This window comes from Lutra lutra, chromosome 15 (genome assembly GCF_902655055.1).
Source record: "Lutra lutra chromosome 15, mLutLut1.2, whole genome shotgun sequence".
NCBI classification, from domain to species: domain Eukaryota; kingdom Metazoa; phylum Chordata; class Mammalia; order Carnivora; family Mustelidae; genus Lutra; species Lutra lutra.
The window spans coordinates 67,949,307-68,196,716 of NC_062292.1; the positions used below are offsets into that span (position 1 = coordinate 67,949,307).

The 247,410-nt window shown below is 59.6% G+C and overlaps 12 protein-coding genes across 31 annotated transcripts; 4 read left to right on the forward strand and 8 right to left on the reverse strand.

Annotated features, from left to right (window-relative positions):
* Positions 1-62,300: 62,300 nt before the first annotated feature.
* On the reverse strand, positions 62,301-71,854 carry RHBG (Rh family B glycoprotein). Its single transcript, XM_047704618.1, has 10 exons — positions 71,549-71,854; positions 66,879-67,065; positions 66,281-66,431; positions 66,026-66,173; positions 64,949-65,115; positions 64,529-64,666; positions 64,275-64,408; positions 63,827-63,948; positions 62,852-62,925; positions 62,301-62,668 (listed from the first exon to the last, which is right to left on the reverse strand). Exons 1-10 carry the CDS (start codon positions 71,733-71,735, stop codon positions 62,600-62,602), a joined length of 1,377 nt encoding a protein of 458 aa, XP_047560574.1. The 5' UTR covers positions 71,736-71,854; the 3' UTR covers positions 62,301-62,599.
* A 7,646-nt stretch (positions 71,855-79,500) lies between these two features.
* Positions 79,501-86,849, reverse strand: TSACC (TSSK6 activating cochaperone). 3 transcript variants are annotated; one of them, XM_047704620.1, is made up of 4 exons: positions 86,641-86,792; positions 85,945-86,001; positions 81,814-81,936; positions 79,501-80,906 (listed from the first exon to the last, which is right to left on the reverse strand). In XM_047704620.1, exons 2-4 carry the CDS (start codon positions 85,976-85,978, stop codon positions 80,653-80,655), a joined length of 411 nt encoding a protein of 136 aa, XP_047560576.1. In that variant the 5' UTR covers positions 85,979-86,001; positions 86,641-86,792; the 3' UTR covers positions 79,501-80,652. The 3 variants fall into 3 exon arrangements, with proteins under 3 accessions (XP_047560576.1, XP_047560577.1, XP_047560575.1); XM_047704621.1 differs by having other exon boundaries at positions 79,509-80,882; positions 86,641-86,791; XM_047704619.1 differs by lacking the exons at positions 79,501-80,906; positions 81,814-81,936 and adding exons at positions 82,993-83,404; positions 83,693-83,742 and having other exon boundaries at positions 86,641-86,849.
* A 77-nt stretch (positions 86,850-86,926) lies between these two features.
* Positions 86,927-104,650, forward strand: CCT3 (chaperonin containing TCP1 subunit 3). The gene is made up of 14 exons (XM_047704617.1): positions 86,927-87,092; positions 88,878-88,939; positions 89,553-89,603; positions 89,699-89,761; positions 90,754-90,850; positions 96,474-96,591; positions 98,462-98,648; positions 99,249-99,398; positions 100,146-100,278; positions 100,471-100,552; positions 101,555-101,735; positions 103,336-103,581; positions 103,841-103,972; positions 104,312-104,650. Exons 1-14 carry the CDS (start codon positions 87,062-87,064, stop codon positions 104,414-104,416), a joined length of 1,638 nt encoding a protein of 545 aa, XP_047560573.1. The 5' UTR covers positions 86,927-87,061; the 3' UTR covers positions 104,417-104,650.
* Positions 104,651-108,165: 3,515 nt separating this feature from the next.
* On the forward strand, positions 108,166-110,787 carry GLMP (glycosylated lysosomal membrane protein). 2 transcript variants are annotated; one of them, XM_047704669.1, is made up of 6 exons: positions 108,168-108,332; positions 108,634-108,891; positions 109,065-109,265; positions 109,366-109,584; positions 109,943-110,199; positions 110,309-110,787. In XM_047704669.1, the coding sequence occupies exons 1-6, from the start codon at positions 108,213-108,215 to the stop codon at positions 110,472-110,474; spliced, it is 1,221 nt and encodes a 406-aa protein (XP_047560625.1). In that variant the 5' UTR covers positions 108,168-108,212; the 3' UTR covers positions 110,475-110,787. The 2 variants fall into 2 exon arrangements, with proteins under 2 accessions (XP_047560626.1, XP_047560625.1); XM_047704670.1 differs by lacking the exon at positions 109,943-110,199 and having other exon boundaries at positions 108,166-108,332.
* A 15-nt stretch (positions 110,788-110,802) lies between these two features.
* On the reverse strand, positions 110,803-117,631 carry TMEM79 (transmembrane protein 79). Of its 10 annotated transcripts, none has more exons than XM_047704679.1 (5): positions 117,024-117,631; positions 116,183-116,295; positions 114,586-115,387; positions 114,219-114,432; positions 110,803-111,933 (listed from the first exon to the last, which is right to left on the reverse strand). In XM_047704679.1, the coding sequence occupies exons 3-5, from the start codon at positions 115,343-115,345 to the stop codon at positions 111,720-111,722; spliced, it is 1,188 nt and encodes a 395-aa protein (XP_047560635.1). In that variant the 5' UTR covers positions 115,346-115,387; positions 116,183-116,295; positions 117,024-117,631; the 3' UTR covers positions 110,803-111,719. The 10 variants fall into 10 exon arrangements, with proteins under 10 accessions (XP_047560635.1, XP_047560630.1, XP_047560629.1 ...); XM_047704674.1 differs by having other exon boundaries at positions 116,183-116,299; positions 116,904-117,631; XM_047704673.1 differs by having other exon boundaries at positions 116,701-117,631.
* Positions 117,632-117,733: 102 nt separating this feature from the next.
* On the forward strand, positions 117,734-142,050 carry SMG5 (SMG5 nonsense mediated mRNA decay factor). 3 transcript variants are annotated; one of them, XM_047704666.1, is made up of 23 exons: positions 117,741-117,872; positions 120,128-120,436; positions 121,144-121,242; positions 121,745-121,868; positions 122,226-122,382; positions 124,161-124,250; positions 125,191-125,280; positions 125,907-125,985; positions 127,926-128,051; positions 128,137-128,205; positions 128,373-128,581; positions 129,204-129,341; positions 129,750-130,334; positions 132,001-132,176; positions 133,230-133,305; positions 133,895-134,070; positions 134,902-135,060; positions 138,109-138,168; positions 138,657-138,813; positions 139,185-139,275; positions 140,014-140,088; positions 140,425-140,563; positions 140,673-142,050. In XM_047704666.1, exons 4-23 carry the CDS (start codon positions 121,770-121,772, stop codon positions 140,754-140,756), a joined length of 2,835 nt encoding a protein of 944 aa, XP_047560622.1. In that variant the 5' UTR covers positions 117,741-117,872; positions 120,128-120,436; positions 121,144-121,242; positions 121,745-121,769; the 3' UTR covers positions 140,757-142,050. The 3 variants fall into 3 exon arrangements, with proteins under 3 accessions (XP_047560621.1, XP_047560622.1, XP_047560623.1); XM_047704665.1 differs by lacking the exon at positions 120,128-120,436 and having other exon boundaries at positions 117,734-117,872; XM_047704667.1 differs by lacking the exons at positions 117,741-117,872; positions 120,128-120,436; positions 121,144-121,242; positions 121,745-121,868 and having other exon boundaries at positions 122,250-122,382; positions 125,096-125,280.
* Positions 142,051-142,339: 289 nt separating this feature from the next.
* Positions 142,340-147,225, forward strand: PAQR6 (progestin and adipoQ receptor family member 6). Of its 5 annotated transcripts, none has more exons than XM_047704683.1 (8): positions 142,340-142,992; positions 144,112-144,189; positions 144,595-144,722; positions 144,820-145,025; positions 145,238-145,364; positions 145,616-145,712; positions 145,801-145,951; positions 146,229-147,225. In XM_047704683.1, exons 2-8 carry the CDS (start codon positions 144,139-144,141, stop codon positions 146,501-146,503), a joined length of 1,035 nt encoding a protein of 344 aa, XP_047560639.1. In that variant the 5' UTR covers positions 142,340-142,992; positions 144,112-144,138; the 3' UTR covers positions 146,504-147,225. The 5 variants fall into 5 exon arrangements, with proteins under 5 accessions (XP_047560639.1, XP_047560638.1, XP_047560641.1 ...); XM_047704682.1 differs by lacking the exon at positions 142,340-142,992 and adding an exon at positions 143,430-143,583 and having other exon boundaries at positions 146,229-147,224; XM_047704685.1 differs by lacking the exon at positions 142,340-142,992 and adding an exon at positions 143,536-143,598.
* Positions 147,182-148,026, reverse strand: BGLAP (bone gamma-carboxyglutamate protein). The gene is made up of 4 exons (XM_047704690.1): positions 147,885-148,026; positions 147,717-147,755; positions 147,565-147,634; positions 147,182-147,452 (listed from the first exon to the last, which is right to left on the reverse strand). The coding sequence occupies exons 1-4, from the start codon at positions 147,946-147,948 to the stop codon at positions 147,323-147,325; spliced, it is 303 nt and encodes a 100-aa protein (XP_047560646.1). The 5' UTR covers positions 147,949-148,026; the 3' UTR covers positions 147,182-147,322.
* Positions 148,027-149,217: 1,191 nt separating this feature from the next.
* PMF1 (polyamine modulated factor 1) lies at positions 149,218-164,208 on the reverse strand. Its single transcript, XM_047704689.1, is given in 6 exon segments — positions 149,218-149,691; positions 150,833-151,028; positions 151,989-152,089; positions 152,631-152,736; positions 163,904-163,996; positions 163,998-164,208. Coding segments are annotated over 6 exon segments (615 nt in total). The 5' UTR covers positions 164,063-164,208; the 3' UTR covers positions 149,218-149,637.
* Positions 164,209-164,239: 31 nt separating this feature from the next.
* On the reverse strand, positions 164,240-178,906 carry SLC25A44 (solute carrier family 25 member 44). Of its 2 annotated transcripts, none has more exons than XM_047704687.1 (4): positions 178,753-178,906; positions 173,878-174,515; positions 168,542-168,669; positions 164,240-166,526 (listed from the first exon to the last, which is right to left on the reverse strand). In XM_047704687.1, the coding sequence occupies exons 2-4, from the start codon at positions 174,500-174,502 to the stop codon at positions 166,335-166,337; spliced, it is 945 nt and encodes a 314-aa protein (XP_047560643.1). In that variant the 5' UTR covers positions 174,503-174,515; positions 178,753-178,906; the 3' UTR covers positions 164,240-166,334. The 2 variants fall into 2 exon arrangements, with proteins under 2 accessions (XP_047560643.1, XP_047560644.1); XM_047704688.1 differs by lacking the exon at positions 164,240-166,526 and adding an exon at positions 167,943-168,048.
* A 5,708-nt stretch (positions 178,907-184,614) lies between these two features.
* On the reverse strand, positions 184,615-198,211 carry SEMA4A (semaphorin 4A). Its single transcript, XM_047705312.1, is given in 17 exon segments — positions 184,615-185,447; positions 185,449-185,492; positions 185,495-185,872; positions 185,875-185,919; positions 186,285-186,385; positions 186,650-186,807; positions 186,891-187,009; positions 188,647-188,827; positions 191,932-192,082; positions 193,036-193,208; positions 193,362-193,486; positions 193,741-193,857; positions 194,542-194,647; positions 194,885-194,983; positions 195,242-195,304; positions 196,223-196,383; positions 197,951-198,211. Coding segments are annotated over 17 exon segments (2,349 nt in total). The 5' UTR covers positions 198,159-198,211; the 3' UTR covers positions 184,615-185,327.
* A 13,890-nt stretch (positions 198,212-212,101) lies between these two features.
* On the reverse strand, positions 212,102-228,299 carry LMNA (lamin A/C). Its single transcript, XM_047705344.1, has 12 exons — positions 227,609-228,299; positions 217,629-217,785; positions 216,445-216,570; positions 216,006-216,176; positions 215,784-215,909; positions 214,923-215,143; positions 214,609-214,834; positions 214,210-214,317; positions 213,990-214,109; positions 213,522-213,611; positions 212,547-212,816; positions 212,102-212,273 (listed from the first exon to the last, which is right to left on the reverse strand). The coding sequence occupies exons 1-12, from the start codon at positions 227,962-227,964 to the stop codon at positions 212,247-212,249; spliced, it is 1,998 nt and encodes a 665-aa protein (XP_047561300.1). The 5' UTR covers positions 227,965-228,299; the 3' UTR covers positions 212,102-212,246.
* Between the last annotated feature and the right edge of the window lie 19,111 nt (positions 228,300-247,410).

Genomic DNA, 247,410 nt, shown 5'->3' on the forward strand with positions numbered 1-247,410 from the left:
GGGGGCTGCTCCCAGGTCTCAGGTGAGTGGTTCGGGCAGAAGCAGAGGCCATCGCGCACGGACCAGGGTTGTCCCAGGGGAAGCCGCATGGTGGGGCATGAGAGGCAGAGGAGCAGTGACCAAGGCCAGGTCAGGAGCAGGGTGACGGCGGGCAGGGCTCCCTCTTCCTTTAAAACGCTTTAACGGGGCCAGGGAACCTCTCCCTGCTCTCTCAGGGTGCCCCTGAGGGCCCCCCCAACCTGGTGCCTCACTGCCTGGGGTGTGGCTCGGCCGGCAGGCTGTGCACGGGTGGAGCTGATGCCGCCCCCGCATCTACAAGGGCAGGGAGTACCCGGGTCACGGGGCTGGTGCTCACGGCATCATGGGGGTCGTGGGGTCGGCCAGTCCTGGCGCCGCTGCTGATCCCACCTCACTGCTCCCTCTGCTGTGGCAGAGGGGGTGGTGCAGAAGGGCTTCCCATGTCCTCCACATGCGGCCCTGCTCCGGCTGCCTGCGCTGGCCCCTTTGAGACGGCCTCGGGGTCCCCCAGCGTGACCCTCGTGGGGTCCTCCCTCACGCCAATGCACGGGGGCACGTGTCCGAGGAAGCCCGTCTCTGCGGAAGGCAGGAGATTTCTGCTGCTGAGTCCCTCTCGTCATTTTGGGGGACGCCTGGGGCCATGTCATGGCGCCGTAGCAGCCCTGGGGAGAAGCCCAGGGGACAGCAGAGGCCTCCCATCCACAGCCTCCCACACAGGCCCAAGCCTCCCCAGACACTGCGGGGGCACCCCTCTCAGGTAGAACAGGCACGCCCGCCCACCTGGGCCGTGTCGCGAGGCCACCTGACGCCACACCTCATTCCTCGCATCTCCGTTCCTCCTCCGCAGGCATCGCTGCCCGGTGCCCTGGGTAGGCGTCACTTCCGTCCCAAACGGACTCATTCCTCGGTCTCCGTGTTGGCACGCCGGGTCACGGGCTGGCTGACGGGCTGTGATGGCAAGTCAGGCGTGTCCCGGGCTCAGACTGGTGCTGTCCCTGCTGTGGAGTGGCCGGAGCCATCAGAGGGCCCGGGTCACCGCGCTGCCTCCAGGAGCTGCGCTGTGGACTTGGTTGCAGCAGACGAGCCACAGAAACTCAGCTTCGTGTCTGCAACACAGCCTTTCCTGCCCTGACCGATGCAGTGCCCTCTTGCAGGGGGACAACCGCGAAGCCCCGTCTGCGGCAGTGCCGCCTATGGGGGCGCCGCCGTCTCTGCACGTGACCTAGTCCCGCACCGGGCTGCCCACTGGTTCTCCCACTTGGCGGTCGTGCGGCCAGCCGTGGGCAGTCGGTCTCCCCGCCGTGAGCCTCCCCCTCCCCGGGCTGCCCTCCCCACCAGGGTGCAGCTCTGCTCGTCTCCCATCGCAGCATCCAAACTCCCCGGCTGGGCTCCGGGGCCTCCAGAGAAGCAACGCCAGCCACCTCGGGGTCAGGCTTCGCCGGCATGTCCCACGCGCATCCCTTGGACCTAGACCAGCCCGCAGCCTGTCCCGCGTCCTGACAGATTCTCCGTATCCGGCTTCTGCTCTCTTTCCGTCTGAAAGGCAACCAGCACGTACGAGGCACCCACTCCGTGGGAGCCCCTGGCTAGGCCCTGGAGACAGGCCCGGGCAGCTCCCAGCTTAGACACGCGAGTGGGCGGCATGCAGCAAAGGTCCCGTCAAAGGACAGGAGTGGGCCAAGGGATCAGCCCGGAGGCCCACCCAGACCCCGGCGAGGGGACACCAGGGGAGGCTTCCGTGCGGAGCTGGGTTCGAGCACATGAGGGCTTCCCGGGCAACACGGGCAGGAAGAGCACGGGCGGTGGGAGGGAGAGCGGTGTGCTCGGGAGATCCAACACTGTGGCGAGGGTCAAGGGAACGGCGGGGAAAGCAGAAGAGGCAGGCCTCGCCGTGAAGAGCCTTTACTGCCCACGGTCGGGGCTTTATTCCAGAGATGTCTGGTCATCCAAGGACTGTTCGTGTGAGAGGGACTTGGTGAGATCTGCACTTCAGCTCTTGCGGGAGCGCCCCTCCTTCCCACAGCGATGTGGAGGACCACTGGGAGGAATGCAGAATCTGGGCCCAGTCAGGATTCTTTTACAAGTGAATTTAGCAATATTATTAAGTTCTGAAGATTTCGTTTTTAAGTACTCGCTGCAGCCAACCTGGGGCTCGAACCACAACCCACGGACTCCGAGATCACGAGCTGCAGTGACGGAGCTGGCCGGGCACCCCTCAGTAAAGATTAAAGAGGTAGAATCACGGGACCTGGGAAAGGCCTGGTGAAGGCAGAGGAGGAAGGAAAGGGAGGCGGCTCCGTGGGTCCCAAACTCATGCTTGGAGTCCTGAGTGGGCGTGGGGCTGCAGCCCCGGGTCTGTCCGGAGAAGTGAGGTTTTGTTTCAGGCCGAGTTAGAGGCACACCCAGAAGCCGATCACGGCAGTGGGAGATGTCTGGGCCCCGCGGTGTACATCGCCAGGGGCGTAAGGAGGTTTTTCTGAAGAGGGAAGTCATTCCTGGTGCTGGTCACCCGTGAAGTCGACCTCAGGACATGGGAACTCCAAGGACCATGACGAAGGCTGGGGGCCGGGCAGGAAGAGAGCCACGTCTACCGGCCTGAGCTGCACACGGGCAGTAGAGCTGTGCAGACGGAACCACAGTGGACTTACCTGTGATCTCCTGCCTTGCCACAGCCTCGCTCGACTCACTGGCCTCGTGCTCGTGTTTTGTTTTGTTTTTTAAGTTGTTTTACCCAACATGGGGACTCCCACTTCCCACCCTGAGGTTAACAGCTGCACATGCTTCCAACTGAGTCGGCCAGGGTCCCCCGACAAGGGCACACTCGTGGTGCCTTCTTGGGGGCTCCAGGGGCGGGGAGGGGGACACGGGTACTCTGCTCCCCAGGAACGGCTGTGGGGCTTGTCACAGTGGTCAGTGGGAGTGGGAACCTATGGAAGGTCTGGTTCCAAAGGCCCAACTGGTCCTTCCTAGGACACCCCGCGCTGGGTTTCTTTTGATAAGGAAAATGACCTTCTCAGGAACCTGAAGGATACTCCAGAGGAACGGAAACCGTTCTGATCCGTAGCGAGTGCTTGCTAACTGTTCGTCCTTACTCTCGTGACCGCTGCTCGTCAAAGCCACGAGACTGGAAACTTACTCAGGGAAGAGGAGGTCTGGGGGCCCCCAATGCTCTACACTCGTTGCTACCTTTGAAACCCGCCCTGCCATTCAAGAGTCCCACTCCTACAACTCTCCCTCCATAAAGCTGCTCCTGACTTCCCTGCCTTTTCCCCTGGTGTCGGGAATATGACCTCTAGAGTACCTCCTTGTCCTGTCCAAAGTGGAGGTACTACTTTGTTTCTTTCCACGACTGGACTGAAAGCGCCTTTTAAAAATGCACTGGGTGGTGTGGTGCCTGGGGCGCTCAGTCGGTGAAGCCTTTGCCTTCAGCTCAGATCGTGACCCCAGGGTCCTGGGATTCAGTCCCACATCAGCCTCCATGCTCAGCGGGAGACTGCTACCCCCCTCTCTCTCTGCCTGCCTCTCTGCCTACTTGTGATCTCTGTCAAAGAAATAAAATCTTAAAAAATATATATAAATAAGGGGCGCCTGGGTGGCTCAGTGGTTAAATCCTCTGCCTTCGGATCAGGTTGTGATTCCGAGCCCCGCATCAGACTCTGCTCAGCAGGGAGCCTGCTTCCTCCTCTGTCTCTCTCTCTGCCTGCCTCTCTGCCTACTTGTGATCTGTCTGGCAAATAAATTTTAAAAAATCTTAAAAAAGAAAAAATTCTAAAAAAAATATATATATATATACATATGTGTATATATATATATATATATATATATATATATATATATATATAAACATACAAGTGAGCCGTCTTACCCAGGTCTGCATGTGGCTCAGGGCCGAGCACACAGTAGGGTTCGGTCGCGGTAAATGAGGTGGTGTTTTGGACACCGCGCAGGGCTCCAAGCCCAGAGGATCTTTCTTTCCCAGACTGGTGACCTCGAGTTGCTTCTCTGCTCTGCAGCCCCCTGAGCCGACCGCGTCCTGGGCTGGCCGCGGGCCCTCCGAACGGGCACCCCGGGCTCCTACCCCACGGACGCGGCTCTCAGGAGGCCGGAGGCGGGGGTGGGGGACTGTCGCAGCCACGGCGGCCAGGCCAGCGGCCGGAGCTCTCGTTCCTCCGACTCCTGCCTGGAGCCAAGGGCCGGGCGACTCTCCCCGCCTCGTGACCGCGCAAACGCGTCGGGAACAGCGAGCGGCGCTGAAGCGGACACGCCGGCCCCGCGCCGGCCACACAGCGGCTCTGCCGGGCGGGGCGCGCCGCCTGCTCTGACCGAACGATCGAGCCCATCCGCACGGCCGCGCCTCGGGCCCAGGGGCTGGAAGGTGGGGCCGGACCGGCGGGGCGCGGGCGGACAGAGCTACGGGCCGAGCTGCGGTCACCCGCCGTCGCCGCGCCGTCGCCCCCACGTGCCCCGCAGAGACCCGGGCAGGCGCCTCCCGAATGCGGAGCGGGTTGCGGGACCGCGCACGGCAGGCGCTCAACACACGGCCGACGGGCCGCCCCGTGGTGGCCTTTACCTCGGCCCGCCTCGCGCCCGCTCCCCTCCCCGCCACCACGCGGCCACCAAAGCAACCGTTAGCGGCCAAGCGCGGGCGGGCGCGCGCATCCTTGGCTCGTCCCCACTAGCGCGGGCGCCGACAAAGGCCCGAAGCTCCACCCAGCGCCCCACCGTGGGGCGGGAACTGAACCTTGGAGCTCGCTCGGTTGGCCACTCCGATGACGGACGGGGCCACAGCCAATCGGAGCCCGGACAAGACGCACGCGTATACAAGCTTGAGCCCCAGATGGGGAAAAGACGAAGCGGGCGCGCCGCGGTGGTCTGGGTCTCGCGGGGGCCTGGAGCGGCGGGTGCGCATGCGTGATCCCGGCACCGCCCCCTCCCTGCGCGGCAGGCACCGAGGGGGCGCCCAGGGCGCTGGGTCCGCTTGCCCCGCCGCGGAGCCCCCGCGGAGCCCCCTTGCGCCCGGCGGCTGGGCGGCGGTGCCCGGAGGCGGACGCCGCGGGGAGGAGCACGGCCGGCTCCGCGCGCAGACGGTGCGGCCACGGGCCAGTCCGCCGGCCGGCGGGGCCCGTCTCGGGACGGCAGGGCGCCCCGGGCGAACCCGCGGAGAAAACCGTTGTAGAAAGCGAGCAGCAGGGCGCCGGTTGTACGGAGCGGAAGGCCGGAGACAGAGGAAGGGTAGACGGAGTTGGCCGGGTTCTCTCGGCGGGAGAGGGGCGGGGGCGGACGGACGGGGCGCGGCCGGCCGCGCGCTCCTGACCCTCTGAATGTGACTTCAGTGAGTTGGCGGGAGCCTGGGTGGCCCAGTCGGTCCGCCCTGTGACTCCTGGTACCGGCCCAGGTCACGATGTCAGGGCGCTGAGGTGGAGCCGCGACCCGGCTGGTGGGCAGCGCCGACGCCGCTGGGGAGTCTCCCTCTCTCTTAAAGAAAGAAAGAAAATCTAAAAATGGGTGGGGGGGGCGCCTGGGTAGCTCAGTTGTTGAGCGTCTGCCTACAGCTCGGGGTCCTGGGATCGAGCCCCGCATCGGGCTCCCTGCTCGGGGAGCCTGCTTCTCCCTCTGTCACTCCCCCTGCTTGTGTTCCCTCTGTCGCTGTGTCTCTGTCAAATAAGTAAATAAACTTTTTTAAAAATAGAGTAGCATCATGGCTCCTCCAAAAAAATACGTAGTTGGAGAAAAAGAAAGCGTTAGCTGTGCTGGGTTTCCAGAACACTTCCATGTGCGGTGTCTGTTCATTGTCGCAATAGCCCTTCAAGGTACTCACGAGCAAGAGGAAAGAAAAGGACCCAAAAGTACCCGAGGCCGGCAGGACACAGGCAGGAAGGGAAAGGTGAGCGTGCGGAAGGCCGGCACGGCCCCTGAGGGGTTGAATCTCCAGTGAGGCAAGCGCGGTCAGCAAGCACCTGCGGAGAGGGTGAGGGACTGGACTTTGTCATCGCGTGGGCGTCCCAATCTGAAGAGAGCGACCCTGAAGGCAGGCGGGGACCCGCATCGTGGCAGGCTGGCCATTGCCAGGGTCAGGACTATTGAAGAAGCTACTCTCCTCTCTGGGTAAAGCCAGCCTCCAAGCTCCCTCCAAGGACGCTGAGTTTGTCGACGATGGAAGACCAGACCGCACAAAGAAAGGCGGGTCCCCCACTCCGCATTGGAAGCAGTCACCAGAGAAAGGCCTGCGTGACAGACACGCTGCGGGAAAGCTGTTGCCGGAATAGGTGTGAGGTGTGTTGTCGCAAGTGGCCACCGGCCACTGGGCCCTCCTAGCCGGAAGAACAGTGGGTTGATGGGCAGCGTGCAGAAACGCCTGTGGACAGTGCTCTGGACAAGTGGAAGCCGGAGGGAAAGAGCACTGGAGTGTGAGTTAGGAGACCCCGTTTCTAGGCCTGTCGCCTTGGACAAGTCACTTCAGCTGTCTGAGTGTTTCTCCTCATATGTTAAAGGACGTGCACACAACCAGAACTCAAGAGAAGCACGCGCTGCAGCCCCTTCTGAAGATCTAGTTAAATCGGCTCATACAGGTGAAGACACGGGATTTCCATCACTGGGACGTGGCTTCCTCCGCTGCCCCCATAATGCGTTCCCGGTGCTGGGACTCCCATGGTTGAGCTGGCATGCACGTGCAGAAAGTGCAGCTGGCCCAAGCCCCCGTGCCCCGCGGTGCCCGAGTCGGGCCCAGGAGAGGTCTTTTGGGCTCTAGAGTTCTGTGATCCAACTGTGTTCTGTGGACTGAGAAGATGGAACCGTCTGGTCTGCAAATTCCTTTGCAACCCCGCCGTGGAGGGATTTAATAATGCCGACTCGCAGGCCAGGTCACAGAAGCAGTGGTCCGTCGGGTTCTTGGGGAACCTGCAGGGAGCGCTGAGGACAAGCAACAGCCGGTCACCCCATCTGGGAAGGAGGAGCCGCGCTGAGTGACAGAGAAGGACAAGTGTGAGAAGCAGGAGAGGAGAACAGCTTGGGTGTCCCATTCCGATGCCCAGGAGAGCCCAGCAGGCACCTCGCCCCTCTGGGTGGCACTGCCATAGGTGTGACAGGCAGTGACAACCACAGAGCCCAGGCCCGGCCGGAGCAGCCCGCTGTCTCTTCTGGTTTCTGAGATGAAGCTGGAAATCCAGATTTTTATTTGAAACCTCATGATTTTTAAGTGTTGAATACCAATTTAAATTATTTTAAAACCGGTAAAAAACCAAAACGCCGCTCCATTCTCCTACTCTCCCTTCCAAGGACTTTCTGGAAAGTTCTTTCTTTTCCCTTCTCCAGCAGATTTCTGCATCTGTTGCATTCTGCTGCTTCTCTTCCTATCCTAAGTTGGCTCTGCTCCTCGGCTCAGTGCCATTTGAAGTCCACTTCCAACGTCCCACCGAACCCCTTCTGACCCGGGCAAAGGTCCCTGTGGCTAAATTCATGGAAGGGCTCCAACTGGGCTCAACTCCGCACACTCGGAGACTGAATCTTGTCCTTTTTTGGATTTTATTACAGAACCAAGAAGTGTTCCATTGGTGTTTATTGAACGGAATGGGAACGTGTCTTCAAGAAAGGTGGGCCGTCAGCCCTGTAATCATCAGATTTACAAAGCGATCAAAGTCTGTGTTGGCCAAATGAAGGCCATGGGATTGTAAGAGAAGGAGTTCGCTGGCAGCTTTGGAAGGCAGTTTGAGCAGAGAGCGCTGGGAGACACGTTGCTGTAGTTCCGGAGGAAGAGGGTTGTGCTGTTGTCACACACACAGACGATCACGTTCTGTACAGATCACGCGCTGGGGGAGTTTGGCAGGGAGGGAAGAGGTATAGAGCACGGGGTACTGGGGACATGAGTGCCACTTAGAGTCCTTGAGATGAGAAAGCCCCGGTGTGTTTGTAGGCAAGGCGGCCACACCAGCAGCTCCCGACGTGCTGGCGGTTCAGTGATGAGCTGAGACAAGGTCTCATCTGCAGGCCTGGGGCCCCGGGAGGTGGGGAGTGGGGGGAGGAGACAGGGGCCGCGGGGCAGGACGGGGACTATGCGACAGGACTGGGGCTGTGGGCCATCTCTCAGCCCTCACCCTCCGCTGGCTGTGCTCCTTCGGCTCACTCTGTGGCTTGCTGGGGACTCTGTCTTCAGCTGCCCTTCCTCCTTGACCCCTATCAGGGAGGTGTCTGTGCCTGGGGTTTAAGCCACCTCGATGCTAGTGACTGATTCTATGTCTGGGACCGAAATGTCTCTCCAGAGCCTCGCATCTGTGTGTCCAGCTTCACCAGTGGCTCGGTACCTTTATGAATGAAACCGGTCATTCCTCCTTAATTCTTCATCCCCACTAATGGTCACGATAATTTTGCAGTTGTCCGAGCCACATACATGTTTTCACCAATCTCCCTCCCCCTCTCCCCACACGTGCACGTGTGAATAAGAACATACTTGTATTTTGTGTACTGTGTTTCTTTTTACTACTGTCGTATCACTGTATCATGTCAATAAATTTGTTTTACATTTTTAGTGGCTGCCCTGTATTATCTACTCAGGTAGTAAAGTCTACTGTCTTGAAAATTGTTTTCTTTCTTCAGGGCGCCTGGGTGGCTCAGTCAGTTAAGCATCTGCCTTTGGCTCAGGTCATGATCTTTGGATCCTGGGATCGAGTCCCACATCGGGCTCCCTGTTCAGCGGGGAGCCTGCTTCTCCTGCTCCCCCTGCTTGTGCTCCATCTCTCTCAAATAAATAAAATCTTTTTAAAAAATCTTAAAGCAAATAATTATTTTTTTTAAATTGTTTCCATGGGGTACCTGGGTGGCTCAGTGGGTTGAGTGTGCATTTCCCCCTCTCTGCCTGCCTCTCTGCCTACTTGTGATCTCTCTGTCAAATAAATAAATATATTTTTTTAAGATTTTATTTATTTGACAGAGAGATCACAAGCAGGCAGAGAGGCAAGCAGAGAGAGAGGAGGAAGCAGGCTCCCTGCTGAGCAGAGAGCCCGATGCGGGGCTCAATCCCAGGACTCTGAGATCATGACCTGAGCTGAAGGCAGCGGCTTAACCCACTGAGCCACCCAGGCGCCCCTAAATAAAATATTTTTTAAAAAATTGTTTCCTTTATTATACATAGCACTGAATGTATCAGTACATATCTTATATTTCCTTGTATTTAACACTTAGAACTGAAAAGAAGGCCAAGGAGTGTGACATTTGAAAAGCTTTATACATATTGCCAAATTAGCCTTCTAGAAAATTGTCCCAGAAGTGTATGGCCCGCTGGTTGCCTATACCTTTGTTAGCATTGGATATTATTATTTTTGTTTTCTAATGTGGTAAATGATACCTGAGCCTCTAGCTCCCAACCCCCATCTTTCTGTCCAGCGTCCCCCATTTCCATCTGGTCGGTGCCACGACTGCTGAGGGCACAGCTCACTGGGAGGGTGGGGGGACAGGTGACAGCCGGGTTCCTAGGGGACAGTTCTCAGTCTTCCACAGTTTGCTTAGGTTCTGGCCCCACGTGTGCTGCTCTTGGGCACAGAGCTTTCTTTCTGGTGACTCTTCAGGATCTTCCCTGATGGACCTCTTTTCCCAGCTCCCCGCCTGGGGAAGGAAATTTTTCCTCGCTGCTTGTTGGCGTCGACCCTACAGGAGTGCGCCTGGGCTGTCTTCCCCTATAGCAGCAGCACCGGCTCTGGCAACAGTGTTCCTGCCTTCCCTTGCCTTCCCAAGCAAACATACTCCAATCTCTCCGACACCGGGAAAGGGGAGTCCTGTCACCCTCTTAGGCTCTCACACTGCTGCCTTCTTTTCTCCTTCCTTTGCCATCCAGCTTCTGCCAAGGGGAATCGGGAAGTCTGTCGTCCTCATTGGCCTGAGTTCCACCCCATCTTCTCTCCCGAAGCCACAGGGGCCCAAGCAGCCTCACCGCTGGGAGAAGGCCAGGGCTGTGCCCCTCCCTTCAGTCGGTAGCTCGTGACATGGACTGGGTCCTCGCTGCCACTGTGTCCCAGCGGTGTGGCTCTGCCCTCTCCCTGCTCTCTCGGCTCAGGAGAGCGGCCGTGGTCCTGCGGCCATAACCTTCGCCTCTGTGCTCAGGTTCAATGCCGCAGTCCAAGAGCTGCCGTGTAGCGCGTTCCTGCAGTGTGCCAGGTGCTTCCCACACGTAACCGCCTCTGCTCCTCCCACAGGAATCACGGGAGGTGCTTACTGTCCCCGTCCCTGTTACGGGGAGACCGGCGGAGCATGGTAGCATTCCACGTGTCTAGGAGTGCTTGGGCCTGTGTGGCATTTCGCCGCATCCTCTCTTCTCTCGGTGCTGGACACGGTTGACCCTGTCAGCCTGGCCTCCAGGGCTCCCCTCTGACACCAGCCTCTCATCCTCCCAGTGCCCCTGTGGGGTCGAGTTCTCCAGCCGAGAGCATGAGCCCTGGATGCACCTGCCCGCCCCCCACCCTGTCTGCTCTCTCTTGCTTCCCTCTCTGGGTCCCTTCTTCCTCCCCACCCTCCCCCGTCCAGATGCTGCTTCTCCATAAACCTTCAAACCCTCCACTGACACATTTAGCTCTACCTCTTCCAACCCCCACCCTTAGTATTTTTTGCTTTTATCATATTTTCCCCAGTCTCAGGGATTTCTGTGTCCGTCCGCGTGACTAGTCCCGTATGTTCTCGGAGGCTACGGACTGTCGCTTAGGCCTCTTTGTCCCTTCCACACTAACCCCACGACCAGCTGGTGTCCAGAGGAGGCATGCGTGTGTCATGTACAAATGTTAGTTTGGCTTCAACGTCCGGGTTCCGGGCTCTGTCCGGTGGGCTCTTTCCCCAGGAAACTGCCTTCGGGATGGAGCACTCCAGAAGCTGGAAGAGATGAGAGACGTCCCTAAGAAGAGAGATCGCCCTTCTTGGTTGGATTCTGGCATAACTAGGGTTCGAGAGCCTTCCCACAGTCCGGTGGAGGGAAGTTGGGTCTGGGGCCTGGAGGCAGCTGTGCCCGGCTCAAGTCCGGCTGCACGACTTGCGAGGACGGCAGGGCACACGTTGCTTAAGGTCCCGGAGCCTCAGTGAGCACCGACCCCGGGGGAGCAGGACAGAGCACCCTGAGGACAGGGCCAAGATGCGGAGTGCAGGAGATGTCAGGGGGCGCCCTAACGGCAGGAACACATCAGGTACTTTCAGAGTGGGCTGCACCTGCGTCCACTTCACTACGAAGGTGTCTGCTTTCCCGGCGGTCCGCGTCCACGCGCACGAAGTGACCGCACCCGCGCCTCCCGCCCTGCCCGGCCCTCCCACCGCCGCTGCCCTCCCGTGGCTCGCTCGCGCCGGAGGAAGGCAGTACCCGCCGTGACCGCCAGGGGGAGCACGCGCGCCGCAGACGCCCCGGGGCACCCGCTGGGGACTGCACGCGCCGCCGCCCGTCCCCGTCCCTCCTCCGGGCACGCGTGGGGCTCTCTGGCCGTACGACTCCCGGGGCGTCTGGCCGGTGGCCCTCTGCAGAGGACCGGACCCTGGACGGGAGCCCGGAGCCCCGGGACCCGCGCGCCGACGTTGCCCCCGATCCGCGAGCAGCCGACGGCCCCCCCCCCGGGAGAGGCTCTGCTCCCGGCGCCTCGGGGCCGCCGCGAACCCGCAGGCAGAGCGCCGCGGGGTCGAACCCGCGTCTGGCCTCCCGCTCGGGCCTTTCGCTCCCGCGGCCCCGCCGACCCTGGGCCCGGGGCGGGGGACGGTCACGGTCAGCACGGGGGCGCCCGCCCCGCCGCGCGCGCCCGCCGAGCCGCAGCCCCAGGGACTGCAGCGGACGCGGGCTGCGCTCCGGGGCCAGGCGCGAGCGGTCGGGGGAGGCGGCGACCCCCGCGGCCGGCCCCGCGCGCTCCCGCCGACGTGCCCCGGCGCGGCCCCCCGGGAGGCGTATTGGGTCTGCGGACACCAGGGGGCAGCACGAGGCCACGAACCGCGAGGCACGCCTCGGCCCGGCCGCTGGGACGCCCGGGCCCCGGGTCCGCGCCCCACGCGCTCCCGCCGTGCAGGCCCCGAGCGGGCCGCGGGCGAGGGACCCGGGGGCCCGGGCGTCCTCTCCGGGGTTGTTTGCGCAGAGCTCCTAGGATCCGATTTCCAACCTTCAAAAGGGTACAAGAAGGGGGCGTTGGAACGAGACTGAAAAACCTGGATGATGGGAAGCGGGCGTCTGGATAGGACGCCCCAGCCCAGACTGAGCCGGAAAAGAGCTGGGTGCGGAACCGTTGTGGTGTTTTTGTTTTTGTTTTGTTTTGTTTTTAAATAGCGGTGGCCCGAGGACGTCATTACCTCACCCATCCCTGCCCCAGGACCCTCAGACACACAGACCCCATCACCTTTCCCACCAAAGCAGAAATCAGGCATGTAGTTAACGGGAACTCTTCATTTTATCCCTCCATCAACTACTGGTTCTTCCTCCGCCAAAAGCCAGGGCCCCTTGAGAAAACCGCATCTCATCTCGGCCAGGCCACCTGGAAAGGCTCCTGAGACACGAAGCCAGGGGCTGACCAGGCCACAACCCATGCCTGTGTTCTAAGGGCAGACACAGTCCCGGTGGAAGAAGACGCCTTCTCCTTGGCCTCACTCCAAGATGGAATCCCCTTTCTGGATCATTTCCATTCCTACTGTTGAACTCAACCTCTTTTTTCTTTTCTTTCTTTCTTTCTTTTTTTTTTTTTTAAGATTTTATTTATTTGAAAGACAGAGATCACAAGTAGGCAGAGAGAAAAAGGGACGCAGGCTCCCTGCTGAGCAGAGAGCCCAATGCGGGACCCTGAGATCATGACCTGAGCGAAAAGCAGAGGCTTTAACCCACTGAGCCACCCAGGCGCCCCTCTTTTTTTCTTTTTTTTTTTTTAAGATTTTACTTATTTATTTGAGAGAAAGGGTGAGAGAGAGTATGAGACAGGAGAAGGTCAGAAGGAGAGGCAGACTCCCCATGGAGCTGGAAGCCCACGGGACTCGATCTCGGGACTCCAGGACCACAACCTGAGTTGAAGGCAGTTGCTTAACCAACTGAGCCCCCAGGTGCCCTCAACATCTTAATTAGTGGAGTCACCATGGCCGTGCAGCCCAGCAATGCCCTCCCCATTTCCTTGAGCACAGTGGGGCTAAGACCACCCCCTCATCCTGTCTTCTCTGTCTGCGGGCTGGGATGCTCCGGTGCTCCCTGGTTCCTCCATAACTCACTTCTTGACATGCTTCGCCTTTGGCCGTGCAGCCGTCACACATATGCGTATGTGTTTCCGCATAGAAAGCACTTGGAGGGCGCCTGGGTGGCTCAGTGGGTTAAGCCGCTGCCTTCGGCTCAGGTCATGATCTCGGGGTCCTGGGATCGAGTCCCGCATCGGGCTCTCTGCTCAGCGGGGAGCCTGCTTCCCTCTCTCTCTCTCTCTGCCTGCCTCTCCGTCTACTTGTGATCTCTCTCTGTCAAATAAATAAATAAAATCTTAAAAAAAAAAAAAAGAAAGCACTTGGAACACAACTCAATGTCAGTGATGATCGTCACTGTTTCTAACTATCTGCAGCATTTTGCAGTTCATAAGAACTTTCACCTGCATTGTCTAATTCATCCATCCACTCATTCATTCATTCATTCCACAAATATTCACCAAACACCTGTTACAGGCCTGTCACTCTTCTGGGCACTCAGCAGAGAAATGATGCCCATGGACACAGTCCCTGCCTTCCTGGAGTTCTCATGGAAGCTTGTGGTTTTCTATCTCAGCTGACATCTGCGAGCTGCATTGTGTTGGTATCTTGGCATTGGAAAGAATGTTAGAAACCAGTTAATTCAATCACTTCCCCAAATCAGAAATTCCTTCTACATCTTCCCTGGGTGGCCATCCTTGGCTGAAGGTTCTCCCCAGCCCTTTGAGCCTTCTTCCTCCGGCCAAACCTAATGTGCTTCCTTATCTCCTTGTCTCCTTATCTCCTTGTCTCCTTATCATCTTGTCTCCCTTCCCTGATTCTCCCCATCGCCCCATTAACTGACCGGCATCACACCCCACTAACAGCAATGGGCCACCGCCTGTCTCCTGAAGCTTTGCGAATAGTTCCTCTTTTTCAAGAATGGTTTTAGGGTATCTCCCACACCGGCTCAGTTAAGCCTCCATGCCATGCAGGAATTATTCCCTGCACTTTACTGAGGAGGGAGGGCCGCCCCCTCACCCAGGCAGAGGCCCCAGGGCTGTTTGTGGCCGATCTTCTTCTCCACACTGTTGCCTACTAGTAGCTCCTTTAAGATGAGCTCAGTCCAGGGGCGCCTGGGTGGCTCAGTGGGTTAAGCCTCTGCCTTTGGCCCCTTTGATCTCAGGGTCCTGGGATTGAGTCCCTCATTGGGCTCTCTGCTCAGCGGGGAGCCTGCTCCCCCACCCCCAAGCTTGCCTGTCTGCCTGCTTGTGGTCTCTCGCTCTGTCAAATAAATAAATAAAATCATTAAAAAAAAAAAAAAAGATGAGCTCAGTCCAAAGTAGGGTGACATTCCTCATCTTTCTTGACCTGGATGTGGCTCTCCCCTACTAGAGCCAAGGAATGGCATTAGCTTTTAGCTGCTCTGGGATAGATGATGTCACTGGTTCATAATGAGTTTGTGTTTACGCAAACACTCAGGTCTCACTGGTCCACGTTCTGGTCGGAAGTGCTCACTCCTGTCCTTCGCTTTCCCCTGTGTTCTGTACGCTGGGGGCCTGTGCATCCTTCGAGGACTACGCCTCATGCCACCTCCTTCGGGAAGCCTGTCCTGATTGCACATCACCTCACTTGACTGTTGTCTCTTTCTCTCTCTGTGGACTTTCTGATTTTCCGAGCACACATCCCCCGTCCAGCTACACAGGCCAGCAGCTAGCATCCTTCTCTGAACTCTCCAATCAGGGCATAGTCCTCATTGCCCTTCGGGTCCCTTAGTGCTTTGCTGTATAGGTATCCAGCAAACACTCGTCAAGTGAGCACATCTTATACCTAGGAAATTCATATTTTGTCCCTCCCCGTGTAAATACTGTATACACCCCTGCAGGGTTTCATGACCAAACGGTTTCTGTGGTCCTGGGGCTGAGTCCATGCTCTGCGTTTGTGCTGAGCACCTGCCAGGAGCCGTGTGCGGGTCCCCGGATGCCTGCGGTGGTCCTGTGAGGGGGGCATCGCCTCTGTCTCACAGATGAGGGAATGGAGGCTCGGACTGACGCTGATGGTGTCATTTCTGCTACTCTGCTGCTTTTCAAGAGCCAAGACGTGCCCTTCTGGGGACCAAGTGTGTCTAGGGGCCCCAAACAGGCAGCTCTTGGGCAAAGCCAGGGACCCCTGCAGAGTTTCGGGCAGGCTGCTGGCGGCTGCTCTGGGTTCTTCTAGCCCCACCCCCTTTTAAATTTTTTTATTTTTTTTTAAAGATTTTATCCATTAATTTGATAGAGAGAGAGAGAGAGATCACAAGCAGGCAGAGAGGCAGGCAGAGAGAGAGGGGGAAGCAGGCTCCCGGCCAAGCAGGCCCGATGCGGGGTGCGATCCCAGGACCCTGAGATCATGACCTGAGCTGAAGGCAGAGGCTTAACCCACTGAGCCACCCAGGCGTCCCCCCTCCTTTTTCAAAGTAAGCTCTACGCCCAACATGGGACTTGAACTCAAGACGCCAAGATCAGGAGTCGTGCTCTCTACTGACTGAGCCAGCTGGGTTCCCCATACACGAGAGAAGGCTCTTTTTTTTAAAGCGATAACTCCTTGAGGTTCTTGACCGGGTCACAAAGCAGCGGAAAGGGCGGTTGAGGGACTGGGTGTGTGGAATGCACGGAGGCAGGGGAACCGGCGGGAAGACACTGCTGTTCCTTGCAGGCGGGACTCTCCCCAGCCCTCCCCAAGAGCCCTCCCGCCTTTAAGTCTCTGCTCAGAAGCCGAGGGCTTTCCGGAGGCCCCACCCTGGGACCCCCACCCGGTGTCCCGGCCCATTTACTGTCCTCGGCCGGGACTCTGGGCTGTCTGATGCCCAGGGCCGGGTCTGCACGCGCACACCCTCCCGGTGCCAGCCGGGCTTCCCCGCAGCCTCTCTGCCCCGTCTGCGAAGGCCCCTTCGGTGACAGAGTAATGACCGACGAGAGAAGGAGGGGGAAAGCCTCTAAAATAAATGACTTTCTGAGGGAATCCAGCATTTTCGTGTCCTGTCCCCACAGTTCTGAAGCCCGGATTGCAGGAACCGTTCCCCAACCGTCCCAGGTGGGGGAGACTCAGAGACGCCGCAAACGGGCTGGGGCTGAGGTTCAGGGCCGAGCAGCTCGTTCCCGGTCCCCCTCCCGGCGGGGGGCTGATCCCCGGAGGCCCCGGCTGGCCGCCCTCGCCCGCCCCTCGCCTGGATTCCCAGCGTCGCAGGCTCCGGAGAAGAATGCGGCTCCGCGGCATAAGTGACCTTTCACCCCGCAGACAAGCTAAGTTTGTTTTCTCCTTTTCTGTCCATCCCGCAGCGGGAGGGAGGGGGAAATGGGCTGGGCCTTGTCGAACTTTCTCCCTCGACAATACCCTAGAGGAGTTGAAGTGCGGGGAGTAAAGGATCTATTTATTTTGGCTCAGGAGGGACAGTGTAAGCAGATGGTCTTTGATGGGATTAGCGGCGTAATCCCTAAGACCCTGGTAAATTGGAAAATGATCCATTATATTCCACGAACCTTTGGCGGCTTCGAATCCTGGGGAGGGAGGGGAAGGGCCCAGGGGCACCTTGTTAGAACGGACCCCCCTCTGGGAGCAGCCCAGGCCCGAGGGAGAATTTGGGAAGGAGTTCGTTAGCTGCCCGGCGGGCCGGCCCCTCTCCTCTTGAGAGAGCACAGGAATCAGAACTCTCCCTGCGCCGTCTCAGAACTCCTCATCGGCCTCCCCCTCCCTCCTCGGGAGGCTGCTGCAGGGTCCTGGCGACCTCCCCCCTTCCCAGTCCCAGGGTGCTCGCCGGGACTCTTGCTTGTGAAGAGAAGGAGATCAACTCTCCCGCCTTGGAAGGCAGGACGTTTTTCTTAGAATCCCAACTGTGTCCCTCCCACTGGATTTCCAGTCTGTTGCCCACTCCCAGCCCCACAGCCCCACAGACTCCACTCACTGGGCAGCCGGTCAGAGCCTGGGCCAGGGAGAGGGGGATGGGCAGCCGCCGCAGGGATCAGCCGCTGCGGGGGGTGGGGGGGATGTGAAAGGGGAGACAGGGCGATAATGAACCACCCGCCCAACCCTCCACCGTCTCCGCTCACCTCCGTGCCCCAGAGCCCAAGCGCCTCCAGGCCTAGGAGCCCCTCCTCTGGGGAATCTGGGCTGGAGGAGGGGGCACATGGAGCCCTGGTCTGTGTGAGGGGTGGTGTAGCGGGTGGGGTCCAGAAGCTCTCTGTCCTGTGTGTTAAGATCTTCATCTCCATGGGACGCAGCAGCTTCTAAAGAAACTTGGATGCTCGGAACCTCCTCTCGTCTCCAAATAACCGGGTGAGGAGGGCATCGGGAAGCTCCGCACGGTACAGACAGGCTTGGCGACTTGCTGCGAGCCCCGGGTCCGTGCCCACAGAGCCCGAAGGGAAGGCAAGCTCAGCGTAGCGGGGGTCGGCTCACGTCGCTAAATGCGTGACGTGACGTGACGTGTTTACGGCACACCTTTGTTTCATGTCAGCACCTGAATCACGTCCAGAACTTTCCGTAGTTGCTGAACAGGTGTCTGATTGCAATTGTATCTGATTCACAGATTTAATTTAGGGAAATCCAAAACCCACACATAATCAAAGTATGCATTTGTCCATACACAGAAGCCACACTTTTTTGAAAGGAAGCACATACATGAGGGGGGCCGGCGGGTGGCACGCAGAAGTCACTCAACTCCAAACAGAAATGCCAACCCCTCTGAGTGTGTCAGCTTCACTGAGGGGGGGGGGTGCGGTTTCCAGGAGGAATTTGGCTTGTACAATATTTTATTTGGGGCTATTTCAATGTATAAAGATATATCTTATTTTATTTTAGCATTTTTTTAATATTTTATTTATTTATTTGACAGACAGAAATCACAAGTAGGCAGAGAGGCAGGCAGAGAGAGAGAGGAGGAAGCAGGCTCCCTGCCGAGCAGAGAGCCCGATGCGGGGCTCGATCCCAGGACTCTGGGATCCTGACCTGAGCCGAAGGCAGAAGCTTCAACCCACTGAGCCACCCAGGCGCCCCTATTTTAGCATTTTTTAACAGATGGATACCTTATGATGTGTGTATTTTTTTTTAAGATTTTATTTATTTATTTGACAGAGTTCACAAGTAGGCAGAAAGGCAGGCAGAGAGAGAGGGAGAAGCAGGCTCCCCGCTGAGCAGAGAGCCGAAGCGGGGCCTCAATCCCGGGACCCTGAGATCATGACCTGAGCTGAAGGCAGAAGCTTAACCTACTGAGCCACCCAGGCACCCCTAATGTGTGTATTTTTAAAAACTTTGTTTATAGAGTTATCTCTTCGCCCATCTAGGGGCTTGAACGCGTGACCGTGAGATCAAGTCTCCTGCTCTACCAACTGAGCCAGACTGGTGCCCCTAATGTATGTTTTTTTTTTTGCTTTGGGGTGTGTGTGTGTGTGTGTGTGTGTGTGTGTGTTGAGATCGCTTGAGCTGACACAGGGATTTGTAGACTGGTTAGAACAGGAAGGCAGAGGGGAAAGACAGCAAGCTCCCTCTCTACCCCATCCTCCTCTCTACTGTCCTCTCCCCCGCCAGTCCTCTCCCCCCAGGACAAAAATCACAGAGTTGAGGGGACAATCCCGAACTGTAAGAAAACTACAATTTCTTGAGTGTGAAGGCCAAGCCGGCACACTGGGCACATTAATTCTCTAAGTTCACAGCCCAGGGAAGTAGGCTTCCTCTCCTCATTTTACCTGTTGGGAAGAGAGACTCCGAGAGGTAAGGGAACTGGCTTAGGGTCACACAGCCAGTTACACAGTGGGGCTGCCGTTGCAGACTGTGCTCCTCCCAATACCGGGCACCCTTCCTCGGAGCCCCTTGGCCTTCCCAGGGACCCAGAGTGCCGGGCCTGGATGTTCACCTCGCGGCAGAACTCTCTGGGGAAGCCGTCTTCCTCCCTGTTCTCCGAGGGGGTTTCTCCCGTGGAAGCACCCCACTCCTCACCTCCCACTCCCACTCCCACGGGTAAGGGTTTTCTCTCAGGTTAGCTCATTCTCTGCCCCAAATTAAGACACAATACATTTACTGATGAAGTCGAAAATATTCTGGGCTGGGACTGACCCAGCAGGTCTGGGATGGTCTCTCCTTCCCTCCTGGCTCAGGTCACCTCTGCACTGGGAGAACCCTTCCTTCATCAAGGAAAGGGCTGGACACAGTGGTGTGGCCAAGGCAGCTGGGCTGGTCACTGGCCACCCTTCCCCACCCCTCCCACCCCTCCCAAACCCACAGAGGTCTGGGGCAGAGGAGAGGGCTGGGAGACATTTACTCAGGTGTTCTGAGAGTGGAATGGCCACCTGACACTGAGGTCAGCTGGGGCTGAGTTCAGATATTAAGCTCTGGACTGAGCCAGCCTCTCAGTTGCCAAGAACGCCCTGCACCTCCTGGAGTCCCAGGCAGGCCGCCCGCTTAGGTCCCTGCTCCAGGCCGGAATGTTAGAACTTCCGGGAGGCACCGAGGCGTCAGCTCTCCATCCCCTTCCCTGCTCCGGAGAACCACAGACAGGGTCCACGTGGCCCATGCGGTCCTAATTCTTTGGAGGATGGATCACTGGGTCCCTGGAAACCTGGGTCTAGGAGCAGAAGTGGGCGCTTCAGAGGAAAAGGGAAGGGGCCCGCAGCGCCGCCGGAGGGAGGGGGAGTGTCGCCAGGCCTCTGGCCAGACTCGGGGAGGGGCCGGCGCTCCTCGGCCGCCCTGGTCGCCTGGTTCTCTCCTCCGTCCTATTTCCCTGAATCTCCTTCTCTCGGCCTCGTTTCCTCCCCGGCCCCTGATTCTGCCCCCGCGCCCCTCTGTGCGTCTGGTCTTCCTCGTCCCGGGCTTGCAGGCTCCGCGGCTGCCCCGGCTTCTCCGGGGACTGGCTTCTCAGCTCCACGGCCCCGCACCAAGGCCGGGCCTTCCCGCCTCGCGCTCACAGCCCGCGGGGCCGCACGGGGAGTGGCGTGGCCACGGCCGCTGCCCCCCGCGCTCCCCACCGGTCCGGCTTCGAGAGCGTCCGCTTGGCGCCGCGAATCCGGAGCCAGCGTCTACAAGGGCCTGGCGGCCAAAACCTCGAACCCGAGGGAGGGCCTAGCCTGGGGGATGGGAGTGCATGGGGGAGGCTCTTCTCGGCTTTATTCCCCGGGCCGGCAGCGGAGACGGGGGAGGGGAGCGGGCAGGGCACAGCCTCGAGCCGGGCTCTTCGCCTGACCCGGGGCGGGGAGCGGGCCGCCGGCGGAGGAGACCCCGCGCCCCCCGGCTCCCGCAGCCCCTCGGATCCGGTGCCTCCTCCTTCCCGCAGTGCCCCGAATCCCGCAGACCCGCGTCCTCATCCCCGCCGCGGCCCCGCGGCCCCGTCCCGTGCCGCGTCCCCGCTTCCCGCGGCCGTCCCCGGTCACCCCAACCGAGCCCACCCCCGGCCCTGAATCCCTTCTACCTCCGCTGTCCGCCGCCCCGGCTTCCCGAGCTGCCCTCCTCCCTGCGGTCTCCCGGATGTCGAGACCCGGATCCGTGCCCCCCCCCCCCTGCGGCTTCCCGCGACCCCCCCACTTCCTGCAGCCCCCAAATTCCCGGAGCCCCCGACCCTGCAGCCCCCCTGTTTACCGCCCCCCACTTCCTGCAGCCGCCCCGGTCCGGTGCCCCCCAACTCCAACGCCACATCGCCCCGTCTCGGCCTCTCCCCTCGGGCGCCTTGAAGCCTTTTCTTTTCCATTTTGTTAACTTGTCTTTCCCACCATTTAATTTAACGTTAAGATCTTTGTTATGTTTCCCTTTAATTTTATGGAACATTATTTCATCCCTTCTGTTTTAGAGATTCCTGTTCTCTGTTTCCGATTCCCTTTTTCTTTCAACGCTCACTAGGTCACTTCGGGGTCTCGTCCTCTGGGGCGCCCCCAGCGGCCGTGTGCCCCAGAAGGAGCAGGCGCCCCACCTGCCCCCTGCCCGTGCACAGCCCCCCGCCAGACTCGCTGGGAAGCGGAACCGAGCTGCCAGCGCCCGGAGAGCACGACCGGACCAGGGGCGCAGGGCATGTTCCCCTCTGGCCTGGCCTGGCCGGGCCTGACCCTGGGCAGCAGGCGCGGCGGGGGTGGGGGGGGGTGTGGACAGGCCCACGGTTCACACCCGGACGGCGCCGGCCCCTAGACATGCACGGGCAAACACCGAGATCAACCAATGTCACACCCGTAGCCCCAGCAGTCCCAGGCCATGAAAACACACCACACTTGCAGAGCTGGGACATAATGGACACGGGAGTGATCGGTACACGCGCACCAGCGAGCGCACACATCATTGTAAATAGACATGACTCAGACACAAAAACCTACTTGCACACATGGCAGCTGGGGGGGGGCAGGCTTCAGAGATAACTCACACCATCCCAGTGTGACCCTCCGCAGCATGGCAGTGGCAAGTGGACCTGCCTGGTCTCCCCCAGCAGGCATCGCTGTGGCCAGACGCACAGCCATGGGTTCAGTACCTCCGCCTCGCTGAGGCTGGAGGGAGTCCCAAGGTGGGGAGTCCTGGCTGCTGGTGTAGCGGAGGGATCCAGCCCAAATCTGGGAGCTTGAGCCCCAGAAATGAGCATCAGTCCTAGAGGACCCCTTCTGCAAAGCAGGCGGAAGCCAGCGCTGCTCAGAGAAAATGGCACCGCGTTAGAGTATCAGGCCGCAATCCGAGTGCCAGCAAGGCTTCCCAGACGCATGTAGCACACACGGTGCTGGTGTCGGCCAGCTGCCCACTTAGAGACCATTATTTGTGTGAAAAAGAGCAGAAAAGATGCATGTGGTTTTAGGAATCAAAGTAACACATATATACAAATATAGGTACCAGTACACACCTAGGGGGATGGAAAGCAGAGACTCTCCAGCTCCCCGGCCGCGACCGAGCTGGCGTGCCGCCCGAACCGCTGCGGCCCGGTTTGCGGCTCTTTCTTTCCAGGGCGGATGGGTGGACAGTGGAGTCTGGCCACAGGCAGGTGTGCGTCGGCGCAGACCGAGCTGGGGAGCCGGGTGAAAGCACAAACCCAATCAGGTCACACCCGGACGTGCTCCGCACAAAGCTCCTGACACCCACACGGGCACGAGGCAGGCGGTGCGTGGTTACGAATGTCCAACCGGATGGCCAGCGACAGGGATTCTGTAGGAGAGAAGATGGGCTAGGACAGATGCGTGTGTGCGCACACAGGACTCCCTCGGTTTGGACCTGAGTTGCTGCACGTGAAAGCTGCAGAAGTAGGGGAGCTGGAAAAGAGAGATGCCAGGGTCGCCCTGGGGAAGCCCTGGGAGGGGGGTGGGGGGATCCATTGTCCTGACGTCTCAGAGGCATGCAGGGGCTGCGCCTGACCAAGCTGCAGATGTGTTTGCCCATTTCTGGACTGAGCCTAGACAAGTAACAGGCAGGAGGAAGGGCCACATGCCAGGTCTCTAGGGTGGGATGGAGAAGGGCAGGCTTGCCCCCACCCCGCCCCCACTGGGCAGGCTGGCTGTCACTTTTGAGGTCTGCCCTGTCCTTGACTGGGTTCCTGGTGCCTTTCTTGTAGGTCTGGTCTCTACCTCTGTATTGCTGGGCCACAAAGACACGCAGCCGACCCAGGAGCAGGTAGAAGGACGAATGCGTTCTGCGGAGGTTAAGCTCATGGGTGATGAAGTCCGGCCATCTTGCTGGTCTCTGTATTTCTGTGACAGCGCCTTTTCACGTTTGTGCAAAACTCCAAGTACGGCCTTGAAAGTTTGTTTTCTGGGGCGCCTGGGTGGCTCAAGCAGTTAAGCATCTGCCTTTGGCTTGGGTCAAGAGTCCGGGGTCCCAGGATCAAGTCCTGCGGGGGCTCCCTGCTCAGCAGGGAAACTGCTTCTCTCTCTGCCTCTGCCTGCCACCCCCCTGCTTGTGCTCACTCTTGCTCTTACAAATAAATAAATAAAACCTAAAAAAAAAAAAAAAAGAAGAAGAAGAAAGAAAAAGAAAGTTTTTTTTTTCTTTCCGTCCTCTGGCTACTGTCTCTCTGGGGGTCTTTTTCTGTCTGTTTCTCTCGGGGAGGAGCCTTCCCCTTCTACATTACATCCCTCAAGAGCAGTCTTGGCCCTCAGGCTCAGTTTCGGCAACCCGCCCCCGGCCCTGCCCCCCAATATTGCCTTCTTTAAAGTTTGCCTCAGGTGGGCCACGGCTTGCTTTCTTGGGCGGGCAGGTGGACAAGTCTGGGGGCACAGCAAGGCCTGTGGGGCCCCTCGGGGGGTGGAGGCCTCTTCTCTTCCGAGTGGAGTAGAGGGAAGGACGTCGGTGAGGCTCTGAAACCCATGGCCAAGGGCCCTTGGAGTCCCACCCAGCCGGGCAGGGAAGGAACCTGGGGACGTCTAGGTGGAGAGCCCAACGGTGAGGACAGCGACCAGACACCCTGGGGGAGGGCTGGAGTCTACCTCTGTCTGCCCGCTGTGCCCTACCATCGGGCGGGCGGGTAGAACGACACAGGGACCTATTTACTAGGTGGCTCAGTCTGGGCTGGGGGGGCTTGGGAACGGGGTGCGGGGGCAGGGACAGCAGAATGCACCCCACAGAGCTCGTGCGGCCCCCTCCTTCCAGAGAAGCAGGCCCCGTGTTCTCTCCCAGTCTGGATTCCTTGCGCCCCTCTGCAGGGGGCTTTGCCCCCACCTGCTCTGGTCCTCAACTGCTGGGAACTGGGGGTCTCCGTCTCTCCAAGCTCACCCCAACCCCCCCGCCTTGGGAATTCACTGACTTCTCCCGGAGCCCCTCCTTGCTCTTCCCAGAATAACACGGAGGAAAGTGTCCCACACCCTGGGCCCCTCCTCCAGGGCTGTGGGCCCCTCTGCCGGTGTCAGATAATTGCTGGTGTGCCGCTCAGAGAAGCCCGAGCGGATCCCAGCGAAGGAGAGAGGGAGAGAAATAAATAATAATTTGCTTCCATTCAGCGTATATAGGTTACTTGATTTGCATATATGCTAATAATGCTATAATTACCCTGCTGTTCTGGTCTATGATCAAGTTCTATAAATACACGGACAGCAGAGTGAGGCCTAGCAGCACCACGCCAAATTATAAGTGTGTGTCTGTGTGCATTTACGTGTCCCCTAAATCCACGAACCTCTCTTTGTTACCACAGGGCCCTCCGAGGCCCCAGCTCGCTGCTCTTCGCTACCCCTCCTGTGTTCAGAGACTGCTCCGGGGGAGGAGGAAAGACGAAAGATGGGCCTGAAGGAGAAAATATTCCGGGTTATAGGTGATTTTTTTTGTATTGATATGATCATGAATAAATGACTACTGGTTTTCGGAGGATCAGAGATTTCCCCCAAATCCTTGAATTTGTACTGTCTGAATGCCCTTGCCTCCTACAGGCCCGTACTTGGGGTGCAGGTAAGCCGCAGGAAGAGCCCACCCGCCTGTGCGGGGCTGCTGAGATGTTTGTCAGCGGAGGGTAAGGGGTCCCTTTCCCCAAAGCCACCCCTGCACCTCGGCCCCCTCCTCACCTGCTCCCCGCTCTCAGGACGTCAGGGGGAGAGGTTCCCGGAGCTCAAGCCCACCCCGTGCAGATGTTTGGGGGATTGGTGGCAGAGGGGGGAGGAGGCCTGGATCCACAGCTGTCTGCTTTTAATTATAATTATCCCCTTTCGCTTCCTTTCTGGCTAATGAGGGGGGGATTAGGTTTTTTTTTTTGCTCCCTTTTCTCCCCCCCTTTCCCTGGAGTTGAGGGGTGGGGTGAGTTCAGGGTCCTCCTCCCCTTCCTCCCCAGGCCCTGGTTACTGGGAGAAAGGCAGACTCGGGAGAGTGGGGACAGTGTGAAGAGATTTGCAGGAACAAAGGGAGGACAGGTTTGGATTGCTGGACACGTCCCAGAGCTGGAGAGACCCCCTCCATCCCACCGGCACCCCCCAGCCCCCAGACAAGGAGCTCAATGTCTTCCAGCCGGTGAGAAAGGAGCTAAAGGGAGCCCAGGCCTGGGGGGGGGGGCACAAAATTAGTCTCAAAGGATCTTTATTTCTGAGCTAGTGAAGCAGATTAATCAAGGGGAGAGCAAAATGATCATAATGGGAGCAATGAGGGGAGGGGGCTGAGGCCGGAGTGGGGCGCAGTCTGGCCGTCCCCCACCTCCCCCCAGTCTCCCTACTCCGGGTGCGGAAGGAAGATCCAGGCCTGCAGACCCTGACCTAAGCCCTCAGAGTCCCCCTTTCAAAGCTGAGGGACGCCGGCCCGGAAGGTGGCTGGGAAGGCACCAGGGAGAGGAGAGAGCCCCCCGCCCCAGCTGAGGGAGGTAATGGGAAGAGGGACACTGAAAGCCATGGGGGAGGGGGAGAGAGGGAGCCGGCAGGGACTCAAGTGGCCTCCAGGTCTGTGGGACAAAAGTTGGAGGGAGATTTGTGTATGAGAGAGGAGGGGAGGGGGCCTTGGGGAAGGGGGGGCTTTGACAATGAACTTGAGACAAACTTCATTAGCATGCAGGCCTGCTGTCTGTCACGTCGAGCTCAGACAGAGTTCCCAGGCTGGCCAGGAAGAGTGGGAGGGAGGAAGGGAGGGAGGGGTGGGGTGGGGTGGGGGTGATGGAGGGGACCGGCCATTGTGCCATCCCGGGCCCCAGCGACGAGCAAATATCAGGATCCCAGCCCTGGAAACCAGCCCCCAAATAGCTCTCCCTCCTCTGAGAACAAGATAATTTATCTCCCACTTTGAATCCGTGGTCCCACCCCTCCTGTCTCCTGTCTGGACTTCCCAGCGCTGCCCTTCCGCCCCCACAGTGGGCACACAGAGTCTCCCAAGTGTCACTCTCTCCTTCACAACTTGGATGTAGATGTGTGATTCCTCCAGAGCTGACAGGGCCTGGGGCTGGGGGAGGCTTGGGGTGGGGGCCCGGGGACACCCTGAAATGGCAAAGTGTCCTCGCCTGTCACTCCTTCTCCACTCCACTCCCCACTCTGGACAGGTCATCTAGCCATGCTCTCAAGTTCAAAGGTCAGCTGGACCGGGCAGGAGCCTGGGGACTGTGCGTGTCTGTCACACTCTTTCTCCCTTTCTCGGGCTTACTTGGGGGATTTGGGTGGCCTGGAGGAACAATGGCTTTCTTGAGCCCCTTCTTCCTGCCTCAGGTTGGAGAAGGCAGTAGGAGGAGGTGGGGAACAGCCAGCGGAGATGACAAAGACCCCTTCCCACACAGGCCTCGGAGAGGGAAGGGAGGGGGCTTTCTCCGCGCGGGCTGTCATTTTGGTGGTCGTGGTGTCTCCAGACAGGGGCAGCACCCCCTCTTTGCAGCCTTCCAGGGAGAGCAGCCAGAGAGAGAGAGAGAGAGAGAGAGAGGGAGGGAGGGGGGCGAGGAGAATTCCTGAATGGACAGACAGATGCTACGTCACCGTCACCGGGGCTGCGTCCCCCCCCCCAAGCCAGAGGAGGCAGGAGCCGGAGCGAGGCAGTCCAGCGGCTGGGGCCACCGAGCCTGCTCTCCTCCTCACAGAAGCCGGGTGAGTGGCCATTCCGGAGGACTCTTGCTCCCTCAGACCGCTGGGCTGGGGTGGGATGGGATCCCCTAGAATCAGTCCAGGGCACCCTACTTTGCCCACCAGCTAATGGAGGAGAGGCAGGCACAAAATCGCAGACAGGAATGGCAGATGAAAGACGGAGGGGGCGACCCACAGGGGTGGGGGGGGTGTGGAGGAGTCGTTGGCAGAGGGGGGTCCCCGCTCCTGCTTCCGGGGCACCCAGGGCGGTGAGCTGAGGCAGCAGCCCTGCCTTGCTACCAGAGCCCCTCCGGGTCCCCTCCTTCCCCGCCGGGCCCGTGGGATGCGGCTCACCAAGTTTGTCAATGGGATTGGGAGGCTTTAGGGTCACGGAGCTCCTGATCCTGTTAACCGGCCCCTCCCTCTCTCCACCAGACGGCCAACATCTTAATGCTCCTACCAGTTGTGGGGGGGGGGCGGGCAGGAAGGGAGACTGGTGGGGATGGGAGCGAGGAAAAAGACGGTTCTGGGTCTGGACTCCTGACCTCGTTCCTCTCTGCCCTGGGGACTTCAGCTCTTGGGGGAGGACAAGGTCGAAGGAGCTGGGTCCTGGGGCTGGGGGCAGGGAGGGAGCCACAGTCCCAAACAGGTGGGGACCAGAATTAGGAGGAAACCCAAAAGCATGTTACAGAATTTAGATCACTCTAATTCTCCTTCCCTCCTTTTCCCACGAGCTGGCAGGTGGGAACGGGGCTCGGGGGAGCTAAAAGCCCAGTGGGGTATCAGGGTCAGATGCTCAGGTCCCGGAAGGGGCAGGAGCCCCACTGTAGCTTTCCCAGCCCCACTGGATGCTGGTTCTTATTTCCTGCCTTTCGGGAAGGGCCAGGGGATACGGAGAGAAGGCACAATTGCTGTCCCCACCCACACGGTGGGCTGGTTCTGGGAGACCGGCTGGACTCCTGTGGGCCAGTGGGGGTTGGAGGCCGCAGACTGTTTCTGGTCCTCCGAGCCAGGTTTCTGGGAAAAGCTCAGGCTACTAGTCACTGAACAGGCTCCGTGCCTCCCTCCCGGGGCGAGGTCCTTGTCACCATGCCCCCCACCCCCTGCACGGCATGGTGTGTGGGGGGTTTCGGGGCAGGACTCAGCGGGGAGAGGCATTGCTGCTGCGGGGACCCCACGCCTTTCTGATGGAGAGAAAGGAGCCAGAGCCCCCAGCCGTGTTTGTGCCCATTTTCTAGCCAGTCTTCAAGTTTCGGGGGTCGGCCCCGCTTTGGGGTGAGGACCTTTTCAGACAGAGACATCTGCTTAGAAACCGAGGGGCCGGCGGAGCTGAGGCTGGGAGGCGAGTGGGCATTCGTGTCCGGGAGACATGGGGCGGGGCGGGCAAAGCGCTCCGGCAGGAGATGGAGCTGGGATGGAAGGCTCGTCCCTGCTCCCAGCCCTGCCTAGTGATGGTTTTCCCTGCGTGAAGGCTGGTGGTCTTCCCGGTTTAAAGAAGGTGGAGTAGTTGTGGAGCGAGATTGAGGGAGAAGGACTCATCAACTTACCCCAACACACACACACACACGCACACGCGCACACGCGCGCACACACGCGCACACACGCATACGCCCACACACACGCAAATACGACTCTAGAATGTCAGAAGCTTGGTCACCCACGTCATGTCCCTAAATCAAAATTCAGCCTGAAAGCAAAATCCCGGGAAGGTGAAACTGTAAAATATTGAGAGAAGGTTCCATACCCAAGAGTAACATGTAAAATGCTGCTTTGTATTTTCACCTTTTGTGCACGTGAGACAGAGAAGGAGAGGACGGGGGCTCTGGCAGCTCCAGGATGGAAGGGCCAGAAAGCTGAGACGAGCAAGGCTGGCGGTGTCTTCAGGGCCCGAGGACTCTACAGACACGCCGCCCTTAGCTCTTGACAGACAAACAGGTCTCAGTGCCCCCAGATCCCTCATCCTGCCCCAAGCAGCCGGAGCAGCCCGGAGCTGTGAGGACAGAATGCCCGTGGGGTAAGGGACTGCTGCCCCAGGTTCAAGTCAGAAGGGCCAGGGGCCTCTGCTTCAGCAGGAGGAGGAGCAGGCTGCGAGCGGGGTGGGTGGGCGCCGTCCGGGCAGTGTCCAGGCAGTGTGGGGCCGGCGGGGACCCTGCCTTCCCTCACCTCTGGGCCGCCCGGCTGCTCTCCTCTCCACCACTCCCACCATCGCTGGTGCTGCCTGGAGTTCCGGCGGGAAGAGGGCAGCCTGGCCAGCGGAGGAGGGAAGGACCTAGGAGGGCGGCAGGGAGAGGGGGATGCGAGGGAGCGCGGGGGAGAACAGGAGCCACTCTAACCTTCACGTTCTCCTCCTTGACAGGGCCGGGCCTCCGAGATACAGCAGCCCCTAGTCCTGGGTGGTCACCTTGGCTTTTAGGGTATTTATTTTCTTATTTGTTTGCTTTGATGGTGGGGGTGGGGTCAGCTGGCCCTACACCCCCCCACTTCCCCTACGTGTTCTCCTGTTCCCCGCCGCTTCTAGCTTTCGGTCCCTGACTGTGCTCCCCTCTGAGGGTTCTAAGACCTGTGGCATCACCGATGGTGGGAACCAAAGACACTCCCCCACACACCCAGCTCTGGGAGAGGGAGGAGAGGCCCTGGGGACCTGGAGGACTCTTCCTCTTCCCTCAAAGGTTCCTGAGGCCTGGACAGGCAGCGGGGTGGGGGGGGGTACCCCAGGAGGAGGCGGGTGGTTGCAGGGCGGGGTGGGGATATGGGTCCCGGGGCGAGGTAGAGGTGAGAAAGAAGGGCAGCATGGGTTTCGGGGCATGGCGATCTGGGAGGCATGCCCGCGGTCGGAGGCTGTGGCCAGGAGTGCCAGTACAAGGGGTGGCATTTGTCTCTGCACCTAGGTTTGTGTCTGCACACACGTGTACACAAACAGCACCCTGGCACCCCCATGCTTTTGCCCCGCAAGGAAACCCCTTGCTGAGGGCCAGGCCCTCTAGCGTGTCCCTCCCCTTCCTTCCCCTCCCTGGCTCCAGAGGGCTCTGAGACACACGCCCAGCTCAGCTTCTGGGTCTAAGCACGGGGAGCAGCCAGGAAGGCATTTCGACAGGAGAAAACCAGGCTCCTGGGGAGGGAAGCGTGGCATCCCCAGGGACAAAGTCTTCCCAGTCGTCCCCACATCCTCTGTCCCTATAGAGATAGACAGATTTGTTTTCATGGCTTCAGCACTTTTTTTTTTTTTTTTTTGCCAATTCCTGCTTTTTTGTGTCCCTACTCCACAGACAATGCAAATATTCTGTAGCAAAAGAATAATGTGTGACAATGTTCATAACAACGGGGCACCCAGAAGGCAGAAATAATACCTGAACCCAGCCTCCTCCGAAGGCAGCTTTCGTGTGTATCTTCCAGGCAAATTAATCTGATTTTTGAAACAAAGAAAAAAAATACGCTTTTAACATAATGACCTGAATGGTTCCAGAGAGTGGCCTAATGCCAAAATATTTTGGACCCAAACGATAAAAACCTGCCCCAAAGCTGCGTCCAGAAAGCGCAATTCGGGCCTTGTTTTTCCACACTTGGGCCTGTTCAAGCACAGACAACGGTGCGCACCAGGCCCGCAGGGATGGGGGTGGGGACAGGCACGGGCAGGGAAGGCAGGCTGAAGCCAAAGGAGACACTTGCACACTCTGATCGATACCGGGGACTTGGGGGGCTCTCCCCTCAGCACCCCAGAATTTCCCTGGAAGGACTCGGGGTTCTGCAGGCCACAGCTACTGTATGCCAACCTCGGTAGAGAGTGCTGGGGGCTCCAGCGGAGGTCTTCCTGGGGAGACTGAGGCTGGCAGGCCCAGCACAAGGGGCACTAAGGCACTTATTTTGCTCCAGTCGGCGGCCTCTCTGAGGCCTGCCGTATCCAATTCCGGAGGGTAGAAGGGTCTCTTGTGGTCAAAGGAACCCCTGAATGAAGTCACTAACACACAACGGCGTCCCTACGCCTCTCCCGTCTCCTCCCACGCAGAGCCCACTTTGTCAATGCCCTCCCTCTTTACCCATCCACTCGAGGGCAAACTCAGCCGGGCATGGGCACGCACATGCCCTCCTTAACCCAATCTTTCCTGGGCACCCACCAGGTTTTCAGCATAGTATTAGATCCCCCAGACCCAATAGGAATGACTTTGCCCTGGAGGGCCATCTCATTTGCTCCCTTCAACGTGCTGTCCTTTGGGAAACCTGAGTGACACGGCCTCATATACAGAGCAAGCCCAGAGGCCCTGGGGAGTCTTCTGGCTCTTCCCGGGCTTGGCTTAGTGCCGCATCCCCATGGGAATGGGGACAGAGGCCCCACTCGCCTCCATCCCTGAGCAGGACCCTGGGAGGTCAGCTTGTCCTGTCTGCCCAGAAAACCAAACCAAAAATGGCTTCATCAGGAATCTGGCCAGAGATTCCAGTGTACACACTCCTCTCCATTTTCCCCTGCGGGGGCCTCCTTACCTTTGGATACCGCCTAGGCTGGGGGAGCTCTGAGGCACCCGTGGCTGTGGCACAAGGCAGAAAATCTAGCTCCTTATCTAGCTACTGGAGGGGAAATTTGGAAACGTACCCTGCTTTCTAGACCCCAGTTTTTGAGAAGGTCCAGCAAGTCTGATTTTGGCCCACGGGGGAGGGGGTGTCTCCCCGGGGCAAAGAAGGCTTCGTGTGTCTAACCCCTGCCCCATCCCCAGCAGAAATACAGCAGTGGCTGAAATGCAAGGAAGGTTCTTGGTGGTCCCCCCTCCCACCAGTCACTGCACTCCCTTGGGTGATGTCTCTGTGAAGATGACCTGGGGCCCACTGAGGACAGGGGACTAGGCTGGGACTGGTGACAGGGGAGAGTGGAGGGCACTGGCAAGCGACTCTTCCCACCTGCCGGCCTCAGCCTCCCAGGAGCTGGGAGAGGGGAAGGACAGGGGATGGGAGAGAAAGTACCCTTCGGGAGCTTTTAAGGGGTCTTGTAGGGGGCAAATGGGGGAATATTGGTAAGGGAAGTTGATGGTGTGTGTGGACAAGTGGAGGTCCCACCCAGGATTTCTGGAATGTCTGGAGGGTCTTGGGTTTCTTTTAAAGGGGTATGAAGTCGACGACCTGGAATAATTTGAGGACATTTGTAGGCAGGAAGCTGAAAGGCTGGAGGGCGCTAGGGTTTCTCCAAGGCCTGTAGGGAGGGTGCCTTTAGAGAGCTCATTCAGCAGCCTGCTGGTAGGGTCAGTCTGTCTGTGAGAGGGCCTGAGGAGGATTTCACTTTTCCGCAATGGAACTGAGGCAACAGAGATCCTTGTGTTCCCCCAGTGCTCCGTTCTGAGCCCTGAGCCGAAGGGGCACCGGGGGGGCGGGAGGGAAGAAAGTAGGCTGCGGCACTTTGTCTCTTTCTTTCCCCACCGCCGGCTGGTGACTGGTGTGCTCCCAGTTCTGGGAGGGTAAAGAATTGATGCTGTGGAAGCTTCTAGAAAGCCTTTCCCTTGGGTAGCAGTCCTGAGACCCTTTGGAGGCTGACAGCGGAGTGGGGCTGGGGAGCTGTGCCAAGCACAGCCCTGAGAGCGCCCTGAGAGCGCCCTGAGACTGGGGAAGCCAGGCTCCAAACTGCTATTCTGGGGCAACACAGGACTCCAGGCTTTACCCTATTTCAAAGTGTCCCCCACCTCCCAATTGTGTGGTGACTAGTCAGACATTCTCTGTAAGGGGTGCATAAAATGAAAATTGGCCATGGGCTTGCATCTAACCAGGGGGAATAGCATCCAGACGGTGCGGAAAGGTGACCTCCCCCCCACAGTGGATAGAACGGTTGGCCCGCTGGCAGGCCGAGGGGCGCGCCTCTGTTGGCACCACGTTGAAGGATCCCAGAGGATAGGAATGGGCTGGGATGAAGCAGACACACGGGCTCTAGGAATCTAAGTCGTAGTATTTTTCAAAAAAGGGGCTGAGAGTAGGGCGGCTGGAGGGACGGGGACTGCTTCCTGGCAGACACTGGGGCTCAGCGAGGGACCTACAGCTCTCTCTCCGGAGAACTCTGCCAGGCAGCGAGAATCCGGACCCGGCTTGCGGGGCGGCGCGAGCTGCCGGCCTTGGGACGCTGCATTACGGGACTCGGATTCTCTAGGCTGAATGGGGAGAGCCAGGTCAGGACATTTGCGCCGACAGCGACCCTTCCCCCTCGGACCCCCTCTCTCCAGACGCCGAGATGGAGCGGGGGTGGGGGCGCACGGGGCAGGCCTCCGAGGGCGAGTGGAATGTGCGGAGACTGTCCGGGCTAATGCCCGCGGGGTTCCGCCGGCCTCCTCCACCCGGGCCCTTGGTGCACGAGCAGGTTCTAGAGATGTTCGCGTTTCTGCGCCGCGACTAGGGAGGCCCTGCCCGGTCCGGACCCCGCGTCTCGCGCTAGGAGTCCGGAATCTTTCCCTCACTGCTTTGGGCTGGAAACCAAGAGCGAGGTTCCCGCCGGTCCTAAAAGGTTAGGGTCCCAGTACGGAAGGGATCAGAGCACGACAAGCACGAAGAACGTCCTGAGGAGAGGAGGCAGGTGGGGGGAGATTCCCATTATCTGATTCTTTTCGGTACCTCTGGGCTCCCCACCCCCATCCTGGCGCGATACCTCGGGACCAAACGGGAAATGTGGGCCGACGGAGAGTGAGGACGGAGGTGGAAACCACGCGTGGCAATGGGGGGAGAGGGCAGGCGGGCTCGGGGTGGGCGAGGCAGCAAGAGGCCGGGGTCAGCACACGGAGGTTCCTCCCCCACCCCGCTCCTAGGGGGAGGGGCGCCCCAGTCGCGCGCTCCGGCTCGTCCCTGGCAGGGAGGGGCGGGGCCGGCTGGGAGGCGAGCGGTGACGTCAGACTTGGCGGAACCAATCGGAGGCTGGGCTGGGGAGGGAGCGTGAAAGGATGAATGAAAAGTCCGGAGCCGGAGCGCCCGGGCCAGAGCAGCTGCCGCGGCCGAGGCGGGAGCTGGGAAGGCGAGGCCCGCGAGGCCCTGCTGGCCGCGGCTGGCGGGGGCTGAGATCCGGCGGGCGCCTGCAACCCGGCGCCCGCGGAGCCCTGGCACCCCGGAGCCGGAGCCACAGCTCTCCGCGTCGGGAGCGCGCCGGGAGGACCGCGCGGGAGAGCACGATGGGCGCCCTGGGCTCGCTGTAAGTGGCCTGGCCGGCTCGGGGCAGCAGGTGGGCGAGCGCCGAGGTGTCCAGCGTGCCTGCGCGTCCGCCTCGAGGGGCCGGCCGAGACCCACACCTTCCTCGGGGCTGCGGGGACCTCCGTGACGACTCCCCTTCCCGATCGGAATCCCCGCCAAGCGCCCGGGCCCCTCTCGCCTCGGACCCCCGGCCATTTTCACAGCCTTGGGTGCTTTGTGGACCTCTTTGTACAAAGCCGTTTTTCTGGGGGTCCCGCGGGGCCTGGGGTTCAGCTCACCTGCCCCATCTCGTGTGGGGGGGGGTCTCCCGGAACCCCTCAAGGGGGGGGTCTTTGCCCTTTCCTTCTCTACCCGAGACGCGCCGGGAGGCCCTGGGGCGCCCGCCCCGCACCGGCTTGCCTCCCTCCGGGTTGCCGGGATTTCCCGTTCCCTCCAGGAAGCCGCCGCCGGGGGTTTCCCGCACGATTCGCTGCTCGCCCCCCGGCGTTAGTCAGCGCCCTTGTTCCAGCCCCTCGCGAGCAGGGGGTCCCCGCGGTCCCATGCAGAGGCTTGGGCTGTTGGGCGCGCCCTGCAGCTTCCAGAGGAGGGCGGTGGGGACCCCGTGGGGCCGCGGAGGCCTCTGCCGCGGTCCCTGCGGTCGTCCCGGTTGGTGCGAAAAGCCCGCGAGTCCCTCTTCCTGCGGAAGGACCCGCGGAACTCCCGCTTCTGGCTCGGGTGCGAGCGGGAAACCAGGCGCTCGAAGCTCCTGGGGCCCGGGGGCGTGCCCTGGACCTCGACGCCTTCGCGTCCTTCCCACGCCCTTTTCGGTCTCCGTGGTTGTCTGTGTCCTGTACTCGGGGTCCCTTTCGGTCTTGGACTCCGTTTCTCCCTCCGCCCCCACCTCCACCCCTGTCCCCTCTCCCACCTCCACCGCACGGCTGGGGGTGGCGGTGGCGGCCGGGAGGCTGCGTGGAAGAGGCGGCGGCAGCAGCCAGGAGGCGGGGTTGGTTGTTATCTTTGGTTATCTAGCTGTATGAGTGGTGTGGAGTCTTCATAAAGCTAGATAACCGAAAGTAAAAATAACCCCATACACTGCGCAGAGGGCCCCGGGAAAGCTGGCCGCATGGCGGGCGGGGGAGGCCTACTCGAGGGGCTGGAGGCGCGAGGACCCCTGGGCCGCGCGGGCGAGAGGAGACGCCGGTGGCCCGCGGGCCTCAAGACCGAACCCCAACCCGGGTCCGCGCAGGTAGGAGGCGCCGCCGGGGCTCACGTTAGCCCGGTGCTCCCCAAGAACTGGGACTAGGCAGAAAGGGGCGGGGTGGTTCCTCCCCAGGATGGGGCCTTTCTGGGCAGAATGAGGGGTGGGCCACTGCGCGCGGAGCTGCTCTGAGGCAGAGATCCGTTGACTACGTGCAGGGTTCTTTGGGACAGTGTCTAGGGCTCCCGCGCAGGCGTCTCCCGTGGGCGCTGGTGAACATCTTCCCGCAGGCTATGCCCAGCTCTTGCTGGGGTGGGAGGTTTGGGGGGAACCCCTCCCCCAGACCTCCTTTTCAGGAGAAAAGGAAAGAGCAAAGACCCCCCCACCTATGGTTTTTGCTTTCATCTGCTCCCTGAAGCCTTGTAGGTCTACCCGCCTGGGCTGGGAGCTGGGACTGGCGGAGCGGAGGACGACAAGCTGGATAAGCTGGATTCTGGGGAACGGGCCTGCGGAGTGTTTCTCAGCTCCCTTGTTCCTTATTCTTTACGCTTTCTGACCCAGGACCTGAGTGTGATGTCTTGAAAAGCTTCTCACACGCCAGCTTTGTCTTCACTGACCACCTGGGCTGAGTTGGGGTCTTACCTGCCTATCCCACCCTCATGCTCTTAGAAATCACCTCCAAGAGCAAATGGCCTCAAGGAGCTCAAACACAAAGGAATCTGTAGCTTAGTATTTATGCTGCCCAGAGAAAGCAAAGAATTAAGAGAGATTAATCAGGGCCTTTTCTGAAAGAACCCATTTATCTGGCCTGACCTAAATATTTTAAGCAAGTGTTTCAGGGCAGTGGAGAGGAGGATGAGGACGGTCTAGAGTTACTTGGTGGGATAGAAGTAAGTATAACAAAGCCAGAAGTAGCCCCCCTGCATTTATGCCCTCTCCCCACTCCCTCCCCCACCACCTGGGCCTCCAGAGTGCAGGGAGAAAAAGAGGGCAGGACAACTGGGCAAAATGACCTTTCCCAGACCCCAGTTCCCTGCAGCAACTCACCGTTTCCTCCAGGAACTGTAGCGAGGAGGAGATGATGATCCCATGATACATTCTGAGGGAGAAATCCTGGGGACCCCAGAGGAAAAGTCAGGCTTCAGGGAGCCTAGAGCACACACTGTTTCCTCCCTTTAAAGCTTTGGAGGAAGGAGAGATTAGCTGCCTCTCACCTTTTTTTTTCAACTGTTTGGAATTTGGTATTTTTGAAGGGGGGGCAGTGGAGACAGGATTAGGGAGAAAGGGAGCAGGTTTGGGCAGGGACTGAGAATCCCTAACACCAAGCACGTACCTCCCGTACCTCCCGGTAACAGCTCGTTGTCGTCTACATGCTGCTTTTTGGCTCTCCGACACTGGGAGGTGGTTATGACTAACCCCATTTTACAGATGAGGAACTATAGACCTCAGTGCGAAGCTAGTGTCACGGAATAGTTTCAAACCTGGGGGGGGAAGGACCAGGGGGTAAGGTGGGAGATGTGGGTGAGGGGTGGGTGAGAAAGAAGGGGGTCGGACATGGGGGTAGGAAGGCCCAGGAGAGATGGGAAGAGAGCCTCAGGCCTGGTAGTGATCCAAGGATGGGGAGGGAGTGGGGAGGCAGAGGAAGAAGAGGGGAGGAGGGGGAGGAGAAGCTCCAAGAAAGACAGGCTTTTTTTTTTTTTTTTAAGATTTTATTTATTTATTTGACACAGAGAGAACACAAGCAGGGGGAGCAGGAGAGGGAGAAGCAGGCTCCCCGCTGAGCAGGGAAACCGATGCTGGGCTTGATCCCAGGACCTCATGATCATGACCCCAGCCAAAGGGAGATGCTTAACCCACTAAACCACCCAGGCGCCCCTACTTTTTTTTTTTTTTTAACTCTTCATGCTGCTGGTTGGAAGTGTGTGTTTAGGATCTGCTGAGACTCCTCTACCTAAGAACTGTTTTAGGGGCAGTGGGTTTATGCTGACACCATGGGGGGGCCCAGGAGCACATCTGATCTCTGGGTCTCCCAAGGAGACCAGTTGGGAGGGAGCGGGTGGGTGGAGGGCACAAAACAAACACCTGCTCTGGGGAGAGGGGGTAGAGGACAGGAGGGACGTGGTGGGGGAGTGTGGGCTGCCTTCCGTGTCCACATGGCGGCGCACATGGGTGTGCGGGCAGGGCTGTCAGGAGAGGGTTGGGAGGCTGTGCTGGGAGCTATCTGTGTCTGCTCAGGAGGGTGAGAACCTGAGGGACCCGGTGTGAGGCTGGGTGTGTGTGTGTGATGGGTCCACAGTGGGCAGGAAGCTTGGCTATCGGATCAGGGATGCCCGACCACGCATAAGTACAAATTCACTGAAGGGACCTACACTCTGGATTGGGAGAGTCTACCAAATGCAGACATCACCGTCTCCCCCAACTTTTATACCAGATGATGCCTCCTCCAGCTGAGCCCACGAGGCACCTTGATGGGATGGGAGTGCAGGGAAGCTGGCTCCAAGGGCTCGCAAGGGCCTCACCTGTCACCAGTGAACGACTTTCTGGCTTGGTATCATCACACCTCTGCGTTGACCAGCTTTTAGTTTTGTTCTTCAGATCTTGCGACATCCACCCATTCCTACTGGGAACCAAGTTCTAAGCTGGTTTCTTCACCCATTGTCCTCCCTTGCCCTCATCCCAGTGGCTTCCTATTGGATTCTGAGTCCAGGAGTTCAAAGGCAATTTTCTCCTAGATATCTGACTCAAATTTTGATTATCACTCACACCCTCATCTTGGGTCAGATTTTCCTCAATGAGGGGCATTGAAAGGTTTCCCCAGGGGCCCCTGGCTGGCCCTGTGTTAAGCTGTGATCCTGGGGTCCTGGGATGGAGCCTGCCTTGGGCTCCCTGCTCTTCAGGAAGCCTGCTTCTCCCTCTCCCACCCCCCTGCTTGTGTTCCCTCTCTTGCTGTGTCTCTCTCTGTCAAATAATAAATAAAGTCTTGAAAGAAAGAAAGAAAGAAAGAAAGGTTTCCCTACTCATAACCATCATCACCGTCAGCAAGCCTGGGGAGGGACAGAAACAGAAAGAGTGTATGTGACTGGAAGGTCTGGGGTTGGGTGTATCACGTACCAGCTGCAACATCTCCAAGCTTCGGCAGGATGTTTATAGAAGGGGGAGAAGAATGTATGCCCTCAGGATTGTTACATGGAGCAAAGAATTCTACGTAAAAGACCTTGTACTATGTTACTATATCCATGGGCAAGGAGTCTACTTCCCCTACAGTTTGCAACAACAATGGGAAGGCTTATGATTGAGCTCAGAATGCAAGAAAGGACAGCTCTTTGGTATGTTCTTGGCTGAGGATTTCAACACATTTAAACTTGAACTTCCTTCCTTCTTTTCCAGCTTTGGAGTCCAGGAGGGACTGCTGGGGACCTGGGTAGGCAGTGTCTGGAGGCTGGTGGAAGGAGGAACAACCTGTTCAGGGAAGAGCCTAGAGTCCTTGGGGCAGAAGGGCCATCGTGTTTTCTCTTCTTAACAGATCTTATCACCTCTTGGTAGCATACTACAATTCGACTTACTTACGTAGATAGAGAAATATGGCAAGGGTAGATAATAATTGCAAGCTTATTCCATTAAGTTTCTAGGACTACTAAAAACAGTTTATCTAGGTAAAGGACCCGTTAGGCAGTGGGTATAATTAACAGACCAAATGGAGACCTGCCTATCAGCCTGCAGACTTTTCATCCGCACTGAGCAGTTTTAAGAAGGGCTGTTTTCTCTCCTCTTGCCTCCCTGCCTCCCACCTCCCTGACTGCCAAGTTCAATTCCCAAGGTTAGCAACCCTCTGGAGAAACACAGCCCCCTCTTCATTCTTCTGGGTCTGGAAGTCCTACTTGAAGTCTGCACTTCCCAAGGCTTGTGATCTGGAATATTCTGATTCTTATTTCTTTGCCTTATTCCCACCCTAATGCTCTGGGCACAGATCAACCTTTCCACTTTCCTTCCTTTGTTGTCCAGATCTCAGAGATCTTGGGGAGTTATGTAGGGCACTTTCTCTTCCAGAGGCAGGGTGTGCCCACTTCCCTGGGAAAGAAAATGCATTTAGATTAGTGCTTTAAAATCATTGCAGGGAAAGAGTAGATGAAACCATGAAAACATTCTCAGGGCTTTGAGGAAAATGAGAAGCAGGGTTATGGAAGGTAAAGGTGTGTGGGTGCATATTTAGATAGGAGAGAGGTGAGAGAAAAGGGGAGTCCTTCCTTGCCACCCAGGCTCTCCCAAGGCTCAGAGTGACACTCCCCTCCTCCTCCTGCCCTAATCCCCCATTAAGGCTGCTCTGAGTTTGTTATGACAGCGGCTGAATTGCTGTTTGCTGTGTCTGCTAATTGGACTGAAGGGTTGGAATCTGGACACTGAAAGGAACCATTGTTGCTGTTTACCTTCTACAACTGCCTCCCTGGGGACCTTCTGGGTGAAGGGGAGCAGCATGCCCTCAGGGTCACTGCACCCATGCCCAGTCTCCACACAAGGGACTGTGGTGGGGAGACAGTTTCTCATTGCCTGATGTCGTTGGGATGGTTTGAGCTTCCACAACACAGAAGAGACAAACCCAACACTTGAGCCCGTGTCCCATCCAGATCTGGCCCGGGGGGGGGGGGCACCAGGAGTTCCCAGGAGAGAGAAGTTATACGATTCTCCTTCTCTTCCATATTTATTCCCTGCTTCTTCGGCGGCCCTAGCTTTGCCTCTTCCTCCGGTGGGCCAGGGTTAATCCTTGTACTTTGTCTTAGGAGCTTTCTTCCGGGCCAGGGATTCTTGACTAGGTTACACACAGGGGAGCTTTAGAAAAAAAAATACTGATGTTTGGGTCTAATTCCTGACTGATGAAATTAGAGTATCTGGGAATGAGGCCTGGGGATCTGCATCATTGGAAAGTTCCCTGGGTTTTTCTAATGTGCAGCTAGGGTTAAGAACCACGGATGCAGGCTTACTCCTCTGCCTCGCCCGCGTGCACCCAGGCACACGCCTGTGCTCGTTCCTACCTTCCCTGCCTTTCCTCTCCAGCAATCCGTAACTGCAATGCTGTTGGGCAGACTGTGTATCTGCACCTGTGTATCTACCTCATCTTTATTACTAAATTCCTTGTGGGAACCATAGAACTTAGGGTGGAACTTAGAGGTCTGAGCCCCATCAACTACCTCTACCTGCCCTTCCCCGAGGGCAGGAACTATGCCCTTCCTGCGGGTTTCCAAACAAGACCCAAATGAAGACTGAACTAATCTAGGATTCTCATGTCCTTAGGGATGAAGGGGTGCGAGGCTCAGAACTGCGCTGGCTCTTGGGCTCTCCCTCTCCCTGAAGTTGTATTGGGGATCTGGGTATCTGCAGAGAGGAGAAACTTCCTCCAGGGTTATCTGCCCCTTTACTTACAAGTTTCCAAATGTTTCTGCTTCTTCTCTTCCCTTTAGCTTCTCACCTGGGGCGGGTGGGTGTCCCCACCCTCCCGCCCTCTTTCTCAGGCACGAGCCCCAGCTGCATCCAGCACCACGGACAGCTCCCGGGAGGTGAGTCAGCCGCGGCTCGGCCCCCTCCGGGAGGGTGAGCACCGGCCCTTCTAGCTGTCTCTAGATTGTGTAATCTGTGGGAACTGTTTGCAGGCAGCCGTGGAGTGTCAGGAAGAGGAAAGGGCTGAGGGCAGTTGTACATTCCATCTTCAGGAAACTGTATCTGTCCTCCTCGGGGACTCTGGGTGAGGACCGGCTGTCCCAGCAGGAAGGATGAGAGTTAGACTTCAGGAAGGATTTAACCAAAGCCCTTGCGAGATCAGGTAGAGCTAGAATGAGCCTTGGCCCTATGTCCCTCATTGTACAGATTCCCAAGAGAGTAGAGGAGTTAGGACCAAGGTCACTCAGCTGGGGAGGGAAAATGCCGAGAGGCACCTCTTGAACTCCAGCCTGACCCTGCCCACCAGGTCTGCTAGATCCCGTGGGGCCTCCCTGCCTGAGTTGGGAGGAGGAGGCCTGAGAGGGTTCGCAGGCTGTCCATGCACGAAAAAGGACAGAATGCGTGTGTGGACATGTGAGGCGTCCACACGAGCCAGCACGAGGTGGAGCCGACTGCTCTCCCATCCGCAGAGGTTCGGGGGGAGGCCTCAGACAGAGGCGCAGGGGGAGGCATAGCGAGCCGTGGCTGGCAAGCCCATGGGAGAAAAGGCAAGGGGGCAACCATCTGCCAGGGCACAGAGGCCAGCGAATGGCCACAAGGCGTCTCCAGAGGCCGGCAAGAGTCACGCAAACTGGAACAGGGCCTGGGAAAGGCCCTTCTGTGTGCCCAGGCCTGCTTCTCCGACACCGGGAGCCCAGAAACAAAGGGGCCATTCTCTCTAGGATGTGATGCCGCCATCTCCGGCTGGCAGTGCCAGGTGGTGGGGGCATCAGGGGGTGTCAATCTATTATCCCCCCCCTCGACTCTTAGGTCCTCTGGGGCTGGATGTTGGGGAGGTGGGTGTTCCATGCTATGCTGCCATGGCAACCGCCCCAACCCCCACCTTCCTGAGCACAAAGAGAGAACAGCTTTCACCCTCACCCCTAGGAAGAACCTGGGTCTGGTTGGGAATCTTCCCTTGGGAATCCTCCTTTCTGAGGCACAAGCCTTGGCATGCGTGAGCCTCACCCTCTTCTCAGCAGCAGAGCCCAGCCGCTGCGCAGGCAGGGAGGCTGGCGCATCCAGACACTCTGGGAAGGTTGTGCGAACAAGCAGGAGTCCCTTGTACTTAACCCTCTCGCCCCTCAAGCTATCCTGTCCCTCCCCTCCACCCAGGCCATCCTGGGCCTTCTCAGTTCAAGTGACAGTTGTCTTGACCTTCTAGTCCTTCCCAGAAGTGAGGGACACCCTGCTACCCCCAGCAAGCCTCCAGGCTGTGGGAACGGGGAAGAGGAGGGGGTCATTCCTGCCACCCTCCATCTGCACCCTCCGCCATTACTCATTAGGCATTCTGCCCCCTCCTTCCGCTCGTTAAGCCTGATTTGCATACATTTGCATAATACAACTCATTTACATTCCAGGAGGCTCATGGTAGGAGCCAGGAAAAGGGGGGAGGGGGATGGAGAAGAGAGAAAAGGGGAGAGATTTTGTTTTCATCAAAGTGTGTGTGTGTAGGGGGGAGGTGGCAGGAAGAGGACAGAAATAAAAACTCACACTACTTTCTTTCTTCCCTTCTGCAGTCCCTCCCTGAGCTGGACTCAGATGCCAAAGAGAGATGCCAAGGGGCCGGCTTTTCTGTCCTTTTTTGTCTTGTTTCCTCCGGCCTTGGCTCCCCAGCCTGGCCCCCCACCTTGTTGGGCTCAAGCTTCAGAAAGAGAGAGATGGGGGTAGGAGGCAATGCTGTGGGAACGGAAGCAGAGGGAGCGGGAGGCCGCCATTTTAGGCAGCTGGTGCCCCTAAGACGGCCACCTCGGACAGGTGGATGGACATGGTGGGGGGATGGGGGTGAGGCCACAGGAAGCGCTTGGCTGGCTGACTGGAACGTGGTTGAGTCTACCTGTTCATGGAATTGGGAAGAGAGGATGGGAGAGAGGGAAGGCGGGAGGGATGAGGCATGGGGGCCCCAAAGGAGCGCAAGCCTGGCCTGGGTGCAGGGCTGGTGGAGACCTCCGGTCCCCTTCCAGACCCCAGTGAGCGCCGGTGGTCAGAGGACCTGGCGGAGGATCTGATGGGCCGTGGGTTAGGTACAGATCCTGGAGGGGTCAGAACCGGGCATCCCCGCAGGAGGAAGGAGAGGGTAAGTGGTGGGTAGGCAGGGCCACCTGAGAAGAGGGTTCTAGTCTTCTCTGCCCAGCCCAGGAGTCTGACCCGGATGGACCTCCACGGGCCCCGCTCAGGCTGGACGATCCCTACAGAGCATCTCCTGCTGGCACCGTCCTGCCCGCTCCCATGGCCTTCAGCGCTCCTGTTACATCCTTGCTTGTGGCTCTGGCTTCTGCTCCCTCGGTCCTCCATCCGGGTTCGCCAGGTCTGCGTTCGCTAGTGTGCCCCAGGGTTCCGCGGCCCTGCCAGCGTATCCTGTCAGCCATCGTGGGGTTCTAGACGCTCACCCACTTCACTTGTCTGGCCTCTCTGGACTCCAGACCTGTCCCCCACCTGCCCTCTGTGCTCCTGCCCTTAACTCCCGAGGCAGAGGCTGGAGGGGTACACCCGCATGGTGGATGTCCAGGCCCGAGCTGCAAGGAGGGCTGGGACAGTTCCTGTGCTTTCGGCTTCCATAGTGACGCATAAGCCAACCTACCCCGGAAATTCACTGGGTGGCCGATTCCCAGACTCACTGGCTCAGCCCTGCTTCTGACCTGGCCGGGCTCCTGCCACCCTGCCTCTACCAAACTCCTAGGCCCTATTGGGAGCAGGCCCTCGCCCTCCACACCACTCACATCAGGACCCATCTCCCCGCCTTGCCCCTCATACCCACACCCTCCTCCCCTTCGCCCCGTCTCCACGTCCACTCCTGTCAACAGGCACTTACCGCCTGCTGTGTGCTGGGGCCTTGTGGAGGTGGAAGGTGGCTACAGGGCTTCGCTGAGGAGCTAGCTGTCCCACGGGGAGGGCAGACACGCAAGGAGTCATGCGACAGGGTGAAGGCCTGGGCCGGGTGCTGCAGGGGTTCGGGGCAGGCAGTCAGGGTGGGCCTCCTGGAGGGGCTGGAGGAGAGGTGGCAAGACGGCGGTGGGGGATGAAAGTGATACAAGGTACAGTGTTGTCAAGTCCGAGGTCTGGGGAAGAAGTGGGTGCTGGAGCATGGACAGGCAGGGGACGGGGCTGTCCATTAGGGGGACTCTGGGGCAGGAAGAGACGGACATGGGCCCCGCCAGGGAGGCTGGATGTGACGGGGTGCTGGGAGTTCGCTGACAGCTTCAGAGAGGCCGGGAGCAGGGTGCGGCCAGGGGGCAGCACGTGACCGCTCCCAGGAGGGGCCGGGACCCCGCATCAGGCTGCCCACTCGGCCCATGCCCCGCTGGACGCCTCAGGGGATCCTGGTTGGCTCTGCAAATGAAGGAACACATTTAAGGCCTGGGAGCCCCCTGAGGAAGGGTCTCTGCCTGTCCCGCCGGCCTCACCCCACCGTCCACACGTGTACCTGCTTGCACATGGGTAGACTTGTGGGAGCTCTCTGGGAAGAGAGGCAGAGAAGCCGGGGTTGGTGTCCAGCACCAGTGCCCTGGGGCCAGCAAGGAAGATGGGCAGCTGGGACTGGAATGAAGGGCAGAGAGGGCACCGGGTCTCGGAAAGTCCCTGGACGGGGAGGTGAGGGACAGGGAGGGTGGTGGGGCGTGGGCCTGGGCTCTGAGGGGATCCCTCCTGGAGAAAGGCTGTGGGAGGCTGGAGGAGCAGCCAGGAGGCGGTGGTGAGGTGCTGCTGTTGGCCACTGGGGGGGCAGGGAGGGATAGTGGGGGTACGGCCCCTCCCCTCCCCCAGGCCCAGCCTCTGCACAAAGGCTTCTCTATGAGGTGAGGGAACGTGGAAGGGCTCTGTCAGGTGAGGGGGCTTAGCTCCCGGGGCCCCCGGGGGTGGGTGGAAGGGGTTTGGAGGAGGGGAGGGCTGACGGGTAGCCTCCAGCTTTAACCAGACCTGGGAAGGAAATGGAGAAGCTGAGATCTGGCCAGGCTCTCGGGGCCACAGGCTCAGGACAAGCTCCTCTCCAGGATCCCATCAGGCCCCCCACCGAGGCCCTCCTGCTGGCCTTCTCTCCCCCACCCGCCCCTCCATAACTCCCTGTCCTGCCAGGCCCCTCCAGCCTCCCTTCCCCAAGCCATAGCTGCCCTTCCCTGGTGCTTCCCAGCTCCTGCTCCGGGCACCTCCCTCCCAGCTCCCAGAGGGTAGAATAAGAAACCCAAGCCGGAGCCTCCACCCAGTCTCGTCCTCCCTGCTGGGACGGTTCTCTCCTTGCCGGGTCTGCAAGTCCCTGCTGACCACCAGCGTGGAGGGACCTTCCCCACCCCCTCGCGCTTCGTGCCCACCGTTCCTTGTGATCAGTGTTTGGGTGTGGGGTGCCGACAGCAGGCAGGATGTCCTGCTCACACACTTGCTGGAAGGGCCCCATCTACGGGACAAACAGCAGGAGGTTTCCGTTGCTGACCTGGAACCCACAGGCTTGTCAGGATGCAAACCCTGCTTCCCTGACTTACGGGCTGGGTGACCTTAGGCAACTCACTGAATGTCTCTGATCCTGACTTCCTTCCACAGCTGTCCTGGGTCAGAAGGGTCCCTGTGACAGGCTGTTTTGTAAGGCTGTGTGCAGATGTCCAGGGCTAATTCTAAAAGGGACGCAGAGTTAGAAGGGCCATTGCAGGTAGGTGGGAACAGTCAGGGAGGGCTTCCTGGGCTCGGAGGTAAAGGCAGGACCCCTGGGGCGGGGGGGCGAGGGACAGGACTCAGGCTGCCGCAGAGGCCTGCCGAGAAGCGTGGCGGCGGCTCTGGCGGTCTCCATCCTCCAGCATCTCTAACACCTGGAGGGGGACCCCCTGACCACAGCTTCTTTGGTCCTTCCAGCTGGCTCTGTGAGCACAATGACCAGCAGTCCTCGGGGAGCCAGTCTGAAGTCCCCCCACTTTGCCCTCCCCCTGCGGCCCCCACGTTAGGGTTCTTCAGAGGCGCCGCTCGCCAGACACCGGGACCCTCGGTGAGCATCTTCAAATGGTGCCCTGGGCCTGCCATGCCGGGCTCTCCGTCCCCACGTTCCGTGCCGTGGCCTTGTCGGGGGCGCGGGGGGTGCTCAGTTCAGACTTCGCCAGAGCCCTCAGCCCCTGGGCCGGCAGGACTCCGAAGAGCAGGGTCTTTTGTCTCCCAGCGGTCACTCCTGGCTGTAGGAGCAGAGCTGGGAGGGGGACCAGTTCTCCCCCCGCCACAGATCTCGGGGAGCCCGGAGGCCTGCGGGGAAGGGCGGGGCCGAGGCTGGCATATGGAGGGACAGCCCTGGGCACGGGGGCACGAGCCTTACTCGGCCAGGGCTACCTTCTGCCGGCTCTGTCCATCTGGCACCAGCTGGCTCTCCAGCGCTGCCCCCACAGTCAACCGGACTCCTTCTGCTGCCGTTGCCATAGCAACGGGCTGCCATCTTGTACTCAGGGCACTGCCTCCTATCTGGCTCTTCCCATGGGCTTCCCGGAGGATGGGAGAAAGTCTCCAGGGATGGATCCCTTCCTCCTGCGAGCCATCCCTTTAAAATTAAGATTAACCTACGATTTTTTAAAAATAGCCAAGATGGAGGCCAATGGTAAGTCGGGTTCTGTGCTGAATGCTCCCGGTGTGTTATGTAATATGGCCAAGGAGGCACTCACGGGATCCGGTTCCCACCCAGTTTCTTACTCTTGCGACAGGCTTTTCCTCTCTCCAACCAGGAGGTCCCATGATCCCGCACATTCCTGTCCTGGGAAGTCCTTGCCAGGGCCTAACCCCGATCTGTAGCGAAGCACCCTTTGACCCTGCACGTGACACAGCGACTTTGAGAGGTAAGGAACACACGGCCACCAGGTGCGGTCGTGGCCCGGCCCGGGCTTCCCAGACTCCAGCTGCTGGCACTGGCCAGCTTGGTGAGGTCCCAGGAACCCTTCAAGACTTGGAGATCCACGTCCAAGAGCTGTTGTTCAGAGGGGCACCCGGCTGGCTCAGTCAGCAGGACGTGTGACTCTCGAACTCAGGGTCCTGAGTTCAAGCCCCACGTTGGCGGGGAGCCTGTTAACAATAATAATAATAATAATAATAGTAAATGCAATCTTGTCTAGAGAAGGGGAGTCCATGTCACAAAATGCTTAGAAATTCCCCTTCCTTGGCCCCATAACCACCCAAAGAAAGAAACAAGAGCCAGCGGCCACTGGGAAGTGACAGTGTCCCAGGCCCTCAGGGTGGGGGGCTGGGGTTTCCCTAGGAAGGCAGTCTCCCTGCTCCTGCCACTCGGGAGGTTGACAGGGACCCGATCCTCCCTCCCTCTGGAGCTCAGGCCGAAGGCAGGGAATGGTCACCTTGACCCAGAAGGACATCCCAAAGGGGCATTGAGCAGGGGCCGGCTCTGCTGGGGGAATCTTGAATGAGGGACAGGCAGAGCGAGAAAGGCCATTCTCCACTGAGGCAGGGTGGGCTGGCAGGGAGGGGCTGGGGTGATTTACGACATCACTGCTTCCCAGCCCCCTGCTCCTGGACCGTTGCTAGGAGATGCTGGCTGGCTGCGTCTGGGCTGGGAGGGTGGGGCAGGCGGATTCTGCTCCATCTGGACCCCTCCTCCCCCATGGGCTGGGGGGGTGCTGCTCTGAGCTTCCCCCACTGCCCCTGCCCAAGCCCTGGCACGCACCTTCCCTTCTGTTGTCCCCCAAATCCAGCCAGCCTGGGGCTCATGGGGCTCTGAGGCAGGCTGAGGTTCTGGGCCCAGAAATGCCAACAGTGAGCTGGGGAGGGAGAGGCCGGCGGACGCAGCTGGGGTGCCGAGGAGGGGGCCTACTCCCCGGGGCCTCTAGGAGCCAGGGCAGGCTGAGGGCCAAGGGAAGTCGGGGCCTCGAGGAGCCCAGGTTTGAGGGAGACCGAGTCCTCTCACCCTCGGGGCGCTACCCATGTGATGGGTAAGGCACACCACATTCGCACCCTTCCAGAGTACCGCCTCAGTCAAGGTTAGCGGTCTGCAAAGGCTGGGTTTGGGGTTTGGGGTCGTGAGGTGGAGAACAGAGGGCAGGGGGGAGGTAAGGCTGGGCCATCTGATCTGAGGGGAGGGAGCTGCATCGTGGGGGCATGGCTCAGGTCCCCTCCCCTTCCGGAGAGTCTCTCTTCACATTTCAAAGCCCTTGGGGAAGTCAGATGGGGTGAACTTGAGGGACCCCCCAGAGCCGCCGGCTCCCAGGTCCTGCTGGCAGGAGAGGGACACCGTGTCCCCGTGAGCACTCCTGAAACCAGAGTACGCACAGCCCTGGCTGGGCTTTGTTCCTCCGTTCTGCTCGCTTTACCCTGAGAAGAAGGGAGCCCACCTGGGTTCAGCACCCGCTTGCCCATGCCCCAGTCCCCACCCCATTCTCCATCAATCTTCCAACAGGCCTGGAAACGGGCTGGTACTGTCCCTCACTTTGCAAAGGGGCAGCTGGAGCCTGACAAAGGACATGTGACTTGCCCAGAGTCGGGCTAGTAAGCTGGGCTGGGCTTTGGATGGGCCCTGGGGGGTCCCCTGCACGTGCTGCCTCCCTCCCCTGTGGCTTTCACACAGCAGATTCCTAACACACTCTGAGTGATGGAGTGACGGATGGGCAGGGGCCTCACAGCTCCTGTTGGGGGCAAAGCCCAAGGGATGCTGAGACTGCCCTTGCGGGCAAAGACAGGAACGGGGAAGAGGCTATGGTTGCTGTCGAAGCCACCGGCATCCTCCCAGGTTGGTCTTTGTCCAAAGGGAGCCTGTTCCCCGCTTTCAGCCAAGTCCCCTGGCCACCGCCCCACCTCTCACCTGCTGGGGATCTGAGTTCCTCGCCCTGTCATGGCCCTGGGTAGAGCTCCTGGAAGAGATTCCTGGAGATGGGGACCCCTGGCCCTTGCCTTTTTGGTGGAGGGGAGCCCCAAGGGCCACTGGATGTTGTCCCTGGAATTCTGTTCTGTGCCTCCAAGGTCTCCATCCAAAGAGAAACTTCTTCACTGTTGACACTTCTTTTCAGACCAAAAAGAAGGACCTGTGTCATCCAGTGGGTGTGGGCTCGCTCCGAGAAGCCTGGGATTGACCCAAGCATGAGGCTCAACTCTGTCAACTGACCGGTTGCTCCAGGAAGCCTCTGAGCAGGATGGAACTGGCCAGGCCCTGGTTCCAGCCTGGGCCACCTATTCCTCCTGGAGCCACTGGGGAGAGGACTTCTTTCCACCCGTGCTCCCATGCCTGCTGCTGTCCACCTGGCCCAGCCCGGTGCCTCCCGAGTCGTCTGAGCTGACAGTCCTGAGCCGGGGGTCCCATCTCCTCTAATAAAGATTCCTAAATGTTGAGCCGGTCCTGGTGGTCGCGATGTACCTGGGTAGGATGTGAGGGGAGGGCTCCCCCGAGAGACCCTTGCTATGGGGGCCGCTGTTACAGCAGAGAGGGAAGCCTCATGAAGACACACCCCAGTGTGGGGACTGAAGTCTTCCCTGGCTGCTTCCCCCTCTCCCAGCTGCCCCAGGGCTCCTGGTGATGCCTCCCAGGCTCTGGCCGGGCCCAACTCAGAGCGATGGGCAGATGCTCCCGGCTGACCTGGAACCACCACCAGGACCAAGAGAGCGGGAGAGGCTGGGCTTGCTGTCCGGAGTGCCTGTGGGGGGGGGGGGTGTCCCTGGGTGGCCCTCTCTCTCCTCCACAAAGGGACCCTTCTTCACAGACCTCCTCTGTCTGAACAGACCACAGAGAAAGAGCACCCACTCCTGCTTCCTCTGTAGACACAGAAGGAGACGGAAATACTTAGCAAAAGGGATGCGGGTTAGATGGTGGGTAGGACGACCCAACAAGACCTTGGTGGGAACCTGGGGGCAGGGACCTGCAGTAAGGGGGGCTGCGACTGTGCTCTTACCCCATGTCCCTGATGACGCATCCGTATCCAACGCATTCCCCCCAGAGATAGGCCCCTCCCTGTCCGCAGAGCTCCTGCTGTGAAGTGTTGGGAGTCGGACTGCCGGCACCTTCTAAGATCTCTGTCGCCCGCTGAGAAGTTCTTCCTCCCACCTAACCACAGCCCCTCTGTGGAGCGATAGTCTGAAACCTGGAATCTTCCTAAATAAAAATGCTGAAGATAGGAACCATGGTACACTTCCAGCAGCACAAAAGGGAAAGTATGTCTTCTTCCTGCCCTGTCCCCAGGCACCCCCCTCCTCTCCACAAGGCAACCACCGTCCTGTATCCTCCCCGAAACACTCCATATGCATGTACGCACGTGTGTCTACAACCCCCCCGCCCCGTAGAAACACTGACCACTGCACTTTCAGCTCCCTAAACCGGGCCTCCTGGCCTGAGGGCAAGACGAAGCCCAGGGACCCTGGCATCTGCTGAAGGTGCATCCAGAGCGCCAGCTGGGCACCTGCGCACTGTGTCCAGGAAGAAGGGACACATGAAAGCCACCTGGTCTTGTCCCACTTTTCATTTCGCAGAGGAAACGGACATGGGACAGGAGGAAAGCTACAGAAGCCCCCCACCCTCACCACACCCCAGGGTCTCCTGCAAGGACAGGTCTCAGAGGGCTGGCCAAGGCCCAGTACACAGCCAAGAAGAGGCCATTCCATTGGTACCACGACGCGGCTTATTTAAGCACCTCCTGACGCCTGGCCAGGGCCTCTAAGGTTCCCCCTTCTCCTTTAAGGACCCTTCCTGCTGTCTGGCCTTGCGAGGATCCCCAGCAGCCCCCCATCCCCAGGATGGTCGCTGGGGAGGAGGGGTGAATGGAACCGGGGCCTGCTGGGCTCCAGGGTCAGCAGGAAGGAAGTCGCTGGGGATCTGCCCCCCACCCCCGCCCTGAGCATCAGTCTTCACAGCCCTTTACCCTCTGGGTGCTGGGGCCCTGGGTGGGGGAGGCAGCCAAGGATGGGGGCCAGCCCTCTGCCTGCACCGGTGGCCTCCTGGCCTGGGAAGGAGACTCCCGGTGCAGTGGTTGGGGATGGGATGGCGCAGGCGGCGGAGGGAGGGCTCTGCACAGGAAGGAAGGGCAGGGCGTGGGCCCAGCAGGTGTGAGAGGAGCCTGGGAGGGTGTGTGCCGTTGGGAGGCCGAAAGACCCTGACCCAGACAGGGGCGGCGGGGTGGGGGCGCTCCCTCGCCAGGGATGCCAGCACTGGGCTGGGAGGGGCCTGGCGGGGCACTTCGGAATGTGCTCTCGGAGCCCCACGGAGCGTATGCAGATGAGTCCGTCTGTCTGCTGACGGCCTGTCTGTATGCAGATGAGGAAAAAGGCCTCCTCTCGGGGTTAGCACGCAGCCCACGCCCCTTCCTGCAGGGCCCCGCTGCGGGGCCGCCCGGAAAGAGGCCAGTCTGGGGAGAGGCAACCTGTGACGAGGGTTAGACTTCAGGAAGGACTTACCCAAGCAAAGTGGGCAAGGAGCTGGAGAGGAATCGGGGAATGAGAGGGGCGGTGGGGCAAGCCAGGCAAAGAAGATGGGGGGTGGATGAGGACAGAACACAGCGGGAGGGGAACAGGCCGACAGAAAGCCGGGAGCTGGGCAGCTAAGAAAGAACTTGGACTGGAGGCTGGGCAGCCACTCCGTGCCAGGCCTGCTGGGTCCCCTTGGGTCCTGCCGAGCGAGGCCCCCCAGGCCGACAGATGTGTCCAGGACCCCCTGTTTGCAAATGGCGGGCCCTGGCCTATCCAGCTCCACGGCTTAGAACCTGCCTACTTCTTCCCTGCAGGCAGACCCTGGGACAGCTCGTCCTGCCCTCTGGGAGGGTGAAAGGTGTTCAAGGTCAGGGCCTGTGCTTGGCCTAGGGGCCCCAGCTGGGAACTGGCAGCGGAGGGTGGGGTAGGCTGCTCAGGGCAGCAGAGAGGGGAGACACCAGGAGGGGGACATCGGGTGTGGGAAGGATGCCAGGGATAATGCCGTGGGGGAAACTGAGGCCAGGATCTTGGGAGATTTGCTCTTCTCCCTCAGCAGATCCAAGTCCCAGCTGAGCCTGAACCCGGGGCACTGGGACCCCAGCCCAGGGCCCCTTCCTTGGAGTGCAGTGGCCGGGAGTGGGGGTGACTTTGAGAATAGCCTCTCCTCTCCGTCCGGTGGCCCCCGGCCCCCCACGTCCAGTGGTGCAGCCAAGGCCTTTGTGGGGAAGCCGCGGGGAAGAGAGGCCCCTTGTTGGCCTGTTCATGTCGCCAGAGGCCCCGCCAATGCCAGTCGCCAGCACCGGCTGGGCTCTCCTTCCTGGGGGTGCCAGCCAGCCCCCCACCCGGGACCGCTGCTGCCCACTCCCCAGCTCTGTCGTTTCCTGGAGCCTCAGGGCTTTGGCCCCAGTCCCGGCTGGAGGATGGAGGGGAGCCCCAGCCCCAGTACCTCCCACACCCCTCCTTTCACACGCTGGCACCAGAGTCGTGGGAACGCCAGGCGGAAGCTGGGCACCAGTGCCGGGCTTTGCCCACCCCCAGCCCAGTCGACCTCAGCGAGGGGAGAGGGGCAGGCTGCCCCAAAAAAGCCCCTTCAGGATGGGGCCCTAGAAATCCTTAGCACTAATTATGAATCTGGGGACAAACAAGGCATTTGCAAGTCAATTAGTGACAGAACTTTCCCAGGAAAGCGCTTCATCCAGGCTCGGCTGAAGCCTGGGCCCCATGCTGGGTCACCTTGTCCCTCCTCCTGTCCCTGCCCTGCTCAGAGCTCAGGCACAGTGTTCCGCCAGCCCCTCAGCCGAGGTGCCAGAACCCGGAGTGGGCAGGAGGCTGGGGGACAAGGCCGTGGTCTGCGGAGGTCAGCTGGGGGTCCCTCTGGAGCTGTCCCCGGGGCTGGGCCGGGCCCTCGGGTCCACTGCAGCACAAGCCCAGGGCTGGCCTGGGCAGCGGGCAGGGCTAGGTGGACAAGAAAGTAGACATCACCGTGAAGAGGCCAGGGGGCGGCTTCCCTGTGGGCAGAGAAAGCAGGGCAGGAGACAGGCAGCCCAAGGGGGTTCAGCTACACCTATGGGAACTTCAGGGGGCTGGCCTGCCATCTGGGGCCACTTCTCACGACAGGGAGCCAGGGCAGGACGCTACTCCTCCCAGGCCTGGGAAAGGCACTCTCTGCCTAGAGGACCCCTTAATTGGGGGACGTGGTGGAGGGAGGGAGAAAGGGGCTGTTGGGGCAAAAGCCCTAGAGCCAGGCCCGCTAGCCATCTGAGGGAGATTAAGGGATTACAATTAAAAGGCGTTTGCAGGCCGAGCAGGTGGGCTGGGGCTAACGATCTAATTGCCGCTTTACACCAGCACTTTCAAGGGGCTCTAATGAGCGGGGTGGGTTTTTCAAGGGGGGGCAGGCGGGAAGAGGAAGAGGGGAGAGTGCACCGGGCCAGGAGGGGCCAGGAGGGGCGGGTCCTCAGCTTGAACACCCCAGCTCCAGGGACCACACGGCAGAGGCCTCCCCACCGCTGCCCTCCCGGGTTCCCAAGCTGAAGCTGAGTCACAGAGCTCCGTGGGCAGGAGAAGTGTTTCCAGGCCAGGAATGAGCAAAGGGGGCGCTTAGGTCCGGACAGAGCAGAGCCCTTAAGATGGCGGTCAGGGTGTACTCTGTGTCACGCATTTTACTACATACTTTACAAACGTACATAACCCTCACAACCACAGTAAAGTCGTGTCCCCCCCCAGGACAAGACCCTGGAGCTGGGGGTCCCAACGACCAGGGGGGTTCCCTTCAGACCCAGCCTTTCCAGGAAGGGACAGAGGGACACACCCTCTCCAGACCCCAAGAGACCTCAGGCTGAGGGTCCAAGCATGCGGGGTGCAGCCCCTGAGCCCCTGCTATGGGGGCCCAGGCCCCTCCTTGACTCTCATGCAGAAAGATACCTGGGCACACGGAAGGTGCCGCACAGTGGAGCCCTCGCACACTCTGTTCCAGTTCCGGGACAGCCAGCCCTTCTCCTTTTTAAAAATTTTTTAAAGTCTTTATTTATTTATTGGAGAGAGAGAGAGCATGCGCACAAGCCGGGGAGAGGGGCAGAGGAGAGGGAGAAGCAGGATCCCCGCGGAGCAGGAAGCCCAACAGACAGATAGACCTGGGACTTGATCCCAGGACCCTGAGATCTTGACCTGAACCAAAGGCAGACGCTCCACTGACGGAGCCCCTCAAGTGCCCCCTCCGCCCCTTCTCTGCCCTTCTGAGAGGTCCTCCTATCCCCTCCCTCATTCTCTGGCTGAGAGGGTGTGACACACGCTGGGGAAACACAGGCATGGGGCTTATTTCTAGAAACCGAAGGGCCTGACCCAAGTAGCCCTGGGAGGGTCCCAAGCAGCTGGGGACGGACGGGACGTGGGGCGGAGACAGGTCCCAGAGAAACTCCGTGCGGTCTAGTTTACCCTTTGTGCCTCCAGAGTGTCGAGAAGGAATTATTCAGAAACAATTACGTTTCAAATATTGGTTATTGCATCTTTTTTAAAGGCTGGGGAAGGGTAGTGCTTCACCCCAAAGGCCAGAGTAGCAAAGCCTGAGGTCCTTCATTTAGGAGGCAAGAGTGGGATTTCGGTTCCTTCTATCTGCCTCTCCCCTCCTCCGGCCTCAGCTGGCATCCCTCCCAGGTACCTGGGCCTGATCAGTGTCCTCCGTGCTCCACCCAGGTCCCCGGGGCCTTTTGGGACCGGGCCCCAGAGCAGCAGCACCCCTCCCTAGCCAGCTGGCGTTGAGGGCAGAGCCTGACTTCTCACTAGCTCCACGTGCACGCTCCCTGAGCCTGCACCGGCCCTATGAGGGGACAGTGGTGGCCTGGTGGCTCCCGTCCCTGCTGCCAGGCCCCCGTGGGCCCACTTGACCTCTCCGCACGTCTGTGTGTCCTCCCTCTGGGGCCTGGGCCCTGCCGGCCCTTCCTCTCCCCCGGGGCTGGCTGCCTTGCTGAGGGGAAAGGGGGCCGGGTCGTGGGGCCTTGGAGAACTGTCATCTGGAAAATGGGGCTATAAACAAACGTGTCTCTCTGCCCGAGCGGCGGGGAGTTAACTGTGATAATGGAAGTGGAGTGCCCAGCACAGCAGGACCTGAGCAGGGCTCCCAGTGAGGCTGTCATTGCCGTTATTAAATGGGAGGGACCCTGCGCCGTGTGCAGGCCTGTGGAGGGGACCCCTCGTTACTGCTCTGGCTGGGGATAATGAGGCCTGTGGTAATAGCCCCTCACACTCCCAAGCCCGCTGACAAAAGGCCCAACAAAGTGGGAAGTGAATGTGCATAATGGGACACTCGGGGGGTTTCGCCCAGGCTGGAGGGGACCGGGAAGGACCCCCGGGCTGTGGCTCCAGGTGCTCAAGGACCCCACAGGCCAGAAACCCCAGCCCGCAGGCCGCCCTTTCTCTACCTCACCGGGGCCAAGGGCCTTCAGAGGCAAACCCGGCTCATGTTGGGGAGCGCTGGCTGGCGTACCCAGACCCCAGCCCCTGGGGCCTCATGAGGCCACCGAGGGAGAATGACATGACCAGCTATTCCCATCATAAATGACCTGGAGAAAAATAGAGCAGGAAAAGGGGAGCAGCAGGGCAGGCAGGGTCAGGAGGTGAATCACAGTTTCAAATAAGGTGCTTATGGAAGGCCAGATTTTGTTCAACTTCGTCTTGTGAAAAATCTCCGTAAACACAAACCACGCAGGCCAGTGTGAGGAGCCCCACGGCCCCCATCCGCCTCTCTTCCCTCTGCGCCGGCTCCCCCCACCCCCCTCAGCTAGGCTCAGAGCTCAGGTTTTGAAGCAAGTCCACACTCTCCCTTCCCAACTGCCCAGGCATAGGGCTCCAGAAAGCCGCGTGGCCCGAGTTCCAGGCAGGGGGACAGACAGCCGGGGGCCTGGAGCCCTGGGCCTGGGATGCGACACGCGGCTCCCACCTCCCTTGGTGGCCCGCTGTGTAGCATTTCACTAGTCTCCGAACTGCTCAGAACCTCAGTTTCTCTGTCTGTGAAAGGGGCTGGGGCCTCATCCTGCAGGGAGTCTGGAGGAGGGGAGGCGCAGCCCTCAGAGGGTTTCATGAAGGTGCCGCTGGGAGGCAGGTCCAGGGTCGGCTCTCCGCGCGTCTGGCCCTAGAGAAACTCAGTGACTCCGTGGTGTGGCGATGAGATCAGAGCCCTGAGGCACCCAAGCCAAGGTGGGGGTCAGGACAGGGCATGGGGGAGGTCTCCTGCAGAAGGCCACTGCAGGCTAGCCAGCCACGGTGATGGGGGGTTGGCTGAGCCCAGAGACTGGCCACGTTCATGGTCCGCCCCTCACCGCCACCTGCCGTGGATGGGCCACAGGATCCCAGGCTGCTGGAAACAAGGGGAGCCTGGAGCCTGAATGGCCCCTGTTCTCTCAAGAGGCTTGGTCCCCTTTAAAGACCCTTATCACCACCTCCACCTCCCTCCCAGGGTGATTATCACCCAGAGGGGCCTTTCCTAGGGGACATAAAGAGACCCTCAACTCCCATCCTTGGGGCAGGATAATGGGCCATTCACACTGAGGGACCCCAGCCCCACACCTGGCCCTCTCGCGCGCCCGACTCCACCGCCCCCATTGTCCCAGGGGCAGGGGAGCCCGAGTCCCCAGCTGGAGCACTCCTGGCCCTTCCCCCACCTCTCCAGCCGCCTGGACTCCCGCTTAATTTGGGGGAGGTGGGTCCGCCATTCATCCACCCCCTCACTCAGAATTTCACTTCTCTCCAAAGCCCTTACAGAGCGATGGGAAAATGGGAGGGAATAATTAGGAAAATCATTAGCGTCTCAAGGCCCATCTGAGAGGGATTAAGGGATTAAAAGCCTTCCAGCCAATCTCTCCTACTTTAAGGTTGTTGCAGGGGTTTGGGGTTTTGTTTTCAGGACCCCCCCCTTCTTCTGAGTTGGGGCAGACTGAAGTCTTGGTGAATCCTTCCCTCAAAAGCCATAGGAAAAAGTCAAGACATTGAAGTCCGAGCAGAGAAGAATGGAGGGAAGCAGGTGTGGTGGGGAGGGGCTCTTCTCGAGCTCTCCTGGGCCGCCTGGGGCCACTTCTCAGGGTGTGAGTGCACAGGGAGGGGGTACTGAGGCCCGGCCGGGCCAGAGGGGTACCTGGCCGGGCCTGCCAGGCCACCTTCCACTGTCCCGAGCGCCCGCTGAGGGCTCAGCCAACTCTCCTGCCCCTGACTGGGTCCGTCCTGCTCCGTGGCCAGTGGTCAAGGCTGGAGGTCACAGGGGAGAGGGAGAGGCAGAGCGCCCGGCACACGCTGTCCTCGAGGCGCCCACAGTCCATTTGGGGTGAACCGATAAACAGCGCATCACACCCTGTGAGGGGGGCCTACAGAGGGCGCCGACCCCAGGCACAGGCAGTCAGGAGGCCCAGAGCGAAGGCCGGCTTTTCTGCACCGGCATTCCGGGGCGAACTTAAGGCCTGGCACCTGGTCGGCTCCCATTCTAGCCCATTGCTCCTTTCCACAGGGTCGTGCTGTCTCAGGAGAGGGTGCTCTAGCCTCAGAGGGAGAAATCCAAACACTGCGCCACCAGGGTTAAGGCAAATGGGGCCCCCAGGGGCTGTGGGTTGTTGGGACCTCCATCCTGAGCTACCCCCGAATGTCCCGGGGAAGAAGGGCGCTGGTCTCACGAGGCCCTGCCTTTCGCCTCTCTCTCCCTGGTTCCAGTCCTGGGGCTCCCTCCATTCCCCAGCTAAGCCCCTCGGAGCCTCTGTGCCCATGGACACCTGCTCAGTGGGGGGACGTGGAGTCCAGGACGGAGGCAGGCCGGAGCCCACCTGCAGTCTGGGAGACCACGCAGCCCGCTGGCTTGGGCATCAGTGACCACGGGTATTAAGGGTCTGCATTAGCAATTGTCAACAAGAAGCCCGGTGCTAATTCCACCGATAATCCGAGGCTTGAGGGGCGTGGACGGAAGGGCGGGCGTGGGCCGGAGGCTGGCAGCCATTGTGCACTGCGTGGGGTCCGGCTGGGAGCGGCCCGCAGAGCTGGGGAGAAGGGGGACCCTGCCACCCCCCCCCCGCCAGCTCCCGCCCCGGGGTTCCTCGACCCCCCCCCGGGGCGCAGCCTCCTCAGATGGTGTTGGGACAAAATGAAGCGTGAGGAATTGCAGGGAGGAGGGGAGAGTTCTGGGGAGAGCCAGAACCAGACAGCAGCCCGTGGGAGGAAGGCGAGTCTGTAAAAGCCTGAGTGAAATGAGCTAGAAGGGGATTGGGAACAAGCCCCACAGTGTCCCGGAGCCACATTCCTGCTCTGGGGAGACGGAGAGTGGATGGTGTGAGCGAGGACGGAGGGGACACTGGGGGGGGCAGCCCCTCCAGCCGAGGGCTCTCCTGCCAAGAAGAGCAGGGTGGGAAAGCGAGTTTGAGAACCCGGGAGATGCCCAGGGACAACAAAGCCACTTCCTCTCTCAGCCTCAAGCCAAGCGAGGCCTGCTTGGGGCCCCAGAGACCAGCCGAGCAGGTCCCAGGGACCCCCAGAAGTCCGAGCCGGGAGCTCGGGTCGCTGCTCTTCTGGCGCTGGCCAACATGAGGTGCCACCTGCAAATGTCCTCGTGGGAGGGCAGCCGCGCTCTGGGGTTCGGGCCGGTGGGGGCCCCAGCCGCATGTACATGTGCGTGAGGACGAGGGTTTGCCTTCTTCCCGAGGTGGCAACAGGAATCAGGGCAGCCCGGGTCAGAACGCTCCGGAGGAATTCTGGGTCGGCCCAGGGACGGGGATAAAAGAGCAGCCGGGTGAGGAGCTGCGGGGCCAGTCGCACAGGTGGGGGCTGGGGGCCGGCGGAAGTCTGGCTGCTTCCTGGGCCCCACGGCACCCCTCAGCTCCCAGTCCCGGGCCCCTGACCCCGACTCTCCTCTTAACTTAGATCATCCCAAATGCCAGCCCAGGAGGCCGTCCCCCATCCCCCCAGGATGAGGTGGCTGGGCACATTGTTCCTGCGTCCCTGGGGAGGCCAGGGGTGGAAGGCTGGGCTAGCCCAGAGAATCCTCAGGCAGCGTCTCTGTCTTCTCCCCGCTCCCCCATCCGGGCCTCTCGCCTTCTGGGACCGGAGGCCTGGGTTTCCCAGGACAGCTTTCCTTTTGGTGTGGCCCCACCGATTCTGCCCCAAGAGTCTGAGGAGTCCCAGGTATAACCCTGTTTCAAGGGTTCAGCACCAGCCCTAAAAGAGCTTCTCACCCGAGTGGCGGGCGCCGTCCTTCACAAGTCTGCATGGAGGTCCAGGAAGGGTGGGCTCGGGCCCTGTGCCTTGTCCAGCCTCAAGCCCGTGAGCCAGAGCTCAGCCTGGGCGCCCCGGAGCAGGGCTCCCACCCCTCCCCGGAAGGGACTCTGCTCCCAGCCCGGAGCTCCCTCACCCACTGTCTGAGTATTTTTGTAAGTAGAACTCTACATTCCAGGTGGGGTTTGAACTCAGGACCCCGTAGTCAAGACTCTGAGCCAGCCAGACACCCCCATCTGAGCATTTCAACCCAGGGTTTGGCCAGTTCCATGCGTGAGCCGGACACAGGCCCCTGGGCTGGGGGTGGAGGGGCGCACCTATTTCACTTGTGGGAGGGGACCACGCATCTGTCAGTCCTGCCACCGTGCACCTTTCTCCCAGGCCAGACGGGGCCCCTAAGTGTGGTGGACAGGAGAGGGGGGGGCAGGAAGGTTGGCCTGCACTAGGTCTGGGGCTCAGGGGTCAGGGAGGACTCCTGGGGTTATCTCTGTCCAGTACCCTGCTTTGGGGAAACCACGAGCGATCCCCTCGGGGCTCTGGAGAGGAATCGGCTGTGAGAGTCCACGGGGTCCCCGTGATGTGAGAGGATGGATGGCGACAGGGGTCAGGGCTCTGTGGACAGGTAGGGAGAGCGGGAAGAGCCCCACCCACCGGGCCAGGTTGAAGCCCCAAGGGAAGGAACCCCAGGGGGCCAGGCTAGTGAGCAGGGGGCGGGAAGTGGGGGGCCCACTGCAGTCTGACCCCCAAGTCAAGCCTGTTTGGGGCAAGGAGTTAGGTGCAGAGGGGACAGGTTGGGGTCACCTCTGCCTGGGGCCGAGGCTGGTGATCAGACTGTGCCGCGGAGACAATGGCGCTCTGTCCCGGCGCGGGGATGACAGCTCATCTCTATGCGGTGGCTGCCGGCCCCTTTCAGGCGGTGGAAGCCGGTGGAGGGGAATTCTCACAGGCCGGGGCATTTGCATAGCTGGGCTCGCCTGCCGGAGACATTGGCCCGCATTGTTCCCGCCGGGGCGGTGGCGGCCTCGGTGGCGCAAGGGCTGGGGTGCATGGGGGCGGGCTGCAGGGCCAGACAAAGGGGCTGGGGCACGGAGCCGGGAGGCGGCGGGCAGGGGTCCTGATGGTGGGAGAGAAATATTGGGGTGAGGCGGGGCACCCGCCGAGCCACCGACCCACACTTCGGACACCCACGCCGTGTCTAATTCCTCCCCGAGCCAGGGCGCATGCCGTGATGTGAATCCCAATGGCACAGCTCAGGCCTTTCCCAGGCTGCCATGTTCAGGCCAGGTCCTTCAGAGGTCAGGCGAGCTGCAGTGGCCGGAGGGCTCCATCCACACAGGCCCTGAGGCACCGGGGAGCCTCCCTGGACGGACAGAGTTATGCAAAGCCAGAACAGTAGCCACTTCCAGAAACCCTTCCCTTAGTGTCTTGAGGGCTTCCACGCCGACCTCCGCATGGCCCGTCAACCCCATCAGTGCGTCACTGGAGGAACACGAGGGCCCAGTGTCCTCGAGGTCCCCAGAGCTCGGGCTGCATGCAGTTCATGAGCTGACGAGCATCTGATTGTCTTGCATTGAGAGTGATAATGGTGGCGACCAGAGGGGGATTCCCTGAGGAGCAGAGTCCTATTTGTCCTAAAGGGGTGAGGAAAGAGCCCCCTTGGCCCTGTCCCTGCCATCTCTGTTGACCCAGGCTGGAGGGATGGGCCACCTTGCGGGGGAGCAGTGGTGCTGAGTGGGGCTGCAGGCCAGATGGGGGAGGGGCTCCTTAGACACCCGTGTTTTCTGCCCTCAGAGCTCCCGGCCAGACAGCAGTGATGGGACCATCACCCCTGTCCCCCGTCACTCCCACCCCCCCCATCGCCCTCATCCCAACCACAAGTGATGGTTGGCTTCCTCATGGCACAGTCCGTGGGGTGCCCAGCAGCCTGCTGGCCCTCCGGACCGGGTATGGGAGGGAGAGGAGGAAAAGTGAGGACAAACCAGGCATCTGGCTTGGGACAGCTCAGGCCTGGACCGAGTCCCCTGAGCACTGAGCGCAGCACTGTCTCCAGGCCACGGGAGGCTTCGTGGGGGACATGGAGCAGGGGACCACCTGTCCCGGGGCACTTTTGAGGGGTGGTCCCCGCCTTGTCCCTTCTTTCTCAGGGACCTCTGGGTGGGCCACCCCACAGTTCCTCCCTCGGAAGCTGCCTGGCTAGCCGCCTCCCCGGAGAGAGGGCTCAGTTGGTCCCTTCCTCCAGGAAGCCCTCCTCCATGTAGCAGGGAGCAGCAGCCAGCCTGGGCTGGAGCAGGCCACGTTTTCAAGCCTGGAGATGCAGCTGTGGTCAAGGAAGGACCAGAAGTGGAGGGCCTGGTGGAAAATGCTGGCAGCTGCGTGCAGAATGACGGTCCAGACTGAACCAGGGCACACCAGGGCTCGTCCCTTTCCTGACAGGTTTTCAGGTCCCTTTGAGGACTGCTGGGGAGGCTCCAGTTCAGCAACTGGACCTGGGCCAGCACAGGGCTGGGAGCTGAGGCCCCAGGGCGTGGAGGGAGGATGTGGCCTCAGCTCTCCCCCAAGCCCCCACATCCCCACCAGGGCTGACAGGACAGGGTACCCTACTGCCATCTGGGCTGTCATCTTTCTGCCCCAGCTCAGGGGCCTCCCCATGACCCGCCCACCCTGGCCAGCCGTGGGGGCCTCCAAGGAGGAAGGAGGAAGCTGATGGGCCCCTGGGGCACGGATGGGTCCCCTGGAGCGCTTGTCCCTCGGGGCTCTCTGTGCTCCTCCCCTCCCCCTCGCTCCCCAGCCGAACTCCACACAGTGAGGAGGACGCCTGCTGGGGTCACCCTCTGCCCCTGACCCCCGGAGTCCCTGGGTCTGAATGGCTGTTGGTCTCGAGGGAGAGTCTGCGGTCCCCCCAGCTCCAGCCGGAAGTCCGGAGGAAGGGCCGGCGGGGATGGAGGGGTCCCGGCCGCTGCGGGGGGGGGGCTCTCTGTCGCATGACCTCTGAAGCCCTAGAGCCCGCCTGACACACGGGGGGCTCAACACAGACACGGGGCAGCCATGCTGGGGAGCAGAGCGGGAGCCTCCGGGAAGGACGTAGGTTTGGGGGTGAGGGGGCCGGAGGGTCACGGACACCGGCTTCGGCGCTGGGCCCGGAGCGCCCTCTGGTGGTCAGAGGAGGTCAGGCCGGGGGCTGCCTTCCCTCCCGCAGCCGCTCGGGGGCGCTTCCCACGCCCGGGGCCTCACAACGACAGGGGCAGAAGGGGCGCCTGGCTGTGGGCTACTTCCAGGGACTCCGTGGCAAACAACTCTCTCTTCCCCTTCTCGGCCCCGCAGGCGCCTGCCCAAGTCAGGAGTGGGAGCAGCTGCCATTCTGGGGCAGGAGGACCTGGCCAGCAGCGCCAGCTGTCCTGGGACACACGGACTTTTGGGGAGAGAATGAGCTCCCCGTCCCTGGAGGCAAGCAAGCCTAGGCTGGGCACCCACCTGGCGGAACTCGGTCTCCTAGAGGGAGAACCATGGGCCCAGGGAGGAGGGAGCTCTCTGGCCCCGAGGTCCAGTGTTCCAACGTTGTGTGTCAGAGCCAGAGAGGAGCCCCCCACATGCCCAGTGCACAAAAAAGGAGTCGGAGTCCTTGGTGTGGGTGGTGTTTATCATCTCAACAGCCGGGCCTGGCGCACACCGCGCTGAAACAGCCGCTTCAGCTGCCTCACTAGACAGGCCGAGGGGTGGGGGGGTGAGGTCTCCCTCGACCTCTGCCAGGTGCGGCCCCTTCCATCTCCCCACCTTCCACCACCCTGTCCCCAGGGCCGCAGACAGCTCTCAGCCTTTCTTGCAGCAGGAGGGGCAGGAGCTAGAAAAGAACTTCCCTACGGTAGCCGGTCGCCGGTCAGCATCTTCTAAAAGCAGGGCGTCCTCTCTCAGGGCTGGAAGCAAGTCAGGCCCGGCTGTCTGGCTCCTCTGCCCTCAGAGTGCCCTGGGCTTCCTCTTCCTGCTCCCCAGGCACCTGGAGGGCAGGGGTGGGGAGCAGGTGAAGGGGTAGCCCCGGGGGCTGAAGACCACAGCTGGGGTGGGAGGAGTCCCCCAGAGGAGAAGGAGTGGGCAGGAAGGAAGAGGCCTGCGGGATCATCGATCATCGAGGTGAGGCCGGGAGGGAGGGCTTGGGTGTGAGGGGCTGCAGGCACCTCACCTCCCAGTAAACTTGGTCCTCGTAGCACTGGGAGTCCGCAGGGGAGCTCAGGAAGGGCAGCTTCAGCAGGAGGCCTGGTGGGGGGTAGGGGCAGGTGTGAGGGGCTGGGAGGCCCAAGGGCTCTGCAGGACACCTGCCACAGACGGGTCACAGCCGGATTGGGGCAGCCCTACTGTGCGTCGGACCCCGTGCCAAGGGCTCAGCAAGGCCCTTCCCGGGTACCCGCTGCAGCCCTGTGAGCTGGATCTGACCCCCAGGGCATGGTGGAGAAGTCCCATGCCTCCCTCCTTCCTACAGAACGTCGCAGACCCTATCATGACGCCGCTGTGACACAGCTCCTGAGCTCTCTGCGGCCTCCCGCAGGAGGGGTGCAGAGAGTTTCTACTGAGTTAGTAAGAGATTATGCGAGGGAACAAACCGAATCCTGTTGGGGCGCGAGAATCTCGGGGGGAGAGCAGGGAGGGCTGGGGATACTGAGTCATCGGTTTTATTTTGAAGGCCACAAGGAGAGAGTCGAGACGTTGGGAAGGACCGTCTGACCAGGCATCAGTGGGCAGTCTGCCTCCACGGATGGATCTGTGTTTCCCGACCCCCCCGGCACCCTGCCCCTTGCCCCTGCTCCGAACCAGAGCCCAGCGGCCCCTTCAGGACCTGAGTCAGCCTGAGGTCGGGCTGCCCTCTGGTGGGTGGAGCGGGCAGTGCAGGGAAGCCACAGACACCAACTCAGTGCCTGGCCGGCTCCCCACCTCCTCTGGGCTCCAGGAGGGAACAGGTGCCCACTTCCAGATGAGGTTACCCCTGAACTCCACTACCCCACCCCACCTCTGGCACAAAGCAGGTGCTCCCTAATTATCTGAGCCAATGAACGTCAAGGGCGTGGGATCCGCTGGCCGGTCCCCGGGGGGACAGCCCTCCTCTGTCTTCTGCGCCCCACAGAGCTCCTGCCAGCCTCCCACCAAAGCCAAGGTCACTCACCTCCGAGGCCCCCACCCACGGAAGCAAATGTCAGTGTGGCCAACAGCCCGAAGAGTTGGTAGATGGCCTGGGACGTGGCGGTGCGCCGGCCCGCGGCTACGAGCGGAAACACGCTGTCCAGGCTGCAGGGAGAGGGGGTTGGGGGACACGGGGCTGGAGCCCAGGGCCAGGGCGCCAGTGCACTGCATGGCCTCATGCAGCCAAAGGACCTCGAGGGAGCCCAGAACACCCTGTCACCCTCATGGGCCCGCACACCCCTAGATGCTTTGAGAACTGTCTGAGGATCTCTTTTGGTCCCAAGGGTAATTACCTCTTCCTGTCGTTGTTCAGGAGCGAATGAATGAAAACAGTGCTTTTTGTGTTGGTCCACAAAAGGAGGAAGAGAGTGAGTGAGGTCAGCCTGCGGGGATAATGACCTTGGGGAGGGTCAGAGATGGTGAGGACTCACCCTTCTCCATAAGTTTCGTGGGTGGCCAACCCAGCCACAAGGACCCCCAGGAGGGCTCCCAGGACTCCAGGCATCCCGTGGAGGTTGTGGACACCACATGTGTCTTGGACTTTGAATTTTGCCTCGAGGATGGGCTGGAGGACAGGACACCTGTCATGAGTCTTGAGTGCCCCCCACCCTGGGCTGTTGGAGATGGGGGAGGAAAGGCACTGAGCGCCCTGTGCTCTGCCCAGGGCCCCGGGAGATGTCTATACCGTGAAGAACTTGTATCCCAACGTGGAGACCGTCCCAGCCAGGAAGCCAGCTGCCAGGGCCCCAAAGGGTGTCAGCATCATTTCACCTGCTGTCCCCACCACAACCCCTCCGGCCAGCGCAGCGTTCTGGATGTGGACCTGGGGCAGCACCAGGGAGGGGGGTATGGGAGGCCCTTCCAGATGGCACGCCCAGCCCAGCCCCACCCCGTCCAGCACAGAGGCATCTCCTGCCTCTAGAAGTCCCTCTGCCAACTGCCTCTAACCCTCCAGCTGTCCCGAGGTCTCCTCCTGCGAGGACCCTGCACATCTGGGCCCTGGGCCTGTGCTGCGTCCTGTTCCCTTGGAAAATGGGCCTTACCGGGTCTCACAATGCTCTTCCCCCGACCCATCCCGAGGCCTCCCCGAGGCCTCCACCCCTACCATGTCCAGCCGGCCATGCTCCCCGACCAGGGCCGACAAGGCAAAGGTGCTGAGGGTGCTCGCCGTCAGAGAGTAGTACGTGTTGAGTGCTGTCCGGTGCTGCCCGTCCCCCAGCACGGTGGGCGCAGAGTTGAAGCTGGGCCAGAAGACCCACAGGAAGATGGTGCCTAAATGGGGAGTACAGAGGAGAGCTGGGGGGTAAGCCTCCCGGGGAAGCATGCCTTCCTGAGGGAGCCCCTGACTTCCAGCCAAAACATCCATCCCATTTCACCACAGACCTGGAGGTGAGTGAGAAATACAAAATCTGGGGCACCTGGGAGGCTCAGTGGGCTGAGCATCCCCTTGGCTCCTTTGGGTCATGATCCCGGGGTCCTGGGATCGAGCCCCACAGTCCTCTCCTCCCTGCTTGTACTCTCTGTCGCTATCTCTGTCTTTCTTTCAAATAAAATCTTTAAAAAAAAAAATGCAAAGCCAGCCTTTTTGTGGGGGCATAGGCACTCTGGCCATTCTTCAGTACCACCTACAAGAAAATAAAATCTCCATTTCCTTCCCCGCCTTGTTTGTGAAGATAGACTGGAGCAGGGGCCAAGGTAGAGGCATGTTCTTGGAAGGGGGAGGTGGTGGTGACAGTCAGTCCCAGCCGCTCCCAGGAGGGACCCATGACCTCTCCCTGTGCCCTGGGAGTGCAGGGGCCTCTGGGAAATCGCTGGGGGTGGGCAGCGTGAGGGGCAGAGTACTGGAGGTAGTAGGTGGGGAGAATGGTGGGGGGCAGCTGTGCTGGGCTGAGCCTGGCTTCTGACTTGGGGTGGGAGCTGAAGGGTTTTAAGCAGGGGTTGGTGCCATCAGACTTGGTTTGGGTCTGGGGAATGGGTCTGGGGCGTGTGAACATCCCAGGACTGAGTTCCAAGAACATGTCGAAAACAGAACAAAAATAAACCCGCTGACAATGCTGAGCCAACCCCGGGCTCTTGGAAGGGAGAGCCCAGCAGGACCCCAAGGACTGTAGGCAGCACTCCGAGACCTTGCCTGGAGGTGGTCCTCTCCAGCCCCCCCAACCCCCACCCAGGCCGGCCTCACCAATCATGGCAAACAGGTCAGAATGGTAGATGGAGCCCTGGCGATGTTTGCTCTTTTCCAGCTGAGGCCGGTAGAGGACCCGAGAGAGGACCAGCCCAAAGTAGGCCCCAAAGGTGTGGATAGTCATGGAGCCTCCCGCGTCCTTCACCTGGGGAGGCAGAGCAGATGTGTAGGGGCAGCCCACTGCCCCCACCCACCCCACCCGGCCCCATGCTCTCCCCGATTGACTCGCCCTGCCCGGCCCCACTGACTCACCCCCAGGAGGCTGAGGAGCACAAACTCATTGATCCCGAACAGCACGGTCTCCAGAAGGGTCATGAGCAGCAGCTGAGCAGGCCCAGTCCTGCCCAGGACGGCGCCGAAGGAGATGAGCACAGCCCCCGCACAGAAGTCCGCGTTGACCATGCTGGGGATACCGGACAGAAGGGCGGGAGGGGCGGGCAAGGGTGGCCCCGGAGGCCCGGGTCAGGGCAGCAGGCAGGGAGTACCGGCATCTGGGCCCTTCCCTGGTGGGTGGGAAGGGCTCCCGTGGCCCCCGCTCGTGGACGAGGAAAGCAGTCTCGGGGAGGTTCTGGGACGTGGAGTGCGAAGCCCACAAGGGGCAGAAGAACCAGATCCTGAAGCAGGAGCGCCCCTGAACCCCCTCCTTTTCCAGGAAGCCGTCCATGCGCCCAACAGCCCTTGGGTAAGAAGGGGCTTAAAGAAAGGGCCAGGTGTGGCGGGGTGTAGGGGCGGCCCCCGCAGGTCTGGGAGCCGACTGAAGGACAGGGCGTGGGGCTGGCTCTCCCCGCCAGGCAGGGGCCTCCCAGCTAGCCCAGGACTGGGGAGGAGCCGGGAGCCCGCCACTGCCCACCTCTGCACGCCCACACGGATGCGGCCCCCGTGCGTGGAACGCAAGAAACCCTGGACGAGCGTGGACCACTGCAGGGCGAAGGCGGCCAGGAGGAAGGTGAAGCCCACGCCGCCGAAGCCGTAGCGCTGCAGGAAGGCCATGAGGAAGCCGAAGCCCGCGAACACCATGGCGTGCGCGTCCTGGAAACCTGCGGGGGCGCTCGCAGCTGCTCCGCGCCGCCCACCCCAGCAGCCCTCGCCAGCCGGGGCGCCCAGAGGCTGGAGCCGACCGGCCCTCTGAGACCCCCCAGCTGCGGCGGGGACCCCCCCCCCCCCCCGGCCCACCCTGCTGTCCCCATGTGGGAGCTGGGAGCCCAGCCTCCTGCTCTCTCCTCCGGCCGTCTTCCCACACCTGACGGGGCCCTCCTGCCCCGGCTCTCCCCTGCGGCGGCCCCTGGCCCCCCGACTCCAAACTGGCTCCCGCTTCGCACTTCGTTTGATTTTTCCCTTTCTGCTGGAAAGTCCTCCTCCTTGTCTAACCTCCATCCTTCAGACTTCGGAATCTGTGCCTCTCTCCATTTTGAGGATTTTAAACTTTTTAAAAATAATTTATGAAACAACTTTATTTATTTTGGGGGGGCATAGTTCCGATTGTGAACAGAGAATTCCTCAAGGATGGGGACGGGGACTGGGACAGGAACGGAGGGGCGAGGCTGCTGGGACACAGTGCCAATGGGGACCCCTGGATCTGTGCCTTACAGAGGCTCGGGGCAGGAGGGTTCTGCTCTTTTGCGTGTTTCTTTCTATAATCTGCGTATGTTAATTTTATAGATGAATTGGTTGGATTCATCACACACAGTGTCACACAGTGTCAGTGAGGTTTCTGGGCAGGAAGACTGGAGGCTTTCTGCTTGCATAATAGGCAAGGCTGATAACACACGTCTACAGGGACTCTGGGGATGCGCTACACAGCAGCGGTTTGCTTCGGGTCCGTGTGCGCCTGCACCCCTCCCCCACTCCGTGTAAACAGGGTTTGAGACGTGACCTAGTGCAGCCCTGCTCGGTCTTCTGGGGGGAATTCCGTGCAGTGTCTTTGGCTTTAACAGAGAAATGCTAGAGAAGGAGAGTCATGAGTGTGGTCAGAAATCACACAGTGCAAACAAGCTATTGAGAAAAGGGGGTCAACTCTGACCCTAAACTCCCATTTTAGAGCTCCACGTGAGAAATCTCCCTTGGAACTTAGTCCTAGCAAATGTCACCTCCCCCAGGGCCCCTGGCTGCTTCCCCCGCATTCCCCTGACAGAGATTTACTAAGAACTGGGGCACCAGGCTCTGGGGACACGGCTGTCACCGCAGCTGCCACTGCACCTTCCCTCATGGAGCGCTCAACACAGATGTCGGAGAACCAGGGACCCACTCGAGGAAGCCCTCCTAGCCTCTGGAGAGAACACATAACTGATTGCATTTCCCTTTTCTCTTGGCCGCCTGGAAGCTCCGAGACACACCGGGATTGCAGCTGGGACAACTGAGGCACTCATTCCTGATGACTACTATTCATTATTTATGTTCTGCTTCTCAGCTTTTCTTTTCTCGTCCTCATTATGTGTTTGTTGTAAACGACCTCAGATCTCTTGTAGAGAGAGGGAGATCATACAGGAAAAAAATCACGGTCCCCTTTTTGTTTCGTCTGAAGAAGCACTGACAGGCCAAATGTGTATTACCGGACCGTACACACGATCCGCAACTTCAGGAGAAGCAGATTTTTCTTGTGCTGGGTGTGGGCTGACAGGAAAGGAGGTTGCAAGCCCCTGGCAGACGGCTGGGTGGGTCTGGGGCTCAGCTGCCCCCCACCCCCAGCTGCCAAAGGGGTAAGGGTCTGGGGGTCCACTGCCTTTGCTAAATGTCCCCAACACCCCACTTCTCCAGCCCTGTGCGCCCCCAAATCACCAGCTCTCTCCTCCCTCTCAGATCTTAAAACCCAGCAGAAAAGGAGAAGAACCCCCCGGAAGCCAGCCTGTACCCTAAGTTCTTTGAGGCCTTGCTGTCTGGCTTCTTTTCTCCTTGTGGAAAACAGTAAAGGGGTTGCCGTGCTCCGCGACCCTGACGAGCAGAAACTGCCCCAGCACTTGTCTTAACTGGCAATAATATTTATATCTCCTGCTCTGGGCTTGTTTTCAATCAAAACTCAGTCCCTTGACCTTTCAACCGGAGTCTAAACATTAAGAAAATCTCCTTCACAGCAGGACATTCCGCAGACTCTCCATTGGCTGTGGCCACCGAACCCATGCACCTTTGGTTGGAGAAAAGATAAAAGACCCCTAGAGATACCCATTACCCTCCCTCCTTCCCTGACTGCTCCTGCCCAATCCACTCGTTGGATCCTGAGCAAAATAACAAGGAAGAAGGGGACCATTAGAGCTGGACTGGGTGACCACGGACAAGTCACTTAAGCTCTGTGAGCCTTGGTTTCCTCATCTGTAAAGTGGGGCTACAAACACGCCCAGCAGAGGAAAGGGAGTGGTGACCTGGGGGTCCACCTCCTCTCACACTCGACTCCCTCCTCCTCCCAGAGGTCACAAACCACTCTGGTCCCAGTCACATCCCCCTTCCCCCATGTCTTCCAAGAAGATCCCGATTCTACCTGTCCTAATCCCCTCTCCCCAGAGCTAAGCTCTCAGAGGCATGTGACGCAGGACCTGCCCACACCATTTTCTGAGACTCATTCTCGTGGCTGTGGCTGTGTCCTCCGTCAACTTGTCTTTTCTCCTCTCTCTTATTTCCATGACTTGCCTCATGGGACAGGAGGAGTTGCCGCAGCTGGGTGGCCAGGGGACCTGGCTCAAGCCTGGCTGGCTTGCTGTGTGATCTTGGGTAGCCCCCTGAGCTCTCTGGCTGTCTCTGCACACCTGAGGCGAGTGGACCAGATGGGCTCTGAGGGCCCCTCCTGCAGCGAGAGGTCGGACGGACCCTCTGAGCGGCCGTGCCCTTGGCACCGGTTAGCCCCACGGCTCAACGCCAGCTGCAGAACTCCCTTTCATCTCCCGAACCAAAGGGCGGTGGCTACGCCTCCCTCTGGCCCTGACCCCTTCCCCTGGACTCAGGGGCAGGGGAAGACCCGGCTCATCAAAGCCCCAGGCTCCAGAGACCTCACATTTCCCTCCGCCCCAACCTCCCCGGATACCAGGGTCCCAAGTCCACAGGGATAGAAACCTAGGACATCAAAGAGGTAGGATCCCCACTCCCATCCTTACTGCAGCCCAGGGAGAGCTGCGTGTTGCAGGAGAGCCCTGCCCCCGCCCTGAAACAGAGGGGCAACTGGCTGGGGTGTTTCGGGGAGAACTCTGAGGCAAGCAGGGTGCTGAGGCCTTGAAGCCCTCCAGGAGGAGCAAATACAGGGTCCCGGCAGGCAGCTAGGTCAGACCCTTGGACAAGAGCTTACTTCCCTCAGCTTGAGGGCTGTCTCCTCCCAACTCTACCTCTCTGGGCAAATGCACGACCCAGGAGCCTGCCATCCAGGCGACTGTGGCTCACCTTGTGCAGACAGGGCTGAGGGGAAACATGGGAGGATCTGCAGCCCCCCTGCAGAGGACAGCTGGGGGTCTGGGGGTCTGGCACTTCTAGTTGGGGCCCAGTGCATCTCACCCTCTATGCCCTCAGCATCAGCAGCCTCACTGCATCGGGGTCGGGACTGGGAGACGGTCAGGTGGGGACAGCCTGCCACCAGCTCAGCATAGGAAAAGCAGGGTAATGACAGACCAGGGTTTATAGAAGAGACTCCCACACTCTGGGCCTTGTTTGCATGTCCACCCCTCAAACTCAAGCTTCCTTCTTCCCATTGCCCAGATGGGGAAAACTGAGGCTGAGAGGAGCCCTGCCCAGCAATGGTGATGAAGTCTGGAGAGCTGGTATCTTTGGTCCCAGCTGCCCAGGGCCTGAGCTGCAAGAGGCGGCCCCCAACCTTGAGAGAGAGGCTCTGTCCCCAGTAGGGGATGTTGCTTGGGAAGCCAGAGACCTAGTTCCTGCTCTGCCATTCACCTGATGGGTGATTACGGGCAAGTTACAGGCCCTCTGAGCCTCAGCTTCCTCCCCCAGGAAGTGGGCTAATCACCCTGCCAGGCTTCCTTCTCAGAGCTGTGGTCAGTGGTGGTGTCCTTCTCTCTCTCTGACTCCAGAAGGGCCAGCTTTGAGTGGCTGGGGAGGAAATGCCTCAGTGCCACCTGTCTCTGCTGCCTTCATAGCGAGTACCTGCCATTACCACCTTCGGCACACCACTCCCTACCGGGAGGACTCTCTGCCTGGGATCAGGGTGGAGGCCCTGCAGAGCCCGTCTGGGAACAGCCCTGCAAAGCCCAATGACGCCAGCTGGGAGGGGAGACAGGGAGCACCTCCAGCTCGGATCTGGGTTTGAATCCCCACTCCCTCAACTCTGGCAGCCCAAACCTTAAGTAGACAGCTAATCTCCTCGAGCCTGGGTTTCCCCATCCTTGTCCACGTCGTGGACTAAGGGAGATAATGCATGTGCGGCCCTCGGCACAATGCCCGGACACCGCAGACACCAGTGAAAGGCTGTCATTATGAATCTGGGGCACCTTCTTCTCAGAGAGAGAGAGTTGCCCTCCTGGGGTAGAGACGCCCGCCGGAGACACTGCGGACCTTGGGGTCTTTGCTCCCCGCGCCCTTACCCGCACTCACTTGGGTAGCGAAAGTAAAATTCGTTGTCCGCGTGACTGTGGTTGCCCCAGTGCCAGAGGGCGGCATCGGTTTCGGGGTTGTAGCGGACAAAGACTGCAAAGAGGATGGCGGTGGCGCCCTGGAGGAGGAGGCACAGCAGGGGCAGCTGCAGTCGCTGGCCCGCGGCGCGGCGAGGGGACCCGGCCATGGATAGGGGCTTCCAGTCCCCGGCTCCGGCTCCGGCTCCGGCTCCGACTCCCGCTCGGGGCGCGCAGGGCTGACTATCCCGGCTCTGTGCGGCAGGTTTCACCGGGGCCAGGCCCCGCCCCTAGATAACAGGCCCCGCCCCTAGATCAGGCCCCGCCCACCGGAGCCAGACCCCGGCCCGCGCCGAAGCTCCGCCACAGCTCGAAGCCCTAGCCCCGGCAGGTGCGGTACCAGGGTGGCGAAGGCCTATGTCCGAGGCCTGAGGTGTGACAACGTCCGGGCGGGGAGGGGGTTATCAGGACCCCCAGTTCCTGTCTTCCTTGGCCCAGCTGCCTCTCGCGCTCTTCGGGTTGGGACAGGTCCTTGGAGATGGCCTGTGACCTGCCCTGATGGGGCACAGCTGAAGGAGCGGGTGGGAGTGGGGGCAAGAGAGGACCCTGCCCTTCGAACGTAGTTTAGAGAGTGTTTCCCAAGGAAGAGGCCCTTTAAGGCCCGGGCCTGGCCCCTCCGGGATTAACACCAGGGACAGTGGAGGGCTTACTCAAGTCTTTTCCCAACTGAAAAAGCCAGATGGAGAACGGAGGCAAAGAGACTGGCCAGGCATTGATGATTAACCTGATTGGGGGTGTCTGAGCCTCAGCAGCACAGTCCCTCCCTTGGGCCCAAAGCCTTCTGGGCCTCCCACCACGGTCTGCATCCCAGCCTGCCCAGCAGCTGGCCGCGGTGACAGCTGGGCTCCCTGGATGCCTGCACAGGGATGAGGACACCTGGCCTCTGCCTCAGCAGCTGGAAAGAAGGGAAGCTAGATGGAGAAGGGTCTTAGCCTGGAGTCAGGAGCCGCTTCTAACATGGGCAAGTTCTACATTGGCTGGGGTCCTGGGAGACAGACAGTAAGGACACAGACTGACTGACGCCTACTGAGAGCCAGGCTTTGGAGATGAACCACATGAGCCCTCCCTCCAGGAGCAGCTAGGAGGGAACTGAATTCCCACTGGGGTGAATGTGGGACCTTAGGAAGTACAGAGCCCAAGGGGGCCCAGGAGGAGAGGCAGCAGAACCCACGGGAGCAGGGATGAGGTTGGGCACAGACATGAGCTGCTTCCTGGGAGGTCATGTCTGCAGGTGCTCTAGAAGGACAACCTAGAAATTGGGCATTCCAAGAAGGAGGAGGGGACATTTCAAGAAAGGGACCTGCAAAGATGGAAACCTGCCATGGGAGTGTCCAGGGTGTTCAGGGACTGAAGCTGGGGGTGGGGGGGTCTAGAAAGATCTTGAGGGCCCCGCTGAGGCACACGGCCTCAGCCTGTGGGCTTGGGGCCACTGGAGGGCTCTCACGGGTGGAAGACCCTGGCACTGTTGGTTCTGACACCTGAAGGCCACAAGGGGCTTCAAAGAAGAAAGGCCAACGGGCGTCTCAGTGGGGCTGGTGGGATGGGAAGCCCTCTGTCCTCCCTGCTGCCCAGCCGAGTCTGAGGGGGCTGTTGTGTGGGCGGGGCTCGTCCCTGTTTGCAAAGGAAGAGCTGCCGTTCCTGGAGGCCGTGGCCGAGGGTCCCAGGGACCAGCCACTCCCCCTAGCAGGTGTCAGGTGGGGCTCCTGCCAGCAAGGGGAGCTTGCCCCTTCTCAGGAATGCACAGGGACAGGTGTGACAGTGCCGTCCCTGACCCTCCTCCTTGCATTCCGTCTGCCTTTTGTGCAGCTCTCCTCCTCCGCACTTCCCACCGACAGCTTTAGCCTCCAGCCTCTCGTGGCTCTGGGCGACTGCTGGATTCTAGGTGTCCGCCTTCCTGACCTAAGTAAGTGCCCAGCCAAGCAGGCCTGGGAGGGCAGGGCTAAGCCTCCGTGGGACTGCTCCCGGCGGCCCAAGCAGGCTCTCTGGCCTTCCGCGGCCCCTGGCCCATGGCTCGGAGCTCTCTGGCACTACTTGGTCAGCAGGAAGGCTGTTTTCTAGCTCCTACTGCAGGGATGGGGGGGTGGGGGATGTCTGGTCAGCAGCCTTTGGATAATGATTCTCGGACGATTCATCTGGGATACCCTCCCGGAGCCAGCCTTCTGCCCCAGGGGTGCGGCTTGCTTCCTGGGCACTGTCTGGGAGTGGGGGCTTCTTTGGGTTGCCCAGGCAGGGTCTGGACAGGCCCTCATAAGCTGCAGAACCGGTGAGAGCAGGAAGGAGTGGGTTGGGCCCTCCCAGCATTTTCTGGGAGCCTGTCCCATCTCTGTCTCACCTGTTTGTCTCTCTTAGTCTCTGAACGCCTCCGGATCTCAGATTCCCCCTCCACCGTGGTTCATTCATGCGTCCAACAACAATTCGCTTAGTCCCAACCCGGGCCAGGGCCTGGGGCCATGACCCAAGACTCTAGTCAACATGGGTAACACAGCTGGAGGCCTAGAGAGACCTCTATGGGATCTACTGGATATTAGGAGGTCTAGAGGGCCAGAATAGCCGGGTCAGCCTGTTATGTAGACATCTGGGTTACATCTGTTTGCCCACCTGTATGGAAAGATCATTATATTTTAACAAATAGTGGTACCAGCCTGTGTCACCCCTGGCCCAGCAGAGGGCAAGATCCTGATAGTCCTCCCCTTCTGAGGGTCCCCCCGACAAGCCTCCACCTGCGAGGTCTCCCCTGGCCCACCACCCAGAAGGAAGAGGCTCCATCCAAACGCTCTCAGGGCCCCTGCCCTCCCCCTGCATCCTCTGGGCCTGGAAGCTCTGGTGGAAGGGGGCTTTGTTTCTCAGTCCTCCCTCCACCCCACACCTCCCCCAAGGGGTCCCTGAGTCTGTTACCTGCTCCCATCCTGCAGACTGGGGGTCTGCCCCATCTTAGTTCCACTAAGCAGCTGGACACATGGAGGGTGGCCAAGGGGAACTGCTGGGAGCTGCTTGCCCTGGCCCAGGGAGGCCCCAGCGGTCCTTGGCTTGGGCCCAGGGCTTGGGTTACTGAGTAACTGTGGGGTTGCCCTCAGGGGGGATGTAAATGAAGGGGCAGGATCAGGCTGCAGAGGGCCGAGAGTGTCCTGGCCCTGGTGCTAACCCGTGCTGCTACCCACGGTGGGTGGTGGGTCGGTCAGGGAAGGTTTCCCGGAGGAAGTGACGCTTGTGTTGAGATCCAGCCTGATTTCGCAGCTGGGGTGGAGGAGGGGGTTCTTCTCTTGCAGCGCTCTGGTATGAAGAGAAAAGAGGCCAAGCGAGAGAGCTCCTGGACGCCCATTTTCTGGGGCCGGATGAACCGCAGCTCTCAGACCACCCTGAAGACCACAGCCACTGCAGCACCGTGTAAAACATTGCTGTTTTTACCTCCACGGCATAGTGAAAATTAGATCTGGCTTTCTCTGCCCAGGGCCTCACCCACTTAGTGTGCAGTAAAAGACAGATCACTTTCTTGACCTCAAGCCCCCCGTTTGTTCATATGTTTAACACTCTATCTGCATTTTGGCGGTGGGCCAGGTGCTGTGCTGGATTCTGGCGGACATCTCCCCCATGCTCCATTGCCACCACATGGAACAGAACCGCGCCTTGTTCTTGGGCCGCCAAGACAGAGGAGACGATGTCTCAGTCACTAAGGCTTGACGGTAGCCGTGTTTCCAAAGTACAGTCCTTGCCTATCCTGCTGGGGGTCTGAGTTCAATCCCCGATCAGTAAAAGTTTTGGGAGACAGTAAAGTGCAGGAGGGAAGGGCATAGCCTTGGAACGCAAGGACGTAAGTCAGAGTCTCAGCTCGGTCGCAGAGATTTTGCACCAGTTGTTTACCAAGCCTCGAACCTCAGTTTCCTCACCTGTTACAGGGAGGGACTCACCTTCCAGGGGCTGTCGTGAGCATCAGTGTCCAGGAAGCACGTGACCGGCCACGTGTCCTCAGAAGCAAAGCTCACGGTGATTACCGCTGTTCATAAGGAAACCTGCAAGTAAGCCTTATGGCCATTTCTTTGCCTTAGGGGAAATCTGTGCACTGCTAGGGATGTGGGGAAACTGGCCCTCAGTCCTTAGTTTGAACACAAAAGGAAGGGGGTGCCTGGGTGTCTCAGTGGGTTAAAGCCTCTGCCTTCGGCTCAGGTCATGATCCCAGGGTCCTGGGATCGAGCCCCGCATCGGGCTCTCTGCTCAGCAGGGAGCCTGCTTCCTCCTCTCTCTGCTTGCCTTTCTGCCTACTTGTGATCTCTGTCAAATAAATAAATAAAATCTTAAAAAAAAAAAGGAAAAAAATGAACACAAAAGGAAGGGTGTTCATTTAATTCTCAAGTGCCTGAGTGGGCCCCTTTAAGAGGAAAGCCAGGAGGGAATGGGTCATATGGGTGTGACTACTGTTAAAGGGGGCCAGGACAAAACACCCTGTGTCCTTCCCCCACCCCCCACCGCAGCTTCTTTTCCTCAGTGCTCCCAAGTACTCCACCACCACCATGGAACCAACCAGAACCACGGTCCATCCTGGACCACCTGGGAAAGCTGGCTCACGTCCTACTATTTCCCTCTGCGGGGAGTCCAAGGACTCCCTCTTCTAGCCAGCCCCATGCTCCCTGCCGGTCTTCCCCAAACGTGAGTTTTGATGAACACCTCTCTTCTCTGGAAAGGGAGCAACTGAGCAGAAATGTTCCCATATGACCCAGGATGGAATGACTGGATGAGATTTCTGTCCGGGGCCTGGTGGGGGTCGTCCACAGCTGGGCAGGAGCAGCTGGGACGGAGGTGGCGAGCTGAGTCCCTACCACCTGACATGGGCTCCTGGCTCTAGGAAGCTCCTGGCTGCAGAAGAGGGACTGGACTAGGCCGTCACACTGGAGAACTTCACCTTGTCTGGTGCACACGTAGGATGCAGGCTGCCTGCTCTGGGTCTCTGTCCTGCAGGCCTGCCTGAGTCCGAGACCCCTGAGACCCAGGCAGGATGTGAAATCTGGGGCTCGTGATGCTGGTAAGCAAAATCATAGCCACTCAGCCCTTCCCTCCCTAGCTGTTTATGGAACCACACTTCACAAGGTCAAGCAGGCCTGGCTTTGCCCCTAGGGATACAGCAGTGAACAACAGACACTGACCTTGCCCTCAAGGAGATGCTTTTCTAGTGGGGGAGCTGCGGGAAACACACATAAGTAGCTCTATAACATGCCCTAAGAGGTCTGATGTAGACAAGGCCGGCAGGAGGACGGAGGGACAGAAAGGAAGGGGGAGTGAGACTGGGCTGCTGGGGATGGCCATGGGAGACTCAGGAGACGCAGGCAGGGAGCCAGAAAGGAGCTCCTATGGACCCCTGGGCAGAGGGAACAGCATGGAGGGCAGGGCAGCTAGTGTGGCGAGCAAGGGGGTGGCGCAGGGAGACGTGGGCCGCACATGGAGCACTCAGGGCCCTGGTAAGGAGCACGACTTCTCTGTAGGGATAATGGGGGGCAACCAAGGAGTTAAGAGCAGAGGAGTCACATGATCTGATTTACTATTGTAAAGGAGCTTCTGGCTGCCTGGGGAGCACGAGCGTGCATGTTAAGTGGAAGCAGGCAGCCAGCTGAGCGGCCGGCACCATCCAGGCAAGAGTCGGTGGTCACAGTGGCATGGAGGAGGAGGAAGCAGTCAGGCTCCGGGTAGACTTGGAAGCTAGAACTGACAGGGTTTCCTGAAGGACTGGACATGGGGTGAGAGAGAATGGATTCTAGATTCACGTTTGCATGTGTATGTCCAGCTAGTCCAACACTACTGAAAAGACTATCCAGGGGCACCTGGGTGGCTCAGTCATTGAGCATCTGCCTTCGGCTCAGGTCATGATCCCAGAGCCCTGGAATCGAGTCCCACTTTGGGCTCCCTGCTCCTCGGGAAGTCTCCTTCTCCCTCTCACACTCCCTCTGCTTGTGTTCCCTCTCTCGTTGTGTCTCTCTCTGTCAAATAAATAAATAAAATCTTTTAAAAAAGAAGAAGAAAAGACTATCCTTTCTCCATTGGATTACCTTTATTTACCCCTTTGTCAAAGGGGAGCTGGCTATGTTTGTGTGGGTCTATGTCTGGGCTCTCCATTGTGTTCTGTTGCTCTATTCATCTAGCCTCTCACTAATACCATACTGTCTTGACTAGTGCAGCTTTACATTAAGTCTTGGAGTCAGGAGGCATCTCCAAGATGCTCCAATGTCGTTCTTCAATATTGCTATTCTGGGTCTTTTCCTCTCCATACATACCTCACAATAAGTTTGTCAGTATCATAAATAATTTGCTGGGATTTTGATTGAGATTACATTTAACCTATAGACCTAGTTGGGAATGGGGTGCCTGGGTGGCTCAGTAGGTTAAGTGAGTGACTCTTGATCTTGGCTCAGGTCTTGATCTCAGGGTTGTGAGTTCAAGCCCTGCATTGGACTCCACACCCAGTGTGGAGCCTACTTTAAAGAGAAAAAAAATCAACTTGGGAAGAACTGACACATCAACACTAAGTCTTCCTATCCATGAACATGGACTATCTTTCCGTTGAGCATGACTTAAACTTTTTTTTTCTTTTCCTTTTTTTTTCTAACTGAGGGGCACCTGGGTGGCTTAGTTGGTTAGATGACCAGCTGTTGATTTCAGCTCAGGTCATGATCTCAGAGTCGTGGGATCAGACCCCACGTCAGGCTCCATGCTCAGCACAGAGTCTGCCTGAGATTCTTTCCTCTGTCTCTCCCTCCCCAAACTGGCTTGCTCTCTTTCTCTCAAAAATAAAAACAAAGGGGCCTTTGGATGGCTCAGTCAGTTAAGTATTTGAATTCAGCTCAGGTTGTGATCTCAGGGTCCTAGGATCGATGCCCATGTCAGGCTCCTCCTTCAGCAAGGAGTTGGCATCTCCCTCTCCCTCTGCCCCTCCCCCTGCTCATGCTCCCTCGCTCTCAAATAAATGAGCACAATCTTTTTATTCTTTAAAATATTTTTATTTTATATATTATATATTATATTATATATATATACATATTATATATATATTATATATTATATTAAAAAAATTTTATTTATTGGGCGCTTGGGTGGCTCAGTCAGTTAAGCATCTGCCTTCAGCTCAGGTCATGATCCAAGGGTCCTGGGATCGAGCACTGCATTGGGCTCCCTGCTTGGCAGGAAGCCTGCTTCTCCCTCTCCCATTCCCCCTGCTTGTGTTCCTGCTCTGTCTCTCTGTCAAATAAATAAATAAAATATTTTTAAAAGATTTTATTTATTTATTTGAGAGAGAGACAGAGGAAGAAGCAGACTCCCCACTGAGCAGGGAGCCCAATGTGGGGCTTGATCCCAGGAGTTGCGGAGTGCCGGCCTTTCTCTGGCGTCCCTCACTCAGCGTTGCGAGCTCCAAGAGCATTCATGTTGTTGCAAACAGCAGGAAATCCTCCTTTGTCATGGCTGAGCTGGACGGGGCATATGGACCACAGCCCTTTTATCCACCTGTCATTTAATGGGCACTTAGGTTGTTTCCAGATCTTAGCTAGTGTACAAATGCTTCAGTAAACTTGGTAGTGCAGGGGCGCCTGGGTGGCTCAGTCGTTAAGCATCTGCCTTCGGCTCAGGTCATGATCCTGGGGTCCGGGGTCTGAGGATGGAGCCCCACACTGGGCTCCTTGCTCAGCGGGGAGCCTGCTTCACACTCTTTCACTCCCCCTGCTTGTGTTCCCTCTCTCACTGTATCTCTCTCTGTCAAATAAATAAATAAAATCTTTTTTTAAAAAGATTTTATTTACTTGACAGAGAGAGATCACAAGTAGGCAGAGAAGCAGGCAGAGACAGAGTGGAGGAAGCAGGCTCCCTGCAGACCAGAGAGCCTGAAGCAGGGCTTGATCCCAGGACCCTGGGATCATGACCTGAGCCGAAGGCAGAGGCTTTAACCCACTGAGCCACCCAGGCACCCCTGAAACCCTCTTCTTAATCACTGCTTTCCCTCCTCCCCACCTCTGCAAACCAACCCAGCTCTCCCCCTGCATTTCACAGGAAGAGAAGGCGTCTGGGGAAAAGGAACCAGTCTTGAGAGTAATTTGCCAACGCATCTGTGAAAGTGACGACCCAGTGTGGCTCACATGGCTGAGCTAAGCTCATGTGTCCTCTTCTCAAATACTGGAAATTTATGGCTGGACCTGACCCCTCATCAAAGCTAAACTGTCTTCCCCGCAGAGAAATTTCCATGTGCCGTGTCTTGGTGTTTCAAGTTCAAAGCTGGTAGTCAGTCCTTCTCTGTTGGAAGTCAGTCCTTCTCTGCAGTACAGCTCAGATTCCCCCACTCCGTCTTGAGGAGATGACCTGTCTGTTTCTAACCCCCTTATCTGGCCAACAGTAGTCTCACATCAGATTACATTATCAACTGATTTAGGTTTCATGAGCGCCATTGCCCTTCCACCCCAGAATGCCTGCCCGTGGTGTTTCCATGACCTTACACGTGCCCTGCTGCTCTCTGAAGGCTTCCAACGGCTCTTCAGTGCCTCCAATAGAATCAGAGCTTCTAGAGGCTGTGGTTAGTCCCATTGCCCGGGGAAAGCTGCCTTGTCAGATCTCAGCTCTCTCCATTCTCCCTCACATCCTCTGTTGGGGAGGAAAGCTTCCCCTCCTAATTTCTACTGACTTATTCTCCTACCTCAAGGTCCTTGTCCAAGCCCCTCCACTGACATGAACCCCCCCTTACTTCATCTCCCTATGTCCCCATGCCCACCCCTTCACAGAGTCCAAGATGGGTACAGCTGCCCTCCCTAAAAACGCCCTCCCCTGCAGCCCCCCTGCAGCCCCCCTCCAAGGACTGCTACATTTTGCAAGGAATTATCTTAGCTGCCTTGTTAGATGCTAACTATCCCAAGACGGTCTCTACCGTGACACGCATCCCCAGTGACTCGCCCAGTGCTTTGCACCCGGCGAGCACTGACTGTGAACCAGCCATGTGCAGGATTCCTATACACTGGGTTCCACCGAGGGCTTGCCGGGGAGAAAGCAGAAGACGCACACAGTGACTTAGTTCCGCGACTCATTTAGTGGACTGGGCCGGTGATTTAACAACAGGCTGCGGGACAAGGCTGAGAGAGTAGAGTTCTTGCTTCCCCGCTCAGGAGCCAGCGGTGTCATGGACGCTTGTAAATTTTCCAAAATAGCCATCTGCTGTTGGGCGAGCTGGGTCTGGAGCTGGAGATTGGCGTACATACACTCCAGGAGTCCCAGGCATTCCGTGGGCTTGTGGTCAACTCCTGAGGGAGAGCAGCGGAGGTGCGCTGGGGGCAGGAGGGAGACTCAGAGACCGTCCCGCAGCGGGGAGGGCTCTGGTCGTTCCTGCACAACTCAGCCCGCATGTACCTGTGCTCGGCTGTCACCTACCCGGCCACACTATTTTAACTGGAAAACTGTCACTGGGATTTGTTACTTTCTCCCTTGCCAAATTTTCCCCATAGTACTTGTGATCACATAGCCTGTTCTGCAATCACTTGTTTAATGGTTGTCTAAGCCCCCCTCTAGAACATAAGCTCCGGGAAGGCAGGAAGCTCTGATTCGTTCGCTGTTCTATCCCCAGCACCTAGAAATGTGCTGGTGTCTAAGTATTCAGAACATATTGATGAGTGAGTGAGACGCCTGGTGCAGCGTGGGGTCAGAGGGGACCCGCAGTCCCTCCTGTTGTCTCACGTCACTTTGCTACTGTTCTCAACGACTGCAGCCAGCTCCTGGGTAACTCTGGCAGTGATGTGCCTATTTCTTGTGTATTTATTGGCCTTGGCTCCTTTGCTAAACTCTGAGGTCAGCAAAAACTGTTGTCATGACCTGTCATATAATCTAGTGCCTGGTAGTCTCCCTGCAGGTGTCCGAAACACCCACGGGTTTCCCCACAGGAATGGGAGCGACTGCCTACCATTTCCTTCCCTGGCCGCTTTTTAACTAAAGTTACTAGCAAGCAATACAACCTTCCTTTCAGTCCCGCTTAGCCCAGTAAATATGCGAATAAGGAAACCAACACAAATTGGTAGAATCCGGAAGAAAATGCAATCAGTTGAATGAACAATCCGCAAGCTGCCAGCGACCCGGGGTTGGTTCCAGATCAACTGGGAGAAAGCTCAGGCCACTTCCTGCGTGCAAGCCCTCCCCCTCCAGCGCTGGGTCCCTTGGGGAACGCCTCCCCCAAATCCTTACCTGAGGGCGGCTTTGTTTTCTGGATGCTCAGGGAAGCAGCTGGTGGGGAACTTGCTGGAAGATTAATAAAGCTAGGGGAGGGTTTGGCTGGACAAAGAGGCACGGCGTTACTTTCCTCTTTGGCTGGAACAAAATCAGAGGCAACTACTCAGAGTCACTTCTCACAAGGGACGGCCTTCCTAACTCGACCCCTGCCTTTGGTCTATGAACACAGGTACCAAGGCCCTGCGCTGAATAGCTCCAAAGGAAGTGACGTAAGATAGACAAAAAAGAAACCACAGTGGGAGTAAGGGAAGCCAAGCAGGGATGGGCTCAGCTAACATCTGACAAGTTCTCATGGACGTGTGCCACGTGCTTACTCTTGTGCTGGACACTCGCGCATCACAGGGTCTCGAACTCGTGGCTTCCTATCTCTTTGGGAGACGAATAGCACACTGATGACGAAATATGAGCTACAACCACTCAAGGACTGGGACGTGTGGGTAGCTCAATGGGATAGGCCTCTGCCTTCCACTCAGGTCATGGTCCTGGGGTCCTGGGATTGAGGCACATATCGGGCTCTCTGCTCAGCAGGGAGCCTGCTTCCCCCCTATCCCTCTGCCTGCTTGTGATCTCTGTCAAATAAATACATAAACAAATAAATAAAATCTTAAAAACAAAAATAACCACCCAAGGACCTAAATAATGCGCTTCTGACAATCTGGGTGAAAATGAGACCTTTGTTGCTATTATTGTTATTATTATCTCTAAGATTTATTTATTTATTTGAGAGAGAAAATCTCAAGCAGACTCTGCACTGAGCATGGAGCCAGGTGCAGGGCTCGATCTCACCACCCGGAGATCACGAGCCGATCCTACATCAAGTCAGACCCTCAGCCGACTGCGCCACTCAGGTGCCCCGAAGACGAGGCCTTTTATCTCATAGTTATCCTAAGTATGTGACTGGACGCAGAAATGGATGCTTCCGGAAAGGAATAAGAGCTCAAGACAAGTCTGGGAGTCAGGGAAGACCCCAGGCCAGGAGAGGGTATCTACCAGAAAAGATACCTCAAGTGGGGAGGAAAGAGGCTCAGGAGAGCAGGTGAGCCGCGGGGGGCCCTTCACAACAGTAAGTCTGAGACTTCAGGCTTTCTCCTGAATCCGGTGGAAAGCCACTGAGCCTTTAAAGATCAGAAAATATGATAAAAACTCTATATTTTATTAATTTACAGGAATTAAAAGAGTCTGGATGTGAAAGAAGTCCTGGGACGGGGAAATACATAATCTTTGGCACAAATAATTAAGTTAGAAGGAAAAGTGCATTTGTAGGGAGAAGGTCATGGGTCCCACAGAAGACATGTGTCAATTTGGTTTCGTGAGCAACACTTCCTCTGGAAAAATGACTCTTCTCAGATTCCAGGCCATTCTGGTTGGGACCGCACCAGGCCTGGCTCCCCAGGAGGAAAGGGCCTGGGACCCAACACAGGCCAACCACGGTATCTCATCCTCCGTGGCCATGTGGCTGATCCAAGCGTAAGCACGAGGGGCCGGGGGGGCAGTGCACATACGGATCCTGCTGTCCAAGCAGCTTGCTTTCTTCGGGTCTGCTATGCTGGGGAAAGGTGAAGTTGGGGCAGAGGAAAGCTACTGAGTTTGGCCAGCACGGCACAAGGAGCAGACACGAGCAAGAGAGCACAGACAAGAGCGCAGGGGAGAGATGGACGGACAGCCGGCTGCAGGCACCGTGTCCCTCAGTGCTGTCCTGAAGGTCCCCGCTCCCGCAGGGCCTTCCTCCTGTCCTGCGATCATCTCAGCCTCCCTCCCAACTGCACAAGCCTCTGAATTTCCTTGTTTACCCAAGGAAGTCTGGGTTGGGTCCCATCAGATTAAGGTAACTCACATTTTGGACATAGTGAATGAGTGGAGACCAGACAGTCCAAGTAGAAATGCCTAGAAAAACAGCCAGAGGTAGCATTGAGCTCAGGGGAAAGGTCAAACTGCCAGGCCAGCCCCAAAAAGGGGATAAAGAAGGTGCAAAAGTAAATCAGCTCTCTGGAGTGAAAAAATGGGAGAGCAAAAATGGGGCCTTGGGGAGTTCTTCCTCGGGAGTTTGAAGATGAGAAGGAAGCGGCCAAGCGTACAGAGAGGCGGCGGATGGAGAGAGGCAAAGCGGCTGAGTCTCCGAGGGAGACTGCGAGCCACTGCCAGGCCGAGATCAAGGGGGACCGAAAGACGGACTCTGCCGGCTCACTTACACACCTAGGAGACAGCTCTATGCCCGTGAGCGTCCACCACTGACGATGCCACAGCAAGCAGACCCACGTGGTTGCGACTCTCAGGGAGCTGACAGCCCTGCGGTGTAGACAGCCACTAAACGACTGAGCATGTGTGTTATTCCACCGGGAAGTGTGAGAGAGCACTTAACCTAGAACCCATCTGGGCAGCCAGGGACTGTGTTCCCCAAAGCGATCCTGTCTCAGCCGGGATCTGGGGATGAAGATTAAGGACGGCTGTCTTCACAAGAAACAAGCCTGGGGCAGAGGTGTGACAGGTAGGTTGAATGAAGGAAGATGTCATGTCCTGTCCTTAACTCCAAGTACAACAGAGGAGGGGATCCCCACCACCACCCCGCCCCGGGCAGGGGGCAGAGAGTCCTCATAGTTGGGTGCCAGGCTGAGGTCCTCTCTACTTGGAGACTCACTGGGCCTATGAAAATGCAAATCTGTTGGGGCACCTGGGTGGCTCAGTGGGTTAAAGCCTCTGCCTTCGGCTCAGGTCATGATCCCAGGGTCCTGGGATGAGCCCCCCATCAGGCTCTCTGCTCCCTTCCTCTGTCTACCTGCTTCTCTGCCTACTTGTGTTCTCTGTCAAATAAAATAAAATCTTAAAAAAAAAAAAGGCATATGAAAATGCAAATCTGTTTTATTCCCTACTACTCCTGGCGAAGGTGAAGGAAATTTGTCTTTGGGGTTTTTCTAGGCTGCGTTTGTGCATCTTCCAAGCCCTGCTGTAGGCCCCCCATCTCCTTTTCCCCACGTCTCATCTGTCATTTGAAGGCTCCTGCAGGATGGTACGAAGACAGAAGCTGAAACTGGGGGTCTCAAGATTATTGTCACCATTGGAAAAAAATCTAACTTTAACTTCCATGCAAATGCACTTCTCCACAATTCAGTCCCTTCCTAGGTATAGGAGAATATATTTTCCACCAGGTTGGAAGGTGTGAAGATGGGAGGAATACTGACACACAACGCACATGAAGGAACCACACCTCCGACAATACAAAGGGGAAGGAGGCTGGGAAGCAGCATCAGGACGCAGAACACAGAAATAAAGGGAACAGGTGTTTTATGGCCATTATCTATTTCTCACGATGACCTTAAGAAGTAGGTAGCTTTCTCCACATTTTATCTGAAAAAACTTAAGTTAGGAAATTTGCTTAGGATTCCACAACTAGCCACGTGGCAGTGCTGGGTTAAGTCCAGGCCTGGGGGCTCCATGGTCATGCTCTTTACCAGCCCCGACGACTGTGAACACAGTCTGTTCTAAGCTGTAACACAGCCGGCCCCTCCGGTGGGAGTTATCTACTCCACCCACGGTTAAGTGGTGGGCTCTGGGGTCGGCTGCTCCAGGCACCTCCCAGTCCAGCTGAGTGGGCCTGAGTGGGACTGCGCCGCCCCCGCCCTCCAACGGAGTATCTGTTTACTCTTCCCAACACTAGGTCTCCTGGAATCCCTGCACATGAAGTCCTGTTCTAAGCAGTAAGAGGGAAAACAAAGGAAGAGCAATGTATTCCCTCAACGTGTCCTCGAGCAACTATCATGTAACAGATCCAGTTCTAGGCACTGGGAATACCGCAATGTTCCCATTTATTTATTTATTTATTTATAAAGGAAGGTCTACGCCCAGAATGGAACTCAAACTCGTGACCCTGAGCTCAAAAGTCACAAGCTCTGCTGAGGGAGCCCGCAAGGCGCCCCAGCAACGTTTCCATTTGATGGGAAACCGTAGAACACCTACAAATACGTTCCACTTAACAGAGAGAACAGGGGAAAAAAAAATACATACAACTAGAATCACTTTCCCAAATTCTGAGCAATTAAGGAGGCCTGGCTTTGGTGTGGGGGGGGGGGGTGCAGGGCCTCGGACACACACCTTCTCCGCTGGGATGGCCAGCACGCTGCTCCATCGGGACACCAGCAGGTGTGGTGCCTGGGGAAGAATCACAGCGTTACAGGCCCGACAACCCGCGCTGTCACTACTAGCGACAGTTCGGGCTCTCTCTGGCGCATCTCCGGAGGCGCGCGCGGGAAAGCAGGTCCTGTTCTATGTCACGGCCAAAGGTGCGCGGCCGCGGAGTCACCGGCGCTCTCACCGTGCTGCGCTAGCTCGCAAGCAGGCCTGTTACCGTTGCTCCCGCTCTTCAGCACAGAGCGGTCGTGAACTACGCCCAGACCTTCACGAAGAGCCTCCCGCGAGCGGGGCTTCCACCACGGCTCCGTTCCGCAGCAGCAGCCCCCTTCCTGCCCTGCGAGGCCCCGGCTCCCCACCATCTCCGTGGGTCGGGAGTGGGGCGCAGGAGGAGGGCGCTGGGGAGCCGGGACGGGAGCCCCGGGGGCGCGCTCCGGGCCCGACAGCAGGCGAGCGTCTGCGGGAAGCACCTGCGGAAAGAGCGCGGGGGGCGCGCGCGGTAACTTGCCGCGCGGCCCGAGAAGGTCTCTGCCACCCAGCCGGCCCCAGAGACCCAGCTCCCGAGGCGGCCCGTGCCGCTGCTCCTCCCGCAGCTAAGGCTGGAAAGGTTCCCCCGCGGCCCCAGCGCACCCCGCACGCCGGCCGGCTCGGGCACCTCACCTGCGCTGTTACTCTAAAGCCTCCGGCCCGGCACCCACCCTCGTAGTTGACACACATGCGCGGTAGCGCGCCGGCCAACTGCCCCGGCCTCCGCGCTTGCGCCGACCTGCGCGCCGCACGCGGCCGGGAGCGGCCACCCTACTGCGCAAGCGCCCGCGCCCTCCCCGTGCCTTCACCGCGCGCTCTCCATCTAGCTTGCCCGGCCGTTCTGGCGTCGAGGGCGGGGCTAAGGAAGCCGATTGGCCGGTCTTCGTGCCGGTCAATGAGCTGGCTGCGGTGATTGGCAGCGACCCGGAGGGTAGCGGGTTAAGGTGTGAGCCTTGAGGAGGCAGCGTTTTCTGGGCTTCTCTCTGCTTCTCTCTCTCCAGAAGGTTCTGCCGGTTGCCCCAGCTCTGGGTACCGGGCTCTGCATCGCGCCGCCATGATGGGCCATCGTCCGGTGCTCGTGCTCAGTGAGTTGGGGGGAAGCCGGGGCAGGGACCCCCTTTCCGCCCCTTCCCTCCGCACTTCGCCGTGGGGCCCCAGCCCGGTCCCGCCCGGGTCCGGCCGCGCAGACTTCCCGTCGCGGTGCGCCTCGGAAGCCTCCTCTGCCGCTCCCCCGAGTGCCCCGAGCCGGGTCCCTTGTCTCCCTGCCCCTGGCCGAGCCGCCGGGCTGCGGGCACTCGCGCTCTCCGCGCCGCCGCACCCCTGCTCGCGTGGTTTTCGGTGAGGGGCTGGGGAGTGGGATCTGGCCTGGCCTGGCCTCGGCGCCGTGGCCGGTGGGTCCGTGGCCGCGGGGCCCCGCCGGATCGCCTGGCTCGAGCGTGCGGTCCTTAGTGGGGGCTTAGCAGCCTGTCCTCGTGGGATGGGGGGATTAGGTGACGGGAGTGAGCTGCCGAAAAGGGGGTCTGCGCACAGCCACTGGTACCCGCGGTCAGTCTCAGTGACAGCCCCCCGGGGTCACCCTCCAGCGACGCGCTGCGGGGGTCCGGCTTGGGTGTAATTCGTGCTCCTCTGCGCTGCGATCTTCCTGCGGAGTTTTCCTGAATTCCTTTCTGAGGAGGGCCACCTCCATTGTCTTCCCTTGGGCCGTTCCCATTTTTCGGGTAACTTCTGTACCCCAGCTACAAGCTCTTGTCCCTCCCTTACGGTTTTCGGTATACAAAATGCAATAACTCGATTTTCTCCGTTTTCCATGTACCTAGGAAATAACTGTTTTCAGAAAAAAAAGATTCACCTAACTGGGGCAAAGCCGCGTTCCCTCTGATGAGTCTGCCAGACAGTCCAGGCAGGATTTTAGTCACCGCGGCCTGAAACGGGAATCCAAATTCTGAGGGTTCTGAGCGTGTAGATTTGATGGGACTGGGTGAAAATTTTACCCATTTACCTTGTAGGGAGTGTGTAATTTGAGAGAGGAGGGAGATCAGCATTATGTTGGTTTGGTTGGAGCCATGGGCTTGTGTCCATTCGGAGGGCCCAGGGGTGAGTGGTGCATGGTGAAGCCTTTTTCAGGCCTGCGTTTATCCCAGGCACTAGTGGCTAGAACCGAGTAGGCCCCGTCAGGATATGTGCTTAGCTCTGGCTGACGGTAGGGGTCCCTGAGACACTCCTATTATATGCAGGTGTGGAGCGAGTGTATCTTGTAACCGAGCCCCTCTCAGAGCATATTCTCACTGCACAGCACACCGTGGGGCCACGTCAGTGATTACGCTGGGACTGCCAGTGTGATTCCCTCTGCCCAAGTAGGAAGATCGGAACCCCCAAACTCTTTCCCTTTTTACATAAAGCAGTGATTGATGCTTTTTTTAGGTCACCGGTCCTTTGAGAATCTGATCGCTCTAGAGCCCCTTCCCAGACAAGAACACAATATCTCCCCATTTTCTGCTAACACCCAGGAGTTCATCATTCCACTAGGGCCCATTCGTGGACCTCAGGTTATGAATCTGCTGTAAATACGTGAATGTCTGGCTCGTGGGAAGGCGATGACCAGGGTTCCAATGTTGAGGTGTTAGGGATTGGTTGTACGCCAGGGCTTGACATAAAGAAGTAGCCACAAGTACGTATACTTGCTTTTTTAACGGTTTTGTAAGGTACGTCGACACAATAACTTGCACGTATTTGAAGGGTACGGTTCGATGACGGTTGATCCTTGTGACATCGTAAAACCTGTGTGTGTTTTACTTTCAAAGGTCAGGGAATGAGAGTTTGTATACCGTGGGTGAATCCTGGTCTGTTGCATTTTATTTTATCTGTTTTAGGCCAGAACACAAAGCGTGAATCTGGAAGAAAAGTTCAATCTGGAAACATCAATGCCGCTAAGGTAGTGTGTCTTTTAAGTAGTTTAAAGTTGATTAGTTTGCCTCCAGCTGCCTGCCCTGGTACTTTTGTATTCATTTGCAATTAGGCAGAAGAAAATGCCCTTTCAGGCCATTTCTCTTATGGTGGTAGGTAGAAGGATACCCTCCCACAATGAGTTAGGCCTAATAGCTGGGCATAATTCTGTTAATGTATATTGTTTTGTAACCTGCTCGTGTCTGTCTGCCATTCCCCACGAGTTACTTGAGGGGAAGGACTGTCTTCCCGTTAGCATTCCTAGTGCCCACTGTAGATCCTGGCGGGGTACTCAGCACATGCTTCTGGACGAAAGAGTGACACCGTCCCGGAGCTGATTTAGCGGGGTGTGGAGGCCCCTGTCGTGGGAAGAAATGCTAACACGTGGACCCACAGTTACCTGAGTTACGGGAACCTGAAGCTCCGGAAGCCACGTCCCCTTTTCCTGTGAAAAATTCTTTCTGCGTCCACCCTGAAATCGCTCCCGGGGGAGAAATCGCAGCCCCTGGGCATGTGACGTCCTGTACCGAACGTGCCTTCTAACACACACACTCACGGGCCTTCTGACCGGTGGTACTTGTCTGTCATTTTCTTTCTGATAGACCATCGCAGATATCATCCGCACATGCTTGGGACCCAAGTCCATGATGAAGGTAGGCCTGTCCCTTCCTGAACCTTCTGACTTCAGATTTTTCCTGTCTGTTATCTGGAACAGGTGTAACTTAGGTATGACTTACTTTTGTCCTAGATGCTTTTGGACCCAATGGGAGGCATTGTGATGACCAATGACGGCAACGCCATTCTTCGAGAGGTGTGACTTTTCGTTTCGCTTTCCAGTGTCCACTTCGGCAGCACACATACTAAAGTTGGAACGTTTTGCTTTCTAACAATTTTATAAAGGGTCCGTAAAATTACGTATACATGATGGTTAGTTTCTTAGGACTGCTGTGGCTTTAAACAGAAATTTATTTTCTCATAGAGTGGAGGCTAGAAGTGCAAAATCAAGGTGTCAGCGGGGCCCTCCTCCTTCCGAAAGCTCGAGAAAAGAATCTGTCTTTGGTGCTACCAGCATCTGACGGTTGACCGCAGTCTGTGACATTCCTTGGCCTGTGGACTCAGTCTCCTTTTTCTTTTCTTTTAAGATTTTTATTTATTTGACAGCAGGCACAAACCGGTGGAGGGGCAGAGGGAGAGGGAGAAGCAGGCTCCCCGCTGAGCAGAAAGCCTGACGTGTGGGGCTCCATCCCAGGGCCCTGAGATCATGACCTGAGCGGAAGGCAGAGTCTTAACCCACTGAGCCACCCAGGCACCCTCTGTCTTCTCAGTTATTATAGGCCATTCTCCTGTTGTGGCTCTGTTATAAGGACAACAGTGGTTGGATATAGGGTCTATCATAATATCATGCATGATCTAATTTGTAGATCTTGATTATAACTGCAAAGACCGTGTTTCAGTAACATTCCCATTCACAGTTTCCAGAGGGTAGGACTTCAGCTGTCATTTTGGAAAACACAGTTCAGCCGCAACAGCGGGGCTCCTGGGAAGTAAGCTATGAAAGAGGCTCTTCTGTCTTTGAGAAACTTGAGTAGTTGACTTGGGATGCATTTTTCCCTAAAAAGAGGGGGACTTGGAGAGAGGATTCACTTAGATATTTTGGAGACCCCTTAAAATCATTTAAGCTGTGGTAAAACGGTACTGGGTAAGGGAGAGAATATAACAGCTCAAGAGTCAGGACCCAGTAGAGTGGGTTCCGAGTTCTCTCAGTAGTGCTGATTCCGTGGCAATCTGCGTTTTCCTTCTCAGATCCAAGTCCAGCATCCAGCAGCCAAATCCATGATTGAAATTAGCCGGACGCAGGATGAAGAGGTTGGAGACGGGACCACATCAGTAATTATTCTCGGTAAGAGGAGGACAGCAGTGCTGATAAGGGAAGCTCGATTGAAACATAAGGTTTTTTCCTTTTTTTTTTTTTTTTTTTTTTTTTTAAGATTTTATTTATTTGGAGCACCTGCCTGGGTAGCTCAGTCATTAAACATCTGCCTTTGGCTCAGGTCATGATCTTGGGGTCCAGCAATCGAACTCGACATCGGGCTCCCTGCTCAGCGGGGGGCCTGCTTCTCTTTCACTCTTGCTCGTGCATGTGTGTTCTCTCTCCCTCCCTCCCTCTCTTTGTCAGGTAAATAAATAAAATCTTTAAAGATATATATGTTTATCTGAGAGAGAGACAAAGAGATCACAAGCAGTGGGGAGGGGTACAGGGAGAAGGGGCCCACGTAGGACTTGATCCCCATGACCTGAGCTGAGGGTAGACACTTTACCTACTGAGCCACCCAGGTGATCAAAACATGAAGATTTTTTCAGAAATAACACCTGTGTCCTGTTTTAAGAAGGAAATTATTACCAGTCTGCTAATTACAAATATTTAAATAATTTATTGGTAATTTTTTGTGTATTTTCTCCAAGTGAGCATAAACCATTCATCACAGTGTAGGATGAACTAAAAACTAGTTGAACAAAATACAGTGGGTTCTTGTCATTCATGGTAAGTTGCATTCTAGAAAGTCACCACAGACGCTGAGTTAGCAAACACTGAACCGTCTGTCCTGGAGTAGATACGTGTCAGGTTCCTTTGAGCCTCTTCACACACTCTGTAATACATACACACCTTATTGTATTTGTTTGGGGGGGTGGGGAGCAGGGGAGAGGGTAAGGGCAGAGGGAGAGAAACCCAAGCAGAGTTCCCGCAGAGATGGGAGCCTGGAGCCTGATAGGGTGCTTGATCCCACGACCATGAGATCATGACAGCTGAAACCAAGAATCAGGTGCCCTTATACTTTATTTAATGTGAGGTGGGTTTTTTGGTTTGTTTTATTTATTTCTATTTCTTTTTAATTTTTTAGAAACGTTTTATTTGGGAGAGAGAGAATGATCGAGGAGAGGTAGAACAGCCTCCGCGCTGAGCAGGAAGCCTGCTAATCCCGCAATCCTAGGACCTTGGGATTAGGACCTGAGCCAAAAGCAGGTGGTTAACTGACTGAGCCGCCCGGCCTCCCCTACTTATTTTTCAAAGTAATCTCCCAGTTCACTGGGGTGGCTCAGTTGGTTAAGCGTTTGCCTTTGTCTAGGATCATGATCTCAGGGTCTTGGGATCAAGTCCTGCATTAGGCTCCTTGCTCAAAGGGGAGCCTGCTTCTCCCTCTACCTGCCGCTCCCCCTGCCCGTGCTCCCGCGTCAGCCAGTGCTCTCTCTCTGACAGATAAATAGAATTATAAATAGAATAAACAACCAACCAAATAAGTAATCTCTACTCCCAGCATGGGGTTTGAACTCATAACCGTAAGATCAAGAGTTGACGCTTTTCCAAGTGAGCTGGCCAGCGCCCCTCAGTTTGTTTTTTGTTTTGTTTCTTTTTTTTTTTTTTTTAAGATTTTATTTACTTACTTTGCAGAGAGAAAGAGATCACAAGCAGGCAGAGAGGCAGGTGGGGCGGGGGCGGGGGGGGGGGATGGTGCGTTGCAGGTTCCTTGCCCAGCGGAGAGCCCAATGCGGGGCTTGATCCCAGGACCCTGAGATCATGACGTGAGCCGAAGGCAGAGACTTAACCCAGTGAGCACCCAGGTGCCTCTTGGTTTTTTTTTTTTAAAGACACACTGTGGGGGCTCCTGTGTGGCTCAGTCAGTTAAGTGTCAGACTCTTGGTTTCAGCTTAGGTCATGATCTCATGGGTCCTGAGGTCAAACCTGGCGTCGCGCTCCGTGCTGAGCAGAGTCTGCTTGAGAGTTTCTCTCGCCTCCTCCCCCTCCCCCTGCTTGCACAGAGGCGTGCACACGCGGTCTCTCTCTTTCTCAAATAAATACATTTTTATTTATTTTTTAAAGGTTTTATTTATTTGAGAGAGCAAGGGATCATGAGTGGGGGGAAGGATAGAGGGAGAAGCCGAGTTCCCACCAAACAGGGAGCCCGGGGTGCCTGGGTGGCTCAGTGGGTTAAGCCTCTGCCTTCGGCTCAGGTCATGATCTCAGGGTCCTGGGATCGAGCCCCGCATCGGGCTCTCTGCTCAGCGGGGAGCCTGCTTCCTCCTCTGTCTCTGCCTGCCTCTCTGCCTGCTTGTGATCTCTGTCTGTCAAATAAATAAATGAAATCTTTAAAAAACAAAACAAAACGCAGGACTTGATCCCAGGACCCAGGGATCATGACCCAAGCTGAAAGCAGATGCTCAAATGACTGAGCCACCCAGGCACTCGACAATAAATAAATTTTTAAATAAAAATAAGGGCACATTATGTAATATATGTTGCTGATTCATTGAACTCACAGCCAGTAGCACCGTAACCCACTCCTGAACGAGGCTTCTGTAATGTGTTGTTTTCTCTGTGAGGCACGTCACGCTTTTCTTGCACTTAGGAAGGCTGGGCTGGACTGTAGTGCTACGCTTGGGCCAGTTGGAACAGTGAAGTCACCAAAATGCACAAAAATGTGAACCTGTGGGCGCCTGAGTGGCTCAGTGGGTTAAGCCGCTGCCTTCGGCTCAGGTCATGATCCCGGGGTCCTGGGATCGAGCCCCACATCGGGCTCTCTGCTCTGTGGGGAGCCTGCTTCTTCCTTTCTCTCTCTCTGCCTGCCTCTCTGCCTGCTTGTGATCTCTGTTTGTCAAATAAGTAAATAAAATCTTAAAAAATACATATATATTGTATTTATTTATTTGGCAGAGACAGTGAGAGAGGAAACACAAGCAGGAGGAGTAGGAGAGGGAGAAGCAGGCTTCCCGCTGAGCAAGGAGCCCGATGCAGGGCTCGATCCCAGGACCCTGGGATCATGACCTGAGCTGAAGGCAGATGCTTAGCAACTGAGCCATCCGGGCGCCCCTACAAATGACATTTTAGCCAGTTGTGAGGTTGACGAATGTTGACAATGAGTCTTGACCATACATATTTTAATAACTGATCTTTCCATTTTCTGTAGGATCATAAAGGATCACTTCTGAAAATTTGACGTTGCCTTTATTTCTCTGTGTGTTTTAATTCGATGGAGAAACGTTTATAATCAAGGCATTTTTAAAAATCTGATTTCAGTAATACATTGTTGAGGAAATGAGAACTCTTTTTTCTTTTTTGAATTAACATATAACGTATTATTAGTCCCAGGGGTACAGGTCTGAATCGTCAGGCTTACACACTTCACAGCACTCACCATAGCACATACCCTCCCCAATGTCCATAACCCCACCCCCCTCCCAATTCCCCTCCCTCCCCAATCCCCCCCCCCCAAGCAACCCTCAGTTTGTTTTGTGAGATTAAGAGTCTCTTATGGTTTGTCTCCCTCCCGATCCCATCTTGTTTCATTTTAAGGAAATGAAAACTCTTTTAAACAGATGTCAGTTTATAATGTTGGCCCACATGCCTGGAAGTAGAGTGCGTATAACAGAATTATTGTATGAACTTTTAAAGTGATGTTTTCAGTTATTTTTAGGAAGTACAGAGTTGGGTGGAGATGTAGTGCCGTCACCACCAACTAAGCACTTGGTTATTTTTTGAGGAAGCGTGAGCTGGGGTTGGGGAGGGAGCGGGGGGGGGGGGGGGGCTCCAGCAGACCCCCTGCTGATCGGAGCCGGATCCAGGGCTCCGTCCTCTGGCCCTGAGATGACCTGAGTCGAAACCCAGGGTCGGTGCTTAACCTGGAGAGCCACCCAGGTGCCCACTAAGCATTTGTTCAGACCCAATTCTCTGAGGAGTGAAAATTAGGTGTGGCTAGTTCTGTGCTGGGAAGGAAAATTCGGAGGATGCAAGAGGGAAGACCGACTTCATATGCTTTCTCACTGTTTCGTGGCTGCAGATGAGCAGTAATCACCATGCAGAATTTCCCGCTAATAACCTCGTTAAATCTCTGGAGAGATTAGGGCGTTAAGTATCCGCGAGTCTAGGCAGCTCTGATAAAGAAAACCCTGCTGTTCCTAGAGTCATTCTTCTTCGAAGTTATTCTCACTGTTCTCTAACAGGCCATACCCTTTTCTAAGTGAACTTATTCGAGCATATTTTAAAATGCTTGAGTATTTCTGGACGCATCTGGGTGGCTCAGTCAGTTAAGTGTCTGACTTTTGGTTATGGCTCAGGGTCGTGGGATCGAGCCCCGCATTAGGCTCCACACTCAGTGCAGAGTCTGCTTGTCCCCTCCTCCCTTTCTGCCCCTCCTGCCACATGTGCACATGCGTGTGTGTGCGCTCTCAAACTGAATAAAGTCTGTAAAAAATAATTGCTTGATTATTTTAACGGGTATTTTGGTCACTTAGGAATTGGTGTAAGGTACTGAATTCAAACATTCAAGCACATGCCAAAGTACATTTGTTTTTGTTTTTAAGATTTTATTTATTTAGTTGACAGAGACACAGCGAGAGACGGAACACAAGCAGGGGAAGCGGGAGAGGGAGAAGCAGGCTTCCCGCTGAGCAGGGAGCCGGATACAGGGTTCGATCCCAGGACCCTGGGATCATGACCTGAGCCGCAGGCAGATGCTTAAGGACTGAGCCCCCCCAGGCGCCCCTCAAAGAGTCCACTTGTGAACCTTGACACATTTGTGTACATTTTTTTCTCATTTGTGTACATTTTAACAATCAGTGTTAGTGGACAGGTGGTACAAGCAATTTGTACAAAAGATCTTTTTTTTTTTTAAATTGTTACAAAAAGTATATTTGTCTCTCCAAACTTTTTTATTAAGAAACAGGCTTGTGTGTGTATGTGCATCTGTATATCTATTTGTGTGTGTTAGAAAGTAAAGGCAAATTTTTTTAGTAAGAGGATGTTTCACAAATAATCTCAGAGAGTAAATTTTGTAAATTTTTGTGGTTATGCTTCCAGGTATAAGGTTTTTATGTGTATTTTTGTTTTTAGTATAAACAGTTTCTCTGCCTCCTAGGTGTTGAGATAATCATAAACAAGTCCGTTTTCCTTTATGTGTTTTTCCTTCTAGAGTCTTTGCGGGGGGGAAATGTCTCCTTTTGCTTAGAAAACTGGTGACAAATGCTGATCTTGAAAGATCAAGTGAATAAACTGTTCAGTCTTTGATCACTTAAAGCATGTCTGGTGAGGGTATTTTCTTCATGGATTGCCTTGTATAAAGTGTAAAATTTGGATTACAAAAAAATTTTATTAGCAGACCATTGGCGTAGGTTTTGGGACCATCTATTTTAGGGAAAATGATAAGGTATTTTTAGAAGTCTCATGAAGTTGCCTTGAAATCTCGGTACTTTAGGGACGCCTGGGTGGCTCAGTTGGTTAAGCAGCTGCCTTCGGCTCAGGTCATGATCCCAGCATCCTGGGATCGAGTCCCGCATCGGGCTCCTTGCTCGTCAGGGAGCCTGCTTCTTCCTCTGCCTCTGTCTGCCATTCTGTCTGCCTGTGCTCGCTCTCTCTCCCTCTCTCTCTCTGACAAATAAATAAATAAAATCTTTAAAAAAAAAAAAAAAAAAAAAAAAAAAAAGAAATCTCGGTACTTTAAAACAAACACTGTGGCTTGTGTGTCTCTTTTCAGCGGGGGAGATGCTGTCTGTGGCCGAGCACTTCCTGGAGCAGCAGATGCACCCGACGGTGGTGATCAGTGCGTACCGCAAGGCCCTGGATGACATGATCAGCACCCTTAAGAAGATCAGGTATTGAGATCTGGGACCTCCTGTCAGCCGTGGGGGCCTGGAAGACGGAGGTGTTCTGTGGCGGTGAAGGAAGGCGCATCACCAGGGCTTTACATTGTCATCCTGTATGCGAGGAAGAGAGAGGAGGAGAGCAGAAGGACAAAGGACAATGACAGAAGACCCAAAGCAGACAAAAGGGAGTTGGGTTCAGTTCTCCCGAATGTCTTTGGGTTACATGTGGTTTGCTTGTTCCCCTGTTAGGGGCTGCCATGGAAAATGCGTAGCAAAACAGACCTACCTTCTCAAAGCTTAGATGCCAGTGGGGGGAATTAGTTGAAGAGTTGGATAACTAACTATTCAGGATTTAATACTAAAGTGTCCTACCGTCACGTAGGATTATGACTCACGCAGTTAATTCTCTAGTAAAATGCTGAGGAGGGTGGTAGCCAGCAGTTTTCCATTAAAGTCTGAAGGAGTGGGACTGAAACTTCTGTTCGAGTCCCATCTTGGAATCGAAGAACTTGCTCTTCGTCTGCTGCTTACTAATTGGGTAACGATAGGAGTGTGGAAAGGCAGGACTTCTAAATCAGAGGATGTTAGGTCGTGACATAATGCAGAATGTCTTTGGTTTAAAAATTCTGTGTAAAACCTATAATGATGTACTCTGACGTGGTTGGGTGTTTGGTACATAAGCCTCAAGTAACTTGGCGAGCTGTGTATTATAGTGCCTGCTAAGAAACAGAGTGTATGTTAAAGTCTGTCTAGCACTTTTAAGGAATGTGGTGTTTGCCTAAAATTACTTTATGAAGTAAGCTGTAAGAACGTAGAGGTAACCAAAGGATTTATTGAGTTTGCGGAGTTGAATTGATAGTTCTTCTTATCAGACAATAATTGTCTGAATGTCTTTGCCGCTTGTGGAGCCGTTGTGGAGCTGTTGTTTCTTCTCTAAAATCCATAATTCTTGGGGCGCCTGGGGGGCTCGGTCGGCAGAGCATCTTCCTTCAGCTCAGGCTATGATCCCAGGGTCCTGGGATCAAGTCCTACATCGGGTTCCTTCCTCAGCAGAGAGTCTGCCTCTTCCTTTGCCCCTCCCCCAGGTCATGCTCTCTGTCTCAAATAAATATTAAAAAAAAAAAAAATCCAGGGGCACCTGGGTGGCTCAGTGGGTTAAAGCCTCTGCCTTCAGCTCAGGTCATGATCCCAGGGTCCTGGGATCGAGCCCCACATCGGGTTCTCTGCTCGGTGGGAAGCCTGCTTCCTCCTCTCTCTCCCGCCTGCCTCTCTGCCTGCTTGTGATCTCTCTGTCAAATACATAAAATCTTTAAAAGAAAAATCCATAATTCAACAGCGACGTAATGATAGCACATCATATGCCTTACACTGTCAATGAAAATTTGGATTAGGTGGTGTCCAGGGTCTTGTAACTTCAGTTTTATGGCTGCACGAAGTCTTACCACATGCAGGTGTGTGCTGCTGTCAGGAGAGACCGCGCAAGCGCGCCGCGCGGTTCAGTGCGGAATCAGCTGCTTGAGGATGGTGCAGGCCCAGGGGGTCACCGGGACGAGCTCTCGGCATTTACTAGCGGTGGGATGAGGTGTCAGAGGCAAATGTGTCTTGACTCGAGTTACAAAAGTTGAGTTTATCTGGTTGAAGCAGAAGGTAAAGAACAGATCATGTTTCTGTAAACTCTTAAGTCTGGAGGGTCGTCAGGCATGAGGAGAGATTGCTTGGGTTTGAGGTCGTTTCCGGGGCCGGCTTAGCTGCAGTCTTGTCGAAAGGCAGGGGGAGGGACAGTTCTGCCCGTGGGTCCCCCGGTCCCCAGGCTGTAGACGGGGGACTTCCTCGAACGTCCGAGCTGTCCGCTGAGCGCACTGCCTGCCTCTTCCTCCAGCGCCCCCGTGGACACCAGTGACCGAGACGTGATGCTCAACGTCATTAGCAGCTCCGTGGCCACCAAAGCCGTCAGCCGGTGGGCCTCGCTGGCCTGCGGCATTGCCCTCGACGCCGTGCGGACGGTGCAGTTTGAGGAGAATGGTCGCAAGGAGATCGACATCAAGAAATACGCCCGGGTGGAGAAGGTGAGCTCGTCCTCCGCGCTTGCAGGACGCACTGCTTCCGAGTGCGCGTCGCCTCACTTGAGATGACCGAGGGTCGTGGTTTTAGAATTAGAACATTTGCTGCCCAGAAAACTGCAGCTTGAGAAAGAAGGCACCCAGGAGGTGGTCCCAGAATCGTTCTGCTGCTTTCAGTGCTCTTCCTGCACAAGGCTTTCGGGGGCTGGAGGAGGGCTTCTGGGCCTCTTGGTGAGGCTGTGACCCAGGCCCCAGAAAGCGCTCCCCAGCTCTGCTCCTTGAAGGACCAAAAGTGCATTAATAGCCGTGGGCCTGTAGGTGGAGCCCCAAGCCCAAAACATCTGTGGGGATCTTCCCGGAAGTAGGAGAGAATCTTTGTGAGTCACTGAATTTCTCAGTCTCCGCTGACCTTCAGATCGGGGTCCGGGGCCATGATTGGTGTGCCTTCTGGAGGGAGAAGTGTGATTACAACTCTGCTTTGACGTTCAGGGAAAAAGCTACGTCAGAAACCTGCAGTAGTGCTCATTCGGGAAAGCCGAGTGTCTGGGAAGGGAGTTGAGAATTGGCTGCTCTTGGTTGTGGATGAAAAGTGGGTCTTTTGCTCAGATACCCGGGGGCATCATCGAAGACTCGTGTGTCCTGCGGGGAGTCATGATTAACAAAGACGTGACCCACCCCCGAATGCGGCGCTACATCAAGAACCCACGCATCGTGCTGCTGGATTCCTCTCTGGAGTACAAGAAGGGAGAAAGCCAGGTGAGGCTCCTGGCCCGCTCCCTCGCAGCTGGTGGAGGACTCCGACTGCGCATAGGGACAGGAAGTAAAGGCGTGTTTGTTACCCTGCCTGCTGCATCCGCAACCTGCGTGCGTAGCTTCTGCTTCGCGCGGGGATGCTTTCCCAGTGTTCGTACTGATTTCCCTGCACAGCTGAGGGATTCAAAGCTCAGAGAAGGTAGATTAATTGAACACAACCGTACTGGCCAGGTCAGGGTTTGAAGGCAGCTCTGTCAGCTCCAGTTCCATCCCGCCATGCCGCCTCTCCTGACACGAGTAGAACACGGGTCAGGGGTGACTCAGCTCGGGAACGCCAGGGGATTTTCAGAGGGAGGAGGTTCACCAGGCTTTACTACGTGTGGTCAGAACTAAGTAACAGGCTCGTTAACACAGTCATTGGGAGGAAGGTGTATTTTGTTGGTGGGAAGAATTAAGACCCAGATACTATGCACACTGACGACCGGAGGGAACATTGCTCGGAGGGTCCAGGACCTCAGGCCACAAACTCCCCTGATTGCCTTTGCCTTTGCCTTCCACTTAATGTGGAATGTTAAACGAGGGCGTTAACACGGAACCGCACCCCTGAAACCAATAAGACTTTACATGTTAATTAAAAAAAATGAAGGCATTTGGCTGCAGGGCTGGGGCTGTACTGGCTCCTGAGGGGTGGGCTCCCGGCCCGCAGGCCTCTCGCGGACCTGTAAGTCTGTGGCTTTCTCCACCACGCAGACGGACATCGAGATCACAAGAGAGGAGGACTTCACGCGGATCCTGCAGATGGAGGAGGAGTACATCCAGCAGCTCTGTGAGGACATCATCCGTCTGAAGCCTGATGTGGTCATCACAGAGAAGGGCATCTCAGGTAGGACTCCATTCACTTTCCCTCCTGGTGAGTAGAAGAGGGTGGCTGCTCCCCCCCCCCCCCCCCCCCCCCCCCCCCCGTTGGCATGGACCACATGTAAATGCGATGGTGTGGGGGTACATTGGGGATGACATCGGTTCAGGACCCAGGATTCCGGCTTCCAGTTTGACATCTTTGCTCTCGGGTTTACAGATTTAGCTCAGCACTACCTCATGCGGGCCAACATCACAGCCATCCGCAGAGTCCGGAAGACAGACAACAACCGCATCGCCAGGTGAGTTGGCCACATGAAGACGAGATTCCTCCTTCCCGTGTGTTTCCCTTTTGGAGCTTATAATATGGTTCCTGTTACCTGAAAAGGTTTAATGTAGGACACAGCCAGATCGGGTATCGATGGGCATAACCTGGGCTTAGCTGTGTGCTGTCTCCAGAAAGGCTCCGGACCAGCAGCTGCCTGCTGCTGGCCAGTAGTGACCCGCCCAAGCTTAGACGTCTGCGGTCCCTGCCTCAGGGTCTGTCACGGCCTGTCTGCGGTAGCTCGGCCTAGAGCACAGCCGTCGGATTCCCTGACTGGATCTTCAGCTGCTGTTCGTGCAGCTTACGACTGACTTCGCTGTTTGCAGATTCTGTGTTCACATACCATTTGTTTCTGATACTAATTTTTATTTTAAAAAGCTGAGTCTACCCCAGTGTCAAGTATCAGATCCAAGTCCAGTTTTACACTTCCGCCAGCTCTGAAATGGCTCTGAGCGCGCACGGGTACAGGGGGCTGGCTGTGGTCCCGGGAGTGGGGGAAACGGGCAGGTGAGTTCTGTGCTCCGTGGAGTGGAGTCAGACGTGCACTCACGGACTCACTTTCCTCCCTTCTTGACTTCACGCTGTCTTGAGTGCAGCTCCGTTACTGGCCTGGAGCTCTCATCGGGCCGTGCAGGATGCATCGCGTCTGGAAAGGACCATAACGTGGCACACACAGTAGATGCGCCCGAGAACGCATTTGTCCGGTGCTGAGGAGCCACAGAATATCCTCGGATTAAACTGCATCTGGTTGTCCCGTTGTTCCGGGTGTATTTGCAGTTTATAAGCCCTGTCAGTGCAAGGACACGTCACCTACATGTGTTTGAGAATCTTACCGCCGGGCAGCCAGTAGCTCCCGCATTACGTAGCAGTGTTTCCAGCAATCCACTTCCGGCCTTGCCCCCAGCCACTGGCCTTAGGGGCTGGGAAGATGAGTAAAAGCACCCGAAGTCACATGCCTCCCCCCCAATCTAATCAACAGAGCCTGCGGGGCCCGGATAGTCAGCCGGCCGGAAGAGCTGAGAGAAGAAGATGTTGGGACAGGAGCAGGCGTGTTGGAAATCAAGAAAATTGGAGACGAGTACTTCACATTCATCACTGACTGCAAGGACCCCAAGGCCTGTACCATTCTCCTGCGCGGGGCCAGCAAGGAGCTGCTCTCTGTGAGTCTGCCTTGGGGGCGTGCGCACCTGAACTGGGTCGTGCCATTTCTTTTTTTTTTCTTTTTAAAGATTTTATTCATTTATTTGACAGATCACAAGTAGGCAGAGAGGCAGGCAGAGAGAGGGGAGGAAGCAGGTTCCCCACTGAGCAGAGAGCCCGAAGCGGGGCTTGATCCCAGGACCCTGAGATCATGACCTGAGCCGAAGGCAGCGGCTTTAACCCACTGAGCCACCCAGGCGCCCTGGGTTGTTCCATTTCTTGAGAGGGCCCCCCAAGACCTAAAATCCTTCTGTTGCCCATTCATAGACATTTAATTTTTTATATGTGGCCGCAAATATCTTCTTTTTTAAGTGAATGATAATTTTTTAAAAGATCTTATTTAGTTGGGGCACCTGGGTAGGCTTAGTCGTCATATGTCTGCCTTCAGCTTGGGTCACGATCCAGGGTCCTGGGGTCAAACCCCGCATCGGGCTCCCTGCTCAGGGAGAAGCTGCTGCTCTCTCTCCAGCTCCCCCTGCTTGTGTTCCCTCTCACTGTGTTTCTCTCTCTGTCAAATAAAATCTTAAAAAAAAAAAAAAAAAAAAAAAAAGACTTTATTTGACACAAAGAACACAAGGAGGGGGAGCAGCAGCAGAGGGAGGGGGAGCTGGCCCCCCGCTGAGCAGGGAGCCCCATGCGGGACTTGATCCCGGGACCCTGGGATCATGACCTGAGCCGAAGGCAGACATTCATCCAACGGAGCCACCCAGGCGCCCTGAAACAATTTTTTAGGAGCACCTGGTTGGTTCACTGGGTAAACACGCAGCTCTATCTGGAGGTCATGAGTTCGAGCTCCGCCTTAGGTACAGAGATTACATAGGTATGTAATTTTTAAAAAAACTTCTTAGGGGCACCTGGGTGGCTCGGTGGGTTAAGCCTCTGCCTTCAGCTCGGGTCATGATCTCAGGGTCCTGGAATCGAGTCCCGCATCGGGCTCTCTGCTCAGTGGAGAGCCTGCTTCCTCCTCTCTCTCTCTGCCTGCCTCTCTGCCTACTTGTGATCTCTGTCTGTCAGATAAATAAATAAAATCTTTAAAAAAAAACCTATTAATTACAAAAAAAAACACATAAAATTTACCATCTGAACCATTTTTGAGTGTATAGTTCTTTCTGTACACATTTACATTCTCGGGCCATAGATCTTCAGAACCTTGTCATCTTGCCAGACATAACCCTTTAGCAGTGACTCACCATTTCCCCGGTAACCACTGCTTCCTTATTTCTTAAGCTGATGTTACAAATACCACTTTTGTCCCAGGTTAGGTAACTTACCCAAAGGTGCACAAGCAGTGCCTACAGTGCCGTTGGGATGGGACGGAACCGGGAGCGGGGAGGCTGCTCCGTGTGGCCTGACTTCATGCCCTGCCCTCTCGCGCACCTGTAGTCCCTGTGCTTCTGCGAGGCGCAGGGCGTCTGCTCTGCCCCACAGGGTTCTAGAGACCTTTCCAGCTGCCCTCCTTGATGGTTTACCAGACGTGGCAGTCAGGGAGCCCTCGAGTGCCTCTCCTGTGTCCCTGAGTCCCCAGCCTTGGGCTTCATGTCATCCGTTTGCTTTCCCAAGGAAGTGGAACGCAACCTCCAGGATGCCATGCAAGTCTGCCGCAATGTCCTCCTGGACCCCCAGCTGGTTCCGGGGGGTGGGGCCTCGGAAATGGCCGTGGCCCACGCCTTGACAGAAAAGTCCAAGGCCATGACCGGTGTGGAACAGTGGCCATACAGGGCTGTTGCCCAGGCCTTAGAAGTCATCCCTCGTACCCTTATCCAGAATTGTGGGGCCAGCACCATTCGTCTGCTTACCTCCCTTCGGGTGAGTTCCTTCCCACGCTTTGCTCCTGACGGGGTGGGGAGAGCTGCTTGGCCTAGGGGGATGGTTCACATCTGTGCATCTGGCTCTCCTGACAGCTTGTGCCTTCAGGTGTCCCCTCTGTCTCTCCGAACACTCGACGTGTTTGCAGTCATTATCATCACCTTGTCTCGTGTCACTATTTTTGCCTTATTACCTGATGTTCCTGCCCACTTGTTGCTGGTGTTTTCCCTTGAGCTGTTGATACTTCTTCCGACTCCAGGCCAAGCACACCCAGGAGAATTGTGAGACATGGGGTGTAAATGGTGAGACAGGCACCTTGGTGGACATGAAGGAACTGGGCATCTGGGAGCCATTGGCCGTGAAGCTGCAGACGTACAAGACGGCAGTGGAGGTGAGGCCCCCGAGTGCCGCTGGGCTGCGGGCGGGCACGTCCCTGGAAACCAGCGTGTTGGGCTCGATCTTGAAGGGCGGGCTTAGAAGACAGAGTGTTCTCGGAAGGTCTCGCAGGGTATCCTTTTCTGTACTCACCTCTAGCTCATGCAGAAAGCAAGGTGACCCTACAAGATGTGGCCCTTGCTGAGGGAGAGCTGCGTTTTCCGTGCCAGGCTCTGTCCGGGCAGATGGCAGATCAAATGCTAACTACGTGGGAGGAGCTAGGTGTTGGGTTTTAAAGAAAACAAGCTCTCTTCCATTCTCTGCTGACCTCTTTGGGGCTGTGGTTTTTGCCTAGACGGCAGTTCTCCTGCTGCGGATTGATGACATCGTCTCAGGCCACAAAAAGAAGGGGGATGACCAGAGCCGGCAAGGCGGGGCTCCCGATGCTGGCCAGGAGTGAGTGGCAGGCACCGAGACCTCAACGCGCAGAGCCGGCGGAGGCTCCCTCTTCCCTCAGCCAGACTGCCAGGGACACTGTGGATGTCTTTGCTTGGAAGGGATCGGGTTGAGGGGCAGCCCAGCCCCTTTTCTGTCCCAGCTCAGTTTGCAAAAGGCGCTGACATGTAATTCTTCTCTATTGTAAGCTTTCCATTTAATTTAGTTTGCTTCCGATGATTAAATCTAAGTCATTTGAGACAGTGGTTATGTGTTTTTCAATCTTGAGTCCTCTCTTTGCCTCCTGGTAAAGAGGGAGGAGAAGACCTTGCTGGGGAGGAAGGGAGACGGGAAGGAGGGAGGTATCTGCCTCCTTGAAGGTGTTTTTCAGACTTCCCAGTAGATGCTGGACGGGAAGACTCTTGGAATTCAAGGGGTCGGACTTCCCAGCTGGAAGCAGCACCGCCTTGTGTTCAGGACCCAGAGAACATGAGGAACCTGTCCAGCCCCTGGGTGTTCCCGCGGGGTTGTGTAGACAGCAACACCCAGTGCGCGCTTGGGCTCAGGCATTTGCCCTAAAGAGCGTGAACCTGGGGTTTTTCTGTTGTTCCCTTTAACTTTCAGAATCCCTTCTGTCTTGCCTGGAATGCTTTTCTTCCTGACTGCTGTCTGTCCCCTGGCCTGCTGGCGTGTCCTGGGGCGCTCCAGTAGCGGGAGGGCCTCTGCCTCCCTGCTGGCAGACATGGAAGGTTTAATTGTGTTTCATGCTTTGTTCTTATCAAGAGAAGAAAATAATGGCCAGGGATGCTGGCGGCCAGGTGGGGCTAGCCTGTGATTTCTTTTTTTTTTTTTTTTTTTTTTTTAAAGATTTTATTTATTTATTTGACAGAGAGAGATCACAAGTAGGCAGAGAGGCAGGCAGAGAGAGAGAGGGAAGCAGGCTCCCCGCTGAGCAGAGAGCCCGATGCGGGACTCAATCCCAGGACCCTGAGATCATGACCTGAGCCGAAGGCAGCGGCTTAACCCACTGAGCCAACCAGGCGCCCTAGCCTGTGATTTCTTCAGTGTCCTTCGTGTTGGCTCCTGGGCCCTCCACATCCCCTTTGTCCTTAGGATTCATACAGTTAGTCATTACCTCCTCCCCGGCCGCAGGCCTTAGTCGTGTTGGGCTGAGTGCTTGGTAGAACAGCACACAGTGCCTCCTGCCTAGCACGCTCCAGTCCGCGTGTGTACTCCCCGTCTCCACGGGGACTCCGATCAGTCACATCCCCCTTTCACATTGGGGCATCCGACTGGCACAGATAAAGTCGTGTCAAGGGCCACAAAGCTGGAGATGGCAGGCGAGCGTGTCTGGCTCTCAGCAAGCCGTGCCCACTGCAGGAGGCACGAGGGGGCCCCTGGTCTGTTTGCATCCGGGGCCCAGCGTTGGCTCAGCCCCTTCTGAAGCCCTTGCTCCTCCTCCTGCCCTGGGGCTCTGGAACAAGCCCGCGCTTCCTGTGCTGAGGGCCGTGCCTCTGTTTCATTCATCCTTCCTTCTGCGCTCTAGGACCTTAGGGGCGAGGTAGATGACCGGGTCTTGAAGTGGTGCTCATGAAGACCCTTTGCTCCCCGTTGCGATTTTCCCCGACGTCCATTCTGGCTTCAGTTGTCCCTGCCGGGCGTGGAGGCGAGCTCCTCCTGCCCAAGCCCCCCTCCGGCGTTCCCAGCCTCTCCCTGCAGTGCAGGCTTCCTCCGTCACCACCCTGTGGGCCTGTGACGTGACCGCAGCTTCACCACCTCCCTGACTGGGCGTGCCGCCCCCCTGCTGTCAGGCTCCTAGAACCGGCCACATCCCGTTCTCCTCCTGTAAAGCAGCATTTTTGTGAGTGGTGGGGAGGCTTGAGTTCCTGACCACTCAGGCAAGACTTCAGTTTCCACTTTACTCTGTCTTGGTAGCTCAGACGATACAAGCACTTGTCTCAAAAATGAGTGGTTTTTTTGTTTTTAGATTTTATTTATCCATTTGAGAGCGAGCATGAGAGGGGAGAAGGTCAGAGGGAGTGGCAGACTCCCCGTGGAGCTGGGAGCCCGATGCGGGACTCGATCCTGGGACTCTGGGATCATGATCTGAGCCAAAGGCAGTTGCTTAACCAACTGAGCCACCCAGGCGCCCTCAAAAATGAGTTTTTTGAGAAAACTTGAGTTCATCCCAGAGGAGCCATTTGGGGGAAAATAAAATTAGATCCCTACTTCATTCCCAGTTTCCAAAATTATTTCCAGGCAGCTGAAAGTTTTCAATATAAAAAAGTGAAACCAGAAGAAAACCTGACATTTTAGAATATATCAGCGTGGGGGAGAATAATGAACATTGTGAAAAAGAGACCAGAGGCGGTGGGGGACGCGGTGATGTTGGTTCCAGTACAGAAGGTAACTCTAAAGAACTAGCACTTGGCGGTCAGGAAGGTGGGGCCTACAAACAGTCCGGCCAAGGTGTAACTACAGAGGAGTGACCGGCCTCCCTCGCCAGGACAAGCAGGAGGGTGGAGGCTGCGAGGGTCAGGCCCTCCCACACGGCCTGTCCGGGGGAAACCTCACACACCGTCTGTGGGATCAGCCCCGTAGCTCCGGTATTTGGACTCAGATGCGTATGAAATGCTGTCGGTATAGGGTGTTCATGCCACAGCCTGCCACAGCCGATTGCTGGAAACCACCTCGGCTCTGGGTAGATGTTTCTGGGGGACAGGCCCCCGCGGTGAGACACGCGAGTGGAGAATGCGCCAGGAGCAGAGGGCAGGCGACAGGCGCATGCGGGAGAGCACACGGCAGGCCCGGGTTGGCCGCCGTTTCATAGCATTACACGTATGTGTACATGTGTGGCACGCGGCACGCACAGAACAGCTCGGGTCTTGTTCTGCTTTCTTCAGTAGGCTCTGCGCCCGGCGTGGGGCTCGAACTCGCGACCCGAGACCAAGAGTCGCCCGCTCCCAGCAGCCTGCTGGGTGCCCCTGCTTGGTGCTCCTTGGGAAGGACAAGTCACAAACACCACAGTGGTGGTCTCGGGAGGGAAGAAGGGTGACACCCTCCCTTACCTTAAGAAGTCTGAGTCACGTGCATTTATTATTAGTCAACATAATTTTTTTTTAAAGATTTTATTTATTTATCTGACAGAGAGAGATCACAAGCAGGCAGAGAGGCAGGCAGAGAGAGAGGAGGAAGCAGGATCCCCGCTGAGCAGAGAGCCCGATGCAGGGCCCGAACCCAGGACCTGGGATCATGACCTGAGCCGAAGGCAGCGGCCCAACCCACTGAGCCACCCAGGTGCCCCTAGTCAACATAATTTTAAGGAAAAACACGAAAACAACAAAAAGGGGGTTTATTCAGTCAGACAAACTCCTTTTGACAAATACAGGGTTCCCATCTCTTAATTTGGAATGTCTTACAAGGCGGACAGGAAGGGCATGCGCGGGCTCCACAGTCATGGACAGACCCATGGGGGCACCCCGTCTCCGCCCGAGTTCTGTCCAATTCCTCTCCGCCTTCCCCACAGTGCAGCGTTATCGGGATCCCCTGGGATCTTGAATCCCGACATCGTGGCCCCTTACAGGCAGCCAGCGTGGCGGTCAGGTAGGCGAGGTCCGGGTGTCTCGCTCTGGGCCCCGCTGGGGATGACGAGCCACCCACCTTCCCGACCCTCCCGCTCACCTTCTCTCCCGAGCCTGGATCGGGGTTAAGGGAGGCGGCCCCTTTAAGGACTGTGCGAGGCCCCGCCCTGCGCGGAGGTCAGCTGAGTGTGCGTGTCACATGATTCTGGGGTCTCTTCCGCCCACTGAAGTTGGGGTCCCATGTGCAGCGGCGAGGGGCCCCGCTGGTGCTGGGGGCGCGGTGCCCCCAGCCCCACGCTCCTCCTGAGCCTGCTGGCGTCTGTAGCCCCGCTCGGCCTGCTGGGGGGCGAGACCCGCCAGGTGAAGGGCTAGAGCCCTGGGCGCTTCAGCAGGCGCTGGTCCGGGAGGGCACCCGGGCTGCAGGGGGCGCAGGGGGCCGATGGGGCCCACGGGAGCGGGTTGCGGAGGGCAGGGGCTCCCTGTCTTGCCCTGATGGCCCGGAGGGACCCAGGTGGGCCTTTTTCTCACCCCCCAGCCCTGCGTCCTCATCTGCCCGCCAGGGTCAGGGCGTCCGGGGCTCTGTCCACCTCTGCGCCCCTTACGTCTCCCCATCCCCCCAAGCGGCTTCAACCTGTGTCCTTTTCCCTACCCCATGATCCAGGTGTCTCTGGAGGTCATCCCGGACTGGCAGGGCCCCCCCCAGAACCTGCTCCACATCCGGGCAGTGGGCGCCAACTCCACGCTGCACTACGTGTGGAGCAGCACGGGGCCCCCGGCAGCCCTGCTGGTGGCCACCGACACCCCCCACAGCACCCTGGCCGTCAACTGGAGCCGCCTGCTGTCCCCGGAGCCGGACGGGGGCCTCACCGTGCTCCCCACGGACAGCGTCCGGTTCTCTTCTGCTGTTGTCTTCACCAGGGTGAGGAGGCTGGGGAGAGCCACGGGGAGGAGCAGAGAATTCATCGGGGTCCTGGGGGGATCACTGAAGACTGTCAAAAATGGGACCCCGGGGGTGGGGGTCTGCGAGTGGGTGGGGGTGGTTCAGGTACAGCAGGACACAGCAAGCCCCTCCCTCGCCACCCCGCCCACCAGCTGTTTGAATTTGACGACACCAACACATCGGAGGCATCCACCAAGCCTCCCGGAAAACCGCATCCCCCGTATTCCCTGGCTGAGTTCTCCTGGGACAACATCACCGACTCTCTGGACCCTGCCACCCTGACTGCCACGTTTCGAGGCCACCCCATTCATGACCCCACCAGGGCTTTTGCCAACGGCAGCCTGGCCTTCAGGGTAAGGTGTGGGGACTCAGAGGAACCCGGAAAGCTGGTTTGTGAGGGTGGGGAGGGCCTGCAGACACAGGCCCCCGCTTCCTGTGCCTCCCCCACTCCAGGTGCAGGCCTTTTCTGGCTCCGGCCGGCCGGCCCAGGCCCCGCGCCTCCTGCATTCGGCGGACACCTGCCAGCTCGAGGTGTCCCTGGTTGGGGCCGCTCCCCGGGGAAACCATTCCCTGTTTGGGCTGGAGCTAGTCACCCTGGGCCAGGGCCCCGACTGCCCGTCCGTGCGAGAGCAGCGCTCCATCGATGACGAGTACACGCCTGCTGTCTTCCAGGTCAGGCCTCCAGCGGGGTGGGGGCCGCAGGAGGACCCCGCGGGGCCAGAGGTGCCGGTAACCGCGTACCAACCGGCAACTAGTTTAGCAGCTTTAGGTGCTGGTCACTGTGCCTATGAGTGTGGCCTGCGGAGGTCTGGGGAGGTAGCTGAGCACAGGCTTGCAGAGGGCAGGGCTGGGAGGCGCCCGGTGCTCCCGATCCAGCTCCCCTTTCTACAGAGGAGAGATGGAGGCTCTGTGCAGGTGGCCTTCGGTCCTGGAGGTGGGCCCAGGCCCCAGGCCAGCTAGTGACAGCTGGAGGCCCGGAAGGGTCGGCACAGGGTGTCGTCCTCATCCTGTTGTTTTTCGTTCTCCCCAGTTGGACCAGCTGCTGTGGGGGTCCCCTGCATCCGGCTTCATGCAGTGGCGGCCAGTGGCTTTCTCCCAGAGGCAGAGGGGCCGGGATTCGGCCCTGCCCTGTCAAGCTTCCCCACTGCGCCCCACCTCGGAGTACCCTCTCCCACAGTCCCCCATTGTCCGAGCCTTCTTTGGGTCCCAGACCAACTTCTGTGCCTTCAATCTGACCTTTGGGACTTCCACAGGCCCCGGCTACTGGGACGAACGCTACCTCAGCTGGTGAGGGCCAGGGCGGGGCTGGGGCCCTGGGAGTAGACGTGGGGAAGCCCGGCCTCCCAGTCTTCCCACCTAACCTGCTGGCCTGTCTTTCCCACTCTATTTGCCCTAGGTCAATGCTTCTGGGCATGGGCACTCCTCCGATGGACAGCTTGTCCCCGCTCATCTTGGGCATCATGGCGGTGGCCCTGGGGGCCCCGGGGCTCATGTTGCTGGCAGGAGGCCTGTTTCTGCTGCTGGGCCACAAGCAGTGCTCCGAATACCAGCCTATCAACTGAGGCCCGCTCACTGGGACGGGGGATGTGCACTTCCGGGCCTGCCTCGTCAGTCTGTCGAAAGGAGGATCAGCTGCTCCCTTCTCCATCCGGCTTCCCTGCAGGACCTCAGAGACCACCCCCAGGGGTGGCTTCCTTCATCCTCCGGGGAGGGACCAGCGACAAGGTGATTGCTAGAGGTGGGGAGGGTCCCTTGGCGATCCCTTCCCACCCCTCGAGCCCTGTTTCCCGGGATGGGACTCGGGCCTAATGAGAGGCCTTCTGACTGGTTGGCCACTCTGGAAGGGATGAAATAGACTCTTTTTCCCTCCCAAGGGCTCGTCTGTCAGTGTGCGGGTTTCATGGGTGCAGGGGAGAGGGTGCTGGTTCCAGGAACCTAAGGCTGAGGTGTGGGCATGGGAGGCTGTGTGCAGTCCCCTCTCTTCCCTCCAGCACGCCCCTCTCTGTCCTGTGGGGCAGGGGGTTCTGGACCAGTTGGCTCACACCAGGAAGGGACACCTGAGAGTGGGGTTCAAGCATGAATAGCGAGGGAGGACCGTGGCCGTCATTTATTGTCACACACATGTTCACACAGGGTTCACATCGGCCACCACACCCTGCAGGCACCCCAGCCACCATGTGCATGAGCGCACGCACACACACCCCTGCCCCTCTCCGGATGGAGGCTTCCCCTCCCCTCTGCAGTTTGGAGGTGGGGGGTTGGGGGCCTGACTGGGTCAGAAGGGAGCAGGCGGCAGCTCTGGGCTGGGGCAGCTTCAATCATCTTGACCAAAGCTAAAAGTCCTACAGGGGCCCATGGTGGAGGGTCCTGAACCCAGGCCCGCAGGAAGGTTTCCGCCAAACGTGCAAGTCCCGTGTGATTGGATGCCCAGGCTTTACCTTGGGCACGGGCAATACTGCCCGTCTTCCTGTGGCCCGTAGCACAGAGATGGTCAGTCAGCGGAAGCTCTGCCTGCGCGGCCTCACGGGGGCTGGAGCGTGGGGCGGAGGCCAGCACAGGGGGTCCTGGAGGCAGTGCCAGGGGTGGGGGGTGTTGCTCAGGAGGGAACCATGCCCCTGCTCCCTGTGCCAGCCCTCAGCCTGCAGAAGGGGCATGGCCGTCCACCTCTTCCCCTGCAAGAAACCAGCTGCATTCCCTCCCGACGGCCGAGGGCTCCCGAGGTGAAAGGGGGGAGAGCAGGGGACAGACAGGCAATCCTGGGGCTTGTCCCCCGAGGCACTGAGGCTGGGGGGAGCCGAGTGGGGGTCTCAGCCCCAGGGACGAGGCCTGAGGTCCAAGGCCGAGCGGGCGTGATCGGGGTAGTCCAGGCGGCTCTCGGCAATGGCGAGCACGCGCTCGGGCTCCACCACGAACATGTAGTACAGGTTCCACACCAGCATGGACAGCAGCGGCAGGAACGTGAGGCCGTAGCCAAAGCCTCGAAAGGAGCGGCCCACGGCGAAGGTCAGCCAGTATATCAGCCTGGGGGCGGCAGGGAGAGGAAGCTCGTCAGCTGGCTGGCTTGCGGGCTGATGGGGGGCGGTGGACACGACACGATGTGGGCCCTAGTGTGGACATCCCACATCTCCAGGAGGCCCTCGTCATTCCCTCCCTCTCTGCTGACTTTCCAAATTTAAGTCTAAAACTTCAGCGTAGGTAGGATAACTTTCTGTGGTTCAAAATGCAAAGGCACCAGCGAGTACGGTGAAATGTTCCCTGTCCCGATCCCGGGTCTCAGCCACCCGCCTCCCCTCCACCCGCCTTCAGACATCCAGGAACCCCATGGCCTGTAGGTCAAGGCTTCATGTGCAGATGAGCAAGCACAAGGTGGATGTCCTTTTCCCATTTTGAAGTTCAGTAGCACACTGTACGGACCGTCCGCGCCACTGCCTGTCCTGATTAGGGTTGTAGCCATACATCATGCACTTCCTCGTCTCTCACAGCCAGACCGTACCCCACTGTACTGGTTTCTTATTTTGTAGATGAAGAAACAAAGACTCCAAAGGGATTAAGTAGAACTGGTCCAAGGTTGCACATCAGGGAAATAGTAAACCTGTGATTTGAACCCAAGCCTGATCATCACCCTCTCTCCTGCCATGTTAGAGGACAGAGGGGAAAAGAGTAAGGAAGCCGGCTTCAAGAGGCCTGGAGCCAAAGGGATAGGCCTCTCCGCTCTTGGAAGATCCATCCCAAATACAAACCCCTAGTGCCAGGAGGACAGCAGCCTCTTGTCGCATGAAGGACTGCTCGCCACAAAACGCCCGTGCCTCCACTCTCACCAGTGGGACGGAGAAGAGCCTCGGCCCCGGGCTGGCAGGTGCAGCAGGACACTAGGTTCCAGCGGCTGAGCCCTCCCTGAGCACCAGACTCCCGCAAGCTCTCTGCGTGAAGTCCCTTGTTGAAGCCCCACACTCCGCAGAGGGTGAAGCCAGGCACAAGTGTTGAGCACCTTGCAGGTGGTAGGGAAGGAAGGGCCCTGGGGGGACACACGGAGGGGCTGTGTTCCAGGCCCCATGGCTGCTGGCGGGCGTCCCCTGACCTGCTGGGCTTCCCTCGCCATGAACCGGGTGAGAAGGGCCAGACAAGCGCCATGTCTGCTTAAGCCAGCTTCTGTCTGAGGCCGGCGCTCCCCAGGATGGACACGGGGACACGGGAGGGTGATGACACAAGTAGGAACACGTTCATCTGGGGGGAACATCTGGGAGCAAACAGGCTGCAAGACGGCCGGGAGGCTGGTGGGACAGACGGCCACTGGACTCCCAGTCAGAAGGACGGCACACGGATGCTAGCTCAAGAGCAAGAATGTTCTAGCACTTAAAGGGACCAGGAATCCTGCATGAAAAGTAACAAAAGGAGGGATGCCTGGGAGGCTCAGTCGTTAACTGCCTTTGGCTTGAGTCATGATCCCAGTGTCCTGGGATCGAGTCCCACACTGGGCTCCCTGTTCAGGGGGGAATCTGCTTCTCCCCCTCCCTGTCACGCCCCTGGCTTGTGTGCACGATCTCTCTCTCTCTCTCTCTGACAAACACAAGCTTTAAAAAAAAAGTAACAAAAGGAAATACATTAGGGAAAAAAACAAAAAGATCTGCATGTGCCTTCAGAAATTCAAAAGTGCTTTCTGGGTAAGCAGCAGTTCACGTGGAAACGCCCCACAGGGTTTCGGGTGACTTCCAGACGAAAGCAGAGGAACGAGAGCCAATGTGGCTTCACGCTTATGAGCAGGAGGCCAGTGCCAGTGACCAGCGACAAGCAGGAGGCTCTCTGGCCAGAGGGAAGGTCACAGGACACTGAGGCAAAGGGACTGTGGGCGGGGGGCAGGGTGCTGGAGTGGGGACATGGAGCGCTGGTGCCTAACACCTGAACGGTCCTGGGCAATTCCTGAGTCAAAGTCAGGACAGCGGTTTGTAACACAAAGACAAGACTCTCTAGTAACTGGGGCCTTTACACAGACATGGAACTGCGCATTGGTCACAGGGGGTGTCTAACTAGAGGCCAGCGGGTGGGAGGTTGATGGAGGTGACACCTGGCAGCCTTTCCAGTTTTGGGTTGGTCCTTGGCTCTCTAAAACAACTTCCTTTGGGAACACAGGGTGGATCACCTGCTCCAGGTGAGGTCAGGTGCAGGCGGAAAGCGGACTCACGTTGCAAGGGGCACATCCGGGCTAATGCGGAATCCCGAGGGCTCCCTGCTCCCCGTCTCCCCAGACAAAATGCCGGGGTTCCTCCAGCACCACCTCCTTCCCCAGCCCCATCCCCCGGCCAGCTCACCGGGAGACGGCAAAGAGACCGGTGAGCAGGGGGAGCAGTTTGAGGGTCTCCTGGGGCAGGTAGGTGGAGAGCACGGCCAGGTTGAAGAAGTACAAGATGAAGAGCTGCACCGACTGGGCCACGTAGCGCCGGTGGATCTCCACCTCCCGCCGTGGCTCCCCGAACGGCCGCAGGGCCGAGAAGCACAGCAGGCTCAGCCCGTACACCAGCAGCCCTGGCGGATCGGAGAGCGCGCATGGTCGGCCCGTGAGCTGCGGGCTGGAAGCGGGGGAGGGCTCGCGGGGGGGGGGGGGGGGCGTGGACCCTGGTGTGCGCCGGGCGCAGGGGACCCGGGGAAGGGGAGCTCCCGCCCCCCCGGCCGGCTCACCCAGTATGATGGGGAAGGTGGCAAAGACCCCGCAGCGCAGCGTGTAGATGAGGCGGGAGCTCATGGTAGGCAGCCGCGGGGCGTCGAAAGGCAGGAAGGCGTAGGCCCCGTACAGCAGGCAGGGGAAGAGAACGAGCGCGGCTCCCACCGAGGCCACGGCCCTCAGCCCCTCCCGGCCTCCGCAGCCCCCGCAGCCCCCGCAAGTGTGGCCCTGAGGCCTCACCACGGCCTCGGCCCACTTGCGCTCACAGGGCTCGGGCTGGGTGGGCCGGGTGGGCAGGCAGGCCCGGCGGCCCTTGCCCTCGCCGGCCTCACAGCGCGCAGCCGGGTCCGCCTGGGGCCGCCGCTCGATGCACTGCAGGTCAATGGGCACGAAGGCCCGGGCCGCCTTCTCGGGCACCAGGTTGGCATCATCTTCGGACAACTCCTCCAGCTTGGGGGGTGGCTCTGACCGGAGGGGCTCCGGCTCCATGTCCCGCCACCCGGGGGGGTCTGGGAACAGGGCACTGGGTGGGGGGCCGGTCCCCCAGGGCAAGGTGGCCGCCTCGCTCACTGCGCTGTCAAGACCATCCTCAGGTCCCTCTCCAGCCGTGGTAGACCCAGCTGAGGACCCCACCTTGGAGGACGCAGCTCCGTGGGTCTCGGCCTCACCTTCCCCTTCTGGCTGCCGGCCATTGGGGACCAAGGCCTGGGGTGGGCTCTTCTCCGGGGCCTCAGATCCCTTCACTTCCAGCAGGGCCAGGGTCTCGGGTTCTGTCATCCTGGGGCTCACTCCTGGGGTCTACCATGAGGGCCTACCACCCTGGAGGGAGCAGACAAAAGATGTGTCGGAAGTTCCTGGTTTCTGGCCCTCAGGACAGGTTGATAGAATCAGAACTGTCTGGGGCAGCTGGTCTCATGGGCTTTGGCCTCTTCTGGGACCTTAGGGAGAACATGGGGCCAAGAAAGGTGTTGAAAAGAAGGAGGTGGGAGGGAAGTGAGCAGCTGAAATGGAGACACCCTTTCCGCGTCAAATGCTACCCAGCAGGAGAGGGTGAGTCAGGGGGCGCAGGCGCTGGCAGCTGTGGCCTCGGCCAGCTCCTACCCACACCGTCTACTCCCTCCACCAAAACCCCTGGGGTCATAGCCACCCTCATGCGAAAACAGGAGGACGAAAGGGTTTCTAGAGCTTTGCCAGGAGCTCCCTTCCCACCAGGGGCCTCACTGTCCCTCCATCTTCAATCCTCCCCTTCTTCTTGTCGATCCCTGCTTGGAACTCTCCTGGTAACTGATACCACTGATCTGCCTACAACTCTGTCCCAAGAATCCGGCAGCGGCCGTGCGCCCTGCTCTTTCGTCTCCAACGTGGGCACCTGGGCAGTCTCCACTCTCTTGATCAGCCCCTGTCCTCTGTCCTCCATCTCCAGAGGGCCTGGGGCTTTCTCTTCTGAGTTCTAGGTCTAATCATGGCTGTTCCCCATGCCTCCTCTCCTTTCTCCCCTCCCTGTTTTCTCCATCTCACTCCTGCTAGATGGGGCTGGGTCCCTTCCCCCCACCTCCTCAAGCCTGCCTTCCCCCCACCTGCCTCTAGCCATGTAGACCCATGATACACTCTTACTTTCCATCTGGAGAGACGGAGGGTCCCCAACGTCTGGGAAGGAGCTGCCCAGCTCCCTGTTGGCTGTGCAAGTGTTCCTCTCAGTCTCTCTCCCTTTACCTGTGTCTCCAAACCTGTCTGACCAGAGCAGGTGGGGCCCAGATTAAAGGGGCAGGACCCGCCCTGCTGAATCTGCCGACAGAAAAAGCATTGGCGGAGGACGTCGTCATCCTTTCTGAAAGTGGGGGTGCAGCTGGGCGTAAAGGGGAGCGTGAGGTCCAGGCACATGGGATGTGTGGGAGCTTGAAGCTCGGCAAAGCAGAGAGTAAAGAGTGGGTCTGTACGTGAAAGGGTGCTTGGAGTAGGTTGGGAGACCCAGAAAAGAAGAGGAATTTCTACCGTTATCCATGAATATTTGTGGAGCACCTGTTTCTAGTCAGGCACTATTCTAGGCACAGACATAGGAGACAAGATGACAGGCAAGGTCCCTGCCCTCCAGAAGCTTTTGTATTGGGGTTCCAGGTAATGAAGAGCCAAACCTGTCAGACGATTAGAGAAAAACCTCTTAGCCAAGATGACATTTGAGCTGTGACCTCATGGGAAATAAGGAGTGTTCTAAGGAGGGGACAGCAGGAGAAAGCCCAGCCTAGGTGGCTTCAGGAACAGAAAAAAGGTCGGTGCAGGAGACGGAGGGGGAAGGGAGGTTATGTTCCCATCATAACTCACAAAGACCCCAAAACACCTTGCTTTGTAGCCTGGGTGCAAGGTTAGGAAAGCAATCAGAATCCAAGGTGACCTTCCAAGGCAGAGGGCGCGTGGCTGCTCACTCCCGTGGGGGCTGCTCGCTCCCGTGGGGCCTCACCCCCGAGCCGTCGGAGCTCTGGGAGGGCGGGACAGGGTCTGGGTCGCTCGCCCCGCATCGCGTGGCCGGGTGTGACTGTTTGCGGGGCTGCTGAGAGACGCGCGGGTGTGGGTCTGTGCGACGGGAGCCGGGGAGCCGCGGGCGCGGTCAAGGCTGGCGTCTCGGAGGGCCGTCCGCTCGCGTGCCGCCTTTTGAAGGGAACTTTCAGGTACACTTAGGTTTGTTCAAGAGACCGCGGGGGGTGGGCGGTGGGGGAGGGGAGGAGTCGGCAGTGATCCGAAAGCAACGCGGCTCCAGCGGGGGTTGGGGTGAAGGGTCGGAAGGACGGACCGAGGACGGGCCTGCTCTGCAGGACAGAGCAGAGCCTCGCTCCTAGCTGTGGGCCCATCTGCCGCCCCGCAGCCCAGCTCCAGCCCCTCGCAGGGTCCGCCGTCCGATCGCCGGCGGCTTTGTCAATAAAGTTTTCCGCAGGGGCTTGCAGAAGCCGGAAGGAGGCCGCGCTGCCCAGAGTTAGTTCGGGCAACTTCCCGGGAGGGAAAACGAGCTTCGCGAGATTTGGCGGCGTTCAGGCCGCGGGCCCGCCGCTGGGCGGCTGCTATCGCGAGATTTGGCGGGCGGAGGAGGAGCTGTCGCGGGCAGCCGCCTCACAGCGATGGCGGCCGAGCAGGGCCGGCGGCGGTGGCTGCGGCTGCGGCTCCGGCCGGACACGGCAGTGGTGGCGGTAGCGGCGGGCGGCGGGGGCCTGTGACCGGGAGCCGCCCCGGACCCGGGCACCATGAGCCAAGGCCCCCCCTCAGGGGAGAGCAGCGAGCCCGAGGCGAAGGTCCTCCACACCAAGCGGCTTTACCGGTGAGGGGCCGGGGCGTGCGTGCGGCCGCCGGGGGAAGTGGGCGCCGCGGGGGCGGGGCCGCGGCGGGCGGGGCCGGGGTGCGGGGGGTTGCGGGAGGGCGCGGCCGGGCGGCGAGCGGGGTGGGCGCGGGGCCCGGCGGGGGCCGAGGCCCGGAGGCCGGGGGGCGCACGTGGAGGAGGCCCCTGGCCCGGAGCCTGGGGCGGGCGCCGAGCTCTGCGGGCCGCGGAGGTGAGGGTGGGGTCGCAGGCGGGGAGAACCCGGAAGGGAGCGGCGCTCCGAACCCCGCAGGACGCGACGGAGGGGAGTGCCCCGGCCTGCGGTCCGGAGAGCCAGGGGCTTCGTGTGACCTTGGGCCTCGCCGTCCGCATCCTGGAGAGGACGGCTTGGGTTGGGTACGCCCTGAAGTCCCTCCGGCTCGCGTTTTGCGGAGTTTGAATGAAAAGAGAGGCCGGAGACGAGTTGCGTCGGCCTGGAGGGGCCACGAAGGGCCGGGTCCAGAGTGTTCCTAGGTCACGGGAGCCCATTTCAGGGCACTGGGGCCCTCCTGATCGCGAGCCCTGCTCCCTCCCAGCCTCAGGACTACAGCCCCTTGCCAGGCAGCGTCCATCCCCAGTTTCTGGTTCCCGCAGCGCCACTCGCCCCCCGCAGGTCCTGGCTGCCGCCCCCGTCCCTCTGCTGAGGCCGCTGTGCGCTCTTCCCACACAGGGTCGAGGATTTCTTCTTTCTGGGGGGCAGCTGGAACGTGGTTTCTAGAACTGGGGCAGAATGGGGTGAAGCGTGAGACGAGGTTGAGGTTGCTGCTGTCTAGTAGAGGGTGAGGTTCGTAGAACAGGGGCCGTCGGCGCGGCGGCCCCACCGCGGCAGTGCGAGAGTCGGAGCGTGTTCTTTCCCTCCCGCCACCGGGCGTCCTGCCTTTCTGGCCTTCCTAAGTCAGAGGCACAGGGGAGTATAGGCCGCTCCCAAACAGCAAAGTGATCCAATCGGCAGCCCCTGGGCGCCCGCTGTGGGCTGCCCCCAGCCGTCTCAGGGCGGGTGAGGAGCCGGCGGTGGGTGACACGGGTGCCGCGTCACGCTGCCCGTCCGAGCGTGGGCCCTGCCTGCGAGATCCCGCACGTGTCTCCAGCTTTCAGCAGCGGCCTGGTCATCCTTCTGACCGTTCGCGGGCCTCGCTGTCCCTCAGCCCACCCCGGTACCTCCCGGGACGGACGAGGTGATGTGGGTGCACATGTGGCTTACGTGCGCGCGTGCGTCCCTCTGCCTGTGCCTGTGTTCTTGGCTTTGAGCCGGGTGGAAACGGGAGGCGGCCGGTCGCTGCTTTGATTCCTTAGAGACGCAGTGGTGACTGCGGGAAGGAACCGGGCAAGGAAGGTCTGCTTTCTCTGCCCCACGTACATGTGTGGTTAGATACGGACTGTCACTCTGAGCTTCGGTAAATTGGGGAAATTCCCAGCGTCTGCTAATAGACGGAGATTCTGAAAAGTTTTAGAAGAGGAGAAGGCAGCAGTAGCAGGGATGCTGGAAGGGCCACAAACACCAGTTAATTAATTAGGCTGACGAACTATTTTTAAAAAGTCATTTTTCGGGGAGCCTGCTGGCTCAGGAGTGCACGCAGCTCTTGATCTTAGGGTCACACATTCGGTCCCATGTTGGGTGTAGAGATTACTTTAAAAAAAGAAAGAAAGAAAGAAAGAGAATCTGCAACTAGAACTTTCCGGAGTGATGGTTATTAAGCTTTCTTGGATTGACAACTAGGGAGAGCTGTGGAGCCGGTCCATAAAGGCATGTGCACACGCTCCTGAGGTCTGTCCGTGGCCCGGAAGTTCAAAGCCCTGCCCTGGGGAACTAAGGGGGCCTAGGATAAAGTCACGGATGGCCGTCTGACGGCCCTGGCATGGAGGGCCAGGCTGGCTCAGAGGGCTTGGCTCCCATCTGTAGGCGGCCCAGAAGGCGTTTGCAGAAATGCTGAGCTCTCAAGATTGCCTGTGAGAAGGCCCGGAGTCCGCTCCCGCCCGCTCCTCTGGGTGCTGGCGGTCATGTTGCCCGGGGCAGGGCCGCGTCTGTCAGCGTCCCTCCTGAGCCTCCACAGGGAGCCAGCCTGCCGTGGCCCACTTTACCAGCCCAGGGGCCCACGTCTCAGTGTCCTGAAACAGTCCCCAAACCCTCCCTTTCTTGGTTGCTTGTGTGCCGGAGCGGTTTCTGAGTTTCCCTGTTTCCACAGCTGTTACCTGCCTTCCTCTGGGTTTTCCCCTTCTAGAGATGACACGTCCCTCTGGCGCTTCTCAGCCATCCATGGTGGCGCTTCAGTGGCCTTTTCTCGTGGTGTCTGGAGTCGCCTTCTGGCCTTAGACAAGAAAGATAGAAGCTACTACTTGCTGAGTCTGCATGTATGAGGCACCATCATGAGTGCTTCACGTATTCACTAATTTAATCCTCGTGCAGGGGCCGTAACTGTGCTTCCATTTTGTAGGTGGGAGAGCTGGGACGCAAGGAAGTTAGCGCTTTCGCCCAGCACCCAGAGCCTGTCATAGCAAACAAAGAGTCGAGGAGACCTTGCGACTACGCAGTACGCAGTGCAGCCCCCTCCCCATTCTTCCGTACCCCACTAATTCAGAAATAGAAATTTATGCTAGGGAGGCCTTTCCTTTGTGTCAGGGACAGTAAGCCCTTGGACAATGATTAACTCGTGTCCCGTTACTCGTTGAGCGGCTGCCGTGTGCCAGGGCCTCACGGGAGTCCTTTCAGTTCGTCCTCACAGTCCCCTGTGGCGGCTGCCATGCCTGTCCCCATTTTTATGGACAGGGAAACTGAGGCTCGGAGAGCTTAATTTGCCTAAAATTACAGACGTAGACACAGCCAGGGTCAGAGCCTGCATTTCCTGTTGGCGTCCCAGCACAGGCTCTTTCCATTAAGAGGATCCAGCTTTTCCTATCACGGGGCTTCTCTGCTTTGACACCTTGGACACTTGGGGCAAGATATGTATTGTGGTGGACTGTCCATGTGTCGTGGGGCCTCTGGCGGCACCCACTGTAAGCCAGAGCAGCTCCCCTGCCCCCGAAGCCCCGTCGCAAGTAGTGACAGAACTGTCCCCCGGGGAGAGGGCTCTTCTTGGGGTGCGTGGCGACTGTTCATCTGGTTTTGTACAGCTTAGCCTGCAGCCTTCCCGTTTCCCTGCCCCTAATTCTGTAGCTTCTTCTCTAGGATCAGTGCCCCCCGCCCCAGCCTGCCTGGACATATGAGGGCTCAGGGCTCTCTGCCTGTGCTTCCCTCCAGGGCCGTGGTGGAGGCTGTGCATCGACTTGACCTCATCCTTTGCAACAAAACCGCTTATCAGGAGGTGTTCAAACCAGAGAACATTAGCCTGAGGAACAAGTAAGCCGGAGACTCTCAACGACAGAGCCTTAAGCTTTCTCTGCCTTTCTCCCCCAAAACCCTGTCGCACACAGACGCGTGTTCTGTCTTACCTCCTGAGCTCATGGTACGGTAACGGGCTGACAACTCTGGCCTTCCTGAGAGAGGACGTGGGGACCCCTCACTGTCTCTGCAGCTTCTTCCTCTAGGGCCTCGTGCCACTGGACGGCACTGAGTTGGGGGAACCGGCCATGCTACCAAATGGCAGGAAAGAAAGATGGGGTTAAAAGGCAGGAAAAAAGGAGAGAAATGTACAGGGCGCAAAGAAGATTATTAAAGTTGTTACTGCTCCCGCCTCTATCCTTGGGGGTTTCCACTGCTTTCCAGGATTGCTGTTTGTCCCGGGTCCTGCAGATGGACCCTGGATGTCCCTTGGGAGGCATGGGGATTTGTGGGTCGGGGCGTCGCAAATGCCTCCCTGCCCCAAGGATGGTCAGCCTCCTGTGCTGCTCTGTGCCCTCAGGCTGCGCGAGCTGTGCGTCAAGCTTATGTTCCTGCACCCAGTGGACTATGGGAGGAAGGCCGAGGAGCTGCTCTGGAGGAAGGTATACTACGAAGTTATTCAGCTCATCAAGACTCACAAGACGGTAAGGGGAGGGCCCAGGTTTTGAGAAGAAAGGTGTCTGAAGAGGGAAGCTGAGATCGGAAGAGACAGCTAGGAAGGTGGGCCAGGACATGGTTGGAGGTAGAGGAACCACGGAAAAGAGGCAGTAAGGAGGGAGGGGTCCGATGTAATTAGGATTGGCCGGGGAGCCTCCTCGCAGACGGGAAGATGAGAGAGGTGGATCTGAGGGTGTGGGGTGACTCGTGAGTGAAGGGGGATGTGGGCGAAGTTCCAGAGCCAAGAAGCCAAGTTCGTTTCCTGGTGAGAGGACTGGGGTCAGGGAGGGGAACAGTCCTGTGAGCTCACGGCTTAGCAGCCCCTTCGCTTTCCCGCCGTCCAGCACATCCACAGCCGGAGCGCCTTGGAGTGCGCCTACCGGACACACCTGGTCGCTGGGATCGGCTTCTACCAGCACCTGCTTCTCTATATCCAGTCCCACTACCAGCTGGAGCTTCAGTGCTGCATCGACTGGACCCACGTCACCGACCCCCTCATAGGTCAGTGACATCCGACAGGTGGGCTGGGGAGCGAGTGTAGGGGCCGCCGCATCTGGCCTTCTTACTCTTCTGGGTTCTGTAGCTGGTGACCTGGCCAGGCACAGAGGATTCTAGCCAGACCTGCAGACGGTCCGTGGACTTCGGGTTTCTCTAAACAAGCGCGCGAGGTTGGGTGAAGACCTGGAGGAAAGAGGGGTTTCCGTTGGTTGGGGGTGCAGACGAGGAGGTGTCTGAAGGACGGCCGGATGTTGTGAGCAGGCCCGTCCCTGGAGGGTGGAAGTAACAGCACTTTTCTTCTTGCCCTTGAGTTTGCTCAGCGCCGTGTGTGTGTTTTCTTTTTTTAAGTATTTATTTATTTATTTATTTTCGTAGTCTCTACGCCCAGCGTGGGGCTTCAACTCACGACCCGAGATCAGGAGCCTCCCACTGCCCTGCCCTGACTGAGCTGGCCGGGCGCCCCAGCACTGTTGCTTTTAACTTCAGAAACTGTTTCCTAGCTTTTTTGTGCGTATTGAAAGTGTTAGGAATGTTTACGGACGTTCCTTCAAGATAGCGCTGCGTGGTTAGGTGTCACAGGTAGGTGTCTGCGTGGCTGCCCGAGGGGCCGGCGACTATGCTCGACCTCCTTCCCTCCTCGTCCACCGTCTGGCCGCTCACGCTCCTTCCCGCCCCCTGCCTGTGCCCGTGCCCTGGCCAGATGCTTCTGTACCACCTCAGGGCATTCTCCGTCAGAAGCCCGGCGCTGCATCTGGTGCATTTACAGAACATTTAAAAAGAACGACGTAACCTAAGACCACCCTCCTAGACGCCATAGCAGATGGCCGGAGGGGTCCAGAGCCCCCACAGTGAAGAGCCTTCACTTCGGAGGCTCCGTTCCCTGAACTCAGTTTTTCTCCTCATTGATGTGCTTGCGTCCGGCTGACTGAGGACACCTGTAGAACGTACTAGGAAGGGCTTCTCGGGGCGGGTCTCGTAGCCAGCAGCTTGGCGACGTGGTGACGCGGACAGAGGGGAGCGGCTCGAGCCAGTCTGCCTTTCGAGTCCTGGCTCTGCCACTCACCAGTGTGTGACGTGCTTGACTGCTGGGTGGGAGCAGTGAAAGTCGCCCTCTCCAGAGGTTGCTGTGGGACCCGTTGACACCAAACAGCACTTAGACCAATCAGTGCCTGATACGTGGGGGAGCTGCCCCCCAGAGAGCTCGAGCTCTCTGAACTGAGAAGGGGGAGCTGAGAGCCCAGCACATCGGCTCCGGCTCCGGCTCAGGCACGGCAGGCTCACCTGTCTCCTGCACGGGCAGACTCCCTGGTAGGTGGCCTTCTCCATAGGCCTCCTCCCCCAGGAAGTCTGGGGCATCTGCCTTGGCCTCTTGTACATTTCATTCTTCCCGGCAGGTTTCCCGTCTCTACCCAGACCTTTCCTCCTCACGTGGGAAGCTTCTGCCCAAGGCACCCAAGACTGCCTTGACAGTTGGCTTCCCCCTCTTCTTCCTTTCTAGAAGCCTTCCTATGATGACCTTTCACGTCGCCTTTCCCCAGGAAACTGTCCTGGCCTGAGGACCCTCGCCTGTCTCCTCCAGTTCCTTCCCGTCCCGTGAATGACCCCTGCCTGCAGGCCTCTGTCTCTCCACCTGGTCCTAGATGCACATCCCCCTGCCCCTAACACACGGTTTCAGGACGAGCGTTGGATTCTTGATCTCCTTTCCCCACCTAGGAAGATGTTTCCCGTTAGGTAGAGGGCCAGGGAAGGGGCTTCTGAGTGTCCCTTTCTGTCTTTCTCAGGATGCAAGAAGCCAGTGTCTGCGTCAGGGAAGGAGATGGACTGGGCACAGATGGCGTGCCACCGGTGTCTCGTGTACCTGGGGGATTTGTGTAAGAACCGGCACTCTCGTTGGGGCAGCGGTTTGGGCTGCAGGACAGGCGGGAAGCTGCTTCCGTTGTTGGTACCAGCTTGTATGTGGCAGGAGAGCAATAGGAATAGTTTGCGGTCTGTGACTAACATGTCCCTTTGTCCCTGCTCCTCCATGAGCCAGAAAGGACCAGTGACTATGGAAGAAGGAAATAAACTTTGAGAAAGTCTGGGTGATAACTCAGGTTCGGTATTGGGTTAGGAAGATTTTTTTTAGTTGCATGTTTTTCTCTTTTGGGGTTTGCTTTTTTCATTTTTCCTGGATTCCTAGAGGAATTGAAATTCAGCCTCCTGGAGGGTTTCCCTGCCCAGCAAACGTTCTCAGAATGGAGGAGTACTCTCTTGCCTGCTGGGCCCAGGCCTCTAGTCCTGGTAGCTAAAGGTTCCTCATTAGGCTACTAGATACATTACTTCTTGTCCCGTGAGGCTTTTCCTCCCTGCCCTGTGCGCTCCTGGCCCCCTCATGGGCCCTGTGCGCAGAGAGAGCACCTGCTTCGCGTTAGACTGGTCGAGTGTCCTCAGTAACGTCTTCCCTGCAGGATCAGACAGCTGTATTCCAGAACCCACTACCAGAGGTCCTCCCAAGCAGTTACGACCGGCTGCGGTCGGTGCCCGGGTCCCCTGCCCAGGTCCCCTTCCGTTGGGAGGAGATAAACAAGATCCTGTTTACAAACACTAAACATTCCCCACACCCTGAAGCTCCCAGCAGGGAAGAGAGAGTTGAAGGATTGGCCCACAGTCATGCAGAGTTAAGATTATGCCCGAGGCCCAAGCAGCCAGCCTCATAGCTCAGGTGTCTTCCTCCCAGGGTCTTCCTACAGCTCCACAGAGTGGACTCCAGGACGAGGGGAGGTTTCTCTGAAACGCGGCAGCATCACGTTTCCTTCCTTCTGTCTCCTGCAGCGCGTTATCAGAATGAACTAGCTGGCGTAGACACCGAGCTGCTAGCCGAGAGATTTTACTACCAAGCCTTGTCAGTAGCTCCCCAGATTGGTAAGTGGCGTCTGACTCAGGCCTCCCTAACCAGCAGCACTTTTCAGCAGGAGGACAGCATGGAGAGGGCAGGCAGGCCGCGCTGGCTTCCCTGCGTCCCCCTCGTGCTCGGTCCCGTCACACTGTGCCTCGGTTGGGCGCTCGCCCTCTCAAACACAGGCTCAAGAGGGAGGCAGAGGGGAAGGAAGAGAAGAAGGCTCCCTTGTCTCTGAGGCCTCTGTAGAGAGAGGAAGTGACACTTGAGGGACAGTGGGAGCAGGGGGAATGCTCCATTGCACGGAGAGGTGGGGATTTGCTTGCAGTAGGAGAGCTCAGGGGTGAGAAACAGAGCTGGGGAAGAGGAGAGGCTCTGTGGGTTTCCAGCAACCCTAGAGTTGCCACAGCCGCCGCTGATGGGATAGCGCCCGGTGGTGCTGATCCCTGGCAGGCGAGGCCAGAAATGAGTGTCCAGCCAGTCCCCTGGGGAAATAGGATTGGCCGCTCCTCCCCGGGGACGCTGGTGTCCTCTGCAGACCTGGGCCACCTCCTCCTCACGAGCCCATGTGTTCCCCGGTGCTCAGCAGTGCTGGGTCCTGGTGGCAGGGGAATGTCATGGCACAGACCACATGACTTTTGTGTCCCTGCAGGGATGCCCTTCAACCAGCTGGGCACGCTCGCAGGCGGCAAGTACTACAACGTGGAGGCCATGTACTGCTACCTGCGCTGGTGAGTGCCGCCGCCGGCCTCGCGTCCCCACCGCTGCTGCTTCGCTCCCCCGCCCTTTCCTACCTCCTGCTTGTCATGGATCCGCCTGGATTGGAAGGCGCTCGGGCAGCTGGCAGAGCTGCCCACCATCCGCTGGGAAGTGTGGGATGGCTGTCTTGGGGGAGGAAGTCAACGGCGTGTGGTGGGCGGAATGGTGTCAGGGCAGCGGCTGTCAAGAACAGCACAACTGTCGGGCTTTGGTGTCCGAGTGACCATGGCGACAGTGCGGGAGGCCGCTGCTTCCCCAGTGCTGATGCGCCCTCGGAGTAAGGAGCCTCGGCTTCAGGATGGCTGAGCTGAGTGGACTTAGGTCACCAAGTCGCCCGAGCCAAGTGGACGTGTGTCTGATGGGTTGCTGCGTGCCCCAGTGAGGTAACGGTCAGGAATAAACCGCCTGGGCCCCAGCGGCAGCTGCCTTGTGGGGGCCGATGGCTCCGTGAGAAGCCAGACGTTTCCAGAAGATGCTGCTGTGAACTGGGCTTCCAAGCAAGGGGAGTGGAGGGAGCTGGTCCTTCATAAGCATGTGGGCTGTGTGCAGAAGTGTGAAGTGAGCGTCTGCCTTCTCATTCCCTATGCTGTGATCCGTGGTTCATTTGGTCCAGGAAGCCTTTCTTCTTGGATCAGCACAGTGTCTGCTCTTGGGGCGCCTGCTCTTGGGGCGGCACAGACCGGCCCCCGCGGCTGCTGTTCTTAAATACAGGTGACCAGGTTCGTGGGCTTCCGTTGCCTCCTCCCCAGTCCTCTCGTGCCTTTCCAGGAATGCCCCCCTTACTGGTCCTTGGTCCCTCATCACACTCGTGACCGTGATTGTGAGTGATCACTTCCAGAGAGAGCCTGGCACGTCCAGGTTTGGGAGGTGCCCGCAGGGGCCCTGCCTTGCTGTGTTAAAGCACTCACGTCTCCCGTTGGTGGGTGAGGCATCTGGGTGGGGCCTGGTCAGGCCATTCTTTGTCCCCAGTGGCCTTTTCTAGGATCAGTCACTGGTATTCAGCAGCCCTGGGGGCTGCTCTGTCTGGAGCGAGGCTCCTCTGGACCCCTTCCCACTCCGTGTGGTTTCTCTTCTTGGGAGAGATGGATTTCGTACATGGCAGCTCAAGGCTCCGGACATTGGATTGTGACCCAAGACATTTGGAAATAGAACCTGCCTGTCTCTTAGGGCCCGGAGGCCAGCAGTCATCTGTGTGGTAATCTGGTGGTCAGAGCAGCTGCCCTGCATCGTCCTCTCCCCCCATCCCCGATTTAAGGCTAGGACGCACAGAACCCATTTCTGGACGGAAGGAGTGTCTGTGACTTTGTGACTGCCTCTTATTCACCAGTAACACACATTTCTTCTTTTCTGTCCCTTGCTTCTTATGACAAAAGTACATTAAAAACAGCCCAGTGCCCTGTTGGTGCTCTGGGTGCTGCCGTGAGGCCGGCTGGGCTAGGAGCCTCCGCGCTGGCTCAGGGCCTGGGGCCGGCGTGGGGTCCCTGCTCGTCCTGGCTCCGCGCGCACGTGCGTACGTGTGGGCGGCACGCGCTGGACTTGGCCCGTGGCGGGCTTCTCCGCACACTCGCCTCCGAACCAGTGTCTGAGCACGGGAGCTGTGTGTGCACACACTTGTGTGCGGCCGCTCGCTAGCTGCCACTTGTCGTTACGTGCTCTGTGCTGCCATATGTCAGGGACGGTCCCTGACAGTGGGAGCAGTCATTCTGCTTACGGAGGGAGCCAAGGTGTTCCATTCACTGTGCTGTCCGGAAGTTGTGTCTGTGTACTTTATCGGGAACGGTGGCCTTGCCCCGAGTCTGTACACAGAAAGGGAGCCTGGGGGCAGCATGCGTTTGCTCCAAGTACTGTTCCCCGAGCGCCAGCAGAGCGCCGCGCCCTGCCGGGGCTGCCCAGTGCACTTTGTGTCCTTCAGCATCCAGTCGGAGGTGTCCTTTGAGGGGGCCTATGGGAACCTCAAGCGGCTGTATGACAAGGCAGCCAAGATGTACCACCAGCTGAAGAAGTGCGAGACGCGGAAGCTCTCTCCCAGCAAGAAGCGGTGAGTAGGGCCCGTGGGGCTGGGGCGGCGGGACTGGAGGGCCTCTGGGGCATTTGCCATTTCCCTGGGGCTCCTCTTCTTCCAGGTGTAAAGACATCAAGAGGTTGCTGGTGAATTTCATGTACCTGCAGAGCCTCTTGCAGCCCAGGAGCGGGTGAGCGCCAGAGGGCGGGCCCTCGACCCGCGTCCCGGCCCTCGACCCGCGTCCCGTGAGCCCCTCCTGCCGGGCCGGCTCTCTGCGGCCCCCGCCGGGCCCCGCAGCTCCTCTTGCCCGCCCCGGACCCCATCACTGACCTCCTTGTTGCGCCTGTCCTTCTGCAGCCCGGTGGACTCAGAGCTGACGTCGCTCTGCCAGTCAGTCCTGGAGGACTTCAACCTCTGCCTCTTCTACCTGCCCTCGTCCCCTGGCCTCAGCCTGGCCAGCGAGGGCGAGGAAGACTACGAGGGCGGCTATGCTTTCGTCCCGGACCTCCTCGTCTTTCAGATGGTCATCATCTGTCTCATGGGCGTGCACAGCTTGAAGAGAGCAGGTGACTCCCGTGCCCTGCCTGCTCCCCTGCCCCCACCTGGCTTCCTCCCCGGGCTGCCCGAGGCACCTGCCTCACTGCTGGGCCGGGGACCCCTACACTGAAGGAGCTGCTGGTGAAGGAACGAAGGCAACAGCCTGTCCACACTGTGCCCCCACCTCAGGCCCCTCCCGCAGACACACTCGGTCACAACCCGGGCCAACAGGGACGGAGTGCTTAGCCGATGACCCAGACAGAACTCCGACTTTGTTGTCTGGGGCAGTTGGGCAGTTGCGCAGATCTTCCTGGGAGCGGCACACGTGGAGCAAAGTCGGGAGGAAAAGGGAGGCGGGCCTGGGTGTGTGGGGGCTGGGGCTGTGGGGAGCCCGCCTGAAGGCGTCAGAGCCAGGGCAGGTGGCATGGGCCCACAGGATATGCTCGCCTGAGGACACACACAGTGAGCTGGCACGTCCTAGGCGGCAGGATAATCACGCAGAGACCTAAGAAATCCTTTTTTCTTAGAAGAAGCTTTGAGAAGTTGGTTGGTCCTTGGAAGGGGGAGAGCAGGTGAGATGGGGCTGGAGCTCATGGCACCTGCCCCTCCTCAGAGCCCTGGGCCGCTCATGCCCAGCTTTTCCGGCTTTAGGGTCCAAGCAGTACAGCGCAGCCATTGCCTTCACGCTGGCCCTCTTCTCGCACCTCGTCAACCACGTCAACATACGGCTGCAGGCGGAGCTGGAGGAGAGCGAGAACGCAGGGCCTGCATTCCAGAGCGACAGCACAGGTGCGGCGGGGGAGGGGAGTGTTCCAGAGCGATGGCACCTCCGCGGGGGAGGGGAGTGTTCCAGAGCAACGGCACAGGTGCAGGTGTGGGGAGGGGTGTTCCAGAGTGATGGCACAGGTGCGGCGGGGGGAGGGTCCAGAGCGATGCACAGGTGCAGTTTTGGGGGGGCGTTCCAGAGCGATGACACAGGTGTAGGTGTGGGGTGGTTCCAGAGCGACGGCACAGGTACAGGTGGGGGAGGGGGCGTTCCAGAGTGATGGCACAGGTGCAGGCAGGTGGGAGGGGGCGTGCACATGGACAGGTCAGGCTGGAGTGCAGTGACGGGAAGGGGAGCACATGGGGGGCTCGGAAGGTGGTGAATCGCTCTAGTTTGCCCCCAGGCCCCACCTGACTGTACTCTTGGCACAGATGAGCCCTTGGAGAAGGAGGAGGTGCCAGGCCCCGAGCCCCCTCCCGCAGCACCTCCAGCAGGTGAGGTCAGAAAGAGCCGGAAATTTTCCCGCCTCTCCTGCCTCCGCCGCCGTCGCCACCCACCCAAAGCAGGAGATGACAGTGACCTGAGCGAAGGCTTTGAATCGGACTCCAGCCACGACTCTGCCAGGGCCAGTGAGGGCTCGGACAGTGGCTCTGACAAGAGTCTTGAAGGTGGGGGAACGGCCTTTGATGCTGAGACAGACTCAGAAATGAACAGCCAAGAGTCCCGGTCAGACCTGGAAGACATGGAGGACGAGGAGGGGACACGGTCCCCGGCCCCAGAGCCTGCTCGGCCTGGGTCAGAGGCTCCCGAGTCTCTCAATGGCCCCCTGGGCCCCAGTGAGGCTAGCATTGCCAGCAACCTGCAAGCCATGTCCACCCAGATGTTCCAGACTAAGCGCTGCTTCCGACTGGCCCCCACCTTCACCAACCTGCCCCTCCGGCCCCCGGCCGAAGCCCCTGCTGCGGCTGGCTGCAGGCCCTGCGTCAACGGAGATGCGGACAAGCCCTCAGAGCCAGGTATCTGGGCCTCGGTTCCCGCCACTCTGGTCCGTACTTCCCGCCACCCCCGCCGAGGGAGGCAGCTTGCCTGTCTGTGCGGGTGGCCCCCCCCCCCCCCCCGCCCCGCCTTGCTGCGTCTGTGTGCTCTCTCCGGCCCGGTCCGGTCAGGCAGAGTTGTCCTCAGAGTCCCCGCTGCTGCTTACGGTCTTCCCCTTCTCCCCCTACTCCCTGCCCCTTCTCTGGCCACTGCCCCTGCCCCTCGTCCTGCCAGGGACCTCTCTCCCGGGGGTCTTCCCTGCACGGGGCGCCCGGCTGGCCTGTCGTCGGGTGCTTTGTTGAATGTGCACCGCAGCCTCGTGCAGGACGCGTTCTCCTCCCTCTTCTGAGTGCTGCCCCTTGCCCTTAACCTGGCACTTGGCTCCTCACTTGCCGTCTGGTTTTCCCTCAAATCACGGGTCTGGCATTCTTCCGAGGCTAGGGGAAAGTTCCTCCCTGCGGGTTCCTGTAACCTCTGCCCCGCCACAGCTTCCAGGCCTTTCCCACTCAGGTCCTTGTCTGTTGGCTTGTCTGGGTCCCCAACGAGACCGTGAGCCTCTTGGGGGCAGGGCAGCGTGGGTCTGGTCTGTCCTTGGATCGTCAGTTCCTAACACCGAGTCTGTATGAGGGTGGGACGCAGGAAACGCTCGGAAGCCCGGGAAGGGGGTTGGGGGGCTGCTCCACGCTCTGACCTGCCCGTGAAAGTGCTGGGGAGGGCGGGGTTGTCCTTTTTTTTTTTTTTTTTAATTTTGTTTATTAGTGCACACCTGCGTGAGAGGGAGGAGCAGAGAGGGAGGAAGAGAATCCCAAGCAGACTGTGTGCTGAGTGTGGGGCCCTGCACAGAGCTCGGCCTCACAGACCCTGAGATCGTGACCTGAGCCAAGCCCACGAGTCAGACACTTACCGGAGGGAGCCCCCAGGCGCCTCGGGCTGTCGTTGAATTCTGTCTGCCTTTTCTCCCTTCCCAACGGCTGCCTTCTGGTTGCCCGCTGTGCGTCGTAGCAGGGAGTAGGCCTTTTAGAAACACCGGTTGAGGAAATAGCTGTAGACCCCCTCACAAGTTAGCTTGAGACCGGAAGAACCATATTTTGTTTTATTTGTTTATTTTTCAGTGGGCTCCACGGCCAGTGTGGAGCCCAGCACAGGGCTTGACCTCCTGACCCTGAGATTAAGACCTGAGCTGACATCAAGAGTCAGACACTCAACCGACTGAGTCAGCCAGGGCCCCAGGAAGAAACAGTTTTTGTTTTTCTTTTTAAGATTTTATTTGTCTGTTTGTCAGAGATAGAGTGAGTAAGCACAGGCAGGGGGAGTGGCAGGCAGAGGGAAAGGGAGACGCAGACTCCCCACTGAGCAGGGAGCCTGACTCGGGGCTCAACTCGGGGGCCCAGGGATCATGCCTGAGCTGGAGGCAGACCCTCCACTGACTGAGCCCCCCAGGTGGCTCAGCAAGGGTGGAGGCACCAGTTTCTCAACTTAAGAGCATCTGGCCGGTGGGCGTGGAAAGATGAGGCAGGGGTGGTGGTGAGTTCCCATCTTCAGCATCCGCGCTCTGCCCAGGGGTGCGGGCAGGGCGGCCCCTGGCCTGGAGCTGAAGCCTGAGGCTGTGTGGCCGCGCTCATCCCGGCTCCCCCTCCCCCACCCCAGCCTCCGAGGAGGGCTCCGAGTCGGAGGGCAGCGAGTCCAGCGGGCGCTCCTGTCGGAACGAGCGCAGCGTCCAGGAGAAGCTGCAGGTCCTGGCGGCTGAAGGCCTGCTTCCCGCCGTGAAGGTCTTCCTGGACTGGCTGCGGGCCAACCCTGACCTCATCGTGGTGTGTGCGCAGGTGCGGCTCGCCGTGGTGGGGGGGCTCCGCTGAGGGCGATGCCGGGGCCCCGCTGGTTCCGTCAGGACACACGTTAGGCGCCTGCTCCGGGTGGGCCAGGACGCTTTCTGTAGGGACAGGGTAGACGTGAGGTCTGCACTCCAGGAGCCTGTGGCCGGGGCGGGGGGGGGGGGACTGGAGCCGGTGGCCGAGGCGGGGGTGGGGGTGCGGGGGGGACCGGAGCCTGTGGCCAGGACGGGGGCGAGAGCTGTTTGTTGCGCTTCGAGCCCTGGCGCTGGGCGTCAGGCCAGTCGTCAGGCCTGGGGACAGTCAGGCTTGGGGACAGTGACGGCCGGCTTTAAGCCCTGCCCCGGGGTCCAGACGGAGGAGTGGTGCCTGGGAGATGGGCATGGGGCAGCAGGACTGCCGGACAGGGTGGAGGCGCTGGGGGGTGGGGGCGGGGCCGCCTTCTCAGGGTGGGTCTGTCTCGAGCCTTGAGGGCAGCGCAGTGTTTTCCTGTGTTGCTTTATCCCAGGGGCACGTCTGCCGTGCTGGCCCCTCCCCTGCGGGTCCCCCTGGTCCTCAGAGGAGGGCTGAGGTTAGGCCAGGCACACCCTTGGGCGTGAGCTCATTTGTGCTGGCGGCCAGCTACTCACTCCCTTTAGTCATCGGGAGGTGTGCTAAGGTTGGGGGTGTGGGGTCCCGTCCCCACACAGGTGTTCCAGGATGGGCACATGGAGGGCAGAACAATGGGGAGAGGCCGCCTCTGGCGCTCAGGTTTCTCCCACTCCCAGAGCCCAGTGTCCTTCCTGTGGCCTCAAACCTTCTCCCCACGGTCTTGCTGCTGGTGACGAAGTTCAGCCAGGCCCGTGGGCCCCCTTCATTCCTCATGAGATCGGCTCCCTGTTTTCCAGGTCTCCCAGGAATCCCCCGCCCCCCGCCCACGGCCTCTTTTGTTGATTTTTCTATCAGATCGCTCTAGGTCTGTGCCCATAGCCCCTAGACCCCCCCCCCCCCCCCCCGGCGTCCTGCTTTCCTTGCCCCTGCCCCACTGAAGGCTTCCCTTCTTCGCAGAGCTCTCAGAGTCTGTGGAATCGCCTGTCTGTGTTGCTGAACCTGCTGCCAGCTGCTGGCGAGCTCCGGGAGTCTGGTGAGTGAGTGCCCAGCACTGCCCCTGCTCTCCCTCTCCCTCGTGGCCCCACAAAGCCCAGCCCCCTCCCTGGTAACCCAGCCTGGGGGGAAGGAGGCTGATGGGGCTCTGTGTCCTGCCATCCTGGCACACAGCGGCCATTGTGGTCTCTGTGTCTCTGGTTTCCTCAACACTGCCCCACTGTGGGCAGGTGGCCTGGTTGGCCAGGCAGGGTGCTCCCCGGGGAAGGCCGTGGGGAGGACAGGAGCAGAGAGAGGCAGGCCTGGGAGCCAGCCCCGGTCACCGAGAGTCCTCCTGGGCCTCCAGAGCTCATCCCCTCTTGCCACCTTCGAGCTGCGTGTGTGCTCCGGTTCCCAGCTCTGGCCTCAGCTGAGAGGGTTTACGTCCTCCTCGAGAGCCCTCAGGTCCACCCTGGGCTCGGGGAGCCTTTCGTATCAGAGCACACTGCTCCTGTGCCTGCCCTGCTCCTCTAGCCCCACCAGTCCTGTGGGACAGCCCTGCGCGTCCATCTCCCTGCTCTCCAGGGGGAAGGGCCATGTCCCTCAGGGGGCTCCCACAGGGCAGGTGGTCTCACGTGGCTTCTCCCCAGGCCTGGCCCTGTGTCCCGAGGTCCAAGACTTTCTTGAAGGTTGTGAATTGCCTGACCTGCCCTCCAGCCTGCTGCTCCCAGAGGACACGGCCCTTCGTAACCTGCCGCCTCTCCGGGCGGCCCATCGTCACTTTAACTTTGACGCGGATCGGCTCTTGCTTAGCGCCTTGGAAGAGGTGGGGATGGCGTTTCTGACACCAGCAGCTCTGTTCATCCAGCCCCACAGTAAAGCCGGTGGCCCTCCCGTCCAGCGTCCTTAGGGCTGGGCTGGGCGTGCTTCTCTCATGAGCCACCGGGCTTGCCCTCCTTCCCGTGGGACGCGCATGGGTGTCCTTTCGCGGCCTGCCTCCACCGTGTCCAGCTTTTGCAGAGTGTGGAGTGGGGGGCTGTTAGGGCTTAGGAGCTGTTCTCAGGCTCTTTTCCACTCTGGGGCCGGCATCCTGTGAGCTGGACAGGAGGCCATCAGAGAGAGCTGGAAGGGGCAGCGCTGCCTGACCGGTCACCCGTGTGTCTGTATCCCTGCACGGGGTGCCTGGGGACTGCCGGGTAAGCCGAGCAGACAGGCACCCGGCACCCTCGCCGGCACACAGGGGCCTTTTGGTTCCTCCTCTCCAGCTAGAGGGCCCAGGCTTTCGTCTGTTTCATGTTTTAGGGTTTTAGAGAGGATTCTTGTTTGAGGGGGAAGAATAGGCTGGAACTGTTGGTCTAGCTGTGTCCCCTCCTTTTTCCACTCGAGGAGGGAGGTGGCAGGAGTGCCCAGGTGCCCCTACGCTCAGTCCGCTGTGCTGCCTTTTCTGTCTCCGCCTGCGGCCTGGTTAGCCAGTCCCGCCTGGAGTCTCCTTTCCTGGCAGCCCAAAGCTCTGGGTCTCGGGGCTCCCCTCTCCCACCCCACACACCACCGGCCTTTCCAGGGAGCCCCTGCCCCTGCTGCGGGGGGCCGGGGGGCGGTGCCTGGGGGCCGTGCCTGGGGGCCCTGCCGCGCCTGACCAGCTCCCACGTCCCCGCAGTCGGTCGTGCGCACCTGCTGCATCCGCAGCTTCGGGCACTTCGTGGCCCGCCTGCAAGGCAGCGTTCTGCAGTTCAGCGCGGAGGCGGGCATCTTCGTCAGCATCGCGCCGTCGGAGCGGGAGGGCGCGCTGCAGCAGGCGCAGGCGCAGTTCCGCATGGTGAGCCGCTGTCCTGGGGGGTGGGGCCTGCACGGAAGAGCCAGGGAGGGGGGCGGGGCTGCGGGGAGGGCCCCCCCCCCCCCCCCCCCCCCCCCCCCGTGGGCCTGCAGACAGGGAGGGAGCACAGGGAAGGAGCGGTGCTTTCAGCAGAGGCAGGCTGGCCCTGTCCATGTGCGGACTGCCTGGGCTGGAGGCCCGTCCCTGTCCCCTCCTGTCTGAGCTCCCTGCTAGGTTCCCCCATGGGTTCCCTGGCCCCAGGGGTGCTGGCCTCACGGGGTTGTTGTGACCCCAAAACGAGCTTGCATCTCGGGCATGTGCCTGCAGGTGCCCCTGGCTCTTCCTCTCTCGGGGATGAGGACTAGGGGTGGGGGGAATGGCCGGATCCTTCCCTACGGGACCCCCAGAAAGTAGGAGGTGGCCGGGGTTAACCTCTTCTCCATTCAGAACTTGGTCCCCAGATGTTGACTGAGAGTCAGCTCCATGCCAGGCCAGTCTGTTCTGTAGGCCCTGGGTTCGCGGCAGTGCCAGCAAGGTCGCTTGGTCTCAGGGGCCTGATGCTCCGGAGCACAGTCTGGGCTCTGCACTGGGGCCTGCACAGCTGAGCGCTGTCCCCCCGGCTGGATGGCAGCCCGTTTTGGGGGGCAGCGGGGGATGTCTGGCACCAAAACACGGCCCATGTGTCTTTGCAAACCTTGAGGTTCTTTGTCCCAGGCCCGTCCCCTCCGCCCAAGTTGCAGGCCTCCCCACCTCTCTGAGCACCTGCTTCGCGCGGAGAGCGTGCGTGGCTGGGAAGGGGCACAGGCGCACCAGAAACTCCCTTCTTTGTGGCCTTAAAAGCAAGCTCGTTTTGTTGAAAAACAAACCTGTCGTGCTCTGCAGAGGAAAACACGTAATTACAAAGACATTCATGGGGAAATCACACAGCTTTAAGACGTTAGTTTTTGCAGACATTTCCTTTAGCTTAAAGCTCCAAGACTCCCATCTCAGGGACAGGGAGCCGCTGAGAGCCCCTCGCAGTTGGTGCTGGACCCCAAGGTCCCTTCGCCTGCCAGGGCTTTCCCCAGCACTGCTGAGTGGCCCATGTCCACCCTAAGGGTGCATCCCTCCACAGCAGTGTGCCCTCCCTGTAGTGACACCTGCCAGCGCATACTGGGAGCTTTCTGTGTGCCAAGCCGACCTGGCCCGGGACAGCGTGTTCAGCCCTGGGCGCAGCTCAGTGAGGGGGTGCTTACCCTCTCCTGCGCCCCATGACGGGACACAGAGCCACAGAAGAGGGATCGTCTGTGGCAAAGCCAGGGCTCTGGCATTGGGCAGACTGGCTCTTCTGAGCTGCTGCAGCCCCAGCATTTGCCTGGGTTAGGGACCCAGCTTGCCTGTGGTTCCTCAGATGTCCCCTGAGGACGGCCGAGGCCCACGTCTCTGAGCCGCTGGCCTGACGATGCCAGAGGCCGAGGTTGGTGCAGCTCTCCTCTCCTCTTCCTGGACCCAGATGGAGGTCCCTTCCTCTACCCTTGGCAGAGCAGACCTCACAGTTCAACTCCAGCCTGAAAGGCTGCTCCCCGGGCTTGATTCCTGTGGTGCCGGCACTGCCCGTCCTCGCCGGTCTGCCGGCTGGGCCTGCTCTGTGCCTCCCTCTCTCTGTCCTGCGCCCAGGTGTCTCCAAGGGGCCATTTTGTCATGTGGGCCTCTGGAGGGGGGTAGGTGCATCTCGCACAACCATCGTGTAATTGTCAGAACTGAGATGCTGGGATGGGCGCAGTACTGTTAACCCCAGACTTTCCTCAGAAGTCACTGGATTCTCCACTGACGTCTGTTTTCTTTGTTGTTTTTCTAATGATTTTATTTATTTGAGAGAGAGCAAGCAAGCAGGAAAGACAGAGACAACACAGGCAGGGGGAGCGGTGGGCAGAGGGAGAAGCAGGCTTCCCGCCGAGCAGGGAGCCTGATGCGGGCTCGATCCCGGGACCCTGAGATCATGACCTGAGCCGAAGGCAGACACCCCCTGGGGCCCCAGATGGCTGTTTTCTTTTCCAGGCTCCCACATTATGTTGGGTTGTGTGTGTCCTTGATCGGCTCTGGGCTGTGGCGGTTTCTCAGTCTCCTTTCATGACCTTGACACTTCTGAGGAGTGTCTGTCAGTTGATTTGCAGCGCGCCCTCAGTCCGGCGCTGTCCCGACATCTCACGCCACGTTCTTGCAGTCGATGCATTTGCACAGGTTACTGCCGTAGGGCATCATTCTGAGGACGTTCCTTCCCCCATCAAAGGGCCTTCGGTGCCGTGCCCCCCGCCCCCCATCCTTTGTCTCCTCTTTAGACCACGTTAGGGAGATTGGGCTTCATCCAGAAGATAAAGGGAACCGTCAGAGGACTCGGGGCCTCGGTGCCCAGCAGCTGGTGTCTGGGTGCCGGCGGGGAAGGTGGCTGGGGGCGGGGGCAGGGGCCGGGGAGGATGAGGTGGGAGGAACCAGCTTAGACGGGGGTCACACAGCGGAGGTGAGGGGAACAGAAGCGTGTGAGTGGTTTTTCGGACGTGTGGTCAGCAGGACAGGAAGGCGATGACTTGGGGAGCAGAGAGAGGGACCAGTCACAGCCCAGCCCAGCCTCCTGGCGTACACAGTGGCTGCTTTCCCAAGTCGGGGACCGCCAGAAGGGGAGCAGCAGGTTTGGAAGAAGTTGGCAAGTGGTTGGCGATAGAAGGCGTGGTGTGCGGGCACCGCGCACAGCAGAGGGCAGAGCTGGCAGGCCGCTGTGCTGCTGGGCGCTGTGTGTGTGGCCCCCACGCGCAGCTGCTGCTCCCTGTCCCTGGTGCCTGGGCCCGCGAGAGCTGCGGCGCGGGTCCCAGAAGCGCTTCTCTGCCAGGGGAGTGGCCTGTCTCCTGAGCCTCCCTCTCCCACACTTAGTGGCTGCGAGAGAGCTGACCTCACATGATGCCTCCCGTCTCCGACTCGGGAGCTCCTCTCGGATAATCTGAGAGCTCTCCATTCACTGGGGGAAGGACTGAGGCCCCAGCTCTTGGTCCCAAGCTTAGCGCGCGTTTCGCCTTGTAGGCGCAGGAGGAAGCCCGTCGGAACAGGCTGATGAGAGACATGGCCCAGCTGCGGCTTCAGGTAGGCGGTCGGGACCCAGCGGCGGCCGCTCTGCGTCTGCTCATTGGCCAGACCCTGCCGGCGGATGCTGCCCGGCCGCGGCCCCCTGCCCTGCCCCCCTGCCCTGCCCCCAGCGCCTGCTCTCTTCCCCCGCCTCCCCTCCCCGCTGTTCAGTGTGGTGCCCGCCCCTAGAGCTCTGCCCCTCTCCCCCTTGCGCACTGGCTTCCACCTGAAGCACATCGCCTCCCAGACCGCCTTCTCTGGCTCTCTCCTCGCCGGGCCTCGCCGGGCCTCGCCGGGCCCTCTCTGCCTTCTCTGTTCGCTTTTCCTTCTCTTTCTCTTGACCTTTCCTCCCTCTGCCTCCTTTTCCTCCAAGGCCTTGGTACGAGGAGGCCCCCCCCCGTCCCCTTGGCGGCAGGAGACGCCCCAGGAGAGCCTCCTGGGCTCCGTCCATCACGCCGGGGCTGCAGGGCCCATGCAGCCGCACCTACTCTGCCCTCTCTCCCCAGCTCGAGGTCTCTCAGCTGGAAGGGAGCCTGCAGCCCAAGGCCCAGTCAGCGATGTCTCCCTACCTCGTCCCTGACACCCAGGCCCTCTGCCACCACCTCCCGGTCATCCGCCAGCTGGCCACCAGCGGCCGCTTCATCGTCATCATCCCGAGGACCGGTGGGTGTACTGGGGGGGACAGGGTGTGGTTAAGAGAGACTTGGGGCTTGCAGTGGAGAAGCGCCCAGGGAGGCCCAGTTGGCGCACTGTGGCCTCGGCAGGTCCTGCTGTCTCTCTAAAGCTCGGTCACTTCATCTGTGGAATGTATGTGACAGTCTGTTAAATGCTGAGTCACAAGACGGTTGGGAGAAACGGGAGAGACCTAAGCGCACGCACTTGGTAGACCGCGGGCTCTGCTGATCGAAGAAGGTCCTATTTTGGAAGAGCCCTGGGAGCCACTGAGGAGCCCGGGTCCTGCTTCTACTGCAGCGGGCGCTGGGGGTTCCCTGCAAGCTCACCTGTTCCGTCACCCCCCCCCCCCCGTCTGCCAGTGATCGATGGCCTGGACTTGCTGAAGAAGGAGCACCCAGGGGCCCGGGATGGGATCCGGTACCTGGAGGCAGAGTTTAAGAAAGGAAACAGGTGAGTGTGGACCTGGCCAGGCGTCTCCGGAGCCCTGGTCCCCGTGGGTGAGAGACACACTTGCAGTCCATGCGCGCTGCGGTGGGGGCTGGGGAGGGGACAGAGATAAAATTACACATCAGGGTCTCAGCTGTGGGTGGAGGGTGGGGGAACCTGTTGTCAGACAACCAAGCTGTTGTCTCTTTGTCTCTGCGGCAGACGTAAGATGAGCGTCATCGGGGAGCTGGGGCAGCACCCCCACCCCCCCGGCTCCCGGCTGCTGTTGTAGGGTCCGTCCGAGGTCAGGGCTCCTGGGGCGGGAGTGCCTTCACCTGCGCAGCCAGGCAGGGACTGCTGAGGCCCGCTCAGGCCCTCCCTTCGGGGCTCCAGGCTGGGAGAGCCACGGGCGGTGGGTGCAGCAGAGGGACGAGCTGGCTCTTGCTCCCGGGCACCCCCACGGCATCTGCCCCTGCCCGGCCCGGAAGCCGCACAGAGCCTGCTTGTTCGGACCCTGTCTCCAGGAGCCTGACTTGAAAAGCATCTGCTGCTCCTCCCTTCCCAGCTGCTCCCCCGGGAGGAACCAGGGGGTCGATGTTATCAGGAGGAAAAGCGAGCTGGGCTCGGGGCCTGGCCAAGCTCCTTTGAAATGGCTCCAGACGGAGCCGGGATGGGACCGAGGTGCCCCTCCCCTCCCCGGGACACAGGGAGGTGCTTTAGGGGAGGTGCCCTGCCCCCTCTGACCCCCTTCCCCTGCTGCAGGTACATTCGCTGCCAGAAAGAGGTGGGAAAGAGCTTCGAGCGGCACAAGGTGAAGCGGCAGGACGCAGATGCCTGGTAAAGGCCGGCCCCGCCTCACTGCTCTCCCACCTCGGGCTGGACGGTGCTGCGGCAGCTGGTGGGAGCAGCCTGGGGCCATGCTTAACCCGTCAGGGCCTCCTGTGCGGTCCCCTGGGAGGGAGAAGTGGCCCCAGCCCCAGAGCCCCTTGGTGTCCCTGCTTAGTGTCCCTTTACCCAGTCCCCATGGGACACTCTCTAGAACCACTGTCCCTCTCTGCCTGGTTTTTCCTGCGCACGCTCCTGCTGTCCTCCCAGTCCCCAGCTTCTGGGGATGCTGGTACGCGGGCTGCCCTCACGCTGTGGCTTGGCCTGCCGTCTCTTCCTCCCTACCAGGGCCCTGTATAAGATCCTGGACAGCTGCAAACAACTGACTCTGGCCCAGGGGGCGGGTGAGGAGGACCCCAGCGGCATGGTGACCATCGTCACAGGCCTTCCACTGGACAACCCCAGTGTGCTCTCAGGCCCTATGCAGGTCGGTCTGCAAGGTAGCAGGATGGGGGTGAGCAGGGAGGAGGTGCCTGGGCCGACGCCCTCCTCAGACCACTCCATGCGTGTGCTTGTCTGCTTCCACCATCCCTTAGGCAGCCCTGCAGGCCGCTGCGCACGCCAGTGTGGACATCAAGAATGTTCTGGACTTCTACAAGCAGTGGAAGGAGATTGGTTGAGATGGACCCCCACGCCCGACAGTGGGGCTGCGTCCAGATCTCTCCTGCCCTCCCTGGCAGCCAGGACCACCACCTGTAGTCACCCCAGCACACGCAGACGCACGCACGCACGCACGCAGGAAGGAAGCCCAGCCGCGCAGGCCGCAGGGAGGGCCCGGGAGCCACAGGGAGGGCCCGGAGCCGGCTGAGAGGGCGGTCTCCCTGTCGCCAAGATGACGTCAGGAAAGTGAGGGAAGTGCTGGGAGCAGGAGAGGCCTGGGGGCCCCCAGCCAGCCCTTCTGCCTTAGCCCACCGCTGTCCCCAGGGACAGGGGCAGGCGTGGGCATCTGCGCTCCATTGGAGTGCTTCGTGGACCTCTGAGGGGAAGGGACAGCAGAAGGGCCCCTCTTCTCACTCAGGATGCAGGGTGATTGGCGCCTGGAGTCTGCACCCTCCGGCGCTGGGGGAGAATTGGGTATCACCAGACATATGGGTAGTTCTCTGCGGACCCTTCCCTTCCTGGAGGACCGCCCGTCCTCTCCCTATGTGCAGGCAAGGCAGCTCTGGAGCCTTGGGGACTCTTCTAGAAGAGGGGCCTGGAGCTGCCGGCACCAAGAGCAGGGCCAGGGCTCGCTCCCTCCTGCTGCGGGGACCGCACACCCAGCCGCCCCACTTCTGCTTCCGCTCTGCGTTTGCCTGGCTTCCAGGGCCCCGAGCAGGTCACTCTGTCTGTTGGCAGTCTGGCCCGCAGGCCAGGGAGGGTCCCTGGGGCCCCCAGCCCCACAGTGGTGGTGCTTGCTGGGGGGCAGAGTGTGATGCTGAGAAGAGGAGAGGGGAGCGGTGGGAGGCCCCGGGAGAGGCCTGCGTGGAGGTGGGCCGCAGGAGGGAGAGGCCCTTAGAGCTGCCCGGCCAGGGGCTGCTGGCCCAGTGGGGTGGAGTGTGGGGTTCACTTGCGCGTAGCAAGGGGCGAGGCGAATGTGGGAGCCAGGATCGGGAATTGCTCAGGGCAGCGGGCTTTGCAGCGGGCACAGGCTGTCCGGAAGGCTCTGGCCAGGAATGCCCTGGCCCCTTGCCCTGGGGCTGGCCAGAAGCTCGGCCAGGGGTAGGGGGTGCCGGGGGTCTCGGCTCTGCGCCCCCCCACCCCAGCGCTAGCCTAGCTTCCCAGGCTGTTCTCAGAGGAAAGCAGGCTTTTTGCCTCCTTCCTCTAAGACAGCACGTCTGGGACAACCTGGGGGCAGTGGGGTCACCCCCCCTCCCAGTCCCTGGCAAAGACTGAGACTAAAGCGTCACTTAATAAAGACCCCCCGAAGCCCAACTCCGTCTCCTGGTGCCATTGTGTCCGGTTATATTGGGATATTGGCACTTTTTTCCTGAAGCGGCGTTTGCAGAAAGTTTCTTCGAGGTGAACCCCTCAAAGCAAGAACCCAGCAACCCCAGGGATGGTTTTGTGGAAGACTCCGTCAAGTTCGGTGGCCCCGTGAGCGTTCGGTGGCCCCGTGAGCGGCTGGTGGCTTTGCTGGGGTGCTGGCCGGAGCTCCAGCAAGGACAGCAGCTCTGCCGGGGTGGGCGATGCGTGTCCTCCAGCTGGGTCCCATGAGCGGGGCTGAAGCTCTTCTGCGGGGGCGGGGCGCGTGCGTGGGGGCCCGGAGACCAGCCTCTGGGGCCTCAGCCCTTGGCCCCCCCGCAAGGACTGGCGCGTCTGGTGTGTCTGGGGATAAACCGGCATGGCGGTTCCCTTGTGGTTCAGCCCCATTTCCTGGAGGCGTTTGCTCTGGACTCTGCCCAGCACCGCAGCTCAGCGAGAGGTGCTTTCTGAGGTCACAAGTCAGGATTTGGGTTCCTGAGCCCAGGCGCCCCCCTGCCCCCACCGCCCTGCTTATGGCAGAACCTGGACCCCTGGCGCGCCCCCTGGTCTGAGGAGGGCGCCATGTTGCCCTGGCCAGGTCCAGGCTGGCTCTAGCCTGGTGTGGCCAATCTGATGTCCGTGGGCTTGGGTCAAGCTGGAGGGGCTGGCTGTGTGTAGGAGGCCGAGTGAGCTGCCTGCTAATGGGGCTGGTCCACCCCGTGCTGCTCCCTGGGGGCTGGACAAGGCTGGGATTGTTCCCTGGCTCCCCTTTGTCTCACTCCCCGCCCAGGCCTGGCCTGCCTGCCTGCCGCTCTCTCCTCCTGTCAGCTTGGCTGGCAGGAGCCTGGGACTCTGCCCGAGGAGCCCCAGGCCTGCTGACCCACCCGGTGGGGAGCGCCGGCCACGCTCTGGGTAAGGAAGCTCACCTGGGGCGTGACACCTGTTCTGGGGGACCAGAGGAGAAGCGCTTGCTCCAGACCCCTCTGTTTCAATGGCTACAGCACACAGCCCTCCAGAGACCCCAAACCCTACCGCTAAGGGAAGGGACCCCAAGGGAGCTAGGCCCCAGCATCTCCACCCCCCACCCGTCCCCCAGGGAGGTGGGCAGCTCGCAGGATGGGTCGGATCACCCCCATCCCACTCCTGGGAGGGGCTACGGGACCGGGAAGCCACAGGGACTAGAGACCGGGTCTGCCTCTGCCCAGCAGGGTCCCCAGCACCCAGGTCAGAGGCAGAGGCCCCGGGACCGGCTGGCGGTGAGGTCCGGAGTCAGCGGCGCACACCCAGACCGCCCCGCGGGAGGCAGGAAGAGGGGCGGGGCAGGGCTGTATTGTTGCCGCGCTGTTTTGGCGGGGGAAGGGGGGGAGGGGGAGGGTCCTCCTCTCCCGCCCCCGGGGCAGCTCCACCCGCCGGCTGGCCCAGCCCCTCCAGTGGTGCCAAGGAATGTGCCTGGGCGAGGCAGGAGGGGCCGCGGAGCCGCAGCCACCCGGAGGCAGAGCACAGGTCTGGAGCTGAGGGGTACGGGGCTCAGGAGGGTCGGGGACCCCCGGGGCACATGTGTAGTCTTTAGAGAAGATCCAGGCTCGCCCTGATTCGTTGCGACTCCCGCGGCCATCCGGCCTCTCCCCGAGCTGTCGGCGAGCGCCGTCAGTTTCTGTGCTCGCCCGGCTCCGCGGGCCAGGGGGCGTTCTGGGGCGGGGCCGGGGTGCGCGGATGCTCTCTGCACTGACCTCCCTGACTCAGGCTTCCCCAGAGATGGAAACTGGGGGCTGGGGACCCGGGTCCGGGGTTTGGGACTACTAACCCGGGCTGCCTTCGCGCAGGGGAGCGCCCTGCACTGTCCCGGGCTGAAACTGAGCAGCCCCTCTCACTCGGGAACTGAACGCCCCAGGCGGGGACGGGGGTCACGCGCGCACCTGCGGGCACAACGCACTCCGGCTCCCGGTGGCCAGGCCCGGCCTGCCCGGGGTGAGAAGGGGCCCGAGGATGGGGGCAGACACCTGATGCCCTCACCCCGCGCTTTGTCTCTAGGTCACGGCGTGGAGGTGCCCGGCCACCATGCTCAGTCTCAAGCTGCCCCAGCTCCTCCGAGTCCACCAGGTCCCTCGGGTGAGGGGCTTGACCCACTAGCTCCCCGTCCCCAGGCTTCCCCCTCTGAGCGGCTGGGCGTGGGTGTGGGGGGCTCCTTCCCGCAGGCATCCCTCTGCTCTCTAAGGAACCTGCTGGAGACCCCTCCCCAGAGCCCAGGATGCTCGTCCACCCAGAGTCCCTTCTTCCCCCCGGCCCCACCTCACCCCTCCCCTCTGGTCCCCTTCCCACTGCCTCCTCGCTTTCTCCTTGGCGCTCTGGGTGTTCGGGACCTGCGGTAAGGCGCGGCTCTGAGTTGGCTTGGCTTTGGGGCGGGCGTGACCTCCAGCCCACTCTCTTCGACGCCGCTTGCGAGGTCTCTCGCGGAGAGAACGGGGCGGGCCCAGTGGCGCCCCCCGACCTTGTACCCCCCCTGCCCCCGCACAGGTGTTCTGGGAGGACGGCATCTTGTCTGGCTATCGCCGCCCCAGCAGCTCGGCCCGGGACTGCGTCCTCAGCTCCTTCCAGATGACCAACGAGACGGCCAACATCTGGACTCACTTCCTGCCCACCTGGTGAGCGGCGCCCCGACGGGGTCCCCGGGGGGGCAGGGGCCGTCGGGCCCGCGAGCGCGGCGGGTGGGCGGCGGGCCTGAGCACCTGCCCGCCGCAGGTACTTCGTGTGGCGCCTGCTGGCGCTGGCGGGGGCTCCGGGCTTCCGGGCGGAGCCGTACCACCGGCCGCTGCTCGTCTTCCTGCTGCCCGCCTGCCTCTACCCCTTCGCGTCGTGCTGCGCGCACACCTTCAGCTCCATGTCGCCCCGCGCGCGCCACATCTGCTACTTCCTGGACTACGGCGCGCTCAGCCTCTACAGCCTGGGTGAGCCCCGCGGGGCCGGGGCGGGCCCGGCATGCTGTGGGGGCGGGGCCGGAGCGCTCCGGGGGCGGGGCCCGGGACGCTCTGGGGGCGGGGCCGGAGCGCTCCGGGAGCAGCCCCGGGTGCTCTAGGGGCGGGGCCGGGCGCGGGCACTCCGGAGTGGGGCGGGCGCGCCCTTGAGACCTCAGCTCCAGCCCCGCCCCCCTCCTCCCCAGGCTGTGCTTTCCCCTATGCCGCCTACTCCATGCCGGCCTCCTGGCTGCACAGCCGCCTGCACCGGCTCTTCGTGCCTGCCGCCGCACTCAATTCCTTCCTGTGCACCGGCCTCTCCTGCTACTCCCGGTGGGTTTCCCGCCAGTGCGGAAGGGGAAGGCGGAGGGACAGGACACAGCTGGAGGCCCGAGTCACACTGGAGGCCAGCCGCTGGCGGGCGGGTGTCTACCTCCTTCACGGATGTGGTCACTTCCAGAGGCTCCCAGGCCCTAAGGGCTTTCACGGCCACTAAGCTAGTGACAGTCCATCTTGGCCAAAGGACTCTGACCTTCAGTGACCACCCGTGAGCAAGGGTGGTAACTAGCCTTTCCCTCCCTCAGGTTCCCCGAGCTGGAGAGCCCTGGGCTCAGTAAGGTCCTCCGCACAGCCGCCTTTGCCTATCCCTTCCTGTTCGACAACCTCCCTCTCTTCTACCGGGTAAGGGAGCCCAGGCCTCCTGCCCTCCCCGCTCCCCAGACCCTCACTCCCGAAGGCCCTCCTGGCAGCTCCGCTTGTCCTCTGCCAGCTCGGACTGTGCTGGGACAGGGGCCCCGGCTGCGGACAGGACGCGCTGAGCGCCAGCCACGGCTACCACCTGGTGTGCGCCCTGCTCACTGGCTTCCTCTTCGCCTCCCACCTGCCCGAGCGGCTGGCCCCGGGACGCTTTGACTACATTGGTGAGAGCTCAAGAGTGGTGCCCATCCAGGAAGGGGTGAGGGGAGACAGCGTCCCAGAGCACAGAGCGAACCGAGGAACGGGGTACTGCAGCCAGGGAGAGCACCCAGGGTCCAGGCGCACCCCCTCCCCACATAACAGTGGAACCAGCAGCACGGGTACCGGGGGCCTTGTAGGTTTTCTTACTCCCCGTTTAGGGGAGCAGCCCGCCCAGAGGAGGAGGTAGTCAGGGTGGCCCTGGGAACGGGGTATGCGCCCTGAGCCGCCCGCCCCCCACAGGCCACAGCCACCAGCTGTTCCACATCTGTGCCGTGCTGGGCACGCACTTCCAGCTGGAGGCGGTGCTGGCTGACATGGGATCTCGCCGAGCCTGGCTGGCCACGCAGGAGCCCCCCGTGGGCCTGGCAGGCACGGTGGCCGCACTGGGCCTGGCGGTGGCCGGGAACCTGCTCATCATTGCTGCCTTCACAAGCTCCCTGTTTCGGGCCCCCAGCACCTGCCCCCTGGTGCAGGGCGGCCCCCTGGAGGGGGGTATGAAGGCCAGACAGCAGTGAGGCCCCCATCTCTGAGCCTGCCCTGGGGGAAGGCAGAGGCCAGGCCTCGGTGCCGGTGCCGGGGAGGAGCCCAGACTCGGGTATGACGGGTGGGGCACATGGAAGCCTGGAGCCCAGAGTGGCTGCAGAGAGAGGGTGGAGGGGAGAGGGCGGAGGGGAGAAGGGGCCAGGGCGCTGCTGGCAGCGAGCAAGAGGGGCAGCGAGGGTGTGCTCAGCGGGGCCGGGTAAGTGCTGAGGGTCGGAGAGGGGCAGCGCGAGTGCCAGGCTGCAGCTGAAGGCTGGGGACGGGGAGGTGCTGAGGCCCAATACCTGGTCCTGTTTCTGGCTGCGAGTCTCTGCCAAGCCCAGGGAAGCACTAACAGGACTAACCTAGACCCCCGACCCCGCGTGCTCGGCCTGGAGACCCACCGCCGCCCTGTCTCCCCCACCAGGCGGCTCTCTGCCCTTCGGGTCTGTGTGGGTGTCCTGGGTGGTGAGGTGGGCTGGGTGGGGGGAGGGGTGCTGGGCTAGAGGGGGGACCCTAACAATTAGACCTTTAGAAAGCTCCCTTCGATGCTTCCAAATAAAGCAGCCAACGGCAGATCTGGGGGAGCACTGAGACTGGAGGCCCGCCTCCCCACCCCCTCCACACCGCCCCCCAAAACCCCACAGATGTACAAAGAATCACGGCCCCAGTTCCTCTTCCCGAGTTTATTCTGGAGCAGTGGGATGATGGGGACCCCAGCCGTGCGGGATGGGGGTCGGGGGAGAGGCCGGGTGCGGGGGTGGGGGGGTGCGGGGAGGGCTGCCAGCCGGGCCAGGGCCATCAGGGCGCCCGCTCTAGGCCGTGCCGTAGAAGCGCCGGTAAGCGTCCTGGAAGCCGATGTGGTCAGCCAGCTCGTCGCAGTCGGGGTTGAGCTCGCAGACTTCCCTCCTGGGCTCCAGGGGGTCCGGGTAGGGGGCTGGGGCTCTGATGCGCCAAGAGAGGGGCATCAGCCTCCAGGTACAGCGCCCACGGCCCCAGGGCTCCCCGCGCATCCCCAGGCCCGGTCTGGAGCCAGGGGGCCCCGGACAGCACTCACCCCAGCCCGGGGTCCAGGTAGCGCCGGAGCCTCCTCACCACCTCGCTGCCCTCCCGCTTGGCCACGAAGGCTGTGGGGCACAGAGGCGGGCGTCAGGGGGCTTGGGGCCTGCGGGGTGACGCGCGCACCCCCCCACGCGCCCTGCCTCATACCTGCTCCTCTGCGGGACTCTGCACCGCTGGGCTTCGCATCTGCAAGGAGAGAGTCTGGTTCAGCCCTGCTCGTCCCACCCCTGCCCCCAGGACAGAGCCCATAGGAGGGAGGGCGGCTGGGCGAGCAGCAGGCAGGGGAGGGAAGGCCGGGGCAGGCGGGCCACTCACCGGCCGGGCCCGCCAGGCAGAGCGCAGCCAGGGCCAGCAGGGTGAGGACTGCCACGGGCCTCATGGCGGGTCTGTCCTGTCTGTGTCCGTGAGCGGCTGCCGGGGCTGCTGGGCCTCAGTTGGTCTGTCTCTCGCTGCGGCCAGCGCCGGCGCCACTTATACTCCTGGTTGAGCCCCGCAGGCGAGGGGGGCGCCCCCCATGTTGTGGGCGGGTCCCGGGGGACTGTGCCAGGGCCGTGTGGGAGTCATCTGCCCCAGCTCTAAAGGCCAGACCCCGAAGGATGTTGTGGTTGGAACTGGAGCTGCCTGGGCAGGCCTGGCCCCTCCCCAGGAGGCGCACCCCAAGTCCCCCCACTCCAGCCTCAGTTTGAGCACCAGTGGGCCAGGCCAGCGTTGGGGGGGAGGGGGGGCTCCAGGTCTAAAACAGGCTCTGGGAGAGCCGGGCTGCCTATGGAAGCCTGTGATTTGCACTGCCGGCCAAGGGCAGGAGCCAAACCCCAGGGATGGGGAGCCCAAGGCAGCGATGCCCTCGTTCACCCAGAGGCAGGGCGGAGGCGCCCATCCCTGCAGGGACGTCAGTGGCAGGCCTGGTGTAGGGGTGGTGGGGACCCTCGCCGGAGCCCCTCGCAGGGGGACAGACAGGGCCTGGGAGATGGAGGCTCCTCTGGCCCTCTGGCTGCCTGGCAGCCTCCCCGAGGTTAACAACTGGGACCGGTCTTCCGAGACAGATGTCCAGCCTGCAAAACCCCACCCCAGCACCCTTGAGGGCCACGTCCCCCCAGCCCAGCCTGGAGAGGATGGGGAAAGGGTGTCCTCATGCCGCCCCGCTGCCTACCCTGCGGCCTGCAGCCGGGCAGGAGGGGGTCTCCCGTGTGAACGCCGCAGGCCTGCTGGGCTCGGGGCAGCCAGCAAGGGTTCCTCGATATCTGCCTGTGTGTCTCCAGTGCCCCCAGCCAAGCCTCCTGGGGGGGCTTTTTCTGGGCCCCACGTGTACCCATCCACTTCACCTGCCGGTCAGAAGACATGCCCATTGGCACGTGTGCACGCGAGTGCACAGACACTCACCACGTGTGAGACGGAGGGAGGCCTGCCTGGGGCCTCCCTCACAGTGAACCCGAGTGGCAGACAAGGGTTGGACTCGGGTCCCGGTCGAGGTCGAGGGGCTTTGCTGCCCTCCCTGCACAGGACAGCGTGCAGCGGTCAAGGCGGTGGTCAGCGGCGCCCCCACCAGCCCGCCCGGCCCGGAGGCTCTCAGAGCAGCGCGGGGGCCTCGCGGGGGGCCTTGGCCCCGGAGAGACTGGGAGAGGCCCAGGGGAGGAAGCGCCCTCGCAGATTACAGTGTAGGAAGTGGAGGAGGTTTATTTACGGATGTGGGGAGAACATGGCAAGGGCCCTGGGGCTGGCCGGCAAAGGGGCAATCAGGGCGGCCTGAACACAGATGCCCCGGGCCAGGTCCGGGGGCGCTCAGGAATGGGCGGGGCAGGCGGCTGGCCCCGACCTGCAGGACAGAGAGCCTGGGGCCTGATTCCCGGCGTGGGAGCTGCCCGACAGCCCTCCCGTCCAGACACAGGGAAGGGTCTGAGGGGGGGTGTATGTGTGTGTGTGTGTGTGTGTGTGTGTCTGTGTGTGACCCCAAGGGAGCTCCCAAAGCAGAAGGGCTGGTCAGGCCTCATCCTCAGGCTGGTTCTCAGGGGCAGCTGGTCCAGGCCCTTGACCTCGACTGCCCTCTGTTCCTAGTCCGGCGGCCGCCTCCTCACTCGGGCTCCCCCAGCACGCCCAGCAGCTCCTTCTGTTCTCTGTGCAGGGCCTGGCAGCAGCAGGAGGGGACACACAGCACAGAAGAAACCGTAAACCTTCCTCTCCACTCAGCCTGACCCCAGGCCTCTTTCCCCCAACGACACAGAAGGTGTCTCGGCTCAGGTCACAGGCCCAGCAAGGGAGGGGCAGGCAAAGGCCTCTGTGGAAGGTGTCCCCTACTCAGCTAGTGTTTGAGCCAGGCTGGCGGTTGCGGCCACCGAGGCTGGGCCTCCCCAGAGCAGCGCCCAGCCTGAATAAGGGCCCCCGAGTGTCCCCTGACACTAGCAGGGTCGCAGCGGGGACATGGGCTGGGCCATGGACAGCCCTGTAGGTGCCACACGGAGTCGCACACCCAGCTTGCCAGGGCACCCACCTCCCACACGGTGAGGCTCTCTGGCTGCGTTGGGGCTGCTGTGGCTCTGAGCAGGGGCTGTGCGCCCCGTTATGAACACAGAAGCTCTGAACGTCAGGGCTGGCCGGTTTGGAAGTCAGGGTCCAGACAGGAGAGTGAGCCATGGCCTTGTGGGGACAGAGTGGCAGCAGCGGGGAGCACACTGCCTGACGACTCAGCAGGGTGCCCCCAAGAAGGCCCGGGTCAGGATCCTGTGGGTACCTGCTGCCCGGTGCCCCAGAGCCAGGGAGGGGTGCGAGCAAGAGGGAAGCGAGCAGGCCACTGGCCCCGCTCCTGCTGCCAGCTCTCCAAGGCTCGGATATGGGGACCCACTGTCGCAAGGAATGGAACAGGAAGGCCCGCCCCGGAACCCGCAGTGGTTACCAGTAAAGATGGGCTGCACGTCTGGATGACGGAGCGAGCCCAGCAGTGGTGCCCACAGCCCTGGACTGGAGCCGCTTTGAGAGTGAGGGAGGGAGAGAAGGGGAGAGGGAATCCCAAGCAGACTCCCTGCTGACTGCAGAGCCGTGGTGGGGCTCAGTCCCACGACCCCGAGAGCACCGCCTGAGCTGAAACGGGGTCGGACGCTGGACAGACTGTGCCCCCGGGCACCCCCAAATGCACACGCTTCAAAGCTCCTGGGGGGTCTCGTGGAGAACCCCACGGCCACAGGCCACTGAGCCTAACAGGAGGAGCCCGTCCTTCGGGCTGCCACCTGCCATCAGGCCCCACGGCAGGGGACACGACCTGGGACACCCACCTGCCAGGCCTTCTGCCGGGCCCGGGCCCGCTGCTCTAGCTGCTCCAGCTGCCGCCGCCCGGCCAACACAGCCTCCGCCAGCCGCCGGTTCTCCGCCTCCTGCCTGCGCACCCGGCGCTGCAGCGCGTCCCGCTGCTGCAGGAAGTAGGGCACTGCGGCGCTGCGCACGTCTGCCTCGGGGATCCCGCTGGGGCGCCTGGGGGGCGGGGGCGGGGAGAGCGCGGGTGTGGGTGAGCCTCAAGCGGGCCGGGCCCAGCCCCCACTGGTGCGCTCACCCGCCGGCTCTCACGCCCGGGGACCCCTCTCCCCGCTCTCCCAGCCACAGGCGACCCCGCCCACGTCCAACGCTCCAGGGCAGGAGGCCACTGTCCAGCCACAGCCTCTGCCCGTGGGACCCTGCGCCCCCGCTCCTCAGTGAGTGGGGCCGCCCTGAGAGGCCCAGCCGGTGCCGGCCACCTGGGAAGCTACGGCAGGCGGGTCTGGAGGTGAGAGTGCGGGTCCCAAACGCCCCGAGTGAGGACGGGCTGCTTCAGAGGGGCAGGGGGGTGGAAGCCACCAGAGGTTCTTTAAAAAATTCGATTTTCTGGGCACCTGGGTGTCTCAGTGGGTTAAAGCCTCTGCCTTCGGCTCAGGTCATGATCTCAGGGTCCTGGGATCAAGCCCCGCATCGGGCTCTCTGCTCAGCAGGGAGCCTGCTTCCTCCTCTCTCTCTGCCTGCCTCTCTGCCTGCTTGTGATTTCTGTGTGTCAAATAAATAAAATCTTTTAAAAAAAATTCATTTTTAGCTCTAAAACCCAATTCTCTTGTGTGTTAAGGTCATAAAGCATAAAAAATTAGAAGGTTTGAGAAAGGTGTTTCCTGGTTCTGGCCTAAATTCAGGCAGGGGGTGTCGGGGAAGGCAGGAGCTCAGGATCCCCCCATCCTGTGTGGGGCACCCCGAGCCACGGGAAGGTCAGCTTTGGGGGCGCATGGTAGGGGTCCCCTAAATACTGTGAAATGGACAAGTGACTAAAACCCGGCCAGACAGGCACTGCAAATCAGCCAGGTGGGTCCCGAGATGAGCCCCCCGGGGAAGGACGGCCCCCCGTGGGCCGTGAGCCCCCGACAGCACCCGCTGGCTCCAGGGCTCGCCTTCCCCGGGGGCCACGCTTCTCACCAGGCCGGCTCCGTGCGGTCTTTGCCTTCTTCCACAATCCTGTCCAACGCGTCCAAGACCGCCTCCAGGTTCCCCTCCGCTTTGATCTCAGAGATCTCCTCCTGAGGGGCAGGCGGGCCACAGCTCTAAGACGCCGGACAAGCCCACGGGGACCACATGCGCAGGACCGGTAAGATTTTGGCTAATTTCTGTGTCTTCATACCAACATTCCAACTTCTCTCCGTGTGGCTTTAATAATTAAGGACAGAAAGTACCAAACAGACAGCAGAGCCTGCCCAGCCCCTCGGGGTGTCGCCACCCGGGCCCAGCGTGGTGCCGCAGACGCACATGGGCGTGGAGCCCTCTGGAGAGACCACGATTACTTCAACACACGAACACAGCCCTGGCCTCTTTCGCACTCCCCGCAGCAGGCCACTCCACGGTTGCCCACAGTTCCGTGTCGCTCTGCGCCCCGGACACTGGGGACACGGGGAGGACAGGAGCCCGCGGGGCAGCGGGCACACGCCCCAGCCCCGGTCCACGAGAGCAGGGCCACACCGGAGAACTGACAGTGGCCACGGCAGCCCGCAGCCACAGAGGGCAGCGCTGAGCCCTGGGGAACCCCGAGGGCCAGCACCCCCTGCTGGGCTCCTTCCCACTCACCCGGATGGACGCCTGCAGCTGGGCGACAAACTTGTCGTGGATCCGCTGGGTCACGTCAGGCTGCAGCTGGCAGAGACGCTTGTAACAGTCGCTGAATCTCTGGTAGCTGGCGGGAAGGACAAACAGCAGGCAGAGGGTCAAGCGCACGGCCAGCCTGCGCCCGGCCTGGCCACCCCTGCCGCCCTGCCGCAGGGGCCAGCCGGTCAAGTCCACCGCCCCGGGGGAATACTGTGGCTGTCATCCGGCCCCGTTCAGCCGCATCTGATCCCCAGGGCCCTCACCGCCCCACAGCAGAGCCCAACTAAGCTCTGGGGTCTCCCCTTACAAGTGGGTCACCCCTGTCCAGCCACGGTGCCTCAAATCACCGGGAACTAAGACTCCGTGCCGGCCGCCCCCACAGTGTCCAACCCGCTCCCCGGGGGGTGCTGCTGCGGGGGTGGGCTGCAGTCCTTGAGAAGCTCTGGTCACTCCAGTAGGACAGGACAGGACAGGACAGGAAAGGTGGCCTCTGGCAGAGGTTTCCTTCCTCTGTAAAGGAGCCACATGGGAAGGAAGCCCCTTCTGTGGGAGGGGACGACCTGTGCAGGCGGCAGTGGCTCCAGCTCTGGGCCTCCACGGGGAGCTTGGCCTGAGGGCAGAGCTCATGCCCTGAGGAGGCTGAACGCAAGAGGGGAACTGGGGTGTCCGAGGACATCATCACGCGCTGAAAACACCAAACCAGAGCCACCCCACCTTGGGGCTGCTAGTTAGTGGGGTAATGGATTCCTCTTACTGTCATGCCTTTTGTTAAAAAAATTTTTTAAAGATTTTATTTATTTGAGGGAGAGAGAGAGAGCATGAGCCCAGGGTTGGGGGAGCGGCAGGCAGAGGGAGACGGAGATGCGCCCCGAGCAGGGAGCCCGATGCGGGGCTCGATCCCAGGGCGGGATCATGATCTGAACCGAAGGCAGACGCTTAACCGACGGAGCCCCTGGGCGCCCTGTTTGCGCCCTGTAAAAGGAGGTCTGTGTCCCGGCTGTTGGAAGCTGGTCCCTGGATCCATCCTCGTAGCTGGAAGGATCAGAGGGTGCCCAGGACACTCCCCGTGGCTGGCTCTCTTGGACAAAGAAGTTCAAATAAAGCAACGGAGTCTCTTGCCTTTTCCCTCCCCACTCCCTGCTTTCTCGTCGCTCTCTCTCCCTTCTCCCTCCAGCCTGTCCACTATCTGCCAGGGTGCTGGCCACCAACCAGGTACTGGGTGATCTTGGGGGAGGGAGCCACACAGCCTTCCTGGGGTGTCCACGGGAGCACACGTGGACATGGGGATGGCCGCTCGTGGGGGGCACTTTGAAGGCAAAGGCTCTTGGGCTGGTCTTTAAGCTGGGGTGGGGGGAGCTCAGTGACCTGCAGGAGTGTCTGAGCCCGGAGTCCCCAAGCACACAACAGCCCACACTGTGCTCGGCGGGGGATCGGACGCTCCCCAGCTGTGTGGCCAGACCGGGGGGCCGCGGGACACACAGGGTGTTGGATCCCTGGAAGCCCGTGCCTAGCCCCCGCTCGCTTGGGGTTCACTGCTGGTCCCCCTTTCTCATGGCTCCCGGCCTCCCCAGCCAGCTCCTGCCTACACGATGTCTGTGGAGAGGGTGACACCTGTGCGTGCACGGGGGCCTGCGAGGGACACCTGCTAGCCCGCAGGAAACCTGTGAACCTGCTGTTCAACCGCCCCAAACACGAAGTCCTGTCGTCTGCCAGCAAACGATATTAGAAGCAAGGCTACCGCCGCCTCCTGGGCCGGCACCTGCCTGGTGCCCCAGGTGGCTGCGGTCCTCTGTCTGGAAACGCTCCGCATGCGCGGCGTCACTGTCGTCCTGCGACTGCGGCTCGAGCTCGGACACCCTGGAAACTGGCACACGCAGGCGGCCAGACCTTTATTTCTGGAAGGTGGCCGGCAAGCCTCTGCCAGCGGCTCCACGTGAGGGGATGGTCTCTCCGTCGTGACGGTCCCCGCTGGACACCAGCACCTGTGGGGGCTAAACCCTGCCCCCGTGAGCAGGAGCAGGGACAGAGGGCGGCACCCTTCAGCCTCGGCGGGGCCCAGGCGTCTTGTGTTCTGCCAGCCCCACTCGCCACGCAGTCTGTGGCTACACGAGGAATGTGGCGACGCAGGACATCCGGCCAAGCGGGCTGAACTGAAACTGGGTAATTGTGGCTTCAGAAAGACTTGGCTCAGACACCAGAGATCCTGTTCCTCCTCTGGGCCCACTTGCCGGCAGAGGGTCTGAGTGGGCCCCTGTCCTGCGCTCCGGCATCCCGTGGTGCTGGTGGCGAGGATGTGGGGCCCAGGGACCAGGGACAGGCCATCGCCCACCAGTGCTGCTGTGGAGGTCATTGCGTGGCCCGCTGGGCTCCGAGGACTCAGTGACGGCAAAGCCCACACGCGCAGATCCCAGGAACAGTGACCGCCAGCTGCACGGGAGCGGAGGGCGGGCGGCAGGACTGCAGGACGGCGTGGGAGAGACGGGAGGACACGGATCCTGGCTTTGTTGGACACTGCGATGTCACTGCCGCGCCTGCTTGTGTAAGGCTCACGGCACGTCGCTGTGGCGCTCACACGGTGAAAGAAGGAACACGAGACGTGCCGCCAACACCCTCCAGCTCGCGGAGACACAGAAAACCGGGGAGGAACAGCTTCTCCTCGTGGCAGGCGCTCTCGCGGCTGACGCCCCTCACAGAGCGGCGCACGCCACGGTCAGGCCCATGGACACCGCGTGCCCCGGGCGTCCTCACCCTCTAGCTGATGCACGTGCCTTTGTCTGCCCTCCTCTGACCCCCCTATCCCCACCCCACGAGTTCTTGAGAGCAGGGACAGGCTCAGGAACAGTTTAAATGCCCTTATGACTCCTAAAAACATACTTTCAGAGAAAAGCAGGTCAAGTGATGCATTTTGGAAAGCATTCGGGGCCGTCACGCTCCCTACACTGTCACCTCCCTGCATCTCCCGGGTGCCCGGAGCTGTGCTGGAGGCAGCTGCAGCCCAGCGCCCCACCCCCCACCCAGGGCCAGCGGGTGTGCACTGATCGGGCAGAGGAGTCCTCCCTCAGGAGCAGCCCAGGGGGGCCTCTCTGCAAGCCCCCTTCAGCCCCTGCTGGGACAGTGCCCCGGCCTTGGCCTTCCAAGGGCACACGAGGGGCCAACCAGCTGCGTGTGGCCACATGCACTGGTTCTGCGGCTCACCGCCCGTCCGCCTGCCTGGGTTCAAACCCTACCTCTACCGCTCGTCGCATGAGTGACGTGTGACAGCGTCCGCACCTTTCCGAGCCTCGGGTTCTGCTCTGCCGGGCGGGGGAGTAACTGTCCCCACTCACCAAACTCCTGCGAGTCACGTGTGTGACGCACCCAGCACAGGGCCCGGCGCGCAGACGAGCACTGTCAGGAGCACTGATTCCACCGCAGGCCTCACTGCGCCCACAGAAGTACCCAACAGTAAGCTGGCTTCCCGGAGTCCAGAAGCCTCCCAGCAGACGGCAAGAGCTCCCTAACAGCGTCCTGGTGGCAGACGCCCGCTCGAGGCCAGCCCAGCGGCAGGAAGACCCACTGGCCGCACGACAGAGAAAAGGCTAAGTTGTGGCCCCCCCCCAAAAGAGGGCTGTATTTATCACCAAAGTCACTGTCTGAAATGTATTTACTAATTATCAAAACACAAATGACTGTATTAACTGACTTTAATCTAGTTCTTCTCTTATATTCTTTTAAGTTTTCTTTAAAAGATTTTATTTATTTATTTGACAGAGACAGTGACAGAGGGAACAGAAGCAGGGGGAGTGGGAGAGGGAGAAGCAGGCCTCCGTGGAGCAGGGAGCCCGATGCGGGGCTCGATCCCAGGAATCCAGGATCATGACCCGAGCTGAAGGCAGACGCTTAATGACTGAGCCACCCAGGCGCCCCTTTAGTTAGTTTTTAAAGTAACCTCTGTGCCCCATGTAGGGCTGGAACTCAGCACCCTGAGATCTAGAGCGCCCTGCTCTCTAGCCCGCGCTCCACGGGAACTGAGACCCCCGATGGTCTGAACTCAATGAAGGAGCATCTCATTAACTGCACTAAAAACTCAAACTGACTTTACCACACGAGTTTATTTTTTTAAAGATTTTGTTTGAGACAGAGAGTGTGCAGGAGCAGGGGAACGGCAGGTAGAGGGGGACGCAGGCTCCCCGCAGAGCAGAGAGCCCAATGTGGGGCTCAATCCCAGGACCCAAGATCATGACCCGAGCCAAAGGCAGGCCTGGACAGACTGAGCCACCCCAGCGCCCCATATCACGGAGGTTTAACTTTAAAAAATTACCCTCAAAATACCGAAGCCCAGAATCAAGCCCCCACGGTCGGTCAGCGCAGGGCTTTGCAGATGGCTCGGCCACTGCCCACCCCCCCACCCCCGCTGGCCTGCAGCTCTAAGGGAACAGCCCCCCCGCTGAGCGCCCCTCCACCGACCGTCCACCAGAGGGCGCCTCGGCCCCAGCCCAGGGATGGGGCGCTCAGAGCCCGCTACAGAGGCTGGGGGTCTGACACCGCCCACCACCGCGGGCTGCCGCGCTCACCAGCAGGTGCTTGTGGGCGGCTCCTTCCCGCTGCCCTTTCTCGGGGCGGGGCTCAGCGGGCAGCCTCGGGCCTGAGAGGGCGGAGGGAACCAAAACAAGAAATGCTCCTTGAGGACAGCGCGGGTCTGTGATGCATGATGACGACTGTGGCGAAAAGTTAGCTTTTAAAAACTCATCTTCAGGGGCGCCTGGGTGGCTCAGTGGGTTAAGCCGCTGCCTTCGGCTCAGGTCATGATCCCAGGTCCTGGGTTCAAGCCCCGCATCGGGCTCTCTGCTCAGCAGGAGCCTGCTTCCTCCTCTCTCTCTGCCTGCCTCTCTGCCTACTTGTGATCTCTCTCTGTCAAATAAATAAATAAAATCTTAAAAAAAAAAAAAAAAACTCATCTTCAGGGACGCCTGTGGCTGAAGGGACGCCTGGGTGGCTCAGTTGGTTGGACGACTGCCTTCGGCTCAGGTCATGATCTCGGAGTCCCGGGATCGAGTCCCGCATCGGGCTCCCAGCTCCATGGGGAGTCTGCTTCTCCCTCTGACCTTCTCCTCGCTCATGCTCTCTCTCAGTGCCTCTCTCTCAAATAAAGAAAATCTTAAAAAAAAAAAAACAAAACAAAAACAAAAACTCATCTTCATTAGGGGTGCCTGAGTGGCGAGGGGTCGGCCTTCCCACTGGGTCGTGATCTCTAGGTGCCCCGCGTCTTCTTCCCGTCCCTCCGCGCCTCTCCCTGCTCGAGCTCTGGCTCTCTCTCAAGTGAGGACACAGGCCCCTTGCAACCTAAACTTTTACTGCTTGGAAACTTCGGAAACTACCAGAAACTTAATAGTGAGAATCTGAAATTGCAGTACTTTTTCTGAAAAAGACTTCTTCTGATTTGATAAATATTAACAAGAAGATTTTTAAAAATCCCTCAAAGTAACTGTACAGCAGCCCCCTTTACCCACGCGCACGCACGCCAAGACTCTGCCTGAGACCGGACAGCGTCGAACCCCACAGTGCTGCTTCTCCTGTGCGGACCCAGCACCATAAAGCTTAATTTATGAACCAGGTGCTGTAAGAGGTGAACGACACTGTAACAACAACCGTTCTGTAAAACATCCTCATAACAGCAATACTGCAGTAGAGTCGCGTGAATGTGGTCTCTCCACAGCCCTGCGTCTCCAGTATCTGCTGCGGAGAAGGGGAGAGGCCTGGGGGCGGAGGGGCACGGCTTCCCACCGGGAGGGGCTCTGCTGTGCTGCTCCCCGGGCTGGGAACCGGGCAGTGGGGTGCAGGCAGAATACTGACCTGGGCTGGGCCAGGCGCGAGGAGGGGGGACCGAAGGCGCAGAGAACCCCAAACCCGTCCAAACAGCTTTCTGACCCTAGACCTGTTTCCCTTCCCAGCTCCCGATGATGGCACCACCCTGCACCCGACCACTGCAAGATGGGAGTCCTGGTGTCCCTGTCCCTCCTCTCCCGTGTCCTACCCCCCAGTCGCCTCTGTCTGCACCGCCTCAGGATGCTGTGGCCCCTACCAGGCAGTTAGGCACCGGACTCTGGGCGGAGGTGCTTTTCAAGGTCAGACAGATTGTCTTAGACTTCCAAAAAAAATGGAACGGCTTAAAAAAACAAAGCCCAAACTAAACTAGTAATGGTCATTTGTAAAAGACTATAAAATGTAACGTGTCAACGAGTCAACTGCAATGTTATTTTTTTAAGATTTCATTTTTTTAAGGAATGTCTATACTCAACGGACAGGCCTGAACCTACTACCCCAAGACCAAGAGGTGCACGTGCCGGCCACTGAGCCGCCCGGCGCTCCTGCACCCGCAATTGTAATACTAGAGAAAGATCATACTCATGTGGGGTCTGCGTGCTTCCCCCCATAACCTGGCTTTAAAATTTAACATCATAATGTGATCATTTCCCATGAACAGAGATTATTCAAATGGAATTTTATTCTATTTTAAAAGATTTTACTTATTTATTTGAGAGGGAGAGAGAAAGCACAAGGAGGGGGAGGGGCAGAGGGAGAGGGGGAAGCAGGCTCCCCCTGAGCAGAGACCCCGACGCAGGGCTCGATCCCAGGACCCTGAGATAATGACCTGGGCTGAAGGCAGATGCTTAATCCAGAGTCACCCAGGCACCCCCAAAATGGAATTTTATTTTTTATTTTTTATTTTATTTTATTTTTTTTTAAGATTTTATTTACTTGTCAGAGAGAGAGAGGGAGAGCGAGCGAGCACAGGCAGACAGAACGGCAGGCAGAGGCAGAGGGAGAAGCAGGCTCTCTGATGAGCAAGGAGCCCGATGTGGGACTCGATCCCAGGACGCTGGGATCATGACCTGAGCCGAAGGCAGCTGCTTAACCAACTGAGCCACCCAGGTGTCCCTGGAATTTTATTTTTAAAAGATTTTATTTATTTGACAGAGATCACAAATAGGCAGAGAGGCAGGCAGAGAGAGAAGGAAGCAGGCTCCCTGCTGAGCAGAGAGCCCCATGCGGGGCTTGATCCCAGGACCCTGAGATCATTACCCGAGCCAAAGGCAAAGGCCCCAACCCACTGAGCCACCCAGGCGCCCCTGGAATTTTAAATACCAGGAGAGTACTTTCTTAGTCTGAGCTACTATACTTGTGTAACCCCCATTCTTCAAATGTTGGACATTTTAGGTGATTTTCAATTATTTCCCACTGAATATGTTCCTATGATAAATATCTTATTCATTTATTTATTAAATATTTTATTTATTTATTTGACAGAGATCACAAGCAGGCAGAGAGGCAGGCAGAGAGAGAGAGGAAGGGAAGCAGGCTCCCCGGCGAGCAGAGAGCCTGATGTGGGGCTCGATCCCAGGACCTGAGATCATGACCTGAGCCAAAGGCAGAGGCTTAACCCACTGAGCCACCCAGGTGCCCCTAAATGAAAAACATTTCTATATGTAAAATAAATAAATAAATAACAGGCGAAACATTTGAATCAGCAGTTCTCCAAAGAAGACACGGAAGCGGTAAAGAAGCGTGTGGACGGGCTAGACCCGGGAGTCCGGAGGAAAGCGCGGACCTGCGGCACGTGAGACGCCACTGGCCACCAGCAGACAGACCGCCCGTGAGGAGCGCGGCGAGGGTGTGGGCAAACCGAGCCGGTGGAAACACAGAACAGCACAGCTGCGCTGGAGGACAGTCTGGCACTTCCCCAGACGGTGAAACCGGGAGTGACGACGCGAGCCAGCGCGCCACCACGGGCAGGGGCCTCCCCAGCAGAGCGGAGCACACCTGCGCGGCGCGCGCTTCCCCGCACCGTTCCAGACACCCGGTCCCGGGAGAAGAGCCCCGCCGCGTGCCAGTCAGGGCAGCAGCAACGAAATGGGGTGGGAGAGCCACACGACAGAATGCAATCCAGGCATAAAAGGACGGAAATCCTGACACGGCGACAGGGATGAACCCTGAAATCCTTCGTCAGGCGAAGCGCAAGAGACCGGCCGCGTCAGGCCAGGTGCGGCGCACTCCGTGCGGACGGAGAGTCCAGACCAGGCAGGCGCACACAGACAGAGGGAAGACGGTGACCGCGGGGAGCTGGGGGAGAGGAATGGGGAGTGACTGCTAACGAACACAAGGTTTCTTTCTGGGGTGATGAGAATGTTCTGGGACTAGAGAGTGGCGATGGGTGTACAAGTCTGCGAGTGTGCTCTGCGCCATGAAGGTAGATTTCCCGGTATACGAATTAAACAACTTCCTCCCCGGCTGCGTGAAGCCTGGCCGCCATCACGAAGGACGCGGCAACTATCCGGACCAGAAAGTTCATGACCAACCAACTACTTCAGCAGAAACAGATGGTCCCTGACGTCCTTCACCCCGGAAAGGCAACGGTACCTGAGACAGAAATTCGCGAAAAACTAGCCACAATGTATAAGACGACAGCAGATGTCCATCTGCATTTGGATTCAAACTCCAGATCCAGAACGGCTGTGGCAGCGCAACCGGCTTTGGCGTGATTTATGATTCGTGGATAACGCAAAGAAAAAGGAGCCCGAACACTGACGCACAAGACATGGTCTATACGAGAAGAAAAGACAAGAAACGGTGAAAGAATGCCAGGAACAGACTGCAGACGGGGGCTGCGACCGCCAGCGCGGGCGCCGGCGAAGAGAAGCGAGCCCGAGGCTGGGCGAGAGCAGGAGCGGAGCCGCCGCGGCGCCTGCACCTGTGACGGCTCTGCAGACTCCGCGCAAGAGGAGTCAACCAAGACTGTTAGAAAAAAACAAGAATTAAACAACTATGAAAATACAAAAGATAGCAGAATTTGTAGAAACCAGCAGTAGTCATATGAAAATTAACAGGATTTATTTTTAAGACTTTATTTATTTATTTGCCAGAGAGAGAGCACAAGCAAGGGGAACGGCAGGCAGAGGGAGAAGCAGGCTCCCCACTGAGCTGGGAGCCCGATGCGGGGCTCGATCCCAGGACCCTCGGATCATGACCTGAGCTGAAGGCAGACGCTTAACAACTGAGACCTCCAAGCATCCCTGGCTTTTTTTTTTTTAAAGATTTTATTTATTTATTTGACAGAGAGAGATCACAAGTAGACGGAGAGGCAGGCAGAGAGAGAGAGAGAGGGAAGCAGGCTTCTTGCTGAGCAGAGAGCCCGATGTGGGACTCGATCCCAGGACCCTGAGATCATGACCTGAGCCGAAGGCAGCGGCTTAACCCACTGAGCTACCCAGGCGCCCCGCATCCCTGGCTTTTTAAAAACCTCTCAGAAAACTAGAAACACACAGAGACTTTCATAATTTTTTAAAATACATACCCAAAACTGCTTTTATTTTAAAGATTTTATTTACTTGACAGACAGAAATCACAAGTAGGCAGAGAGGCAGACAGAGAGGGGGAGGCAGGCTCCCCACAGAGCAGAGAGCCCGATGCGGGGCTTGATCCCAGGACCCTAGGATCATGACCTGAGCCGAAGGCAGAAACTTTAACCCACTGAGCCACCCAGGCGCCCCATCACTAACTAATTTTTAAAAGAAAACAGAAAACAAGAGAACATTCACAACAGTAACAGAAACTATCAAGTACGAGGTAGTGACCTAGTAAGAATGCGTGAGTTCTTTAAAAGAACGTTAAAACTCTGTGGAACGGGCGCCCGGTGGCTCAGTGGTTAAGCATCTGCCTTGAGCTCCGCTTCTCCCCCTGCTGCTGCTCTCCCTGCTGAGCTCCCTCCTTCTCTTTCAGTCTCCCTCTCTGACAAATAAATAGAATCTTAAGAAAATGAGTCTGAAAAAGAAAACCTGGAGGAAACGAGGAGGCCGGGGGCAGAAAAGGAAAGCCACGTGACTGACAAGAGCGATGAGGGTTATGTCCGAAGCTGCGAGGCAGCGGGGCACGCGAATTACCACACTGTGGACAGCCCCCACGCCTTCAGAGCAGCAGGGGATAGGTGGTGGACACCGGTGCCGTGAGGATGGAGGAGACAGGAACAGCTTTTCTGGAAAGCGATCTGACAAGGCAGAGGCGGGTGTGAACCCCAGAATCCAGGGCCCCTCTCCATTACCTTCCTGCAGAAATGCCAGCGCTCGTGCAAAAGCAAGGACAAGGACAGTCGCCCAGGCAGGAGCTGTGGAGGACGGGCCCAGAGGTGGCCAGGGGTCTGCCACCGGCTGGGTGAGCACCAGATGTCTATCAGGGAATGAAAGGCAGCCGGAGCGGCCCAGCACCACAGGCACGGAGGATACGTGGTGACAGCTTAAAGCAAGCAGTGTTCAGTGAAAACGGCCTCCGCAGCCCGATTATCACTCACGTACTTACAAACAGGCACGAAACATGTTTTACAAGGAGGCAAACACAGCAATGTCCCCTCTTGCACTTGCTAACCCAGATGCCCCCGTCCGGCCGCTCTACTCCTCTACCCGACTCCCTTCTCCTGATGGCACTGGACACCGGCTCCACGAGAGCAGGCGCCCTCCAGCCCGACCGCGGGTCTACCTCCAGCTCCTGGCGCACAGCCGGCGACACTGCGGGCAAGTACTCATACACCTATAACCGGAGGACACCGAGCCCACAGAAAGTGAGGCCTATGGAGAGGGGAGAGGAAGACACGAAGGGGGGGAGGGGCCAAAACCGCAAATACCTAAAACACGGGGGCGGGGGGGACCTCGCCTGGGCAGATCTCGGCGGTGGCTTACGACGGGTCCACAAGAACCATGGGTGCTTTATCAGGTTCCTTCCTACGGAGAACTGCTCCTGCACGAAGGCCACCAGCTGCCCCCCCCTCCGGCAGGCCTGACGACCTCCGGGCCTTTGCACAAGCCGCGTCCGTAGCCTTTTCCCCGTCGCTCCCTCCTCCAGGTTCCGCTCGGCGTCACGTCCTCTGCGGCTCCCTCCCCGCGCTGCCCTCCAGCCCGGCGCCCGCCCACGGTCTCGGCAAGCCCGGCGCCTGTTGCCCGCACGTCTGCCCCCAGGGACGCGCGGCGCCCGGACCTGTGCGCACTACAGCCGCGGGCGCAGGGAGGGCCGGCGCTCCGTGCGGGTCTGAGGCGCGGGGAGCCCCGCCGGCCCGCGCGGGAGGCCAGCCCCGGAGGCCGAACGCCAGCGCCCCGCCCCGCCCCCAACGGCGCGCGCCGCGCGACCACGTGACCACAGGTGGATCCCGGCCAGTCACGACCCGGGCGCGAGGCCACGTGACAGGGCCGCCGCCGCGCCCCCTCCCTGGCCTCTCGCTTCCTGCCCCTTACCTCCCGGCAGCGACCAGCTTCTGGAGGAAAGTTTCCACCAAGGTGTCGAGGAGCTTCACCCTCGGGACGGTGGCGCCGGGGGGGCACGGCTGGACACGACCCTTCAGGCCCCTTTTCCTCGCAGCCGCCGTCTGCGTGGACGCGGCGCGCCGCGGCCATGTTGAACCCCGACCGCCAAATCTAACGGGCTCGCTCGCCCCGCCCCCGGGCCCCCCGATTGGCCGGCCCGGCACCGGGCGCCTCCGGTTGGAAGCGGCGGGTGTCCGTCACCGAGCGCGCGGGGCAGGGGGGGGGGGGGCGCGCTCGGGCGGCGGGCGGACCACTCGCAAGCCGACGCCCGGGGCTCAGTAAAAAGGTTATCACACGTCAGAGACTTCGTACAGTGCAACAGTGGGTGTCCGCCGCTCGTGTTCACAGCAGTCCAGTGTGCCCAGCGCCAGCTGCACCTGCGTGCCCGCCGCCCCGTTGTCCCACGTTCCTTCCGGGGCGGGCCACGGACCAGCCCCCCGCAAGTCCAGCGGCCGCCGCCTTCGGCCCTCTGCCCACCCCGGCGCTCCGTAACCGGAGGCCACCCGCCCCCTGACGGGCTGGGTGGGAGCCCAGGGGCCGGGTGCGAGAGAGGGAGGTGGGCAGAGGGAGAGGTGGAGGAAGGAGGGAGCAATGGACAGAGGGAGAAGGAGGTGGACAGAGGGACAGCCGAACAGAGGGAGGTAGAGAGGGCGGGGGGAGGTGTGCGGCACCCCGCATGGGGAGCTCGGGGGAAAGCAGTGTGAGCGCACGCACTCCCCCTCCTGCCACCGCCCGGCCCCGTGGCCAGCGTGGGGCCCACGGCAGACGGGCCTCTAGGGAGGAGGCGTGGGGCGGAAGGGCGGAGACTGCAGAGACAGGGGCCCTGGCCTCCACCCTCCTGGTGGCTCTTGGGCAGGTGGGTGACTGAGGGGCAGTGGGTCAGAGTCACTGTGCACCCTGGTGTGGGGGAGCCACTAGGGGACAGACACTGGGGGACACCTGACAGAGGAGGAGAGGGGACACAAAACCAAAGGGAGGTGAAGGGGGTTAGCCCTCAAAGATCTGACAGACCCAGGTGGACAGAGGTGGAGAAGCGGGGTCTGGCTCTGACCTGGCCAGGGAGACAGAAGGGGGCAGCCGTAGAAGTGTCAAGGCCTCGGGTAGCTAGCACCTTTCAACGGCACCGCGGCCTTTCCGGGGTGGGCCGATGAGAGGTGGGAAGGGTCCTCCAGCCACACATGTGCCTTCTGTGGATGCGGCAGCCTGGGTGGCAGCGGCGTGTGGGGAAGGAGGAGTGCCGGGCGGCTGCGCAGGGCAGTGTCGGGCTGGTAAGTGCAGCGGTCGTGAGCAGGTGGCTTCGTGCCCCGCTCCTGACTCTCCCAGCACCCCTCGGGAGGCCTGTGACCAGGAAGACTCTTCACTGGGATGAGGAGAGAAACAGCAGTGGCTTCACGACTCGGAGGCTCCCGCTGTGAGGCCTGTGTGTCCGTGAGTCCCGCTGACCTGGGTGCAGACACGGGCGGCCCCCTGCCTAGGGCCCAGAGCCCCACTGGGCTGCCCCGGACCGGCTGTCCTCTCCGCTTGGCCGGCCTCCATCACCCCGGGGCCTGCACGTCCGGGGGCTGCTGGCTCGGAAGGAACGTGGACGGGACAGATAATCGGGATTGAGGGAAAAGCCGCGTTTTCCACCTTTCTGAGGAAGGGGTGGGCTCTGACTGCAGGACGGCGCTTCAGCAGGACTGACAGTACCTAGTTCACAGGTGTTAAAAACACACACACAAGATAAAGGATCAACATTTGTCCCAAGCTAACACCTCTCCAAAGACGAGGACAAGTGCTCTGGGACACCAGAGGTTCTTGCTGTCCCTACTGCCCGCGCGGAAGTGCCTGGCCTCGCGCCCCCAGCGCCCCGTCGGCAGGGAGAAGCAGAGCAGTCCGGTGGGCAGCTCAGTCCCAAAGTAAACACGAGCGGGCCCGCGGAAGGCGGCGGGAGAGGGCTGGTGGCAGCCGATGGGAGCAGGGCTGAGGGCCCAGGAGAAGACCAGTGACGGGAAGCAAGCTCTATGTACAGCTCTGGTCAGGGTCTCAGGGACACAGACGGTGGGGGAAGCCAGAAGAAGGGTTCGCAGGGCGTGGGGCGGTGGCACTGGACGGTGGGTTTCCTTAGGTCAGGGCTGAGGACCGGGACTGAGCCAGGGAGTCCAGTCGGGCAAGAAAATGAAAAGTAATGGGCGAGGGGGTCCCGGTGTGGAGCTTCTTCAGCAAGAGCCGTTCCGTCTCTGCCCTGTCCCAGACAGGCCCCCTGGGGTAGGGCTGCGGATGTGGGGTGGCGGGGAGCCCATCGGGGGGCGGCGCCACCCTCCCCACACAGCCCCTGCCCCAGAGCAGCGCGGCCACCAGTGGGCTTGGCTTCCGCCGAGGGTTACCAGTGTCGGGAGTCGACCAGCTCCGGCCGCAGGCTCAGCTTCTTGAGGCTCTCGTAGCCCACCACGATGACGATGGTGGAGGGCGTGGCTGAGATGATTCTGGCCGAGAGGCCCTTCATGAGGCCCCAGGGCCCCTCTTCTGCCATCAGCTGTCTGAAGGTCAGGATGATGGAGCTCTTGCCTTCCACCTGAAGAAGCACACAGCGGAGGGCCGCGGGCTGCGGTCGGAGCCGCTCAGCACAGCCTTGTGCCTTGGGGTCCCAGGTGGGACCGTGCTTGGGAGCGGCAGGGTGGCCCGGGGCTGCATGTGGGCCCCGGTGCCGCCCGCACATGCCGGGTCAGATCCTGCTCCCCGGTCACCGACAGCGCAGCCCCGTGGGGAGCGTACTCTGCGCTCGGGGCCCTCGTGCATGCAACAGCGACAGAGGAACCCCCCCGCCCCACAGCAGTTGTGTGAGCGGTCCCCCGCTGGCAGGCCCCGGCGCCCTGTTAGTGGGAGCTATTACCGCCGTCAGACTGGCCCCTCCGCTGCAGCCCTGCCCTGGCGGCGTCCCCCAGCCTCAGGGAGACCGGGTACTCGCGGCCCTGCCACTCTGTCCTTTCCATTCCGACCACTTCAGTCCCTCAGTCCCCGAGGCTGGACTCCTCCCCTCACCCTGGCACCCACACACCCCCCAAGGCCCCTGTTCCCTGCCACACTGGAGTCCAGCTGAGGCTGGAATCTCCTCTGTTCTTCTCGACAGTCCTGCCCCTTCCTGTGCCCCCAGACCCTGCCACCGAAGCACACTTGGTCCCACTCAGACCCTCAGCCCGCATAGGACACCAGCTCTCCGTGTCCCGCCTCCCCAGACAGGGCGATGTTCACAAGACGATCGGCTCCAAGCGTCACCCCCTCCCCACCACCTCCCGCAGCACCTCCCCGAAGCAACCGGCCGCACACTCCACTCTTCCTGGGCAGTACTCTCCTCTGCCCCTCTGCCCCCTGCCCTCCCACAGAGCCACAGCCGGGCAGGGCCCGGTGCGCTTTGTCCCCTCCCACCCGACAATGCCTCAGAAGCAGACACCTGTCCTTTCCCTTGGTCTCCTCACAGAACACTCAAAATAAGCCTCAGAAGAGGAGGGAACCTGTGCACTTTGTTATCTGCAAACCAATCAGATGTCGATTGATTCCTCCAAAAGTGTGTGGGGGGGGGGATGCCTGGGGGGCTCAGTCGTTGGGCATCTGCCTTCAGCTCGGGCCATGATCCCTGAATCCTGGGATCGAGCCCTGCATGGAGCTCTCTGCTCGGCGAGAAGCCTGCTTCTCCCTCTCCCACTCCCCCTGCTTGTGTTCCCTCTCTCGCTGTGTCTCTCTCCATCAAATAAATAAATAAAATCTAAAAAAAGTGTGTGGGGGCGGCATTCTTTCCTAGGGACAAGTAAACCTAGATTTACCGGCCACCTCCGTCCCAGCATCCTGGTATCAGGGAAGCTGGCTTCACCTGTTGAGTTTCTTTTCCCCCCTTCCCACCCTCACAGTGACCCCACTCTCCTGGACAGCGGTCCTCCTACCCTACCCACCTCAGACATCACAATCCCCATTGTTCTCACCTAAAGCTCCACACGCAGCCCCTGCCACCTGTACGTGACACACCAGATTCAGATTCTGCTTCCTTGGACGAGGTTGCCGGGGAGCTATCTTTGAGCTGAGGGAGGACAGGGACGATCATCCCTGGACAGCACCACCAAGGGCTCTGTCAGCGCCCTGCTGAGTCTACCTGGCACAGTTGGTGGGGCCTGCCCAGGAACAGTCTGCAGAGAGCCCAGCCCAGCAGAGAAGCCAGACCTACCCGCCGAAATGCACAGACGTCTAATAGCCACAAACCTGCGATGTAAGGAAAAGCTGTCCTATTGGCTATGCTAACAGGCGGCCAGGCAGGGAGGAGCCCAGCGGGCACGGCCACGACAGGAGCAGGGCATGCAGGGACTGGAACAAGTGCGCGAGGCCAGGAGCAGGATGTGCGAGGCCACAGACACCACGAGGGGAACACTAGGGGCTTCGACGTGCTCAGCTGGTTTCTGCAGAAGCAAGCCAGCTGCGGGAAGGGGCCTGGCTGACAGGACAAGGCCAGCTAGACTAGAAGGCCATGGCTCAGAGGTCAGGGGGACACGGGGGAGCCTGCAGGTCACCCACCCTTCTCAGCCGGGTGGAGGCTGGTCTTACCTGCACTCGGGTGCGGATGACGTCCATGGGGTTGGTGAGGATGGAGGCAGTGGCCGCAGCCAGGGGCCCCGAGACAGCCTGGAAGACGATGTGTGGGCACTCCTTAGGACAGAGGTACGAGAGCTGTTCTGGAATCGAGGGAAAGACAAGGCCTCAAGACGTGCGGCGCCACGCGGTCGGCCCTCAGGCTGCTTCTGTGCCCAACGAGGACGAACCCTCTCCAGCCTCAGCCTCCTTGGACCCCAGAACACCCGTCTTCTCTTCCCGGCTTCCATCGGAGCCAACAACACTGATGGCTCTGAGGGCCCTTCCGGAAGCCATGCAGGGTCCATCTCCAACCTGGACAGAACAGTTCTCTGGAGAAGGGGTTTCAGAACCTCTCTGCACGCCAGTTCATCTGATGGACAGAAATCCTCCCTGGTGTGAAAACCCGGTGCCTGCGCTCCACTCCTCTCGACTCACGGCCAGGAACACGCACGGGGCCCGTCTTCCCACGCACGCACGAGGAAGGGGCAAGGTGACTGCCAAGGGCACGGGGTCTCTTCCCCGCATCCCTGTCCTGACCTTGTGCATTCTGGGCCACGTGAATATTTGTACTGTACTTTTTAATTCCAGTTTCTTAGCATACGGCGTTATATTAGTTTCCTGTGTGCGATACGGTGATTCAACAATCCTATATACTGCTCAGTGCTCAGGACACTAACCCCCTTCAGCCCCCATCACCTGTTTCCCAGCCCCCCCACCTCCCCTCTGGTGACCAGCAGTGTGTTCTCTAGAGCAAAGAGCCTGTTTTTTGGTTTGTCTCTTTTTCTCTTTGTCTTGTTTCTTAAATTCTACATCTGTGTGAATCCTATGATACCTGCTTTTCCCTGACTGGCTTATCTCACTTAGCATTATACCATCTAACTCCGTCCATGTCATGGCAAACGGTAAGTTTTCATTTTTTTTAATGGCTAATACTCCATTATGTATATACCTATGTGAATTTATTTTAAAGATTTATTTATTTATTTGATAGACAGAGATTACAAGTAGGCAGAGAGAGAGAGGGAGAAGCAGGCTCCCTGTTGAGCAGAGAGCCCGATGTGGGGCTCGATCCCAAGACCCCGGGATCATGACCTGAGCCGAAGGCAGAGGCTTTAGCCATTGAGCCACCCAAGCGCCCCTCTATGTGAATTTTTTTTTAAGATTTTTAATTTATTCATTAGAGAGAGTGAGCGAGCACAAGTAGGCAGAGGGGCAGAGGAAGAGGGAGAAGCAGGCTCTCCACTGAGGAGGGAGTCCGATGCAGGGCTCGATACTAGGAGTCTAGGATCGTGACCTGAGCCGAAGGCAGATGCTTAACTGACTGAGCCACCCAGGGGTCCCCCGCCATATGAATGTTTTTAAAAATAAAAACAATAACGAGAGAAAGTCACATCTAGAGTGAGATGTTTTCTCCAGGCAGTATCGAGAAAGCAAAGCTCATTTCTCAAACTGCTGATGGAGACGGCCAGACTCACCCACTCCCTGGTCACGGGGAAGCTCAGTGCGGCTGAACTGTTAGCTTTACCCTCTCTAGCCATGAAAGACGAGAGCTCGCTTGTTGAACAAAGGTTCCCTGAGTGGCCACGTGGCCAGCCGCCCCAGGCCCCGAGGATGGAGGTGTGAATAAACAAGGTCAAATCCCAACCTCATAAAGGTTTCTGTTCTACGGGCGGCGGGGGGGGGGACATAGGCAATCCCAAAAACCAAAAGACAGAGCTACGTCAGAAGGTCACGTGTGTCCCCTGTCAAAGATAAAGCAGGAGAGGGGACGGGGAATGCAGAGTGCTGGCAATGCAGGGCTGCTGTGGTAAACACGGTGGGCATGGAAGCCCTCTCCAAGAAGGCTCGAGTCTGAGCAAAGACCTGAAGGCAAGTGCAAGCCCTATGGATCTGTGCAAAGAACTTTCCAAGCAAGGTAACATCCTGTGTAAAGGCCCTGAGGCAAGAGTGGGCCTAAGTCTTCAAGGGCAGCAAGGCCAGTGTGAGGCGGAAGCTCTGGCTTCTGCTCCGCAGGAGGCTGGACGCACAGCAGGCTTGCCATCGCAGGTTCTGTCTCCGTCTTCTCTCTACAGCTCAGTTGCCATAGAACCTTAGAGAGTTTTCTTCTCATCCCTTACTTTTGGTCATTTGTGGCCACCTAAAGATCGGGGGTAGGCGTGAGAGCCTCTAAATCCGAAGCATGGGAGGACTCCGTACGGCCTGCCAGAGCTGCGTCCCCCGCCACCCGAGGTCGCTAGCCACCGGTCCGCATAAACCAGAGAGTGACCAGCATAAACCGAGACACCCGCGTCCTGTTTCTCCAGAGAAGGAAGCATCTCACGGCCACTGCGAGGTGGCATCCGGCTCGGCGCTGCCAGCCTCCATGGGCCTGTCTGCACTGGCCCCCACAGCAGGCTCCGGGTTCCAGCTGTAGTCATGCACACAGACCACTTTCCTGGGACTTCGGGAGAAGATGAGAAAACAAAGCAAGAGGATGGGGTCAAGAGCTCCAGGTCTCTGCTCTCCATTATCGTTCAACAAGCACTCATGGGCACCGAGTATCTGCAGAGCAGATGGTAAACCCAAGCTCACTGGGTTTAAGTCCCTCCTGGCCACATGATTTTGGACAGTAATATAAATGTCGGTTTATTTCACGCTACCGGATGCCAGGCACTGCTCTGAGCACAGGACACACAGCAGAGAGAGGAACGTGGAAGGGCCTTTATGGGACTCACATTCTGCTGTAGGAGCTGTGAGTCAAGGACAAAGTGATCGCCAATTATGACAAATGCTGTGAAGGAAACAAGCTGAAAAAAGAAGGAGCCCTTTTTCCAACTGGATGAAGACGTCTTCTGCACAAAGGTGGCATGTAGGCTGAGGCCTGGAGCACCAGAAGGACGACGGGGGACAGGGCGCTCCAGGCCGAGAGAACGTTATGTGGAAAGGTGAGAACAGAGCTTGGTGTGTTTCAGGAACAGAGAGCAGGACAGTGAGGACGGAGCGGAGCAGGGGGAAGGAGGCCACCGCGGGGCTGGCCCAGCAGAGCGGCCAGATCATGGGGACCTGAACTGGCCACGGGCACACTCGTGTTCACTTTGTAAACTTGTGTTTACACTTATCCTAAATGCTCAGAAGACACCATCGGCAGATTTTAAGCCAAAGAGGATGACAAGAACCACTCATTCAACAAGCATTTACGAAGCACACGTGTCCAGGAGCCTGTCTGGCAGGTGGCGTTCAGTCAATAAATGTCAGTTTCCTCCCCCTTCCAAGAAACTTCCCAATCAACTGTATCTTAATTGTATCTCAACTGAAAAATGCATTAGGAAAAGGGAACCTTTCCACACCATGGAACAGAGTAGGCGCACACAAACGGCATCGAGGCAAGCTATGCAGCTGCAGAAGGAAGCTTCAAGGAACACCACCGGGGCTCAAGGACAGACAGGTGGTTTCGGGGTTAAGGGCTCCAAGGAGAGATGTGAGGCGGCAGTGAGCAGCACTCACGTACGTCATGGTTTCACAGGGCCGGTGCACCTGGACAAAGCTGGGGTGGGAAGATTTGTGCGTGATCTGGCCTGGCCACCACGCACACCACACCAGGGGACACTCCGCTTTAAGGGCGGCGGGAGCCAGGCTGAAGAGATGGGCCCGTCCTCGGCCAGCAGGGGGAGCCGCTGAGCACCACGTCCAGGGTTTACAGAGGGACTCCCTTGGCAGGTGTGGTAGGTGGGATGGGAGACCAGCTAGAGGGCTAGCACAGCAGCCGGCAGGGTGGCCCCGGAGGCCTGGTTTCCAGGGAAGGCAGGAGAAACGGACAGAGAGTAGGAAAAGACATTCCGGGGTCACCAGGACCAGATGTGGGGACGGGGGAGTGACTGTCACTGACATGGAGCATAACCTGGCCACTGAGAGAAGGAAGTGAGTCAACCAGCTTGGGATGAAAGAGAGTTTACTGCATAGTGTTTCCGATGTCAATGCATGCGTCCAAGTCGGGAGGCTCAGCGGTCAGTGCCTGTCCAGAGCTCTGGGAGTTAGTCTAGCGACAGACACAGGTTTTCTGACGTGGCAGAGAAGGACAAGTCAACTGTAAATGAAATCACATGAGGAGAGAAGGGCAAAGACAGATGCCAGAGAAAACGCTCACATTTCCTAGAGTGATTTTTTCTTTCTTCTTCTTCTTCTTCTTTTTTTTTTTTTTGGCGAGAAAGAGCACACGTGCGCAAGCAGGCCGGGGGGCAGAGAGAGAGGGAGAAGCAGGCTTCCCACTGAGCAGGGAGCTGGTTGTGGGGCTCGATCCCAGGACCCCGGGATCATGACCTGAGCCGAAGGCAGAGGCTTAACAGACTGAGCCACCCAGGCGCCCCTCTTAGAGTTTTTCTCAACATTAAGATTACCAGGATCTGTTCCCAAAGGATCTGAGGCAAAAGGTCAGGGATGGAGTCTGGGTGAATTTTACCAAATATGCAAGAAGAAAGACTGTGCTAAACAGGAGGGAGAAACAGAGCTAGCAATAAAGAAGAAGTCACAGTCAGGAGAATAGGAGAATCACAAAGGTGTAGTCCTGGAGGGAGAGGATGATGACAGGTGAGGAAGGCATTATGAAGTTTGGCTAGAAAGGTCCCGGATGGACTGGGCAGAATGCCCACGGCCAAGGCTCGGAGCCCACAGCAGGGACTGCGGAGGCTGCAAGCAGACACCGTCCTCACGGGAGTCTGCTGGTGGCCCAAAGCCCTGGGTGTCAACGGTCACGGGCACGCTCAGATCCTGTTCTTGGCAATGCACTCTGCCTTCCAGAAGGAAGTCTGGCAACATGCTTATTGAGGCCCTCAAAAATGTTATCTTTGGACCCAGTAATCCATTTCTGGGAAACACTTAAGAAGAAGTAAAATGTCTTATGAACAAAAATACATTCTAGGAGCAGAGGGGTTCCAGGCTCTTTGACACCCTGAATTTAACAACGCTGAGGAAAGGCATCCAATGCAAACAGTCATCTGAAATTTGAAATTTCCTCTTCAGATCCCAAATATCCCATGAATTTTGTCCTTCCTCGCCTTCCAATTAAAGTCCACGAACCCCCATTGATTAAGGCAATCAACATACTTGATGTTCTAGAGTCATCTACTTGACTCGTCTTGAGTCCCCCCACGATGACAGAAGCTCCCCGAAAGCAAAAACCCGTGTCTCATTCATCCGTGAGCCCTCTTGGGATCAAATGTTTGTTGGACGAACACGCCGTTCTTCCCTGAAGTCCTCCTCTCTGGCTTGCACAGCGCCCGCCCCGCCCCCACTCACCCCACCTGCCCAACCCCTGCTCTCCCACCCGCCCTTACCTGCATAGAAGTGATAGAAGGGCCACCAGACAGCACTGTTTGGGATGTAGGTGAGCAGTGATGCCACGTACCCCCGGTAGAAGCCTCGGAGCCCGTCAGCCCGCAGGATCTGCTTGATGATGTCCTTGGTTTGGCCAAAGGCTACCACCCCTCGTCCCTCGGGGCTCGCTCGCACTTGGAAGCGGCCCATTCTCTCACCCTTGCGTTGCATCATCAGGTGCTGGGACACCACATCGATGGGCACCGTGATGCTCTGGGCCACAAGGGAGGCCGAGCCGCCAGCCACCAGCGACTTGACCGTGTTGCTCTGGCTATAGTCAGCGACAAACTTCCGGGTGAGCTCGTACGTGGTGACGTAGCATTGGCCGGAGATGAGCGTGAAGGTGTTGACCAGGAAGCCCCGGTAGAGGCCAGTCACACCATCGGCTCGCAGGATCTTGACAAAGGCATCGAAGGTCCCGTGGTAGAGGCTCTTGCCTTTCTGGACCTGCAGCCGGGTGCGGATAAGGGTGAACGGGTAGACGCTGACGCGGATCATCATGGTCATTGCCACCCCAAACACGTAGAACTTCTTCTTGTCCAGGTGCTCCCACTCTATGATCTGGATGTTGCGTTTGTCCTCCATGGCGCCTACAGACCTGGGGGTGCGAGTGGGCGGGAGGACGTGGGCAAGGAGGCCAGGGCTTTGTGCTCTGCCCTGCTGGCTAGGCCCCGAACCCCGTCCTCAGGCTTCATCTCCAGGGTACCTGCCTCCCCGGAGTTTAGATCCCACCCAGTCCAGCTTGGCCGGCTCTCTTGCCCGAGTCGTCCTTCGTGCCCCCTTCTCTCTCCTTGGTCAGCACTTCCCCAATTCCAGAAGCCGCCCCTCACTTCAGTAACTCCCGCAGCTCCGCTCCCGGCTCGGCTCCCTGCCCCGGCTGAGCAGACCACCGATTCCAGTCCCTGCCTCTGCCCGGGCCCTGAGTCATAGCCCATGAGACTCCTGCTCTGTTCACCCAGGCAGAGCTCAGGATGCCGCCGGAGAAACCACCTGGCCAGGGGCAAGGCCTCCAGGCGGGATGAAGGGATGTCACTGAGTGACACTTAGCAGGTTCCTAATGCTGAAGGGAAGCCAGTGCTCCATGTTGGCTGCCCCAGGGCCTCCCAAGGAGGCACCGCCTTGACCGCTAACCCTCAGCAGGTGCTGCTTTTGTCACCATTTACCCGCAGCGGACTGGGCCCTCAGAGCTGCCCGGACTCACTCACACTACACTTATCTTCCCTGCAGCCTGCATTAGAAGAAAGTCTGCCCCCCTCCCCTCCCTCCAGCAAAGGATAAAAAGTTAGCAACAAGCCAAAGGTCAGAGTCCCTTTGGTTATTAGATAACTCACTCTAGAGAAAAGAAGCAGCAGCAGAGAGCAAAGAGGTTTCCCTAAAGTCTGGAGAACCACAGGGCACAGGACAGGCCTGGCCCTTCTCACCCCTGCGCACAGAAATCATAACCTCTGTGCTGTACAATGAGGGGAGACCCAAGCGATAGGAAGATACTGCCTCTGCCTTCCAGACACGCACAGTCTGTTTTCAAAGACAACAGCAATCCCTCCGGGGAATGGATCTAAGACTCAGAAACCAGGCCAAAGTACGCTGCCGTGGCTCTAATGTCAGGCCTGGCCACCACCAAAGTTCTCCAGCAAAACCAGCACTAATGCAATAACCATATGAAACCAGGACCTTCCAACTTAAGAACTGTCCAGCAATGGGTCATGATCCACTGGACATGCCCTGAGCGACAACGGAACGTGTTCCTGCCCATGACACCGGACATTTTCGGCCAGAGTGGAAGCGGGGAGGTGGAACTGGCTGCGAGAAGTCAGGGGCTCCCCAGGCTTTGGGAGAAATCCCGACAGGCTTGGAAAGGAGGTGGCCACATTAAAGGGACAACTCTAGAAGCTGAAATGTTCCCAAAGCCAGTGCCTTGGCCAACCTCATGTGGAGTGTCTAAATGGAATCCATCCACGACCACCTCTCCCAACCAAAGGTCCCAAGTAGCCTGAGGACCTTCTCGCTTTGCCATGGAAGTCAGCAGAGAAGCACAGTGAGCCCCCACCCCCACCCCCAGCTGGACTGTGTCACTGTCACAGAAGGCCAGGCTGCCTGCAGGGCGAGCCAAACACCTGTGCCCTGAGGGAAAACCTCAGCTTCCAGGTGAGGCCAGCGGAGGAACCCTGCAGGGCAGAGCCGTGTGGACAGAGCAGAAATGCACCAGACCACGAGAGCAGCAAACAATGGCTTAGAACAACCAGCTCGGCCCAGGAGGAGCACCTAGAATGTGGGGAATAACCGAAAGGAAGGCTGCCGTGTCACCTGCTGTGGGCAAAAGTGGCCCTTCCTCCCCAGCCTCAGATGGGGACACCCACCAAGCCCCACATTCCTCTCCTCTGAGGCCTTCAAGAGAAGGTGGTCACTGTCACCTGCCCAGAGTGTCTGGTATCCAGGGTCCCAAGGTCATGTTTCCAACACCACTGGGCGATGAGCAGAGAGAGACTCAAGGATTTTCCGAATACCTGTCACCTCATGTGACCTTAGAACCTCACCTGTGCGCAGGCAGACACTTCGGCATCAGATAAGGTAAAAGGAACAGGTCCGAGGTCATGGTGGAGGCAGGATATGAGCCAAGATTTCTCCTCTACTGACCATGCCTTCCACCCCACGGAAGTGAGGAGTTCCGACACAAGTCACACTGCTCAGTCTAAAGCTGGGTCCCTCCCACCCGTGGTAGGCAGCATTAATGCTTTCATGGCTGCTGGTCACTCAAGGGTTAAAGGGTTAACCATAAGCTCCTGGGCCTGCAGATGACCAGAGATTTCTCTCAGCTTTGCTCCAGAGAAACCAAGAGCTGCCTCTGCTTTCCCAGCGTGCTGGTGGAGGGACTGACCGAGCTGAGCGGCTGGCCAGCACGCTGCTGTCACCGGACAAATACGGCAGGGCTCAAGCAAGACGGCCTCCTGCCGGGCTCGCGCCAACTGTGCTAAGCAGGACAGAAAAGAAGAGCAGTGGACTCGTTCTCAACTTGTCGGGCTCAATCATAAAGAACCACTAACTCCTGACAAGAAGTCCGACGGCGGGACCCAGCACCCCATTTCTCCGCTTTCCTCCATCCTTACCTGGGCCTATTGATTGTAAATTCCCAGAAGGAAGGCGGGACTCTCCGAAGCCAAGGCAGGTGTCCTCTACAGCTGCCATGGTGACCAAAGCCACTAAGGGTCATGCCTCAGAGGGAGAAGCTTGTACAGCTGAAGGAGAGAAGGCCGCGCACACACCCCCTCTAACCCTTCAAAAGCTGCGGGGGCCCCTCGAAAGTGGGATCCCTACCTGCTCTTTGTTCCATAACCTCCAAACTTCCTGCTGAAATACCAAAACTAGTCCCTCCAGTTTTACCCGATGGAAAATCCTCTTGGCAGGTGCCCGTATGCACACTGCCTCTGGGCTTCCCTTCCCGCAGCTCAGTAGCCCCCGTTCTTTCTTGCTCTTTCCGCCGACCCTTACTTGCGTGCACAGCTCTGAATCTGAGTTTCCTCCCATCTTTCAACAACTGCCCAGGCGCAAAGTCTGAAGTGCTTCCTATGGAGCCCAACAGATGACCCAGGACACCCCGAGATGTGAGAGGCAGAGCCTCCGCTACCAAGCCCAGCAGGGGAAAGGGACAGACTGGTGGTCTCTGCACTTCTCCCTTCCACTTGCACTCTTCCTGAACCAGAAGCATCACTCCAGATCATTCTCTAGGTTCTGAGGTAAGACTCTGATTCAGGACAAGGCAGGCCACCTGGAAGGCCGGGGTCATGCAGTGGGAAGAACACCCGTACTCAGGAGGTCCGAGGTCCACTTCCATTACTTACTGGTACGATCGGAACCATGTCGCTTCATTGAAATCAGTTTCCTCATCTGGGACGCGGGGCAGCCAGGCCCGCCACACAGACGTGGGAAAGCATTCTGTAACAGCGAAGCATCTCTACCATTGCAGAGCTCTCCCGGACAGCGCTGCCCTGAGCCCTGGCTGGTCAGAGCCGCGCACGCACCTGGGAGCTTGCAGACACACGAACTGAGGCTGCAGGCTAGCCCGCCCAGGGAGAGCCACATGTCAACGAGCTCTCTGGGTGACTACAGTGCCCCAGCGTTTGGAAAACACTGCTTTAAGTGACGACTGTCACTATCGGAATAACGATGACAGAGCTGCTCAAAAAGTCCAGGACCATTACGACTCTATCCTGACTTGTCGCCAGAACTGGGCCCAGCACTGGTTACCAGACGCAGGCAGAGCTGTTCCCGGGGCCACCCGCACCAAAGCAAACCCCGTCCCGCAGCTCTGGACCCACACGCTGGGCTCGGCCCCCCGATTCTCAGCGGAAACAAGGCCTCTGCCCGCCTTCTGTCCCTCACTCGCCCACTGCGTCTGCATCCAGACTCCCTCTCCCCGCACGGGCGCGGACACACCTCCACGCTCGGCCACCGCGACGCCTCTGACCCCTCCGACCCCTCCCTCGAGGCCGACCCCCCCCCGTCACGGAGCTGTCCCACCCAGCTCTCCCGGGGTCGTCCACAGGCACCCACGCGATCCTCGCCACAGACACCGCACGACAGCCGTCCTGGCAGCGCCTGCCCGGGCCCCCCGCACGGCCGCCCTCGGCCCGGGGCTCGCTGCCGCCGAGCCACGCCCCCGCCCCGCTCCCTCAGCCGCGCGCTCCTCCGACAGGAGCAGACGCCTGGCTGCAGCCGCCCCTCGGCCCCGGGGCTGCTAGGCCGGCTCCCGCGGAGCCGCAGGCACTCGCCGCCGCCGTGACAGGTCCGGGTCCTCGGAGACCTCCGCCGTCAGGCGCTCCGCGCCGCCGGCTTCTCACCTCCTCCGATCAGGGCGGTTCTGCCGCGACTGAGGCGAGCTCCGAACCCGGCCCTTTAGGCCACAGCGCCCACTCGAGCCTCCATGCCCGGCGGCCGCCGGCCCCCGCTCGCATCTTCCTCCATCTCGACCCGGCTCCTGGTACTGCCGGAACCGGAAATTGGGACACTGTCACTCCCGCCCCTCGCGAGGGGGCGGGGATACGCCGCGGGCAACTCCACCAATGGTGTGCTGCGCTTTGAGCCTCTCCCCCGCCACCACCCCCCCGAGGAGGTGATGGGCGGGGCTCGCGGCCATCTTAGATTCGGGCAGAAGCCACGACTTCGTTGGCCTCGTCATGCCCTCAGTTCTACGGCGCGTGCGTGTCCTTTCTCGTTCGCGGAGCCAAGTCACCTGGCCTTGCTTGAGGATCGCGTTGTAAATGGGTCACCTTGTGTTTCGGGTCTATTGGAATCTTAACTCCAAATCTAATCTGTGATTTTTGCGTGACTTTTCTTATTTGTGGAGCCAAAACAGTAGAGGCCGGTGTGCAGCAGGAAGGACTGAGGTTAGACAACCGATTCTGAGGCTTGAGAACTCAAAAAATTGCAGGAATAGGGGCCATTCTGGAGGTGGAGTAAATGACATTAGGGTGTCTTCTGGCTCTGAAACTACCTGTATTTGGATTTTAAGGGAGAGGAAGAGCTCTTTAATTGGGGCCTGGAAGTCCTCGGGGTGGAGAGTGAGTTCACTTCAAAATGGGATTTTCCACACACTCAACAGCAAAAGACCAATGACTCGGTGGACAAAAGACTTGAATAGACGTTCTTCCCACAACCCCCATCAACTTCATTAGCAAGTCCAGTCGCAAGTCCAGTCTTGCATTTGCACAGACGCAGTGCAATCTCTCCCTCCCCTGTCACATGCAGCCCATCCTCAGATGCGTGGGCTTCACTTCTTTTTGTTTTTCTTTTTTTTTTTTTTTAGATTTTTTATTTATTTATTTGATAGAGATCACAATGTAGGAGAGAGGCAGGCAGGGGGAGGGGGAAGCGGCTTACTGCTGAGCGGGGAGCCCAATGCAGGGCTCGATGCGGGGCTCGATGCGGGGCTCCATCCAGGACCCTGAGACCATGACCTGAAGCCGAAGGCAGAGGCTTTAACCCACTGAGCCACCCAGCGCGCCCCTGTGGCTTCATTTCAAAAGTCTGTCCAGAGCTTGGCCACTCCCCACCAGCTGCATGCTGCCTGCCTGGCCCCAGCCACTGCTCTCACCTGGATGACTCCAGCAGCTACCTCACCGGTTTCTTTGCTTCTCACCTTGCTCCCTGCTATGTTCTAGTCAGAAGACAGTAGCCAGGGTGATACTTTCAAATTCTAGGTCAGATTCTGTCCCCGCCTCTGTTCAAAATACTCCAGGGGTCCTCCATTTATTCAGAGTAAAAGCCAGTATCTACAATGGCAAAGCCCTACGAGGTCCTACGGTCTCCCTCCAACCCGCACACGAGTATCTTTCTCCCTTCCTCTACTGCTCTCACTCAATCAGGCCTTTGCACTGGCTTTTGGCTTCCATCTGGAAGCTCTTCCTGCAGGCACCCACAGAGCCTGTACTTTCATTTACCTGCATTGTTTCATGCTCAACTTCATGTTATCCAGGAGACCTACTATGGATCTCCTATCTGTAGACATCATTCCACTAAACCTTCTTCCTGCAACTCAATTTTTTCTTTATAGCAAATTACCCTCTAATATACCCTACCTGTTTGACTATCTCTGTCATTCTGTCTCCCCACACTGGGATGTATGCTCTATGACCATAAGATGTGTCTACTGGGGCGCGGGTGGCTCGGTGGGTTAAGCCTCTGCCCTTCAGGTCAGGTCTTGATCTCGGGGTCCTGGGATCAAGTCCCGCATAGGGCTCTTTGCTCAGCAGGGAGCCTGCTTCACCCTCTTTCTCTGCCTGCCTCTCTGCCTACTTGTGATCTCTGTCTCTCAAAAAAATAAAATCTTAAAAAAAAAAGAATTGTGTCTACTTTGTTCATCGGTGTGTCCTCAGCACCTCACAGTGCCTGTCACGTAGTAGTGCTCAGTAAATGTTTGAATGAATGAAAGGATTTCAGCATTGAGACTATATGCCGGGTACACAGAAACCCGGTGAAGCAGCAGCCATGTATGAAAGGGATTACAGCAAGGTGTGCCCAGGGCACTAACTCTGCATGGTAGGTTTGAGAACAATCCAGAGGGGATGATGTCCCAGGGGGAAAGAAACGGCATGCCTCAAGGAATGTCACTGTTAGTTCCGTAGGCAGGAGGCTACTGATCTCTGGTCACCAAGGCTGAATGACACTGGACACTCAGTAAAAAGTTCTTGAAGAATGGTCCCAGGAGCTCAGTCACTGCACCTAGTTGGAGGCGTTTGCAGAGCAGCTGGAGGGAAGGCACGCTGTCCCTGAAGGTCATGCTGGAGTTCTTTAGTCTGGATTGAGTGAAAAGCCATTTCAGGTTTTTTTCTTCAGATTTATTTATTTATGTATTGGAGAGCGTGAGCTCCCACTGTGCTCGAGCAAGGGGAGGGGGTCAGAGGGAGAGGAAGAGAACCTCAGGCAGGCTCCCTGCTGAGCGAGACGGCAGTCGCAGGGCTCGATCTCACGGCCCTGAGATCATGACCTGGCTGAAGTCAAGAGTCAGACACTCAGCCAGCGGAGCCCCCAGGTGCCCCAGCCATTTCAAATTTGTGGCAGAATTGTTTCTAGCAAGCTCTCTTGATCCTGGCCAGAGAATGGAGTCTGGATGGGAGTGGCAGAGAGGTGGAAGGGCCGGTGAGGGGCCAGCTCTGGCTGCCTTGGAGAGGGGGTCAGGACCCAGTGGGACTGCAGTGGCAAACGAGGGCGGGGGAGGAGATGGGGTGGGGACCCAGTCCCCAGGGAGGGGTGGGAGAGAGGACGTGTAGGACCAGCCACAGGCCTCCACACTGCGGTGTGACAAGCCAGCACAGGGGAACATGGAAGAGGGGGTGGGTTTGGAGGGGATGACAAATTGAATTTGGGACATGTTGAGTTAGAGATGTCTGTGGTGTGTCCAGGTAGAGGGAAGTAGTAGCTGGAAGGGCAGGTAAAGCACCGTCCCCCTCAATACCGCTAACCCAGCTCGTAGCCAGCTGTCCCTGCTGTTGCATTGTAAACCTTGTGCAGACAGGAAGTAGGCCTGGCCACGTCACATTCTGGACCACAGCCGGGGCGGAGTGCATGTTTGCTGAACGGATGGGTCAGGGGATGGACGGGTGGAGGGACGGACGGCTGGGAGGATGGACGGGTGGAGGGACAGACGGGTGGGGGGATGGAGGGTGGAGGGACAGACGGGTGGAGGGGATGGGTGGGCGTCCTTCATTAAGAGGTGGGAGAGAGAGCAGTAGGTATGGACACACTGTCCAAGGGATCTTTTTTTTTTTTTTTAAGATTTTATTTATTTATTTGACAGAGAGAGACAGCGAGAGAGAGAACACAGGAAGGGGGAGTGGGAGAGGGAGAAGCGGGCCTCCTGCCAAGCAGGGAGCTGATGCGGGGCTTGATCCCGGGACCTTGGGATCATGACCTGAGCTGAAGGCAGACGCTCAATGACTGAGCCGCCCCGGCGTCCCTCCAAGGGAGCTTTCAGCGGGAGAGAAGGGAATGATGCCCGAGAGAACCTCAGACGCCGGGACAGGCAGGCAGGTGAGCGAGTGCGCAGCCGGAGACCGGAGCACAGGTGTTGCTGGACGGAAAGGTCACCAAGGTCAAAGGCTGCACAGAGGTCACTCAGGGCGAGCCAGACAGAGGCTGTGCTGTCACAAATGGTGAGAATCTCCGGAAGCCTCCTGTCGCCAGTGCGTAGAGCCTCATGCACGCCTCACCTGCCGGCTGTGGGGGTGGCCTGAGATGCATGGCCCCCCTCCCCCCACCCCCACCCCTGCCCTGGGCCCACTCTCAGTGTCGCATTCTTAGGGTTGGCTCTGGGCACCTCCTGAGTGAGGCAGACAGTGAGCACCAGGGAAATCCCGGGGAGGAATGACCACCAGGACTGGGGCCAGCTGGGGAGATAGAGTGGAGGCATCTAAATTGTACCTCAGAGAGGAATGAGGAAAGAGACGTTTCCAGAGTAATGTTGAGGGAAAGCAGGGAAGGGCAGAGAAAGGACGCACTTCCGGACGCCTCTGGGTGGCCTGGAGGAAGATGTCTGGCGGGCTTGTCCTCGGGCTGGCTGGAGCCGGGAGAAAGCTCGCTGAGGAGACAGACGCCTGCTTGGCATCGAGGGTTCCATAATGCTTGAAGCAGGAGGGGCTTCCGGTACCTTCCTTCCTTCTGAGAGGTGAGGGATTGCGGCAGACAGGGACGTAGGCCGAGTGCAAGTTCCCAGCAGCCCCGCTGTGGCCTAGCGCCCTCCACAGCCCCACTGCTCTTGGTCGAGAGGTCCCCGGGGTGGGAGGGGGTGGCTGGAGCCACAAGGCTCGTCTGGCAGGTGCTTGAACAGCAGAAGCCGGGCTTGGGCTAACAGTGCGTTCGGTGACCGAGGAGGACGGAGCCATTGCGCGGCGGCGGGGGAGAAGACATTCCTAGAGAAGAAGACCCCCTCCAGAAAAGAAGGCACAGAAAACAGGGTCTGGAGGAGAGACTTGCCCACCTGGCTCACTGCAGCAGTGTCCGCCGTAGCCGAGAAACGGCGACAATGGAGGGTCCTCCGGCGCGAGAACAGGGGAAGAAGCGGCGGGACGGGTGCCCAGGGGAACAGTGCTCCTCCCCAGCAAGGAAGGAGGTCCTCCGACATGCGTGAGCCATGAGGACATCATGGGGAGGGAAAGAAGCCCGTCGCAGAAGGCCAAATTCTGTGCGACTCCCCTCACAGGACACACCTCCCGTAGCCAAATTCACAGAGAGGGGACTGGTGGTCGCCAGGGCTCACAGGGGCCCGGCAAGGGGGAGATGCTGTTAGAGGGGCAGAGACCCAGGGCCGCAGGAAGGCAGGCTCTGGCGGCATCACACAGCAACGGGAGCGCAGGCGGCACTCCGCAGCTGTCTGTGAAGGGGTTAAACCGCGTGTTGTTTGCTTTGAGCCGCATTACAAATAAAAATGTTAAGGAAAAAGGAGAAGCCCCAGAGAAGGAGAGTCATGGGAGTGCAGTGGCCAAGTGTGAAGGCGGCAGAGAGGTCAAGGCCCCTTGGGGCTTATGAGTAGCTTCAGAGTCAGCGGTGCAGACAGGTGGGACAGAAAGCCAGAGCACAGGGCACCTGAGAGGGCAAGGTTGTCCCCGGGGGAGCCGTGGGTGGGCAGCCAGAAGGGGCCCTGTCTGGGTTTGGGTGAGAACAGGAAAGAGAGCCCGTGGGCGTTGGCAGGCGGGGTTGGTGGGGGCAGAGCCCTTCTTAGTTTGGACCCTGGAGGGAACACCCAGCGCAGATGTGGGGAGGGGTAGGGGAGAGGGGAGGGGAGGAGCGGTGGAGTGCGGTCAGTGCCAGGGTCTTGGTGAGAGGAGCCCCAGGGGAGCCCTACACAGGGCTGTTGTGGGACTGGGGAAGGGGATGCCCCAGCTGGGGGTGGCCGTAGGGTCTCTCCATAAATTCAGTCTGCCAAGAGTGGACACCGACAGCGAACATGGGGAACAGGATTGGGGACAGCGGGGACAGCGGGGACAGCAGCTGCCCAGACAGGGAACGGCGCGTGTGGGCGATGGATGAGGAAAGGGCTGCGGGGTTGGTTCTGGGTGGGCAGCTGGCGTGGCAGAGAGGTGGTTTGCCTTTGGACGCCCTGGCCCCACGGACCTGGCGCTGCTCCCCACCGAGGCCCTCCGCTGCCGCCCCCTCCATCCCACCATCCTCTGCGGCCGCCTTCTGCTCCCAGAAAACAGCATGAGTCGTGAGCTTGTCTTTTTAATAAAAAATAAACTGTCTGTGATAAGTGGTAGTCTGATCCCAAAATAAAGGAAAGGGGAGAGGAGAGGGCTCAGAGGTCAGCCAGAGGGAGGATGGGAACAAGGCTCAGATTACCCCGTCCTTCCAGCCACGGCAGGGGCCACAACCGCCCCGGCTGAAACAAGAAGGAGGTTGTCAGAGCTCCAGAAGGACTTCCCAGGAGTCAGCAATGTGGCTGGTAAGGGAGCGGGAGGGGCAGCTCCGGGCAGGGACCCGGAACAGCGGAGCCTTGGTGTCCGTGGCGGCGGCGGCGGCGGCAAGCAGCCCCCCCGTGGGGTCTCCAGGCAGTGGCCTGCTATGTCGTTCGTAGCTCAGTGTTTGTTACCACGGGGGCCTGAACAGTCCCGGGTCGCAGGGGCTCCTGGAGCAGCATGTTTCTGGAAGGTCTTGGAACGGCCGGAGATGAAGGATGGGCTCCAGGTCTTGTCTGGTCCGAGTCTGGGACGGCCCGGTGGAGAGCCCAGTGCGCGGTGGAGGGACAGCCCAGAGGGGTTCAGGCCGCTGTGTCCGGCCCGCTGAGGACCACCAGCGGCACAACAGGAAGGCGGTGTTTTGTGCTCCTGCCTGTCCTGGGGCTACACTGCCCCAGGTCCCCCAGGCAGCCCAGCTGGGCACCCCACCCTACCCTACCCTACATGGCCACAGCCCTGCCCAGAGCCTAAGCCACCTCCGTGCCCAGGTGGTTGTTGTCAGCGTCCACATCGCTGGCCGAGGTCCTGCATTCCTTGGGAGGCTGGAGGTGCTGCTCCCGGCTCAGGGGGGCCTTCTCCCCTGGGGGGCAGGGTCCCACAGCCCTGCACCGTGCCCCGGGCTCGGAGAGCCCCAGCGGGGAGGCAAGGAGGAGGAGGAGGGCCCCTGAAAGCACTAAGGCCAGGAGCACAGTGACTGTGAGGAAGTGGGGCCAGTAGGACCGCTGGGCAGCCGGAGCGGCCCCAACCCCAACCCTGGTCAGTGGGGCATCCACACGCTCCCAGGGGATGCCTGCCAGCTCAGGGTCCAGGGCCAGGGGCTGGTCCTGGCTGTGCACCCAGTAGGAGACCACGGGGTGAGAGAAACCGTTCTCTGTGGCCCAGCACTGGTACAGGCCTCCTACCCCGCCCTGCAGCAGCAGCACCAGGGAGCCGTTGTAGACCACGGAAGAGGCTTCTGGGATCTCGGCCGCACCGCGAGTCCAGCGGTAAGAGGCCAAGGCCGAGAGGTGGGGCAGGGGAGCTCCAGGATGGAGTTGGGCGCAGCCTGGACTTCTTTAACTGGAGATGAAGGAAGGGGATACGGCTAAGGGCAGGGGAGCAGGAGGGCAGGAAAGCTCTACGGACATCTGGACCCTGACTCCCCTCTCCACCTTCCAGTTCAGCCCCCACACTCAAAGCTGAGCCCTCGTCTATCTCCAATCTGGACCCCAGACTAACCTTGGTTCATCTGACTCCAACTCTGACACCAAAACAGACTTCAGCCCCAAAATCCGGAATCCCCACTTGGAATTCCCATCCTCCCACCCGAAGCCAGGCCTGAAATCCTCTCCCGGTCCGGTCCGGTGTTGGGCTCACAAGTCGGCGGGTGCTGGGGGGGGCAGCCACCTGAGCCTCCCCCCACCCTCCCCCGGTTCCACACTCACTGATTTGGGGACGGCTCTGGGGCTGGTGGCTCCTGCCCATGGGGCCAGTGGCGCATGCCCACCCTGGATTCCCTTGCTCCGTGTCCTGTCTCCAGGACCTCCTGCAAAGGCAGAGAGCAAACCTCAGGCCTTGAAACAGACCAAAGTGGGAAGAGGATGGAGGACGAGAGGGAGGTGAGGGGTCAGGACAGAGAAGACGTAGGTAAACCCAGGCGGATGGGGCAACTCCAAGACCCCTCGCTTCAACCCACCCCAGGAGGAGCCCTGGTCCCAGGAGGGAGACCCTGGGTGGGACCATGCCCCACACGCTGGGTAAGAAGGTCCCAGTGGCCCAGCCTCCACTGCCGTCCAGGACCGACACTCACGGGATGGGGCTGGGCACCAGGCGGCAGGTTCTGGACTCGGGGTCCCAGGCACAGTGGGGGTCCCGGGCCAGGACACAGTCCACGCAGCTCTCATAGATGCTGCAGTTGGCTCGGGGAATCCTCCAGATGCCCCCTGAGAAGCCTGCAAACACTGCGCCCTGGAAAAGAGAGGGACAGTGACCTCTGCAACCCAGTAAGGACGCAGCCCCCAGCCCCGCCTCGTCAGAAGGGCCCTTGCCACCTGCTCGGGGGCCAGCAGCAGGTTGCGGACAGGTTCCGGATCGAGGAACAGCTGGATCTCCTCCACCAGATGAGCACCGCTGTCCCCACTCACCACAGCCTTGTGGAGGGCCCCTGTGGCTGTGGAGAGACAGACGGTGGAGACTGTCGCCTCTTCCACGGGCCCTAGTACGTGGGCCTCTGACTCCAGACTCCTCCAAAGAGTACCCAGCACAGCCCATCAGGGCTGCTCCCTTCCATGCCATGGGGCTGACGGGAACTCTGTTATCAACTCTGTTATCAACTCTGTTATCAACCCTTGCCCCTCTGTCTTTCCTTTGCAAGAACCCAACCCACACCCCCAGGGACTTGGGGCCAAGGACAGCCATGTGCTTCTGCAGAAACCCCGGCAGCCGCCACCCTCAGCGGTGTGTCCCTCCTCCACAGGCCTCAGTGAGGTCGCGCTGACCGCGTCGTTAGAAATCGCACCCCGCCCCCGGCTATGGCTGGGGGTCCACCCTCCCTCCAAATCAATTTCTAATCTCAAAACACACTAGGTCCGTGGCTCATGCACAACACGCGTTGTCTGTCTCCATGCGTCCCACAGGCACCGAGCTTTCGTCTGTCCTGATCTCTGCTAGAACCCAACAGGCGTGCAGCGGAGACAGTGGCTGGGATCCGCGCACCGGTAGCTTTCTTCCATGGAAGCTCAAGGTCATCTACCCCCACCAGGCCCTCAACACACACACCTGGCAATCTTGCACATTCCCCCCGCTGACTCTCTCTCCTTCCTTCCACACTGACTTTTGAATGTAGCCCTTTCTCCTCACACCTCCCTGCTTTTCCATCCCTCGTCCCCAGCCCCAGACCCCATGTCCTCCTCCGGTACAGAACACCAAAACCTGCCTGTGACAGCAACCTCTGCTCCCTGCCAGACACCCACCCCCAGCCCTACCTTCTTCTACTTCCTCACCCCATCCCAGCATGGGGGCTGCCCCCACCTGCGTCCTGGACTCCAGCTTCCTCCTCGCTCTGCAACGTCACCTGCCAGTCACCCCTTACCCGCCCACTCACTTCCTCACCGGCTGCCTCTCTCCTGGAGCCTGAGGACCTTCCCATCTTAAAAAAAAAAGAAACCTGGGGGCACCTGGGTGGCTCAGTGGGTTAAAGCCTCTGCCTTCAGCTCGGGTCGTGATCTCAGGGTCCTGGGATCAAACCCCACATTAGGCTTTTTGCTCAGCAGGAAGCCTGCTTTCTCTTCTCTCTCCCTGCCTGCCTCTCTGCCTACTTGTGATCTCTGTCTATCAAGTGACTAAATAAAATCTTAAAAAAAAAAAAAAAGATAAAGAAAAAAAGAAGCCTGATGGCAGGAGCCCCCTCCTTCCTCCAGTCTCCCCTCCCCGCTTCCCTTCACGGCCAACTTTCTGAAGGACTGTCCCCCCGCTGGCTGCTCCCAGCCACCCGCCACCCGCCACCGGCTCACTTCTTCACAGCTCTAATGGGGCTTTGGGAGACAAACAGCTCCTGGTCAGGCCATCAAAGCCCTCTGTGCTCTGTGTCCGTCACCCCCTCCAGACTCAAAGCTCAGACAGGGTGGACACTGGGCTGTCGGGCGATCCCACAGTATCCTAGAACCCCACGGGCGCCAGACACATAGCAGGTGCCCAGCAAGCATTTGCGGAACGAGAGCGGGAGTGAACGGAGTCCGAGGTTTCCCTCCGCAGCCTGAGTCACAGTCCCCGCTTGGTTGCCGCGGGACATCGGCAGCCTTTACTCACCAGTGCCCAGGTACAGGACCAGATGGCTGTGCCCGTCGGCGCCCTGGGCTGTCTCCACCGCAAGCCTCGTGTACTCCACACCAGACTTCACCAGCAGGGGAGTCCCCACCACCTGCTCGTCCATCAGGAAATGGTCCTTCATGAAGGTCAAGGCTTTGTCGGAGGAGGGGCCCACGGAGCACTACAAGGGGAAGGAGGAGCCTCAGGTCAGTGCTCTCTGCCCCGCAAGCTCACTGTCGCCTTCCGGCACCCCCACCGGTCCCTCTCTCAAGGCAGTCCCCATCTCAGGACCCTGGGGCTGCTGAATTCCAGGCCCTGCACACAGCACAGCGTGTCACTGGCTCACGGTACCCCCCCTCCGTCAGCTGCCACTGTGCAGATGTCACTCCCCCTCCACACGCTTCCATTTCCTCATCTGCGACGTGAGGTAAGAACATCTGTGTTTCATTCTGATGCCAGAAGGAGCACGCGCACCTACTCTCACTTCCTCCCCCACCCCGAAAGGGGGGGACGGGGCAGGGGGAGAGCAAAGGCAGACGCAAAGCTGGAAGTCAAACAAACAAAGATGGTAAAAGACTGAGCAGGAAAAAAAGGAAAGAATTTTCTTAAGCCAGCCCCGGGGTAGCCAAAAGGGTCTGACTTACAAGGCAGACTCTCTAAAGGTCACAAGTGGCGGTAGCCACCTCTGGAAGTAGGGGTGTGGGGGGCTGCGTCAGGAGGGCAGGCTGGGGTCCCACACGCAGGGCTGGGGGGGGCTGGCCCTGCAGGCCCCGGGCCCAGGACTGGAGGCTCCTTCTCTGGAGACCAGAAAGCCGAGGGTCTCTGGGCACGGCCAGCAGGCACACGTTGAAAGTAGGGGGAGAGACCAGGGGGAGACCAGTGCATGAGGGGACGTGGTCCCCCAGCCCTCCGGCCCCCCAGGGCCAGCAGCCAGGCCGTCTCCCTCCAAGCACAAGGCTGGAAGAGGGCCCCAGAAAACTGGCTGCAGGTCAGAGGTAAGACCTGATGATACTGACGTGGAGGACCCCTGAGAATACCGCCCGGCCAGGCCACCATCCCAGGGGCATCGGGGAGCCCCCGCTGGCGGTCACGTCCACGGAAGAAGCTTCCGGAGAACTTCACGGGCCCTTCTCACGAGAACAGAGAGGCCAGGGCCATCAGACCCGTGAGTTAAACCAAAAACACAAAAGAGACCAAAAAGAACTGATGGAAAAAAACAAACAAAAAGCTAAATGACCCAGAGGAAACAGACCCTCTCCCAGCAAAGAACTACCGAAGCGGTCTTACGCCCCCGTGGGGCTCTGATTGGACAGAGTCTCTAGGCCCAGCCTCCAACGAGGCGCAGGAACGATGGCAACTCCACCACAGAGACCCGGAGGCCCCGAGATCCAGACTGAGAAAAATTCCACAGGACAAGCAAATGGCAAGAGAAAAAAAGACGGTGGAACATACAGATTAAAAGAGCCTTAAAAGAACAACAAATCCAAGGGGTGTCCAGCGGGCTCCGTCGGGAGCATGTGCTGCTCTCCATCCCACGGGGCGAGTTCTAGCCTCACGCTGGGTGTAGAGATTACTTCAATAAGTAAACTTTAAAAAAAAAAAAAAAAGAGGGGCGCCTGGGTGGCTCAGTGGGTTAAGCCTCTGCCTTCAGCTCAGGTCATGGTCTCAGGGTCCTGGGATCAAGTCCCTCATCAGGCTCTCTGCTCAGCAGAGAGCCTGCTTCCCCGCCTCTCTCTGTCTGCCTCTCTGCCTACTTGCAATCTCTGTCTGTCAAATAGGTAAATAAAATCTTAAAAAAAAAAAAAAAAGAAAGAAAAAAAACAGCTAATCCAAAGTTACATATCTTACTTAGATTTTGATTCAAATAAACTGTATTTTGGGGCACATGGGGGACTCAAATGGTTAAGCATCTGCCTTCGGCTCAGATCAGGATCCCAGGGTCCTAGGATCAAGTCCCCAGTCGGACTCCCTGCTCAACAAGGTGTGGGCCCCTGTTCATGTGTGTTCTCTCTCTCTCACTCACTCTATCAAATAAACAAATAAATAAAATCTTTAAAAACAAAAGAAAAGAATTTAAAAAAAAAATAGAGGAAGCCATGGGTGTCAGAACCACGAGAACTTCATGGAGAGATACAAAGGAAATGCCCAGAAGGACGAGAAGGGAAATTCTAGGATGGCAGCAGTGCAGGGGGCTGGTCTGGGATGCAGCTCAAGGGAATCACCTCCAGGAAGGCAAACCTGTTAGAATGCCTAATGCATCTGTCTTCAGAAGAGACGCAGATTATTGAGGAAGGGTTTGGGGTAGAATTAATGATAAGAGCTTAGAAAACAAAGCAGTGAAAAGAGAAAAAGAAAAAGAAAAGAAGAGAAAAAGCAAATTATGAAAGTAAAAGAAGAAAAAAGAAAGAAAAAGAAGAGAGATAGTTACACACCCTCGGGAAATTTTTAAATTATGCAAAAAGGAAACGTAATCAGGGCCTGCTTCCTGGCTCATCTGTGCATGAGTCCTGATCTAAATACTGATCTAACCAAAATTACTATAAAACTCTGTTGAGAGATGAGGGCTGGGTGCAGTGGTGTGCTGGTAAAACAGCTCGGGGGTGGGGGGGCAGGCAGCCCTAATTCCCGCGGGTCTCAGGCCACCGGCATCATGTCAGCACACATGAGCTTGGAAAGAGATGTCCCCAAACGGTTCTTGCTGGCTGCTGCAGGCCAGTGCCTACATGCCTGGGTAGGGGTGAGGGGCTTAGGGAAGTCGTCACTGCCCAGAATGGGATTCGATAGATCCTACTGAAACTCAAACATCAAGAAGGAGCAGTAACAGTATGTTAGAGATTTGGAGATAAATACAAAAGGTATCAGCTCAGCTAAAAGAGGTTGTCCCTCTACAGAGGGAAAAGTGTAGGACGCTGCATAGGGCTGTTTTTGGTAACTGACCACGTAGATCTGTAAGATTCTGTAAATGCTGTCCGTATACCACTCTGATCAAAACGCGGAAGTTAAATAAGAAAGGCAGAATCAGAGGCCCAGGCGGTTCTTGGCACAGCCGGGGCTCCCTTGTCTCCTCCATGATACCCCGGGTACTTGGGGTGCACTTAGTGGCGGGGGACTTCTCTGTGTGTAGGATGCATGGACACCTGTGGAATGCGGGCTACGGGAGCAGGTGTGTACCTGAGCAGACAGGACTGGGTAACATTTATCGGACACTGATCATGCTTCCATATGCAGGACGTGTGTGTATCAGTGGGGCGGAGGACTGCTGGGTGTGGGGGTGGTGGTACTCACGCTGCCTGGCCGGGGACTGATCTCGGGGACCCCGTAAGTCGTCCAGCGTGACGTCTCTTTGTTCAACTCCTTGTACTTCCCCTCAAAGACACGCTTGATGTCCTTGAGAGAGAAGGCACAGACAGCAGAGCTCCTGGTCCCACCGATCTGCCTGGGGACAACCAGAGCAGACACGGTCATCTCCTCTGCTCTACCAGCTCCAGGCCTGGCCCACCCCTGTGAGAAAGCCCTGGAGGGCAGGAGTGTGGAGGGCCCGGTTTACTGCCCCCTCCGCCCCTGTGATAAGGGCCAGGAGAGCCCCTCACTCTGGCTCATCTTAGGATTATCCTTAAGGATAATTAACTGGGCGCAGGTCTTGGGGCGGCTCCTTCCTGTCTTGCCCAGGCTGGGCTGTACCCATCGGAGGGGCCATAGAACCAGCCCCTGATGATGAAGCTGTGATCCTTTGGGCCTCCTGGATTCCTGGTCCTCGGACAACCAACCAGAGCCTGACTATGAGACTATTTTTATTCCTTCAGCCCTGGTCTGTGAAGACAGGTTCTCTTGTTCCCTTTAGCCAGACTGTGGCACACCCCATATTCTCAGTTCCGGATGCCACTGATACCAGCCCCTGCTGACAGCAGATATCTTTGGTACCTGACATATGGTCAGCAGACACCTAAATACTGTGGGGCCAGATCACAGCAAATCAATGCCCAGTCTCCAAGCAATGACTACTCTTATCCTAGAAATGGTGTTTCCCTCTTTGCTCTGGCCATTAGGAAGCTCAGAGCTAAATTTGTAACCAGCTTCCCAGCACTGCGCCAGCGACAGCCATTTGTGATGTGCTCACCCTATCCCTGCCTTCTCGTCCTCCTTTTTTACTCCCATTTCATCGGTTTGACCTTATGGTCTCAACGTTCCCCTTCCGTAAGCCTCCTATCCTTCTTGGAAGCGGGCAGAAAGAACCTCTCTGAGCCTAATTTTCCCACCTCCACGAAGGTCATGAGTCAGATTCCTGGGACGTAGTGCCAGGTCCATGCCTTCCTAGGTGAAGTGCATGCAGTGGGCGCTCTGGGCCCCACGACACGCGTGCCGCCCCCGCGTCCCCACTGCTCTGCTCACCACTGAGAGCTGAAGGTCGCGTAGACGCGGGGCTCGGCGGAGGCGGCAGCGGGCAGCAGGACAGCGTGGCGGATGACGTTGAAGGGCAGCTGCCCTGGCTGGGAGCACAGCAGCTGGGCCTTCAGGAAGGTGGTCCACTTCTTCTGCAGCAGCTTGTCCCCGCCCACGTCGTTCTAGGGCCGCGGGGGCGGAGTCAGGGAAGCCTCGCCCCCCGTCTCCCCGCCCCCGCCCCGCTCCCATTGGGCCCTGGGAGCTCGGCCCCGCCTCTGCCACCTCCCCAGTGGCTCCCCCGACGGCCGGCCCCGCCCTCCGCCCGGGCCCCAGACCTTGCAGACTCTGGCCACCCGCGACGTGTGGAGCTTCTCGAAGAACTCGAACTCGCTCGCCGTCTCCTCGAAGAAGAAGTACACGAAGTGCGTGGAAGGGATGGCGGCCACGAAGGAGGCGTCCGCTGCGGGGCGGGGCGGGGAGGCTTAGGACTGGGACCCCGGGGGCCGGTTGTGCCGCGGGTGGCCGCCCGACGGGACGCCCCACGGCTGGCGGGAGGTGGCGCTGGGGGCGTCTGCCTCGGGGGCGGGAACTGCACCCCCTCCCCGAACAGGCCTCCTGGCACAGAGGACCGCGGAGTGCGGGAACCGCGGCTCTCGGGCTGGGTCTCCGCGCTCAGGGCAGAGCCAGACCTGGGCTGGGGGCTCGGGTCCTTACGCTGCAGCCAGCGGAGGAAATTGTCGGTCTTGAGGACGGGCTGGGGTCCCAGCGTGCGGATCAGGATGGGCTCGCTGCCCAGGAAGTTGTTCATGGTGCCAGAATAGAGCATCCCATCTAGGGGAGAGGGCGGAGGCGTCCTCGTTGGAGGGTGCAGCTTCCTGGGGCGCCCACAGCCCAGCTGGTAGACCCCACTGAGCACCCTTGTTAGGGCCTCCTGCGGCAGGATGGAGCCTCCCTCCTCGTCCTTCTGCGCGCTGGCCTTGTCCGGCCCTTCCCTGCCTGCTCCCTTGCACGCCCAGCTGAACCCCCTACCAGAAAGGATCCCTCTTTCCTCCCCAGAGTTGGCGGTGCTTTCTGCTTCCACGCCTTGGTCCCACTCTTCTCCTCCTGGAACATCTTCCCAGTGCATCTACCCCAACTTCTGAGGTCCTACTAAAAACCAAAGGCCACCTCCTCCAGGAAGCCAGGGTGGGGAGTCTGTTGTGGTTTGTGTATGGGAGGGCGCAGACAGTGATGTCTCTATAATCTATGGACAAGTGGCTGAGCCTCAGGCCTCTTCTCTGCCCAAGACCCTTACCAGGCCCCCGCCCCGCCTATGTGAACGAACCTCTCTCTACCTCTCCCCCCACCTCCTTTGTGGTTGGGGAGCTGGTGGTTGGGGTGCTGAGTGCCCCTCCAATCTAGTGCTCTGAGGCTCCTGGCTTCCCCTCCCTCTGTCCCTTGCCTTTCAGGAAACTGTCAGCTTCCATATTTCACAGAATGACCTGGGAAAGCCCCTACTGGGAACCTGATACTCACCTGTCAAGACAGCCGTGTGCTTATGGGCAGGATCAAAGGGGCTCTGGCCTTTCCCCTCCACAACCTTGTCCTCGGAGATGGGCAACAGGTAGGAATCTCGGAGTTCCTAAAGGGGGGGAGAGGCTGGGGGCCAGAACGCCAGAGTCTCATGTCTGGGAAATGAGGGGCGTGAGGAAGGGAGAGGGATGTGGAGGGGAACTGGGGCCAAGAAGCTCACAAGGGTCCCGCATCCAGAAGAGCAGGGTTTTCCAGAGCTAGAGAGGGTCGGGGGGGCAGGGGCAGGGGCGGGGTGTAGGTGTGAGAAGGGATGCTCAGGTCTGGGTGTTGGTGCCCCATAACTCACAATGAAGGTACAAGCAGGGCTGAAGGCAAAGGTGCCGCAGGTGTACAGATGGGTTGCGTTCAAAGAGACCAGGACACGGATAAAGTTGAAGCACTGGGTCTGGGGAGACAGAGAATCCGGGTGTCTGGCCACTTGCCCCACACTCTTGGGCCCCACGGGCTGCCCCCACTTCCTGGTGGGGAGAGGGCCCATAATTGCTGGGGGGGGTGTCCCTGGACATCTTCACAGAACGTGATGCAGGCGATCGCCTAGGAAAGAAGCGTCCTCCACTGCCTGCCCAACCAGATGTCATCCCGTGAGGGTCTGGGGACGCAGGGGTTCCCCATCCAGCGTCCCTACACCCGCACCTCCACTCACCTCATTGCTCTTCTTCTTAAAGGCGCACTCACTCTTTTTCCGGTCACTGGCCGGCCAGGGGATCTGCAGCGGTAGGGGTCAGGAGGGAGAGGACAGTGAGGTCTTCTGCTCTAGCTTTGACCCGCTGTCCTCTCCTCGGGTCTGCTTTGAATCCACCAGCACGCACGGTGGTCAGTGCACACTGATGAGCTATAATAACACCAGCCCTTGACCTTGGCTATTGCCCGAAGGATGCCAGTGTTCAGGAGGGTGCAGCTCTACTGGAGAACCCAGCCTGTGGAATGAGACCCGAGTTTAATCCAGGCTCAGCCACTCCCTGGGTGAGGGGTCCTAGTCCATTGCACAGGCTTCCGGAGGGCACAACCAGGGTCATGTGGAAAGTACCCAATACCCAGCAGGCTAGGCAGAGCGGCAGTCGACAAACCACACGTTTCCTGGGGAACTTGTTTAAAATGTCAGTTCCTGGCTCACCTCAGAGAATCTGCATTTTCAACCAGCATCCCTTACGCACAGGTGGCCCAGAGACCACACCCTGAGAGACGCAGCGAGGGAGACGAGGGAGACGCTCAGAGACCCTCAGCTCCGTCCCTCCTTCCTTCCCCCTGTCCTCCTCACAGTGTTCCTGGCAGGAGGGTGACTATGACTTGACACGGAAGCTTTGGGGATTTCTGCCGGCGGGTGGACATCGTACTATTGATATAACTCCAGTCCATGCTTCCTTCAGTGTCAATGATTTCCATATCAGCCATTTTAGCAATTAATGTTATTCGGCCAGGGTGCATGGTACTAGCAAGCAGTGAGGCCACCGTGGCGTTTCTTATCTGCTCTGCAGACCAGATACCTGCGTCGGGAATGGCTGAGCGCCACGAGTTAGAGTGGACAGCGCTTGCGCAGTGAGTCATGCGTGGGCAGTCCAGGCCCCCAGCAGCTGCCCGCACCCCCACGCACCAGGCCAGCACCCGTCATCCCCGGCCTCCTCACCATGTTCTTCAGCTTGGGCATCCCTGGGTCCTGGATATCCAAGGCCAGAATGGCCTCTCGAGCCCCCACATAGAGAGTGCCTCCGTCATCGCTCAGGAGCAGGGTGTCAAAATCCTGGAGGCCCTTCTGGTGGAAGAGGCTGAGAGCCCTGCGTCCCTCCCCTGTTGGGAAGTGATGAGAAGGGGTGAATGATGAGGGGTGGCTGGGCAGGCAGATGATTCCTGAGGTCAAGGTGGGGGGTGGTGGGGAGAAGGGTTGGCAGAGTGTGCTCCCCGGGCCTTGGAAGCTGGACCTGCTCTCCATCAGCGGCTCCCCTTGTTGAGCCCATAGGGGAGAGAAGAGGCTGCCAGAGACAGGCTAATGACAATCTGGGACTGGGGGAAGGTGGCCTGCACCCAAGAGATAGACAAAGGGACAGGAAATCGAGCAAGGCACATGGACATTCTTCCAGGCCTGGGGGACGCTGGGGGCAGGGTAAGGATGCCCTGATCCTGCCCAGGGAGGAGCAGGGGGAGCAGAAGGCAGAGGGACAGACAAAAAGATACTGTGAGCCACATGGGATGGTGTGTCGGGGTAGCTGTGGGTTGTAGGGTCACACTTGCCAACCCCCCTTCCTCTCCTCTAGCAGGAAGCTTCAGCCACTAGAATCACAGCCAAAGGCTGAGCAGAGGGGACCATATGTCTTCAGAGGCCCCTGTTGGCATGGTTGGATGTCACCTGGGCGGGGGAGGCGAGCTGGTTCCAGGAAGGGCATCCTTCCCGGACCTTCTCCCTGGAAGTGGGAGGAACATGGGCCCCCACAGCCTCAGCAAGAAACCAGCCGACAGGGACACCTGGGGGGCTCAGTGGGTTAAAGCCTCTGCCTTCGGCTCAGGTCATGATCCCAGGGTCCTGGGATTGAGCCCTGCATCGGACTCTCTGCTTGGCAGGGAGCCTGCTTCCTCCTCTCTCTCTGCCTGTCTCTGCCTACTTGTGATCTCTGTCAAATAAATAAATAAAATCATTAAAAAAAATAAACCACCAAAAAAGGTAGTAACAGTAAAATGTGATAACAAGAGTCTATCCGGGGCGCCTGGGTGGCTCAGTGGGTTAAGCCGCTGCCTTCGGCTCAGGTCATGATCCCAGGGTCCTGGGATCGAGTCCCGAATCGGGTTCTCTGCTCAGCGGGGAGCCTGCTTCCTTCTCCCTCTCTGCCTGCCTCTCTGCCTACTTGTGATCTCTCTCTCTCTGTGTCAAATAAGTAAAATCTTTAAAAAAAAGAAAGAAAGAAAGAAAAAGAAACCAGCCAATAGCGTCCCAGGGCCTGGACCCCAGCAGGCCGCCCTGATTCTCTTATTCCTGGGGTCCACGGCACTGGACACGGCGTGGTCCAGCATGGTCTGTGTGGTGGTCACGTGCCTGCCATATCCTGGGCCACCAGGTCCACGGATAACCTTCTAGCATGGGCCTTGGTTTGGGGTGTGTGTGAAAGCGGTTAGGGTCTGAAGTGCCCAGCTTGAGGACCAGGCCGGGTGAGGACGGAAGGAAAAACCACCTCCTCCGAGAGGCACCCCGGTCCCTCCCGTCCCTCAGTCTTTCGCCACACGGTTTCTTCACTCCTTCCTCAGTCTCTGGCGCTGCGAGACCACAATCTCCCCCCCTCACCCCGTCCCTTGCCTCCCCCTCTCCCTTGGTCTCTGTCCTCCTCTGCCCCTCCAGTTCAGCCCCATCCGGCCCTCAGACACTTACCTGCGCGGTACGTGATCCTGGGCAAGGGCTCCTGCCCTCCGCCCCCTGCGGTCAGCGGTAGCAGCACAGCCAGGAACAGCTGGGAGAGGAGAAGGCCCAGGAGGCTCCAGGGGTCCCGGCCTGGGGCTGGGAGGGCCATGCTCAGCGTGAAGCTGTCACCAGATGGCTCTGGGGAAACAGGCACTGGGGCACTCTCAGCGTGAGCCATCCTTACCACATCCCCCCTGGGGACCAATGGGAGAACCCCAGGCAGCAGAAGTGGGGGTGGGGGTGCCGGGGAGGGGACAGCTTCCTTTGCAGGGTGCCCGCAGAGTCTCACTTCCATCACCCACAGGCGCCCGCCCGCTGCCTTGCGCTGCCCTTTGGGTCCGAGTCCTGCCGTCAGGCCGTCGTCCTGACCTCCGGCCACCACTGGCCCTGCTCTGTCTTTGTTCTCCTTACTCTCAGGAAGTCCTTCTTGCTGTCTCCTCCTTTCCTTCCCTTCCCCATAGTCCAGACCCCAAAGCCCTGCCTGGACCCAGGAAGGGGAGGTTCTGGAGAGCAGATTCCCACACTTAAAATAGAGGTGAATCGGAGGGGTCTCTCCCCGCACTTTGAGATCAGCGCGTACCCTGGAGCTGCGCCTTCACCCCTGGCCTCGGATGACCCGGGCGGGCCTGCTCTGAACTCTCCCCTCGGCCCAGCCAGGCGCAGGTCTGCAGGTGTTTGATGCGCAGACCTACCTGGCCCTCTCCTTGCAGGGAGGCGATGAGGAGCCCAGCAGGCTCCCAGCACTGCCGGAGCGTCCGCAGCCGACCCTCTCCCTGGAGTCTGTCTCCCCGGGTCACTGCATCTGTGTCCCCAGAATGGTCCACCCCCAGCCACCCGCCCCTTCCTGCATACCCTTGAGCTAGCCACAGCGCAGAAACCCGGGTGACCGGACTCTGGGGTGGAAGGGCTCCCCAGGCCCTGGAGGCAGGGGACAGAGGCCTTAGCCCGGCTGGGCCGGGAGCGCGGCCTTCCAGGTGCCCATAGTGCCGGAGCCAGCCCTGGGAGTTCTGGAAAACCAGAATTTCCACCTCTCGAGTCCTGACAGATCCTTGGCTTGGGCTTGGGCGGAAGTGGGGGGGTGGGGCAGGCAAAGAAAGGAGACTGGCCTCTGTCGCCCCTCCTCTCTCTCCCTGTCCATCCAGAAAGCTGAAAAGGCCAGAAAGTTTCTGGGTCATGTCAGCCACCCCTCTGCCCTCTGTAATGCCACATCCCATCTGACCAGACCAGGAGTGACTTCTCTTGCTCGAGCCCTCCCAGCTGGGAGCCATGACCAGGGCTTCGCTGTTCCTCTTTCAGCTCGCCCACAAGATGAGGTCTCCTCCTGGCTGGGGGCCTGGACGGGCCTGCAGCTGGCTGACCCCCAGACCCCCACTTCCAGCTGAGCCTCTGGCTCTTACCCGCAGCTGTGCCGACCCAGTCCCTCTGCAGCCTGGTCTCCGTCCCCTTTGGGGCAGCACAGGCTGGGTGGCCCAGAGCATGTCCCGTCTGCAGTCACATCTCTGGGACACACTGCTGGGGCGCCCAACCCCCCCCCATAGCTCACCTGCCCCTGGAGGCCCCCGGGGGAGCCTCATAACGCAGAGTTAATGACACATCTCGCACCGAGGGCTCACAGCCTATGAAGTGGGGAGTTTCCGGCCTGCTCAGCCCAAGGCTGGCTGGCTGCTGGGTTAAGAGCACGGCCAGCCCTGGGCTGACCTGACTCCGACCCGCGACCCAACTCCTTCTCAGACGCCCATTCCTCTGGAGGAGAGTCCTTCCTGTCCTGCCAGCCCTCTGGCCACAACGCAGCCCAGGTCACTCCCTAGAATTTCCTCTTGGGCACCCCAGCCCTCTTTCCTTGTCCCTCTGCTCCCATTTCTCTTCCATTCTCCTCGGGGTTGGTCTCAGCCAGGCCCCTCCAGACAACTGTCACAGAGGTTGGTGGCCAGGTCCTTGCGAGAAGCCGGGGAAGGGGCAGCAAGCCACTAGAGAAAGTCTTTCAGACTCCCAGAACCCTGGAAAACTCCCACCTGGACCCCACCTTCTGTGCCTCGCCACCTCCCAGCCCAGATTGGGACCTGCCCTGGCCCTGGGCCTCTCTGCTCCAGCAGATTTGGCTTATCTGGGTCACAGGGAGGAGTTCTGGTGGGGGCAGGTGGGTAGGGGAGGTGGGGGAAGCAGCTCCGGCCCATGCTCTCAGCCCGACGCCCTGCTCCTGCCTCTGGAAGTGTTTGATTCAACACACTGGGCTTAGCTCCTTCTTCCCCAGGGACCCAGGAATTTTCCTTCTGGCCCGGGGTGGTCTTTCCCAGCCCCTCCAGCCAACACGAATAGTTTGTGCTATTGAGCTCTGGTCTGCGGAGAACTGCAGCCGGCTACCATGGTAGTCCCATTTCCCAGGTGAGGCGAGAGAGGCTCAGGGAGGCTCCCCAGGGAGAAGCCAAGTAAGACTCAGATCTGAATCCCTAGGCCACCCAGTGTCTGGGGAGCACTTACTCCCGCTGTTCTCCCTTAGCTCAGAGCCACTTGGTCGGGGAAGACAGCTGGGAGGGTGCAGGCAGCCTGCTCAGGCTCTCCAGGCGGAGAGTGCGTATCTCAGGGGACTCCCAACGCAAGAGGGAACAGAAACCTCTCTGGCCGGCAGGAGCCCCACACCCAGGAGGGCCATCGAGGTCGCAGGAAGACCCAGACCAGGAGGAAGGGCACTGCACACCGCCCCGCCACTGCCCCTCTTGCATGGGAGGCCTGGAGTCAGACTCCACGGCCGCACCACCGCCCGCTGTAGCTGGGGATCCCGCCGCCCGCCGGGGTCAGGGGCACGTGACCTGGGCAGTCGCAGGAGCCCGCATTCAGAAGGGCCCCTCGCGCCAGGTCTGCAGCTCTCTGGGGGCCTCCTGAAGGCGGCTGATGGTTTCTGATGGGGACCGCCTCACGTCTCCCTCTGCACCAGGCCGGCAGACATGCCCACAGCCTCGAGCTCCCCACCGGCAGGGCCCCACCTCCCTCCTGCCTGTCCCAGTGAAGAAACCAGGGCCCAGCAGGGGAAGTCTTGGGAGGGTTGTGCAGGTGGGGGGTGGCAAGAAGGGGTCAGGTGTTCGGGGACAAGGCCTGAGGGGCTGTGATGTTGCACAGCCTCAGTGAGGGGGGCTCCTCTGGCTCCTCTCTCCCCAGCCTGGGCACCCCCCAGTAGCAGCAATGCCGAGTTCAGCCGTGTCCCCCACCCCAGAGTCCACCTCCTCTGGGGACTCCTCCCCCACGGCCCCTCGGTCACATCAAACAGCAGACCCTTCCTGCCAAGCTTTCTGGCCCAGGGTGGAGATCTAGCTGTGGGGATTAGAGGTGGGAGGGGAGATGGAGGTGTCATTCTCCACCCTACCCTGTGCTCACCCCCTGCACCCCTACCTCGTGCTCACCTCTGCACCCCTACTCCATGCTCACCCCCCGACCCCTACCCCACACTCACCCCACCACACCCCTACCCTGTGTTCATCCCCTTGGACCCCTATCCTGTACTCACCTTCCCTGGACCCCTACCCCATGTTCACCTCCCCTGCATCCTTACCCCATGGTCATCCCTCATACCCCTACCTTCTGTTCACCCCCTGCACCTCTACCCCATACTCACCCCCGTATACGCCTACCCTGTGCTCACCCCCTGCACCCCTACCCTCCTCCCCTCCCCATCCTGTGCTCACCAGAGAACTCTGGGGCACTTTGTCTCTTCAGTGCCCCAGGGCACATGGATACCTCACTGAGAGGGGCTCCAGGAGTGGGGAGAAGGGCTTTGCCAATGACCCAGCAGGTCCAACGTCCCCTAGCCCCTCTCCCTTCCAGCCTCAGGGGCAGCCCCAGAAGAGCCCAGTCGTGGGGAACACCAGCCTCCTGGCCCCCTTCCTCCGCCCCGCCTACCCTGCCCCTTGTTGCCTCTTATGATCACAGCCAAGTCAAGTCGACTTATGCAGAACAGCCTACTGTGCGTCAGGCACTAGGGACGCTCCCGGCTTCCACTCCCCCAGCCTCCCCTGCCTCTTCCCGCCCACGCTGTCTCTCAGCCTTCCTGCCACCCGCCCAGCCTGACCCCCCTAAGCCTTTACCCGGGGCCTCCTAGGCTTCCTCCTCCAATCTGACTGTGCTGGAAGGCTGAGCAGCGTAGCGCACACAATGGCCCGACCCCTCTGTCTGCCCCCTCCTCAGGGCAGAGCCAGCATCAGACAATGGCCCGCCCCCTCCCTTCAGTTCTCCCGCTTCCTTACCTGGAGCTCGGGGATGCACCGTTCTTCCCTCCCCCTGGAATGCCCGGCAATTCCTGTCTCCCAGTGCCTCCGTCCCTGCCACGCCCCCGCCCCCCATCCTCAACCCCATCCCGCCTCACTGGTCCTCAGTCACCATGGCGACCGCATCTCTAAGTGGGAGGGACTAGAATCTCCCCATATTCTTCCTCCTCCTACCCGTGTCCCCCTGCGCCCCACCTTCTGCAGCTCACGGATCCACATGTGTGGGGGAGGCGGGGATCCAGCTGTGGGGGGTAGGCAGGAGGGGAACACTAGCCCCTGGGGGGGCCTTGCTCAGCTCCTTCTCCCCCTGTCCAGCAGGCATCACCTCACAGATGTCCCCCAGCTGGGTTCAGGGGTCATGTGGTGCCAAATTCTTTCCTGTGGTCAGTTTCTCTGGGTTTCGCTCTTCCCTGGGAACTGCGTCTATGTAGGAGGGGGTCCCAGCCAGCTGCCAGCCAGCCCGACCCCATGCAAACGGAGTTTGCCAAGGAGGAGGCAAGTGAACACACAGCTATCCGGGCAAATTAGCTGAGAGGCTGGGTCTCAGAAGCCCTCTTCTGTTCTTAGTATCCCGAGTCCCCCGGGAAGGGGTCCACCGCCACGCTCAGGTTGGTGCCACAGCCTTCTTTGGCTAGCCCCCCGAGACCTCTCAGGGGGAGAAGGGCGATGCTATAAGAGGGAGGAGGGCAGACTCTTGCAGAAGGGGCTTTCTAAAGTCTAGACCAGATGCGGATAAAACAGAGACAAGCCTGAGCTGGAGTCTTTCCCACCTCTGAAGGGGTGAGCAGGGTTCTGGCTGGAAGCTTTGAACCTGGGCCTGTGTCCGCTCCCGGCCCCGGAACTGAGTACCCCTGTACCCCGCCCTGCTCTCCTGTCCCCCCTGGACATCAGCTTCCTCACTGGTAACAGGAGCAGTTGACAACGCTCCTTCCGGGCTGGCCTCTCTGGGCCTAGGGGAGGACCATAAAGCAGGCACCAGGGGGCCAGGGAGCCGGAGCCCTGGGTCCCAGGCTGGGCTGCCTCAGACTGGTATGCGACCCCAGGCAGCGTTCTTGCTCTCTCTGATTCACATAGGTGAGATGATGGCTTTCCAGCCTACCTGGGAGCAGTTTGGCTCATTTCTAGACTTAATAGTGTTTCTAAGAAGAAGGAAGTGAGTGTGCTGGTGCCGGCCCCGGGCCGGGCTTTCAGAGGCCAAGTCTGGCTCCCACTCGGGTCTGGGTTCGGGTGGTAAGTGAGCGTTTCCGTCTGGGGAGGGGCCGCTTGGGCCGGGCTTGTGGTGAAAGCAGAAGTGGACTCTGAGCCAAGCTCCATCACTGCCCCCCACGGTCCCTTTCCCGCTGCTGGCGGCCCCTTGGCCTTGGGGCCTCAGAGAGTGCCCACTTGTCCAGGCTCTTCTACCCCTGGATGGGGCGCATGGGAGCGGGGGAAGGCGTGACTGGAAATCAAGGTGGCGGGGTCGGAGGCAGCTGAGCTAGTGGCGCAAGAGGAAGGAGGAGGTCGGACTGCAGAAGGACTTCCCGCCTGGGAGTGTCCCTGGGTCTTTCCCCCACCTCCTTCCCCTCTAGGGGAACTGGGTGCCATTCCTGGAACAGAATCGTAAGGGCCACGTTTCTGAACTACTCCAAGGAAGCGGAGTGGAGGGAGGCTGCCAGCCTCCCCTGCCTTACTTCACCCCACACAGGTGGGCTTCGGGGAGCCCCTCCTGGCCTTGAATCAGAATTCCAGGAAGGAGCTAGGCTGTCCCGGTGATGCAGCGGGGACGTAGTCTCGGGCTGCGGTTGGAACTGTACTGGGGCGAGCTGGACACCCAGTGCCTTGTGTCCTCTTCTTCCAGGTGGAGAAGGAGGGAGAAGCTCTCCACAGCCTAATCCCCATCTCTCCTGCTAACGTACGCACCGTTCCATGTCCTCTGGCTTGCCTAGCCTCAGTTTCCCCACCTGTGGGAAGATGGGGGTGCCAGGGTCCCACATCTTTAATTGCAGGAGGGACAAGTGGCTGATGGAGTTTATCCCAGGAGGGTCCCAGGAAAATGAGATGGGGGAGAGGAGGGTGAGGAGACACAGGGATCCTTCCCCCCCGGCTCTGCCCCTCAAAACCCCCGGAGCTGCCCTACCCCCAGCCTGAGGCCGGAGGACCCCCCGGAAGGACCCCCTATGTTATCCACTGAAGTTGGCACAGATACTCTGTGCCCAGAGTCCTAGGAAACTGGCATCCTACCCTCCCATCCCCTCCCCTGGGGACCACGGTCCCCCTTCCCCACCACTTTCCAGCCTTACCCCCAGCCCAGCAGTGGAGACCCTAACCCCGGCGTCCAAGACTTCCAGCAGAGTCTGTATGGGGCAGGGGCAGAGCAGAGCAGAGGCAGGCATGGGAGGGGGAGGGGGTGGGGGCCCTGCCAGCCCCCTCCGGTGCCCCAGTTCCCAGGCAGCTCTTAAAGGGACCAAGACGAATTAGCTAGGGACAGCGTCAGGGGATGGCAGTGGAGGAAAGTGGGTGGTGAGGAGAAGATTAGATTTGCACAGGGGGAGGGCAGGAGGGCCAGACTGGGGGCCTGGGGGCCTGATGTTCCCTCTCTTGCTCCTGAAGCCCTCAGACTCATCGGTTGAACCTTTCCCTCATGCTGTGGGACCCCCATGTTGGCCACCCGGCTTCCGGCTACACCTCCTCGGATCCTGGCCCCCATTCCCCTTGGCCCCTGCCCACTTCCTCCCCTCCCCCATATTCGCGCTGCCTCGGTCTTCCGCCAGAGCTGCCAGCTGGCACTGACTGGTACAGAGAACCAGCGCAAGGATTGTGAGGGCCTGCAGCCTGGCCCCAGAGGGGGAGGGGAGGACAGTCCCCCCCAAGGTCACTCCAGGGGCCGGGGGTGGGGAGCACCTTCCCCTCCAGATCCCTCTCCAGCCGTGCTCCTTGGCGACAGGATAAGGGCATGTGGCGCTGGGGCTGCAGGGAGGCAGGGTCCGGCTCACCCCCTCCCGGTGCTGGCCTGTGAGCTGGTGAGGGCGAGGGCACGGAAAAGGCAGAGGCCTGAGCGGGTTACTTGTGGCCACAGAGGGGCCCGGACAGCCGAGGGAAACAGGCAGATAAGGAGAGGACAAAGATATGAAGGCGGAAAGACCTCAGACAGGGAGCCCACAGGAAGCGTGGGCTCTCCTCTCTCGGGCTCAAACCCGCTGGCTCCCCAGTGCCCACAGTGCCAACGTGAAGTCCCTGTGGAGTCCCTGCGGGTTCCGGAAGGCTTGACTCCAGACCTCCCGGGCCCAGCGTTTCCTCGAGTTTCAGTTTCTACCTGCAGTGGGACTTCCTCTCATTTCCACCAGATAGAACTTCTCTCTCTGTTTTTTAAAATTTTGTTTATTTATTTGAGAGAGAGCACAAGCGGGGGGGAGTGGCAGAGGGAGAGGGAGAAGCAGGCTCCCCTCTGAGCAGAGAGCCCGATGTGGGGCTCAATCCCAGGACCCTGAGGTCACGACCCGAGCTGAAGGCAGAGGCTTACTGACTGAGCCCCCAGGTGCCCCAGAACTTCTTCTTAAGTAATCTCTACGCCCAACGCGGCGCCTGAACTCACAACCCGGGATCAAGAGCCACACGCTCCACTGACTGAGCCAGCCAGGTGCCCCCAACAGAATTCTTGTCTTTCCCTGCCCGCCCCAAAGAACCCCTTCCTCCAGAAAGTCCCGGGTCCTCCCACAGTGATGTGAGTCGTCAGAGCATCTTCTGGGAGCCAGGAGCCCCGGGCCCCACCAGCAGCTGGATGACTTCAGCCCAGCCTCTCTCCGCACTGGCTCCCAGGCACTTCGCTTAAAGTGGGAAGGTGACCTCCGCCCGGCAGCCAGGAGCAGCAGGTCTCTGCGAATGTGCTCGCCCCGAGGGATTCCCCTCCCGCGCCTACAGACGCTGGCAGAGTGCCCGCTGTGTGATCGGGCGCCGCGCTAGGCATTGGAGTCATAGCCTGAATGAGACAGACCCCAACGCCTGTCCTTGGCGCATGCATCCCAGGACAGAGGACAGAAGGTGAACATGCAAATGCAGTATGACCCCTGCCACTAAGTCATGGGGACAAATAAATGGGGGAGGGGGGCTGGGAAGTGTTAGGGCTCAGATAGGAAACTTCTTCGGGGAAAGCTGTCCTTGACGGTGATGTTTGAACAGGGACCTGGAGAGAGTGAAGCAACGAGCCCCAAAATATTTGATGGGAAAAGTGGTCCAGGCGGGAGGGGGCCCTGAAGCCAGGGAAGAACTTGGCAGCCACGGGCTTGCGTGAGGGGCCCGGGAGTGAGGGACCAGGTGCCCGGGTTGTCACGCCGCGCTGCATGCGTCATTTGTGCAGGCCACTTCGCTCTTATGCGGACGGCTTTAGGGAGGCTCTGGAGAGTTTTGAGCAGAGTGTGACCAAGCTGTTAAAGGCTCCCTGTGCTGGGGGCTCCTGGGTGGCTCACTCTCTAGGCTTCTGCCTTGGACTCAGGCCCTGATCTCAGGGTCCTGGGATCGAGCCCTGCATCGGGCTCTCTGCTCAGCTCTCGCTGTCTGTCAAATAAATAAATAAAAATCTTAAAAAAAGAATAAAAAGGCTCACTGTGCTGCTGTGTGGGGAACCAACCACAGGAGCAAGGGCAGGAGGCCAACTGACGTGTAATCGTGTAATCCGCACAGGAGGTGGCTGGGGGGGCAGGCTGGCTTCCTCATCTGTATTAAAGACCTGCCACAATCTTCTGGGAGACTGAATGTGGGGTTTGAGAGGACAAGAGGAGTTAAGGACAGGCTCCAGGCTTCAGCCCGAGCCGCCGGACAGAAGGATGGTCACCCACTAACGTGGGGGTGACGACGGGCAGAGCAGACGGGCGCACAGCAGTCAGGCCATCGGTGCAGACATGCTAAGCTCCAGAAGCATCGGGTCTGGGGTTTAGGGAAAGGAACACGCTGAAAGTGTACACCTGGGAGTCGGCAACGTGTGGCTGGTGCTTAAGGCCATGAGCCTGCAAGAAGCCTGTCCTGGCTGCAGTGTAGACAGAGAGGAGTGGGGACCAGGCACTTGGTCTGTCAGAGGAGGGAGAGAAGAGGAAGACCCAGCAGTGGGGACTGACAGGGAGCAGAGCATCCTCATCTGTGACAAGCAAGGTCAAGGGCAGAGAGGACTGAGTAGAGACCACTGGGTCGGCCATGTGCAGGGCACACAGACCTCAGCAAGAGCCGTCTCTTTGGAATGGAGAAGGATGCAGGTCAGCAGCTGAGCAGGAAGAGAGGAATTTGAAGAGACAGGAGAAGGTGTGACATAGTCCTCTGGAAAAGAGTGGTCGGGGCTAGGGACAGCAGGAGGGGGTGATGGTGATGGGGTGGTGATCCCAGGGATGTGTGCTCATGAATTTATTTATTTATTTTTAAAGATTTTGTTAATTTATTTGACAGACAGAGATCACAAGCAGGCAGAGAGGCAGGCAGAGAGAGAGGGGGAAGCAGGCTCCCTGCTGAGCAGAGAGCCCGATGTGGGGCTCGATCCCAGGACCCTGAGATCATGGCCTTAACCGAAGGCAGAGGCTTAACCCACTGAGCCATCCAGGCACCCTGTGCTCATGAATTTAAAGTCAGGCTAGTGGGGATGCCTGGGTGAATCACTCAGTTAAGCACCTGACTTCCTTTTTTAAAAAATTTTATTAACATATAATGTATTATTTGCCCCAGGGGTACAGGTCTGTGAATCACCAGGTTTACACACTTCACAGCACTCACCATAGCGCATACCCTCCCCAGTGTCCATAACCCCACCACCCTCTCCATACTCCCCCTCCCCCCAGCAACTCTTAGTTTGTTTTGTGGCATTAAGAGTGTCTTACGGTTTGTCTCCCTCCTGATCCCATCTTATTTCATTTTTTCCTTCCTGACCCCTCAAACCTCCCACTCTGCCTCTCAACTTCCTCATATCAGGGAGATCATATGATAATTGTCTTTCTCTGATTGACTTATTTCACTCAGCATGATACCCTCTTGTTCCATCCACGTCACTGCAAATGGCAAGATTTCATTTCTTTTGGTGGCTGCATAGTATTCCATTGTGTATATACACCACATCTTCTTTATCCATTCGTCTGTAGATGGACATCTAGGTTCTTTCCATAGTTTGGCTATTATGGACATTGCTGCTGTTAACATTTGGGTGCACGTGCCCCTTCGGATCACTAGGTTTGTATCTTTAAGGCACCTGACTTTTGCTCAGATCCTGATCTCAGGGTTTGGGATCGCCACACTCAGCGGGGAGTCACCTTGTCCCTCTACCCCTCCCCCCCCTCCTGCTCTCTCTCTCTTTCTCTGTCTCTTTCAAATAAATAAATAAATCTTTGGGGCGCCTGGGTGGCTCAGTGGGTTAAGCCTCTGCCTTCAGCTCAGGTCATGATCCCAGGGTCCTGGGATTAAGCCCTGCATTGGGCTCTCTGCTCAGCGGGGAGCCTGCTTCCTCCTCTCTCTCTGCCTGCTTCTCTGCCTGCTTGTGATCTCTGTCTGTCAAATAAATAAAATCTAATAAGTAAATAAGTCTTTAAAAAATAAATAAGGGGCGCCTTGGTGGCTCAGTGGGTTCAGCGACTGCCTTCCACTCAGATCATGATCCCAGAGTTCCAAGATCGAGTCCCACATCGGACTCCCAGCTCCATGGGGAATCTGCTTCTCCCTCTGACCTTCTCCCTTCTCATGCTCTCTCTCACTCTGTCTCTCAAATAAATAAAATCTTTAAAAAAAAAATGAAGTCAGACTAATCAGCAGGGGACTCACCGAAACTCCATCATAAGAAATTACCTGAAACACTCAAAGAAAAGGCATTCTCCGCTGCATTATTTATAACCAGAGACATGAGAACAAGCCTAGATATCCAGAGACGATTGGTGAAATGAGGTGTTATATATACACTTAGCCATTTTTAAAGTACTTTTATATAATAAATATCCTTTATCAAATATTTGCAAAGCATATAGCTTAATAGCTAAAGAGAGAGCGCTTTCTCCCCTAATCTTAAGAACCAATATGAAAATGATAATCTTGGGGCGCCTGGGTGGCTCAGTGGGTTAAAGCCTCTGCCTTCAGCTCAGGTCATGATCCCAGGGTCCTGGGATCGAACCCCACATCGGGCTCTCTGCTCAGTGGGGAGCCTGCTTCCTCCTCTCTCTGACTGCCTCTCTGCCTGCTTGTAATCTCTGTCAAGTAAATAAATAAAATCTTAAAAAAAAAAAGAAAATGATAATCTTCCCAATAAAAACATGAGCAAAATATGGAAACATTACTCCTTCCAGAAGAAATGCAAAAAGCCATTATACGTGAGTGAAAAAACAACTCAACTTCTTTTCAAGGAGATGCAATTCCGAAGAACAATGAAGTGTAATTGTTTTCCTATCAAGTTGGCAGAGATTAAAACTGGTAGAAATTTTGGCGTGGGGAGGAGCTTGGGGAACAGTGAGCTGGGCGCAGGTGGGAACGGGAAGGCTTCTCTGGAGGATGCTCCGCCATGATACCAATAGCCCTGATCGCGCCCCCCGCACTTCCCGGGTCTCTGCTAGTCCCGACCCCACATTTATCCTGTGGAAATGCCCAGAGACGTCAGCAAGGAGGTCGGCTCCGGGCGCGTCCTTCTGGGAGGCCCCGCGCGGCGCGAACACGCGCGCGCATTTGAACGTCGCAAACAACCAAACGTGCTGGACGCCCGAGCCACGCGGACGGCGGTGGTCGTGCGGCAGCGGGAGTGCGGCGAGGCCGGGCTTTCCTGCCCCTCCTGCGCGCGCGGGAAGGCCGGTGCCGCTTGAACCAACCGCCAGAAGGATCCGTGTCGTCACGGATCATGTTTACGAACTGAGAAGCAGCACGGGAAGGTGCTCGTGCGTGTTCACTGAGAATCGAGATTGAGACCCTCGTGAGAGCCTGACCGCGGCCGCGCGTGTCCGGGGACATCTAGAAAGAATCCCAGCGGTGCCTGCCCAGGGGGGGTTGAAAAGGGATGATTTTTTCCTCTTTCTATTTACTCGCGTTCTCAGTTTTAACAGAGCCTTACAACTGGACACAAAACATTCTCTTAAAATAAACAGTCTCTTCGGCCGGCCAGGGGGGCGCGCGGGCAGGTGGGCGCGCGGCGGACGCACCTGCTGCCCCAGGGCCCGCGCAGCCGCCTTGGCCCCGGAGGTCCCGGCCCGGGCGGCGCTTTGGCGCCCTCGGGTGTCCGGCCCGGGAAGTGCAAGGACGGGCTCCGGCGCCTCGGGCCAAGGGCGGGAAGGGGGTTCCCTCCTCAGGCAGGGGCCGCTTCCTCCAGAGCACAGCCCTGGCCATGAGCATCCCTCTCCCGGGGGCTCCTGGCCGCAGCCCGCGGGGCAGCAGGGTTCCCAGCAGGACTTGCGAGGGCTTGTCCCCTCACCCACGTTGCTTTTCCCGGTAGGTGTCCCCATCACCCCAGACTGCTCCCTGCCAGGGGACTCCCCTACCCCAGGGAGCAGACACTTGAGCAGGGCTCCTCCTTGTTCAGAGGGGACCGTGCAGTCACAGGAGCGGGGGTGGAGGTGGGAGCTGCCGCCTGAGCTCTGGGATCCAGGCCACCTACCCACCGTGCGGCCCTGGGCAGCTCAGAGACCCCATTCCCAGCGGCAGAGGCCACAGTCCTTCTCAGACCAGGAGGGGCCACTGAAATAGGGCAGGGATGCTTTGGAATCTTTGATGGGCCGGAGAGAGGATGCTTACCAGAGTTCATGCCCCGTGGGCCCCTCACTCCCTCCTGGGGCTCCCGCTCTGCCTGAGACACCCCTTTGTCCCCGGGTGTGGCTTCCACTGGAGTGGAGTCTCCCTGACGACTGCTGTCCCCAGCTGAGCACAAAGCGGGAGGAAGGCCAGGCCCTCCTGTGGGCTCTGCCTCTCTGGGGGACTTCCACGGGGGCACAGCCCTGCAAGGGGAGGGCACAGCTTACCCCAAAGCCACTTGCGCCAGCCACCAGACGACCCAGGTGTGTGTATGATGAGCTCTGGGGCCTCCACCGGTCTGCCCCAGAGCAGGGGTGCAGCTGGGCAGCAGTGAGCTCGAGGATGCGGGAGACCATGTGAGTTGTGTGTGTGTGTGTCTGGACACTCGGTGACGCCCATTGACAAAGACAGCACAACAGCAGGGGATAGAAACAACTAGTGTATTGACTGGCGGAGGAGAGAAGGGGTGCAGATGGGAAATGGGGAGGCAAGGGGCTCTTTAGTGTTTGCCAAAACCTCTGACGCACACCCTCCACCCCCTCTCACTGTCCTCCTCTGGGATGGGGCCACAGCTGGCTCCCACCCTCTCTAGTACCCCCCTCTCCCAACTCCCCTGCACCCACTTGACCTTGACCTCCAGAGCCCTCCCTTCCAGCTTCCAGATGAGGCAGGCTCAAAGAACCTTTCTTCCCCCTTCTCCCACCTCATTCCCATCTCTTGTCTAAATAAAATACAGCAAAAGCAAGTGTAGCTGGTACTGGGCAGCAAAGTCACCCGGGGGGGCTGGGGCAGGGGTGGGGCAGGGGCGGGGCAGGCGCAGAGCCTCAGCCAGGTATAGTGGAAGGATGGGGGTGGCCAGGGGCCTGGCTCAGCCCTCCTCCCTCAGAGGCCAGCAAAGAAGACTCCACACCTGCTCTCAGGCACCATGTTCACGGGGTCCCCAGGGTGCACACAGCAGGCAGAGTGGAGCAGCAGAAATTGGGCTCCGTAAAAGCATCCCTTTCCCTTGGCTTCTGGAAGAAGCCCTCTTTGGTTTTAAGGCAGATAAAGAGTTTCCCGGAGGCAGGGAAAAGCAAGGGGAGATTGACATAGATGATTTTTTTTTTGCTTGTGTTTTCCTTCAGTATAAAACCACTGTAGAAAATAACTTCTCTTAGAAAAAAAAAAAAAAATAGAAGAAGAAAACCAAAGGGGTATTTTTCTTTGGCTTCAAGCCCTGTCCCACGAGGTGCAGGGCGGGGGTGGGCGAGAGGTGGGGCGGAAGTGGGAGGCCTCCACCACCACCCGGCCTGGCAGGTCCCAGATTACATGATGCTGCAGTTCTGGGGGCTCTGAGAGAGAAGGGGGGAGGGAGCGGTGTAAGCAGCAGCCCGTGCCCCGCCCCACGCCCCGCCCCACGCCCCCGGCCCCGCCCTCCAGTCTGGGGCTCAGACGGGAGGGGCAGGGTGCAGGAGCCCACCGGCTGGGACCTTGGGCTGGGGGAGGAGGCTCCCACTCCCCCGGGCTGCGGAAGAGAAGGCCTCCCCCCCACAGGGCCCCCTTGGCCTAACCCTCAAGGACCCGCGGCCCCTGCTGGCAGGTGCACAGGCGAAGCGGGGACTCACCTGGGTGCGGCGGCTGGAGTTGCCCAGGAGGTAGGAGCGGGTGACCAGACTGTCCCCGAAGCTGCCACCCCCACTGCCCCCCACAGTGCGGTAGCTGCGGGTGACCGTTACACTGGAGGCCGAGGAGCCGGACGAGATGGATCCGCCCACCGCGGCGCCCGAGCTGCCTGCGGAAGCCTTGTCGGCGGGCTGCCCGCACGTCCCGCACAGCACGGTGCGCGAGCGCAGGTTGTACTCAGCCGGGTCCCCCGAGCTGCTGCAGTGCGAGCCCTGAGGAGGAAGACAAGGCTCAGGCGGGACGCGGCGAGCCCCAGACTGTGCGCTCGGGCCCAGCCCCCCGCTCTGCGCTCTGGCGCGCATGGCCACCAGGCAGGAAGGCGGGCTCTGGGCTTGGGGGCCCTGGTGGAGGGCCCCTGCTGGGAGGAGGGGGAAGCTGTGGGAGAGCAGAGGGTCAGGAAGACTTGAGGACCGGGAACTGGAGCTGTGACTGGACCCTGTCCCAGCCACGCGAAGCTTACGAGGGAGAGAGTGAGGGAGCTCCTAGGGCAGCAGCCATGCAAAGTAAACGGGGCTGGGAATTGGGAAGAGAATGTTCTTACAGGAACAAGACACGGGGGCGCACATGCAACAGGAAGGGGGAAGAGGAAGGAAAAGTGTGCGACAGGAGTGGGGGGAGAGAGGCAGGGCCAGGCGCCCCGCATCTGTCCTCCCGTCCCCTTCCTGGGAGACATATCCAGACCCTGTCCGCTGCTCCCACGGGAACGCCCTACGGCAGCGGAAGTTCCCGCTCCCGTCCTTCCCAGCTGAGGGCACCCAGACACCTGGGCTCCCTGTTCAAGGTACAGGGAGGAGAGAAGAAAAGCCAGGGCAGCGTGTGAAGTTCCAAAACATTCTTTAATGAGAAGATTTTTGGCAAAGAGAAGCCTGGTGGGAGGCCCCGTTGTGGGCTCGGCCTCAGCGGCGGCTGCCACTCACATGGTGGTGATGGAGGAGGTCCTCTCCATCCTCGTCCTCATCGTCTTCAACCACAGTCACTGAGCGCACCAGCTTGCGCATGGCCACCTCCTGCCAGGGACGGGGCACCAGGCCAGGGGTCAGCGGGTCAGAGCCGGGGAGGGGCACGGGCATCCTCACTCTCGTTGACCCCCTGGAGTCTGCCCTCTGTGGGGCTGGAGCGAAGGGACTTTCCTTCTCCAGAGGGACCTGGCAGGATCCGGGGGAGGGGTGGGGAGCGGCAAAGGAGTGTACTCCTGCCTTTACCATCCCTGCTGTCTACCTTCCCTGCCTCAGGCCACTGGAGGAGGCACCCCAGGTCTGCCCACTGGGCAGAGTCTGGGGCCTGGGTCTGACCGGGAGGGAGCTAGGCCCCCCAGGGCTGGGTGCTGCTGGCTCCAGCTCTGGGGCAGACTGGTCCAGCCGGAGGCCAGCCGGCAACATACTCACTTCCCCAGTGGAGTTGATGAGGGCCGTGCGCAGGCTGTTCCCGCAGCCCCAAGTGTTCTGCGCCTTCCATACCAGGTCGGTAGGGGGGCTATGGGTGGCCCCGGCACCTGCAGCCCAGATCTGGGGAGGCAGGGTTAGAGAAGGGGGCTCAGTCCAGCGTGCCCAGCCTCAGACCAGCCTCTCCCCACCCAAGGTCGCCCCAGGGGACCCTGCCACTCACCGTCACCACCTGCCCAGCCTTCAGGGTGAACTTCGGTGGGAAGCGGTAGGTCAGCAAGGGGTCATCTCCATTCTGGCGCTTGATCTGCCAATTGCCCATGGACTGGTCCTGCCGGGAAGGAAGGGAAGGGGAAGGTGGGGGAGGTGTGCTCGGCCTCCCTGGCCCACCTTGCTCCTGCGCCTGGGCTGGGCCCCCCCAGGGAGAAGAGTGAGGTACCGGGCACGCTGGAGTTGAGCTGCTCACCCACCTCCAGCCAGTGGAGGGACACCTGGCCCTGGTCTGCCTCTGGGAGGGGCAGCCCGTGGTCCCAGGGCCATCTGTCCCTGCTGCGGCTCCTCCCTCCCCAAGCCAGCCAGCCCAGCCCAGCCCAGCCCAGCCCAGCCCAGCCTGCAGGCCGACCTCGCTGGACTTGTTACGCAGCCGCACGAACTTGCCGTCCTCGTCCACCTCCTCCACGGCCACGCGGCCGCTGGTGCGGGCGTGCTGGGAGAAGCTGCTGCTGCGGCTCTCGGACGACTCCAGCTTGCGCTTCTTGGTGACGCTGCCGGTCCCCTGCGTCTGGGAGGAGTGGGAGGAGGCGCGGCCTCGGCTGCGCTGTGAGGTGGGGCTGGGGGACAGACGCAGCCTAGCAAGGGGACACAGAGGGGCCTTGTCACGCCGACAGTGGGCCGCACCCCCCCCCCATGGCCCGCCCTGGGCTCCTCCTGACCCACCTCTCCTCCTCGCCCTCTAGGAGCTTGCGGTAGGCATGGATCTCCATGTCCAGGGCCAGCTTGATGTCCAGCAGCTCCTGGTACTCGTCCAGCTGCTGCTGCATCCTCGCCCGCATCTCCGCCATCTCCCGCTCCTTCTCGGCCAGCAGCCGCCGGCTGGTGTCACGCTCACGGGCCAGCGCATCCTCCAGGTCCCGCAGCTTCGCCTCCTTGGCCGCCAGCTGGGGGAGCAAGCCAGGGTCAGGGGAGCTCCCAGGGTCTGGGAGGGAGGACAAGCAGTGCCCAACCCCCCCGGACCCTACCCCGGCTTTCCGGCCCCCCACCAGGGCCTGCTGGGGGCTCTCACGTGGCCTGGCTGGCTGCCCCAAAACCTTCCCTGTATCGAACTGAAATCTCTCGTTCTGGGGCTGCAACCTGCTTCCTCCGGCCATAAGTGCACAGCTGGCTGCAGCACTGAGCCTCACAGAGGGTAAGAGGCGCCTCCATTTTCAAAAGGGAAAACCAAGGGGCACCTGGGTGGCTCAGTTGGTTGAGCGGCCGCCTTCAGCTCAGGTCATGATCCAGGAGTCCCGGGATTGAGTCCCGCATCGGGCTCCCTGCTCGGCGGGGAGTCTGCATCTCCCTCTCACCCTCCCCCTTCTCATGCTCTCTCTCTCTCTCTCTCTCTCTCAAATAAATAAATAAAATCTTTAAAAAAAAAAAAAAAAGGAAAACCAAGACTCTGTGGAGCGCAGGTCACACAGGCCAGACCAGGTCACGGACTCTGGATCCCAGGCTCCCCAGTCAGGCTGGGGCCCCAGGGCACACTGTGCCCCCCCACCGCGCCCCAGGACGCTGTCCCCGGGAGGGCAGCGGGGGCACCTGCTTCTGCAGCTGGCTCAGCTGGGCCGACAGGCTGTCGATGCGGATGCGGGACTGCTGCAGCTCCTCGTGCGCGGCGCCCACCAGGTTGCTGTTCCTCTCAGCCGACTGCCTGGCGTTGTCCAGCTTCAGGGGAGAACACAGGGTCAGGGCGCCGTCCGGGCCGGGCTGAGGCTGAGGGAGCCGGGCCGGGGGTGGGGTGGGGCTGGCCAGGGGCAGCACCTTGGCGGAGTAGGTCTTCTCCAGCTCCTTCTTGTACTGCTCCACCTGGTCCTCGTGCTGGGCCCGAAGCTCCTGCAGCGCGTCCGCCAGCCGGCTCTCGAACTCCCGCTGCTTCCCGTTGTCGATCTCCACCAGCCGCGTCTCGTGACGGCGCTTGGTCTCACGCAGCTCCTGGGGGCGACCCGAGATCGGAACCGGTCCTTGGAGGCTAAGGCCGGGGTGGCCAAGCCCCCTGCCCGATCCTATGCCTGAGCGGAGGCACGGTCACCCTCCTTTCACTTGGGGTCTGAGTGCTGGACGCCCCCCCCCCCCACGAGCATAAGGCAGGCAGGCAGGCAAGGCCGGTGCCCAGCACCCAGCGCAGCCCCAGCGCCCAACACAGCCCCAGCGCCCAGCACAGCCCCAGCGTTGCGGCGGCGCCCCATGGAGCCCGCCCCACCTCGCTATAGATGTTCTTCTGGAAGTCCAGCTCCTCCTTCAGGGTCTGCAGCCTGTTTTCAGCGTCCACACGCCGCAGCATCTCGTCCTGCAGCTGCTTCTTGGCCTCGCCCAGCGCCGCCTCGAGCTAGGAGAAAGGGGGCAGAGGTCAGGGAGAGGGGCCATGGAACATCAGAGCCGCAAGGAAGCTGAGTGTCTGTCCGGCACACCCCTTCACATGTGCAAAGACAGGTCCAGGGGACGGAGAGCCTCAGCTGTCACCAAGGTCACAGTGTCCCGTCACCCACAGAAACCGCTCTGGACAGGTACTCACATCCCTCTTGGGCACAGCTCAGGAAGTGCTCTAAAGGGGGGGGGTGTCCAAAGTACAGAGGAGCATGGGGCAAGAAACCAAAGTGTGCCTGGGGCGTGGGGGGCACTGCCATGACCCCAGGGTGGGGAAGAGAGCATGTGCAAAGGCCTGGGGGTGTGAAGGCACCCTGAGTGGTGCAGGGAGGGGCTGGAGGTGGGAGGCCCGGAGGGCAATGGCCCAGCCCAGGCTTTGCAGTCAGCCTGCTGGACTCTCCCGTCTGTTCGGCATACTGCAGTGGCAGGGCCTGGGAGGGGACAGGGCCCACGATGGGAGCTGGACAACTGGTGCTGGTTGTGCCTGTGCTCTGAACAGAGGAGGCTGAGCCAGCCAGCTTCTTGGATTCCGTCCCTAGCCTGGGATAGGAGATGGGAGGACAGCACGGATGGTGGGGGGTTTTGAAAGTCAGTACAACCATACCCGTGCCTGCATCCCGTCTGTGATGAACCCCCCACTACCAGCCCAGGCTCTGATGTCCAGAGGGACCATGGCTCTCTGACAGCACAGCCAAACCAGGAGGGATGGGGGCCAGGCACAATTCCTTACAAAGTTACAATGGATGCGGCTGTGGGCTCTTTCATTTATGAACAGAAGTTCTACGGACGATGTGGGGCTCCACCTTGCGACCCCGAGATCTAAACTCGCACGCTCTAGCCCTTGAGCTGGCTGGGCACCCGGCAATGGGCTATCTGGCATCCCTGCTGCAGGATACCCGCGAGCAGAGGCGGCTGCAATACAGCGGGGAAGGGGGTCCGGGGGCCGGCAGGGGGAGTAGAGTGGCCTGCTCTTGGCCATGGGGGAGGCAGGGTCATAGCAGCCCCGGAGGCTGACCTCACCTTGGCCACCTGGCCCCGCAGGTCATGGAGCTCTCCCTCAAGCGTGCGCTTCTCGCTGAGTGCGGTGCTCAGGGCGGCCTCCTTGGAGTTAAGCAGAGCCTCCAGGTCCTTAAGCCGGGCCTGGGCGGCCATCAGGTCGCCCTCCTTCTTGGTGTTGCTAAGGAAGCAAGGGAAGAGTGGGCTTAGGAGGAGGAGTCCATGCCCCAGGGAGAACCTGGCCTCAGCGGGGAGCCAGAAGTCACCTCCCAGAGGCCTGCCCAGCCGGCCCGCCTGTCCCAGGAAGTGCCAGGAGAGGGCATCCTTGCTCTTGGCATAGGCCTGCCCCTGGGGCTGGACTCCCACTTCCCCCAAGGTCCCCCAAACCCCCTTCCTGCTTCTCCACCCTTCCCATGACTCAGTGCTCAGGAACGTGCCTGGGGCCAAGGGCAAAAGCAATTCCAGGAGATGAATGCCTTTCCCTCGCTCTCCTCCCATTCCTTCCCAAAGAGACAGGGCCACCTTTGTCTCCTGCCCCTTCCCACACAAGGCCTTAACCTTCTCCCTGACTCCACCCACTCTCCACCGGGCCAGGCCTCCCTCCCTGCAGGGGCCCAGACAGCCAGGCTCCCAGCCCTGGGGTCCATGCTTCCCTACTGCACCTTGGGCCCCAAAGGGATGGGTCACCTCTCCTGGCCCCTTTTACACACCAGGGACAGACAGTCTGGTTAAAACTCAGGCAGGAGGACAGCAAAGCGTGGTAGTGACCCTTCCCCTTCTATACCCAGTCTGGGTCCCCAATCCGGGCCAAGCCGCCCACCCTCCAGGCCTTATCAGAGCAAGAGCGAATGCTAAGCCTGGTCCTTGGGCCGCAACCCTCAGCATCTGGCTCCAGATGTGGCCCCTGGGTCTCCAGGCTTGAACCTCCCTACCCCTCCAGCTGGGCGAAGCTTTAGCCAAGTAACCAGATAAACGGGGCTCATGCTGTCACCTCCCTCTCCTTCTGGGTCCCCAGTTATGTTTGCTAGATAGTGAATCAGAGACACAGAGGGGTCCAAACCTCTGCAAAACCCAAGAACTTCCCAATATGTGGTGAGAGAGAGCAGCAGCCCCGGGGCTGGAGGGAAGGATCCCAGGGCGTGGGGCCAGCTGCCCTCATGGAACTCCTGTCCTGAGCCCAAGCCAGAGGACTGGAGGGAAAGGGAAAACCAAATGTGGGCGGGGGTGGGGGATTTCTGTCCTGGAAGGAAGAGTGGCCCTTCAACATTTTTCTCCTCCACAAAAGCCATTCGCTCCAAGAGACCCAGCCTTTCCCTGCAAGACCGAGGGAGCCTTGAGGAAACAGTGCAGGGCGCAGCCCAGACGGGGACGAACTCCTGCCACCGCCCAGGACTTTCCAAACGGAGTCACTGGTCTCTAGCAGGGCCCTACCAGGAGGGGGACACAGTGACACCCAGCTGGGGCTGGGGGACGCAAAGACCTAGAGAGGGCACCCCTGCAGGCGCACTGGGCCCAGTGGCCGGCCACACCCCAGAACAAGTCCTTTGACAGGGCAGCGTCCGTCTCCCGCGCAGAGAGGCCCGTCCAGGCCTGGAGGATGTCTCCCCTCCTCCGACTCAGCCAGAAAAGCTAAAAATAAAGTCAAAACCCAGCTCAGGTTTTGGCTGCCATCCGGCCCAGCCCCTGGCTGGGAACACAGCCCCAACTTTCCATGACTTCAGAACTTCTCCGAAGCTGAGCCAGCGGCAGGGGGAGGAACCAAGAAGAAACCGCCGGTAAAGTGAAGCCGTGTGGCCCCAGACGGCAGCTCCTGGGCCCACTCCAGAGCCCCACAGAGGCCTCTACACCCGCGGCCGGCGGTGCTGCAGCCGCTCTGGGCCGAGAGGACTGGGAGGGGCTCGCGGAGGGCCAGCGCAGGCCCCTGCTCTCAGATGAGGACACTAGGCGCAGAGGACCCAAGTGAAGGGCCTGCAGGCAGCGGTGGCCCAGGACCGGTCACACTCAATCCCGCTGCGGGGGACCCCTGTCTTGGCTCCCAAGGCCTTCTGCGGGGATCCCACCTGCCCGCCATGGCGCAGGGCCCAGGCTGAGGGCAGAGGGGCCGGCGCTGCCCTCTGCCAGTGCACAGTCTGTGGGGCTCCCGGTGCCCACGGCTCCCCGCGACGGCAGTGTGGGTAACAACGCTCATCAGAGGAAGGCAACGGCAGCAGGCAGGCCTGGGCACCCGTCAGGCAGTGGCCACTGCTCTAAGGGTCCGTGCTTGCTCCCTTGGTCTGCACAGCGGCCCACCAGCCGGCGCCCTCCCCGTGTCACTGGGGACACTGAGGCATGGAGGGTCACGTCCATGGGGCAGTGGCAGACCTGCAGCAGAGCAGCCCCTAGGACAGCCTCGAAGCAGCAAGGAGGTGATGAGCCTTTCTTTCCTGTCCTGGTGACCGCAGCCGGGAACCACTGACAAAGAGGGAGGGGAGGGGGGCCCTGGCGGTTTCCTCATGCAGGACGGAGAGCCCCCATGTGTGGGACACTCTCACCCACAGCCCATGACTCAGCCCCCAGGCGCTGTGGCCGGGGAGCCACATGCACACTCCAGGAGAAGGCTGAGATGGTGCAAAGCCAGGCCCCTCGCCTGCCTAGACCCAGCAGGGACCCCTGAGCAGACCCTGGCCAGGTGGTCAGCCCCTCAGGTGCCAGGGCCACCGGAGCTGGTGGGGAGCAGTGGGTGGGGCAGCCCAGGCGCTGGGAAGGGCGGGAACAGGGCTGCAGGTGACTCATCCTGGGGGGCAATGCCTGGCAGGGGTCGGGAAATCCTCTAGCACTCACAGGGGAGACCCTGACTTTGCCCACGTCCTGCCCCAGCCCTCGCGTCCAGGTCCTTCGAGCACGGGAGTGGCTGCGTCCCAGTGGGCTTGTGAGGCCAGCAGGGCCGGGCGTCCTGCTTCCGCCTAGTCCCACAGCTGGCAGATCCCTCGTCTAGCGAGAGACATTGGGCTGGGGAGGGCAGCATGCGGAGAGCTGGGGAGAGCTGGGGCCCCAGGCCAGGGGTCTGCAGGGGCGTGGGGTCTGCAGGGCAGAGGCCTCAGGGTAGGGAAGCTGGGGGGGGGGCCCAGGCCAGGTGCTGGCCCGCCCACTGAGTCACCCTCCTCAGCCGGCTCCGATGCCAGATATGGAAGCCAGGCCACCCAGGCCTGTTTGGGACCTGTTGCTAGGGACAACGCACTAGGCTGGGAGGGGGAGGCCCTCATTTCCTCCCCCCCCCACCGGGGCCTGAAGACGCAAGGGGCACAGAGATCTCAGGCCACCCTCAAACTAAGGATGGGGAGGGGAAGATGGCCACGGGGTCCCTGAGGAGCTGCCTAGCCCTGCAGGGGCTCCCTCCCCGGTCCCCTTGGGCCCCTCAGCTCACCGGCACACGGAGTTCCCCATGGCTGGGCAACCCGGGACAGGAGGGAGGGGAGGGGAGGGTCTCTGAGCCCCCGCCGTGAAGGGCGCCCCCTGTGGCAGGGCAGGGCAGGGCGGGTGTGTGGGCCACAGGCAGCTCTTCCCTATCCTCCAGGGACTCCAGACCAGGGCTCAAGCCCACTTCCTGCCAGTGAGGGTGTCTCCCCTGGCCACCGCCCGCCTTTGTTCCGGCAGCTCCCCCCTTGCCATCTGTCCTTCCTTCCCTCTGTCCCTCCAAGCCCACCCCGCTGGCTGCATGGCCTCAGCCCTGCCCTGGCGCTCTGGTCTACCCCCCCACCCCCGCCACGGGCTCTGCTGCTGCTTTTACCCCAGCTGACGGACACTCTGTCCACTTACATCCGGGGCTTTTCCCGTCTGTGCCTGGAACACCTGCAGGCTGGGCCTCCTCCTGGGCTAACCGCTGCGTGGTGGCAACTGGGGAAACCAAGCCCTGGACCAGGGAAGGTTTGGCCATGGGGTCACCTGAGGACGCTCACAGCAGACGGGGACAGAGCCCCAAAATGCCAGTGGGGCACCCCGAGGAGCCCTGGGGGGTGCGCAGAGGGTGGCACTCAGGCCCCCGGGAAGCAAGCCTGGGACACGTGCTCCCCCGGCCTCCCCAGGAGAGTCATGGCACCCAAACAGTGTGCGAAGCCACGGGCTTGGACGGTCCCCCCCACTAGGCTGCGCGGCTGGGCTGTGGGTCGGCTGCTGCTTTCTAGTAAGGGCAGGTTGTGGGGAGACATGTGGGCCTCCAGGTACCAGGTACCAGTCCTCGTAGGCAGAGAGACCTTCAGGAGCAGAACTGTGGGGGACGGGTGTTTCCGGCCCTGCCAGGCCCCGGAGCCTTCTGAGCACCTCGCAGCCAGAGAGCACAGGTGGGCCACTCGGGGTGGACCCCACCCGGACCTCCCCACACAGGTGTGGGCACATCTCTGCCTCCTGGGGCCTCTCCTGGTTGTGACACCACCGCTTCTGCCTGGTTTGAGGCCCTCAGATCCCTGTCCAGAGCGGCGGGGCTCCAACTGTCCCCCACCCTAGACAAAACCAGGTGGTGACTCCAGGCAGGGGGCGGGGGGAGGGACTGGCGCTGACAGGAGGTCTGGGAGGCCTGTGGACATGTTCAGACGCAACTCCAGCAGAGGCGCTGGGCCTGGCGGGGGGCCAGGCCTGAGTCACAGCTGCTGGGTGTATCAACGTGGCATTGTACCGAGGCAGGAGGAGCCCACAGCCAGAGGCTGGGCCCCGGGGTCCTGCACGATAGGCAGCTGGCTTCCTGACCAACGGCTCTCTCAAGGTCTCTGCCAACTCCCCTTTCCTTCTTCTTGGCCTATCTCTCTAGAAGTCCCTCCTGCCTTGTCATGGCAATGCACGGCTGAGGCCTGGGGCTAGACCAAAAGCAGGGGCGTGGGGAATGTCCAGGGGGGAGGGGGAGGCCACCAGCCAAAGGGAGGGGCATTTAGGGGCTCCCCCACAAGAAGCTGACTCAGAAGTCCCTTCTTCAGGATGCATGAACCCTCCCCCTGGTGGCTTCTGCTTATTAACCCCATGACAGCAAGAGGGGGATGGGAGCCACACCCCAAGATCAGGAAAGGAAGTGGGAGGACCTAGGAGTTCTGGTCCCACTGCATTCCAGCTCCAGGTACCAGCTTAGAACCCCAGGAGAAGGGGGGCCCTGGAAATCCCCATCCCTGCCACCCCCCAGAAACCAGGCCCCTTGTTAGGAGGGTCTCTAGCTCCTCTGATCCAGCCCTAAAGGGACACCTGTGTTCTGTCCCCTCCCTTTGTCCCCCATGCTAGTCCCACCCTCCTCCCTCTTGCTGCCACTGGGCAAGATCATCCACGGTACCCCTCAAAAAAAGGCTACCTCCAGCCCTTCCTTCTCTGACTGAGCAAGTTCAGGGTCTCCTGTCCACCCTCATGCTGCCCTCTACCGTGACTCAGCTCCTACGTTGGGCCTGGGATCCCAGCCAGAATTAATCCCGGCTTCCTCTCCCGCAAACTAACAGGGAGCACCCCCGCCCTGCCCCCCTTCCCAAACTCTGTCCTCCTCCAAGTCCTCCTCACAGCCCGACCTCAGGTTGGGGGAACCGGAGTGGGTGCGGGAAGGGAAGTGGGTGGGCAGCCCAAGGTCAGCTGCACGTCCGCTGGGTAACAGCGTGGCTCCTCCCGGGGAGTCCCTGCCAGCCCAGCACGGGCCCGTGGCCCTCAGCCCGTCCTGTATAACATGGCCCTTCCCATCGTCCTGGAAGCAGACGCGTGACCACGAAGTGTCCCTTCTTACCAGCAATAAAAACAAAGCCTAAACCGAGAGTGTAATGTCACCACCGTGAACTGTTCGCACAAACTCTGACAACAGAGAAGCGTGTCTGCGCTCTGCCTTCTGCAGCTTGTGGGAAGCATTTCTATTGAGAACACCATTGGCTGTTAATTATGTTCACATTAAGTATGTTTGATTTTAACATTTATAGCTTATAACATTTATGGCTTGGTGTTTTGGAGGACTGTGTTCTCACGTTGTGGGTCCCTGTGCTACTTTGGAACCTGAGGGATCTCTGGACACCTCCTGCTCTCACCCCTTTATTCCACAGCTGGGGAAATCCAGAGAGGGAAGGTGACTGGCTCAAGGTCACACAGCAATGTGGCAGCAGGACCAAGCCTAGGGTAAAAGGCATTGAGGCCCAGGGCTGTTCCTGCTGCCTCGTGCCAGCTGTCATTTTGCTGGTGGCCACCTTGTTAAGGGATAGGAGCCTCTCCAACCGCTCTCCGGATGAGAACATCAGAGCTTGGCCCGAGTCTCTTCCAGGACCCTGGGGCTCCAGGAGGAGGGATTGGGGGGGGCACTGCCCTAGTGCTAGGCCTCTGAGCCAGACAGGGTAAGGGGCCTCGAGAGGAGGGCTGGGGGAGGGGGCAGAGGCCCAGCTGGGAGTTGAAGGCACTGCCGACCAGTTGTTCTCCCAGCTGTCCCTGGCTTTAGCCCTGATATTGAACTACTGAATCCCGGGGGAGTGAGGGTGGGGAGTACTTCGGGGTACGAGGGGCACTGCCCACACAAGGGCAAGTCTCAGAATGGAGACTGGGGGAAGGACCAGCCAGGCCTGTGATCACAGGAAGGCACTCAGGAAGCCTGGTGGGAGCTGCTGTCTCTTTTGTCTCTCTTGGGTTCCTCACGCAGTGATCAGTCCATGAACTTAGCTGCCCCTTCACTGCCTCAAAGCAGAATGTAGACTTCAGGGACAGGGGCAGGGGGCCAGCGAGAGAGAACACCGGGGCTCCCTCAGGTGAGGACAGGGGCCCAGGTTTCCTCAAAGGCCTCCATCCCTGTTCCCTCCTATCTCTGCCAGAGGGTACGGCATCCTTCATCCAAGTAGACACTTCCTGGGCCAAGTCCCAAGACAGGAATCCCCAGCCTTCCAGAGCTCTGTCTTAGGGTCCCCGGCCTGGCAGGGTCTTGGGTCTCTCCAGGTACAGGGCAGAGCAAAGGCTGGGTACCAGCAGACCCTGGCAGGACAGGACAGCATGCCGGGGTCGCTGGCCCTGCTGATCTCAGAGTGCCACCTGCGGATGGCCAGAGTGAGCCTCGGCAACCCCACCACACCCCGCCCTCCAGACCCTGCCCTGTCCTCTAAGCCAGAGAAGTTGGCTCCCTGGTGCAGGCCCTGAACTGGAACTCCGGAGGCCTGGGCTCAAGTCCTGACCCAACCATCCCCTCGCTGTGTGACCAGACAAGCCTCTGCCCCTCTCTGCCCCACTGAGCGCTGGGACCATTCGGGGCCTCTGCTTCCCTGCCCAGCCTCTTGGGGCCGCACTGAAGCAGACAATACAGGAAGTTGTCAAACACCCAGCCTTGTCCTGGGGAAAGAGGAGCTTCTGCTTTGTGGGCCCAGGATCTCCCCACTTCTGACTTGGCCTTCCTCCACTTCCACGTGGGAAGGCGCAGACCTCAGCCCCGTGCTGCGGCCTGCAGCCCCGGACCTGGACTCCGCTCTGCACCCACCTGTGGCACCTCGGCCCCGGCTGGGGTCCTGGCCCCAGACCTCCAGCAGGGGTCCCACGGAAAGCTCCCAGGATGCCTTGGGAAGTGCGGGGAGAGGCGGGCATTCGCGCCCCCCTCCCTTTAAGACATCTGCTGTCTCCACCCTGTGTCCTGCTGTCTCTTCTAAAGCCACCAGGGTGGAAGGGAGGGGGACAGCATCTGAGTCAGCCACCCAGCTGTCCTGCTGGGTTGGGGCCCAGCTCTCAGCCTGGACCCCAGGAGGGCTTTCCCTGGTGTTTTCAGCTCCCCATACTCCCATGCTTAGTTGTCCGAACACGTTAGACTCCAGAATAGACAGAATGTGGGGGGGGCGTCGGGGTGGGGGCACGGGGTGCTTGCTTCTGCTTGGAGCCTACTACCCAGCCCAACCAGTGGGCGCCCCAAAGCCTGGGTGTGGTCAAGGTACCAGGCTGGGCCAGGGATTGCTGCGGGATCTTACAGAGAGCTCCCCGCCCGGACCAGACGCCTGGCCCTGACCTCTGCGCTCTCATTAAACATTAAACCAGACAACACCTTCTCCCTAGGCTTTCGTGGGAGGAGTCACGGCAATGCCTTTCTTTCTCTCCCCAATTCTTCATTCTACTCTTCTCCTACTTTGCCCTGGACACAGCAGACACAAAGACAAGCAACGAATCCAGTCTTCTCCACTGGGGACAGAGATGGGGTCAGACACCCCGAGTCGAGGCTTCGTCTCCACCTGCCTCCCAGCAGCCTGAGATCCAGGTGTGTCAACCCACCCCTCGCTTCCGGAAGCCCAGACTCCCCAGCCAGGATCAGAGGGGGAGAAGAGAGGCAGAGGGCTAAATATAACCCGGGCACACACCGCCCCCACCCTGCCCCACGTGCGTGCACACCCGCCTGGCGTCCCAGACCTGGACAGCTGCACCTCGAGGCTGGGGAGACAGCCTGGCGTGGCTGGGTTAGCGAGGGATGGCTGACTACTCATCCTGTCTCCCGATCAGTGTCACCCCACAAAACACCCGCTGAGAATGCCCTTCGCGGGAAGGGGCAGCAGCAGACTAATCTAACACACTGATGCTCTGGGCAACCCCCCCAAGCCCCCCCCGTCTGTCCGGCTAGCTCAGTTGTTCCTGCCACCACTGCAAAAAGACAGGAGTGGCCTCTGTCAACAATGCCCCCCCACCCCCGCTATGAGTGGCCCTGTCTGCGGGCAGTTCCCACCCAGTCTTCAGGAGGGGATAGACCCGCCACGCCCATGGGGCCAGGGGCCTGGCAGAGGAGAGGCCAAGAGAAGGGCGAGATCTGGATCTCCGGATCCAGAGAGGCTCGGAGGAGAGCCAGAGTTTGAAGACGACTGAAAGGCAGGGAAAGAAGGTAAGTCAAGCTGTGGCGGCCCACCGCCCACCCCAAGGATCTCAAGCACCGTCAGTGTTCCTTGGCTTGGAGAAAAGGAGAACGGAGAGGAGGAAAGTAAATACTTGGGGCCTAGGGAAAGGGGGCCTAAACTTCCAGGCTCCAAAGGCCTTTTGAGAAAAGAGGGTGGAGTCAAGTAGGGTGGGGTAGGGTGCAGCAGGGATGGGTGAGGTAGGAGGGGCTTGAAGCGGCCAACGGCTGGATTTCAAAAATGTCCCCTTATTCCAGCAGCTTCATAAGGCAAAGATCAAAACAGAGTCAGTAGCTGAGTGGACCGGGCACAGCAAAGACTGCTCGGTGGGGCCGGGAAATGAGAGTGGCTCACCCCAAGCAGGGAGAGGCAGGGAGGAGCAGGGCCCCCCCAGCGTCAGACACCAGGCAGAAGGCCAAGGCTGGTGCACCAGACCTGGGCACACACAACACAACTTCCTGAGCCGGGAGCGAGCCGGAGCCTCTGCCCTCGGTCTCCCTCCCTCTCCTGCATTCCTGGGCCAAGCAGGCCAAGGGCTGTGGGAGCTGCGGGGGAGCGGTGCTCCTGGGGCCTGCTGGAGGGCCTGTCAGAGCCCAGAGAAGGTCCCAGACAGGCGAGCGGAGAGGGCGGAAAGCTTCCCAACTCTTCCAACCCCGGAAAGAATTGTGCCATGGGGGTCACCTCCATGCTCCTGCCCGGCTAACCTCTCTCCAGCCCCACTGGGCGGCTGCCAGCAGGGGTGCTCCGTCTTGATGGGCACCAGGTGTCCAGACACAAGCTGGGCACAGCTGGCACAGTGCCAAGCCAGCCAAGAAAGTTCTAACAGGACCCTTTCACCCACTCCAGTGTGTCCTGAGAGCCCAGATTTCTTAGAACAGGCAGCGCCCCTGGCTCCTGCCTGCAACCCCAGCCCGGACAGAGTTGTGGGCCTGCCGTCAGCCCCCACTTGGCCCGATGTCTCCACCATTCCCTAGACACCTCGCCCTCTGCCAGAGACCCCTCCCTTCTCTGTCCCGTCTTGACAATTTCCCTTGGCACTGCCAGTCACCCGCCGGGGCAGTTCCGGGGAGGGAGGGGACTATAAGGCCAAGTTTATCGGCCGGCCGCCGGCTGGAGTCCGACCGGGGCAACGGCCCGCCCACCCTCTCCGCTCCCGCCCGCGCGCCGCCACCTGCGCTCACTCACCGCGCTTTGAGCTCCTTGAACTCCTCGCGCACTTTGCTCAGCTCCAGCTGCAGGCGCGCGCGCTCCTTGGCCACCGAGTCGAGGGTCTTGCGGGCATCCCCGAGCTCGGCCTCGTAGGCGGCCTTGATACCGGACACCTCGCGGCTGACCACCTCCTCGGACTCGGTGATGCGAAGGCGCAGGCCGGCGTTCTCCGTCTCCAGCGAGCGCACCCGGTCGATGTAGACCGCCAGGCGGTCGTTGAGCTCCTGCAGGTCCTCCTTCTCCTGCAGCCGGGTGATGCGGGTGGGCGACAGCGGGGTGGAGCTGGCCTGCGCCCCGCTGCGGGTGGCGCGCCGCTGGGACGGGGTCTCCATGGCCGGCAGGGTGGCAGCGCTGCCCACAGGCAGAGGTCCCGGGAAGGGCGCGGGGCTCGGGCCGAAGGGCAGAGACCGCTCGGGGTCGGAGCGCGCGGGCCGGCGGGCTCTCGGCGGGCTCCTGGCAGGCGTGGGGTCTGGGCCGGGCGCTGTCGGACCTCGGGACCTGGGCGCGCGGCTGTGGCTGCGGCGCTCCCGCGGACACTCTGAGTCACCGACGCCGGGCACGGGCTCTAATAGGTCTAGGGAGTGGGAGGAGGGGCCGCCGCTCTTAAAGGGGCCGCGGCACAGCCGCAGCAGGAGCCGAGGGGGCGGCGCGGAGGGGCGAGGACCTCGGGGCGCGGCGGAGTGGGCTCCACCCCGGCCCGCGCACCCGCTCGGCCCCGCGCTTCCCGCGTCTTGGGTCCGCCTGCTCCCAGGGCTCCCTCCCAGCCGCAAGCTTGCCCCCACCGGCTCGGGCCTTCCCGGGTAGAAAGCCCAGCCAAAGGCTGGGAGTGGGTGGGCAAAGGGCAGGAGGAAAAGAGAAAGCGGGTGGAAGGCGCGGGAGGGCGTCAGGCAGGCCGATCCAGGGAAGGTGGGGGAGGGCTGAGCCTGGTGCCCATAGGGGTGACTCACTCTTCTTCCACCGCTGGCTCCCTCTCTCCTCCCCATAGTAATAGTGAGTCACCCCTACCCCCCTTCACATGTGGGCAGCCCATTCAAAGCAGCATCTCAGTGTGCCAGGGTGGGGTGGGGAGGGAATGCCGAGCTCCCTGGGGAGCTGGGCTGCAGGGAAGTTCTGGATCCTGAGTTCCTTTAACCCTGAATTTTGGGGGCAGCAGCCAGAAGTTTGGGGTCCCCCTTTTCCTATCTTCTGCCCCATCTTCGCCCTTCAAAGCCAAGCATTGGGTCCTTGACCCCAGCACCAAGCTGCAGGCCCCGCAGAAAACCAGGAGTAGGACCCAGGCATTTGCACCCATCCCTTGCCCCCTTCTTCAGACCCAAGTGACTGGAAAAAGAGGCTGCGGAGGTCCCTCCCCCGTTCAGTCCTTTCTGCTCCTTCTATCCCACCCTGCCAACTGCAAGACTGTACTTATTTTAATGGATAATTTAAAACAGATACCAGAGCTGTGCATGTACTCATCACGTTGCCGGGACACCGGGTCCCAGATTCCTGTGGTTCCCAGAGGGGCCTGGAAGGGGGAGCAGGGCAGGGGCTGGACAGCCAGTGGTGGGTCTCTGTCCTGGTTTCAGCCAGAGAGGCAGTGTTGGGGGGCTGGGACAGCAGAGACCCCACAGCCCTCCAGCTGCACTTATCACTACATACCTCCCTGGCCAGGTCGGCTTTGCCACTGATCACCCAGGGGACGTCCCCAGATGTCCCCACCCCAGGCCTCACCAAGGACTCCTCTGATCAGCCTTGTCCTCCACTCCCAATCCTAGCCCTGGCCCCACCCACCACCTCTCCCTCTCTAACCCATCATTCATCCTCTGCTCACAGGGCCTCAGAATGATGGGAACCTGCCCTCAAGAACTCACTATAAAGGGATTTCCAGACCTTGGCCTTGAGTCCCCAAATCACTCCCTCTCTAAGAGGCAGCAGGACCCAGACTCCAGAACCCACATGAATTCACATCCTGCCCCTGTGCCTCCCATGACTTCTGCTCTGGTGAAGAACCCAGAAAACTCAATTATGTTGCTAACGCCTAAAGCTCCAGGATATCAGGGTTTCTGTAATAGGAAAGGGAAGCAGAGCAGGGAGGGCCCTCTTCCCTGGGTTCTGGAGCCCAGCCTCAGAGGACACAGGGGTTGGAGTGGGGTTAGGATGGGAACTCTGAGTATTTATGGAGGGGAGCCGTGGAGGGGATGCTTGAGTTTCCCATCTCTGTGATGGTGACCGGCAACACGGTGAGCGTCCAGGACACACCCAAGCAAGGGATCCAGGACACAGCCAGCCCCCCAAGCGGCCCTCTCCTGCAGGGCGTGGCCCCCACTCTCAGCTTCCCAGACAAAACAAAAAGTCTTGTTCTGCTTCTCCCTCTTCTGTTCCCCAAACTAGGAGTGGAGGCAGGGTGGGTTAGCCAGTGAAACGTGAGGGACAGGGCTCAGCACCCCCCCCCCCCGCACTGAGCCCCCCCTCTGCCCCACCCAGTCCCAGACAGGCCCAGCTTCCCTTCCTGGCCAGGGAAGCAAAACCACACTTAACCCTTCCTATCCCAGACCTCCTCATCTTTGTGGAAAAGAGGCAGGAGAAAGGAGGGGGGTGGAATCTTAGCCCAGATTTCACTGTAGGCTCTTTCCGAAGGGTCTCCCCTCCCTTATACCACCAGCACTGAAACCCTCAATACTAAACCCAAACTTCAAAGTGGGCCTCGATTCTAACTCCCATACCATCAGTCTGCTCTCACCCCCACTAGGCCACAGATCCCCAGTCCCAGAAGCAGCAGCGGGAGAAAACAGGAGGCCAGGACCAGAGGAGGGAACCTGACCCGGGGTGGGGACCAGGTTCCAGTCCTGCCTCTCCCTCCTCGCTGTGCAGTGACCCATCTGCTACTGGATTCTCAGGGCCTCCGTTCCTCACCTGCAACATGGGCAAGGTGCCTAGAAGAGGCAAGGCTACTACTGTGTCGGCCCTCAATGGGGCTGCCCATTGGTGGGGAGATCAAGGGAGAGGCACGAGCAAGCGTGGCGGCTGTACAACAGCAGAGGACTCTGGACTGGGTAATGAATTCCAGATGGAAGCCAGAGGCCCGAGAGCTGGAGCATTAATGAGTATTATCAGAATACAGGAGTGAGTCCAAGGCGTGGCCAGGGCAGTGGAGGTGGCACTTGTCTTGAGGAACAGTGACCCTGGAGAAGGGCACAAAGCACACTGTGCCTCCCTTCCTCCATGAGCCTTCCTCCCAGAAGTGCTGTGAGAGACAGGAGGGACCAAGTCTCGGTCATCTGTGTCCCTAACACCTGCTCTTTTCCTAACATGTGGCTCACAGGAGGCGCTCAGAGTTTCTTACCTGAGCTGAATGCGCCTGGCCCTGCTCTCAGGGCTGTGACTCTGGCCTCCCTTTCCTGGTCTATAAAACAAGGACGCTGCGGTGATTAAGTGATATGCACTTGGGGGCACCTGGCTGGCTCTGTGGTCAGTAGAGCACATCACTCGATCTCAGGCTCATGAGTTCGAGCCCCACCTTGGGTGTGGAGATTACTTAGATAAATATTTAAATATACACACACACAGTGAGACGATGCTCGACAGTGAGTGACACTTTTCCACTCAAGTTCACCGTTGCACGTTCTCACACACATTCTCAGCTTGGTCCACAGAACCCGCTCACGGCTGGAGATGCTCACTTTCCCAAAACTAGATTCTAAGTAATAGGCTGAGCTCGGAGCCTGGACCAAGCAGCCTGAGCGAAATCCAGGATACACTTCACTCTCTTATGCCACTTCGGTGGAAGGCGTGGGAGGTGCTGGGATGGCCTGGTGCCTGAGAGGAAGCCTGGGCAAAGGTGCCAAAGGAGCAGGACCCCCAGAAGCAAGAACTCAGGAGTGTGGGGCAAGTGGGGTGCAGAGGCAGAGGCCTGCTCCGGGGATGGGCGGTGAGGGGACGGGGCTGAGGTCAAGGACAGTGGGGAGGCACTGAGAGGGGAAGAAGCTGAGGAGGCCCTGGGCAGGACAACAGGGAAGCTGGAGGGAGCAGTGGGGTGGGGGGACCCGGACCAGCAGGGATTCCAGAAGCTAATGATGACTGATGAGTGGGGCAGGGAGTAGGTGGAGGCATAGGTGGCTGTGAGGGGCCACCTTGGTGAGCCCCACCGTAGCTCTGCAGGCTAGAGACTAGAAATAGCCATGTTTTACAGAGGAGGAAACCGAAGCCTGGAAAGTTAAATTCTTCATTTAAGGCAGGGCCTCCGAGCTCTGGCACTCCTGGCATTTGGGGCTGGAGATTTCTTTGTTATGGGGGGAGGTTCCCGGCCTCTACCCACTAAATGCCAGGAGCACCTCCACGACCAGCTGGGCCAATCAAAAAGGCCTTCGGATGTTGCCAAACGTTTTCCGTGAGGCAAACTTCTTCCTGCTGAGAACCACCTGCCCAAGGTCTTGTGGTTAGTTAGTAGCAGAACTGGAATTCTGACACAGGTTGGCCTGACTCTGGAAGCCAAGATCTTGCCATTAGGCTATCATCGCGGACAGGTGGAGGGGAGAGGAGGCTTCACCCGGGTCCCAGGCCACTGGGGAGGCAGCTGTGCTCCCCCCACAGCAGTGGGAAGGACTGACTCTTTGGAGAAGGGTCTAGGGACTGGTGTAGGGTGGGGGAGTGATTTGGGGACTCAAGGCCAAGGTCTGGAAATCCCTTTATAGTGAGTTCTTGAGGGCAGGTCCCCGTCATTCATCCTCTGCTCTCTGGGCCTGGTACTCAACAGGTGGTGAGTTGCTGAATGAGTCGCACACAGATGACTAGTGCAACCTTGAGGAAGGAAGAACATACCTGTACCTGTTCTTTAAGCATCAGCCAAGCACCGGGCTCTGGGCTGGGGGCCGCGTGGAGGAGCTCCCACTTACTCTCCCCCTCCAGCCTAATGAGGCACTGAGCCAGAGCCCAGCCAGTCTTCCCTCACCACTCCAGCCAGGCCAAAGGGGTGGCGGATAATGGGGTAGAGAGCCAACCCCTCATCCTCACAACTAGGCAAGGTCTCCCCCCTGACAAGATCACTATCTTAACCTTCTCTAAGCCTCCTTGAAGGGCCCAGAGCAAGCACCTTGATGTCCCCCAATACACAGGAGGATGGGGAGGTCTGGGTGGGTGAACGGCCTTGCTCAAGGCCACGCAGCTGACAGGTGACAGGAGCAGGCCCCAAACCCCAGGTGTCTACCTCCAGCTTAGCTACACCCCACTTCTCTTCAGCCCAGACCCCAAGACCAGTCCAACAGCAAGATCCTGGAGTCGGACCCGGAGCGCCTTCTCAACACACCGAACCACTCCCCCGACGCCTCCCCCACCAGACTGGGCCCAGGTAGAAAGTCCCAGCTTTCCGGAAGCGTCAAAATACACAACAGCAGTGCAGTGCCCCTTATTGTCACACGCGCCCCAGACTCGGGCCAGGCGGGCCGAAACCCCGCGCGACCCTTTCCTTCCCTCCTCTCCAGGAGTAGGCCCGGGGCCGCCCGCCGCTCACCCTCCCCATCCCCCACGCACCTGCTGGAGGTGGGGGAGGGCAGGCCGAGGGGAAGGGGCGGGGCCCGGGGCGGGGGAGGGGCGGCGAGCGGCCCGGCCGCCCTCCCGCGTCGCCCGGCGTCCCCGCCCCGGCCCCGAGGCGGCTGCGGGCGGGCGGTGCTGACGCAGGCCCTGCGCGTGGGCGGCTGCGCGTGAGGCCGCGAGCGAGTGTGTGTGTGTGTGTGCGCGCGCGTGCGGTTGCCGGGGACTCCCCAGCCTCGCGAGCGGGGGTTTCCTCTCCCTGTTGCCAAGGAAACAAACAAGCGCCACAACGCCAGGCCCCGGGGCTGCAGAGGGTCCCCGAGCCGCAGGCCGCCGCGCGCTCCCGGGAGGGGAGGCAGGAGAGGAGCCCCCCAGCCGCCCCTCCAGTCGCCCCTCCAGCCGCGCGCGGGCGGTGTCCCTTCGCGCTCGCCGGGTTGCTGTGCGGAGGCCCTATTTGTGAAAGGGACGAAAATCTCTCTTTGACCAAGTGCCGGCGGCTCTGCGGCCACCCGCGCGCGCTCCCTCTCCTCAGCGTGTGTGAGCGGCAGGGTAGATCCTGCAGGTCCCAGCGCGCCCAGCCCCTCTGGGGCGCCCTCGGAAGGCGACCCCGGGGCTGAAGCCAGGGGTGTCTACGGGCCCAGTGAACTCTGGCGGGGAGGTTGGTGGTGAATTTTCGGGAGATTTCCTGATGGATGGAACAGAGCCCTGGGCCCTTTCCCGGAGAAGGGGCTGGGGCTGCAGGCGGGCAGGCGGATGGGCTGGACACCGGAGCTCCAGGAGGGCCCCCAGGGATGGCTACGGGACTGCCTTGGGCCAGAGTTTCATCATTTCATTCCCCAGAAGCCAGAACTCCAGAGCTGGGAGGAGTCTTAGAGCAGCTCACAGGCCAACCCCGCTTTCTCAGACCTGCCTGGGGCCAACTGCCCAGATTCCCTGGTGATACTCTCCAGAGGGTGCGCCAGGTCAATGCACTGGCCTCCCCATGCCGGGTAAACCCAGCTTCCCCGGCACCCTGAGAGCCTGCTGGCACCCTGAGAGCCTGCCGGGGCCCTGGGAGCCTGCCACCCTGGACCCTGCAGGGTTCTTCATCACAGGGACAGGGGACAGGAGACCCCTGGAGGAGGTGTAGGGCACCAGGGCATCAGGGCCCTTGCTGGAGGGGGGACAGGATGTACAGGCCTGAGGCCGGAGCACTGTCAGGCTGCCCAGGGAGGGGCGGAGGGGGCATCTGTTTCCTCTTGGCCATGGTTCCCTCAGTCCTACCCCCAGAGGAGGTGAAAATGGTGCCGGCTTCCTGAAGAGAAGCTCCCTGGGGATGGTGGATGGAAGACGGATGGGTATTCATCAAAACATCCCACATCCCTTGATCTCTCTCCCCTTGGAGCTTCAGGGAGCTGAGCTGAGGCTTAGGGGTGGGGCTGTACTTTCTCTAGAAGCAGAGAGGTGAGGTCCTGGTTCTCAGCACCAAGACTTAGCCCCAGGGGAAGCCAGGTTGGGCTCCCAGTAGGATGTGGCAGGGGACCTGTCTAGCTCAGGGGTGGGGTCTCACCCAGGTGTCAGGGGTGGGAGACGGACCAAGGGGGTGAGCACAGAAGGCAGGTGGGGATGTAGGGAGAGATGGGGATGGGCGAAGGAAGGAGGCTGGGGAGGCGGTCTCCTGTGAGGGAGGAGGAAAGGAGCTTTGAGACAAGGCAGTTGGGGGGGGCGGTCACACCTTGAGTCCAGGCCAGGGGGCTTTGGAGATGGGACCTGGACAGAGGAGAGGCCCAGGAATTGAGGAGAGGGGCAGCTGTGTGGGCTGACACCGGCGCTCCAGCCCCAGATCCTGATGGGGCAAATATTTACCCAGCAACAAGGGTTGCTAAGCAGGGAGGAAGGAGGGAGGCCAGTAGCTGGAGGCCCTTTCAGGCTCCTCCCTCGCCCTCACGAAAGAGGGCTTGGAGAGGGTGAGCCAAACCGCTCCCCTCAGCCCTCCCCCCCAACCCCTCCATGCACGCACACCATGGGGTCACCTCTATCCACCACCAACCCCAAGCCGGCAACAGGCGGGGGTGGGGTGCTGGGCTGGGGGAACTGACTCCCTGGGCTGCCTGGGCTTCCCCCACCGTGGGACAACTCTGGGGTCTCCCACCTTGCAAAAAGACCCCTCCCTTCAGTGGGGATTAGAAAGAGGGGTGCTCTACAGAGTCGGGATCCAGAGAGGGAGGGGATACTGAGGGACTGAGGGACGGAGTCCAGATGTCCTAGTCTGAAGGCTGGGAGGGGATGAGGAGGTGGAAAGAAGGGGGAAGGAGTGAGTCTGTCAGAGACTGTGAGGGGGCAGGACAGAAAAGAGGGGTCCTCAGGGGCACTCCCTGCTCAGGCCCCGGGCAGAGAAGGGGGAGGGGACAAAGGCAGGGGAGGATATGTTCCCAGGGAGCCAGATGTGGCCCATGTGACGTGGGCTGTTGCTGGCATGGGCACTGTGGGGACGGGGTATGCAGCCATGCCAGGAAGGATTAGTCAGAAGCCTGGAGGGAAGAGGGGAAGGGACAGCTAGTCCAGGACCCCCATGAAGCAGATGGGTGCTTTCAGGGAGGCTGGGAGGGCTCAGGACCTGCAGGGAGGGACGGACTGTGGCTGAACTTGGGAGTCGGGAGGCAGACGGGGAATTCTGCCGCCCCTTCCCAGGGCACGGGACAGACACGCACTAGGTCTCTTTCTTACCCACCTTCTTGGGGTGAGGTCTCTGCTCTGTAGGCTTCTCCCTGGGAGTTAGTGGATTCTTACTCCCAGCCACAGGGCCTCTGGAAAGTGGGGTACAGAAGCAGGAGGGAAGGGCACAGAGAGGAAGCTGCTGGGGCAGAGGCGGTTCCTGGAGCCTAGGCTCCCCGGTGTAGATAGTCGTTCTCGAGGGTTGCAGTGTTGGCCAGATGGCTTCAGGCACCATGGGTCACCCTGAAATGGGGTATGTGGCGGGCTTACACCGTGCAGTGACAGCAGAGGACAGACCGAAGCCCCCCCCCTGCCCAAGGGACTTCTCTGAACCCTTCAGACAGAGGCGGCATGGGCCAGCGGGCGAGGGGGCAGGGTCCCAGGAAACGAAGCAGAGCTGAAGGGCTGGGCTGGGTGTAGCGGCCGTTGAGGGGAGACCCTCCAACACAGAACCAGGAACCCCTGGATGGCCAGGCCCAAGCTGGCAACCAGAAGGGTGTTGTTTCCCAAAGTGCCATTGGAAAGTTTGAAAAATACACATGGAAACATGACTCACTGCCCCCTCCCCATGGCCCCCCTTTCCTGGTTTCTGATTTTTCTCCCAGGAGTTAATTCAAATCATATTCTCCCAGAAACCAAGTTTAATGAGGGAGGGCAAAGAGCAGGCTGAGGAAGCCCAGAGGCGCTCTGGGAGGAGCCGGGAAGGGAGGGGCCGGGGAAGGGAGGGCCGGGGCTGGGGCACAGGGACTGCAGGGACCGCAGGGACCATCCTGGAAGCCCCTGGGTGGGGTACCATTCAAGGGGTAGGGGGCCCTTTCCCAGTCCCGCAGCCAAACTGCCCTATGGCCCCGGGTGGCCCAGGCCTAGAGAGCCTGCCTTCTGGCCTCCTCTTTGGAACCCATTCGCCAGGGCCACAACTCAGGCCAGAGGCTGGAAGGAGGCAGCAGGGCTCCCTAGAGCTCCCCTGTATGCATGGCTCCCGCCCTGTGGGCTGCGGAAGATCCAGGCCAGGCCTGCCCCAACGGGGTGTCTCTGGGCCAGGGATGCCCAGTGTGTCCTGGGAAGGTCAGGGAAACGGAGAGGCTGGCCCTGGGCCCTTCCCTCCAAGCATCCCCACTCCAGGGGCAAGCCCTGGTTTCCACACTCGCCATCTCCCCCCTGCCGGCCCCGCCCCCAGTGGGTACCATACAGAGGTCTTCACATCTCCCTCGGCCAGGCAGCCCCCACCGCCTGTAGACCCGATTTCTAGAATCTCTCTCCATCCTGGGTAACTGCTCGAGCTCCCGAGCTAGTCTCCGTGCCCACACCCTTGTCTCTGTGACCTCTTCTCCTCCAAATCATGGCCATCTTTCCAAAACGTAAACCTTGGCATGTTTCCATGAGACTTCAAACTATCAGTGTAGCCCAACGGTACTGGGGATAAAGGGCAAACTCCATGACCTGGCTTGTAAAGGCCCCCAGGGCATCCGGTCCTGGCCCCTAGATCCTAGCAATCCAGACCTCTCTGTTACTTCTAGACCAATCTGCCTGAAGCTGGCACATGCTTTGCCCTCTGACCAACTCCTCATCCCCCCGGCACAGCTCAAAGTGCCACTGAGGCTGGGCTAGGCACCCTGGCTAAGCCCCCAGCATCTCTCGGCACACACAGTGATGCTGTCCGTGGACGCCTCTGTCTCTCTCCCCGATTAAGGAGCTCCTTGAGGAGGGGCTGGGTGATCCCCCTTCCCATCTCTGATCTCTAGGCCCTGGTTAAGTGCTTGGAGCCCAGACAGAGCTCTGCCCACACTCGAGCCAAGCAGCTCAGGGGCCCGAAACCTCCAAGTGCTCAAACCCTCTGCTTTTTCCGCATATCCACTCTTGCCAGCGCCCCGCACACCTTCCTTGGAGGAGCCCTGCCTGCACGCTCTCTCTCTAGGAACTTTCCATTCATGGGGTAATGGGATTCCAAGCAGGAGCTAGAAGAGGTTGGCCCCCGAACCTGACGGGTCTGACGGTTCGGCCTCACCTCTGCAGGAGCTAATTCAGCGTCCCTGTGTAAAGGAGATGCTAGGTACACGCCAGGCCCTCAATACGTGTTTATTGGGGAAGGAACAATATAATTGCCTCCCTTCATAGCAGGCTCTGTCACTAGCGAAACAGTATCTCCAGGCGGCCCTGGGAGGCGAACACAGTGGCGTTATTACTCTCACTTTATAGAGGAGGACTCTGTCCAGGTGAGCAGGTGGGACCTGCTTCCGGGGGCGCACAGGTGGTGACCAAGGGCCACGCAGCCATCAGGGCCCTGTGCTGCTGCTGGGCAGGGGGGTGAGGGGCGAGGGGTTTTGAGAGTGTTTCGGGGGTCAGGGCGTGGGGGGGTCACCCTTCCATCCGGTGGTCTCAAGCCTCACCAGGCGTCACGATCACTCGGGCGAGGGGCTTTCAAAAGCGCCCATTCCCAAAGTCTCAAGATGTTTTGACTCCATGCTTGGTCCAGCGTGGGACCCAGGCATTTCTCAGTCGGCCGTCTTACACGAGGCAGCTGAGGTCTGGGATGGGTGTGTGACAGTCACTACTTACACTGGGGGCCCCCAAGCCAGGCCCTGTTCTGAGTGGCACGGGTCCGCTATCCATCCACTATCTGCCCCTCAGCCTTCCCCTTCGAGGGGTGGAAGGTTATTATAAGCTCCATTTTATTTTATCTTATTCTATTCTATTTTTTTAAAGTTCCATTTTGGGGGTATTTCGGTGGTTCAGTCAGTTAAGCATCTGCCTTCGGCTCAGGTCTGGATCTCGGGGTCCTGGGATCGAGCCTCACATAGGGCTCCCTGCTCCGTGGGGAGCCTGCTTCTCCTTCTCCCTCTGCCCTTCCACCCCCCCCCCAGCTTGTGCTCTCTGTCTCTCTCTCAAATAAAGAAATTAAATCTTTTTTAAAAAAATAAAACATTAAAAAAAGATTTTATTTTTAAGTAATCTCTACACCCAAAGTGGGGCTTGAACTCATTACCCCAAGATCAAGAGTCGCACACTCTACCAACTGAGCTGGGTGGGTGCCCCATCCGCTGCATTTTCAAGGCAAGAAAACAAAGCACAAAGGGTCCAAGGTCATAGTAAATGGTGGCGCTGGAATTCAAACCCCTTGGAAGCCAGACACCTGGCTACCAAACCCACACCTCCAACCTTGACCCCATAGCTGTTCACCCCTCCTGCAGAGGAGCTGGGTCGGGGTGGGGGTGGTCCAGGCCCAGATCCTACATCTCTGGGCAGAAAAACCAGACAGCCCCTGAGAGTGGGGAAACTGAAGCCAGAGAAGCCACAGAACAGAGGAGAGGCCTCGAGGCTCCTGGCCTTAGGCTCACAGGCACAGAAGGGGCTGGGCTCAGGGGCGACTTCCCCAGGGGGCCATCTGCCTCCCTCCCTCCCAGAAGGGGAGCCCTGACCAATCCCGGCTGAGGTGTCACCTTCCCTGTGCTAAGCGATGCAACCTCCTAATTGCTGATCACAAGGAGGCAATTAAGTCCAATTAGGGAGGGAGAGCTAATTAGTGCTCAGCTTCCCACAGCCTCAGGGCACCCCTCGGGGTCGGCAGCGACCTGCTGTCCACCCCCAACCCCCAGGGGAGGGGATAGCTGTTCTTGCTGAGAGAAGCAGAAATTCATACTCTTCCTTGCTTTCCCGGGGGTCAAGGGTCAGCACTGGGCTTCTCCCCGACTCTCCACTGCAGGGCAGCTGTCTCCCAGCCCTATAGGACATGACTGGCCTTCCCTGGCAGTCAAGAACATTCACATCACCCCATAATCCATAAGTACTTGCCTGCCCTCTCACCCATCCTCCCGGCAACCCCGGAGGTAGGCTAGCCCTGGGGCTCAGAGAGGGTAAGAGGGTAAGAGACCACACAGTCCTTGGTGACCGCAGACCTTGACAGCCCCGCCAAGCACTGCCAAACAGGGGCTTTCCCATGACCTCCCCTCCACCACTCCCGAGGTCACGTGGCAGGTGGGGCGTGACCTGCGCACATTCTTCCCACGTGTGACCCCTCGCTCCGGTATCCCAGCTCGTCCGCCCTCTCCCCTTCATTCATCCACCTGACACCGGTTCTGAGAACCTAGGGCCAAATTCAAGAATATTCTTCCTGGGATCACAGAATGTAGAGTCAGGAGTTAGGGGGATTAGTTTTCTCTTCTACTAGTTCACTGTGACCTTGGAAAACTCGCTCTTCTTCTACGGGCTTCCGTTTTCTTTGTGCAAGACCAGGAGGACTGGATTGGAAGGGTCCCGAGGTGCTTGCCACCTCTGTCTCTTCCCAGGCAGGGGCAGAGATGGGGAAGGGCTGGGCTTCCCGCTTGCGTGCCATCACCAAGGGCCCGGGGGTGGGAGGGGATACCTCTTTCACACTGAATTTGGGGGGCCCCGTGCCTTATGAAGAACGAAACTGTCCCGCCAGCAGCAGAGAGATGGGCCCCGGCTCTAGCGGGGGCGAGTGTGGGGAATGGGGGAAGGCACATACGATGCATCCCCTCCCCCCCACACTCTCTCCTGCCCCCAGGACCAGGCGACAGGGAAAGTGATGCGGGATGCTGGCTGCACCGGACTTGGGGACCGCTTTCTTGGGCTTGGCGGAGAGGGAGGGAGGCCGAGGGAGATGGGGGGCCCCCTCCCATCTCGTCCTGGGCCTTAGCCACACCCGAACTCGCATGCCCCCGCCTTCTGGGTCTTCACCAGCATGGCCGAGTCCCACTGGCCCGGTTTCCAGTCCTGGCTCTGCCACTCCCGTCCTGCCCCTCGTCCCCGCCAGGGTGACTGTTTCCCCGTCTGTAAAATGGGGTCTCGGCTCCGCCCCGCGCGCCCCGCGCGCCCAGGCCCGGGCCGGCCGGGGAGCGCGAGCCGAGCGCGGGGCAGGAGCACCAGGCGCGGCCGCCGCAGACCCAGGCCTTCCGCAACCGCCGCCCCTTCCTGTGGTGAATCACTGCTCCCGGCCTGCGACCCAGGAGTCCCCGGCTTGCCGCAAACACCGCGTCGCCATGGAAACCGGGCCTCCCCGCCGCCCCGGACGGATTTCACCACGTGGCCCCCGCGCAGCCCAGTCGGGCCCCTGGAACTCGGCTCTGACTCACTGCCCGGCTCCCGCTTCGCGCCCCCGCGCCAGGCTCTGCGCCCCGAGCCCCGCAGCCCTCACGCCCTCCGCGCCCAGTTAGTCCTGCGGAAACCTCTGTCGCTGCGCCCGGCCGGGACCTGCCCCTCCCGCCCGTCGCGGACTCCTGCGAGGCAGGGAGGTGGCCGGGGGCCGAGCCCCGCGGGCGCTGGCGCCACCTGCCGGCCTCGCAGCGGGTGGCGGGTCCGAGCCCCAAGGGGGGAGGGGCTAGTCCTCCCAGGGCGGCCAGTGCCCCCTCCTTCCTCCACCTCCTCCTTTGTATTCTGCACCTGTGCCCCAAAGGGTTAGGGCCGTCGAGGAACAAGCAGTGAAATTTTGAGCGGCCAGGGCGGGGGCATGCTGGGGTGGGGGTGGCAGCTCAGGGTGCCCGAGGGCAGAGAACCAGCACGCCTGCCAGCCCGCAGCTCCAGAGCAGGTCTCCAGGAGGAAGGGATGATGCAGGTGAGTCCGAACATTTATTAAGCACTTGCTGTGTGCACTGAGGCCTGTGAGTTTACATACGTCTTCCCATCGATCACACAACAATCCCGACAGGTAACTGCAGCTATTATCTTCATTTTATAGATGGGGAAACAGGTTCAGAGAGAGAAGGAATTTGCAGAGGGCCCGCAGGTGGTGAAGGCAGCCCCACCGACCGGCCGCCGGCCCACCCAGGCCAGAGGACACCGGCTTCCGCTGCACCAGCTGGTTAGAAGTGTGGGACCCAGGAGGGGACTGCAGCTCGGGAGCTGCAGGCCTGGAATGCTGGAGGAGAGCCAGAAAAGGAGCAGCCGGGGAGGGTGGGACTGGCAGGGTCGGAGGTCAGAGGTCAGGCAAGAGGAAAAAGGGAGCCTGGACCAGTCAGTGTGGGTGGGAAGGTGGGGAGGGCAGTGCAGTCCGCTGGGGGACCTGGTCCGGAGGGGTCTGCAAAGGCTGAGGAGAGAGCACAGAAGTGGCCCTGCGTATGTCACTGTCCACACCTTGGGGCTGGACACAAGAGGTGACTGGGGGGTGCTGGGGATGCGATGAGGGTGGGAAGCAGCCCGAGCGTCCCCCAGCTCCTGACAGGGGCCCTTGTGCAAGGGACAAGGAGCTGGAGCTGGCAAGTGCGGTGGAGGCAGGGGGGCCCAAGCCTGTCCACCCGAGGTGCTGATGCTGAGTGGCAGGTGACCCCCCCCAGCCCACCGTCCACACCAAAATCAGCTGCGGCCAGGGAATATACACCATGGCAACTGGCCGTTGTCGCAGACCAGGGCTCTGTTTAACCTGAACAAGCACATCATCGTTCTACGTTCTCCTGCCCCCACTCTACAGAAAGGGAAACTGAGGCCCAACAAGAAGAGGTTGACTTGTTCAGTATCATGTTCTTCCTTTTATTCATTCAGTCATTCACTCAACAAACCTTGACTATGGGTCCCCCTGCATGAGGTTTGGAGAGATAATCCTCGTGTGGGGGTTCAGTCTCTGTGGCCTCCTGAACACGGAAACGGGCTCTGACCGAGCTCCACGCTAACCAAGTGCTAGAGGAGGGGCCCGCCGACGTGCTCAGCGTGGTCAGGAAGGTGTCCTGGAGGATGTGACTCCTGAACTCAGCTCTGAAGGACGAGTCAGGGAGACAGGGCTCCGGGCACAGGGAAAAGCAGCATAGGGAGTGGACAGGGCCTGGCAGGAGCACAGGACTGATGGACGCTTGGCACTCTCGTGGCCTACTCCATGCGAGTGACGGAGGGGGTTATAAACAAGCACGCCCACTTCCCAAATAGCTGGCACTGACCGGGTGCTGGGCACTGGGCTTGGACCTGGGAAAGAGGACCAGGCTAGATCCCGTTCCTGGGCTCAAAGAGTGCCCAGTGGACTGGGGAGACAGAAACGTAAAGAGATGGTTACAGTCCAGGGTAGCAAAGGGTAAGGGAGATTTTCCAGGGAAACTGTTACTGAGGGGACCTGTGAGATGAACCAGCGGTAGGCAGGGGAAGGGTCAGGGAACCCCTGACGGGTCAGCGCAGGGCACAGCTGGGCACTGAGCAGGACAGACTGTGCTCCGAGCCCTGAAGGAAGGCCGGTGGGGCCGGAGCAGAGAAGGGGATGGAGGACAGAGTCCACAGAACCGAAGGGCATTCTAAACCCCACGGAGGAGTCTGGTCTCCAATCTAATGGCAGCAGGGAGCTAATGCAGGGTTTTAAGAAGGGAGTTTTACGGCCCTGTTGGTTTTGGAAATGACCTCTCTGGCCACAGAGCGGAATGGAGCTGGCGGGGAGGGCGGCATGGAGGTGGCTGGGATGGGCCTGCAACCCTCATTGGGAGGGGGCGGCAGGGACAGCGAGCCCATAGGTTTGGGAAGTGTCCAGAGGTGTAGCTGGGAGGTCTGGCTGATGGGGTGGATGGGAGGAAGTTATGGAAAGGCAGGAATCATACCGACTCCTGTTCCTGGCTTGAAGCACCAGGTGGGCGGTGATCCATCTCCCAGAATCGGGGAGCTGGGGGAGGGGCAGGTCCGGATACAGAGGCAGACCCAGTTCTCCCAGTCCAGGACTCCTGTTTTGCCCATGGGGGCTGCTGGAGGAAAGCCTGCAGGATGGGGGACAGAGGAAGGGGATGAGGACGGAGGGGGCGGGAGGAAAAGGAACAAGCAGCCACCTCACACCTTTCTACCTCATATCCGGCTTTAGTGGTCTTCATAGTGACCACCACTACCAGAGATGACATGATGACCTTGTCTACTGTCTATGTCCGCTCCCGCCCAGAATACCAGCTCCCCGGGAGTCTCGTCGACTGCCTTGTTCAGTGCTGTGTCTCCATTGCCTGCCACAGTGCCCGACCCAGCGAGCTTTCGGCACCCAGCAACGGTGGTGGGTTTTAATTACCTCCTTACTAGGCACCTATTACTCTCGTCACTCCCCTTCAGACCCAGGTCAGTTGGAGTCCAGTGTCGGTTTCCTCAGCCTGTCCCCTGAACAGTGTGTCCCAGGGACTCGGGAAGGCAGCTGGACATGAAGGCAGTTTTAAGCAGCTGGAGGGGCTCGGGATGACCGGAGCAGCTGATGTGGCCTTGGGCGTGCCCAGCCTCTGCACCTGGGTTTTCACCTGGAGTCGGGAACAGACTGGTCTCCTGTGTGGGGGGTGTCCCGCCCGCCAAGGGGAAGCTGGAAGCTCCGGGTGACCCCTGAGGAGGCAGGGTTGGGCACGGAGCCCTGGCAGGCAGGGAAGAAATATCTGGGCACTAATGTCCAGTCCAGGCTGGAGCCCCTCCCAGCTGTCGGCCTGCAGCGCCACCTCGTGGTCGAGGCTCACAGACGCTGGTCCTCCACCTGTGATCCACGCCAGGGGGCCACCTGCCCCACCAGCAGGCTTCCCTGGGCACCTGTGGCACCAAACGCCAGTCGTCCCTCCAGCCCTCTCCCTCCACAGTGACCTCACTCATGTTTCAGGGACTCCAGAGCCACTCGGTCCAGGAAGCCTCTCCAAACTGCTCCCGGTTCAGTGGTCACCCCTGCCTCCAGGCACTCCCTGGGTGTCACTGTTTTCCCTCCAGGGTCCTAAGCTCTGCAGTCAGAAAGATCTAGCACCCAACGCCGGAGGGCACTTACCAGCTGTGTGACCTGCGCTAGTTACTTAACCTCTCTGAGCCAGAGATTACTAATGTGAAGCAGAGGCGGCATTTCTAGTCTCACGGAGTTGCGAAGAGGACAAAGTCAGATCGAGTCTGTAAAGGCCAAGAAGACAGCCGGGCCGGCAACAGGCGCTCAGGAAATGGCAAGTCCCTTCCCACCCCTCCCTCCGACTTCCTCTTCCCTTTCCTAAAAACGACAGCACGATGGGACAGAAAGCATAAGAGAGTCACAGGGCCTGGGTTCTCCTCTGTAAAATGAGGCCATTAGGGGCGCCTGGGGGGCTCAGTTGGTTGAGCGTCTGCCTTTGGCTCTGGTCATGGTCATGGTCCCAGAGTCCTGGGATCGAGCCCCACATCAGGCTCCCTGCTTCTCCCTCTCCTTCCACTCCTCTCCTGGCTCATACTCTCTCTCTCTCTAGCTCAACTCTCTCAAATAAAAATCTTTAAAAAATATATTAAATTAAATAAAAATAAACTTTAAAAATGAAATGAGGCCATTAGATAACTGATGAACGTGTTCCAATGCTCATTCATTCATTCAACTTCTATTTCCCCGAGGACACTCTCTGCAACCAGCACGTGGTTTGTATCTGCTAATTCACCTGGGGCGGGCTGTGTCTTGAGGGTCAGTATTCCCTTCAGTTTCTAGCTCGGCACCTGGCACCAAGAGGGTGCTGGAAAAGTCCTTTCTCGATGACCCGGCAAGGGGATGTTTACGGCCTTCACCTCCCTGCCCCAAGAGAGCACCCAGCCCAGGCTGGCACCACGTGCCCCTCCCACTCCCCAGCCCGAAACCAGAGCTGGCACCACTGGGTGAGGAATCTGGGGACCAACTGTCACAGCTCCAGTATCACCCGCCTCCCGGACGCCAGGGTCCAGCCCTGAGTCCCGGAGAGGCCCTGTCAGCCAGCTGTCCTGGGAGACCCTGGCTCCCCCCAGCCCCTCTGAGCCACTCTCCCTAGGGAAATAAGAGAGCAGGGGACCTGCTGGGGGTGGGGTGCTGGAGTGGGCCCAGGGGAAGAGCAGTGGCGTCTGTCCAGGTCTAAACCTCAGACTGGGCTTCAGAGCCCTTGGAGACCGGTCCAGAACAGCGGGAGGACCTGTAGTGGCCTCCTTGCTCCTCTGCCTCTGTAGCCCTCTGAGTCCCAAAGACTGTTTGCCTCCCACACCTAATCTTCTTTGGCCACATTCTCTGGGTCACGTAGGCTAGTTTCTGTGGCTTGCTGCAGGCAGAGATCAAACCTGATCTTTCTTTTGTGTGTCCTACAGAATTTTACTTAATACATCCTCATTGAAATTAATGAGCTCACGTGTTCCACCAACTGAGAGCAAACGGGCTGCCGTCTGGGCGGGAGACACGGTGCTTGATAGCAGGGTGGACTTCCCCCAGGGAGGGGTATTCAGACAAGGAAAGGGAGACCCTGTAACACATAGGAGAGGAGCCCCCCCATCCTCGCCTCGGATACATGGAGCGGAGAGGGGAACGCTAGGATGCCCTCCGTTAGGGCCCACCAGCTCTGTGGGGCAGCCTTGACGACAGCCTCCTGTGTCCCCTCCCTCCCTAGGGGCTCTGAGAATAGCACACAGGAGGGGCAGGTGCTAGATGTGTGCCCCATCCCTTGGTGCTTGCAGAGGTGACGATAAAAGGTTGGCGCAGAAAAGAGAAGGGACCCAGCTCCACACCCAGACAAGCACGGCCGGGATCACTCACCCGGTTCCTGACCCACAGCCCCCACACGAGCCCTGGGTTCTGTGTTTACACATGTGGACATGCGGACACCCACGCGTGCACCCAGACACACCTGCACACAGACACACGCTGCACAGGCAGCCAGTGCAACAACTCCACGGGGTCCTTTGTTCCTCGGGCCCAAGGCTAGGGAGGCTGGCCCGCACGTGCTCTCGCGCACCAGAGCCCCAGAGTTTGCGGGCATTCCAGGACTCAGGGCAATTATTTCTGGAATTCTGTGCTGGTGGTTTGGGATCATCTCTTCCCTGCAAGGCCAGATCTAGAACTGGCTCCAAGGGACCCAGGGTGAGTCGGAGTCTCCTGCAGCACCTCGCACTCCCGAGTTAGCTGGGAGAATGAATGGATGAGAATGAATCATCGAGGACGGCAATCTCGCTAATGGCGCTCAAGGGGCGGGCAGACGGGCTGAAGAGCACTAACCACGACCGAAGGCCCAGGAGGAGCCAAGCACTGTGCTGGGACTTATTTTTCCATTTCAGAGATGAGGAAATCAAGGCTCAGCCGGAAATGATGGCCCAAGTGGCAGGAGAAGCGAGTGGCCTGTGTGCCCCTGGTTCTGCCTCAGACACCCGGGAAGCCTTGAATGGGAGGTTTAGTCAACACGCCCTCCCTGAGCTTCGGCCCTGGGCAGTGCTGGGGGCCAGGCACTGGGGGGCCATGGCGGGGGGTGGGGTGGGGGGCGATGACAAAGAGGAAAGAGAGGCTTGTGCTCCAAGGCCCTGAAGTGGAAGGATCTGCCGCCCACACACCTCTCTGGCCAGAAGGCAGATGGTGAGGGGTGGAGTAGGGTGGGCATAACCGTCTCTTTCCAAGCAAAACGGCTCAAGGGCGGGCCTGGGCCTTAATTCTGGATCAGGCCTGCAGACAGGAGGAGGAAGAGGAGGGCCGGTGCGCAGAAACCTAGCTTGGCCAACACAAGTGTCAGCGGAAGAGGGGACCCCCCTGAACAAAGGAGGACATCAGCCTGCGGGACAGCCGGAGAAGGGCTCATGGAACTGTCCCAGGGAACCTGGCTCCTAGGAGCCTGCCCCTGGGCTCCTCTGCCACCTTGGCAGCCTGGCCGTCCCCACCCTGGGTGGACATGCCCCAAACAGTCTACAGGCAGGCGCCC

Bases quoted from the DNA above. Each gene is read 5' to 3' on its own strand.
- PAQR6 (XM_047704682.1), top strand. From the start codon at position 143,524: ATGTGCCTGGGCGAGGCAGGAGGGGCCGCGGAGCCGCAGCCACCCGGA. The intron at 143,584-144,111 runs GTCTGGAGCTGA...CTTTGTCTCTAG, and splicing joins CACCCGGAGGCAGAGCACAG to GTCACGGCGTGGAGGTGCCC. The intron at 145,713-145,800 runs GTAAGGGAGCCC...GTCCTCTGCCAG, and splicing joins ACCTCCCTCTCTTCTACCGG to CTCGGACTGTGCTGGGACAG.
- RHBG (XM_047704618.1), bottom strand. From the start codon at position 71,735: ATGGCCGGGTCCCCTCGCCGCGCCGCGGGCCAGCGACTGCAGCTGCCC. The intron at 66,174-66,280 runs GTGAGTCAGTGG...CTGCCTCCCCAG, and splicing joins TGCTCCTCAGCCTCCTGGGG to GTGAAGGACGCGGGAGGCTC. The intron at 64,667-64,948 runs GTAGGGGTGGAG...GTGCTGCCCCAG, and splicing joins AGCATGGCCGGCTGGACATG to GTCCACATCCAGAACGCTGC.
- SMG5 (XM_047704665.1), top strand. From the start codon at position 117,799: ATGAGCCAAGGCCCCCCCTCAGGGGAGAGCAGCGAGCCCGAGGCGAAG. The intron at 133,306-133,894 runs GTGAGTGAGTGC...GCTTCTCCCCAG, and splicing joins TGGCGAGCTCCGGGAGTCTG to GCCTGGCCCTGTGTCCCGAG. The intron at 134,071-134,901 runs GTGGGGATGGCG...ACGTCCCCGCAG, and splicing joins TGCTTAGCGCCTTGGAAGAG to TCGGTCGTGCGCACCTGCTG.
- BGLAP (XM_047704690.1), bottom strand. From the start codon at position 147,948: ATGAGGCCCGTGGCAGTCCTCACCCTGCTGGCCCTGGCTGCGCTCTGC. The intron at 147,635-147,716 runs GTATGAGGCAGG...TGTGCCCCACAG, and splicing joins AGAGTCCCGCAGAGGAGCAG to CCTTCGTGGCCAAGCGGGAG. The intron at 147,453-147,564 runs GTGAGTGCTGTC...TTGGCGCATCAG, and splicing joins TACCTGGACCCCGGGCTGGG to AGCCCCAGCCCCCTACCCGG.
- SLC25A44 (XM_047704687.1), bottom strand. From the start codon at position 174,502: ATGGAGGACAAACGCAACATCCAGATCATAGAGTGGGAGCACCTGGAC. The intron at 168,670-173,877 runs GTAAGGGCGGGT...CCTCGATTCCAG, and splicing joins CTTCTATCACTTCTATGCAG to AACAGCTCTCGTACCTCTGT. The intron at 166,527-168,541 runs GTAAGACCAGCC...GTGCTTCTTCAG, and splicing joins TCATCCGCACCCGAGTGCAG to GTGGAAGGCAAGAGCTCCAT.
- GLMP (XM_047704669.1), top strand. From the start codon at position 108,213: ATGTGCAGCGGCGAGGGGCCCCGCTGGTGCTGGGGGCGCGGTGCCCCC. The intron at 108,892-109,064 runs GTGAGGAGGCTG...CCCGCCCACCAG, and splicing joins CTGCTGTTGTCTTCACCAGG to CTGTTTGAATTTGACGACAC. The intron at 109,266-109,365 runs GTAAGGTGTGGG...CCCCCACTCCAG, and splicing joins ACGGCAGCCTGGCCTTCAGG to GTGCAGGCCTTTTCTGGCTC.
- LMNA (XM_047705344.1), bottom strand. From the start codon at position 227,964: ATGGAGACCCCGTCCCAGCGGCGCGCCACCCGCAGCGGGGCGCAGGCC. The intron at 216,177-216,444 runs GTGGGGCGGGCT...GGTCGCCCCCAG, and splicing joins AGAAGAACATCTATAGCGAG to GAGCTGCGTGAGACCAAGCG. The intron at 214,110-214,209 runs GTGAGTGGCAGG...CTGCCTCCCCAG, and splicing joins AGGCTGGGCAGGTGGTGACG to ATCTGGGCTGCAGGTGCCGG.
- TSACC (XM_047704619.1), bottom strand. From the start codon at position 86,697: ATGTGTGTCAACTACGAGGGTGGGTGCCGGGCCGGAGGCTTTAGAGTA. The intron at 86,002-86,640 runs GTGAGGTGCCCG...ATTCTTCCCCAG, and splicing joins GCTTTAGAGTAACAGCGCAG to GCACCACACCTGCTGGTGTC. The intron at 83,405-83,692 runs GTGAGTTACCTT...ACCTTTCCCCAG, and splicing joins TCATTCACTATGTCCAAAAT to CATAGCAGACCCGAAGAAAG.
- CCT3 (XM_047704617.1), top strand. From the start codon at position 87,062: ATGATGGGCCATCGTCCGGTGCTCGTGCTCA. The intron at 96,592-98,461 runs GTATTGAGATCT...CTCTTCCTCCAG, and splicing joins AGCACCCTTAAGAAGATCAG to CGCCCCCGTGGACACCAGTG. The intron at 101,736-103,335 runs GTGAGTCTGCCT...TGCTTTCCCAAG, and splicing joins CCAGCAAGGAGCTGCTCTCT to GAAGTGGAACGCAACCTCCA.
- TMEM79 (XM_047704679.1), bottom strand. From the start codon at position 115,345: ATGACAGAACCCGAGACCCTGGCCCTGCTGGAAGTGAAGGGATCTGAG. The intron at 114,433-114,585 runs GTGAGCCGGCCG...CCGATCCGCCAG, and splicing joins CACCTTCCCCATCATACTGG to GGCTGCTGGTGTACGGGCTG. The intron at 111,934-114,218 runs GTGAGCTGGCCG...TGCCGCCCCCAG, and splicing joins GGTCTCTTTGCCGTCTCCCG to GCTGATATACTGGCTGACCT.